This window comes from Equus przewalskii, chromosome 28 (genome assembly GCF_037783145.1).
Source record: "Equus przewalskii isolate Varuska chromosome 28, EquPr2, whole genome shotgun sequence".
In the NCBI taxonomy this organism is placed as follows: domain Eukaryota; kingdom Metazoa; phylum Chordata; class Mammalia; order Perissodactyla; family Equidae; genus Equus; species Equus przewalskii.
In genome coordinates, this window is record NC_091858.1 from 24,758,005 (window position 1) to 25,043,216 (window position 285,212).

A 285,212-nucleotide genomic window follows, 5' to 3' on the forward strand; every position below is an offset into this window, starting at 1 on the left:
AAACCTGAATCCTTTAGAAAAGATGTGTGTGTGTGTAGAGAGAGAAACAGATAGACAGACAGAAAAGAAGAAGAAGAAAAAGAAGAAGAGGAGGAGGAGGAGAAAGAGGGAAGAAAGGAAGGAAGGGAAGGGAAGGAGGGAGGGAGAGAGGCAGGGAGGGAAGAAAGGAAGGAAGGAAAAAAAGAAAGAGAGAGAGAAAGAAAGGGCACAGCTCCTCCTTGTTGGTCTCCCTGATGTCATCTGTTATGTCTGGGAATGACAGCATTGCAGAAACATCTGGGACTCATCATCTGGCCTCTGCTACACCAGAGAAGAGCTGATTTCTGGATATTAATCTCACATGGGGGCACTCTATGAGCCCACCAAAGGGAATGGCAGGCTTTTCTAATTTATCGTGCCAGATGAGAGAATTTAGAGATTTGAGGGAAAGTTTTCATTGTAATGTCAAGGTGGGAGTCCTCAGGACTCTCCCACCCAGATAAGCACAAGCCACATCTGTTCCAGGGAGGACTCAGACTGTGAAAACAAGCTCACATTCTTTGTTTTGTGCATACACTCGAAAGAATAGATAAGATTTCAAGGACTTCTGAGACTTCAGTCAGCTAGACAAGAGCAAAGTCGCATTTTCTAGACTCAGTCAAGCCATTTACAGCTGAGAGTCTCTTCCGTAGATATTGATGATTATTAATAGTCTGAAGAGTCACCTACAGGAAAGACTGACATTCAATTAACCTCTAGCAGAAACAAGTGGGTTCAAGTAGAAAAATCACATCTGAAACTGACAGTGAATTTACTATCGCGGATGATCATTCGGAGTCCACCTCAGTCCCAACAGGTCTTGGGAAAATTCCGAAATTATTTCTGTGACGTCTTGATTTCCTTTTATAAGGAAGGGTGTTGCCAGTTCAGAGTGCCATTGGGAGTGTGGTCAATACAACGTATTATCAGATGATTAATTACCAGAAAAGACATCAGCATAATTACCAGGAATGATAATATTTGTTCCCTGTGTATATAGAAAAGTGGTTTTAAGTCAAAAGGCAGCTTAAAGAAGTGGTCTTTTCTTTTTGATGACTTAAAAAATGAAATATTTATAGGATTTTTAAAAAGCAATCATTTGCTTATTGCCAAGAAATTCATTTCGCTGTTCCTTTAAATTAGGAAAAGAGGTCTCCAGCTTTTATGTGTTCAAAATCGTAACTCTTTATTGGGGGCAAATTCTCATTTTATTGAAGCTTATGACATATATTCAGCTATTAACCTTTAACAGCGAAACCAGAACTTTCCTTCTCAGTTCTAGAATTCAATGAGAATCTAAACATTTTTCCCCAATATTCTTTTATTACAGACAATTTCTGGTTCAGTGAAAGTGCATTGCATTACAAGGCAACATTCAAAACACTAGGGAGAAATATTTTTTAAACTATTTATCATCCTATAGGGTTTTAATTTTCCGCTGACTGTTATAAGTTGAGAATAGAGGGCCTCACTCTACGGGGGAGAAAAAGCCATTTGTGAATCATTTGTGATTTGGCACAGCTGTTCTTCGCTATATCATCCTTTTTTTTGATAACCACATTTTCGCAGAAAGCTACCACTAATAAGCGAGTGCATGCCAAACAATGCAGCAGAGCTGTTACCTTGAAAGAAAGATGTCAAATGAAAAGCTCCTCCAGGTTTAAGCATCCTTGAGTTTCTTCATTATAGGTGAATAATAAATCTGAAAACCTGTTGCATCCTGGGAATCTAATGTTACTAACAGAGAAGAAGATTGTCAAGTAGTTTGAACGCGGCTTTCACTCTGAGCTAGAATAAAAAACATCTTATATGAGAAGTTGCATCCTCAAGGGAATTAGAAATGCTTTCATCCAACCCATCCAGACAGGATGAAAATATCTGGGTTGTAATGTCAATGTTGCCCTACCAAGCTGGAGACCAAATCATACTTGCATTGTGCTTGGGTACCTGAGAAATTGGAAACAATTTTGAATTTGAAGATACTGTTTCTGGCCATCCAGATGAAAAAGATATATAAGCAGGATAGTTACTTTCTCTCAAAATATTTATGATCAGAAACGACTAATTCAGTTTCCTATGGTACACTCTAGCGGTGAAAAAGCAAAGCAATTCTTTATTGGAATGCTGTTTTATTAAAACTTAATTAGGAGACGTGTGGCATCTTACCTGCTAAAGACTCAATCAATAGGAATATTAATTTTGCAGATTATACACCAGAACCCAACCCTTGAATGGAATAGAGAATGGATACATTTGCAAAAGTACCTTTATGCGTGACCTTTAAACGTGTTAGAAAATAACTTTTATGATAATTGCTGGTGGGAGTGCAACTGGACACAACAAACGGTGAAGGGTAATTTGACAAAATATTTTAAAAGCCTTAAACATGCATATAGCTTTTGACCCAGGAATTCTAGTTCCAGAAAACAGTCAAATTTCTTCAAGGATATTCGTTGCAGCCTAAAAATTCAACTTCAGGAAAATGTTTAAAGAAATATCTGACAATGAGGAACAGAAGGAACAATGATTCAAGGAAAGAACCACCATGCAGCCATTTAGAGTAACGAGGCAGAAGAATATTTGAAGAATATATTAGTACCCCCTAAGAATATATTAGTACCACAGCCGTGAGATTTTGCTTAGAAGTTTCTTGAAAGGATGAACATCTATTTCTTAGGCTCTTCATTTAGCTATTCAAACTTTAAAGCAAAATAGAATAAAATGAGTTTCGGTAACCATCATATAGATGTGAGAATTTGTTGAAGCTCACCTTACCCCAAATGCCTACATTCCCTCCACAGTCTCATGCATGCATTTATTCATTCATTCATAAATATCTATGTCTGTGTCAGCACATGTATACAAAGATGACTACAGCACAGCCCCTCCCCTCAAGAAGCTCGTTACAGACTAATGGGGCAGAAAGACACATAAACACATTATGATCGAATTATGTAGAAGGTCACATTCACTGGCATCTTCCTATTACAGGTTCTTTTATAATATGAATAACCTTTGGGAAAGAACTTTTCTAGATAGTTACTGGCTTTCCTCCTGTATACGAGAGACAGAGCTGTAGGAAAGAACTGACGGACAGAGGAAAGTGGGCAAGACAAATTCACCTGCTTCCCACGTTGGCCAAGGGTCAGGCTTAGGTATGGCTTTCTCTTCTGGAGAAACACACTTAAAAGGGTGACTGTGACACTGAATCCAGGAGCAATGGTTTCAGGGATCCGTGTTGGTGGAGAGGATGTGCCATGGGCCAGCATGTTACTCATCTGTGGTAGAAACCTTAGCATCTCCAGACAGTCATTAGAATACCTAAGGATGACGTTTTCATTTGAAATAGAATTCTTGTAATAGTAGGAAGGAATTTTTAAATTTAGTTTACTCTCTTGTCCTTGGAAGATGTTAGTGGTTGTACAGAATGTCTGAGCAGAACGCTCTTCAGCCGAAGACCTCCCAGTTCGGCAGTGACAAAATTTTGTGTTCGGCTTTTAGAACTATGCCTGAGGAGGCAGAAAAAAAAGGGATAAATGTTCCCTAATTCCTGCAGGCTATTTTAAGAAATCACCACCAAACTCCAAGCTACTTCTCTCTTGGTTGGAGGGGGAAGGGGTTGAAGGAAACACAAACAGACTTAATCTTAGGGTTTTTTTTCAAAATCCTCATGGCTGGGCACCATTCTAGACTTACTGAGTCAGAATCCCGAGTGAATAGGGTCTCCTTGGGGGCCAAGCATATATCCTTTGAAAAAGCATCTCCAGTAATTAATTCACGCCACCCTCTGTTCCCCGATGAGAACTCTTGCTCTAGACCTTCTAAATGGTGCACTAATACAGGAAATAAGTTGTCAATTGGAAAAGCTTTCACTCAAAGACCAGGAGTAAAACATTTAGGCAAGAGGAAAATCAAAGATCTCACGATGCGCAGCTTATTAATTTATTTAGCAAATATTTATGGAGGACCTCGCAGGGGCCAGACACTGTGTTAGGCTTTGCAGGTACAATGAAGATCAAGAGAGCGTCAGTCCTGGTTGTCACAGAGCTTACTGTCAAATAGAGAAGAGAGTGAAGTCAGGAGGTGGAGTGGCTGCTCTGACGCGCCACCCCGTCCGCCTCTGGAACACAGAACACGAAGGACTTAGCTGCTGGGGTGCTGCTGTCAGTCAGGCCTCAGCCGGGGTTCTCTTGAGGAATTGTTGGGGATGAAAAGAACCACCTTGTCTAGGATGCCCTGCCTTCCCAGGGCCAGTCTGCACCCAATGACGGACAGATGTGGGAATAGAAAGGCCTGACTCCCTTGCCCCATAGGGAGACCACTCTCCCAGATTCACAGCCTCCTCTGGGGGTCAGCTGAGGGCTTTGATGAACTCATCACAACTGTGACAGAAGAAGAGATCAGCCCCTGACTATGAGGAGCTGGCCCAGAACGCACAGCTAGGCCATGTTATCCTCCTATTGGACGTAAATGATTTCACAGACCACCACCTCGAAGGGGGCTTCTCTGAGACCATGATACCATGGGAAAAAGCAAGGCCTCTCCATCGTTTCATTTAAGCTCAGAAAGAAGGCTGCTGTGCCACTTAAAAAAAACACCAAATTCTCTCTCCACTCCTTCTTGGCTAGAATGGGTGACTGCTATTTCTTTACCAATTACAACTTCATCCTCATTCTAGTCTGTCCTTCCTAGGGATAGGACTGAGACACCCCATCATAGAAGGGCTTCCACTTTCTTTTTCTACGTTGGATTGGCAGCATCCAGGCTACAGCGAACCTTAGATCTTCTCCCATTCACCTCTCCGAAGCCCAAATCCTGTACGAGGTTCTTTCTGACACTCTTTTATTGAGAGGCCCACGGTTCTTCACGGAGTGCGTCCTCCTGCTGCGAAGAGTCACAGATTCAACATGTGTAACTCTAGGTGGTTGCTGGTGGTCTTTAGCTGAAGAGTACTGATGAGACCCAATCTCTCCCAGGCCAGGCCTGGTTCTGTCCCCATGGGCATCCCAAGAGCATTTCCTCCTGTCCAAATCTTCCTCTCAGAGTCTGCATCCCAGGGAACCTAGGCTGTGACAAGAAATAGTCCCCAACTCTGAGCAGTAAGTGCCAAGGCTAAGGGGACCTACCGAAGGAGGGGACCCTTCTCCAGACTCTGCAAGCTGGGCAAACTTCTTACAATTTGGGTCAGTGAAACCTAAAGATGAAATAGTGAATGCTGCTCTGATGGGTGATGGGAGGAGCAAAGACTGTTCCAGTTCTCTATACTAGGATTTGAATGATCTGGAGGCTATGGGGAGCCTGAGGAAAGATTCAGGCTGGGGCACTCCCAGTGATGGGATATAAGGGTAGAGAGATAAAGGTGGGGACCAGGCCAGGACAGAACTTACAAGCCCTAGTAAAGAGTTGGATCTGATTTACCTAATTTTGACCATTGAAAGGATTTAAAGAGGGGAGTAACACACTTAGACTTGTATTTTGGGTTCAGAATCAAATTTGTTATTTAACCATTTCAAATCAAACATAAAATATAGTAATATCATGGCATCTTTACATTAATGACTGTGGAATGGTACCCTAGCACAAAACTATAGGTATTCCAGATGTCTTAAAAATACATTTGGCTTTCTCCCTACCCAAAGGCAAGTGTGTTAGTTTGTGAACGATTCCTTGAAACCTACCAATAGAACTGCAGGTGGATTTGACTGTCAGAATTAGGGACCAGGTTAACATTGAGCGGGAAGAACAGTCTGTCAGCATCACACTATGGCACCAACACGGAGCCCACCACTCTGCCAGGCTCCATGAGGTGATATGATTGGAAACTCTTTCCAACTCCCAGGGATTTATAATCCAACTCAGGGCACACAATATGTCCATGGGAAAAGTAAGAAAAGCAAAGAACACAAAAGTGTTAAAATGACCGGAGGGGGATGGACTAAGACAGAGGGCTTCCTGTTGAAAGTCGGACTTAACACAATACAGTCATGTGTCGCTTAACGATGGGGACATGTTTTGAGAGACATGTTGTTAGGTGATTATGTCGTTGTGTGAACACCATAGGGTGTACTTACTCAAAACTAGATGGTATAGCCTCCTACACACCTAGGCTCTATGGCACTAACCTTTTCCATCGTTGACCGAAACGTCGTTATGTGGCGCATGACTGTAATGGAAAGCAAAGGTGTGGGTGGTGGCTCCATCTGCACATATAGGCATAAGGCAATTAACACATGACAAACTTCCAGTGTGCCACTTTCCGATGATCATTTTTAATGCTCTGAGGCAAAACTGCGTTAGAAAATGTATATGTAATGTTAGCTCTCCTTTCCCTCCATATACACTCACAGCATCTATGACGATAAACATTAAGTCTAAAGGAAGATTAATTATGCATACTCTCCGTCTTGCAAATGCATCTTTGCCCGTCCTGCTTTGAAGCCCTTGTTTTCCATACCCGGAATACTCTTCAGACCCCTCTGTCCTCACCTTCCTTAAAGATGCAGCTTAAATCCCAATTGTCTGTGAGAATACCTCTGCCCCCATAGCACCACAATAGTGCACTGTCTCCCTGGAACCCCCACAACAGCACAACACTGGTGTTGTACCTTACCCAGTGTGTGCAGTTTTCATGGGTCTCATGTAATCCTCATAGACGTCATTGTGAGGGAGGGCAGGCTGAATCCATCCCCATTTTTCTAACTGATCATAATGCAGAGCCCCAGAGGTTAGATGGGTGAGGCTGAGCACCAAATCCCACCGTCAGTGAGTGAGCGGCATAGTTCGGGAACCTGGAGTTGCCCCAGGCTGGTGCACTCTCCCATGCTATCCTGAGCATTTGGCACCTGGGTTGCATTGCTACTTTCCCAGGTGTAGGGCTGAACTTCCCTGCTGAATCTTCTAGAAGACAATGATCACGTCATTTGCTTTGTGTCCCTAGGAACTACCAGGATGCCTAGCAGCCAGGAGGAAAGCATGGAACATTTGCTGCTGAACACATCTGTTGTATCATAATTAATATTTAAATGTTATTAAATACATGGAGGTATATTTGTGTATAATTTTTCTATTGACTTGGGTGCCTTCCTTAGACAGTACATTATTAAGGTCTGCATTTAGAAAAGTAGTATTCATGGGGCCAGCCCAGTGGTGTAGCACTCTCCGCTTTGGCGGCCCAGGGTTTGCAGGTTCAGATCCCACACGTGGATCTACAGACTGCTTGTCAAGCCATGCTGTGGCAGGCGTCCCACATATAAAGTAGCAGAAGATGGGTACAAATGTTAGCTCAGGGCCAATCTTCCTCAGCACAAAGAGGAGGACTGGCAATAGATATTAGCTCAGGGCTAATCTTCCTTAAAAAAATTAAAAAGAAAAAAAAAAGCAAAGCAGTATTCAAGGTACAATCAAACTTAAACCTCATTTATTTCTCTAGCCTTGCAAAAACCTAGTCCACAACAACAGGGCCCTACATTTGAAAAATGCATCCCCTTCAATGGACTACCTTTCTGGGGTGATATTTTTTAAAGTCTATAGTTTAGATGTATTTATGACAAATTATGATAAGAACTGATGAAGCACAACATGAAGTGACAAGCACTAGATTTCAGAGCACAGTGGGAAGGATCTGAAGATTCTCAGATTCTCAGGGAAAAGAGTTATGCCAAATCAGGAAGAATGTTTAACTACTAACGTAAAGAACGAGGAGAATGAATCAAGCACCAGCTTATACTGCCTATGAACAATTCATTTGTCTCCCCCACGTGATGGCTTTCGCTCTGAGCCTAAAGAAAGAAACGACCCTTCTCTTGAATCCTGGTTTAGTCCCTCTTAATCCTACTTCATATGGAGAAATTCTGGATGGCGTTTTATTGAGACCAGGAGAATGTTTTTGCTCTGGGAAGCAGAAAGCACATGACTCTGCAACTTGAAAAATTAATAGGACTTTTAATACTCAAGAGAAATCTGCAAACTTCAGAGTTTAGCCCCCATCAGAGATGAAGTGGCCAGAAAGTGCTGTGGAGAAAGGAAGGACTTAGCTAACCAGAGAGGATTCAAACACAGGAGGCACCTAAGTCACAATTTACAACCTTTCTTCTATTTATTGTATTCTTAAACATTTTATTTTTTCACAAGCAGGGTTCTGACTTTAAAATAATATATGCTTATTAAAGAAAAGTTGGCACATACAGAAAACTAAAATTAAGAGGTATATTTTCACAGAGGCACGACCTTCAGGAAGTGTGGGTTTGGAAGACTATTCAATTTACCCACAATGCCACGTCTCCCAGTGGGAACTTGACTTTGTGGTCATTCAGTTCGCCCTGACCCACAGCCACACCCCAGGGCAGGTGCCAATCACTGTTGCTGAATCCTGGTGCCACAGAGAATAACATAGTTCTAGTACTCCTGCTGAATACACCAATTCCCCACGCCACAGGTAAACTTGAGCCTTGGGAAAAATTTTAGTATTATGTCAACCCAGGGCAAGGCTTTTAAACTTCTTTTTTAGAGCCAGCCCTGATGCCCTAGAGGTTAAAGTTTGGCGCTCTCTGCTTTGGCGGTCTGAGTTCGGTTCCTGGTTGAGGAACCATGCCACTTGTCTGTCAGTCGCCATGCTGTGGCGGCGGCTCACATAGAAGAACCAGAAGGACTTACGACTAGAATATACAACTATGTACTGGGGCTTTGAGGAGGAAACAAAAAATTTTTTTTTTAGCTAACCTGAGTGTTTGGGAGTAATGGCAAGTAGTTTGCTAGTAGAACTCCCTGGTTAAGTTTTTAAAATAGCCACATTACAGAGGAAAAAATGAGTTACTCATTTAGTTGGGAACACCGTCGTAGGAAGATGTAAAAAAGATGATCAAGAGATCAAAATCAATGGCTTGTTTTAAAAGTGGGTGATGGGGTGGGGGAGAGAAACGAGAACATGAAAATGAAAAATTAGCTGGAGTCAAAATCTCACAGATGCAAAAGAGAAGGAGCAGGAGGTGTGTGTGGGGGGGAATGACAAGAAGCAGAAAGAAAAACATATGGCTGAGACAGAGGGAAAAAAACGAAATCAAGAGAGAGAAAGTACATTTTTTGTTATACTTCTATGGAAAGTTTGCATAAACAATAGTCAGCTGCCTTTAGATTTAAGATATGGTTAAAAAGAAACACACTGTGGCCGTGGTCATAAATAGTCCCACCACTTTAAGAAAGACCGACCCCCTAACCCCCAGCCTCTTCTCCCCACAAATGGACCCTACACAGTCACTGAGTGAGGCTGCCCCTTCCACACGGCGGCAGCTTCTCCTGCCCTGCCCATTCAATGGCTTTTTACCACCTCTTTTAACTCTTTTCCCACCTTTTGTTGCACACACATGTTGAGGAGTGCTGTGTAGAAACACGATTCCTCCTGAGTCGCAGCCCAAGAGCAAAGGAATGAGGGTTCTGCAGCCCATGCACCCACAGGAGCGTCCCATTCAGCTGTTAATCTTTTAACAACTTTTTCAAGTTTCAAGAGCCAGACCCTAGCTCCTCGTTTTCTTTTGTAACAGGGAAGACCACAGAGGCAAAGCAGTGGCAGCAGCTGGCAGAGCCCATTCCCAGAAGGCTACTTAGGTTAGAAGCAGGCGTGAACAAATAGGCAACACTTTGGAAATCCTGCCGGAAGCCTTCACACGGAGCCCACTTCTTGCGCGGCCGAGCCTACTGAAGATTTCAAAGCTCATAAGGGCCACTGAGAAACAATGACAAGGGGAGGTGCCCCCCAGAGGATCCAGTAATAGCACAAAAGTGGCATAAGTTGTTTAGTTTGAGGTCACGGTCTTGGGCAGGAGTCTGAAGTCCTGACTTTAAGAAAAAAAATGAGATCACAGGGTTGGAAATGACAAATGTCGTACTGTAAGAGAGGGAAAGAGGCCATACTTGTGTCAGGGTACGGAAATGGAAAAGGTGTTCAGAGAAGCGCTTGTGAAAGGGAAGGCATTTGATCTGGACCTTGAGATATGGTTAAAATGTAGATATGCAGATTGGAGGTGGGGAGAAGGAAGTAGCAGCTTACCAAACATACGGTATCTTACTATTAAGTCAATACATCACTTCCTTCCCAAGTACTGACAGTGACATAAGGAAAGATACACACTAAGTAACATTAATAGGGCCCCTTTCCCTTCTGAACCTTAAAATTCTTTAGAACAATCCCATTAGGACCAAATAAGTCCATTAATAAGTTTATGATCCTCACTGTACTGTCACATTAAGCCACCTACTTAGACTAAGTTGAGAAACCTTTTCATTTTTCCACTTCCATGTTTATCCATATTTATCTAATCAGTCTTATAAAATGCCATGGATGAACGACTATACATGCATACTGCAATTGAACAATTAAGTAAACGGATGGTGGGTAGTGGGAGCCCGGTTTCTCCCTGCTGCAGGGGAGGGTCACAGATAAGCAGGGAAAGGAGGCTGGAATGATCCACGTAGTAATGGATTGGACTTGCATCCATCCGTATGAACTCACATTCGGCTCACTAGAGACACAGACGTTACATATGGAAATATTTATAAGCATGTATGTATACACAGGTTAATATACACACATATATCTCCTTGCTCTGTCAGCTGAGAAGGCCTAGAAATAAGGACTCCCCAACAGCAGTGAGCATACCTAGCACCGAGATCTTAGTTTCTAATACCATCCTCCAATCAAAGAAACCAGGCTCCTCGGAGAAGTGACTGATTCTAAGACTGGGCCAGGATATACAAAGTGAGACTAGAGCATCCTATAGTGCCAGAAACTTAGGAAGTGCTCAAAAACAAATGAACAAACAACTGCAATGATGGAGGCATGTCAAAGGGATACAGGAGCCAACTGAAGAGCAAGCAATAGCAAAAGCTGGAAAAATTTGAGCAAGAACATACAGTAGTAATGGACTATAATTCAAGGCATAAAATAAATATCCATGAGTCATACTGATAGGAATAAATGATTGAATAAATAAATGGTGGAGAAGAGATAAATCTCCTGTACAGAAGAATTCCAAATAACCTATTTAGATACTATGTCCTCAAAGAGATGAAGCATAACTCCTCACTCCTTGAGAGTGAGCTGTGAGGTGCTGGCCAGTGGCATAATGGTTAAGTTTGCATGCTCCACTTTGGCAGGCTGGGGTTTACCAGTGTGGATCCCGGGCACAGACCTACACACTGCTCATCAAGCCACAATGAGGTGGCATCTCACACACAAAATAGAAGAAGATAGGCACAGATGTTAGCTCAGGGCCAATCTTCCTCACCAAAAAAGTATACCTTAAAAAAAAACAGAGTGAGCTGTGCATTGTGGCTTTCTTCCAAAGAGTACAGAATGGAAATGGAGAAAAAGCATAACTTTATAGTTAAGAAACTTGACAAACGTTACCTCAAGTCAGGCAGTGGGGGTCAACAAGAGAGTGGTCAGTCATATTGATAGTATGCACTCTATAGGATATGATGAGAACGGCGCTTTATCTCTGTGGTCTTCCTCCCAACAACCCCAGCCTAATCACGAGAAAAGCATGAGATATACCCAAATTGAGGGACATATACAAAACTCCAGACCAGTACCCCTTAAAACTCCCAGGGTCATCAAAAACAAAGGAAATCTACGAAACCATCTCAGACCAGAGAACCTAAGGGCACCTAATGACTAAATATACGTGGTATCCTGGATGGGCTCCTGGAACAGAAAAACGACAGTAGAGACAAACCGAGGAAATCTGAACAAAGCATTGCTTTAGGTAATAATAATATATCAATACTGGCTCATTAACTGTGATCAATGTACCATACTAATGTAAGATGTTAACAATAGGGGAAGTTGGATTTGTCCTAGTGTCACAATAATTCTGTAATTCTAAAGCTGTTATAAAATGTTTGCTCTAAAAATGCAATGGAAGTGCTTTACATACTCTGCTGAAACCTTTAGGGAAACCAATTGTAAAAGACAATGTCTATCATGCCCATTTGCCTGACTTCTTATGGGGCCAGCTGGAGCCCCCTAATCTATGTAACTAGGTCCGTTTTAAAGACAGAAGGAGACGCGGAAGGGAAGTAACGGTGGAAACGGCATCTTCTGTTTCCAAGGTCATCACTCTGTCCCTGAGAATCTTGAAACCTTCCCAATCTGGATACTGATCCTTCCCATTCAATACAGATGGCTTATGAACCACCATCAAATAACATACGAAGGGAAAAAGAGAAAAAACCTTATATATAATATATTATCCTATACTACACTATATTACAGTATATATCTTATTGTATACATAATTGAGAGGAGGAACGAGTCCAAACATTAATAGACAAGAAAGCATAACAACAAACAAACAAAAATTCTTGCTTTTATGTAGAGAAGAGAGTAATAAAGTAAAATAAACTCAAGGTAATAGAAAAGAAAAACAATTCTTGGAACTTTACAACAAAGGAAGAGAAACAAGGGCGATGTGAAGGCAGGTGACTTGGGAGGAATTGGGGGGCTGCCTGAATAACCTACCTAAATGGTCACCCAGACAAAGCCCTGCTGCCTTGAGGTACAGGACGTTCAATCCATTTGAGCCAAAGATGCTAGCCCCAAAGTCCTAGATCTGACCGAAGAGAAAAGAATTTCCTCTTGATTGTTGATCAATAGTTCAGTTTTGCCCTTTGAATTCCCAACATCTGTGGCCTTACTTCTCTTACCTAACATTGCATCATCCTCTTCCGTTCACATCATACCTCTGACGCAATTCTTTGAAGATTCACCAAAAACCCTCCCCAGCCTTGCCTAGGTTCCCTATTTCTCTCGAAATTCCTGCCTGGTACAATGTGGTCTGTGAATACTCGTCACACACACTTATTCCATGTTACATGATTAACTATTTGCTCTACAGGAAAAGTCTGGAGCCACTAGGCCCGAAGAGGAAGAATACCACTAACTCCAAGTATTCCCACAGTAGGGATAAGATTTCACAGTTAAATAAATTATTAAAGTCAGGTGAATAACTTCTTTTTATTATTCAGTGGCTCTCGATTACACAGCTGTAACAGGGTAAGGGGCAAATATGGAGTACTCTGCTTGGATTTTCTTTATGGAGGAAAAAAAGAATCCCACCGCTCTGAATGTTTAAAAATAAGTTAAAACCATACCATTTCCTTTGCAAAGGAAAGATTTTTATGAACTGTGACCATTCTCTCAAAGGAGTCAGAATCCTGCCTTCCGTCTTCTTAAGTCACATTTCCCCCGGTGTCTAGTACATTGGATTGTTCTGAAAGAAAAGCACAATGACCTTTCTCTCAGCACAGCAACTTTTGTTTCTAGCCTAAAACTCACAATACACTCCCAGGATTCTTGTTCTTCCTAACTTCATGCTTGCAAAATGAAGTGTCTGTATTGTGAGAGTTTAAAATATAGAGACAAATTTATACAACTAAAATAAGGCTTGTCCTTCAAAGCAGTCCACCTTGAGTTCTCCACCCTTATCCAAACGACGCTGCCATCGTTCAAAACAGTTTGTGGAAGTCTGCTTTGGGTACTGCCTTTACAAGAAATCAGGCTCAACTTTCTAGCACCATATTGGTTTTGACTGACCATGCTGTTTCCTAGCTTAATCATCTGCGTGACAGCAGATCACTTTTAGTTTGAAAAAAACAGAGTCCATTCTCCCCAGGACAAGGATTTGCCACCACTGAGGAGAGTCAAAAGGACATATAACAGGGGCTGGCCCTGTGGCACAGCAGTTAAATTCACATGTTCTGCTTCGGCGGCTCGGGTTTCGCCAGTTCGGAGCCCAGGTGCGGACCTACGCACTGCTTGTCATGCCATGTTGTGGCAGGTGTCCCACATATAAAAAAAGTAGAGGAAGATGGGCATGGATGTTAGTTGAGGGCCAGTCTTCCTCGGCAAAAAAAGAGGAGGATTGGCAGCAGATATTAGCTCAAGGCTAATCTTCCTCAAAAAAAAGAACGTACAACAGATTCTGAAGGCCATCAAACATGGAGGCATCCAAACTTGCAAGTGCCTCATGGGAACATGTGAATAGCCTCTGAGCATTTACTGGGGAGGGGGTCATGTTTATTTGGGGACAGAAGTTATAATGAGTGCTAACAAAAACCAACCACATTCCTTTATAATTTCATATAGAAAACTTAATCATATGCATCTCTACGCCTCACACTCTTTTAAATTTGAATAGCTAGCTAAAAATGTGATTTTTTTCCCCAACATTCCTGGTAAAAGATTTTGATTAGAAATTTCCATTTTTAGTTGTTTTCATTCAAAAGCTCTAATAACGAAGACTGTGCAATAAAAACTTGCCACGAAATCATATTGAGGAGAGAAATAAACTGATCTCACCTCAAGTATTTTCTCTCAAGTCCCAAAAAAAAATCCACTTAGACATATAACCAAATGTTATTTAATATCTTAAAAAGTAACACAATCCAAAATGGATATTTCACACAACACTACATAAACAACATGAACACAATATTACCATATGGAGGGACTTTCAAATATAGACTTACAAAAATCCCTGTGCTTTTTTTTCTTTTAAGTTATTATACTAAGCATGACAAGTCATCATCATTTACAATATGGTACACTGACACGTTAAAAACCATGTTACAAATGTGCTGTTATAAATCAGTAACATTAGGGAAGACATTTCATGAAGTGTAATTATTTCATATGAAATACTATACAATATAAACAGAACATCCATCTTGGATGACCTTTACAGCAACCAGAGACCAAGTAATTTAAAATTTTTTTTTTCAGTGCAAACACATTTTATTCAAGGCAGTCTTGGCTGCAAAACTCCTTTCTAACATACAGTAAATCCCACTTGCACTTCTTAATTCATTTACCCTAATGCAATAGTCACATTCAGTCACTCAAAGATACCTGCAGAATTATGATCCCTTTAAACTTAACGTTGAAATTGAATTCTCTTCTAGAAAGTAGTATCTACGTCACTACTCTAAGGACCTTAATTTGTAGCTGTCAATACTTACATGAAGGTGACCCTAGGGCAGCTCTAGGTCTAACCCATCATGTGTGCACAATACCACACACTATTTTGCCCTTCCAATGTGGACACCGTGGTAGTGTTGCAGTATCTAGGTGGGGGGTGGGAAGGGCTGGGGAGGGAGGTGGGGAGGGAGGACCTCAGTGGAAAGGAAGGCAAGGAGCTGCTGTGTACTTCGTGATGAATTCCCTGTAACTGCAGACGATCGATATTGGAGGAGATCTTACATCTCAGATTTGGTACCTCTTTTTGGTGGGCGTAAGGGAATGGGGCGCCAAGGTCAGCCTTCGGACAGGGACGCAGGGCAGCTGGACATGGACCAGCCCAGCTTTAACCCTCACACTTGTTTCTAGAGTCATCACTGCCTCACTCGTGAAACAGCCCCTTCCCTCCTTGGCAGGGTGTGTGTGCGTTCACATTTAAAGCCAACAATGAGCGGTTAAAGCTCTATAACTGATAACATACAATCATAAGAAGGTTTAGCCCCCCTTGAGCCTTGTGGAATTCTGAACCTTGCAAATCAGCCACTGTAAGTCATAGCACAACTGTAAAAACACAGGATTCTGTGTTAGAGGAGCAATCACTGGGGACTCTCTCTGGGATGCTGGGGCAAAAGACGTGGCGATGAACTCAATCAGGGTGATGCCAACGTCTATTTCAAACACACCAGGAAATTTAACAATGAATTTTTTCGAACACGTTATTTATGAAATGTCTCCTAAATAAAAATATGGGGAAATATTGGATGTATCCTTAATACTGTAAAACCTTCTGGGAGAATCGAGTGACAGATGATTCTTTTATCTTACTTGGCAAAGATCAGATGGATAGTAATCTCTTTCCCGCCCATATTTTACTAACTCAAAGCAAAACAATGTTTTCCACAGCTTTTGCATTCACTTTTCCTGCGTTTCTAGCTTCCCGGAGCCTTAAACGTGTGCACAAGAGTGGCTCATGAACAGAAGTAGTGGGCGTCTTGACAACGGGCAGGATGGTACTAGGGGCTGGAAGGGCAACAAAGGGATCACTTCTGCTGGGGTCCACTGTCACCTGACAGCATGCTGCTAGCTGGTTCTGTGACTGGCCTGTGGTAATGGCAAAGGTCCCTATCAAGGATTTTATAGCTCCTAATTTGAGAAAACACTTAGAACTAGATGAGCTCCCGGGGAAATCCTGATTCTTCAAAGGAGGGCTGCATGTATTGTACTGAATTTCTGTTGTGCTAAGGAGCACTGTGAAGAGTACTTGATAAAGTTTTTAATTAAAATTTCTGTTTCAGCACCTTCCACTGCAAAAGCAGCCATGTTCCTGGGAGATGGTCTTTTAGCACAGGAAACAGAGAAGCCCAATATGAGACTGTAAACAAGGGTGTACACCTAATCGACCTCTGACCACAATGGCATCGGGTGGATTTGTTAATCTCCCATATCCTAAGTCGATACGCGTAAGGTGTGCCATGGTGTAAAATTCCGAACACCCTGAACTTTTTGAATGAAAATGGACAAAGGTGTAAAATTGTATTTGTTTCTTTGACTTTATTAGCACACATCAGAAAAATAGCATTGTTATTTAGTGATTTCTCATGATGCTCTATCAGACAGATAGAAAATAGATCATTGATAGCTGCCACTGTGTTTCTGGGTAATCTGAAAGTCACTCTTTCTGTTTATTCATTTCAAGTATGGGTATTACAAATATGACCTGCTTTGTTAATTGTCTGTGAATCTGAATGCTTTAGAAGCATTGAAATCCCCAAATGGACTTGCAGAGTCCTTGTAGGTTGTTGTTGATTTTTAATCAAGCTCCAAATACTGTCCATGTTACAAATGGTGAGACTTTTCAAAATACGATCACTAATGTATTGGGAACCATAGGCCTATAATTTAAGTTAAAAACTTTACTTTCAAGTACACTTTGTGGTGATAAGTGGTTTATCCTGGGTAGAATTTTACAAAGCTGTGCCGACCTAAAAAAACAGGAAGAATGCTTCCGTTTTCATGGAACAGGTTTTTTCTCCCCACGGTGACCACAATATAATTTAAATTTACATTTTAGAAATGCTTAGTTGGGTTATGAAAGAGGGAGATGTGGGAACAGCTGGTGTTCAGATCATTGTTACTCCAGATTAACTTTCAATTTATGCTTCCTGAACTTGAGCCTCACAATGCCAGAGAAGCAGTAATTTCTAATTTTTATCCAGCTAGTCCCGTTTGGGGTCTTCTACTTGTTTTCTCTATTTGATGGTACCCACCCCCTTTTCATATGCTCATTGAGGTCCCCTGAGATGTGCAAAATATATAAAATGGAATACAAATTATCGAACAGAAGTTGTGAATACACAGCGCAGCTCCTTTAATTAAGTTAGGGCTCAATAGGGTAGCAGGCGAGTGCAGGTGGAGAAGCCCAAAGTTGGCAGTCCAAATTTCTTGTGTGTCTTCTGTGACTGAAAACCTAGAATTGGAATCCGATTTTCACAGGAGTAAACAGCTTGCTAAATTCTGTTTACCCATTGGCTCTTCGCCAGAGAGAACTTTTAGCAGGAATTGGGGGTCGGGGGAAAGACAAGAAATTTCAACTTCCTTTCATTCATTAACAAGATCAAGTGCGCTTTTGTGGGGACGAGAGGAGAGACAGGTTTACATCAGAAAGTGAAATAATGCCATAAAAGAAAACCATGGCAATGAAAACTCAAGAGTCCACGTAGGCAATCACTGACACACACACAGAACGCCATGGCTGAATGTTTCCAAAAGTTTTAAACTTCGCTTTTCTGAACAATACACTTCAACGCACTGCTGCCGCTTCATCAAATTTATGGAGGTAGTTATATGTAAAAATAAAAATTACCATAAAGTAATATGCTGTATCAGAATAATACATAAGTGTGCAAAATGCCGACAGATGGGTTGACCCTTTAAAGTTGAACGCTACACAGAGATTCAACCAGATTCAGTTTTGTAAACCTTTCCGTTGATAAACTCTAAGTGAAGACTAGAGAGATGAGCAGCCGTGGAAAACAAAGCTATCATCCCATTGGAGGAGAAGGAAGCTGGCGAAGCCTGGAGCGGGCCCGAGAGGTTCGTCACCGAGAACTTCACCGGAGACCATCTTGGGCCACATCTGTAACCTGCTTCCCGCCTCCACTCTTCCCCCTTTTGAGAACCCCGACTAGATTCAGACGGGGAAATTTCTACATGGAACATCTGCTTACATCTTATCATCTTTAAAGTCCATCATTTCTACACTAATGGCTGCTGGTCTAAGGGAGGTTTTTTTTTTTTTTTAATCATGTACCCCATAGCATCAGGCAAAGAGTGTACACGTTTTATTTGAATAATGTCTTCTGTAAACCTATTTCTTGTGAAATATTGATAAATTCATATTTTAAAGCTTCTCTTCAAGGTAATGCTTTTCCATCCTGTTCACACAGCATTTGATTATTAGAATGGCTACTTTCAGAGGATCAACTACAGGCTGACGTAGTGTTTCAATGGTTAGATTACTCATGAACTGATAGTATGATAAACACTTGTGAGCGGGTTTTTGGCAAAAATGAATTTAGACAGAAGAATTTAGTAACTGCCTGGTATACAACTCCCCAAGGAAACAGACTCTGTGTATAGTCTATTAGAAACATTATCATCCCTTCTGGACATATTTAAGCAATGAGACAGGGTGCATTTCTGAGCAATCAAGGCATGCCTTGGAGGACATAAGGCATGAGGCTGAAAGCCAACTGACTTAAACATTTAGTGGTGTGCGAGTTTACCAAGAAATGTGCTTACATTTCACTGTAAGCACAAAACAAAGGAATCTATACCAAACTTGACGAGTCCAGTTTGACCCAATGCAACTTCCAAATATCTGAAAAAGCCAAAGGGAGTATCTAAATGTTTCAAGAATCAGTCCAGCTCTGTATATGACTGCATTCTTTAACCAGATTGCCAGTGATTAAACCTAAAACTGACGCAGGAGTGTTTCACAAATTTTATGCCCATTACTGAAATCTGAGGTGAAAATATTTTAGATTTATTTTTGGATATATATTTCACGGTCTATGGCTCCAAATATCACATGCCATTAAACTAAATAAAACTCTCTGTCAGACCGTTGACTTGTGTCGTATGGAACACTTTTGCAAATAATTTGCCATTATCTATAGATTTATTCCATTGTTCTCATAAAATAAAACACGGGAACTTTGAAATGTCTCTTTCTCATAAGGTTGAAGCTTGATTATCTGTAATCCCTTTGCTGCTGAGAGTCTTTTCTTTGTATTCAACTTGACATTGTAAACCAAAGCAACAGGTTAAATCATTTCGAAATAAGTTGGGCTAATGACCATACAGCCACCTAAAAAATGCCTCCTGAAATTAGTTACAAAGTATCTGTAAACATTACCCTGGCATAGTTCATGTATGCATAATTGTTACTCTGATAAATTTTAGGGGAGTACAAGTTAGGATTATACCACATTCTGTTGTTAATTACATGGGCACACATGTATTTCTAATCAAAAATCATTTTAAAGTTTTTTCTATAGATATCTTCCCAGGAATAAAAGGCCTGAAGTTCAACTCTCCCTAAATTTGCTCTTTCCTATAACCACTAAAAATTATCTCCCACAGCCTAATTTAGGCATTCTATTTAAAACTACATAAAATAGATTTATGTCCTTCCATTAGAAAGAATAACATCCCCAGGCCATACTCTTCATTTGTATCACAAAGAACATTTTGCTTTTAAACAAACTAATTATCGTATCTATTATAGCAAGATAGGATCATTCTAAGCATCACAAGGAGGAAATTATCTTCCTTAAATATTTGATTAACACCTTTTAAAAGTCCTCATTACCTCTTCCATCACTGATTGCTGTGCCCCAGCCAGGCTGGGGCTGCCCTCCTTTCTCCACTTCAGATTCAAAGGCCTATATTCCTGTTTGTGATTATGGAAGGTTAAAGATCAGACAAGCATCTGTTACACTCAAAAACAAAATCCTGAAAATAAACACTCCCAGAATTTTGATCACGACTCCTCTGACACACTTCCAAGGGCTCCTGCAAAATCGTGTCACGAAAACTCACAGTGAAAAATGATTGGTGCATAAACAATTCACACACACAAAGGGCTGGGGTCCCTTCTAATCAGTTTGGCATTGATTTCCCCTCAAGGTGGGCCCTTGCATTGGACATTTAGTGGTGGCTTAGTTTTTTTTTTTCTTTTTTTTGGAAGTGTCAAGGATCAGTTCTGTGGCACCATTTGACCACAGGCTGGGAGCAACACGCATCTGTGGCATTTAAAAATGAAATTGGCAACTGCAGGACATTGAGAATGCATATTACACTTACAGTGTCTAGACTTTCCTATGTGTGCTCAGTTACAATTAGTGAAGCAAGGTTTACATATCACCTCTACTGCTATTCAGTTGCTACAGAGCCATAAATGTGAAAAGCAATACTCTGAAATAAAGACTTGTTGTGTTGTTTTGTTTTTTTTTTGCCCTAGCCTACTTAGCAGCACAGTTTAAGTAAACACAAAAACTGTGGTTGAGATGCTTGTCTTTCCAAAGATGTAAACATCAGTCCCAGTGTCGTAAACTTGTCTGGATCGAATGAGACAGATCTGAGGCAGAATGACTATCACACACTAGTCACAGAAGCTTGCAAGCAGTTGGAAGGTTTCTGTAATTTCTCAGCTTCATTGGTTGGGGGCTCTGTACTTGCTCGGAAGTTGAAGGCCGGGCCAGCTCCACCATGGGCCGGGCTCAACGTGGTGTTCTGACGACGGTTACTTTCAACAATGCTTGACGTGTTGGAAGCCAGGCTCTCCCGAGTACTAAAAGAGTAAAAAGGTTTGGTTTTGTTTTCTTTCGAACATAAATAATTATATATTGAGCCCCAGAGGAAGAGCAAATGACGTAAGTTAATGGATTTCCTCTGTTGGTTCATAATGTCAGATATATACTATCTCATCCTGATTATTCACACATGCTGCTCCAACACGGGCTGCAGAGCTCTCACAAGACATGTTACAATCAGCAGCACACTGAGTAAAGGGTTTTCACACAGCTAAACGCTTTTTAAACGTCTTTACATTAAACGTCTTCACCTTCCTTTCATACTCAAGGAAACTGTTCAGACTTTGATGTGATAGATAGCTATTGCATTAGTTTTAACAAAGAATACTCATAAATACGCATTTGTAATGATTTCATTTCAGGTTCGAAATTCATTGATATATATCAAACTGTTCCTGAGCAAACTTAATAATTTTGCCCTAATGATTCTGTTCTTCATTCTTGACTAGCAGATTTTGACTTTGAACTTCAAGCACGGTGCTAGCTAATTTGCCACACTGATGGGAATAAAATTCTTTTTAAACATGCCATACCTCTGTTTCAAATTTTAACACTTTAGTTAAAAAGCGCTATGTTTTCAGATAAGGCATCTTAGATTTTCCCCATTCATCTGTAAAGTTTACATTTGTCTACCCCTACACCCCTCCTCCAACTGCCACTTCGGTAGAAATATTTTATTTTTAAAGGATTCTTCTAGAATAGAGGTGATTTAATGGCTTTAGCATTTCGATTTCTCTTTTAATTTTTCTAAGTTAGAAATACTTGAACCTATGTTATTGCTCCAAGAGATTTAGAACATTTGACATTTCAAATATGTGGGGCAATAAGATTACATGGCATGATCGATGGGAACTACATGGGTTTCATGTTCAAGCGTCTCAAAATGGTAATAAGAAACTCATCAGCTTACAAAGAGATTGAAGAAACCGTAAAGCTCAAAACATCCACCCTACTGGTTGGATTCAAAGTTTATACAATATTCTACGAGAGTTGGTCCCCCTAACTGATTTAAGCCTGCTGAAGGTCAACAACGAGTCAAGCTACCATAGTGGACATCCTTGACGCCTCTCTTTCATTCCAATCCTAAACCAAGAGTGATTTTGTCTGGACTCTATACCTCAGCAGCCCTTCCTAACAAGTCATTTCATCCTAACCTCTTGTGGCCTTGAGTTTGCTTCTCATCAAGGGGCCAGAGTTGATTGTTTAAAAGGAAGTTTGTTCACCGACTACCAAAAAGACAACTGGACGTTTCTTGACTGCAGAGGGTACCTCAGAAGGTTAATACCTTTATAGAAATAAGTCAAGTTCCCTCATGATGCTTATGGTAAATCTGGGCATACCTAAAAAAAGACTCCAAAATATCATCACTAAAGGGATGGAAAGTGCTAGACTTACCTTCTTACCTGCCTTACACCTTCCCTAAGGAAATTCGTCAGTGGCTTGTCAGCACTACAACTGAGGCATAGGGTCAGGTGAAGCGGGGAAGAAGACCAATAAACATGGAGAACCTCAAAGATTTCATAGCACGTTCCTTCCATTCCATTCTTAATCCTGACAGAAACTTGTTATAGTATTTGACTTCCTCATCTCTAAAATGGGGAGAGTTATGCCATTAACCTACGCATGGAGCAACTGTGAAGAAGAAATATGCGTTGATAAAGCGTTTGTACACTGAAAAGCTAGACAAATGTAAATTATTTCTGCTGTACATCGGCATGTAATGAATTACGTAGCTACTGGGGAGCTGACTTGGGAATCTATACATTACTAATGACATCTTTTCTATGGGAAAATGCATTTTAAGGCCCAAAGAACCCACTTTTAAACCAGCTTTTGAGGCAGGGGCTTAACATTTATAAAGCACCTGCTGTATGCCAGGCCCTATAAATGCACATCACTGCAACAGATCTCTAAGTTGGGAGCTGTCTGTGCTCTAAGAAGCCTCTGACCACCTTTGACCATAGCCAGCATATTAATAATGATAAACACATACAGCACTCCAGTTTCTCCAAAGGATATATTTCATTATTGTGCGTACAGTGTGTGGCATTCATATTGAGGGCTTTGGATATGATGATGAAAAGGTTAATGGAGATGCAGTGTTCACAGTAAGAATATTCCTCAAATTTAAAAGTTCTTACTTTGTTTAGGAGAGAGCTAATGGAGTGCAACCTTAAGAATAAGATTTCAGGATTTTACAGGCAGAAGAACCAGGGACCTGTGTTGTGCATCCTCCTGCCTGGGTGTTTCCCTTGGCCCCACACTTCGGCAGCACATGACCGTGCAGCACGTTAAGCAGACACATCCTTGGCAGGCTTGGGTCCCTCTGATTTTCATATTGCATTTATCAACCAGTTTTTGGCCTCAGATTTGGAAGAGTAGGCTTTCACATCAAGATTTTCATTTTCAATATTAGGTCTCCTAGCATAGTCTAAGTTTCTACCTTTTTTCTTTCTCAATACCCTTTAGTTCCCAACAAAAGGGACTGAAGAATTTTGGAAATGTAGCTAAACATAACTTCTGAGCCAGCATTGAAAGCTGGGGGTGTGGAAATCACCTTTTTGGGTCTTTTTTTTGGGGGGGGGGGGCTGGATCTTAGTTGCTCAGTGAATTATTTACTGAAAGATCTGAATAAATGGCCCACTTAAGATTCCTCCATCTCACAGCAGTGAAGAGGTGTCAGCATGATAATGCTATTTGGCTAAAATACTCCTCATGCTGGACAGTCAAACTCCCTGTAACTCAAATATTATCCTTCGTAGACTATCCTCATGTGTTAAAAAGGGAACTTAGTGAATTTATTGAGGTGTAGAGAAAATACAGTTTAAAAATAGGTATAGAAAATAAGTTTGTCACGTAGCTTCTAACCAAAGAATATTACATGTGAAAAGCAGAAAATGAGGAATTGCCATGTAGATTCTCTAACTGCACGAAATTTATGGGTGATCCACGTAGTCCTACAGACAAACTTCTACCTAATAATAGTGGACAGACATGTACCTAAATTCTGTGAAAGCTGTCTCCTCAGAATGACCTTTTACCCTCGACAACGACATAGCATTTAATCTTATGTACATTATCAAAGAAATGCAAATAAACTGATTTCAAGAAATAACCCCATTCACAAATTCTAGATTCTGCACCCCCAAATTTAGAGATAAAATATGTTCTGTGGAGAGACTAGTTCAACTATTTCATGAATATTTCTGTTTCTTTGTCCCTAGACAAAGAAATAATTTTTTAATTTTAATATTTAATTTTAAATGTTATTTAAATTTTATCATTATAAATCATTATAATTTAATATAATAATTTTAATATTATGTGGTGGTTTTTGAGTTAGAACCCACTAAACCACTCTCAACGTCTCCTTAGCAACTATCTGTGGAGTATTACAGCTTTCCCTCTGTGGAGGGCCAGGGGCCAGAGGGCAGTGTGAAGGGATAGAAACCGCTGTGTAAAAAGCATTAGGCAGGCAGAGTCCACAGAACAAGAAACATAAGGTACAGGCAAATCAACCACACCTTCCATAACTGATGGTTTCGAACTTCTACCATGGATTACAGACCTTGAACTGTGCTAATGCAGCATCCACTACTAGGAATTCAAAAGGAAAGAAAAAGAGTAGAAGAGAGAAATAGAAAAAGACATAGAAAACTTGTAAATAAATTAAGATTGGATTTGGGCTAGAAAAATATTTAGCAAAAATTATGTTTTAGAAAAGTCACTTAATACGCCGGCAGTTTTCAGACTGAGCGCCGTGGCTCCATGTGGTCCCTTAGGGCACCTCATGGGATGGCAGAGGAGATCTGGGGCTCCTAATCTCCCACCCACTTTAACCAGAGGGCCATCTCTGTGGTCTGTTTAGACCTTGGTCTTCCAGACGTGTGTTACTTTGAAAAAAAGGTTACACAACAAAAAGAAAAAAGTAATCAAGAAGTTGCCCTTTAAGACATAACAAAGGCCTAATGTGGGACAAACCGATTAATGATTCCCAGTTCTGATTTTGGGATGCTCTGTCCCAAAATTATCCAGAGATATAGTGAAATGATCACAATAGAATTTTAATTCTTAATAACTAAAACAAATATAGGAAATACATAATCATATCTGGGTACTCGTTAAAATTATAAATATTGTAAAGTCTTGGGAATCGCAGCAAACGAGAAATGTCAATCTCTCAATAGTATTTCTGCATCTCAGAGTCACCAATCTGGAGTAGAATTTGGAAGGAGAATTAGGTCCCGAGTTGCTCTTTGAGGCGAAGGAAGAGTTAAGGAGGAAGAAAGGAAGTTGCACAGACTCTCTTTTGCTTTCTTAACTCCTGAACTACTTCAGTGCGCAGGACATGACCATCGGGCATTACATACTCTCAACTGTCAACCCTTTGCTGAACTACCGGCACCTACGAAAAAGAAGGGACTATGATTAGAGTGCCTAAATGGGTGGTATCAATTTTGCAGGAGGAGCAAGAAAAGTGCTGGCACACGCTTTGATCTAAGAGAGCACAGGCCCCTAATCTTTCTGCGAGAGGAACGAGGTTCCATTTCTCTGTGGACATGCGCGTGGCGAGAGAAAGGTGTGTGAGCAAGGCAGGGTGCACAGAAAGTAAGGACTAAAACAGGAACAAGCTTCTGGATCTGCTGGAAAGGTTTTGAGATCTGCTGTTATATTCTCACTAGAGGGACCCCCTTTCTTAAATCAATCAATTTATTCCCAACCCCTACGCCCCCACACTGACTACTCATTCTACTCAAAAAGATAGTATTTTTGAAGGACTTAAAAAAAAAAAACCCTTCCTTTATTAGTATGGTGGAAATATAAACAGAGAAGAAAAAATACTGGGAAATGTTGGTCTTAGTTAGATTAGACTGATGCTAGTTTGAGGGGAGGGGCCAACCCACCAGTCCAGATTGGTGATCTCTACATCTGCAGAAACATTTGTTTCAATTCCTGAAAAAGAAGTCAGAAACAGGTTGTTAACAATACAACTCATGCAACTCTTTCCCCTCATTCACAGAACTGAGACTGTGAAGTCAGAAAATTTTCAAGTTATCTGCAAAAAGCCCCAGAACCCGGTAGGTGTATGTGTGTGCAGAGAGATGCCTCTCCCTACCGTGGGGAGTTGAATCCACTGTCCACAGTGATGCTGCTGCTGTCCATGCTGTCGAGGCGTGCCGAATGGGTGGCTCTCTGGTTGCTGCTGCTGTCAGTTTCTTTTGGGGCGAGGAGGGTGAGGTTCTTCTCGAATTTCCTCTGCAGGTCTCTTTCCTTCTCCCTCTCGAGGAGCCACTGCATGGTGCCTACGTCATCTCTGTTTTTCTCCTCCTCCGTGTTCTTGTTCGCCCCTTCCTCAGAGTCGTCATCATCAGAGACGTTGTAATAGTCAAAAGAGGCTTCCTGGTTGCCCCCTGACTCCTGCTGACGCTGGGAAGCAGGCATGGCTTGTGCTGCCGAGGTCCCGAGGGACGGCTCCAGTTTCTCGCATCGGCCTGGCAATGTGTCGGCAGGTGTCTTCGGATGAGATTTGAGGAGAGACAGGCTCGATTTGTGATAGCTGTTTACAGACAAGGTGCTGTGAAGAGGTTTGAACAGTGTGTCTTTGCTGAATATCTCTTTCCTCTTGTCCAGGCTGCTGGGCTCGGCGTTGTGATGCTGGATGAGGCGTCCATTGGCCATCCCTTCAGCCACTGCTCCCGAAGCGGCTGGGCCCCCGCCTGGCCCTTTTGGCGACTCCTCCTTGTGCCCTACAGGCTCCCTGGCGGAATGTGGGGCCTGCCTATCAGACAGAGGCAGCTTTTTCACCCCTTCTGTCAGGGTCAGAGTGTCATGGTCCTCTTTATTCTTTCCCAGAGGTGACGGTGCCGTGAGCACCGTCTCACTGGAGGTGTTGCACTGGAAATAGTCATCTGTAGTTGTTTTTGTTGGACAAGAGTTGAGTTCGCTATAGGATGGCAAACTCTCGGGTGCTTTGCCTGGCTCCAAAAGGCTACAAGCACTGGAAGGCTCCTTGCTGCCACCGACTATTTCTGGAATACACACTTCTTTATAGCTTGTGGACGAAATGTGAGCCCTTTGATGACCGACAGTCTGTGCAGGCCTTAAAGTACTGTCATCAATGTAGGATTGGCTAGGCGTTTGGTCATCTTGGCTACAGCCTTCGGCCAGGTCTTCAGGCGTCCCCAGAGAAGAAGCACCCAGAGGGCCTTTGGAGTTATCCATGGATCTGGATCTCTCCTTGGCTTTATTGGATCTTTCATTCCTGGACCTTCGGTCCTGGGTATGGCTGTGGCTTCGGTGCACCTTTGAGTGGGAGCTTCCCCTGGAAGGTTCAGGAAAAGGCATCTCAGTTCTCCTTTTGGCCAATTCCCCAGACACATCCCATTCTGGGGTCATGGGGAAATGAGACTCGATCACGTTCGTGTTGCTATGCATGATGAAGTTATCTCCTTTGTGTTCAATGATGAAGCAGCCCTCCCTAGGCGCCCTGGTGAGAGGATCACAAAAATCATACTCTCTCTCACCTGGGATGTCCAGGTGAGAGCCATCTGATGGGTCTCCTTTAGACACACGTGTCTTGCTGTGTGACCGGGACTTTCCGTGGGACTTTCGATGAGTCCTACTCTTTTTACTTCTTCCACTGTGATGGGCAGAGGACCCAGCTTTACTCCTATGCGCTTTTTCTTCTTCAAGTTTCTTCATTAGTGCAGTGTGCCTCATGACATTTTCCACGGTCAAGTCCGGGTTAATCCTCCGAATGATTTCCATTTCCACTTCCCTAGGGATGGTCGTTGGTGTGTCCTCATCTCGCAGGGGCCACTCTTCAGGAGGAAACTGGGCAGAGAAATTGGCTAGCTGTTTGGTCTTGTCTTTTTTAAAACTTAGCCGGAATAACTTGAGCCCGAACTTTTTGGACTGCTTTTCACTATCTTTAGGTTTTGAGAGAGTTTCTGTCTTATAAGAAAAATTTACAGTACTTTTGCTCTTTTCAGTGGGTGGCACCTGGCATAGTGAAGGAGGGCAATAAGGGTCTTTGCAGTCCTTGGCAGGCTTCCTCTGCAGAGTTGACGCATGCATACTGTGCATGTCTTCTCTGCAGCAGTGGCAAGAGTCGCAGTGGTTTCTGGGCAATGTTCTTTCCCTGACGCAGCCTGAGGCAGAGGGCGTTATGGTTCCGGGTTGTGGAGAGGTACACTGAGACCTGTCAGGTATCCTCTCGTCCAAATGGTACCATTTACTGTTAGTTCTTATGAGGGAAGGAGTGATGAAGTAAGTCTGTGGGGTCACGATGAAATAGCCATCTGGAGTTGGGTAGATTTTCCTCTCCCGAACCAGCGTGTTCAGTGTGTGCCGTAGAATTTCTTGGCTTGGGGTGGGAACACCTAAAACCAAAAGAACGCATTTGTGAGAATGAAGAGGGAACATGTTATTGATCCTCATTTTTCAGAGTCTGCCATGGACTGAATGTTAGCGCCCCCACCAAGATCCATATGTTCAAGCCCTAATCCCCAGTGTGATGGCATTAGGAGGTGGGGTTTTGGGGAGGTGACTAGATTAGACAAGTGAAGAAGGTAGAGCCCCACGATGTGCCCTTACAAAGAAGAGGAAGAGACCAGAGAGCCCTCGATCTCTGTGATGTGAGGGTATGGCTGTCTGCAAACCAGGAAGAGGGCTCTCTCCAGGCACCAAATCGATGGATGCCTTGATCTTGAACTTCCCAGTCTCTGGAATTGTGAGAAATAAATGTCCCATTACCTGGTCTATGGTATTTTGTTACAGCAGCGCAAACTGACTAAGACAGAACCCTATTAATTTTGCCAAGCTTCAAAGTATAATCATATAGCAAGCAAGCTGGAGTCAAAGGTGTTCACTAAGTTTAATGTGAATCCTAATCTTCTCTAATAACTTTTATGAATATTACTACCAATAGAATGGGAAAGCTGGGAAGAGAGAGATGCAAGCTCGATGGTTAGATTGCTACTGTTGTTATGAACCTTTACTGAACTAAATCATTAAAGACAGAATATTTTGAAATGAAGGAAATATAAAAAATGTTTCACATGATATGACAAATTTATAAAAAAGGGTTGAAATAGCCATCTTGGGATTGAAAAACTAATCTAAAATATAGAGGCTACCATATACATTTGGAGCTACTCTACACACTCATTTTTTAAGAGCAAATTTATTTAATCAATTGAACTTTATACATTCTATAAAAGGGCAACTAGACTTGACCATTGTGTATGATGTACCCTCCAATTTTGAAATCATCACCTTCAATTTTGAAAGCGGTGACAGCACTGGTGAAATTCAGGTGAGGACTTTCTCCTTCTTGGCATAACTCAGCAAGATGGGGTTGGTTTTTCTAATTGGAAACCAGAAAGCCCTAACAAATACACCAGCAAAAGCTCAGACGCTCTACATCCGTCTGATCCGAGCCCAAAACTGCCATGAATAGAAATTCCAGAAGAAAATCACAGATACTCCTTTGTGCAGGGACCGATACTGTTCTCAAAGGTTGTTGTATGTTTATGCCTTGTCTACTGTAAGAGGCAGAATTAAGAATATACATTCTTAAGAGAGTATCCATTCTCCAGGCTGTGAAGCATTTACTTTATTTCTCGGGTATTCACCATTCCTCAATGCCAAGCACGTTGAGTGTGATAATATTTATAAGACTGAATTGAATAACAGAATTTAGAAAAAGGTCAGGATGAGTCATAGTGCCAATATTTAACCATGTCTGACTCACAAAAATGGCCATTTCTGTGGAGACTGAAGCTTGGTCTCCAGGGCCAGACTACTGGCCTCAACCCCAGCTCCGTTGCTGTCAGCTGGTGTTACAGGCTGGATCATGCTCCCCTCTCTTCATATGTTGAAGACCTGACCCCCTGTCCCACAGAATGTGACCTTATTTGGAGACAGGGTCTTCACAGAGATAATCAAGTTAAAATGGGGTCATTAGGGTAGGCTGCTATCCAATATGACTGTTGTCCTTTTAAAAAGGGGAAATTTGGACCTAGAGACATGTTTAGAGAGAAGACAATGTGAGGAGACACACTGACACATGTGAGGAGCGATCTACCAGCCAAGGACAGAGGCCTGGGACAGAGTCTTCCCTCACAGCCCTCAGAAGGAACCAACCAACTCTGCCAATACCTGGGTTTTGGACTCCAGCCTTCACTCTGCGACGATTAATTTCTGTTGTTTAAGTCACCTGTGCTTTGTTATGGCTGCTCTAGAAAACTAATACAGCTGGTATCTCCTTAGGCAACTTACTTAACCTCTCTGAGCCTCCATTTACTGTCCTCAAAATGGGGATAATAATCGTCCCTACGCTCAGAGGGTTGCTGAGTTTAAATGAATTTAATGTTTGTAGAACAGTGCCTGGCACACAGTGAACGCTCAATAAATATTAGCTGTTAGTAGTCTCAGCTTTGGGTGAGGAACCATGGGAACCCAGATCACCCTCAAAGAACATTGTGCAGCAACCTAGAACAGCTGGGTAAGCTGAGAAGTTTAGGCTTTGCCCAGTCCTTCCAAAACTATGAAAGTGGGATATGAGAGCATTAGAAACGGCCTGGAGTGCCCAGCGGAGAGAGTCCACGATAGGAGGTAACATACGCTCCCAATGGTGTTGCCATCTGCAGAAGGCCAGCTTAGTGATCAAGGCAGAAAAGGTAACACTGCTTATAAATAATGTATTGTTTAATGGAATTATTTAACTTTTAGCTGCATGGTTTCCTTTTCGTCTAAGGCTCTACTCTTGAGAAATGTACATTGGTTTTTATGCAAATGATTTCAGGGCTGGAATAATAACAAATTTTTAGAAAATTTTATGATAGCTTCTGCACAAAATAAAAATGAATTCCAATTGAATAAGTGATATGACCCAAACCATATGTATGCAATTCTTGAGAGCCATCACAAAACAGAAAAAGTTTGCACATAAGAGAAGCAACTTAAATGAGCTTCTATGCCCTTCTAAAACCAGGGGCTTCTATGGAACAACTTTCACGTGGACTAAAACTCCTAAGATGAGATGCTGTTTACACTGCAGTCTCACGAATGACACCCACTGGAGTTGTGTGGCACAGCAATCCAGATAAAGCCACATTTAAAACTGAGCTTATCTTACATGGTAGCATATTATCAATCAACACTGTAACAGAAAGACATTTTTCAAAAAATGGTAAGGCTCATTTATAAGAATTCATGATTGGGGCAAGCCCTGTGGCCTAGTGGTTAAGTTCAGCATGCTCAACTTTGGTGGCCCCAGTTCGTGTCCTGGGTGCAGACCTACACCACTCGTCAGCGGCCATGCTGTGGCAGCAACCCACATGCAAAGAGAGGAATACTGGCACAGATGTTACCTCAGGGTGAATCTTCCTCAAGCAAAGAAAGGAAGATTGGCAACAGGTATTAGCTCAGGGCCAATCTTCCTCAGCAAAAAAAAAGAAAGAAAGAAAGAAAAGAAAAAAAAGAATTCATGATTGACTAGTTTACTATGCTGCTCTAATAAAGGAAAGCTAAGGTATAATTCATCAAAATGGCTATTACTATAAAACAAAAACTTAACTTATATTATAGAACTTATAAGTTATATTATATTATAGACATAATCTAAACTTAACTTATATTATAGAATTTGCTGATTGTTGGCCTTCCAAGTAATGATCTTAGAAAACTGACAAAACTATACAGAATCATGACTACAATGTAATCATGTTTACTTACCATTAAGAATAAGCTCTCTGTTCCCAAATGAAGGAATAAGAAAAAGTTTCCATAAAGAATTTACTTGTAAAGTTTTTATGTTTTGGATTTCTAAGTATATCAATCAAAGGATGTTTAATTAAAATAAAAGAACTAGATGGGGCCAGCCTGGTGATGCAGTGGTTAAGTTTGCGCACTCTGCTTCAGCAGCCCAGGGTTCATGGGTTTGGATCCTGGGTGTGGACCTATGCACTGCTCATCAAGCCATGCTGTGGCAGCATCCCATGTACAAACAGAGGAGGATTGGCACAGACGTTAGCTCAGGGACAATTGTTCTCACCAAAAAAAAAGAAAACTAGAAAATTCCCTGTCCAATCCATTTTCATACTTCTATCTGTGAGCTCTCAAAGCTTTAACTGAAAGTCACTGAGATTCATGATTATTATTTTATGATTAAGCCCTAGAATAATGACTATGTTTTCAGCTGTCTATGAAATCCGGGGCTCCACTGGAAATCTGTAGGGCTCACCTGAGAAAGAGATGGCTGTGATGGACATTTTCAATGTTCATATATTCCATCACTTCCAGATTCTGTTCCCAGAGTTCATCATGAATTTGGATTCTGACGGCTTAAAGATCAAAGATAAGCTTTACGTCCAATCAGGGATGAAACCTGACCTCTCGTCTCTTTCCCACCTTTACAGCTTCCAAAACAAAAAGATATTTAAAAATACTGCATGACAAGGGGATGTGACCTAGACATGTATGTTACTTTAATCCTGTGAATCTGCCACCTGTCGGAACAGAGAGCCCAAGTCCATGTTCTATGTGTTAAGCATATTAGACTGAAAACTTTTAATGGGCTTCTTTGATTATTTCTTCTGGTTTGTGAAGAACATTGGCTGAGAGAGAATTCAGTAAGAACTGACGTGAGGGGTTGAATTGGAGACAGAACACAGTATATTTAGGTTAACAGTCTCCAGCAAACTGGAAAGTCAACTTCAACCCCATGAGCAGGCCCTGAGGGACAGCCTTCCTCCTAGGAAGATCCAGCTGTGACAAGTGAACAAGTGCTAGTCCAATTTAAAGACCATTCTGCATGGATGGATGAGCATCTATTTAGAAAGCTGAGAAGCAAGTATTTATTCTTTTCAAAACTTTTCAAAAACACTCTTGTTTCTATAATGGAAACTGGTATAGAAAAGTTGTTTTCAAAAATTCAACCAATATAGAAAAGTGATCAAAGGATTTAAGTTTTTGTATGTCAGACATTTTTACTAGACGACTCTTCACTAACAATTTTTTTAGAATATGGATGTCCAAAACAGGAATAGAGGCCAAAATCTAGACTAGTCTCTTTATTTACAACATATCCATTAAATATGAGCTCAAATAGTTTAATATATATTAAGATTCAGTTAGACTTCACAACTTTATTTTCAAATAGTAGGATATAAAAAAGTAAGTAGTCTTACCTTTAAAGAAAAAATATAAATATGATATTTAAATGCCTCCAGAGTGTTAGCATTGTCATTGAAAATATATTTTCCAAGTAGAATTTGAACAGTATTAAGTTTTCTAAATTGTTTTGTTTGAAGCAGCTTAGATGATAACAAAAGGAACAGGAAATCAAAGGAAGAGAGGAGGAAGGGAGGTAGGGAAGGAATAAAGAAAAAGCAGGCAGGAAACAAAATTCCATATTTTATGAAATCCTGTTTAAATAAAGAGCTACTGCTGAAGAAAGTTTTAAATAATGACCGCCATGCTCTAAAGCAGTGGTTGGCAAACTTTTTCTGTAAAGAGCCAGATAGTAACTATTTTAGGCTTTGTGAGCCATACGATGCCGAGTTGCAACTACATAACTCTGCTAACTGTGGCATAAGGAGCCAAAGACAATACATAAGCAAGCAGGCGGGGCCGTGTTCCAATAAAACTTTATTTACAAAAACAAATGGTGGGCCACACTCAGCCTGCAGGCCATAGTTTGCCAACCCCTGCCCTAGACTCAGGTTTGTACGGTGTCCTTGCAATCCTCTGGGGCTGCTAACAAGTCATAGGTGTCACACAGATGCAAAAAGCTAAGTGAGCTCCTCTCGGTCCATCTGAAAGCAGGGAGTTGGGATTTTAGTTACTTATTATACAAGCAAGCAAAGCAAGTTGTTCTTTTAGATTACAGTGACCCATGAATTTCTCTCCAAAGTATTCCAACTTAGTGATACTGTTATCAGCTGCTTGGCAGTGACCCACAATTTACTATTACATCCTGGCTCTGTGTTCTTTCCATTCTCTATTTTATAGCCCAGTAATGGGAGATATGTAACCAATTTTGAAAAAGCTATGTGATCTCTCATGAAGCTACATAAAAACAGAGGGATCTGAAAAGCTGCTGGGGTGCTTGATGTCAGAAGTGGCTCCCCAGGCCGAAGGCCACGAGAAGGGCCATTCTTCTCAAGAGCATTCCATCCAGGAACAGCATCTGGTCCCTTTGCTAGCTCTCTCCTGGGATTCTGCCTATCTTACTACCGAAAGGAAGAGGGGCTGCCTGGAAGTTAACAAAGAATGACAATCAGACAGTGAAGAATATTCAGAGATAACAAAGCGTTAGAAAATTTAAGATAACGTATAGGTTGCAGGGGTGGGTTCACGTTAGAGTTTTTAAACAGTACACGTAATTTCAAAACGTATTAATTAGAAAATAGAAAAAGACGGAAAAATCACTGGGAGAGAAAGATAAAGTTCCTTTGGGGCAAAAGGAAAAGTGGGGAGACCCAATATGGTAGATTACTAGTTTAGGAGTACTCCTTCTGCCCTCTCTGCATGGGTGGGGTGCATCCCCCCAACCTGGACTTTGAGTCTGGCCAGGTTGACTTCGGCCAATGAAATGTCAGTGGGTGTGGCATGACCAAAGGGCTGAAAAGCCCTTGTGCTACTGGGTAGGTCTCTGCCTGCCCCCTTTTCCAAGGAGGATGGGGTACAGATGGAGCAGAGCCACCTGGCTAGGTCCAGTCCAGATCAGCTGACTCCTGGAGAACCCACAGACACATGAGCTAAATAAACGTTTATTATTCTATGCTACTGATGTTCTGCAATTGTTACCCAGCATTTTTGTAGCAAAAGCTGACTGATACACACAACAGCTTATATTTTCTGAGGTCTCTTCTAGGTAAAATGAAATATGTCAAGCGTTCGTTTTTTAATGTAAGCTCTGTTTCAGTCTAGGTATAGGTTGACTCCAAACCAAGTTGGCAAAATGGTGGCCCAATAACATGTTTTATTTGACTTGTATGTCATAGGCATGCACACATTAAAATGTACATACACACAAACAGACACAATCGCCAATATTTAAGGAAATCTAGAGACCTCACATAAAACTGAATTTTTGGATTTTCTTGAAAAATTAGCAGATTTGGCAGCTCTGGCAGGGTTCTACATTTTTCGGGGGGAGGGGAGACAATAGCTGGACCTGAGTAGTGGGCTGCCTTTCTTGAGATGGGGCATGCATTCTTTACCTTATCACCATTCCTGACACCTTCCAGCACTGGAAGGATCAAATGCCATTTATAGAGCATCTGGGCTACTGTCTTCTTTTCAGAATATTTAAGAGAAAAGGAAACAATTTCTTTTCTTTCTTTTTTTGCTGTGAGGAAGACTGGCCCTGGCCAAACATCTGTTGCCAATCTTCTTCTTTTTGCTTGAGCAAGATTGTTACTGAGCTAACATCTGTGCCAATCTTCCTCTGTTTCATAGAGGACACCACCACAGCGTGGTTTGATGAGCAGTGCTGGATCTGCACCCAGGATCCAAACCTGGAAACCCTGGACTGCCAAAGCGGAGTGTGTAAACTTAACCACTATGCCACTGGGCCAGCCCCTTTTTATTATTATTTTTTCTTTCAAAATGAGATCTTAACTAATTTATCCAATATCATATTCCTAAAATTCATCAGGCCATGACATAAGCATGCAAGATCTGTTTATTTTTGACATTACTCTCTCTGTAGTTTAATCTCTCAGGACTAAAATTTTCCATTGTTCCTGACTTGCTCCCACGAATCATGACGGTCACGTATTTAAAGAAGGTTGTGTTGCAAGGGTTGAATGGAATCTTGGTAGTTTCTGCCAGAATTCTTCATGGAATTTCTTTTTCTCAGGGCCAATTAAAGAAGTATTAGAGCTGAGGAAGGGCAAATTATTTTTGAGGTAACATAGAGTCCTTGACTTTTAATTATGGAACTAAGAAAAGTTTCCGGTCAGTTTTGGCAAAGAATTTTTCCCTATGATATTTAAACATGAGAGGAACTGTCCATCTGAAGTCCAGCGCCATCAGAGCACACATTCACTTGGAAAGCGCTACATCCTTCTCCCGTTACCTGGGAAACACGTGGTCAGGTGCTCCATCAGTGCCTCCTGGGTGACAGGTTTCCTAGCCGAGTTCATTGCTGAGATGGCCAAGCAAAGGATTTCCCCGAGTGGAATAAACTGAGATTGACTGATGGGAGACATACTGATCGGTGATACATCACCTGCAGAAAGACAATTTTCAAGTAAGTGGTTCATTAAAAAACCCAGCCATTTGTCACACACACACCTCCACACATCCGCCCCTCGCATGACTCTCACCTATTCCCTGTGTTAGGAATACAGTCAACTCTGAACACTCACATCTCTTACAGCCACAGCCAATTCCACTCAGACGGAAAGATTCCCAGAGAACAGCGGAAGCTCCAATTGCCCTGACAAATAAAACTCGCCTTTAAAACTTGAGATCTCATTTAAAGGGACTTACGACTGAAAGGCTTGCAACAACAAAGCTTTTAAAAATGATCTCTGTTTTTATTAACTTGGAGCCGATTTATTTCATAACTGCCACTCGCATCTCGATAAACGCATGTGTGGTGACGTGAGGATTCATTCATTCAAATGTTGAGTGCCTTTTCCGTGTCAGGTGTCTGCTGGGGGCTGGGGATCTGGAGAGAGGAAGGGAATAAGCCCCCCTCCCCAAAACATCTCTGCCCTCAAGGAGTTTCTAGTTAAGTGGAGGAGACAGACAAGCAGACCAAAGTTCACAGGGGACCAGAGAAGGCTCAACACCAACTCTGGAGCAGAGCGGAGAGGGCGGTGGATACCTCCGGGGGGTGAGGGTGGGGCTTCGACGCAGCAAGTGAGAGGTTTCACCAAGGATGTGCAGGCAAATCCAGTGCTGAAGTAGGAGTGTGCCTGGCGGCTGGGAGGCGTATGGGGCAGTAGGACCTATAAGGAGGTGTTTTCTGGGAAGTAGTACAGAAGGGGTAGGTATGTAGGGGCAGCCACGAGGAAAGACCTGAGTGCCCAAGGCCTCCATCCTGTGAGGGGTGGTGAAGCACAGAAGGAATTTAAGGAATGACAAAGTCAGATGTGAATTTCAGAAAGATGACTCGGTGGGCTCAGGGAGGATGGACAGGAGGGAGCAGGAGAGGAAGATTTCCATCCACGGGGGCTGTGACCTCCTGCACACGTCTGCATCTAAAAGTGCCAATGGAGGCAGGTGAGGCTGAAGACCCTGGCAGCCAGGGCTAAGTGACAGTGGCTCTTGAGGAGGTGTCAACATGCAGTGTAAACAGCTGTCTTCATTTCACGGTGCGGTGATTTTCAAGTTATGTTCCAAGGATTCCTGGAATTCCATGGAAAGATTTCTGGGGTGGAGGTGCCCCCAGCAGAGGGAGAGGCTGAGAGAGCAGGAAAATCTGCTCCTGACACCTGAGTGCCACCTGTTTCATATTTCGGAGTTCTATAAGGTTTCACTGGAAAAAAGGCCCTACAGGAAAAGATGAAAATTATCAGCAGAGTAGAATATCTGTGAGCTTCTAAGCTTATTTCCCACAGGTACTTATATAATCTCTCCTTTCTTGTTTCCAAAGCGTGATTTCTCTCTTGCAATAAGCTCCATGGCTGGCGAGAACCGCGACTCGAGCCACCCTACGGCATTAAGCAGCAGCCTTCCTGGAGGGTATCTGGGTGCCCTGAGGTGGACCAGCCTCCTCACTGTCAGGGCCCTTAGAGCCGTGCCAACCACCCCGAGTTTGATGGGAGTCCAGAGGCCCTTTGGGAAAGAACTTGAACCCTGCTTGGATGGACTGGATGGGAAATGGTTTGATGGATGAAACCAGGCAACAGGGCCTGGGGATGAAAACCACCAGAAGAGGGGTAAGTCTAACAGGTGCACCTGACAAGCAGCAGGACCCCAGAGCCAAAGGCTGAAGCCTGACCCCACGCTCCCCGGCCTAGCTCAGTCCAGTGTTCCCTCTCTCCTGCGTCACTCAGGGCTCCAGCCAGCTCTGCTGTGGCTCCCTTCTCTGCTAGATGGGTATGAAAAGAGTCAGACATTTTCCCAGTGGCTAGGCTGGCAGAGAGAAAAATCAGCAGAAACCAGGACCTGACCTAATTTAGAACCTACAAACTTCTGGGGCCTACGGGACATAAGCATCATAAAGAGAAGCCCTCTGAGAGATGCTTGCAAATATTTGCTGCAGTAGAAGCGGGTGGAAGCTAGAACACAGCATTTTGAGTTGTTATTGGGGATAAATTTCGCTCACTGGCTGCTGATGTTCAAATCATATTGGTGACTCAAAAATGACAGAATTATTGGGCAGGGACCATCCCAGCAGGCAGGTTTACTACTGCCCAGAACAGTGTATTTAAATCTTTAAAACACTGTTGTACCTTTAATTCAAATAAAATCCGATTCCAAAGCCTACTGTGTCAAAGATGAACTAACGGTGGTGGCGAGATGCAGGAGAGGTGGGAGTTTGCAGCTAGGCCTGTTCAACTCTCCCCTCCCCACGCGGGCCCTGTAGCTCAGCCACAGCCACTCTGAGACTTCTTCCATGATTCCTTCTCTCTCCCTCCACCTTCTAGAGAAGAGGATGAGGGGCACTGAGGCCAGGTTTCTGCACCAGCTGCTAGGTTAGCCATGTCGACCTCAAAGTCACCTGGAATGATTTTGTAAGTCAGATGACAAGGAAGACGAGATCAGCTGGCAAAGTGGGAGATCAAAGTGTGTTCCAGTACCTTTGGACCTGTGTACCATTTGAGAGGTTAACACCTATAAATTTGCCTATCATAATTAAGGACTTCTAGAAGACTAAAGATACAGAAATACTATTTACAACTTTTTGGTTTTTTTTTGCTGAGGAAGATTTGCCCTGTGCTAACATCCATGCCAATCTTCTTCTATTTTTTAGTATGTGGGCTGCCAGCACAGCATGGCCGCTAACAGAACAGTGTAGGTCTGCACCCAGGAACTGAACCCAGGCAACTCAAGTGGAGCATGCCAAACTTAACCAGTAGGCCACTAGGGTTGGCCCCTAAATACAATTTTTAAAAAATGCAGGTCTACCTTCTGATTTTGTACAGGTTACAAGAAGAAACTTAAGCTCTCTGTAAAACAGAAATGACTATTAGCAAAATTAACTACTTTAGGTCATGCTTGTCCTTATGCTTTTAGCTGAAATTATTTGTTTCACTGCCATCTCCTAAGTTAATTTCTTTTCACTCATCGCAGCCAACCATAAGAGGCAGCTTGCCTTAAGTGGGTCTGAATTGCATTTCCTTTGAGAAAGCTCCATTTCATTATAATAATGGACATGTCCGATAACTTTTAAGCCACGATATAGAAAGAAACGGAATTTGGATGATCTAAGTAACTAGCTCCATGTCATCTCATTTTTAGATGGCGCTAAGATAAATTATTTTCCGAACCTTTCCCATTCCATCCCCAGCCCCATCGGCAATTCTGTCTACTCTAGGCCCCAGTGCTTCCTGGATCTAGTCCCCCAACTCCATCCCAGAGCCACCCCTGCTCCAAACCACCGTCACCCCGACCTGGCCCATTACGATGGTTTGAGGTCTCTCAGCTTTCCCTCCTGCTCCATGCTCTCTTCCCCAGAGCAGCCAGGTCTTCTTAGAAAAACATAAAACACCCCACTTCTCTGCAGAAAATCCTACAGTGACTGCCTACTGCCCGGAGAAGGACACGAGAACTCCTCACCAGTCTACAACGGCCCACAGGGTCTGAGACTGTCCACCCGCCTCCGGGACCATCTCCTACACTGCTCCGTCCTCCTCCCTACTCCACGCTCACAACCTCCTCTGTCCTTTGAACGCGCCAAGCTTTCTCTCCACTCACGGCCTTTGCATCCGTTGAGCCACTGCCTGGGATGCTTCTTATGCAGACATTTGCCGGACCGACTTTTTCTCCTTTGGGTCTCAATTTAAATGGGACTTCCTCAAGGATGCCTACCCTGAGCCCCCGAACTAATGCTGTTCCAACACCACAGGGCACTCTCTCTCATGTCATCCGAGTGTGATACTGTGATTTTTAATGAAAAATAACATTTGGTCTTCATCCTCATTTCTGGCTCAGAGCTCCTAAAACCCTTGGAATTTCCTAAGTGATGAGAGCGACAAAGGTGTTTTTGTTGTGTTAATGAGATGACTTTTGGACCGCACCTGAGGGTGGGGGCTAGCTGCCAGGAGAACCAACCATGAGATTGGAGGGTTAGAACTTTCAGTTCCACTCCCCTGACCTCTGGGAAGGGGAGAAGGGCTGGAGGTTGAATCAGTCGCCAATGGCCAATGACGTAATCACACATGCCTATGTAATGAAGCCTCCAGAAAAACCAAAGGATGGAGTTCAGACAGCTTCCAGGTTGGTGAACACATGGAGATTTGGGGGGAGTGGTGCGCCTGGAGAGGAGATGGAGGCTCTGTGCCTTTTCCCCATACTTTGCCCTATGCACCTCTCTTCCATCTGGCTCTTCCTGAGTTGTATCTTTTTATAAAATACTTGCGCTCTAGGAAGTAAACTGTTTCTTTGAGTTCTGTGAGCCGCTCTGGCAAACTGAACCCAAGGAGGGGGTCATAGGAACCTTCGATCTATAGCCAGTTGGTGACAATCTGGGCTTGCAGTTGTCATCTGAAGGGGCGAGGGGGCAGGACTGAGCCCTTAACTTGTGGGATATGATGGTTTCTCTGGATAAATAGTGCCAGAAGTGAGGTGAATTGTAGGACACCCAGCTGGTGTCAAAGGATTGCTTGGTGGTGTGGAAACCCCCCCACCCTGGAATTGGTACCAGATTCTTACCCAGTCACTCTCTTCACTCTGCAAATGCGTGCATGTGTGTTCGTGTGTATTGGTTTACTGTCTGTCTCACCCACTAGAACATAAGCTCCATGGCAGAAGGAAACACGAATGCCACATTCCCACTACATCCCCAGAGCCTAGAATAACAGAGAGTGCACACCAGACACCCAATAAATGTTGTCGAATGAATGACTATCCCTTTATAACATTATAATCCAGGGTATTTAAAGGATTGTGATTTTATTCATATATTTTGCTAAATAATTGCAAAATGAAAAATTTGACGAGACCAAATATACTTAATCATACAATTTCTAAGACTCTTGCTATTAATTTCATGAACAATAGTCCTCCAAAATACAGCAGTTACCATAGAAAAATAATTATATATTAAGTGGGGTTCAGGACATGCATTTAAGATCTATATTAAAGAAATCATAGGGATCGATCAACACAACATAACACATTATTCAAGTTTACCATGATTTTCTGTGCATCTCATGTCAGATCTGTGTAATCAGCTAGCTAGTCATTCTTAAAAGATGCAACTAGAAAATTCTTCCAACTGGACCACATTTACGGTCAAAGAAGAAAACAAGGGAATGCAAATACTGTTAAAATATTGTTGGTCACCATAATCTACAGAAACAACCACATTTTGCATAAACTATGAATTGTAACTTGTCTATAATTTATAGGATGGATTTTTCTATTGTCAAAATTAATTCTGAATGCATTCATAAAGACAATTAATCTAAAAGCTCATAGCTACTTTGTGGGCTAAAAATTCTTTCTAAACTGCTATATTTCTGTCCTGTTGTTCTAAAACGAAGGAGTGAATAGGTTTTATTTCAGCTTTATTTTCTTACAAACATCCATATAAGTATAGTCCTGAGGGAACATTTGTCAAATCCAGGATAACTCAGATAAAACCAAGCACAGGGCCTTGCACAGAGTAATCAGTCAATAAATTTCTGTTAAGTGAATTTAAAATGTGAGAAGACATGAAAATATTACAACTTAAGTAAACTTTGATTTTAAGAGCATTTAACACTAAATTTAAAATAGCTTTGTGATCACTTGGACACTGCTTTCAGGTAAGGTCCTCATCAGCTGAGAAGCACGAGGACAATGACCAATTTGTCTGGTGGTGATGAGAAGAGTGGAGGATGGAGACGATACAGTGGAGGTGGGAGAGAGCATGTGCGGAGCAGGAAGCAGGAAGCTGAGCCTGGGGGAGCCGGGCATATTCTGGCACAGCTGGAGCAGGCTGGTGGTGAGATGGAGAGAAAAGCAGGAACCAGATGCTGGTTGACCAGAAAAAGGCTTAGATCTTATTCTTGATGCTGATGGAGAACTACTGAATGTGTTTATACAGAGGAATTACACGACACACTTGTGTTAGAAAAACACTCCTGTGAACTACAGAGAACAAACTGGTGACTACTGTAACTGCCCAGGCAACTGACAAGGAGGGTCTGGGACAACAGGCAGAAATCATGCATATGGCGACTTTCTCTCTCTTTTGTCTATACCCAGTTATTTCCACCTCAGAAATATCTTTATCATGAACATACATTTTCACTATTGAAACTCCTCTATCTATTTTCCCTTCTGACTTTTGGCTAGTTACGTTAGCTGGAATTATTTCAAAAACCTCTCTCTCACATAATTCATCCTTTCAAGAAATACAGTTAAGTGCCTATTAAACATCCACTACCTTTAGGCACTTGAATTCCAAAATTGTTCCTATCTTGGTTCTATTTGTGAACCAAAAAAAACTTACCGTAATAAAGTTCTGCCCTTTATGAATACCATTTTCTTTTTTTTTTCAGTCATTAATTTAGGTTCTCTGTACTCCCCCACCCTGGCACATGAGGGAAGACAACAAACCTCCTAAGAAGATATGACCTTCATGACAACTTACATTCATCCCTTCCCAGATGACATGCATAGCTTTCCAAAAGATACGTACTAGAAAAGAAATCATAAATCTATTCCCTTTCATCTTAAAGTACTCATCTTCATAGAACCATATAAGAAAAATAAAGCTATAATTTTTCCAGGTGAACCACATCATCATAAACTACAACCCTGAAAGTACCCCTATCTCCTATTTTAGCCTTCTTTACGTAATCCATATTCTTTCAAGCACCAGCATCCCAGTTGAACTATCCTGTTTTCCTCTTTATTTTTAAATACTATTTTTCATTGTAAATGTCAATTTAATCTGTACTCTGGATCAAAGGGTTACCTTCACTCTACTGGAGTTCATGAACCAAAGTACCCTATTTACAAACGCAGTCACGAAACCCTACTAATTTACAATTGGGAAATTCCCAATATGAAAAGGCATTCAGGAGATATTTTGATAAGTGCCCAATCTCTTATAACAAAATACAATCACCACTCTGCTCGAAACTCATCTGTAAAATGAGGGCTTGGATGAAGTGATTTCAGAGATTCCTTCAAGCTCTAAAATTCTACCATTCCATATTAACGCAGCAGACTTCTGGCACAAAAGCAGAACACAGTACTCATGTCTGGCTCTGCTTCCATCTTGCTGGAGAAACTAGTTTAATGCTCATCCAATCTGAAAAAGTAGGCTTTAATTTGAAAAAGAAGAGGGAAATATATCGGCTATTAATTTTTTCCTTTGTAATAAAGCCTTCCTAATTGACTCTTTCTAATTCAAAGTCTTGCTCAGCTTTGTTCCTCAGGACTCAAGTGTGTCTGTTTTTGTTCTCTGTCCTGCCAAAATTAACATGAAAGTTAAAATTACAGATGCCAATAAAATTGCCACATGCAGTAGATAGTGTGACTCATAAAAATGGTCAAACAGGCCTGTAAAATGTACAGTGGGCACAGCGACAACCCAACTCTATTCCTTTCAACACACTGTTCATAGAAGTACTAAATGTGCTGAGTTTTGCCTTAAATACCCTTGGGCCTGGGGAAATCATAAGCTCTCTGGGGTGAAGTGAACAACTTCTCTGATGTAGAGTGCCAGGCAAATCTTGTGTTTTACAACTTAGTCCAATTTATTAACCCCAAATTTATGTATAAATTTTTTAGGTATAAATGTTGTTTAGTTCTTTTAACAGACGGTTCTACTACAACATTTTTTGAAAAGCTGTTCTAGAAAAACACACGTTCCCTTCTTGTGTACTCTCTTGCAGACCACAACACCCTTACGAGAGGGCACAGCATATAGCTCCCATTAACGCACATGCTGCTACATTTTAAGCGGCTTTCCTTTGAAACCAAATTACTACACTTGACTTTCAAATGTTTGTATTTGAAATTTAAAAGAAAACTGGCCTTGAAAGAGGCACTTTACAAGTTTCCTGTGTGTTTGCTTTAAACGCCATGATTTCAGAAATTTCAGGCTGTGTCCTCATTGCAATAGTAGATGGAAGGAAAGCTGACATAAAACAAAAGGAAATTTTAGAACATTTAGAAATTCTGTAACAGCTTTCCTAAATTTTCCTAGTGCTTTATTTCAACACTTGATGGGCCTCTTAAGCAAGGACCAATTCCTAAGCTATTATTTTATTTTCTTAAAGCTTGGCACCTGAGCTAACAACTGTTGCCAATCTTTTTTCTTTTTTAATCCTTCTCCCCAAAGCCCCCCAGTATAGTTGTATGTTCTGGTTGTGAGTGCCTTTGGTTGTGTTATGTGGGACGCCACCTCAACATGGCCTGATGAGTGCCACCATGTCCACATCCAGGATCCGAACCCTCGAAACCCTGGGCCGCCAAAGCAGAGCACGCGAACTTAACCACTTGACCACGGGGCCAGCCCCCTTAAGCTATTATTTGAATAAATTATTTTAATTCAAAAGAGAATGTAAATAAAAAGCTCCCATTAATAACACTAAAGTTAATAGTGTTCATTAGCTATGACCTACTGAGAAACTTCTCAGAGAGTAGAATTAAATAAGAGCAATCATGGGGGCACATGGCACACACACACACACACACACACACACAAATGGGTTAACATACGCTGTATCACCTGAATCTTTCTGCTTACCAGTCTGTCTAAGGTGGAGCGATGCAGCTAATGAGATGACAAATCAATTGGCTCACTGGTTTACAGGAGTAATCCATCATCTCCCACAGTCTGCAAGCTTCATTAGTCCTATTAGCTATCACTCTTGTTACCGAGATTTAAGTACCGGTTAAAAAATTGTCATAGGATAGGCAGAGCTGGACAAGCCAGGGAGGGGGGAGAATCGGACAGAGAAGAACAACCAGAGAACAGTCAGTGACGGGTGAGCACTCCTTAGCTGGGGAGCCTTCTTGACCATCACCACAGATAAATACACCTTCTCTAATCATGGACATCTAATGCTTTTGACCACGCGGCTATTACAATGAATTTGTACCCGAAAAGTTAATATGGAAATATGAGCCATCAGCCAACTATATGTTTCAATAATTAAAACCCTTGCTAAGGCTCCACATCATAACCTAAGGATGGTGTGTGTTAGGCACTATGGAATAAAACCTAACAGAGTGCTATTCACATAGCAGGCACTCAAATGTTTGTTGAATAAATAGGTGCTACACATACAAACAAGGCAAGGTAAGACCCTGCTGACCGCCAAGATGTTTTCCATGACCAGCTGCCACCTTACTCTCCAGTCTCTCCTCCAGGGCTAAGTGAAAGCTATTTACCACCAACGATAAAATCATGATGAAATACCAGTTCTAGCTGACAACAATTAATAAGATCTCTCAGATGTCATGCACTTCTGTGAGGCACCTGGCTAACAAGAATTCCTATGTAATATAGTGTCCTCCTTCTCTTTAGTAAAAGTGCATCACATCGGACAGAATCTAAATTCCTATTTTAAGGCATCACATACTCCTCTTCCATCTCCATTCTACATCAGAACCAAGCCCAAGACCAGAGACATGTTAGGCATATGTCATATGAGATGCTCCAATTTCCATTGATGATATTTCTCAACTATAGTTTAATAAATCAGTTTAAAATCTCCAGGGTCAATCTCTTTCACTCTTTATAAGTGAAAATCACCCTGTTTCTCAATCTTTGCATTCTTTGCTTCCTTAATGTAGGTATCACAAACATACTGTGACTGATTCCTGTAAAACACATTTGTAGTAGAACAAGAAGGACTCATTAAATACAGTCCAAATACGTATATCTTGACGGTTCCCAAATTACAAGAAAATTATACTGAATGTCTCCTATGACTCTCGACAACTGAACACCCTACCACCCCACTTCCAGCTGCCATGGAGGTTGTTATTAAAGAACGACATAAGAGTTTAGAGGGATGGAAGAGTACAGAGGACCAAAACAGATACACAGAGAAAACCCTCAACTCACTGTATCAAGAAGTCACTTTCTCTCCAGAATTTGGCACTACAAGACACCAGTAGAGACCATGGACTTTGTACTCAAAACTTTAGGTCCAGTGCCCACTTCTGCTCCTCATTGGTTGTGTGAATGGTGGCAAATTAGTTCATTTTCTTGAGTCTCAAGGTCTTCTTTTGTCAAGTGTACATAGTGATGTTTACCTCATACAGTTAGTGAGGGGATTAAATGAGATAATGGAAGCTGAGTGCTTACACTGTCCTTGAGACCGAATAAATACTTAACAAATAGTAGTTTGTATTAAAATTATCTTTCCCAAACCTATCTAAATGTATTCAATTTACTCTTTTATGGTGTTTGAATTCTACAATAGGAAAATCATCTAGTCCTAAAAAGAAGCCTTTTTTAAAAAAACTGAGACATCTGTGAGAAGGCTAAGAGGGGAATGGTCTTTCCTACACTAGTATGAATTAGTTTAATCAGATTGCTCACCTCTCGATTCTTATCTGTGAGCACGTGCACTGAGTGAATGGACTACTTTGACCGGGAGGCAGAAAAGTTAAGATATACAGAACAAGTAGCATTCAGGATGTATTGCTAGGCCAGGAGAGAATGGTCTGAAAGCAAATGGGAAACGTGTATTACATAGGGATTTTGGAGAAAGAAGGGCACTAGAAGACAGAAGACAATATGGACAGGGAGTTACAAGGACAAGAGAGAAAGCTGACCTATTTGAAAATTTGGGCTGGGCCAATCTTTTATCTAAGAAAGGGGAAGGAAACTCAGCATTTAAGTAAGTACTCTCAGTACTAAAGATCAGCGACACTAGGAGTTAAATAATTTCTGATGGAACCTGGAATGCTAATAGCCATTGTGGTTACCTCTTTTAAGGAAAACGTCCTGTAGGATTCAAAAAAGTGCCTTTTACACCAACTTTCCAAATTTAGCATAATCCTTACATCAGGATAGCTTGTCTAACAATATTATTCTTCCTAATCAAGGAAACCATCATCACCGTCCACACCTTAGGGCCTCACCTTCAGATTTGTTTTGAACAATTGCAATCTTTTTCTTTTACAAGCAGTGCAAAGCACTGTCTGTAACCACATCTCATGGTAAGAACAAGCATCATTTCTTAAATTCCGTGCGTAACTCCTGAGATGTACCCTAGCATTAATCTACCCCAGGAAGATTCTTAAAATGAACAAAACATCATTCTCACTGTCTCTGACAAATTAACGCTTTTTACTGCCTCGCCTCTTAATTAACTATTTACTGAGTGGTTTCCATGTGCAGGCTGCTCGGAGATGTGAACTGTAGAAAAAGGCATAAATCTTGATCCCTGCCTTCATTGAGTTTACAATTTAGGTGGGGAAACGGGATAAAAATGTTTAAAAATATAAGCGACTGTAGCATATTCAAATTACTGTTTAAAACATCGTTAGAAGAGATATAACAAGAAAATACATAAATGACTAGCAAATTAATTCTATATTAAGAATTTATTAATATATAGTTATACCTATCTATCTAGAAATTAATTCTATAATAGGACCAGGAAATGATCTCCTATTGGGAGCAATCAGGAAAAGCTTTATGTGGGAGGGAGATTTTGCTTAGGGTCCTGAAGCATGAGCACAATAGATGGGTGTGGGGACATTATATAATTATATTCTCAACATATACGCTTGGGTTTTTCCTGACCAAACATCCTGTAACATCCTCAGCTTTGCTTTGAAGATGCACAGTGCTGCACACAGAGAACAGACATCTTTGACAATGGAAGAAGGCAACGTACTCTTTCCTTCTGTGAAAGGGTGAATTATGGGATGGATATGAGAGCAAAGAGAGAAGAGATGTTCGAGGGGCCTATCCAATATATAGTTTTGCATTATTTTAAGATGTCCTAATTATTATTACAAATTACACAAGGGATTTAACACTCTCAGAAATACCTTTCATAAAAAAGTGCTAAAACTATGAATTTCATGAGGTGGTAAAACCATGCGTTCAGATTTGCCAAGTTTCTCTTTGGAAATGTACCACATCACGTGCTTTTGAGGATCACATTTTTACCTTCTCACTATTTAAAAAAAAAAAGCCTCTGTGTGAGAAGCCCATGGATGTTGTAAGAAAACAGCTCAGTAATAATCTGAATCCTAAAGCAGACTATGATGAAATATGCTTACTTCCTTAGGAGTTAATAGCAACCTTGCTATGATGTTAGTGTTGGAAACAGTCCCTGAGCATATAAATCAGGCTCTCTTGGATCTTAGTGCATTGCATGTAGGTTACCAGGCCAAATAACACACCAAATTTCAGGGACTATATTAATTGAGGAGAAAAAAATGTCAAATAATATTTACTAAATGCCTCCATCAGAGGAGTGAAAGAGATATTACAGCTGATGGAAATCTGAAGTGGTTTAATTATTTCCTATTCGCAAATCCTACAGCTGTCTGACTTTTCAGTTCTGATGTGACATGCTGGGATGAATCCTGCTGGCAAGGTCGCATCTAGTAGGCAGCCTACGGGGGGCCCTTTGACCACCTAAGATTGAGGTTGCCGGGGCTTAGAACAGCAAGACCACTTTTTGGAGGACAATGCACCCTTATCAAAGGGGTTGTAGACATTTACCATATTTCGTTGCACACAACAACTCTGGAAAGAAAAGCAGGGAAACCTACCTGACCCTTTCTGGACTGGCTCCATCCCCCAGGTAGCTTTGACGCTAAAGCCTGGTGCATGCTAGGGGGTTGCCTCCAGGCACAAGAAGGAGCCAGTAACAGAAATGGACGTCCTAGAATCTGGAATAAGAAGAAAGAGTGAACTTTCGAGTAATAATATCCTAAATGAGCATTTCAGATTGGCTCCTGAGGGCACGTGGAACACAACAGGAATCTAGTACGTTACCTTTGTAGATCTACTTTTAAAAAAACGAGTTCCAGAACTCTCAGCTCTTCTTACAATTCAGGGCTTGAGATACTGGTACAAGTTGAGTTCAGAAGCTGGCAAAAAGCACCTTAAAAAGGCTTTGTGAATGTACCTTGCTGGTAATGATTTTAGGAAAAAAAAAATCCTCTTTACCATTCTTTTATCCTATTTGCATGGAACAGCTGGCATCCTGTCCCATGCCTACCCCATGTATCACAGCCCCTTGCACTGAGCCCACATCCCACTGCAGTGCCTCGGGAATCTGCAGCGTCCCCCCCGCCGCCTCGTTCTCTGCAAAGTGAAGTCATAGGGACGGATCAGCCAACCTGACTTCTCACTACCCTGCCCAGAATCCTTTGTGAACTGAAATGAGTCATCGCTCCAAGAAAAGCTACAGCCTCTGGTTGTCTGTGCAGGCTCCTTTGTCTGTGCGGTGCGGAGACTGGGCTGGGGATGTGCCCCAGGCCCAGGGCTGCAAGGGGCGCATCCTTCTCTCCAGGGGGCCCAGGTCCCCTCACATGCATTAGCTCCAACTCGTATTTTTTGATCATTAAAACAGGAAAAAAGGGCACATACTTCCGGATGCTTGAAGGAAAATAAACCACACACACACACTCATTAAAATGGATCTAGCGTCATATACTCACCAGTCAGTAATTATAAACCTGACACATTCTCTCTCTCTTTTTTTTTTTAAGCCTGGGTTTTCATTGTGATGAAGGTCGAATCTGCCTCGTGTGTGTAACAGGCGGTTTCTACTGTACACTGGATCAAAGTTTAGCTGCAGTGAGCTATTTGTCATAAATTCCAGTTGCCTCGCAAGTCCTTGCAAGCCTGGGTCTCATCATCCCCGACACACAGGCGTCAGCCTTGCAGCAAAGACAGCAGCACAGCCCGGCGCCCGCGAGCCAGCGCAGCTCCCGCCGCCCAGCATGGCAGGCAGCGCTGGGAACGAGGTCACTGTGTCAGGAGCTCCTTCTCAGTGGGAGCTTCCCCCCAGCTACAACGCGACTCAAACCGCACCAAGGGGTAGGATTCAGAGGATTTTTTTTCTACTGCGGCTTCATCTGTCCTCTTTTTAAAAAAAATTTTCTGTGTCTAAGATCAGTAAGGCAAAAAAAATCAATTACATATCTGGCAAAATGTCCTGTTCACGGCAATATTTGTATCACCCCACACTCATGACCAGCCCCACGCCGAAGAACCCATGTGCATATTGTATTTACACACACACAGACACACACAGGAACTTGTTTCAGCAGCACCACAGAGAAAATGATTTGTCTCTATTTAGAGAAATAACACATAAGCCTGTGGAGAGGAAAAGGGTGGGAGTCGGGAGAGAGGAAAGAATGGTGGGACTGTCAGCAATCGCGTTAAAACCAGAGAAAAACGGAGTCTGAGAGGAAATGAATAATTAAGAAAGAAATGAATTCTGTTGTATTAGTAATAAGACTGCCCAAACTCCCCCAAAGGAAATAAGACCAAAGCAGGCACCTCTCCCCGTCTCCAGTCAGGACCCAAAGAGATAGGGATAAATGATCCCATGGTCAGAAACTAAATAGATTTGAGTAGCAGAGGATGTTTGTACAGCAAATTCTCCCACGTCCTCTTGAATACAGTAGCTGACCTATGATGAATACCAAGCGTAAGGAGCAACCAGAGCTGGGAAGTACAAAAATGTAATGAATCTCAGTGAGACTATCCCAAATCTCAGAGTTAGAAGGGTCCCCAGGCTAAAATCCCACCAGAATCACATCCTCTCTTTACTCCTGTGATGTCATGCAGTCTGTCTCCAGGCACCTCCTCCCCCAGAGCTTGGCCCCATCCAGGCCAGCGCAGACGGTCTGCCAAAGGCCCTCCCTCCTCGAGTTGAGTTCTCTAATCCCGCAAAGTGGTTCCCATTCTGCCCTCAGAAAGCTGAAAAAAATCTATAGGCTTTTTCTGCCTGATAACTCTCTCAATATCTACAAATAGTAATCCAGGCCCCACGTTCCAAATAATCCTTCTTCAGCTGCCCGCAGTTGGTGACACTCAGTAAGCATGCACACTCTCTGTTCATTTATTGATTGACAGATACATTTGATTTGAACATTAATACATAAGACCTCATCAGCTCCTTCAACCATCTGACACTTTCCAATGCTCTGCTCTCAGGGTTCCCTTCCTTTGTTCCTGCTCTGGCATCTCAATTTCTCTCTTAAAATGTATGAAGAACCGAATACACTCACTCTAGCTCTGTTCTCCCCATGGCCCGATCACCTCCCTTGTTCTGGATTCTATATTCACATGGTCTAAGACTGTGGTAGGTTTTCGGCTACTGTCACACTGTCAACCCCCAGAGAACTTTTTCACATTAACTGCTTTTTAAATCGGCTCTCGTTTATGCACTTAAAAAAAAAAAGAACCTCATCAAATACGCCTTATATTTTCCTTTCCAATGTATTATTTCCTGTCTCATTTGATATTCCACTAGGTTCCCATCCGTGCCATAGACTGCACCTGTGGCCTAGTCCCAGGGCCTCCCACCAAGACAGCTCACCTTTACTCAACTCTCTTTGAGTCTGGTTGTGTTTTTAGTTATAAATCCACCTAAATCTCCACCTAACTCAGCCCGATCCTGTAAAGCAGAGTCTGACCACTGTCAGGGTCAGACAGCATGCCTAATAAACACCTTAAGAATGCAATGATGTAACTATATAACAAATGCATTAAAAATTAAGATCTAAATAGAGATATCTTTAGCCCTGGCAATTTAGGAACCTCTGGGGAAATTCTAGGTCATTGGACCACCTCTTGATAGCTAAAAACTCAAGCTTCCTCTGTGATATAGAAAAGTTTAATTAAGTGGATAAAGAAAAAGAAACACTCAAAGAAAAGGGATGGAAAATTACAAGTAAAAATGTATTCAAATTTTCTAATATCCAAACATGCATGTTTCTGTCTATATATGGACCTGTTGGGCCCATATATAGAAACTCATCTAAACTTTCGAAAGACCCAATAAGGTAGGCACTGTTATTAAAAAAAAAAAGATTAACCGTCTTCCTCAAGCTCTCACAGCTGGAAAGTGGCAAAGGCAGGATTTGAACCTGGGGCAGGAGACCCCATGGTCTGTGCTTTTAACCACCACATACAGTGCCTCTCAACTATTCTAATAAAATAACCACTGGAGACAAATCTTTTTTAAAAAACCTATACCTCAATTTTTAAATTTAAATCGAAGCTAATTCACTTGGCCAGCCATGAAGTCAGAGAGGTTAAGGTACAGGCTGGGTCCCTTAAATAGCAGTTTTTGCCCAGTCCTACAACCCCTGTTGGACCGCTCTCCAGCCTCAGCCACAGACTATTATTGAATGACCACGCAAAGAAGTGTAATTGATCAGCCAAAACCATAACCATAAGCGCATTTCTGCCGTCCTACCAATAGGAGGATGAGTTTGATGATGGATACCCTTTAGCCTCAACTCAGAAATAAAGGCGAGAAAGACACTCTGATGTTTTAGAGACCAGTCTCTGATGGAGAGAGAAGCCCAAGAATCAACTGCAGACCTAATTAGCAGTCCTCCGCCTCCTCCTCCCGCTGGTGTCTCCTGCTCCTTTTAATAACAGCTTCAGTGTGACAGTACAGATTTACAAACATCATATAGAACATCGCAGAGGACACTGGCTCAGTTGACAAAGTACGGGGCAGAGGTTGTGCTTGGCACAAGATTAAAGAGAAGCATCACACAGTGACCCAGTCACGCAGGATCTTAAAAAACGCTTTGAGGACTAATGATGCAGCACGCCTTTGAGCTACTGTACTTGATAAAGCAGAGAGCAATAAATACCCTTACGTCAATTAAAAATATCTATTGGGTGCCTAATTGCAAATATTTAAGATAGTGTACCTAATGCAGGGTATGTACACTGGGATGCAAACTTTTTCATAAACAAATGACATGGTCTCGACTCTCAAAAACCTTATAATGCCACTTGAGGAGGTAAGATATTCATGCATAAAAAGCACAAAGAATACAAGACAGTGTCTATCATAAAGGAGGAACAGGTAACAGGTGCCCCTGAAAATTCAGGAGGAAGAAGCTAGGCTGAAGCAGTGACGAATGGCTTAAAGGAAACAGCAAACTTGCTCTAGAATCTGGAAGGGCATACCATCAGAACATGAATTTCACAGAGCGGGATTTCTGCATGTTTTGTGCTTACAGGTGTATTCCTGCAAAGTGCCTAGCCAATGGTAGGCACTAAATGAATAGGTTCTGAATGAATGAATGAATGATCTGCAGAGAGGAAGTATGAACCAAGGTATGGGGGTATTGATGGGAGGGGGGTGGGGGAACCGGACAGAGGCCTGAGAGTTCCCACTAGGGAGTAGAGAGAGAGGAGGTGAAAGGGTGGCCCAAGATTGAATTAAGAACAGTCTTTAGCGGATAAGAAAATAACTCACCTTACGCATGCAATGAAAGTCACTTGGTCTTTATTATAGTTATTAGTAAGTCTCCTCCCTAAGAAGCATTATCCCTACATGAACCCTGCAGTCTCCAAAATCAAGTATTTGGAAGCTTACGGCAGCTCATTAGAGGGAAGGTATGTTGACAGAATGGTCAGATGTTGCTTCCCCCCGGGGTCTTCTCTGTCTCCCATTGCCACGCAGAAGTCTGTGATGCCAAAACTCTCTCTCCTCTTTGCAAGAATGTACCAAAAGGGGAGAAAAAAAAATCCTAGTCTGCAGCAATACTGTACTAAATCTACCCTAATTCTATGTAATTCAAGTCAATAAACACTTATGAACCACAACGTGTAAGACACTCTGCTTGGTGCTGAGGTCAGAATAAAGATTAAGAAGTTACAGCATCTATTCTCACAGTTGTGCATCAACTTCTGAGTCATTCAAGGCAGAGAGAAAGAGGACCACGAAAGCAAAGAAAGATGGTTATTTCTGATATAAGAGAGAAGTGGCAAGGAAGCATGGCAGGAACTGGGCAGTGCTTCAAGAAGGAAGTGGCAGTTGAGGTGGGCCCCAAAATATGAGTAAGTAAAGGGGGAGGAAGAGAAAAGTTGGGGATGTCTTTCCAGGCAGTGAAGTAGTATGCACAGAAACGATGTGGGTCAGAGAGCACAAGATGTTTTGGAGAATGGCTGGTGGTCTGTCTAGCTTGGCGAGCACAGTAGGATAGATGAAGGAGATTGGTAAAGAAAAAGCCAAAGGGTCAGTCAGGCTGAGAGAAGATTTTGAAGCACATGAAATTGTAGGAAAAAGGCATTAAAGGTTTTTACAGGTGAGTGATGCTACCGATGCTGAAAGTTTAGGTTACTCTGGCAACAGGGTATAGGATGCAACCAAAGAGAGAAGGTAAATAATTATTGAGACAAGGGAAGAGTCTACTGTAAGAGACTGAACAAGAGGCAAAGATGCTTAAACAGGGGACAGAGAGAGGCACAGGGATATGAGACACTTGTCTGTATCACAAGGGGACTGTCCAAAATTTCCAGCATGAAATATTAGGATACTATCAGAAATGCATTTCTAGGATTCGCATGTCCACCTAACACTACTCTCCCAGAATCTATGCAAAAGACTGTCTGTGCTATGGTGACAGTCTGACATTTGGAGCTGTGCCAAGGGTAGAATATTAGTTCAAACTGAGAAATAAAGGGGAGAGGAGAAATCCTCTAAACAGAAATCCCTGGGCACCAATAAGAGATCAGACTTTCCCTGTTGCACAAAAGCTGATAAAAAGGCACAAGTTGAAAATTCAATGAAAGTGAAAACAGAAGGTTCTAAAGTTTTCAAGGACTTCAGAGCCCAGGGCTTACTGAGTTAAGTGCGTTTTTGTTATGGTGGAAGAAACAATTTCAATTAAAGTTGGATTAGATGCAACACAGAATAGGCAAGGAAACTAAATATTTAAAGAACAGATACACTGGGTATCCTTACAGTGTTAGAGAGCATCAGTAGGAAAACGAAGTGAAGAACATCGCTCTTCTATGTTACTTACTAAAATTTTCAGAAGTCTTTGGATCAGATCAATTCTCATAGGATTAGGAACACAGACTAATGGCATTTTAGAGCTAGAGGAGACACTGAAGGAAATCTGGTACATTATCACCTGACTGAAGATAATCCTAGGGTCTAAATGGGGGAGATGATTTGCCTAAGGTTACAAAGAGTAGCAAAGCTAGAACTAACATCCAGATCTCCTGATCCTCAGTGCAGACTTCTCTCCACTGCTCTGTAACACATCATAAAACATATTAAAAGAGAATTAAACCATAAGGCTTCTCCAGACGCACTTTGGATAAGATATTATAAATAGGCAGATAGCCAATTTTCCCTACTACTCTATGATATAGACTTTTGCTGCCCTCACTTCTTCTAATCAAGGTCCAAAGAAGACTAAGAAAGGAAAAGATGAAAGTAAAGTGAGAAAAACTGAGAGTCTGTGAGTTTCCAATTAAAAAGACAGATTCTAAATTTAATATTTTAACATTAAATGCTAAGAAAACTACAGGAAGGCATGGAAAAATGAGATGCTACTCTTCTTCATTATAATCTTATTACAACAGCATTTGAATTTGTGAGCTATTCATTTCTAACCTGCTGGGTTAACATACATATATCTCTGGCATTTCTACGTAGTGTTTTCCACTGCAGAGGATAGAGATGGTATGCCCCAAGAAGCCCACAATATGCAGGAAAAAAATATATTCTGTTTTGAAGTCTCCCTCCTGAAGCTCTGTATGATACTCTGTAATATCTAACTTTTGTCTTCATACTAAAAGTTTTAAAAATTGTTTACATTGAAAATCATTCAACATTACTTTCCAAAGTGTACAAGTGAACCGTCCCTCTAGGAAGCCCATCCACATTTACCTTGAGGTTGCATAAACCTGCAGTGTAAGGTCCCAGTCTCTGGAGGGGGATATGTCCCCAATTTGAGAAGCAACAACTCCATCTGAAAATACACCTGAAACGTGGTATTTCCCAATTAATTTTCAAAATTATCATCAGTATTTCTGTTGCTTTAAAGATATGCCATTATGGAGTCCTAGAGCTCTTTTAGCTGGAATTAGTTAGGTCAAAGAGCTGAGAAACTGAGTTACTTTATCATTGGCTTATTTAATTATGCCCAAGTTATCCTCTCTGTAGGTCGCATTCCTCCTCTGTAAGATGGAATCAAGAAAAAAAATATTAAAGTTGCAAGGGCTGCCATATTTTTTAAAAGGAGACGCATCTATAGAACTAACCTCTGACCTCAAGGTGCTTCCAATTAACTAAAGAATGAAGAGTAAACACACATGAAAAGAAGGTATGGCAATGCTTCCCCCAAAAAACTATGAATAAGAGGGAAAAAACTACTGCAAACTAAGTCCAGATGGAGTATAAAGTAAAGAAACACTGGCCAAACATTTCCATCACAAAGCTGAACTCGGCATGCCTGGGTTGCATTCGTATTTCTTAAAAGCCCCCAATAGAACCCCTGTTAGAAGGAGTAAGTCACTCATCCAACATATGCTTCAGGGAAGTTGAGGTACCTTCAACGTATGCTTTCCAGACATTTCAATATACCCTGGACTGACTCCTAATGTCTACTCTGTATGTTCCTACTGATGAGGATGAGAACAGGATTCAGACTGTATTTTTAGGACCCAAAACAGTGGTTGAAAACAGTTGTTTCATCACATAAAACAGTCAAATGTTTAACTAAAAAACCCCACGACACTATTTGGGCTTTGGTTTCCTCTATGCATTCATTATCTCAAACTTCTAATCATCCACTAACTTCTTCAGCTGACGTTAGGTCAATCCTCAGTGTCATCCCCACACTTCATCTCATGGAAGTTAGATCATACATCTTTATTAATAAAGCATTTATAAAACTGGGGGGAAAAAATCATAAAATCCTGATAGCAAAAATACAAACCAGTCATATTCTCTTTTATCTCTATATATGAATAGATAAAAAATAAAATTTCTTTGCTGTCTTGGCTCACAGTGATTTATACAATCATCTATATTTGCTCTGTTCAATAAAGTAGCTACTAGCCACATGTGGCTATTTAACTTTAATTTAAATTAAATCAAATTAAAATTTTACTTCCTCTATTTCAAGTGCTCAATGGGGCACTAGCTTCAAGGGGCTAATATTAAACATATTCGACACAGCATACATAGAACATTTTCATCATCTCAGAAAGTTCTAGTGGACAGTACTGATTGAGTTAATCAACAGGCAATCACAAGAACATCAGGTATCATTCCCTTTTACCACGAAAACCTACAATTTTTTTAACATAATTTAAAAAATTGACATATACAAAATCAAGGACTTTCTTGATGTATAAGTTCTATGAGTTTGAACACATATGTAGATTTGTGTGACCACCATTACAACCAGGATAGAGTCAGATATAGAATAGTTCCATCAGCCCAAAAAACTCCTTCATGCTGCTCTTTACACACTCTTAATCCCTGGAAACTGATATGTCCCTTGTCCCTATCATTTTGTCTTTTTCAGAATGTCATATAAATGGAGTCATACAGTATGTAACTTTTTGAGTCTGGCTTCTTTCACTGAGAATAATGCTACTGAAATTCATCCATGTTGTTGCATGTACTGGGAGTGGGATCGCTGGGTCATACAGTAAGAGTGTATTTACCTTTATAATAAACTACCAAAGTATCTTCCAGATTGGCTATACAATTTTGCAATTCGACCAGCAACGTAGTTCTACGGGTTTTATAGATTTCTTAGGATTTTCTTCTACATGGTCAATCATGTCGTCTGCAAATAGGAACAGTTTTATTACCACTTGTAAGCCTTTTAGTTATTTCTAGGAATTCCAGTATGATGCTGAATAGGAATGGTGAAAGTGGACATCCTTGCTTTGCTTCCAGTCTTAAGGGGAGAGTATTTAGTCTTTCTCTATCAAGTATCAGGTTAACTACAGAGTTTTGTAGATGCTCTTTATCAGGTTAAGGAAGTTGCCTTCTATTCCCGCAGTAAGAGTATTTATCATGAATGTATGCTGAATTTTGTCAATTGATTTTTCTGAATTAATTAATATTATTCTGTGCTTTTTCTTCTTTAGTCCGTTAACATGGTGGATTACATTGACTGATTTTCAAATGCTGAATGAGCCTTGCATTCCAGAGCTAATCCTCACTTGGTCATGGTTTATTATTCTTTTTATATATTGTTGGATTCAATTTACTAAAATTTTGTGATGGATTTGTGTACCTACATTTAAAAGGGACACTGGTCTGTAGTTTTCTTTTATTGTCTTATCTTTTTCTGGTTTTGGCATAAGGATAATGATGGTTTCATAAAATGAGTTGGGAAGGGTGGCCTCCTCTTCTATTTTCTGGAAGAGAGCAGGTAGAATTGGTGTATTTCTTCCATAAAAATTTGGTAGAATTCTTCAGTAAAATTATCTGGATCTGGAGTTTTTGGTTTGGGGGTAAAATTTTAACTATAAATTAAATGTATTTAAAAGATATAGGACTATTCGGGGAATCTATTTCTTCTTGAACGAACTTTGATAGAATGCTCTTTCTAGAGTTTGGTCCATTTCATCTAAATTGTTGCATTTATGTGCATAGAGCTGTTTGTGGTATTTGCTTATTATACTTTTAATGTCTGGGGAATCTGTAGCGATATATCCTCTTTCACTCCTAATACTGATAATTTGTGTCTTATTTCCTTGTCTACCTGGCTAGACGTTTATCAATTTTATTGCTGTTTTTAAAGAACCAGCTTTTGACTTCATTGGTTTTCTCCATTAATTCTGTTTTCAAATCCATTGATATCTACTCTTTATTATTTCCTTCCTTCTGCTTGGTTTGGTTTCTTTTTCTTTTTCTTTTCTTTTTTTTTTTGAGGAAGATTAGCCCTGAGCTAACATCTGCCACCAATCCTCCTCTTTTTGCCGAGAAAGACGGGCCCTGAGCTAACATCTGTGCCCATCTTCCTCCACTTTATATATGGGACACCTACCACAGCATGGCTTGCCAAGCAGTGCCATGTCCACACCTGGGATCCAAACTGGCGAACTCCAGGCCACCGAAGCAGAATGTGCACACTTAACTGTTGCACCACTGGGCCAGCCCATATTTTGCTTTTCTTTTTCTAGCTCCTTTAGGTGAAAGCTTAGATTGTTCACTGCAGATCTTTTTTTTCTTTTCTAACATGAGCATTTAACCTACATATTTCCCTCTAAGCCCTGCTTTGTCTGCTTCATATGAATTGTGGTATGTTGCATTTTTATTTTTGTTCACCTCAACATACTTTCTATTTTCCCTAAGACTTCCTCTTTGATCTATGGATTAGTTAGAAGCATATAGTTTAATTTCCTAGTATTTGGAGATTTATCAGTTATCTTTCTGTTGTTGATTTCTAGCTACATTCCATTATGATAAAATAATATACTTTGGATTATTTCAGTTCTTTCAACTGCTTTTAGTTTGTTTTATGTCTCAGGATATCATCTATCTTTGTGAATCATCTCTGAGGATTTGAAAAGCATGTATACTCTGCCATTTTGAGGAGGAATGTTTTATAAAAGATCTAATTGTTTGATGATACTGTTCAGTTTTCCTACAGCCTTACTGGTTTTCTATCCACTTGTTCTATCACTTACTGTGAAAGCCATGTTGAAGTCCCCAACTATAATTATCCATTTCCCTTTCAATTCTGTTTTGTTTCATGTACTTTGAAGATCTGTTGTCAGGTGCATACACTTTTAATATTCTCTTTTTTATAAAAATTATTTTGGGAGGAACATTTAACATGGGATCTACCTTCTTGACAGATTTTTTAAGTGGACAATACAGTATCATTATCTATAGACTCAATGTTGTACCTCAGACCTCTAGAATTTATTCATTTTGCATAACTGAAATTTCATACACATTGATTAGCAACTCCCCATTCTCCCCTCCCCCAGTCCCTGGCAACTACCATTCTATTCTTCGCCTCTAAGAGTCTGACTATTTTAGATATCTCATAGAAGTGGAATCCTGAAGTATTTGTCCTTCGTGCCTGGGTTAATTCACTTAGCATAATATCCTCAGGGTTTATCTATGTTGTTACATACTGTAGGATTTCTTTCCTTTTAAAGGCTGAATAATATTCCATTGTATGTACATTTGTGCACTGTACAATGACGTTGCAGTCAACAACAGCCTGCCTATACAACAGTGGTCCCATAGAATTAGATCACATACCCTAGATGTGTAGTAGGCTATACCGTCTCGGTTTATGTAAGCACACCCCAGGATGTTCGCATGATGAAATCGCCTAAGAATGCATTTCTCAGAACGTGTTTCCATCATTAAGTGACCCATACCACATTTTCCTTATCCATTCATCTGTCGATGGACATTTAGGTTGTTTCCACGTCTTCCTGATTGTGAATAGCACTGCAAGGAACATGGGGGTGCCAATACCTCTTCAAGATCCTGTTTTTAATTCTTTTGGATAAAAACCCAGAAGTGAGACTTCTGGATCCTATAATAGTTTCGTTTTTAATGTTTTGAGGATGCTTCATTCTCTCTTCCAAAGCACCTGCACCATTTTGCATTCCCACCAACAGTGTACAAAAGGTCCAGTTTCTCCATATCCTCGCCAACACTTCTCTTTTGTTTTGTGATAAGAGTTATCTCAACAGGTGTGATGTGATATTTCATTTTGGTTTTGATTTGCATCTCCCTGATCATTAGAGACATTGAGCATCTTTTCATATACCTGTTGGCTATTTATATACCTTCTTCGGAGAAACGCCTATTCAAGTCTTTAGTCCATTTTTTAATCAGGTTATTTGTTTGTTTTTGCTACTGAGTTACAGCAGTTCCTTATATATTTGGAAATTAACCCCTTATCACATATATGATTTACAAATATTTTCTCCCATTCTGTAGCTTGCCTTTTTACTCTGCTGATTGTTTTCTTTGCTGTGCAGAAGCTTTCAAGTTTGATGTAGTCCTACTTGTCTAATTTTGCTTTTGTTGCCCGTGCTTTTGGTGTCATATGCAATGGCGATCACTGAAATCATTGCCAAGGCCAATGTCATGAAGCTTTTCCCTTATGTTTTCTTCTAAGAGTTTTATAGTTTTGGGTCTTATGTTAAGCACTTATTCCATTTTGAGTTGATTTTTGTGTATGGTATAAGAGGTACATGTACTTTTTTTGTCATCTTGATGAACTTACCCACTTATTTTTATGTAATCTTCCTCTTTATCCCCAGTAATTTTCTTTGCTATAAAGTCTACTTTTTTTTTGACGTTGACATGGTCACTCCAGCTTTCTTTTGATTAGCATTTGCATGCCATATCTTTTTCCTTTTCCTTTTAACCTGCTCATATCAAAAAGTATTATATTATAAAAGTATTACTTGTAGACAACATGTCCTTTGGTCATTTTTTAAAAATCCATTCTGACAATCTGTTATTTATTCGGTATGTTTAGATCACTTGTACTTAACGTAGTTTGGGATTTACATGTCGGGATTTAGATCTACCATTTTACTATTTCTTTTATGTTTCTACTCTCATTTTGCTTCTCTCTTTTCCTTTCCTACTTTCATTTGGATTATTTGGATATTTTTCAGTATTTAATGTTTATTGAGTTTTTACTATATTTCTTTGGACAGTGTTTTTAGTTGTTGCTCTAGGCATTTCAGTATACATATTTAACTGTTCAGTCTACTTAGAATTAATATTTTACTACTTCCAGTGATAAACCTTATCACCATATTGACCCCTTTACCCTCCTTTCTTTATATTTGTTGTATGTATCACATCTATATACACTGAAAACTCCATCAATGTTATATTTGTTTTCCATTGTTATACATATTTTAAACAATTTAAGAATGGTTAAGTACATCTATCCACATATTTACCACTGTTGCTTTTCCTTCATTTCTGATGTTCCAAGTTTTACTCTTGTATCATTTCTTGTACATCAGCATTTCTTTTAGAGCAGGTCTTCTGGCAGTAAATTTTTGTTTTCTTTTATCTGAAAATGTCTTTTTTTTTACCTTCATATCTGAAGGATCTGTTCACTGGATACTTTGAAAATATTGTTCCACTTAATTCTGTCCTTCATGATTTATAATAAAAATCTGCAGTCATTCAACTTCTTGTTCTGTCATACGTTATATGTTGTTTTTCTCTAGCTGCTTTCAGGATTTTTCTCTCTGCAGTTTTCAGCAGTTTATGATGTGTCGGGGTATGGATTTTTTTGAGTTTATCCTGTTTAGGATTTTTATCTGAAAGCTTGTCTTTCACCAATTTTAGGAAGTTTTTGGCCTTTATTTCTTCAAATCACACCAGAACTTTCATGACAGAAATTATACATTTTTTATATTGTCCCACACACCCTGAGGCTCTGTTTATTTTTTTTCAATCTTTGATTCCATGTTATTGAGACTGGATGATTTCTATTAATCTATCTTCAAGTCCACTCACTCTTCTATTATCCCCATAATGTTATGGAGTCCATCCACAAACTTTTAATTTTTGTTATTATATATTCAGGTTTAAAATCCCCACTAGGTTCTACATTATATCCTCTATTCCTTTCCATTCTACCTTTCCATTCTTTTCAAGAGTATTCACACTTCTTGGACCATAATTGTAACAGCTGATTTAAAGCCTTTGTCTAATAATTCCAGTATGTGACACTTCAGGATTGACAACTATTGACTGCCCTTTCTCATACAAATTGAGATTTTGCTGTTTCTACGTATGCTGAGTAATTTTGAGTAAAGTTGATTATTATGTTATGAGACCCTATCTTTGAATTCTAAGGAAAACGTTGATTTTTTTTCTCTTTTCTTTTAAAGAGGTGATCAACTTGGTTAAGCTCGGGCTGCAATTTCCAAACCCCCTTCTGTCAGGTGTGATTTGAAGGTCAGAACACTACAAGCCTTTGCAATGCTATTAGGATCTGTCCCATGTGTGTACCATTCAGTGGTTGATGTGAGATCTTTGTGGTGGTCTAGCTTGTATTTCAGGTCTCCACGTGTTTGGAAAGCTGCTTAGAGTCAGATCCACTCAGAAGCAAGCCCAGGAGTTGGTACAATATTTTCTGTGACAGCTCTCTTGAGCTCCCTCTCCTCTGTGATCTCCTCAACACTTACAGTACCCTGGGGCCCCGTTTCGTGGTCCCTCTGCCAGAAGGCTGGGGCTTTAGTTTCCTTGCTCAGCCACGTACTCCCAGCAACTGTGTCTCGGTCTGGGGCCAAGTGCTGGGAGGACAGAAGGAGAGAAAGAAAGCAGCAGAAATTCACCCCATGCTTTTGAGAGTACAGTTCCTCCTGTCAGGAAGGATGCCCCTGCCTTCACAGTTTTAGATGACTGCCCAGAACCTATTACAGCTGTGCCTCTGCAGGACTGACGACAGGCCAGATGAGAGAGAACAAAAAAAAGAAGAAATGAAACAGTCACTTCTCCCACTCACCCTGAACTTAGGAGTCACCTTTCTTGCTCCTCAGGCCACAAAGTGAAGACCTGGATCTTGAAGATCTTTCTGTCGACACCAGTATGCCCTACTGGGTTTGGGGCTACCTTTGAGCCTGTACCAGGTGATACTAGAGGGTGGAAATACAGAAAACTCACAACCAGTTTGGCGGTACTTCAAATTCTTGTCTCTTTCCCCAGTCTGCCTGCTACCATGTACTTTCCAGAGTCCAGACAGTTGCTCCACATCTTGCTTCTGGGGTTCACAGTTACATTCAGTGTGAGACACTGGGTGGAACGTGCTTATTGCATCTTGCTCACAAGTGGAATCTTTTTATTATAATCACTTTTTATTATTTAAATAACCATAATAGTAAATAATAATAAATGATAAGCACTGTTAATAATAGAAGCAAATATGTTAACTTTCATCTTTGTTTTCCTTTTACAAGGTCTTATTTTATTTTGGGACAAATTTAACTTAGTTTTTTTAAGGTTTTATTTCAGCCTCAGAAAATATCATTCCAATCCATCCATTTCCCACATACCAAACACCTCCCCCTCGCCCACCTCTGTGATAAACAGTGGATAGACATGGTTAATCAGAATTTACTTCCTTTTTTGTGGTCCTGGCCTCTTTGGCACAATATTTTCTTTAGAATTACTAATGAGAAGCTAAAGCGATTGACGTGAGTGTCATTCTCGCATTCCCCAAGTCCACCGTCTGGCACAAGGACTAATGAGCTTTGTCATCAGTGTTAGATGGACCAGGAGAAACGAGGCACCACACTACCCATAAACCAGATCATTAGCATCAAATGTAATTACTGCATTCATTGCTTCCCTTTTTGACCCCCTCTCATCTATCTACATTACACATAGAGGAGTAATGGGTGCTTCAATGACCCCCTCCCTAGCCTTGGCTGAGGCCATTACAACCGAGAGGAGAGACAAGTGTGACCTGAGACTTTTCCTCAAGTTACGTTCAGCCCTCCTACTTTTACTTCAAACTGGTGGCATTTCTGGTCCCCAGAGGAGTGTCACTCAACTTTGTTCAGTATACGAGCATGACTAGCTTCTGTACTCCGTTAATTCAAAAAATTCCACCAAAAGCGAAACTCTCAAACATTACATCCTAACAATTATACTCCCATCCATAAATAACTTGACCCAAAATTTTGAATGGCCTTCTCACTGGGGACTATTAGCCAATGGTTACATTAAAAAGAGCTCACAGGGGTCAGTCCAGTGATACAGTGATTAAGTTTGTGCGCTCCGCTTTGGTGTTCGCACATTTGGATCCCAGGCACAGAGCTACAAACTGCTTATCAAGCCATGCTGTGCCAGTGTCCCACATATAAAGTGGAGGAAGATTCGCAACAGATGTTAGCTCAGGGCCAATCTTCCTCACCAAAAAAAAAAAAGAAGAAGAAGAAAGAAAGAAAGAAAGAAAAAGAGCTCACATATGTCACTCAATATGTAGTAGCTAGGGCAGTTTAGTCATACTAGGACAGCAAAATGCCTGTTGAATAGAAATCTTTGGTGGACAGCATGATGAGTGGGCAAGGTATATTTATAATTCTACTCCATCGCAGAGTGAAACCTGAAAGTCATAGCTGCAGCATGAGCAGATTTGCTAGAAAAGCTTTATGCATAATGGATAAACTTTCCCACTCAGCCTAAATAAGGAGTTTAATTCTGGCTACTGGCAGCAGCGCTTCGGTGGGAGAGAGAGTGGAGGTAGAGAAGAAAGCCACTCAGCTCAAACTGCTTCATGTGGATGGCCCCTGCTGTTAGTGAGAAGTCACCCAAACATTTTCCTTGAGCATATGTGGTGACTGCCCTCCGTTCTGCATGACCGTCTCGTGACACTTGAAGGGTACGTGTAGGCAATGGCCTGGTGGGGGACAGTGATGTGAGCCAGGTCGGGAAATGGGGCCTTAGGGCTTGCCTCAGTGAGTGACAAGCTATGCTTGGTCTTTTCTGCACAGTGGGGGTGCCCTGAGGCCACACTCAACTGAGACAGCATAGCTCCCTGTCCCACTGTGGCTGGGGAATCATTTAAAATGAATTATCAGTGTAGACACCTCTGAGAGGTATTGAGAGGGCCAAGGCCACCGGAGACGTCTGAAATACAACACTCCACACCACTGTTTATTGAAACGACGAGAAATTATAAAGTGAGCAACATCTGATTTCTAACTCAAACTCAAGTCAGAAAATTCAGTTGAAACTACACACACACACAAACACATACAGGTGGTTACAGGGAGAGAATAAGAGAGCTGACAAAGTGGTGTAAAGTATTTTCTCATGTCTGGGCAAAGAGCAGTGTGGCAGAGTCTATATCAAGAGGGGAATGGGTGATTGATCAGCTCCTTTATACTTTAGTTTGTTTAGACGTGTCGTCCTAGGTCAATAGTTTCCTGAACACCAGATACGTAAATTTAACATCTAAAAACTAACATCTAAAAACTGCTAACTCTGCAAATTATAAAACCAGAGTTAATAAACAGGAATAAGTGCCAATCAAACTAATTTTAAAGAATAAACATTTCTGAATAGTAAGCTGTTAACATAAAAAATTCTAAATTTATGGAATTTTTCAACAAGTTTCCTGCAAGCTCCTTTATAATAAAAGAATCATGCTGCATTTTTCTTCCACATTTTCACTTCTACCCTTTGCTGATAAATCACTGCGAAATCAAGTTTTTAAATTTTATCATCTTTTTTCGTTTTTTTGCTAATGTCTTTTTCAAGCAACACATACATTGCTGAAGGAGACTCTACTCTTAATGATCTATTCAGATTAGTAAATTTTTCTGTGAACCAAAACAATCAGCATTTCTACCACGTTCATATTTTGCAACAATGGAGTTGATTCTCATAGAAATAGCAAAACTGTCCTCTTTAAAGCTCCACCCCACAAAATGATGAAGACATTCATTATTCCCACTGCAATACTATATTCTATTACTATTACTTACACTAGAATCCAACACAGTCTTGCCTAGATAGCTTAAAGTGACATGGACCTAAGCGCTGTAAGTATTTACAATTTCACCGTGTGCTCTCCTATTCAGCTTTTATCCCTTCTACCCTCATCCCCTCCCCAACGCAACCTAGTCTCAAGAAAGAAGACAAAAAAAAATTTCCCTGGCAACAAAGATCCTTTTGATAAATCGGCTTTGGGGCACAAAGTGGTCCAGAGAAGTGTTAGTCTTTTCAGCACTGGGTTTATAGGAGCAGAAGTGGCAGGATTTCTGTCTCCTGAGCTGTCTTGGGCTGGTCACCTGGGAGCCAGGAAGACGACAGCTGGACCAGTACTTTCCAAATTCTGGTGTGTAGATCTTTGCTTGTATGGACAATAATTTCACCAGTCCACAATGAAAAGAAGGAAAAATTAGGGCAACATAGAAAATATTTCATAAAGATAATTGCACTTGTTTAAAAAGAAGTCTTTTACTATGCTCTTCTTTCTGTTTGCATGTGTTCATGTGTGTGTGTGTGTGTGGGAGAGAGAGAGAGAGAGAGACAAATGCCCTCTCTTGATGGTGATAATAGATGATTTTCTTTTTATTAAGTACTTATATACCAGAATTAAAAGCTGGCGATCTTATGTTGGTCCACACAAATTTTAGGGAAATGCTTTTGGTCTGTGAAATCCAAATGTTTGAGAATCCCTGGATTAGATTTCAGATTTCAGATGGATGGGAAGGAGAAGGGCTTAGATATGGACGGTCCTAACACACATCCTGAAACGGCCCCCTGCGCCATTTGTGGTGTCCAGGGTTTTGAAGGCAAGGTGTTACTGACCCTGACATCTTCTTGATTAATGAAAGGCATTGTTTACAGCTATTTTGCACCAATCCATTTATTCTTTAACTGGGTCACCTCATTATTTTACCTTAAGCTTTGTCTTCTTCATTTTGTCTCCTGCTTTAAAAAAAATGGACTTCCATATCAGTTTCCAAGATTAACCTTACTAATTCACTGGTTTATAATTTTTAACGTTCCATACTTTTTTAGCACTATGTACTTCATAATCCAAAGTTGATGATTTTTTAGTCCAATACAGGGTTCTAACTTCCTTCCTTCTTAGTATCACTATATCCTACAACCAACTATATCTGATTTCAGGAAACTAAAATAAAACAATTAGAGCATGGGGCAATCAACAAATTATCTAAGTTAGGTACACCTTGGGTCCCAAACATCCAATTGTCAGGTATGGACAACACCCTTGGGTGGCCAGTGTATGTTCTAATGTCTTTCCATCCAGCCTTTATTCATCCTAAAGGACACAAGTGCCATCATGCTCCCCTTTCTTCCTTTTGCATCATTTACTTTTCTGATAACACCACCCACTGTAAGCACTGTCCCTTGTGTGCACACCCCCATCATCTTTAACCACTCTCCTCTCATTCTAATGCCTACCCAGTAACTCAGAATATTTCTCCCTTCCCTCTTTCTATTAATAACACTATCTACCCTTTACTGAGTGCCTACATGTACCAAGCATTATCAAGGGGGCCTTTCATGTGCCATTTCACTTATTTGTCACAAGAATTTTTTGAAATAGATACTAACATCTCCATTTTATGGATGAAATCCAGGAGAGTTAGGCAACTTGCCTAGGGTCACAGTCAATAAACAGCTTTAATGATAGATAATCATAACAACTATGATATTGATATGGTCATGTGGAGGGAAAGAAAAAAGTTTGAAGCAAATTTCACAAAGAACAATATGTTAGTTTTAATAGCTCTCAAAAGTACTTAGAAGATTAAGTCACAATTTGCACGAGTCCTACGTCATTCCCTCTAATTATAAATTTACGTATGCACTCAGGTTGAAGATGGATAAAAACTAGTTTTAATTCTATGTTCCTGTTTTAGTGTTTAGCATCTTCTTCTATTTTCCTCAGCCATCTGTAGTACTTTTTATTTCACGAAAGTTTAGGGTGGATTGTGTGTATAACCAGCCCTGAGCACAGCTTCTGGAGACAGCGTGGCACTGGAAAGGTGCAGTGTCATCAAACAGCAAGGTCTCCAGCTGACTCGACAGACCCACCCATCTGTCAATCAAATGCAGAGGAGCTCAATTCCATGACTGTGGTTCTTTCCAGCTTTGACTCTTCAGTTCCAAACAGCTGACTTATCAATTTTTGGGGGGGAAATCAGTCATGTGTAAATCATTAAAAGAAAATCTAGATTCTAAATTCACATCTAAGGTCTGAGTTTCCTCTGGTTGCTTCTAGAAAGCAGTGCTCCCAAGGGCTCCAATCTTCACCCTCATCTCTTCCCCAGCTGCATCCCCAACAGAGGCACTCCCATCCACTATCCTGGTTGCAACCCTCAGCCACATAGCTGGTGGGGGCCAAACCTCCCTCTCTCTGGTCCTAAAACTCTCCCCTGACTTCCAGACCCACCTCTGCCTCCTCTCTCCTTACCAGACGACCCCAGTGCCTCAAACTCAACATGTCCAAAACTGAATTTATTTTTCCCATCAATCCTGCAACCTCTGGTATCTCCTAGTTTGGATACAGCACCAACAACTGACACAGACATATGACCCATGAATTGAAGGTCAGATTCCTCTCTTTTCTTCACTGACAATCCCCTCTCCCCCATAATCTAAAGAGTCAATAAAGCCAGTCTATTCCCTGTCTGGATGTCTCAAAATATGTTCTCTCTCTTCTGCTTGGCTGTTGGCCAGATCTCTGCCTCTTTGGACCACTAGAAAAGCTTCCTGCTGGTTTCTTCCACCCACCCTAAGCACGACTGCCAGAATATGCTTCCTGTCTGATGCTCCTGTATTTACGTAATATCCTTGGTTTCATCTGCCTGAAAATAGGGATGTAATCAATATCGAATGCTCTAAATACGTTGATATCAATTACATCCTTATTTTCAAGCTGATAAAACCAAGGATATTAGATAAATCCAAATGCTAATATTTTCTTATCATAAAGGAAAGATATTCCTCTAGAATAACTTATCAGAGTTGAAGAACAAATCATTTTTCCCCTATCCCAGATACCCCATCCAGGCTTAAAGAATTTGGTCATGGTAGCAATTAAATGCAAACAGGAGACAAACAGTAGTAACGTTTATTGACCACCGACTACATGGCAGGGACTACATGCCAGGCCCTTCATGTAGCTTACCTAAATTAACACAACCCTGTGAAGTGGGGATAATCCTCATTTCAAGAGCTAGGACTCAGTAACTTGTTCTACGTCTCCCAGCAGGTAAGTGGTACATCCGGGATTCAAACGTGGTTCTGTCCAGCATCCCAAACCTATATGTACACTTGGCACCATCCCACCTCCTCTCCCATCAAGAAAATGCCGAAGCTCCTAGGAGCAATGAGTGGCTGAAAGATTCATATACGTGGCATCATTGCTTCGATTTAAATTCAACCAGAGTATTTCCTTTTTTTGTTGAAACTTCAAATTTTAAGAATAGAAAACTTTTATGTTGATTGAAAGAACTGGGTGAAGATGAGAAACACTATTTCATGATAAGAAAATTCAACTGGCAACATATCTAAGATGTCATAGAACCCTTCTATTTCCTGGGTCTGAGGTCAGGAGTAACTTTGCTACACAAAAATCCACCAATTATTTAAACAACTAGATAAGATATACGTATCACTATGTGTTTTATACTTAGCACTGGGATAGGAACTATGGGAACAAAACGAAAACAAAAACACATTACCATCCTACAAGTAAACCATCCACTCAGGGTACCACAATAAACATGTAATAACTGATAAAGACATCATTTGCTATTCCAGCATTATGGCATCATATATCACACACAACCTCACCATATATTCAATCTGAACAACAATGGCTCCAAATACAAAAGGATTTGACATACTAAAACCACACAAATGTGAAAATTACACCAGAATAAGAGATTTTACAACATAAAAATCTGAAAAGTAGTCCTTTCTAAACATAACATTTAAATATTAGTAACCCCTCTGAAGAAGTGAAAAGACCTGCAAAGTTTACTCTCTCAAGCAGATGCTCTTTCTTGTGTATTTTCCAGTGCTACTAACTCAACTGTAAAACTCTTTTTTCATGAATGGGAGAGAAGTACATTTCATACTAGTTTCTGCTTCAATTATTAAATTCTGAATTAGTATACTGTGAATTTGTAAGGTTTTATTTTTATCATATCAGAAATAACATAACATTTTAAAATGGATGAAATCAACATGGAACACTGAGTTCCCTATTACAAAAAGTTGTGCCACTTATAAAAGTTATTTTAATGGCACTTTATTAATGATGCTGTGTTATCCAAATGCAAATTTTTGATGTCATAATAAAGTCTATGAGAACAGAGACCACATTTTTCTCAATTGGGGGTAACAATTAAGCCCTGCTCCTCACATTTCCACCTGAAGGGACTTCTCTTAGAACAAAGATCCAGGTATGTACCTCGGTCCCCTTACTCCCACCCCTGGGAGGCACTGACTTTTGGGACTGGTGAACATGGAAGACGGATCAACTTAGAGAGGGCACGTGACCAAAAGTTACACCGAAGGAATGCATAACAATTAGCACTTTGTCTAATTCCAAAGCCTTAATCCTGCTGACATTCTACCTTCCAGAGTCTATAATTTTATTCTCCTTCTTTCAAAGTTTTGCTTTTCCCACAAAAACTTCTGCTTCTACTGCTCAATAAACCCTAATTTATAAATGTGATGTGTTTGTGATTCACTTGTAAAGGGGGAATTCTCAAAGAAAAGTAGTTTTTAATTTCTTGACTCCCTCAAATTATCTAAAAGCATATTTTTTTCCTCTAGACTTCCCCAAAGGGTCATATTTTTGAAAACTTTACAAACCATCAGTATTATCAATCACATGCTATTTTTGAGCAAAGCCCTTTGCTAAAGTACTCACTTCATTCGATAATATTAGGGATGAAAGCAAAGCACTGCAATACTGTATCTGCGATTAATCTCTGAGCATCAGGCTCCCCATCCATCAGAAGTCATTTATCGTGGAAGCTGTCACAGGATATAATGACTCATGCTAGTTGGAACTTGCAATTTCTCCTCTGCAAGAGGGCTTCCAACTAGAAAAAGCTTGAGAAACAGTAGATTAAACAGAAAGTTTCTTTACTTTTCATTTTACTTACTCTTTAACATGTTAATTTTGCCTGTGTTAAATGCTCTAAAATGACTTAACAATGAAGATTTTGCAATATCATAATCTGATCCATGGAGACACACTAAATCACCTAAATAAAGGAGATCAGAATTTTACTTAATTAAGGGAAAGAAGTTAGCATATAGTTACATGAAATAAAGATGCCTTCCTACAAGGATTAATAAATACGATTTCTAAATTTTCAAGTAAGGCTCTTTTACAGTCTGCAAGATAACAAAGATAACAAATCCTGTCAGTCACAATTGGACTGTATTACAGTGTCCAATCTTAGGAAAACGGAATCCTTACGGAACCTGAAAACTGTTTAAATTAGCAAAGTATGCCTGAGATTTGAAACTACACAATTAATTTATCTCCCAGAGAAATGAAGGTAAGAGAACATCAAATTTTTCTTAGAGAAAAAGTGCCTGTCTTATCAACAGGTGGATTTTTCCTGCATTCTTCATGGGGTCACTGCACCCTGCTTTGTTTTAGACAAAGGACTCCAGCCTCGTTCCAGGGCCTCCCCATTTGTGGAGTAAGTACAGGCTGTGTGGCTCCGGCATTTGTGCCACTAGACAGAATCAACATGTTGGTGAAAAGTCACAACCCAAGACCCTATTTGTGCCACAAGTATTTTAAAAGAACAGATTATTTAAAACCTAGATATACAATCACATTTATTTATCCTTGGTTCTGTTTATAAGTCTTTGTTTACAAGGACTCAGAAACCTTATAGATGAGCAAAATTAAAGCAAGCTTTAAAGTCTTCAAAGGAATTTTCAAAAGAGTGGTTTGCAGCAAGCCTGGATAGGTATTGACTCCTGCTGTGTGGCCTTGTATTTCATGAACTGGGATGGTTGGGCTGGATAATCATCCGGTTTCAACCACATGCCCGTGGCCTGACCTCAAATAAAGTGAGGTGGCTGGCAGAGTTCACCATCCTCTGCAGCGGCAGCAGGAACCATTTGTTATCGATAGAGGTGTTTTTATTCTTTGTTTATCCATTTAAAGGCTTATAAATTTTTACAAACTCTTTGCAAGGTAAATACAACAGGGTGGCAATATGACAGCTCGACCAGCTCTGTCCAAAACCTAACTCACATGGTTCCCATCTGTGACACGATGAACCAGGTCACCCCCTCAGCTTCCTCCGTGGTTAGACACACAGCATTTGGAGATGCTGCCTAATCTTTGCAGGGCACTACGTTATTGTTTATGACTGTGATAAAACATGCTCTAGCCACCCCAAAAAACCCTGGCGAGAAGCCAAGTCACTGTATCATAGAGAACTATAGTCAGGCTTAGGGTTTAGTTCATGTGTCTCTGTGACATCAGCACCTGGATGTATTTATTTCACAAACGCTCAGAAACATTGCTAGATCTTTGCATCTGTAAATATCGCTTCCCTTTAGAGCTTTAAGTTTACCTGTCAAACCATTATTTGGCAGATAATTTTGGAACAGTCAGATATTATGCCCAATTAATGAAAAACTATATAGAAAATCAATAGTAGGACATAAAAAACGGCCAATTTCAAGGAATCTAAAATGAACTAAACCTCCCGACCAAGCAAATCCAACACTCTTCACAGCCCCCTTCATATCTATTGAAAGACTTATTATAAATAAAAGACTTTAAAAAGTAATCAATGCCAAAACAGTCTCTAGAAATGAACAAGTTTGCTTACCCAAAATAAATGCACTTTAATACATCATTTATCCATCAATAGATATTGTCACTGATGCCAGCAATCAAAAGAAATGTTGACTCTTGGCAGAATGACTAATATGGAGGGTTATCTCTTTTTCTAGAATACGCTTGAGATTCTATATGCAACATACACACGTGTTATCTATAATATACACATGCACGTATAAAAGAATGAATAAAAGCAGATGTAAAACTTCTTAACATGGTATAGTCAGTAATTAACACAAACAGGAATGAAAACACTCTAGACTGCAGTCTTTTGGAGGCAGGAGCTCATAATCCCCAAAGATTCAGAAGCATTACCTCATTGCAGCCTTGAGACAAGCTGAGCATTCACTCTAGGTCTTACCCAGCATCCACCGGTTCGCACAAAGACAACAGAGGCGTGACCAATCACATTGTGGCTAGCAGGCACTGTTTCAAAGCCCTCTCCCAATATTACCCATTGACATGCTCGCTGGCAGCCTGCTGAACTTGTCGTCATGGCAACACATCCCAGCTGCTCACCGAGGCTTGTTATATTACTTTTCCTTTTCACCACTCACTTAGCTAATTAAAAATTTAGGACTATGTTTTGCATGTTAGACGCAAATTGAAACAATGCAGAGTCCTTTTTCCCTTTTCTTTTCTTTTTTTTTTTCAATGGAGCTTTAAAAAATGCTGGGAAAAGCGATTTGAAGGACACTCCCATGAAGTCCCAATATAACCAATCAATAGAGAGACTGCATGTAGCTCCAGCCAGATGGAATCTGTCGTTAAACCTAATCTTCAGCAAAGCAAAACCAAACCGTGAACATCACTAGAGATGTTCTTCCTGTTTTGAAATATATAAGCCAATCAGCATAGATGATGTATGTTGAAAGCTTTGCATTATTCTTGGTCAAAACGTTCTTTAAATATTTTTCTTTAACAGGATTCTGATTTCAGGCAGCCTTACCCATAATTCCACAATGCAAGCAGAGTAAATAAATAAATAAAGCACAGAGAAAAAGATCCTGTAAAAACTGCCAATATGGCAAGGGCTAAAAAGAGGTTGCAGCCAAAGGCAGGTCTGTGAACCTGCCATATGTTTTAGATTTGACCACCAAAATGTACCACTGCCGGGGCAGGACAGAAACAGCAGCTCTGCAGTTGAGAACTCACGCAAAGAAAGCACCAGTTTTTGTTTACCAAAGCACAAAGAAATGAATGAAACCTCCCAAACTGTTTCAGAGATGATGGCTGCCTCACATATACCACCTTTGTGACAACTCCCCTAGGCTCCTTTTATACGTCATCATTGGAGTTGATACCAAGGGCATTCTTAGAATTCTAAGTAAAAATTTGGGGGTTTTTTTCAGCTTTCCACTTAACATATTTAATAGGGTAGAAAGAAAACTAAAATTTGAAACAAAGTTCATTATGAATAAGCAGAGATAACAGACTTCAAAGGGGTTTTGAAAATCCAAGTGTTACAGTTTATGGAAAAAGTCCATACTAATTTCAATTAAATGAAAAAACCAAGATATCCAAAACAGGCCTGGCGAGACGGCTTGGCTTCTGCCTCCTCCCAGGTGGATCTGCTAACTTTTCTGCCTGAGGTCATCCAGGGCTGCCTGACCTGTAGCCTTCGGTCCTCAAGCACAGTGCAAATACATAATCAGACAGGGAGGCCATATTCGTTCCGGTATTGCCCACATCTCTGAATTTTCAGGTGTGCCACCAGCAACCCAAGAAGTCCCAGCCACTGAGAAAGAAATGTCAAAGCAGCCGTATGGAATTCTAATGCGTCTGTGAGGGCTACAGGAGGAATGCCAGCTTCCGAAAGTGAAGGAGAGATGACGGGCAGAGCTATTTCGGGTATTAAAGGTAAATATTGTTTACTCTCTCCCTGTCTTCTCACTTCAAGGAACCAACAGATGGAGGATCTATGATGAGGCTCTCAGTGAAACATGGCAGACTGGAAACAGTTCGTCCCAACTCCCACTAAAATGACAGTAAAAAAAACAACAACAAGAGGATGAGAGAGAAGATGTAAGCAGAGGAAACCATCAAATAATTCTGGAAGCAGGACAAGCAGATGGATGAGAGGCAGCCGAATTAAGAGAGGGAAGAAAGTTTAAATATACACACAAGAGGAAAAGCGAACTGCGCATGGTGGTGTGGGTGTAGGAATTCTGAAACAATGTCGTGTATATGGTGAGATTAAGATAATTAGTAAATATACTGTGGGGGAAGGAATATACAAATACACATTGGGGACAGGATGGGAATATCAGTATGAATTCCTGATTTAAATTATATATATACATATTTTTCCCCTAGCTCTGTCCACCGAAATCTCTAGAAGCAATGCTACCCCAAAGAAGTGAACTCACACAGCATTCGTGATGTTGGGTTCTAAATACCACTCCCCATTAAGAGTAAAAAGGATTCTTTAGAGAAATGATTGATCCCAGCTCTGAGGCAGGAAAAGCATAAGAGAATCAAGAACATCTTTTTATGCCAGAAAGCAAGAAAAGGCTCAAAAACTGACACCTTAGAAGACTCAGGGACCAGATTTAATGAGTTTCCATGGCCAAATCAGGAACAAGTTGAACATCAAACAGCATGAACGCAAAATACCGTAACACACAGAATAAAAAAGAATCCTTGAGTACACTGTGATACAAACTCCAACAAAAATTATAGTGTGTGCAGAAAAGGATAGTGCCTTTTCCCCGCACAAATGAATGCCAATTCATAACTTTCAAAGATATTACAGAATCAGAATTCGCATTTGTAATCACCATTATAATAAAAGTGATTCAAGCAAGAATTATTGATACATGATAAAACCATAGGGTAAAAGATTGTTGGAGAACAAGCTATTTATATAGTCTCAAATGTCAACAAATAGATTACTTTTAATTACAAAAGGAAAAACACAATGGAGAAACCAGGCTGACATCATCTTAACCAAATAGTTAAACTTAGCATCACCAAAGAGACCAAGAGCCACCACATGCCTCCTAATGTTAGGCACCGAAAAGAATATAAGACAACTATGGAGTATTCTTGCCAAAAGTAATAATAATAATCTAAATCTAATCATGAGGAAATAATCAAACAGACTTCTAATTAAGGAATATTCTGCAAAACAACCTGTAATGTTCAAGGTTAACAGCATAAAAGACAAAAGGGAGCTGGCGGATTATTCTAGCTTAAAGGAGACTGAAGACACGCAACCCGGGATGCTAGATTAGAGCTTGGAATTTAAAAAAAAAAACAGCTATAGAGGGCATTATTGGGATAACGGGAAAAATTTAAATACAAAGTGTATACTAGCTAATAACATTATATCAATGTCCAACTTTCTGAATTTGGTAATTCTAGTTTTATTATGTAAAAGAACATCCTTGTTCTTGGGAAACGTACCCCCAAAGGCAAAGTATCACGATGTTTACACCTACTTTCAAATGGTACAGAAGACAGACACATGATACAGAGAGAAAGAGATGAATGTGGATGGATACATAGTTGGATGGGTGGATGAATGGCTAGAGATAGAGAGACAGAGAACAAATGTGGCAAAATACTAACAATTAGTAAATCTAGGTGAAGAGTATAGTGGTGTTCGTTTCATTTATTCTGTAACTTTTACGTTCCCAGAAAATAAAAGCTGGAGAGGGGAAAGAAATCTGGAATTCTCTAGAATACAGGTATTCTTAAAGGTGAGGCATGGAACAGACTGAAACAGGACTACTGTTTGTCAAACTTTCTAAGTAGAATTTAAGCCCTCAGTCCTACTCCTCCATCTAATATAGCGACCTCTCATCCGAGGCAGACAACTGAAATTTTACATTCTGGAGAGGTTAAACCAAACGGCTTTTTAATTTAGGGACTTCAAGCATAGCTGAGGGGAGTCATCAGATACTGAATAAAATGGGATTAGGTGAAAAGTGACATCATTCACTCAGCTTCTAGAATGCTAGCAGCCAATCTGGAGACGGGCAGATTCTTCTGGGGAAACTGACTGGTACTAGAGCAAAGACTCACGGTAGCCCCTCCAGATCTCTCTGCAGGAAGGCCCAAAAAAGGACAAGCTCTATGTCCTACAGAACTTCCAGACAGTATTTTAGTGCCTCTAAAAATCAAAACAAAACAAAAACTAGAAAAGGAACTTTAAAGAAACAGAGACAAGGCACAGAGCCGAAGAACCCTTTCCACAGTCCCTAAAATTAATATTCCCAGGAAGCTACCAGAGATGTGGACTAGAAAATAAGGAAGTAAACCAAGAATATGAAAACATGGGGCCTAGAAAACAGTGGATCCGACACAGGGGTGGTGAGAAGAAACCTCCCAGATGACAGCTGTCAGCCAGCCTAGAAAGCAATTGGTCCAGATCAGAGGAGACAGGCAGGGTGCTCCCAAAGGACATTCTCCAAGAAAACAGCGGAAAGGACAGATTATTTGAAATACAGGAGCACTTTGAAAAAAAAAATACTGGTGGGTGTATGGCACATCTGATGGAGTATTTGGGGAAAAAATTAAAGACGAATATAGAAAAATCTATGCAATTAAAAAAAAATCATTAACTCCAGGCAAAACAAATGGTTATATAAGAAAGTAAATGTACTCACAGTACAATACTTGGTCCTTCAAAAAACAAAAGTTACATAGTCATCATAACATGAACACTGATTATTGATTATTTTTAAATTCTTATATAACAGCAATGGGAGGATAAGAAGAGGAGAAGTGAGTAAGCATATAAGGAGAGCCAAATTTTCATTTACCTACCAGGAAGACAAAAGAGAAAATCTAAAGTTAATAAATCAAGATACAGCACTACAAGCACATTATTTAGAAACTGAATAAATACCAAAGAAACAACTAAAAGAGTCTAAAAGGATTGCCCCTGGAAAGTGGGAATCAGAAATGGTGGGGGATGGAGGGTGACATTTTACTATGCTAGATGGGAGAAAGACAGAGACAGTATATATGTGTGCACTTACTATAATAGTTGTATTATTTGACTTTTAAACTATATACTTAATTACCTTTGTAAAAGTAAAAATTAAATGATAAAAACCAGACTGTGATGAACAGCACAGGCTTGGGGAGGGCCGAAATCAATCCATTAGTCATACTCAGCTACCTCCCACGAGATCAGCACTGCACTCACTCACTGTCTGACTTCAAGCAAGTTTTTAACCTCCTAGTACCTCAGTTTCCTCACCTGTAAAATGGGTATAATAATAATACATATCCCATTAATAGCATGTAACACAGAAAAAATGCTCAAACAAGTAAATTATTCTTCATCCTATTACGAGCAGGGCCCTGGGCTCGCCACTGGGGAGCAACATGAAGGGCAGACAGCCCCTGCCCTCCAGGACCTGCAGGGGAAGGTGGTAATAAAAAGGCAATTACAGTGCAAGACCATAATGGGGTGAAGGGAATGGGGCCAGGAGATATGTTCCTGTATCCCACGACCCCGAAGCATCCTTGCATGAAAGATCAACATTGCCAACGTAAATTCCAGAAAACACTAGTCCCAGAAATACTTCTTTAAAAAAAGTCTTGTGGTTACTACAGTGTGGGAAATTCCACAAACTCGCTTTGGGGGAGTCACCACTCCTATTAGCATATTTACAACTCTAAGCAGCCCTACCTAAAGAAAATGGTTTACCTTTGTTTAATCCAGTATTCTCAAGCTAATGTGACCATGAAACTCCTTTTTATTCAAGAGGCCCAAGGGTCACAAAATTGGTCCTCCACTGACGCCAGTCATTGCCATAGATTGAAAGACTCTCAAGATGGAGAAGCATGTTCTGCTCCTTCTATTTCACAGCCTTTTAAATTCCCTTTTCATTTACTCCAATTATTTTGAGAATTTTTAGTCTCCAGATTTTTAAAGCAGTGAAAATATTATTTAACAGGAAACCCTCCTAACTAAATTACTTTCGTGAAAAGGAATCTCATATGTATTGATGAGATCTGTATATACTTTTGAAAATGATCATATGGTTGATTTCAAATAATTGAGAAACAAGAAAAGGCCGCGATAAAGTTTTTAGAACAAAGGTAAAATCAGCAATCGATTCTTTACTTCTAAGTTTAGAAAAAGAATACTATGAATCATGGGCAATTTGTGAAATGGGATGTGTTACGGTTTTTAAAGTGCGTATATAGCAAATTTACATCATAAGACCTCCGCTAAAACAAAAAACAGCAGCATGCAGGTTCTGCAGCAGTTTCCCTGTTTTGCAATATGCATGACTTGGATGATTTCACATTCACTTGCTTCTTTTGCCTTTTGAGAAAACTCATAAATAGATTTTTTTTCTTTTTTTTTTGAGGAAGATTAGCTCTGAGCTAACATCTGCCACCAATCCTCCTCTTTTTGCTGAGGAAGACTGGCCCAGAGCTAACATCCATGCCCATCTTCCTCTACTTTATATGTGGGATGCCTACCACAGCATGGCTTGCCAAGTGGTGCCGTGTCTGCACGCGGGATCTGAACCCGCAAACCCTGGGCCGCCGAAGCAGAATGTGAGTACTTAACCCCTGCGCCACCGAGCTGGCCCCCACAATTTGTTTTTTTCAAGCACAAAGACACCGTTATTGGTTCACGGATCCAAGTGATGGGATGGGCTGGTGTGGAAGGGCCACCTTTCCTCCTACTCAGCAGGCCAGCTTCATGCCCTCTGTGCAGGGGCTGGGGCCAGGGGCTCCAGACTCGGACCCCTACAGCGAGGGCAGTACAATTTTTTAATACTGTAATTTTCTAAGAAAGAGAGGCCAGGCATCCAGGATAGTTCATTTTAGAAAACAAAACTGCTTTAATGTGTAAAAGCTAAAAAGGGTTAGAGACAAGCATTGGACAGTGAACACAATCCATCACCTACTTTTTAAAAACTGGACAAGAGATTCTCTTCCTCTAAATCACTGATGAAAACATCTGCGAAGAGGGAGCAACAGTGAGTCTGTCTCCCCAGTCTTGCTCCTCTTCCCTCACCCATCATCTCAGATCCTTCGTCCACACTGAAGGAAAAGGGACTTTCGAAAGTGCCTCCATGTGGTCAGGGCACTCCCCTGAGTAAAGCCTTTCAACTACCCACCTTTGCTCTTCTCTCCAAAACTAAAAACTCCTTCATGTGGGTGGCAGAATGCTTATGCCACGACGCCAGCTAGCATCTCTCCTCCCAGCCTATTCCTCCCACAGGACTCTGAGCTCCTGCCAGTGGCCCTCTCTACGGTTCCCCTGGGCTGCCCATTTCCTTGTCAGGAGTCCCCAGCACACTGGAAGCTCCTTGAGGTCCCGGGCCTTATTCACTGCTGCATCCCCAACCATCCAGCTGCCTGTCATAGCATCTCCTCAGTACAGAGTGATCTTTTACAAACTCAGCCTCATCAGGCCACTTGCCCAATTGAGGACAACCAGTGACTTCCTGGGGCCCTCAGAGTCTTCTCTCCATCCGGCCTCCCACGATCTCCTCGGGACCTCCAGCCACACCAGCCTCCCCACTGCCTTCTGTGGCCCCACACTCCCTGCCTCAGTGTCCTGCCTACGCCCAGTCCCCTTCTTCTAAATTCCATAACAGCCTGCTTAGTTTCCTTCAAGTTTGACCCTTTCTCTCTCTCCCACTAAACCATAGCTCCACGAAGGACCTCTGCCCCCCTGCAGACATCCTCGAATAATTTCCAGCCCCGAGACCATCGCCAGGCCCTCTACAAGTCTCCATAAATGTGTCCTGAGTATGTGAACGAACGAATGAAGGAAGTGTCTTAATCCACCCGGAGAAATAAAAACTAAAAGAACTCCAGCTTTAGCTGTGAAACAGCAGCGTAATTTGATAAGTGCAATGCAGTTAGCACATTAATCAAATATAATAGAAAGGCTGTACAACGGTGAGATGAGCATGCCTAAAATGAAAATTTTATGATTTCTAATTCAAGTTATTAAGCATCGTTGGGAGACCTCAAACCTCTCAGTGTACGTACGCCACCTGAGAAAAGTGGGGAGAGGTGACATGGACAGAGGTGGAACACGCATGCTGGATAAAATAAACTCCCACATGGAAAGCACAAAGTATAAAGTATAATTTGGCTAACTTTCTAAATTTATAAGACCCTCAGCATGAAACAGCAAGAACTCAAAAAAATATGATTAAAAAATATAAAAACATTTGGTGAAAATCTGCAATGAATTCATATTAAAATTAAGAAAGTACAGCAAATCACAAAGCCAAAATATTAGGACTATAATGGCAGTTTCTTGAAATGAAAGATAAAGGAGAACAGAAGGAAAATGATACCTTTGAATTTCCACATTTAAAGAATTAATATTGGGATTCTTCAGAAACTTGCCTATTTCAGTGTTTGGCAATTTGGCGGCTGAGTCTTTATGACTTGAGATCATGTCTGATGTCTCCTTCTCTCCTTGTACATATGTTTCTCCTTCTTCTTTTGGTGCCTGATCTTTAGATCTGGTTGGTGGCTGTGAACACTGCTTCACCCCAACTATGACACGAATCACTTCAATTTCCCCATTAGGACATTCAAAAATTTATCAAAACTGTAACACCACTATTGCATGGAACTTAGCAGATATCGCTTATATTATTTTTCTCATGCTCTCTAAGAATTAGCATCCTTATTAAGGAAATGAACAAAGTGGGAGCAAGGGGAAGAAAAGATCTAAGATTTACTGAGTACCAGCTGACTACCAAGGACAAGATTCACATCTTCTCTCATGTAATCCTAAAAGCGACCCAGTAAGTCGGGTCTCATCATCTCAATTTTAAGAATAAAGCATTAATAAGTTCGCAGCTTGTTCAGAGGCTACACAGTCCCTAGAGAAACAGCCCTGACAGCATCTGGGTTCTTGCCTAGTGATTATTCCCCAAACTGTGCACTGAACTGACCCAGAGTCACATGGAGCTAATGTGGAAAACACTCCACCTGCCAATTCTGAAATGCTACATATCAGTTTAAGGACAAGTAATAACTGCACAACCTAAAAACAGTCTATCTGTTGGCTGCTACCTTTTGAAAGGAAATAAGGCTCCACATATTTGTCGAGCATCATCTCTTAGAACTTAGCCTTAAATGGAAGCTCATTACAACAGAGCCTTGTTATAACAACTTAGCACAGAATCAAGCAAAGAGCCAACTAATTATAATACAATATGTCAAGTGCTATAATATTAGTATGTACAGAGTGGATCTGGGACACACAAGAGGGAACATGAAACTCTGCCTGGGAGAACCCTAAAACATGCAACAGAGAAAGTGACAACCAAGGAGTGTTCAGGAAGGAGCAACCGGGAAAGGCATTTCAAGCAAAGACAAGACAGTGCGTAATACAGAAATAGGCGAGCATTTACTGAGCACTGGAGAGTGAGGCAACTCTTTATTTCATCCTCACAGCAACCCAACGAGGTGGTATTATTATTAATCGCTTTTTACAGACAGGGAAACAGAAGCACAAAGAAAATAAATAATATATACAGCTAGTGCAAGAGTGGAGTTCTGTGTATAAAAAGAGCTGAGACAACGGGCATATTTTGGGATGTGTACTGGATGAGAAGCAAAAGACAGGCCCCCCCCCACAAACTACACAATTAATACACCAGTAAACGTGGAGACCAACAGTCACGTATTACCTATCACTACATTCTCGCTACATGCTTGACACTATTCACACAGAGTCTCACTTAATCCTCACACCAATAATAATCCATTAAGTAGTTATTCTTACAATAGCCATTTTACAAATGAGGAGATTAAGGTTAAGAAAAGGTATGGAATTTGCCTGAGGTCACACAGCAAATAAATTCTGGATTAAGGACTCGAAATGAAGTCAGTCTGACTAATCACAACGCTACCTTGCTATTTTATTAAACACTGAGAGGTGATCTGGAACAATTTAAAAAAGAGTTTGTTACCTCGAATTCAGCCAATACCTTGTATTTATTTGTTTCGGAACAAGACCAGTTATACCTAGGAAACATTACTGCTTTCTTACCAAATTCATTTACCCCGAGTGCCCATTTACATAGAAAATATTTTAAATTGTTCCATTTAAAAAACTGTAGTCCTAAGGGAGCTATGCAGCTACATTCAAAATGTATTATTCAGATTTAGAACATTAAGCATTTCACGTCTGAAGTTTTTTAAAGAGCTTAAAGAAGCACATTCTAAAAGAAGGATAAGATGACTACAGTTCTCAGCAAGGAGAGAGGAAATGATGTGTCCCAGCAAAACAAACCAAAGATGAAAGAATATACTGAATGAGGACAAGAGATTATTTCCAAAAGTCTTAGTCAAAACCCAAATTACAAGGTCCTTTAGCCGCCACTGAAACAGTGCATTTTCACTTGAGGATGTAAAACAATTTAGCTGGACCGTGTTACAGAGTTTTCCTCAACCCTCTGCAACATTCATAATCCCCCAAGAAAATCGAAGCTTCTTTGTTTTCACCAAACTTTTTCTACCAAGAAATGCCACGGGCCCATTTTTAAGTGCAGGCTAGGCGCTCATGACACATTGCACCCATCAGAACCAACTTGAGTACAGCTATCTTTTGCTCAAAATACAGAGGCAACTTGGAAATGACCCATAAAATCTAAAGGACAAAAGTATTTATTGTTCTAAATACATAAATAAATAAACCATTCTAATCAATAAGCCACTTTGCTTTTGCTTTCTCAACAATGAATGCCACCACCCCAAATTGACAATTTTTGAAATTTTGTCATGAATTTTTCTACAGAAGAAATGAAATGTTTCAGTTAAGGTGATACATTCATTGTCTCCATATCTAGAGGAAATCATTCTCATGAACTTGAAGTCAATCCTTTCAGTACATTTAAAACATTTTCACCTATATATACGTATGCACCAATGACATTTGGGATTTTCAGGCGCATAATAAAAAACTTAAGTAAACTGTATCATATTGTGTATTGTTCTGTAACTGTGTCTACCTTTTCTGTTGATGTGCCCAGTATCTAATACAAGATCTGGACATGGTAGATATTAGATGAATATTTGTTGAATGAATGAAAGCTAGGTTTATTATAGGGCAGTTCCATAATTTGCTGAATAAATAAATTCTTCCAAACATTCTTTACTATCAGACATCTTGGTGCACAAATACAAATAGAGAATTCATACTTAAATGACTGTTACATTTATACATTTCAAATGCATGTCAAGATGCTCAACGTCACTAATCATCAGGGAAATGCAAATCAAAACCACAGTGAGATATCACCTCACACCTGTTAGAACACAAAGACAGGAAATAACAAGTGTTGGTGAGGATGTAGAGAAAAGGGAACCCTTGTGCACTGTTGGTAGAAATGCAAATTGATATAGCCACTATGGAAAATAGGGAGGTTCCTCAAAAAATTAAAAATAGAACTAGCCTATGACCCAGCAATTCCACTTCTGGATATTTATCCAAAGAAAATGAAAATGCTAAATCTAAAAGATATATACACCCCCATGTTCACTGCAGCATTGTGTATTACAGCCAAGATATGGAAACAGCCTAAGTGTCCATCAATGGATGAATGGATAAAGAAAATGTGATATATACACACAATGGAATATTATTCAGCCACAACAAAGAAAGAATTCTTGCCATTTGTGACAACATGAATGCACCTTGAGGGCATCACGCTAAGTGATATAAGTCAGACAGAGAAAGACAAATACCATATGATCTCACTCATATGTGGAATCTTATTTTTTTTAAAAAAAAAAAACTGAGCTCATAGATACAGAGAACAAATTGGTAGCTACCAGAGGCATGGTGTGTGTGGGGGGGGTTGGACAAAATGGGTGAAGTCAAAAGGCATAAACTTCCAGTTATAAAATAAAAAAGTCCTGAGGACGTAATGTACAGCATGGTGACCATAGTTAATAACACTGTACTGCATATTTCAAAGTTTCTAAGAGAGTAAATCTTAAAAGTTTTCATCACAAGAGAAAAAGATTTCATAGCTAGGTGTGGTGACGGATGTTAACCAGACTTATTGTGGTGATCACTTTGTAATATATACACATATTGAATCATGTTATATACCTGAAACTAATATAATGTTATATGTCAATTATACCTCAATAAAATTGTTTAAAAAATTTAAAAAAATAAGTGCATGCTTAATAAATACCTGATGAGTAATGATATAATCTTAATGTCATATTTGAGTATTCACCAGAGCTTGGAGGACTCACATTTCAGTACCACGTGAACTACTCCAGGTAAGCACTGGTGTTCAAAGAAAGACCTATTTGCCAGGATGTCAAGGGGTCGGGCAGCTCCCGTCTTCATTATGCACAATCTGACCAAGACAGTCACTTTGAAATAGGAAAAAACTAACAAATTACTATTTTTTTCTGGTTTAGTACTGTCAACTATTCTGTGATGTGTTCCCCGAGTTCCTAGGGACGTTTAGCTCTCTCCTGTCTCTCTCTATATAGACTGTTAGAGCATTGATGACGCCACAATGTAATTTCAGGGTTTCCATGTCTGTCCTCTGTATCCCAAACCATGGGTTTCTCAAGGGTAGCACAGAGTCTAAAACATCTTTGAATCCACAGAATTAGCTCAAAGCTCAGTAGTAGCTACAGTGGAGTGGATCTGCTGGGTAGATTTTTAAAATATCATCAGACTCAAGAATGATTCTGTGCTTCCATTTCTCTTCATGTGTTTTAAATTCGTGATCACTTTATTTCTTCATATTTTTATTTTAAAAACAATTTTAACATGGAAAATTCCACATACTCAAAAACTGACAGAAGAGTATACTGACCACCCACGTACCTATGGCCCAGCTTTGATAATTAACTCATTTTCATTCCTCTTCAAAGAAACCGAGACTGGAAATCGTAGATGATATATTATAGGTAGGATTTTTCCAAGAAAAACTATGCGTACTTACACGCAAAGAAGAGTCCTTGGCCCTACATCAGTTAAAATATTTTAGATTTTTAAAGAATGACTCCTTGCTTTAGGTAAATTTATAAATTGAACAACTCGATACTAGTTCTGTTCATGAAGAAAGTGTTCCTGGATTGTCAACTTTGCCAACCCAGAGTCATTGTCCCATAATAACCTATACCAACCATTAATGCTAGTTAAATGATTAATATATTTAGTAATGAAGGATGACTGCTCTCTTCCAGCCTAAACTTTCGTCTGGAATAATGAATCTTATTAAATTTGGAATCTCACAGTTTCTTTTGTGTGCCATTCTGAAAGCCGACTGCATCCCAGAAATTTTCCAGAAGTTTTAACTCACTGCTGCCAGAATTGGAATTCAAAGCCCCACTTTGATAAGTAACGCTTATCAAAATACAAAGAGGCCTATTTCTCTATGACACGAAAATATTTGACTAGGATAATAATAATAACTAATTTCACATCCATAAGAATTGCTTTCAAAACAAAACTATTAAAAAAAAAAGAGATTTTTTTTTTTTAAAACCTACCTGATAGAGAAAATCTGTATAAATGTCCCCTGTCTCGGCATTCGAGCCTATACCAGTCTTGCACTTCTGCAAAGGTCCTGACTGCATTTGTTTTCAGAGGATGAAACAGTATTGGCCCATATTTTACAAATAAGAGCTTTTTTCCTCTTTTTGAAGTGCCTAAAAAGTCAATTCACAAATGTAAATTATGCAATACGGAATTACTTTTTAAGGAAAGGAAGAATATAACTGAAGGGGAGCTGGAGGTTTTTGTACGTAGGTTATAAAAATGAAAGAGAGAAGGTGTTAAGTATCGCACAGATGTGAGCTCAGAAGACTCAGAAGCTTCTTCGTGATCCTTCCGCAAATGCGTGCGAGTCACATCAACACCCTGAAGTCTGGTCCCATGGGATGAGTCTCGAGTATTCTGCAATGATCTAAGCTGTTTTTGTTTTGTTGATTTTTTAAGCAAGGAGGTTTGCACATAGGTATATCACAAATGTGTGAGAAAAGTGTTTCACAAATGTCTAAACTAAAAGGAAATTAGCCGGTTGATCGATCAATAGTAAATTAGATTGTGACGTTGATGACATGTCCACTCTGAGTGTCAAAGTTGACTTAACTGCTGGCTGCTGATCTGTCAACATCAAAATTACATTGATTGAGCCAAAATCAAAGATTCCTCTGCTGTTTACACATTAGGCATGAAGGCTAATTACTTACTAATCCTTGAGGGTTTTAAACACTTTTGATGTACTAAATACCCCTGAGGACCATACGTTTTTTTTAATGGGTTGAGGACAGATCCTTCAACACATGTGCAATCTAATAAGTGAAGAGCAATAGTACGTTGCCAGGCATGACGATGTGACAAATGTGAACAAGGGAAGCATTATTATGCCTTTTGTCATAGAGAAGTCTTGCATTCTAGCTCTAGCCAAAGTTTACAACAAAATATTCACCATCTATTGATTTACATTGCATCTCTGTGTTCCTTCTGGTGGAGTTTTTTAATGCATACTATATAAACTCTATAAAATTAATATTAATTCCATCTACCATTTGCTGACGACTTACTATGTGCCAGGCACTGTGCTAAGTACCTTACGCACATCATGTGATGTCCACCTTGCTTATCACTGACGCTCAGTGCACTTGGTAGGCATAGATCCCAGTACACAAACCCTGACAGTCTCAAGAAATAGTTTTTGAATGAGTGAAAGAACGGAAGAGTTAAGAAGAGAACTAGAAGAACGGGTGAGAATGAATACTATGAACAAACGCCTATTACTAAAAGACTATCAGTATATTGGATCCACAGTTCAGGACAGTCATTTCATAGAGCACTTAATATGGTTCGTGAAAAGATAAACGAAGGATGATCTCATGCTTTTTTCTTAACTCATCATCCTTATCTCTGGCCTATGTAAAAGACGCTAGATGAGCGCTTCTTTCATAAAAAGTGGCTGGTTACACATGTCAGATCAAAAAACCTACAGTAAGCTTTGTATCTCCCGAATGTTTCGTCTCTGTGCTAGCCTCAACGAAAACGGATTTCTTTGACACTGTATTCCACCACAAGCATTTACAGAACAATTATTTTATGCAGGAATTATAAAACAAAATTTCAAAACATTAAAATCAGTGGGGTTGGATATTTAGAAAAAGCAATAATTTTAGAATAAAATATACAAAATTATTTAGGATAAAGACAGAAAATATTTAGCACGAAGACTAGGAAATTCTTAAAGAAAAAGAAAATCAGGCTTTTACATTGCTGATTAGGGAATAAATTTAGTATAACCAAACTAGAAAACAATGCTTGACCTCAGCTGGACATCATGCTGACAACCAGCTTGGGTTATCTTACAGTTTCAAATTAGCTTGTGCTACACTCCTGTTGATGACAACATCTTTGCAAAGCTGGCTTTTTGGTGGTTGCTATGATAAAAAGCAGTACATATTGTGCAAAAAGCAGTGTGAACCATGAATCAGGCTGGCAGTGCCCAATCTAATACCCAGGTTTGAGAAATTGTACAGTGCCCAGCATGTGGGCACAACTCCTTAATGGAGTTAAGAATCAAACGAAATATTTTTCAAATTGCTACTAAGTTGTCAGGACATCATTTAAATACTTATTTAGTCACTTGGACCTAACTAACTAGTAAAGAGAACAGCGAGGTATTTCTTTTGCCTTAGGAGCACCATGAAAAAACTACTAAGGAGGCACGAAAGGCACCATGAAACCACAGAGTGAGGGAACCGGCGGCTGGTTTCAAGGGGCATCTTGATTTCAGAAATGATAAAAATGCGCACCTTCAAATAAGGCAACAGTGTAATTATGATCACCCCTGACGTGTCTATCACACTGGTCAGAATTTTCAGGAATATTACATTGCCTCATCCTGTCGTTTCGCAGATGAGACAGTTGAGATGCAGAGAAGTGAAGAAACATGTCCCAGAGGTCACAGTACCAGAAGACTAGAACCTGAACACAAACCCAGGGCTGTCTACCCCAAAGTTGGTACTCTCCACTCTAACACAGCTCACATCCCTCCAGCAACTACTATGGCTCATTATACATATCACTCAAGAGATGCTCAGTAATTATAAAACATCTGTTACCGTCTGTATAGGATTGGGTGGTGGCCCACAAAAGGATATGTCTAAGTCCCAACTCCCAGAACCTGTGAATGTGACCTCACCTAGAAAAGGGTCTTTTTGGATGTGATTAAGTTAAGCATGTTGAGATGAGAAGATGGTCCTGGATTAGGGTGGGCCCTAAATCCAATGACGAGTGTCCTTATAAGAGACAGAAGAGAAGACACAGAGAAGAGAAGGCCAGACGAAGACAGGCAGAGACGGGAGGGATGCAGGCCAAGCCAAGGAAAGCCTGGAGTCACCAGAAGCTGGATTCACCCCTGAGAGCCCCCAGAGAGAGCGAGGCCCTGCCGACACCTTGACTTTGGACTTCTGGCCTCCACCACGGCAATAGAATAAATTTCTGTAGTTCCAAGCCACCTAGTTTAAGGTACTTTGTTATCACAGCCCGAGGAAACTCACACACCATTCTCACAGCCAAGTTAACAAATGATTAAAAATCCAAATTACCTGGTTACCTACTGATAATTGCTACAAGTCCAAACTCTGAAGACGGCCTCCCATCCAGTACATACCAAGGAGCTGACCCTTTTGACCAATTTTATCACATGGCTTTCATTTATAAAATAATTCATTAAAAAAAATTTATAATTAGTAGCTTACTAAAAGACCAGCATTTTTCATCAGAGCTGATATAACTGTAACAACTGATGTTACAAGTTGAAGGCTAGAAAAAAATCTAAAATGCATTTCAAAACAATCATCCTAAAATTAGGCAGCATGTTGTCTCCAAGGTAACGATGAGTTATGGAAACCCAAGTTATCACGCAGAAGCCATGGTATCCAAAAGAGCAAATTCTGGCAATAAAATAGATTCTTACTATAAACAATCTGGTAGAAAAATAACCTGAAAGAAAATAATCTATCTTTATCTAAATAGAACAGAAAAAATGGTGGGGACCTTACGTGTCACAGGAAAATCACGAGGTGGAAGCATTCACCAAAAGCTTCTAGAAAAAGGAATGTTTGTGAGATGTACTGGTAAACCAAATGGCTGCTTATCTCCTCAACTGTAGATGGATTCATTATACCAGCGCTTCTCAAACCAACTGTGGCAAAGGATACTTTTGTAAAATATAATAAGAATGAATCACTGGGGAAACAAGAAAGACAAAAAAGCAAGCCTAAACTTTTTCAATTTTTAATTTTCTCCCAAATTGTTATTATTATATGCAGATGTAAAATTACATTTCAATAAATATAATTGGAACAAATAAAACAGGAAAAAAGAAAAAGCCAAATATTGCACATTGTTCATTGAAGGTGCGTTCACAATTAATTTAGAGAAATGCTATTATACTCATAATTCTTTGTCTTTTTGTAAACTGCGAAAGAAATATTATTCCCGATATGAAATGACTATACACACACCCCGAACAAAACTAAGTCTATCAAAAAGTTTTTAAGGTGACAAATGAGCTTGCCTCTTGCTTGTTAATTTACTAATCTAAACCGGATGGATGGTAATGCTATTTGCAGGGGATAATGGGTAACTAAAATGCTTCTGTGTTTTGTTTTAATAACAGTCATAGTAGAGAAACCAGTCTCACAAAAGGTATGTTAATGGGAATGGAGATGATTTTAAAGCAATTCAGCAAGCTTGAATTTTTTTTTAACTCTTACTCACAATAAAGCCAGAGATGCTGTATTTTCAAAATTCATCTTTAATCCTTTATCACTAATCAATGCCAACAATTTATCAAGTAAAGTCAGTACTAGGTTTAAATCATCTATCAATGAAATAACAGTTTCCAGATTTTGTAGCTTTTTGGGTTACAAAAACTAACCTTAAAACAAGGCAGGTCATAATGATGTCCTACTATCTACAACTCACACCACACCTGAACTCAGTGAGACAGTCCTCAGATAATACGCTTGGATTCTGCTGAAACGTCAAACCGCTATCAGCTTTAGATGCATAATCTCAATTTTTAAAAATATTTTAAACCACTTTATTGAGGTAGGATTGACATATAAAAGGCTATACGTATTTAATTTTTCCAACTTGATGACTCTGGAGATAAGCACATACCCGAGGAACAGTATAATGTCTATAGTTAACAACACTCTACTGTATACTTAAAAACTTGCCAAGAGAGCAGACCCTATGCTAAGTGTTCTTATCACACACACGCACAATAATAATAAAGAGGGCAGGAGGAAACTTTAGGAAGTGAAGGATATTTTTGTATTTTTACAACCTAGATTTCACAGCCTACAGGCACGTAACTCACAAACTGAGTAAAAACTTCAGTCTATGGGAGGAGGCAAGATTATGTTTCAGATGGCCTTGAGTAACACAATTTCTAGTTCTGCCTTCAAAAGAAGACTATGTTTTTTTTAAATTTCAGCTTTATTGAGGTATAAATGACACGCCTCCTCTCAGTTTCTGAACCTATGTCCTTGCAGACCAGTCCACCAGCCCCACTCGCAGTAGCTCTCAAACCAGTGCTGACATCCCGAAGCAAGTACCGTGGACTCATCTAATAAAGCAAGGGGCTTATGGCTTCCTGTGTGCTGGAACCAAGCCAAGACACAGTCTTCTCTCCAGTGGAAACTCTCTCCTTCAGCTCAGATGAAGCATTTATTACAGCCTTTCAAGAAAGCGATGTCTAAATGGAGAACTGAAATCAACTAGGAGAATTCTAGATTAATAATTTTTTTTAAATGACCAGTTTTTATGTCAGCTGAAGATCACGTACATTAAATAGTTTCAAGGGGTTTGGCGTTTTCCTTGCATGCTACTAACCTTTCTCTTAGGCAGGGCGTGACTCAGGGAAGGACAACGCCAGTGAAAGTCTGTCAAATGCAATGGAGATCATCACAGTCCCCACCAAGGATGCTTGAACTGTGCATCAAAGGCATCCATGCACGTATAAATTCAAGACACTGTCATGATTATTGCCCTCCTTACTTACGATGCCTATTTCAAAGTTTGTTAAAATTAATAAGATAATGCCTCTGTAAAGAAAACTCGTAATACTCAAAAGCATCAATCCTTTGGCCACAAAATTACATCTCCAAATGTTTTAAGAATGGTTCATTCTTAAAAGACTCCTTTCAATAATTAGTTATAATGGAGATAAGGTGACATAACATTTACAAGACATACACGTGGGTACAGCAGATAATACTACATGGCATTACAAAATATTACAAGCTCATGTAACACACAGTTGCTCATATTTGTTCACACAAGCAGGCTGGTGATTCTAAATATTAAGCAATTTCATGCACCTATATTTCTTCTTTAAATAAACTTAGTTATTATGATGTGTACTCAAAAATGTTCTTAGTTTCTCATAATCTACTTTTTTTAATTTATGGTCTTCAGACATAGTCCTGTGTACAGAATGCTCGTGCATAATCACAATTTCAATGTTTTGATCCATATTTTTCATTTTATAAAAATAACATGAGACCTTATGACAAAGCAAAATAATTAATTACTAGAAAGTAAAATCGTTTATTCAAGAAATTCATGGTCTTGGGGCTGGGCCGGTGGCGCAGCAGTTAAGTTCGTACGTTCTGCTTCTCCGCGGCCCGGGGTTCACTGGTTCGGATCCTGGGTGTGGACATGGCACTGCTTGGCAAGCCATACTGTGGTAGGCGTCCCACAAATAAAGTACAGGAAGATGGGCATGGATGTTAGCTCAGGGCCAGTCTTCCTCAGAAAAACAGAGGAGGCATGGCAAAAAAAAAAAAGAAAAAGAAAAAGAAATTCATGGTCTACTGTGAAAGGAAGAAAATATGCAAAACTCTTACAGGGGAAACATAAGGTGATATTCATCGATCACAGCCCTATAGACAAAGAAAAGCCGCCTGCAGCAATTAGAATGAGCAGAATCAGGAGCGCATTTTATACTAGGGTGGCTTCAGCAGGAAGATGAGAAAGTTTCACACAGACAATGCAGAGAGACTCCAGATGAAAGAACGGCTTGGCCAAGGCCAGGAAGAAGACCGCAGGAGCACCCAAGCTTAAATTCTGTTAGCAGTTGGTTACTCTTAGGAAGCTGGACTGAGTAGTGACGATTTCAGGTTTAAGTTTACTTACAAGTGTATTGTTTAAAGTTCCTGCCACAAAGTATTTCTTTTGTCACTTAAAAAAAAAATAACCTTTTTTTCTCCAAGGAATGTTTTGAAGTGTAAAATCCAAATCTGAAATGCAGAGCGTTCATTTCAACAAAAATTCATGATGCTTCAGGATATACAATGTACTATATATATCAGGTTTTCTACCTTAAAAATTAGGAAGCTAGAGGGGTCCAGCCCTGTGGCCGAGTGGTTCAAGTTCCGCCAGCTCTGCTTTGGTGGCCCAGGGTTTGCAGTTCAGTTCCCGGGCGTGGACATACATCACTCACCAGCCATGTTGTGGAAGCATCCCGCATACAAAGTAGAGGAAGCCACCCATGCCACACAGCTGGACCAGCCTGTGTTTGCACTCGTGGGGACTCCCCTGCCAGGTGCAGGCATCTGACGACCCCATGATTATCATCTAGGGAAACCCCAGCCAAGCATTTCCATATCAAAATACACATTATATTATTATAAATTACATTCTTCTTATTTCCCACTAATTTTACAATTAGGTGACATATTGATTTTTGGAAATTATGTGTGTAGGTAAGATTATATCGCTGGGTAGGAAAAAGAAGCGTTACCAAAGTATTTGTCATAAAAAAGGTCTGTTGACACTAAAAGGATTGAAAACTGCTGCTCTAAATCAAGGAATTGTTGAATAAAAGAATCTGGATATTGGTTTTCATTAACTCGGTCACTGATTGCTGCATAACTAGGTAAGCAAGTATAGCAGACAGAAGTAGAAGATAGGCTATATAAAAATAAAAGCTGACGATATACTTAACCTAAGGTGTTTGAATAAGTCTTTTCCTGACGTAAGAGAATGGGGAGGGGGCAGGGCATTCAGGAGAGAAGGGCAGCGATGTTTCAATTAAATATCATATTTATATTTTAATCTTTAAATAGGTTGGAATTAAGTTTGAATTTCTTGTCGCTTCCCGCACTATATCCTCTTTGTGTGAATTTTTAAACACCCTACCTTCAGCTTACTTTCCTGCCTTTATTTTCCCTTTGTCCATTTTTCTATTTATTGAATTCTTAAAAGCGTATTATATTTAATCACCCCCCTAAGACCTCTCAAATCTTCAGATCTCAATCCACCTAGGGAGGAAGAGATAGAGTGTAAATAAGTAATACATGCTTTTCGAAACATAAGAGACTACAATTTTAACGACTGCATTCGAAACTGAAATCGTTAGTAATACCCACATAGGGCACAATGTATTATGACATAAAACTCCCCTGTTTTTTTGTATAATTTTTATGTAATCGATTTAATTTCAGTAAGACTAAACATGCTTAAGAAAAGCCATTCCCAATCATGCCTTTTGCTAAATCTACAGCATCAAATTTAAAATTAATCACTATCATTTAAAATCTGTTGGGGAAAGCCACGATATTTGTATCTGTCCACGAATTCAAATAAATGTCGGGTATGAACCAGATAATCTGCTTCTGAAATTATCCAGGAACTTAAGGAGAAACTTGTATATTGATGCGCATGAGAAATGTAAATATTAGGATAATTTAAACATCAACCAATAAAACATTCAGAAAGCATTGTCACATTTATACTTTTTTCATCATCATTTAGAATGCAAATCTGCCTCTTGCCGACTTTATATGTATGTTATAAGGCTATATGGAAAGATATAGGAGAGCTCCTTAGAATAAGTGCTTTATAAATACTAGGTATTTTTGAAGTAGTATTCTGCAAGAGGCTATAAATATTGTTCAAATGAGGAGCTCTTATGTGGGACATTTCTTTAGTTCTAAAGCTGCAGAAACACCCACACCTTCTACATTCTGACAGAGTCGGGAAACACTGTTGCTGTAGGAAGCTGGGTTCCCCATTTCGTAGCCTAATTTAAATTGCTTCAAGAGGAGCAGCCATACTACTTTTCACAAGGCTCAAAACAGTAACTAGATTATTCAAGACTGACATGATCCCTTGAGTGAAACAAGGCAAATCAATGCACTCAAGATCTTTTTGGGGAATTAAAGCCATATGTAACAATATTAGCATATTATGCAGGCTGGTTGTTAGATTAACACATAAGGGAAAAGACGTCTATCGAACATCTCTACTTGGATATCTGCATAAGTGCCTCAAACGCAACATATACAAAATAGAACTCACCAACATCTCCTACCCCACACCTGCTCCCCCTCATGAGTCTCTATCTCAGTAAATGACGCCACTCTCTTACCCAGAAAGCTGGGTGCCATCCTTGACTCCTCTACCTGCTCATCTGCCATATTCCATCAATCACCAAGATGTGTCAGTTGGGTCTCCAAAGTTCATCCCAGATCTCTCCATCACTCTGCCTCTCCACTGTCACCATAAGCTCCCGGTCATCACCTTCCCGGGTCCGGGTCCCTGGAACAGCCCTTACTTGGTCTCCATGCCTCCCCTTTTGCCTTCCACAATGTAAAGTTTTATTACATCACCTTCTAGATGAAAAACCTTCCATGGCTCCTTGTTTGTTGCCTCTTGAATAAGATGCAAATTCCTTAACCCTGTAAGTAGGGTAACCGTGTGTCTAAGTCTGTCTGGACAGTGCAACTTACACCTGCTCTTTCAGTGTATTTATGATTACCGCTCCCTCTCACTGGCCCAAGTGTTCCCGTTTGAATGACAAATTATACAGTTATTCTCCCTGCACAGGCCCTCCTGATGCGCCTTACACTCCAGTCTCAGTTCTGGCTCCTCCTTACCCTGCACATTACCTTCTGGGCACCGGGAATGTCTTTCAGTTCCTTTCTTTCCCAATAGTGTAAACTCTATGAGAACAGGAGCCTGTGTCTTTCACTATCCCCAGACCCCTGGCACGTAATATACTGCCTGCATATAGACACTAGACGTCACTGGCTAAACCAACAGAAGAGAGGGCCAGGAACACGGTAGCTCCATGATGAACACATTGTAGAAGATAAACGAAGACCTTCTGAGAAATTAAAAGGAAAAGTTACTCAGCAAACTAGGGTTTCCATTTAATGAAACCATTTCAACAACAAACTCTGGTTTCTAGATGACTATTTTTAAGGCCTATTTTGATACTAATAAAGATATTTTCATTATCCCCCAATAGAAATTTCTATTATGGCTTACGCTCTTTCTCTTTGATCTGAAGATATCTATAGAAACAACATATGTTACTTGGGATATCATGCAAGAAAAAAGAGAACACTGTAGACGTGGATCAGTATGTGAACCGGGTTCTCAGAAATACTGACTGACGGCATAAAAAACATGGCTCTTCCTCCAAAAGAGAAAGGAAAGAAAGATAGTTCATAGTATTCTATTAAGCTTTGAAAATTAATACTGACAACCAATTTATTTCTTATAAGCAAAAGTTCTATAACTAGGATAATTAATTGTAATAGATGTACAAAAATAATGTACATCTATTGTTCAAAAAAGTACAATATACAAAATAATCAGGGAGCAGTCGACATAATGCCAGTAAAGTTGCTGTTGTACCTCAGAAATACACTGAACTGCCAGCTCATCAATGCCACAGGCTTCCACCATACAGCACTGCCAAATGGTCTTTTTTGGGTACATGTGGGGGTGGAGTGAGAAATGAGAGTTCTGAATCCTTAGCAAGAGTCTCCTTGCTTATTTGGTTTTAATGTTTACAAAAGGCTCAGAAGAACCCAGGGTGATCAATGGCCAGAGATTCTTTGACTTACTCAGTCGCACATTGTCTACTTGAAATATGCCCAACTATCAACTGGTTATTGATGCAAATTATATCTCAAAATTATATTCAGGTAGGCAATGATCCAGCACATTTACACTTAATGTAGGATAAGGAGAGAAGAAACACTTCTTCCAAACCCACCAGACCAAGGCTATTCTTTTCCTTGAATTCCTACAGCATCTGTATCTAAATATGTTCTAGATTATTAGAGGGAAGGCAAATGTCACCACAGAATCAAAAGATAGCATAAAGTATTTGACTTAATTAAAGCTAGTTACTTGGCACACAGGGTACAGCTCTGTATTCTTCTGGTCTCACCATATACGCTGTACAAAAGAAACTAATCATTAGTAATGGATAGGTCTCAAGACTTCAGCAAGTCTCTACCTTCTCAAATATGACTATATTCTATGCAATTTTCCCAATAACTAAAACTTTTGTTACCTCTTCATATCATTAAAAATTGTGTGTATGAAACTTAAGACTGCAATTAACATCTATTCATCTGAATATATTCTCGAGATGGTTACAGGAGTTACTTTTTCTAGGCTCGAGTTACATCACAGATTCAAACCATCACCGAATTCTGTATTTCACACTTTATCCAAACCTTCTTTTTCTATGGATAAGAGCTATGGCTTTCTCAGACATCTTTATTTCCTTTGAAGTCCTATCACCAAAAGTAGTGGTTGGTGGTATTTTCAGGACCATTTCCAACAACAACAAAAAACCACCCTGAAGCTTTTAATTCCCCCCGTCTCAGAAACTTTGAGAATAGACCCACAGAGCCACACTGGACCGGACGCTGGGGGACAGGCTCAGCCCACTCACTGGGTTCGCAGCCCACGTCCATGCTGACAGGACACGTGATTAAAATTTGTGCCTCAGCAAAATTACAAGTTTGTTCTAGACTTCCTTCCTGAGCACCCATTAATAACTGAAATCTCTAATAAACCCTTGAACACCAAGGCTCTCCTCTATTACTCTCTCCTTAGTATTTTCCACCTGAAATATAAATTTCTCAAGAATCTTGAGAGGGCAGAATCCAAACTCCTTCAGGCTCTGGCGTAGCCTTATGTCGTACGTTTTCTGTTATTGCAGTTGTTTTCAATCCCAAGGGCTTATCTTCTGAAAATAAAGGCAGCAACTGGGGCTCTCAGCATTTTGTGGACAACTCAGGGAAGATGCAGCAAGGAAGAGGAGGGTACTTCAGGTACAAAAATGCCCCATCCTTAAAGCTGCTCCCCTTTCTAACTGAGGAAAAAGAAACAAATGCACTTAAGACAGATGGCCTGAACTGAAAACGAATCTGTCAGAAAGAAGCTGCCACAAAGGCGGTAAGCAAACCACGCAAGATGGAACCACTGAAATAATATATTATGGATCCTTAGGGCCTCTGTTCCACTGCGATCAAATGTGCAAATGTGCAATTCTGTCCTCTCTGTAGAGTACCGTGACCACCACGCTGGTCCTATCACAGCCTCCACAAGGCAACTCCTCAACGGCAAGGAGATGCACAGAGCCAAGTTAGTTTCTGGGCAACTTGGTGAGAAGCCTACGCCCTTAGATGGAAAGTAGTGTTTCTCCTAAGGAAGAAGAGAGCAGACCCATGGTAGCTCTTCACAGATGTACAGCCCTGGGTAAGTCCCAGAAAGGGCAAAACAAGGCAATAATTAGGATGTCACACCAGCACCCACGCACACTCCTACCTCCAAGATATCTTTAAGGATGCAGAATTACCTTGTCCTCCCATATAACAAAATTTTATGTTAATTTGAAATCTACCAATTGGGAGTTTGGGGGTTAAGGGATAGGGATGAGCTGAAGGTCATCTTTATTTAGTTAGTATGAATAAGTGGAATAAATAAGGTTTCAAGGAACCAAATCAATTACTGAAGAAGGAAAAAATAACCTGTTTTCAAATACTAAAGGAGCAATCTCTTATATGGCAACAACTGATATGCTAATTATAAATAATTTATCCATTTGTTAGATAGCTAAGGACACGCGAGGAATGACTCCATTAAACATTCTGTAAAATTTAAATCTTTCACTTAGTTAGACAAGTCTTCCTCCTAATTATCCCAAATTAGTGCAATTCTAGCCCTAGTTATATTTATTGTATTGTCTAGTGGAACATTATATACACAGCAAGTCCCATCTGACAAAGGCCTAATTCGATGATCACTTTTTCTTGACTGGAGCTAGAGAAGAACACCGATGGTCCTTAAGAAAAAGTTCTCAAGGATGCTATACTGTGGTTTGAATTATTCTTGAAACAACTTTAAAAGTCAGTTTTGGATGACTCAATTTAAGGACAGGATTCAAACTTTTGCCGGTTGTATTTCTTTCTAATTTAGATTTACGTTCTCAGTATTCAGAATACCACATCAGCAGAGACTCATCTGGAAGATAAGCAGAATCCATGGGTCACCTGCTCAGACATCATACCTGTGCTTACAACAAGACCACACCCCCAAATGAGCTGACCAGCTCTGACTTCACTCCAAAGTTGGAGCAAGGGAGAAAAGGAACCTCAACTTATTACTCTTGATCCTTCTGCTTGGCAAAATGCCAACCCTAGAAAAAATCCAAATGTCTGGTTTTTCCACTTCTGTACTCAGACTAGAGAGCACTAATTATGAAAATCGCTCAATCACATTAAGTTAAATTTAAAATTAAATGCCACCACAAATTCATGGTAGCTGGCCTCAGCTGGGCTCTTCAAGCTGCTCACTAACTGGTCTACACATCCTTCTTTTGGTACAAACACAGCTATCTGACTCTTCACCATCTTGCCCATCACCTCTCATAGCGCCAGCCAACTTCCTGCTTCAAGGAGGATACAGACGCCATTGGCATGAAATTCCTCAACATTCTGGCCCCTGTTACCCTTAGAAGCATATCTATATCCACTCTCCTCCTAACAATTTCTTCCTCTAGGCCACTCAATCCATTTTCCCCCTGAGCCAGGGTGATCTCTCTCTAAGGCAAATCCCAGCATGTCAACCCCTGCTTAAAATTCTTTGTGACTCATGATCTTCAGAGTAAAATTATAGCTCTTCGCTTTGAAATTTCAGATCCTTCTAGATCTTGGCCTCTACTCTTTGCCTTCATCTCCCACCACTCCCAGCTAGCCTCCGAAGGTAGAGAACTGCCTGTGTGAACCCCCATGTCTTCAGCCTCTCTCCTCCTAGTTGTGCCCCCCTGCCCAGCTGACTCTGGCTTTAAGGGCTGACTCAGGGCTCACAGCATCTCTTCCGAAGTCCTTTCTGGCCTCTTGGGTTTCTGTTAGGCACTCCTGCTGTGTGATGCTCCAGCACCCCTTAACCAGCTCCATTATAACCTGCATGACATTGTCCTGCCACTGTTTCCTGTATGTCTCCGGAGAATTGTGGGACTCTTGGAGGCAAGAACTCATCATAATTTTCCAAAACAAGTACACGTGTTGAGGTCCTCACATGAGCAATCGGTACTGTTTTGTTGAATGTGAGGGGAAGTGAGCGAATAAATGAATGAATGAACTGAGAGGCTCATTGTCCTGGGCAAGTAAGGCAAAATCAGTGGCTACCAAACCCAACGGCACATCAGAATCACCTCGGGAGTTCTTAAAAACACAAACTTCTGAGCCTCATCCTAAACCTACAAATCTGAATGCTTGAGGAATGAGGCCAAGAGGTGTATCTGCTTAACAAGCTCCCTGGATGATTCTGCAGAAGGAACCAACTCAACACTGGTCCACAGACGGTGTCTGGGAACCACAATCTACACAGAATGTTCCTATCCTGGCTGCCTCAGGGTGAGGATATCCAGAATGCAAGGACAGTAACAACTCGATGCTGATACTGCCAAACGTACCGTGACAACTTCATGCCACACTTCTCATTACCCCTTGGTTACAACTTGGGACTTTTCACAAGTCCAACACTTTGTTTTCTGCAGTCCACCTCCAAGTATATTCCAGGCTCTCAACTAGGTTTCAGGCAACATGAGGGTATGGGCTCCCCTCTGTACATCCCACAGAACTGCCTTATAACATCCACTGCAAAGAGGAATAACACTTGAATAATTAGAAGTTGACCGTACTCACATGCAATTATGTCTCTCATTTGGGAAAAAAATAATATTCAAATAAAAGCACAAGAAATTAGAAATCCTTTTGTTGTACAGTAGTCCCCCCTTATCCACGGTTTTGCTTTCCACAGTTTCAGTTACCCCTGGCCAAGTGCGGTCCTAAAATATTAAATGGAAGATTCCAGAAACAAACAATTCATAAGTTTTAAATTGTTCGCCATTCTGAGTAGCATCATGAAATCTTGCACCATCCCCCTCTGTTTCCGTTGGGATGTGAATTACCCCTTTGTCCAGCACATCCATGCTGTACGCACTACCCACCCATAAGTCACTTAGTAGCCATCTCGGTTATTAGATCGACTGTTGCAGTATCGCAGTGCTTGTGTTCAAGTAACCCTTATTTTTCCTTAACAACAGCCCCAAAGCGCAAGACTGGTGGTGCTGGCAATTCAGATATGCCAAAGAGAAATAAAATAAAGTGCTTAAGTGAAAAGGTAAAAGTTCTTGACTCAATAAGGAAAGAAAAAAATTGTATGCTGAGGTTGCCAAAATCTACGTAAGAACCAATCTTCTATCTGTGAAATTGTGAAGAAGGAAAAAGAAATACACACTACTTTTGCTATCATGCCTCAAATATGTAAGTACAGGAAAAAATGTAGCATATATAGGGTTTGATACTATCCGGAATTTCAGGCATGCACTGGAGGTCTTGGGACGTATCTCCCAGGGATAAGGGGGGGACTAATGTATTAGCTCTACCTTTACCTTCCACTGTGCTCATTAACCAGAGGGCTGTGACCTTCTTATAAACTCATCATGCTTCTCTGTGCAGGAGAGGACCACGCAGAGATCACTCCACCTCCTTCCAACCTCCCAGAGAAGAAAGATCATCCGAACATAGTGAAGCTATGAATATCTACACTTCCTAAAATACATGACTAAGACCACTTCACATCCACTAGCATGGCTACTACCAAAAAAACAGAAACGGAAGGACGGGCCCGGTTGTATGGCAGTTAAGTTCGCACGTTCTGCTTCGGCGGCCTGGGATTTGCTGATTCAGATCCCGGGTGCAGACCTAGGCACCGCTTGAGAAGCCATGCTGTGGCAGGCATCCCACATATAAAGTAGAGGTAGATGGGCATGGATGTTAGCTCAGAGCCAGTCTTCCTCAGCAAAAAGAGGAGGATTGGTGGCAGATGTTAGCTCAGGGCCAATCTTCCTCAAAAAAAAATAAAGGGAAAAAAAAAAACAAGTGTTAGAGAGGATGTGGAGAAACTGGAACCCTTGTGCATGTTGCTGAGAGTGAAAAATGGTGCAACAGCTGTGGAAAACAGTATGGCGGTTCCTCAAAATATGAAAAATAGAACTACCATATGATCCAGTATTCCATTTTTGGGTATTTATCTAAAGGAATTGATAGCAGGGACTCAGATATTGGTACACACTCATGTTCATAGCAGCATTATTCACAAGAGCCAAAAGGTGGAAACAACCCAAGTGTCCAAGTGTCCATCAACAGATGAATGGATAAACAATATATGGTATATACATACAACGGAACATTATTTAGCCTTAAAAAGGAAATTCCGACAGATGCCACAACATGGATGAACCAGGAAGACACTATGCTAAGTGAAATAATCCAGTCACTAAAGGCCAAATACTGTTATGATTCACTCATATGAGGTCCCTAGAGGAGTCAAATCCACGGAAACAGAAAGGAGAACGGTGGTTGCCGGCGGCTGGGCGGAGGAGCGAATGGGAGTCAGTGTTTAATGGGCAGACTTTCAGTTCTGCAAGATGAAAACAGTTACAGGGATGGTGACGGTGATGGTGCACAACAACGTGGACACACTTAATGCCACTGAACCGTTCACTGAAAAAACTTAAAATACGGGGCTGGCCCCGTGGCCGAGTGGTTAAGTTCGCGCGCTCCGCTGCAGGCGGCCCAGTGTTTCATTGGTTCAAATCCTGGGCTTGGACATGGCACTGCTCATCAAACCACGCTGAGGCAGCGTCCCACATGCCACAGCTAGAAGGACCCACAACGAAGAATATACAGCTATGTACCGGGGGGCTTTGGGGAGAAAAAGGAAAAAATAAAATCTTACAAAAAAAAAAATTAAAATACTACACTTTGTATCTTACTACAATGAAAAAAAAGGTAAAAAGAATACATGACTAAGAAGGAGTCTTTAGAGTTAAATATACTTGTACCTGAGGAGCAAATTATTCATCTTCTCAAAGCAACAGGGCACCGTGAATTTGTGAAAAGTCTTCCAACTCAGACGAATGTAATTTCCATATGTCTAATTTACCGCGTATCCTTAAACTCTTTTCTTTAAAGAAGTAGTTTACTCATCAGATCTGTCCCAGATTGCCCTCCTGGCAATAAGAAGTTAAAACGATAGATATGTACATAATAAGAAATTCTAATTTTAGGAAATTGAACACAAGTGAATTTGACCTTTTTCATTCTCTGAGTTTATCTATTTTGGTGCCTTGATTCTAAAATTAAAAACACAAACTATAAATCACATTTTTCTATTTAAGAGCTGAAAACTTTGTTTTCTATTTACTTAGTATTTTTACGTATAGTATATAAAGAATTTCAGTGTTCACGATTAGGCATAAAACAGGGGAAGAGTTAATAAGAGATATAATTTTTAACTATTGCATAGTGTCTAAAAGAGATAGTTTGTGTTTCTGAAAATACACTGTACATCATAAAGCTTCGTGACTGGTCTCCGATGTTCTCAAGAACAGCAGTTTGCTTTATGTGCATTACTTTAAATGTTATACACTCCACGGATTATGTAGGTGCTAGATTTTGCAAGTCCTCCTACAAGCAGAAATACTAAACGAAGATTATGCTTTCACATTATTCACATTCACTACGTTGCCATGGGTAACAACTCATCCTCCTTGACCACTGAAAAACCGGGAGAAAGTGTAAAGGATTTTCTCCAACAGCGACCCTCCTGTGGGGAATCTCTGCCCCATAGAAAGAAAATGGATACTCTTTTCTTTTCCCCCAAATTGAGGATGTTATAATATACATCTCATGTGCCCTAAACCAGTTAACTGATTCTTATCAAAGATGTAGTCCATTTACCCAATGTTAACATCTATATTGCTTTTTTACGATATTCACCAAAATTCCTAGTTTATTAATTTCTTGATTACCTTGGACTTAATCCCATCTCACACCATTCAGACCCATATAACTCTCCCTTCTTTGCCCCCTGATACTGTCATTGTAAGTTACTGTGCTGGGTACTGTCAAATTATTCAATTATTTGGATCCTGGCCTACTGTTACGCTCAAAATAAAGTTCAGTCTAAACTCTTACAACAACAGATGGCAAAAGTTAGACTGCACTAAATCTAATGTTTCTTCAGCAATTTTTCGTAACTAAAAAGGTAAAGAAGAGTACAAGAGAAAATCAGTCAGCAGAAGATGATGGTTTAGAAATGAATGAAATTATGCTTATGTGGGGGACTTCTTTCCATACTGAAGTTTCAACTTTTGTTGTCAGGCATCTTTATGCCAAACAAGGTAAAACCCAGGAATTGTGCAATCCCGACTGTTTCATCTCCTCCAAGAACCAGGGATGTTCACCACGTGACTGACAGCTCCTGATAACACAAGGCCAGTTAAGACAACTGAGGAGCTCACGATACGGGGATCTCCAAGGTGATGAGAAGAGGAAGGCTAAGAAACAGCAGCAGAGAAATATTGCAGCCATAGTCCCCCCCTACCCGCTGCCAGATTTTAGGAGACTCTATTATGTGGGCAAAGTAAAGTAATTCTTAGAAGAACTTCAGCTGGCAGACTAAAGATTATTTTCAAATAACATACACAAATATTTGAGGTTAGACTTATTAGAATATGCAGGGAGCTCTAAAATCTGTCCTCTCAGTACAACACAGGCCTCTCAAGTGGGGTCCCCAGAGGGAGTGCAAGATGAACCACTGGGGTAAGTGAGAGAAAACGTTAAATATCTAGTCAAAAATAAGGAGTTCGTTTTAATAACATTTAACATGTGGACTAATAGTCAAATACACACGACTTAAAAGGTGTGTGTATATATACAAAATCTCAGCTTTATCATCTGTACTGCTTAAAATATTAATTAATGACTGTCTCCTAGGATAGTCCTGAGGACTAAATGAAGTCACTCTTAGGCATTGGCTGGTACCAAGTACATGCTCAATAAACAGTGGTTTCCTTCCTGGGAGAAAAGGGATTGAGGGGAAAAAGGCTCCCTCTTAACATCTACAATTCAGGCGCACACAGGAACTCTGTTGTTATCCTGTTAGGAAGCACATTCCCAGATGGAGAAAGGATGCCTGTACTTATGTCCCGGGCCCTTTGACCTCTGGCTTCCCACCGCCAAGCTGAACAGAAGCCTTCAGGGCCTGACTACGCAACACCACATAAGCTTTCACCACACCTACATAAGCCCACAGCATCAATCCCAGCCTGACGACACTCTACAGGGCCTCCCTGGAGGGAACGCACTGTCGCCCCTCCAGCTGCATTTGACAATGGAAACCTCCATTTCTGGCCATGAAGATCAGGATGGTACACCACTACTTTGGCCTCCCAAACAAATGTTCTTTGAAATGCTCCACACGTTTAAATCACCCACATCAAGCAGGGTACAACATATGGGAAAACAAGATCTGCAGACTCCAAGAACTAGGCTCTAACCAACAAAAGCCAACGCTTTTGTCATATTTTGGAGTTATAATTAGAGGAGGCTTTGGAAGTTGAATTCATTGGCCGTGACCACATAAAGCAAGCGGCTTAATACCCTTGAGGTTCTCCTGTAGGTATTTTCCCCTTGACTTTAAGGAAGGGGAAACTGGGGAGGGGGCAACCCATTGAAAATTAATAGGCAAAAGTGGGAAGCTTTAAGTTCCCAGATCCTGGCTGGCCCTGGTCCACGGGTCTGCCTGGGAAGTGAGGTGAGGCGGAGGTGGTGGCAGCTTTGAAAGCTGCGGAGGAGGGGGAAACCCTTTCTCCTCCCGAGCTCAGGCTGTCATCCCAGAGCCCCAAGCCCTGCTGCCAAACCATCTGCTCTAAGGCAAGCTGCTGAAATATTACCACGTGTGAAAAGCAGATCCCAAATGGTGGCTCCCCCATTACACAACCCAGGGGGACATTCTGACCTGAGAGTCCACGGGTCCATTGCTACTGTTTAAAGTTCATCAAAGGAGGAAAATGCACTTGGTTTGGAGGAGAGATGTCACTGGGCTTCACTTTCAAAACTGGCCTTGAAGGACAGACCTGAGTCTCATAGCTTCCCCTTCTCAAGTCGCATTTCTGTGACACTCGTTTTTATCACATATGCAAACACATACAAACACAGAGCTCATCCCTCAGCTCGGAAGAGGCATTTTTCTTTATCTTCAACTGAAAAGTCAACATAAGCATCTCTGATTATATGGGGCACCATTTCCCTGATTTTAGGTGAAGCCAAGTTCTCTTAGATTTCTATCTCACAGGAATATTGAATACACAACAATTCTCTATTTTTCCTAAGATGGAAATTCAAGGACAAGCGAGCCCACTTAGGTAAATGAATAATTCTGTACATTTCTTAGCAGATCACATACCAAAATCAATAAGGAATGGAATATTTGATTTCTATGGAATATTTGATAAGAATAAGATTTAAAGCTGTTTTTAACTGAAGCTGACCTTGGACAAATTGCCTATTGTCTCCCTTCTTGTGCAGCCTCAGGTGCAAAATATTTAGGAATGAGTCAATCCTGCAGTTATGTCCCCAAAGAAATAACAATATAGCAGGGAAAATGTCTTAAGTTGTTACTGTGTGTCAGGAACTATGCTAATTATTTTGCATGCATTTGTTCATTTAATCCACATAATAATTATAAGTTAGGTACTATTTTATCATCATTTTACAGAGGAGAAACAGAGGATTGATCAGATAAATTACGAAGATTATGCAGCCAGCAAGCAGGTGCCAGGACACCGCTGTATGACTGTCTGACTTCAAAACCCCAAATTGCAATGCTCTACCAGTGTATAAAGGCATAGTATGAACCTAAAACTGAAGCCACGGTTACAATGTGGAAAAATCCATCTGTCACTATGACCATCCACACCGCTCTGCTCTTCTGGGCATGTTCATTCCCCAGCTCAACAGACTTTAGAAGGATTTTTTAAAGTTCACCAACAGCTGCCCATTGTCTTCATTATAAATAACCAGTTAGCAAGTGTGGGGGAAAAAACATCCAAATACTCTTCAATGATTGTAAAGCCAATCAAAATGAAACTTGAAATGAATTCACTAGGTTAACAGGAAGCCCCACTCTAATTATAAACTCCAGCACCGAATCTAAAGTGATGTTTTATCTTTGAAGTTTGGTGGATTCAAAAAAAGCTATATTATTTTATGATTTCACCAAAGATCCACGCTGGAATTTTTAAAATCCCAAGACAGAAGCCTATACACATATGTACAACCCGGTGAATAACTAAACTGCCCCAGTTTACTCCTTTGGCCCAATGTCAATGGATCAAGATCATGGATCTGCCACAATTACCCTGGAGGCTTCTTATCATCAACCCTCAGGGCTCCAACTATGAATATGGTTAAAGAAAGAAGTGAAAAACTGAGGTCAGAGATTTCACTGACACTAACAGGCACATCAGCAAGACAATGGGTCCCCAGAACTATACACTTAAACTCCTACCGCACACCTGGCACTTGCAAGAACAAATCCAAGAGAGGCATGAGCCATGTTCTCAAGGAGCTTCCAGTCTAGAAGGAGGACCAGACAAGCAAATGACGACATACACGTAAATTACCTCACAGCTGTACAAAGGGTGCGACGGGAACGCAGAGAAGGTGCAGCTCAATCATTCCGTCAGGCTTTGCAAAGAGGCTTCCTGGAGGAGCTAAGGCGAACTGAGTTTTAAACACTAGCAGGTAAGCTGCATGCAAGGTAGAGGGAAACTAAGTTATTATTGAAGGGGGAAAACCAAAGGGTTTTGGAAGCTTGTTACAAAATGAAGGCAACAAGGTTGCAAAGTAAAACTCAACTGCACATCTTTGTGTAGCTTACATGCAGTTTTCTCTTTCTATCAGGCTTTGAAGTGACAACTATTGAGATCCTGTTGACATTCTATTTGTGTCCATTGAGATTCGTAGTTCTACGTGACAGAAACCCACACTGGCTCTTTTAACATTACTGATAACAAGTAATACTGATACGACACTTCCTGCATGCCAAGCTTGGTTCTAAGTGCTTTACGTATATTAATTCACATAATTCACCAAAACCAAACGGGTAGGTACCGTTATTACTCTCATTTTGCAGGTAAGGAAACTGAGGCCCTGGGAAAACTGGTAATTTATCCAAGGTGACCCAGCTAGTGATGGAAAGGCTGGATTATGGAGGCCTCTTGTCTGTGTCTCTGTTCTAAATCTGTGCTATACAGCCTCTCAGAAAATGAATTGACTGAAATAGATAAGTGAGTCAGAGGATCGCAGGGAAGCCTGGGGACCCAGGCTAGAAATACTGCAGCCCGAGACGCTTCAGTGAGGACTCCTCAGCAGCCACTGCCAAGCCCCAACTCGGCAGCTGGCACCGCCACCACTGCCACAGACGACACCACCTGCCGGCTGCCCCACTGCCTCAGGAATGCTGTCTTCCTGCAACACCGCTGTACCCCAGCGAATATGTCTCACGGCCCCCACCACCCTGCCCTACGAGCACCAGATTCAAAGACTGGAAAGGAGTAACTGGTGAAATCTAGGTCACAGGCCCATGCCCTCGATGCCAGGAAAGCAGTTCCATGGCAAGTTCAGTGTCTACATAGAGAAACGAGGGCTCTGTCTCCCACCAGGCTGGGTGTACTGGTTCCCAAGGGCTGCTGAAACATGGTACCACAACCTGGGTGGTTTAAAACAACCGAGATGTACTCTCTCACAGCTCTAGAGGCTGGAAGTCAGAAACCCAGGGCTTAGGAGGGTTGTTTCCCTCTAGATGTTCTGAGGGAGAACCCGTTCCAATCCTGGCCCCTGCTGGTTGCCAGCAATCCCCTTGGCCTTCCTTGGCTTGTAGACACATCGCTAAACATCTGCCTCCATCTTCACATGGCCTTCCTCCTGTGTCTGTGTCTCTTTTCTTCTTCTTATAAGGACATCAGTCATAATGGATTTAGGGCCCATCCTACTCCAGTAAGTATGACCACACCTTTTAATTACATCTGCAAAGACCCCATTTCCAAAAGAGGTCATATTCACAGGTACCAAGGGTTACGACTTGAACATACATCTTTTGGGAGGACCCATTCAACCCATAACAATGGGGAATTACACAGACCTAGGACGGGAGTTCAGACGCTGGGCAGCCAAAAAAATGACAAATACTCCATGTACCTCAATCACTACGGGGGCCTTCAATTCATCTAATAATAAAATGGTTTCAAAGCAAAAGCCGACTATGCCGAAAGCTATAAATGGTCTATTAGCTTTCTTAGGGGAATCAACTAGACAGGAATTTGCAGTAGGGGTGAGGTAGGGGTGTTAATTGCAAAGCTGGCTGGTCCCACCCTCTGAAATTACGGCCATCAGAAAGATATGGCCAGGCATACAGTCCTGCTACCCTAATACCCACAGGCATCTGCCAAATATCTCTCTTTTATCTTCAAAAAGAGAAAATTTGGCCTGGAGGGGCCATCACAGATTTAAGCAGAAAGATAAATGGAGATTTTAACTGTGTGTATGAATTACCTAAGCCATAATTTTTCAACTGAATAGGTATATGACAGATGTTTGAAATATACATTATTTACAAAGCTGGTCTGGTCTTTTGTGCTGCTACTTGCATAGTTCTCACTCTTTTCAAACCTGACTCCAGATATCAAAAGCATATCCCTTTTATCAACAATACAATAGCTTCTAAATAAACGCAAACACTAATAAAACAAACCCAAGAATTAAAAAGCACTTTACTTTTAGGAACAGGAGAGCAGACAATTTCCAAGCAATCCTAACCTTGATTCTCTAGGTTTCCAGAAACTAAAGTAGAACTCAGTTAATAGAATCCAACTGACCCTCCATCTGCTGGAAATAAAAATAAGCAAGGCATCCTCCCGTCTAAGCAGAACGTTAAGCACAAAACGCTAAGCTAGTCTCATGTTCTCAACTAACACTGCGAAGTGGATTACCTCCAAACTATACCTCTGACCTTTATTGACACTTGTGACGAAAGGACTTCTCTGCTGGGACAACCAACACGTTATGTCCAAAATGAAACTCATCATCTGCTCCATTTCCCACAGCTTCCTGGTCATTTATTGCATTCTTCCAACAAAAATCTCCAATTCACCTTTTCTTTTCTTTCACCTCTTAAATCCAGTCACAAAGAATAGCCTGTGCTTTCCCAGATTTTCTCTTTCTTCCTCACTCCATCCCTCCTTCTTCGGCCAATACAGGTTTTCCACTCTGTGGCATGAGTACCACCCAGGCACATGCGGTCATCATGGTACCCAGTTGAATATTTTTTACTGAAATAGTTATAGATTAACTCTAATGGGGATTAGAAAAATAGACTCATCAAATGAAACCCATGATTTCACATAAAATACCAAATTTTCTTTTTAATTCATTTAAATAAAAAACTGGGTCAAGTTAAATAAAAATATTAGGTAAGTAACAGTACAGGTGGTATATGGACATGGTTAAAAAAAATCTTGAGGGTGATGTGCTAATGCCTAGCGGTGCTGGGGACACTGTCCCATGGTGTTCCCTCATCACGTTACTGCTTGATCACCTCAGCCCCCTCCCAGCTGGTCTCTGACATCGAGACTCATCTCTTCCATCTATCCCGCAAGCCCCTGCCAGACGCCTCTTCCTAAAATGCTCCTTTCATCGTTTCTCTCTCAAATTCACAAATGTATTACCTACTCCATACACTGTGAATTCCACCACATTTCAAGATCCCACCTGGCCTGGCTACATGTTATTTTTAGTTACGCCCCAAAGTGACAGGAGGACCAATTTCACACAGACATTTTCATTTCCGGCTTCACACCTTGGTTCATACTGCTTTCACAACCTTCCCCAATCCTTCTCCTTCTCTGTCCTTCAAATCCTACCTAGTCCTTCAAGACCCAAGAAAGTCCTCCCTTCCAGACAGCCTTTTCTAACTGACATCCTTCTCTTCTCTGAACTCCTATTCCATTTATACCAACCATATCAACGCCCCCACTTGATGCTTGATTATATGCTATTATTTACTCCTCTCTAATGGTGGACTCATTGAGAGCTGGTCCTGTCTCCCAACCACAATAGGAGGTCCTTGAAGAGTAGAATCTTGCATAAGTAGAACTTTCATAGTTATGAAAGGACGACTAACATCAGGAGCTCAAGACATCTCTTCACCCAACTTTATAAGTGTAGCCATGTTTTATTCCTTCATCCAATAAACATCTACTGAGTGCCTGATACGTGCCAAGCTCTGTGGCAAAATAGAGGTGTGAATAAGAAACGTACTGCCATTGAGGAACTCAATGACGAGTACAGGTGATGGACACGTGACCCACGTGATGCACACAATGTGACCCTGCTGCTGCAACACAAGTAGAAAACAAATGTCATTCGAGTGATTCCCTCTAGGAAGGGTCTGGAGGAAGACTGAAAGAGAAGGGGTGCACGAGCTGGTTCTGGAAGGTTAAACAGGATTCTATCAGACCTGTAAAGAGGGGAAGCACATTCTAAGCAGTGTGACATAAATTACAAAAGGCATAAAATGACAACAAGGTGTAGTGCTGAAGGTAAAGAGTTTCCAGAGCCTGGAGCACAGGGAGGTGGGGGTGGAAAAAGTCAGAGAGGTCATGCCGTGAAGACCCTTGGTCCAGGACTTCATCCATAGGCATGAGAAACATTGAAAAGAGACGTAACGTGACCAGTTTTGCCTTAGGAGAGATTATAAAACGAAAACCAAAACAAATACACAAAAACCCTCTGGGGACACGTGGAGGATGAACTGGACTGGAAGAGAGGTCAGTTTGGGAGATTCTGTAATAGAACAGAAGATGATTTAAAGAGAGATGAAGAGGGAGGGGCAGGTTTTAGAAATATTTAGGCGGTAGAAATCAACAGGATTTTCTGACCAACTGGTTGCGCATTCCAATGTCAAATAAAAATAGTCTGGGGATTAACTACTTAAAGAAAAGTTTATTATTTACTTCAAAAAATCACCCATGTCATTTCTTTCTTAAGGTTAATTTACAGTTGACTATAGTCTATATTCTCACAAACTACAAGAGTCTCTACTTTATACCTTATAGATTAGGCGTCGCATGGCTTCTATGACTGATCTATAAAAGCCTGTCCTAAATTCAAAAGTCAGCTTATTATCCCACCAGCAAGGATCTAACCAGATTTTGCTTCTGGTTGTATCTGCGCTCAGCATAAGCAACCTTGTACCAAAGAACACACCATTGTCTGAACTGTCCTAATCCTCTCGGGTATAGGGAATTTAAGCCAGAATTGCTCTGGAGGTATAAAAATGCGAAGGTTTTTATACAATATACTCGTATTCCTTTTTTCAAATAAAAACGTTCACAAGAGTGTAAAAGATATTGAAATACCAAGAGAGGTGACCTTTTGTAAGCACATTCATGCTCTCCTGGGAAATAAAAAATAAAGTCATTCACCACCAAGTGTAATATTCCTCACTTCCACTTGCCTGATGAAAGGAGTCAACACAGGTAGTTTCAAATTAAAACACAGTTGGAGCAGCTAGGCTGAAAATGGGTCTCTGCAAAGAGGGGAAAGAGGCACAGGATGCTGTTGATTAAACCTTGCATATGATTATAATTTGCCAGGTCTTCATCCATCATCTTGCCACCCCCTTACTCTGGTCACCAGGACAAGCCCTAATACAGACATTTCATGTAACATTTGGGGACGACAGGAAATAGGACTCCACTGCAAAATGAGCACCATTCCCACGGACCCCACATACAGAAGCACATGACTCCAATAAGCAGGAAGGGCAAAGGTTATTTCTAATGATGTCTGTGTAAGTGTTCAGAAATCCTGCACTCGCTCATTCCAGAGCCACTGCAGAGCCCCATTCTGTGATGGAAGCGTGGACCAGGAGGACCCCTTACAGACAGAGGGGGGTCATGTTACTCGCCAGGGACACAGCTGGTTTGTGGCAGGCCCAGATTAGAACCTCGAGTGTCCATCCTCCACTCCCAGAAAACGCTCACATCTTTTAAAATAACAGAACATAAGGAACTGGGACACACAATCAACTGTGCCCCAGAATTAGTTTCCATAAAACGAAAACTAATGAACTCATCAAGGCGATGTGCGGCCCATTCCTCTCCACTGATTACATCAGTTAGATTGGCAGACAAAACTGACTTAAATGTTCTGAAGACGTCAGTTTGGGGCTTTTGTTTTCTCTTTCTTTTCGAATTCTTTAAAGCCACAGTATTAAAACTGTCTGCTTTACCGTTCTTCAAAATGACAAGTGTCAATCTACAAGTACCAGGACTTTGGGGGCGTCTCATTCATCAACAACACCTTTTACAAACATGCTCTGTAGACCCTCCATAGTGGAAAAACCACTTTAAATTCCTGATTAATAGAATGTCTCCAAACTTGGTGGCATTACCTGTGGGATACAAAGCAGCACCCATCCCCAGAGTTGGGCGAGAGGACAGGCAAGAAAAGGACAAGGTAGTAGCATGATCTGTGTAAAGAGGTCACAGTCCACATGGTTCTAACAGAGAACGCTCTCACAGCGTCATCAACGAAGGGCTTGGGGCCTTGAAAATCATTTCGTGGAGGCACGCGAGCAGTTTTCCTATAGAAAGCCCGAAGAATTACACAGATATTTCCCTCTTTGGGGGTAGTTTCACTTTTATCTCTAGTTCTTTAATATCATAATTTCCAGTTTTAGAAAATGCAGAGGAAGGCTCCCACATCCAGTGGGTCTAACTTCTTTCATTCTTCAGACAATGCGTGCACAGTTTGTTATTCATCTTGATTTGAACAAAAGGCAAGATGTTCCCTCTTCTGCCCAGAAACTACCGCTGGGAAATTAATATTCAAGATGAACAATGAACTCATCTCCTGGCCTGTGAACTTGCTGGTTGCCAGGAGGCCTGTGAATTCTTAGGATTATTTCAGATGTGGTAGCATGAATTGGAGGCTAAAACAGTCCTATAAGGAATGGTCTTCAAGATTTAAAGTCTCAAAATTCTCTATCTAACTGTCCTTTTGCAGGATCCTTAAGTTTTATATGTGCCTGTTTTAATCTCTGAGCCTAAGTGTAGTTTATCCTGAAGGTATATGAAAAAAACAAGGCTAAATGTCAAGAGTATTGCTATAAATCACATTTCAAACTGGTAATTACTTATTAGTTGAGAAAAGACCGTTTGAAAGCGTGCTGTCTCATTAGAAAGCTATTATGGAATGCCTGCAATTTTGCCTTAATAAACAGAGTTAAACTTGAAGTACCTACTGTGTAATAAGTACGCTAGACCAAAAGGACAGCTATTAAAATTTCCAAGGATCTCTCCTTCCTAAAGTTAAAAAAAAAGTTTTTCCCCATATTTTTAAGGAATATTTGTTGGTGGGGATTTCTAAAGATAGTCTCAGCTGAAATTATTTTATTTAGTACATCTCTGAAGAGGCTTATCCTGTCCTTTGAACCCAACAACAAAAAACTCTTTTTACTGAAAATGAAGTATGATAATCCCACTAGTTATTACGCCAAATGACTGCACAAACAGAAAGAAGAAATATGAAAAGCCGCATGTGTTTCTAAGCTGCTTCATTTTCTATTGCATTTTCTGTGACAAAGGCTCTGTTTGTATCCAGAGTCACTAACTTGATACAAGTGGATTTCCTTTACACTTCTTCAGAGGAAGAGAACTTCTTGAAAAAGACCTTAAAGTGTTTCAATATATCATCTATTCCTATCAAGACTCATATTTGGAAAGGAGCCATATTTGAAAAGGAAATTGATAAGATACCCCCATACGTACCCCCCCAAAAAGATACATGAGAAAGATTCCACCTAATCTCCTAGTGTTCATTGTACATGTTTTTCTTAATATTTCCTATTTCCTTCCATTAGTACAACACCTTTTATTACAAGTATTAGCTAATATTTAAAATGATGAATAAATAATAGCTCTCCTCTATGGACAAAATAGTACTATATCCAAACCCATAGCCCCATGGGAATCCAGCAAGACACTTTGCTTTTAGGGAGCATGCCATAAAATGCTGAATGAATGACACAGCTCTTCTTCCCCCACGTTTTGGTTTTCTTGTCTCAGCAGTAACCTAACAGGAAATCTGCATAGAAAACCAGCAACCTGAAGCAGCTTATCCTTCAATGTCATCATAAGGCCAGCTCACCATTTGCAGGTCAAGAAATGAAACGAGAAAAGGGGATCAAATAAAAATAAAAGCTTTTTCCTCAAGCCCTCAAAAATGCCTTGCAGGACTGGCAATAGCAGAGAAGTTGTTTACCAAAGAATGAAAATGTGATCATAACGAAGTTTTATGTCAAGAGAGATAAAAATAGGCTCCATGGAAATGTGCCTGAAATCATTAAAGAGACTCGCAGGTTTGCTGAAGAAATTATGGCCACCTGCCCTCTTAGAGCTTCATACTTGGTATCAGTACTGGCTCCTGAAGAGGAGCAAAAACAAGGGGAACCACTCAGTGTGGAATGAAGACATTCAAACCCTAAGCGCACGAACCCTGGGATTACCTGAACACTGAGCGCAGACATGCATTTATGTACATCTATGTTTCGAGGTTAGATGTGGATTTAGGTGTATTTCAAAATTTACTGTCCCAAATCTGAAGCACATAGCAATCGCAGCAGTGACTGAATTAAACAACTGAAGTGTAAACTGTAGTTGTCGCTTCCTTTACAGATTTGGCTTTTCATGAAAGAGAAAAATCAAGAGAGCCTTTTTTGCCAAAATAGTACAACATCCTTGTGTGGCCAGATTTTGCAATAAAAAAGCTGGTTATTTTATTTAGGTTTTATATTCACAGAAATGTGGTCACAAGACATTTTTAAAGCATGAGATACTGGCCCCAGTTTCAAAAAAAAAACTTGCTGTTTTGGGGGAAGATAGTAAAGCTAGGCTATACCAACCACAGGCTTAAAGCAATCTTTCCAGTTAAGGCAGGGCTTAGAACGACGTGGTCAAGTATGTGGTTTCAAATACAACCTCGGTTCTTCCATGGCATCGTGTTTAGAAGAAAATTAACTTCTTCAGAATGAAAAACAAGCAAATATTGATGTCTTACACATCATCACATATAAGTGGTCAACTATAAGCAAGAAGAAAACAATGAAAGAGTTCCAGGATTTTCCTCCTCAGCATTGCCTCCAGAATTTTACTCCTGGGTTCCCAACTCACACACAGAAGCCATTCGGCTGTATTTCCAAAGGGAACTGGCTCCTTCGGAAATGCTTTCAACAGTACTGCATTTTAAGAGCAAACCTCTTTCGAAGTCTTCATTTCCATTTCTCGGATTGTTTGTCCTTCCTGTCTGATACGCAAACACATGACACAGCCTCCATGCTTTCCAGACACCCTAATTCAAAGCAACATATGCTAAATCCACGCAGAACCATGTGAGCATCCAGTCCGCATACACACCATTACCCCACAGAAGGCATTCAATGAGCTCCAACACAGTTCTTGGCGTGCACACCAGACGAGCCTGAGATGGATGCAGAACTCGTCCAGACTCAAAGCATCCAGAACTGTGCATGGAACCTGTTCCCTTTTAAGAAAATAGGGCTGTTCCAATACCCACTAGGATAACCGGCTACAATGCAGGAGCAAGCCAGCCCGGTACCGCAGGCAACCCTGGACGCAGGCTCTGCCACAAAGCTCCAGGCAGCAGCTGCACCGGAGGTTGCAGGCATTTATCCTCCTGCAGCCAAAATGCCCAGCACGTCCCCCTCCCTTATTTTACCTAACTAATAGCTCTCAAACCCCATATTGAGAGGGCCTGCTGTGGATCTTGCGGAGGTACAAAATGGTGGATGGGAGCTGATTTTTTCCTGCTTTCCCCATAACTTATCGAATCCATCACCGCCGGTGCTCCCATCCAAGCACCCCGGCAGCGGCGCACCGAGCACGCCCCGCGGCACCGGCCCGGGGGCAGCAACGCGGGTACCAACCTGATGTCATGTAGCCCCGCGCAGCCTGGGGCGCGAAGGCCGCGGGGAAGCGCTTGTGCAGGCGGTAGTCCTTCTCGCTGCGGGACCTCATGCGGTCCGAGGCCCGGTCCGAGAAATCCGAGCTAGGCCAGGCGCGCCGCAAGGTTGTGCTCCGGGTCTTCTTCATGGTGGGGAGGACGACCTGCTGGCCCGAACCTCCGGGCCTCAGCGCCGGGGCGCAGCGCGCGGCTTCATCCGTCTACGGCGGGCACGACCCGGGCGGACTCTGCGCACATTTTCCCAGCCCCTCCTCGTCGGCGTCTACACCGCCAGCGGCGGGTCCGGCCCTCCCCACGCCCCCACACACCCCCACGGCGAAGGCTCCGATTTTACACACGTCCCACAATGCATTACACTTCATTTGCAATCCGCCTGGCTTATAGCTTCCAGATTCCTGGGGGGAAAGGCACGTTAGGAGGCTCCCCGGCCAGGAGGAGGCGGAGAGGGGGCGGGCGGGGTGGGGGCGCCGAGACTTGCAGCGTGAAAGCAATGGGAGCGCAGACAATGGCCCGATTCAGCGCAGGAGTGCTTAGCCAACTGTGAGCCACGGCACAAAAGACCCAAACAAATGAGGAGGCCGAGGCCTCTGGGGCTGACCCGGGATCGGGCGCCCGGGAAGCCCGAGGGGTGGCGGCAGACCCTCCGCACCCAGCGGCTCAGCGCGAGGCGTGGGGATGACAGTGTCCAAGTCGTGTCCCCCTGGGCCTATCAGCCGCGCGGCCCGCAGTCCCGGGCGCAGGCTGGCTCTGCCTCCCCTGCAGTCCTTGGGAGGCAGCCTTCATTACAGAGGCTCGAAGCGGGGGCGCGTGTGCACAGGGATCCGAGCAGGCTCTGCAGACAGCAGCTGCGGCAGGCCGGCTCCGGCCGAATCCAGGAAGAGCCCGAGTCGTCCTCGCGACTGCAGCGCCTCGTCAATCTTCCTCCTTCCAAGGCTCAGGGTGGTGCGCGCGCGCGGGTGTGCGCGCGGGTGTGTGCCCCGACACGCATGTGCCCCCTACACAGGCATGCTCCTACTTACTGGCCGAGGCGGCGACGGGAGCCATGGCTGCCAAGGATGCGGAGCCTGCCGATCGAGCCCCGCACGGTGGCACCGCCGCTCGGGCGCGAGAGCGCAGGATGGCCACTGAAGGGCAGGAAGCAAGGCAGCCGCCCAGGCTCGGGCTAATCACCAAGCTGCCTCAAGTCAGAGCACAGATCCTGTCGGGCTTCTCATTTTCACGTCAAACGCCCTGCGGCGGCGCTGGGACCTTGGCGAGGGCCCAGCGCTTGGATATTTACATATTTTTAGGATGGTTCCTCTCCCTCGCAGGAAAGGAGACAAACCCCTAGGTGGGAACAGGGAGATCTGCGGCGCCCAGCCTTGCCCACCTGCGCCAACCCCGAAGTCAGCGAGAGCCGGGGGAGGGGGCGCCACCGGGAGCTCCTCCGACAGCCGCAGACGCCCGGGCACCTGGTCCACGCCGCCTGGAAACCGCAGCGGAGGTGGCCTCCGGCTCTTCCTCGCTCTCCCTCGAGCCCCCGGCGTCAGTGACCGCCAGCCCGCTAACCTGCATTCGGGTCCACGGCCCCTTTACCCAGCACGGCTCCGCACAGCTGTTTCTGGTCCAACAACCAATCGCTACACGACAACAATGCGCGCGGCGCGCAGGGAGGGAGGCGGGGGCGATGCGCCGCCCCGGCCGCCGCGCGGGGCTCGGGACGCCGGCCCGGGACGCGCAGGTCACCGCGTTAAAGGCGCGCGGCCACAGCGCCGCGGACCCCCAGCACGCTGCGGGACTGCCCCCGTTTGTTCCAACACGCCTGTCTCCCCATTTGGGTTTCCAAAAACGCTTTAGTGTTACAAACAACAAAAACAAACCTCATTTTTCTGCTTCAGCATGGTGTTTTAGTTGAGATTTTTGCGCTTTTTTTTTTCCATTTGTGACGATGCAACGTTCAAAATCATTGTTTATGCTGTTTCACAGGCAGTGGGGCCAAGGTGCAGAGACGGGGATGTGAAATCGTGATGGGGCTACGAGCTTATCTGGCTGATCCTGCAAAAAACAAAACAGCAGGTTCTAAAGGGTTAAGACTCAGGCGCTCTAGCACAATTTGGTGCTGTTCCAAGGCTTGAATTCCTTGGGGGGCAGCAAGGTTCTTGGAGAACCACGCAGAGGGGGCGGGGTTTAAGCCACAAGCTTTATAGAATCTAGAACCAGAGCTTCCATTCAATGCCTCAAGGCCGTGCTCTGTAACCTGGGGCCAGCGTAACTCACCTAAATAAACCAACCAAAAAAGAGAAATCACTAGGTAGCATGTGGCAATTAGATTTACGCTAATCAAAATGTATTACTAACCGTACATCAATTAGCTAATGTTCAGTGACTTTTTTTACAAGTTAGGAAAGGATAGTCCCCCCAAAGTTACATTTTGCTAAAATGTCTTCTTTCCTGTAGGAGGACTGCTAAGAAGCTACAGAAGACTAAATGTGTAAAGAACCAAAAAGTAAAAAAAATAACTGTATTAATGAATGCATGAGATACTGACATTTAGATAACTCAATTCAATTCAACAATTACTCAGTACCTACCATGAGCCAGAAGTGGTTATATGAATGATTATAATAGTTATGACTGAAGGCTGATGGTGATTGCTGTGATAACTGTGAGACTTATTCATTCAGCAAATAATTATCGACTGTATATGCCAGCACTTGGATGGGTGCTGGGCAAAGATATGGCCCCATGCAGCTTATGGTCTAGTTTACATAAGCAAATAAATGCACAAATTGTGCTAAGTTCTACAAAGAAGAATAACTTCTATGAAAAAAATGACAGTTCATTTGAGACCTACAGGATGAAGAGTCATCCAAGCAAAGAGTGAGGCAAATGGTGTTTCAGAAAGTGGGAATGGTAAGTGCAAAGGCCCTGAGGTAGGAAAGAATCTTGGCTTCTGGTGAAAGATGGCCAGTGAGGCTAGAATTGGAGCATAAGAGAAAGGTGTGTGATGAGGTCATGGAGGAAGGCAAGAGCCAGATCATGCAAGGACTTGCAGGCCATGTTAAGGGTTTTGTATTCTATTCCCAGGGCAATGTGAACCACTGAAGGGTTTTAAGCAAAGAAGCAATGATAGTTTCAGAATTTCTATAGAGAAGGAGGTTAGAGGAGGGAACCGGTTTGAAGGGAGGGCTCAGCCAGGAATTTTCTGGAGAGTAAGTTTGAATTGCACTTGACTTAAAACTGAGAAAACAGTCATTGTTCATATGAAAGAATGGGGGTGGGCTGATGGCTATTTTGGGAGGAGAGCTACAGCTCCCCTCAGCCACCTCTGAATGGGGGCCTTGCTGCGGAGTGATAGCATCCAGCATCCATACTCAACAGAACGTCCTTGCAGCCAAGGTCAAGCAGCCAGACAGAATCAGGCAGTCCATAGATCGGGTCAGCTGAATGGAATCAGATAGTAAAGTAAAGTAGGAGCAGCTGGGGCAGCTAAGTAATTTGTCCATATAAATCAGGTGACAACATCTAAAGAGGTTACGAAGGTAAGGTTTGAATCTAGCAAACAGCATATTGTGAAACCAATCCTATGCAAAGAAAGTGGATGTGCAATCCCGTTATTACAGCCGCCGTTAAACTCAGACTCAGCGTGTCCATCTGCCCTGTGGGAAGATTCACTCCACTCATGCAATCTCTCGGCCCCTGGTCCTAGCTTCCAGTCTCTCAACCTGCTTGAGACAATCACGCATCTGGGTGCTGAACTGTCCATCAGGGAGACTCAGTTGCATAACCCCAGCATTCGCTACTAGGAAGGTTTAGAATTAAATTGAGAAATGATAAAGCAAATCAATTTTACAGTGTTAGTATTTTTTAAATCAGGCTTAAGAACACTTTGTACATTTGGTATTGACATATCAGATGAGTAGAGACGCTGAGTAGACACACATTTGCTCTGTGATTCTCATTCAAATGTGTCATTTGATTTTAGACTTGCAATTATAAGTTGAAACGCATAAGAATTTTGACGTTGACATTCTCCTCATTTAAAACTTTGGTTTACTGGATTTACAAGAGTTGGGTGAATTTAAGAGTTCTAAGAGTGTAGACTCCATGAAGGCAAGGGATATTTTCTGTTCTATTCATTGCTATTCATTGTTCTGTTTTGTTCACAGTTGTATCTCCAGTGGCTGGCAATGCCTAGCATATCTGCTGACTACTGAGGCTTGATTAAGTACTCCGGAAAATCTGGTTTACTGCCTTCCCAGTCAAACATATTAAGAGCTTTTTAAAAATCAAATATACCCAATTTATAAATACAACTGAAGTTTTTAAGGGAATGTACTTAACTGTGTTTCTAAATGGCGCTAATTATTAAGTAACGGGATTTTAGTCTTCTCAATTGATCAAATGTTTTTCAAAAGTCCCCTGAGAGTTACAGTTCTTATTTTATTATTTTAAAAATACCAAATTTACAAATAGAATGATGGAAGCTAAAAACTAAAGGAAATTTTGATTTTTCAATTTGTATGTTTAGTAAAGGAAAATTTGATATTTTGAATTTGTATCTCTGGTATACTGAACATTAACTGAAGACCTAAATTTCTGTAAACAACCTCTGCTGTGAAGAGAAGCTGTCCTCAGACATTAAAAAGCCAACACTGACGATCGACTGAAGGATGTCACAGATCAGAGAGAAACAGATGAACTGACATGAGTAAAGAAGAGATTGATATGAGTGAATAATAGACATAAACACATAAATATAAGAGGTAACGCATCTGAGCCTTGACCTTGTAGCCGAGAGAAGATGAATTTCAATCCAGGATTTCTAAGCACACATACCCTGGGATACAGGGACCCCCACTGATATGACATTGGCAACTTCCATTAGTATATGAGACTCACCAAATTGAAATATCCAGGAGCATGCCATTGAAACTGCAATCAAAGTGGCCCCATGGCCTCATTTTTTTTGCCTAGGTAGGACTTTGGTCTGGTCGGACATCTAAACACTCAGACAAGAACAGGTGTTTATGTATTTATCTACGTATGTGACATATGCATCAAACTTCGCGATTAAAATATTGGTTAAATAAAAATCTGAATTCTGACTCTGAAGTAATTTATCTTTCTGCTTTTTCCTTAAACATGACTTGCAAAAGATATTAATAGTTTAATTTGACAAATGCGCTAATTAGTCAAAAAAAATACACATACACACCGTGAAGTTGGGTGGTTGTGTGGCCTAGGTTATGAAGCTGGATGGAATCTGGAAAAAAGCATGTCCCTAGAGGACTAGGGCTTTCTCAGAGGGTTGTGAGGTGGAAAATTGGGGGAATTTCTTACGTGACGCATATCTTACACTCATAGATTCAAATGTATATACGTATTCACATCAACATGGCCCTGGGGTATTTTGGCCTCCAGAAGCAGCTATAGCAGCTGACCAACCTTCATCCCCAGGGTACTTTTGGAAGATCTATTTTGTCTTCTTTAACCCAGGCTCCAAACTGCTAGTTGGAATTTTATCAGAAAGCTCCAGCACTTATGGTCTTTCTTAGAAGATGCTCTCTCCTAGTGTGGACCACCAGTGTGTTTGCCTCCATGGTGGCCACGCTGCTGGCATTTAGATCTGTGGCTCCCAATCATGTGCTCTGGAGAAACACTTGTTCCAAGACATGGTAACAAACGTGACTTGAAAAGAGGGTTCCATTGGGAAGTAAGTTTGGAAAATGTGTTAAAGTTAAAACAGGCTTGCTGGATCTCTCAGAGCCTTTAATGTGCTAATGCACCTTGTAAATCCACCGCCCCCCACCCCCCGAAAAAAAAATGCTCATCAAGCTGTAATCATATGATCACTTGTTGCTGGAGCACATTTTGAGAAATAGATCTAGGCAGGTGGCAGATGAAACACACTGGGAAGTGATAAATCCATAGGGTAAAGCACGCTTAAGAGAACTGCGAATGAGGAGAATGCGTATATATTGTTCTTTCCATCCCTAGCAAAATCTAAGCTGAATTTCTCCTTGTCTCTCCACTTAGGTACATTGTCATCTATAACGCACTCCTGACAGGGCTATAATGAGTAATCATCGTCAATGAGTTCTACTCCCAAAGAAAGCAATGTTTGGGGATGGAGGAGCTCACCAAGGAGAAGTAACTCAAGAGGGGCCTGAGTCTTTTGGAGGACTATTGATGGAGTAGGTGGGCAGTATTGTGAGAACCCCATCTCCAGGCAAGACTAATCGCAGTCAGAGTAACAGAGGGCAGTGAGGAGTGGCGATGCCAAGGAGACTGGCATCCATATCTTTGTTGGGGGCCTGGGAAAAGTTAGTCTTTGAGTTCCATGTTTTTCAATTGCGATGGTAATACTATCTCTCAAAGAGTTGCAGTGACAATTTCAGGGAAATAAATAAATGTCCCAGTTCGCTGCTGGCAAGTAGAAGGTATCAATAAAAAGTAGCCAATTTTATTATTACTATTGATCATTAAAAGGGGGAAAATATTTTAAAAACCTGAATCCCTTCTAGATCCTGTCAGCCACCTATGAACCCTGCTTTATATCAAATAACAAAACAAGCTGAACGCCAGGAGGGCTGAGGATGCTACCAGCTAGTAACACTGACACTGTGGCTGCTGCTGAGTTGGAAAGCCGAAACACACATCATCCACAAACCTAGTTTAGAAAAAAGAAAGAAGAAAACAACACCCAGCACAGCTAGAATGTTACTCAGGAGATGTGGCATTCATTCAGTGATGCTCAGCACACCTTGATCAAAGTGGGAAAGTTACTGGGATTAAGAAGAGTCCAGAGAAGGTGGAAACAACCCAAGTGTCCATCGACAAATGAATGGATAAACAAAACGTGGTGTATACGTACAGTGGAATATTATTCGGACTTACAAAGGAAGGAAATTCTGATACATGGATGAACCTTGAAGACATCAAGCTAAGTGAAATAAGCCAGACACACAAAAGGACAAAGACTGCATGATTCCACTTAGATGAGGTCCCTGGAGTAGCCAAATTCATAGAGAACAGAAAGTAAATGGGTAGTTTCCAGGGCCTGGGGAAAGGGGGAAGGGCGAGTTAGTGCTTGATGAAAAGGTTTTGGAGATGGATGGTGGTGATGGTTGCACAACAATGTGAATGTACTTAATGCCATTGAAATGCTGCTCAAAAATAATTAAAATGGTAAATGTTATGTACATTTTTTCAAAATTTAAAAAGTAAGAATGGAGTGCCAGGAACGAAGCCACAGTCAAGAAGTGGCTCTGTGTGTGCCCTGCATGGACGACAGGCTGTTGTGAATTGGTCTTTTTACCTGCACACACTGGGCACACACGTCCTCTCCTTTATTATCTTTGAAAACAAAGGCTACCATCAGGTAGCCTGTGAGCATGAAACAAGCTCTAAAGTAAACTGGCAGGGTCAGGTCTCACCCAGTTATTACAGGAAATGAGTCTTTCAAGGATGCATTTGAATCTGTAAAGACCCAGAGAAACATTTTTAAAGATTTTTTAAGTTTACAGACACTGACGTTTTTGCTCTTTAAAATTTATATTAACAAATATCTTAACAAACACTCCATTTTAACACTCCATTTGTACCAGCTGAGAAAGTAGCCTGAGCGAAGACACAGTGGTCAGAAGTCAATGAAGGAAGGCTGAGTAGTCTTGTTTGGCTGAAGGGGAGGGAAATCCAGAGGAACATCGAGTGACTAGGCTGGAAAGGTATATCGGGGCAGCTGGTGCAGTGCTTGGGATTTGAGGCCAATTAGTCTGTGCATAATTCAAAAAGAAAAGGGCCACGTGGGATACTGAGCAAAGGAGAGACATATCTGGGTATGGACTTAAAAACTAAATCCAGGGGAAGTTGGCTGCAAATAGACACAAGTAAGCTTTCCGGGGTGATGAAAATGTTGTTATAACTGAATTGTGGCAATGGCTGCACAATTATATAAATTTATTAAAACACATCGAACGCTTAAAAATGGATGAATTTTATGGTATACAAATTACACCTCAATAATGCTTTAAAAAAATCTTCAGCCAGCCATAGAGTGGAGGACAATCTGGAAAACAGAGACCTAAGCTGGAAGACTAGTTAGAAGGCTATTGCAATAGTGAACTGAGATGATGGAAATCGAATTTGAATTCTAGCGGAAGGAATGGAGAAGAGTGGACAGGAACATGGCCAGGTTAGAACCTGCAGACCTACGAAGGTGATCTCATTAGAGGATGGGGCAAGGAGGGTAGACAAAGAAGAGAGGGTCGCAGATATCTCCAATGTATATGGGCTGGTGAAGCCACCATAGAAACCGGGAAGCCATTTTAATTCTGAATCCTCCCCTTTCCTGGACTTGGTAGTACTTACTATTTATGCTACTTATTTTGGCCCTCATTCTCATACTTTTCAGTATTAAATAATTTCTAAATATTATACACACACACATTGGTTTCTTCGTTGGTGCTGTTGCCTACTCTCTCCTCTTAAAATGCTTCCCTCCATTGTCTGTTTTATTGTCCCTCCCCATGGGCTCTCCTCCTACCCCTCAATTCCACCTCTGCCCACTGAACACCGGTGTTCTCCGGCATCCATCCCAACCACTTTCCGTTCACAGTCTCATCAGCTGAGCTCAACAACATCCATTGCTTTGTTTTAACGCTTATAAGTGAACGATTTCCAAAAATGGTCCAAAACTGTCAGACCTCTCTCCTGATCTCCAAATCCATATCTGAATACCTTCCCCAGATACTCCATGGACAATCGAACTCAAGCTGCTCCTTACACAAATGCGGCATCTTTCTCCCCACTCTCCCAACCTCTGCCTTTGGGCTCACGTTTCCGGGAGTGGTGAATGGCACTCCCAGCCGTCCAGTGTCCTGAAGCAGGAACCTGAGAATCATCCTCAACTGCTTCCTCTCTCTCACTGTCCTCCTCACTCCATCCCACGCCCATCACTACATTCAATCCGTCACCATCTTCTTGGGTTTCTCCCACCTTCCTATACCCTGAAAGCCCAAGTCAGGGCAATGGGAAAGGGGAGGGTGGCCAGAAACAGAAAACCGTGTCACTGCCAAAGGCACATAAAAAATTCAATGAAATAAGACTATGCCATAAAATTTAAATATTTAATTTAATTAATTAATTTAATATGGCTAATTTATTTGTTTAAATACATACTTCAAACTAAGTTTTTCAGTTGAAAATGGAAAATGATCATTAGTAATTTGGTTCATCTTAAATAGTTTAAGGCAAAAATCATAATAATGCATAATAAGAAGAGGATTAGACGTTTCAGATTTTATATTAACTAGCATGGGGAAGCCCCAATTCCCATGTGAATGCAGTTGGAAATCATGAAAAATATTTTACCATCTTCTCTGATAAGATTTTGACACTGACAGTGACGCAGCTGACTTCTCTTCAACAAACTTTGTTACCCGAGTTCAACCTCAGAATCTATTTTCTCCTGAATATGTCACATATTCAGTAACATCTCCTGCCTTTTCTTTGGGAAAATAGCCATGACGCTCTTTTATCAAGCTTTTGAGTCTCTCTTCAAAATGGCTAAAATATTTTCGGTGAAATCAGAAGAGTTTTAAACAGGCTATGAACTTCAGCCAACTAAAAAAATCCAGTTCCTCACGATCTTGGTGTGCAGCCCCTAAGTCCAGCTTCCAAATCAGCTCTTTTTTTAATCTGCCTCATATTGAAAAACTGTCTTTGCAAATTAGCACGTGTTGCTGCTCTATTTGTTCATTCGAAGAACCAAAAGCTATACTCACAACACTTCAGGTAATTAAAGAGAGCACGAAAATATGGGCATTTACAAAGCCAGGAGCAGCGAGGCACGCTCTCAGAGAGAGAACAGGCTTCCTCTAGAAAAACCTTACGTTTTCCCGAAACCCAAAGAGATGAATAATGGGCTTTCTCACATGAACTCCAACGAGCTTCAGAATGAAACAACAGTTGAATTCGAGTCACTGCACCTCTTCCCAAGTTGAAGGGAAAAAAGTAGAAATTCGGTTGCGTGATTTATATGATTGACGGTTTTAACAACTCATTAAGTAAATCTTTCAATTTTCCGCGTACATCTCAGGCTTATCCCGTGAACGCAAGAGTGAGTAACTTTTGCTTCTACTGCCAAGCTTCCAGAGGTAGAAGGAGTTCCCTACCAGACTACCCAAGACTTCAGCCACAACTGAGCACAACCACAATTGAACACAACGTCTCTGTGAACTTCATTCAGCTCATATCTGACTAACCACAAAAGACTAGCCAAAATCACAATCCTGGTGGGTTCCTCAGATTGTAGTGACTGCTATCAACCTCGTCACATTCAGAAAAGGTCAGCAAAATTGTAACTCTCCTAATTTTATTAAAAAATGCGAACCATATCTTTTTGTTGGACAACTCCTCTGGAGTATTTTGCCATGAGATAACAAGCGGACTTCCGTGTGGTAGAAAATATTTTCATGGTTATTCCTCAGCTCACAACAAAATCGTGAAGATCATGTGAGCTGCAAATCCACTTCGTCAGCACAGATAAACCGCAATAGGGAGTAAGATCCTAAAAGGAAGACACAGCACAGGGCCACACAGAAATGGCCTCTCACACATTCCCAAGGGACACAGGGCCACCTGACACACTCACCCAGTGCCGGTCTGTCATCAATCTGTGAGTCTTAATTTCTTCTGTACTTTTCACTTAAAAGATCAATGTGAATACAAGTTCTCACATTTTCTCCTGATGGCCCAATTCGGAATCACCTTGGGCACTCATTGCAATGTACACAACATACTCAACTATGCCCATTCCTCAATAGTGTCGTTTCCAGTCTCCAGGCTTTCTTGAAAGCTGTCCTGTTTGCCTAAGATGCCTAGCATCTCCTTGTTCTTCTGGAAAACTCTCACTCATCCTTCAAGATTCAAATTTCGGTCAGTGCTCTGAAAAACTCCATGTTCTCCCTCTCTTCGCCCTCCCATTCTCCTGCAGAGTTCGAAGCCCTTGTCCTGTTTACATAACAATAAGTGCGCTGGGGTTACAGTGCCTACGCCACATTGTAATACAATGTAACACCTCACGGAGCTGTCTGAGCTTGTCTGCTCTTGAGACCAATGACTGTTCACCAAACAAATGTTCACTGAACACTTGCTATGTGCCAATAATGGCTTTAAGTTTTGGGATGCAAACATTTAAAGACAAAAGAAAATAACAGCAATGAAAACAAAACCTTCCATCATTAAGGAGGCTGCATCCTAATGGGAGGAGTTAACAATAATGAAATAAATTAGTAAATTGCAGAGAATATGAAATAGAGATAAGTATAATGGAAAAAAATAATGCATAGGAGGAAAACTGAGACTGAGGTTTGCAACTGAAAATGAGGTGGCCAGAGAAGACTTCACTTGGTTCATTATTTGATGCCTCGTGTCTTTCAAGAAAAGGTCCTCAATAAATGTGTGCTGTGTTGTGCTAATTTCAGAACCTCCTCAGCACTGTGTTCCTAGCAGAAGTGCAACAAATGCCCATGGATCTACTAAGTGGATTTAGGATCATAAAGGATCTAATGTTATATTGACTTCATTTTCCCTCAGATCCACTTGTAGCTAAGGGATAATAAATAATACCTATATTTGCATAGGACTTTACAGTTTACTGAGTCTCAAGGCCTGAGATAAGCAAGGCAGGAGTTATCATAATTAAAGATGAAAAAACGCAGGCTCAAAGGCGGTCAGTGATTTGCCCAAAGTCACACAGAGGCTGAAGAACCAGAATTCCACCCTCGAGACTCCTGGTCCAGGATTTTTTTCTGCCCAAGCCCGTTGCCTCTGTAATGACTGATGTAGCAGTTCCTAGATTGCGGGTTGTTTGTTCACTGCTTTTGTGTAGTATGAATGAAGTTCACAGAATGTTTATATTGCTAGACTAGCCCCCAAGTTTCTGAATAAGTTTTTATGAGTATATGTGCATGTGAAATAGAAGAGACACTTCTTCAGATGACTCAAATGACTCCCTCGGCTGGTTTCTACAGACGGCACGTAAGACTGAGCGTTAACTCCACACGCCTCCTCCAGACGAATCGATCTTGAACGTTTTCTTTTCTCTATTCTGTCTGCAGGTCACTACAGACCTGCTTCCCAAGCCAGGGAAAACCACACTATAACACAGATGGATTTTAAAGGATGGATCTTTTTTCCAACATGTGGCTTCCTGTAATTTAAGGAATGTTATACGTGAACAATTAAAATCATAAATCAAAAAGGCAGCAAAACTCCCATAGCTTTCTGTTCTATCAAATTACAATAATTGTAAAAAAAAAAAAAAAAAAAAGGCCCCAGATATTTAAATTCCAGATTCTATTTAAGAATAACTACTTTAACTCTCAGCACCTTATTGGACTTTTATGTGATATCATTTAATAATTACTAACATTTTTAATTTTCATATAGAATGAAAAATACACAGATGCAATTATTTAATAATTTTTGCTAAATCTATTTGAAAGTTTTGGGGTTTTTTTTTTTTTTTTTTTTTTTGGTGAGGAAGATTGGCCCTGAGCTAACATCTCTTGCCAATTGTCCTCTTTTTGCTTGAGGAAGACTGTTGCTGAGCCAACACCTGTACCCATCTTCCTCTATTTTATGTGGGACACCACCACAGCATGGCTTGACGAGCAGAGCCTAGGTTCATGTGGGGATCCAAATCTGTGAACCCAGGGTCACCAAAGCACAGCACACAAACTTAACCACTACACCACTGGGCCAGCCCCTGAAAGTTGTTTTTTAAGTATCTTTCAATATTTACAAGTTTAAGTAATTAGGCTTATGGACAATAATTTTTAATCTTCCTATTATCATTCATTTGGAATTTTAAAGGTGCTGTGGAACTTCTATTTCAAACACAGAGAGTTAACTATAACCTAACCATCGTTTGTAGCAGCTTGCATTAGGGTTACCATATTATTAATTATTCAACTCGGACACTTTTTGAAGTAAAAAGGATACTATTAATTACACTAGGAGAAAGCACTTAAACCAGTCCCCGCCCAGGCAAACGGGGACATGTGGTCACCTACCTTACTTTTAGTGAAAGGAATCTAGTCAAAAAAATACGAGTTTTGCTTCATAAGAGGAACAAATAAATCTAAGTGAGGAGACAAGAAAAATTACCAGCAAGATCAGATATTTTTATATGTAAAATAGCAGTATTTGAGGGTGTCTGTGTCTGCTCTTTTCTCTCTGCTGACTACAGAAGTGAAGATTCAAGGATCTGTGGCGAAAGTTTAATTTTGGGCAAGACACATACTGAACTGGTTCTGCCACGACCCCATTTACCAAAAAAAAAAAAAGAAACAGAAAAAATTGGGTGAGGTAATTGCATACGATGGCAAACGCTTCTTGTATCAAGAATAGGACATTCAGCATAACTTGCATTACCAGACTTTTCTTCCCTCTCGCTTTCCCAGTTCCCACAGGGGATGAGAGACTACATTCTTAAGAGGCCAGTGGTGGCTCCCTCCAGTCCACCCAGCTGAGGACACAGGCAGCAGAGGAAAGGGACAGGTGCCAAGTCCGAACATTATACGTGTGGAATGCACTGCAGAACACACGCCAGGCTAGATGTCACTGTCCACCCCCAGGCTCAGCCTGCATGGAACTGGGACTCGTGTGAACACATCTCTGTGCCTATCAGAAACTGCTACCTATCCATCTCTGTGGCTTCTCACAAGAAAGGAGGAAAAATATCCCAGAAATGGGAAAAGGCCGAACCCAAATAAGAAGTTACGAGAACGAGACAGAAGGCAATAAAGGAAAGAGAAAGTTGACCCCAGACATAAGGTAAGGACACAGTTTCATGACAGTTTTCTTCCAAAATCTCAGAGACTGATTTCCAGAGGATCGCTGACCTGGCATCGTGGCTCCAACACTGTGTGTTTAAACATCTCCAAGTCCTTGGAGGCAAGCCTTCTAAAGACTTTTCCAGAGACATTATACCTATTGGAAACTAAATTATTTAAGTGTCAGGCATAAAAAAAATCCATCCACGTTTGGTATTGACAAAAAAATGTATTCATGGAGTTGTCACTTATATGCTAATGAATAGATAGCATTGGAAGTGTGATGTTTTAAATTTAGATAATGTAACAATTGAAAAACAACTGGCTTGGATGAGAGGCTAAGTATGTCCTAAGTATGCCTCAATTATGAGAACATTCGATTTGCTTTCACATGTCCTTACAGACTATTATAATCGCTCACACAACCTCAGCAACTCAAATATAAAAGTTTAAGGGAAAGTGATTTTATGCACTTCTCAGAGTTCACAAATGATGAGAGTTTAAGAGCTGCAGTGTTGGACTGTACCCATGAAATCAGGGCAAAGGGTTCCAGCTGTGTGCAGCTGCAGGTTTCTGGGGGTGGCTCATGGGCGCCAAGGATGGGGGAACAGAGAGGGGAGGCCTTGAGCCATCTCGGAGGGACACAGTTCTCTCGACTGCCCCTCTGGAATTTTGCTAAGGAAAGGACTTCCCCGCAAGGATTTTGCTAAGGCCGTATGGTTTAGGAGTTAAAAGTGAACATTCTGGAATACATCCTTCAGCATCCAAACCCCAGCATCGCCACCTCCCAGCTGGGCGACTGCGGACATGTCCTATACGCGCTCTTTTCCTCAGTTCTTCCTCTGTAACCTGGGGAAAACAAGTGCCAATGCAATGCGATTGTGCTGAGGACTAAACGAAATATGTGCCTAGCAATTAATTAGCGCTCAATAAATGTTAATTTAATTATTTTTAATTAACGTCCTGTACCTGGTCCAGGGCTGAACACCCAGCCACTTTCTTCTAGATGCCAAGGCAGGTGGCTATCCTCTGGAAAGCTCAAAAAGCTCTTTATTATGCCACATTAAATAACTTAAGCACTCTCTCTTAATTTCAGCTCTTCCTCTCTTTCTATTCTTTCAGAGATTACTCTATTTTAACAAACATTCTTAAATTTTTTTTTAAATCTGAAATTAACCACTCTCTCCACATTCTCCCAAACAACACAAAGACCCAAGAAGGAGTCAACTGTGTTCAAACATACATTGGCTCCCAGGTTATTGCTGCCCAGTGTTTTATTTCCTTTCCTTCCTTCCTTCCTTCCTCCCTCCTTTCTTCCTCCTCCTGATTTTATCCTTCCCTCTTCCTCTTTCTTCCTCACTTTCTTGTACTGTTTTAAATAGTCAAACCTTGTTGCAATTTACCCTGTTTACCAGTTCCGTTGCTCAGCCTGAGCAGGCGGGTTCCCCTGGGTCTGAGTTACTAGCTTAATGGTCCTGAAAGGTGGAGCCGGATTTGCGTTTTATGAGATTGAAGAGCCAAGAAATACTATGAAATATTTCACATGGAAATGTCTAGAATTTTTTTCCTAATCTACAGGCTTTTCAGGATATGTAGCCCACTATATTGCTAGAAATGGAAGCAAGCAGCTCACTTTTTCTTTTTTTGGTCTCTAAACAGGAAGAATCCCTTAATCATGATAAAATCGGACTTTTTTTCATCAAAAAAGAAAGAGAGAAAAATAGAGAACATTAAAAGAAACACACACACTAATGGAACAAAAGTTCCCAGCCATCCTTTAATATTTTCACAATCAGTCATATATGATATGGTTATGGTTCTTTCTCTCTCTTTCTATATCTTTCCCTCCCTGCCTTCCTCCCTCCGTCGTCAGTAGGCTTAAGGCAACATGCCCACTGTGAGACCCAGAGAGAGAGCCATCCCTAAGAGGCATGGCATGGCTAAGCTTGGGGAGATGGGGTAGGGTGATGGAAGGCACGCCAAGCCAGTAATCAGGTTCTTAAGTTCACATCTTGCTTTTGCTACTAAGTTCCTTTGGCACCTTGAGCAAGTGTCACTTAACTTCTCTGAGCCTGTGTTTTTTTACCCACCAACTTCAATGAGGTTCTTGGGAAGATTCGGGCTCTGATGTGGAACAGCAAGCATGGGGAAAATACACACAAAGTGTGGCAACTTGAGTTCTATGCCAGGCTCTAATGATTCTTCATATTCAAATCACATAACCTTGATGAGTCTCAGTATCTTCACTTAGAAAAGCTGGGGACTGCATCAGACAGCTGCTAGGTCCCTTTCCTTGCTCAAATTCGATGCCATATTATTATAATGAGATAATAAATATGAACACACTTGAAGTCTATGTAAGCGCAATATCTCACTTTCATAGAGAAGAGTTGATTAGGCTGGACTAATAATAAATAAATGGTAAGTCTTTTTTCTATTTCTTTGTGATTTTGAGAGAATAATACAGCAAGTCACGGCAAAATTTTCCTTTAGAACAATAAGAATTGTAAAAAGAAATTCTCAGGAACTCCGAATTGCTAAGTTTGCCACTATTGGTTACGCCGGTTCAATGCTGGACACAGAATTTGAAGCCAGATCTCAGTCTGAGTCGCTGCTCTCCCTCTGACTACCTCTGTGTCCCTGGACAAATTATTTAACCTCTATAACCTCAGTCTTCTCATTTTTAAAATGAGAACAATAATAATACATTAGTGGTAAGTTTAAATAAGATGATATATGTACAGTTCTTGGCTCGGTCTTACACCCAGAAGTCCCTGCCATAGAAGATGAGCAGATGGGGTAAAACTGAGTCAAGCTGAGGATTTTCATTAAGTATTTATTTGGTTAATACTTAAAGTCTTATTTGGGGAGAAAAGTTTGTTTTACTTCAAAAAAAAAAGAAAAACAGAAGTAGCAACCTGGCTTTCCTTTGGTGTCTGCCAGGGGAAAAAAAGGTTGCAGTCCGGGTGGACCACACCCCCCAAACGAGATGCCCAGGGATTCCCGCATCTTCCCCACTGATCCCTGGACCCTCCACACATGCCCAAACCACCAGGAGCTGCAGCCACTCAACTGCACTGCCTAAGCCAGCAACTCGGGCCCTCTGGGGTCCAGCCCAGGGTGCAATATACCTTCCCCCATCCCCTTGGCACAGCTCTGGGCCACCCTCCAATACAAAGCAGATCTGGAAACCATTAGAGTTCCAAAGAGAAAATGAGTAAGATTTTAGCAAGAATTGTTACCATCAACAAAGCATCATATTGTAGGAAGCACAATCTCAAAGCCCTCCATAGACTGGATCCTTAAATTCGAAGGATTTTGATCTAAGCTGGCATGGTCCCACGGGTCTCTGCACCTCCTAAGAGGTAGGGCTTCCAACCTTTCCGAGTCCTACTCAATCCCCAATGGGATGCACAACATCCATGAGCCGCTGCCAGAGACCATCTGCACTACTGTGCATCCACCCTGGATCCCAGGCGGGTATCGTTAGTCTGCCTGGTCTTCTCTCTTCTCCTCAATCTCTGATTCTTGGCCAGATCTCCCAGTTTTGAAGTCTTCTATGAGCTGGCTTGTGTTCTAACCATGGTCTGTCTCACCTCCAGGTTGGGGAGTCCTACCCACACTCTCCTTCACCTCCAACTTCAGCCTACTCCAGGTGCAGGCTTCCCTACACTGGTCCTACCTCAGCTCCATCCTTCCCAAATACATGGGAAGCTGGGCAGGCACAAGACAGTGAGGCACAAAATAATGGCATCTGGAAATGTACAGGCAAAGGGTAAGGCCCTGGAGGGGTTAAGGGTGGGGGTAAATCTAAAATTAGGGTGGCGTTTCTTCTGCAAGGCGGTGGTGATTTCACTTGCAGATTGGGAAAGCTGAGAGGAAGCAGGTGGCATATTTTATCAAACTAGGAAGATTTAAAGGAAGAGGTAGGAGAAGAAGGTGAAACGAGCAGGCTGAGAGGAAAAGACCATCCCCAGGACACGGAGCTTGTGAAAAGGACCTGAGGTCAAGAGTGAATGGAAAGGAGGTGAGGAGGAAGAGCAGGGGTGAGCCTGTGTGCCTGCCCTCCAACTGAGGCTGGCAGGTGCCCTGCAGACCTCTTGAAAGTCCCCGCCGGGCCCTTCAGCGCCAAGGCCCTCTGATCCTAAATTGCTGCCATGCTGGAAAAAGGAAAGTCGACCTCCACAAAGGGCTCAGGTCCAACAAACCTTGCGAACAACGTTTTCTTGGTTCCTATGTTTGCTTAAGGTAAGAATATGCATTAGTTTGCTAGGGCTGCCATAACAGAAATACCAAAAATTGAGTCACTTAAACAACAGAAATTGTCTCCGTTCTGGAGGCTAGAAGTCCCAGATCAAGACGTCGGCAGGGTTGGTTCCTTCTGAGGGCTGTGAGGAAGGTTCTGTTCTAGGCCTGTCTCCTGGGCGGCTTCCTGGCAATCCTGGGCGTCCCTTGGCTTCTGCTGCATCACCCCTATCTTCACATGGCACGTGCGTATCTGTGTCCAAATTTCCCCTTTTTATAAGGACCCCAGTCATTTTACATTAGGGGGCCACCCTACCTACGACCTTATCTTAACTAACTGCATCTACAACAACCCTATTTCCAAACAAGGTCATATTATGAGGTATTGGGGGGTAGGATTTCAACATATGGATTTGGGGGGACACAGTTCAACCCATAACAGTGTTGTTGGTGACAATCCTTTGACTCCTTCAGACTTCTAAACCAGAGTGGATTCACTAAGAAAAAAATGAACTCAGCTAGATGGCCCAATAATGCTTCAAGAACTTCCTTGGCAGCTTATAAAAGCAAAACTTCCCTTTTGGGAAAACCTGTGCACATCACTGACCCTGGGAAGAAGCCAACCAGTTTTCCACACTCTGGAGAGAGGGAGCATTTGCCCCCTCCCCTTGCACAGAGCCAAATTAGCCCAAGGAACAAGTGGTACCTCAGCCCTGCCTCACGGCCACTGGCATAATTGCGGGGTTTGAGCACTATGCAAAAGAACGAAGTGGGGGAAAGCAGTGGGAAAACAGTAGCAGTCGAGATGTTTAACTCTGATTAACAGGAGCAAGAACGTGTCTCATTCCTGTGCAGACTGTGTGAACTTCTAGCTCCCTCCGTGCCAAGCCCCAGGGCCCATAAATAAGCAAGTCAGAATAAGAACTAACCACGGGATTGGCAAAGAGCAGACAAGAGAACACATCCAGATCCCAATTAGGCTGTGCTGTGTCAGTCAGACCTCTGGCTCAGCCCTCAGACCTCACAAACGCCGCCTCCTCCCGGCTCCTTCCAGGCCAGGAGGAAACAAACAGGAGGGGGCCTCAAGAGTACCTGGGATCCAGGTGGCACGTCAGAGAGGTGTAGAGTGTGGAGCCAGCCTGCCCAGGTAAAATGCACTGGGCCACTGGTCATCCCTCTGTGATCATCCCCGTGCCTCAATTTCCTCAACTGTTAAACGGGAACAATAGAACTCTTAGGACTGTTGTAAGGCTCAAATAAAACAGTACAGTGAACTGCTTAGAACAATGCCTGGAAGAGAGTAAGCACTGTGAATGTTACCTACCACTATTACTATTTGGGGGCATCGTGTAAGGGCGGGGTTCTTATTTGGAGCCTTGAATCCCCATCCTTTGAAAAATGAGGTTGTCTCAGGAACAATAAAGAAAAATGGAGGTCTCCACCACCATATTTTCTCCCATGGGGAAGGAGGATACAGATGGGCCTAAGATACGTGCCTCAATTCTAAGGTGTTAGAAAGAGCCTGGGCATGGAGCCTGGAGCGAACATTCGTTAGATGCATAACCTTGAGCGAAGTCCAAGCTCTCTGCTCAGCCATCATTTCCTCGAAGGGAAAATGGGAAAATAGCTCTCTCCTAATGTTGTGTGAAAAATAAATACAAAAATGTATGTAAAGGGCTCAGCAGGGTGCCCGCTAACAACTATTTAGTGTTCAATCGTTGGTAGCAATGGGTCTGATTATAAAGGGGGAAAGGCAGGTGGATTCAGGGCCTCAGCTAGTTTATACAGCGCCTTTGTGACAACAAGGGGGCAAAAAGAGTTTGCTTTGTAAGGACACATGACTTCATCTCTCCAAACACTGTTGTAACAGCTGGATAAACCCCTGATGTGAACGATGTCCTCTTCGTTAGGACAGCCTTGTGCAGGGCGGGACCACATACTGTACGCAACGGTCCTGCATTGATGCGCCACAGAAAAGGATCTCAACATGGACAGGAATGTGTCAGTGCCTAGCATTATTCTTTGTGCACAGAAGGTATTTAAGGGATATTTGTAAGAGGAAGGGAGGGAGGAAAAAAGGAGATGGCAGGGGGTTGTCATTAAGGGTTGTTTGCTCTTTGTTCAAGTGATGAGATGTCCGTGCTTGGGGAGGCGCTTCTCAGAGGGTAAAAGGGTATTTGAGAGAAAGATGGTAAGAAGCAAAAGACTTAATAACTGCCACTCCTTTTCTCTGCCTCTTGCCTTATAATTCCCACCTAATTCCGGTCTCCTTCTCTCTTTGTTCTACACCTGGGAAGCACTGCGACAGAGTGCCGAGAGCGGCAGGCACGTAATAACTGCCCAAGTGTTCACCCTTTTCCCACTTCTCTTGTGTCCCCAAGCGTCCTCAGTGGACTCACAGACACGCAGGCAGGATTTCTCCTCAATGTTTGGGTTAGTGAAAAATCTAGGTAGTCCCCCAGTTAGAAACATCCCATTTACAAAGCGTCTCTTAGGTACGAGACCCATCTCCAAGGATGCCTTCCCTCATTCCCATCCTTTTTGCTTTGCAACAAGCAACCTTAATGACCCCTAGCTGGAGTCTGTCTATACCACCTGGCAACCATCCGAAACTCCATCATGGCCCTCTAGTCCTCACATCCTGTAGGATCCCCTGCTTCTGCCCCCTGCTCCTTACTCTTTTCCAGAATCCTCTGTGTCCACCCTGTCACTTGGGCCCCAATCTGTGGGGCCTGGGAAGTTCACTCCTTCTGGCCAGCAGTCTCAGAGGACAGGGCCCGAGGAGAGGCGTCTTGATGCTGGAACTCTTAAAGTACTTTTCCATGCAAACCCTGTCAGAGAGAGGGCTAGGGTTCCCCTTTGTAGGACTCTCTACTGATTTGGGCCTTTGGCTATTGGCCAATTGCAAAAAATGAACTTTAAAGAAATATGCAATTTTAAAGGAAGGCTCCCTACAAATCCCATAGTCAGAGAATTACACACCAACGGGTTTAAAGAGCAGGATTTTGGATAAACGGACTTTCAGGGAGGGAGATACAGAAACTCTGCTCATCCATCAGGCTGGATGTCCACATTGTTTAGCTTCCAGAAGCTGAGGCGTTTCCTCTTGGTTCCTGAGCACCACACACAAAGCAAATGTGAGCAGCCGGCCCCCGCGCAGCCCCCACAGATGGAGGAGCCTCATTTGTCTCTTCGCACAAGAACTAGAATCACCATAACTCACACACGGCCCAGAGGCCGCCCGGGAGGTGATGATCCCAGCATGCAGCCCTTTGGGGATCCAAGTGTCAACCCCAATCACGCAGCAGCTGTTCCAACTCTAGGATTTACCAGCTACGGAATTCCTCTTTTTTTTCCCCCTGAAACACTTGTCCTACTTCGACCAGCCAAAACCAAGGGCAGAGAGAAAGATGAAACAAACAAATATACAACAACAACAACAACAACAAACTCTTCAAAACATTAGGAAGGAGGACTTTTTCCAAATTCGGGAAGATGGTGAGGAGACAATTAATGATTGTGATGGGAAAGTGGGAGAAAAAAATCTTTAGCAAAGCACATGGTGTGCCTGTGGCCCCCGCTGCCACCTGACACTGGTTTTTATTATGTCCTGGAAGTCAGTCTGACCCAGATAGAGCAAGTCTTAAGCTAGTTTCAGATCACACTTCTCTCCACTGTTAGGTCTCGGATGTGTGATGACAGGAACAAGGCACCAAGCACGCGGCTGCTCCTCCCCGGCGAGTTTTTCTCTTTGCGACCAGCTGGCTCAGACACGCGGGTGTTAACTTTAATGACTGCTGCTTGCTGGAAACTCCTGCTTCCTGCTTCTCACTCCAGGGCCCAGCTCTCCCTAACTTTTCTCTAAGGAAGAAAATGTCTCCTGTGAACATTTCTGGTTTTAGCCAGCTTGGCAAAATTCGTTGCTTTCTCATGACGACAGACAAGCAAGGAGGAGATTTTTGTTTCGTGACATTCCTTCAAAATGTGCCCGTGGCTTCGATCACGAAAGAAATTTAAAAGAAGTTGAAGAAAATGAGAAATGCATTAGAAACCATGTCCCCCCAAAGGATCAACCCGTCTCCCCTCAAAATGCTTCCCTGGAATATAACTTGTAGTGAACAGAAGGTGTCTCTAACCGTAAAATATTTTGTATCCCAGGCTGGTAAACTAAACTCTAGACGGTCGGGGTTTTCACATCTGTTGACATGAAGGAAAAATGAGTTACGGACCCGCCACCAAAAATAACCATGACTTTCGCCTTTTCTGCGGTGACAAGTCTCTTTAATATACTGACACTTAACTTAAAGGAGACAGGAAGAACAGCTGCAATGTCTTCGGAAAACATCACGTTAAAATTTTCCAGTTTAGGTAGAAGGGAGAATTAAAACACTCCAAAATCCAGTGAATATCTAGAAAATTCCTCAGTGATACTGGGAGTCCTCTACAGCAACTCTCTGTGTCATTGACCTCAAACACCTGCCATTCTTAACAGAGCTTGTTTCTCCTTTGAAGGGAAAAACATATTTGAAAATAAAATGGTCATATAATAATGATAATCGATTTTTTTAAGAGACGGTAGGATACTGTTAACATCGTGGAATTACTGCTAATTTATTTAGGTTAATAATACTATTGCGGTTCTATTTTTTTTAAAGTGCCAATCTTTTGGGGATGCATCCTGAAATATTTATGGGTAAAATAATACGAAGTCTGGGTTTGCTTCAAAATAATCTGTTTGGGGTGGGGGGGGGGGGGCGCCTGCCACAACTAGAAGGACCCACAGCTAAAATATGCAACTACGTACTGCCAGGATTTGGAGAGAAAAAGCAGAAAAAGAAAAAGAAGAAGAAGATTGGCAACAGTTGTTAGCTCAGGTGCCAATCTTTCAAAAAAAAGAAAAAATAGTAATAATCTGGGGGTGAGAGAGTAGGTGGAGTTATCGATGAGAGAGGATGAACCATAATTTGAAAATTGGTGAAGCTGGCTATGGGTTTTGTTTCTATCCTCTCTCCTTCCGTGTACATCAGAAATTGTGCATAATAAAACAGAAGAAAGCATAAGGCAAGATAAAAGAGTCTAATTATGAAACTGGAGCTCTAGCCCTGACTTTGTCACTTACGGGCTTTGTGACCTTAAGCAAGTCTCTTGACCTCTGTGGGCTTCGTTGCTACATTTCTAAAACAAATGGGTCAGACCAGAAAGAAGTTTTCCAAGGTCTCTTCCAGCTATAAGGTTCTGTGAAATGTGAAGCCCACTTAAAAATAAGCAGCAAAATATGTCAGACAAGCAGTTTAAAGCAGTAGCCAGGCATGGGAAATCTCAACAGCTGCTAAACTCTACAAGTCCATTTGTTCAACTACGAAAAACTAAGCACTCAACCTAAATGTCAGAAGAAAGATATTTTTCTCACATGGACCAAAGTCTTGGCTTTCTTCCTTTCTATTCAAGCAGCCAGAGATATCCTCCAGAATTGGGATAGAATAAAGTGATAGAATTTAATTGAATTAGGTTTCACTCAACTCTTGCAATATCCCGGGATTAGCTGACCCACTGGGAAATGAGAAAGAGTTTTATGTCTGGGAAATGCCCTGTTTTCCCTTTTATAATTGCTTTAAAAAGTGGGAACTCATAAAGATCAATGTGCTTGCAGAGTAAGGGGTCAATGAACAGAAATTCCATATACAGAAAAACAAAAGAGGGTCTAACTCGGATCAAGGGAATGTCATTGCATCTCAGGGATTCAGTTTCCCAAATTCCATTTTGGGGAGTCCTCATAAAGAGAGAACAGGCTGGAATCTGTTTTAGAACAAACATTTTCACTGTAATTTTTCAGAATAGTGAGTTGAGTATTTATGTACATTAGACTTGAAGTCCTAATGTCTGTCACTTACCTACACTTCTCACATAGCACTGTCGATCATAAAGCATATTACTGAATGGTACTTTTGCAGGGGGCCTCATTACATGTAACTAATTCAGCTCTAGGTCAATTCAAGTTCAAATCAGTCAAAAAAAAGTTATTTTAACGTTGTTGGTTCAAATTAAGTTCCACCTCTAGCATGGAGAACGCCTAAAGATGTCTCGATCTATAATAAGTCTGGTCATTATTTATCAGTGTTACGAAGCTACATGGATGATGGCTCATGCCACACAGAGAATAAAGTCAGATGAAAAATTCAGATCATGGTATGAAAGAGTAAAACAATTAAACATAGAAAAATTACTTTCTCCACATTTCTCCCTAAACATCATCTTCAACAAAGATTTCAATATTTTTATCAGGTTTTTCTCTGCACCCTGGGTAATTACTCATGGTGAATTCTAGTTTTCAAAAAACAACAATGTCATTTAGTTACTTAACAAATACTCAAGAGCCTAAGATGTGCTACTGTGATGTCCTTTCAATTCATTGATCAAGTCTTTTCTTGTTCTCCATGATTAGGCCTAAGATCCTCTCCTTTGTGACTGACGTTGTACTTCTTTCCTGAACAATCTCTGAGCTTATAGGTAACTCAGGCAGCCCTTGGAGCTCAGATAAGACAATTTACTTGAGTCTCACTGAAGGCAGAAAGGATCTTTCAGGGCCTTGCACCACACTACAGCATCGTCTGTTATGTTTAGAGAATGTTACCATTCTCATTCTTCCACTTGGTATCTGAAGCATGAATAACCCAACCAATGAAACAAAGCTAACTACTATTTACAGTAGTATAAATTTTAAATATCCAACAATAACATGTACTCCTTGGAAAAATTTCTTCCTGAGAGTTTATGCACAGATGAAAAAAACAATCACTAAATCTTATTCACAAATAAGTTACCAAACAGTCAAAATTATTACCCTACGATGTTCTTTATCTGCCAGAGATAAGACACTAAAATTCACACTTGGGTTGTTGAAATTTTAAAATAAGAAGAAAACAATGAGCAGAGATATCATCCAACCTTTCTGCTGTCTCTTTCACAATCTTTTCTGGATCTATCCTTTTCTCTCCATCTCTCATCTTTAGCAGCACAGGCCCCAAGTTAATTCGAACCTAATCATTTCATCTTTTCCATATTCCTGGCCTCCAAACATACTTTTTCTAGTCATATTTCATGTAGATGACAAAATTATCTTTGTCCCTAATCTGGCCATGATATTCTCTTTTTTAAATTCTAACAGTATCTTTCAATTCCTCTGCAAAATTAGCACAATGTTTTACCCTCCCTACAAAGGCTTTCGGCTTGTTTGGTTGGTTGGCTGGATCACTGGTTTATGCCTGGCTACATTACATTAGAATTAAATAGTCTGATAGCTGGAAAAGAAGATTTTTAAAGCTATCTGCTCCTACATCTGCACTGCATGGAAGAAGAAACTGAGGCACAGAATGAGTTTCCCAAGGCCATGCAGCTAGTTGGCAGAAGAAAGTGGACCAGGCCCCAGGTCTCCGACCTCCGATTCAGTGCTATTTGTACCATCTCACGCTATCACCTTCCATTCTTCTCAAGTATAACTGACCCCTGTTCTCTCTGTTGATCATCCTGCTGGCATCCCCTAAGCCTCCTGTGAGGCCGGCCATCCACCTAAACGGTTCCTGCTGACCTCTCCCTGGACTCAGCAGCAGCAAACCAATCATGCCAACTTGTCCCTCCTACAACTCTGCCCCAGATTTCTCCAAGAAGACAAGATAGGCAGCTGTCCACGGAAAAACGGGGAACCGCGCCACACACGGTGCAAGGGATCCAACGTTGCCAATGACAAATGATGTGGTTGAGATGTTCCTCACCTGACTCACGGCTACACAGCCCTACTGACACAGCTGCCATTGGAAGAGCAACTACTAACTGTATCCCACTGTCCGACCACATTCTGAACTCACGCAAGATGAAGAAGGGTTTGTGAAGCCACCCACTGAGGCAGTTGTGTGGCTTCCTGCATAGTATGCTTCTAGGGAGCTTTTATTCTTTGGGGACACTATATGATACATCCATGCTTGATGTATTGGCTGAGAGGAGGAGACGTGTGAGCGGTGTGTGCAGGGTCCATGGAGGTGGGGAAGGATGAGAGGGTGAGAGGGAGTGGGGGCACCAGCTATTCTAGGGGGGGGTCACCTGGGCAAAGGGCCAGTGGAGGCTGGGCTGAGCTCACTGCAGCTAATATATACAACCCCTCCCCCATTCGCAAGACACCCTTCAAATGCTGAAATAACCACATGTAAGATGCTTTGAGAGAGATTTACGGCTCTTTATCTTTTAAGGAAACAGGCCGTGAGCCCACGAAGTTGATCTCTAAGTGCCAAGTCCTTTCATGACTCCAGCTACTTTTTTCACGACAGACACCACCAGGCAGATTTCATCATAGTTTAGAGCTCCAAAAAAAATCTATCAATGAGTAAAGAACAATTCCAGAGAGTGAAGCTCTCATCGTAATTCTTTGGGGAAAAGAAAAACAAAGCAAAACAAAAAGAAAACTTCAGCTGACCCCTTAGGGGCTCTCCTTTGTGTTCCTAATCTCAATACAAAGGTTAGGATTAAAAGCATTGGCATTAAAATAGCCTGCAGTTTCTGCTTTGAAGTCTAATGACGACAATAGCTAAAATCTTCGGCAACCTTTGAGAAGGCAGAGGCCTTCGAAATCCTTTGAAACGTTAAATACTAAATTGAAGAGGTCGTTAGAGAAGAAAATTTTTCATAAAAGGTACACAATGAACACGCTTTTTACATTCACACTCATTCAGTTTTCTTTCAACACCAAGACTGCATGTATGTTCTTAATTTGCTATTGTCTGCAATTCTAATTCAAAATCCAAATCAGGAAGCAACTTCCTGGATTAAGTGCAGGAAACAACATTTAAAGCAGACTAATTGGTCCTCAGGAAGCGACAAATTATTTCTTATTTGGGAGCTGCTCTCACTTTTTATTGGGCAAACCCTCCTTGGAAGATCGAAGAAACAGGCTTTCCCAAAAAATAAAACAAAATGAATAAATTTGAAGCAACATCATAAGGCCTGCACTTTATTCTTTCTCATTTATGGAAATTCTACAAGTGGCACCTTTAGCAGGCAGGGTCGTTGAGTCTGAAAATGTCTACAACAAGGCCAGGCCACGGCAGTTATATAAAGGCAACTTGAACTGGACAGCTCTTAGGGGATCCAGCTTTCCTGGGTGCAAACCACAGCTCTTTCTCCTGCTAGCACGTGGCCATGGATGGTTTCTTAAGCTTTCTGCAAGTCAGTTTCCTCATCTAAAACATTTGAGTGATAATTCTTACCTCAAAATACTGTCATCACTGGTATGTGGAAGATAATCAAACACACAGATAAGGAGAACAGATTAGCGGTTACCAGAGGGGAAGCGGGTGGAGGGAGGGCAAAAGAAAGGGATAGAGGGGCACATATCTACTGTGATGGATACAAACTAGACTAAAACTAGACTACGGTGGTGAACGTGGTGCAGTCGACACAGAAGCTGAAATATAATAATGTACGTCTGAAATTTATACCATGTTATAAGCCAATAGGACCTCGATAAAAAAAATACTGTTGTCAGAACTTAATAAGATAAATTACGTGAAAGTGTTAAGCACAGTGTGGCATCAGGTAGGTGCTTAGAATTCTTAATAAAGTTTAGAAAAAAAAACCTTTATTCTCAATCAGAAGCTCAAAGCTTCCACATGTCCCACCCCACTGCCCATAACAATGGAGAATAATGTCCCAACCAAAGTCATAGGCCTTATTTTCTCCTTTCATCAAAACTAATCTTCATAATTTTGACCCACTCATCCTTTCCATCAGTGAATGAACCTAAAGATTGGATTCATGCTAAGACCCTGGTGAGTGTTCACGTTTGCCCTACTGCAGAACATTTTTACAAATTTATGGAATTAAAAAAAACAACCCTAAGACACCACAGCATAGGGCTTTTATTCCTGAATGGCAATGAATGCTGGAACTGAGTGGTGGTCCCATGGATGGACCACATGCTCTCCAGGACCCCAGAGCTCCATGGTCTTCCCAGCACGGACGCCAAATGTCAGCCCCTGTGTATCATGATAAGCTTTTTTCACACTTGAGATGCAATTCCCAATTCCCAAGTCACAATAGTACTCAAAGGGCCAAGTGTTTCAAGAAACGATAGACAAGAATGTCCATTTGGCCCAATTTACTCGTTTATATTACCTACCTGGCAACCCCTGATCCACCCCACTCGCTCTGCAGACAAGAAAGAGGGGGGGCACAGTCGTTAAGCCACTTGGCTCAGGCCACTGCTGGTCGACAGAGATCGGGAGGACGCAGGTCCCCTACCGGAGGCTGAGGATTACTAACAGCTGGGCGGGCGGCCCGAGGGGATAGCCTCTGTAGAGGTAGGGCCTTGCAGCACCTCTCAGATCACTTCATACTGGCAACCTCTCCTCTTCTTCCCAGCTTAACATGACTCACTACTTTCAAGTTTAAAAATCTCCTCTCTGGTGGAGCTCCATTTCTGGTGATTAATACCATAAACAAGAACACCAAGAAGCCTACTTGTCATCCACTTACTGGTCAGCACCAATCAGGTAGGTTGCTGAGCGAAAGCTGACATTTCCCCCAAAGGAAACGAAGCCTGGACTCCCCATACCCCCATACACTCTCTGGAAGGCCAACACCCACCGCCTTTGCAGGCACATTTGGGAGGCTGCCAAGAGCTTGGGGCCTGGCCAAGTCGGGGGTAATGACTCGGACCCCTTGGAGTCTCCCCTTAATGTTCAAATTATGGACACAGTCTTTGTCAAAGAAGGGTGTGTGTGTCAGGGACAGGGTTCAGGTGTCCCCAAGAAACAGAACCTGGGTCAACAGGAAAGCTGTGCCTCTTGGGGAGCGCTTGGGGTTCAAAGTGAGCATCCGCCGAATGTTCCTGTAAAAATGCTAGGTGACTTGGCCTCTGGGTCGGCACTATCTAAAGTGTTGATGTAAAACTAAAATAAGCAAGACGCCATCCCTCCCAAGAGCCAGGTTTGAAGTTGGTCCTCCTCTTCATCCCTCTTTCGACAAAACACATGTTGTCACTAAAGGTCCTCAAAGGGCTTTGTAAACGATGCGCCAATGACTGCTGCGTGAAATGCAAGGGAACAGCCAACAGATGGGGAGGCTGGAAGCCCAGCTTCCCAGGGTCACAGGCTCCCATGGCACGTGAGGGACAACTCTCCACTAGCACAGACCCTGTAGTACACAATCCCCCCCAGCTCTTCTCCCCAAAAGGAGACCTGGCCTGGGGCAAATGCAGAGACTCCCTAGAAAAACCATTCAGGCTCAGGGAAGGCTAGCAACAAGGAAAAGAAAACAGAGCCACAATGCCTCTTCCTTCCGAGAACCCCATCTTCTAAAACCCTGACCGCGGTCCTCACTGCTACTTCTCTGAGATTAAAGCCTGTAGGAAGTGGAGAAAAGAAAGGAAGAAGGGAAGACCCTCGGTGTTTTTAAGAGAGTAAGAACTAAAGACGAATTGCACCTCGGTTGCTCTACAATTCCCATCACCTCACGCCCCTAATGATAGGCTTTGCTGATGACCGCCTGGGGCAGAATGTTGGCCAGGGAAAGAGGCAGCAAAGAGCCACTTGAACTCTGAGGAATGGGAGCTCTAGAAATGTCCGTGACTCTCTTCTTGAGTACGCATAGAAATCAAAGATATCCAACAACATGCAAATTTAATTATACTGTGTAGAAGATATATGTATCATCTCTGCATATATATGTGCACAGTTCTACAAATCAGGAAAAAATGCTATTAGAAAGAGTTCTGTACAACTGCTTAAAATAGTAAGTACATGTTAAAACAATCAAAAAAGTGATAAAAGCTCATTAATAATCTTCAGTCCTCCCGAGGCTCTGAGATTTCCAGGAGTCAACCCAAGATTGCAGCTGCTTAAAGAGAATTCTATAAATCGAAGCTCTGGCCACATGGCTCTCCTCTTCTCTAAGAGAGAGTAAACACAAAAAGACTTTCTTATTCAGCTAAGACTGTAGGGAGGGCCGGGGTTTAAGAGAACAGCAGGACATTCAGGCACACCCAAAGAAAAGTGACTTACGAAAGGGTCACTTTTACCAGGAGATGAAGACTTTCCCACAATGTCACCGATAAGAAAATATCCCAACTGGAGCAGTTGCTCCGAACGTGGGTGGAATGCACCCATGCCACGTTTTTTTTCCAAAGTCTCTGCAATCTGTTTCTTGCCATCTGTTAGCATACTGGTACAACCATGTCTGAGTCAGAACACCCCGTCTCTAAAAAGATGGAATGACTGTCCACTCACCACTGACGTAACAGGAGCCACAAGCGAAACTGTCTCAGATATCAGGCCCACGTGCGAGGATGCGCGGGCTTCTGTGCAGCGACAGCCTTGCTCCTGGACTTCAGCAGGAGGGGACAGCCCCTCTGGAGAACCGAATTCATCCCCACTCTCCAATTTAAGAAGATGCCATTTCAAACTCACTGCAGAGCAGTGGAGTTACAATCCTGGCAAAATGAGGGCATTTACAGGTAAGGCAGCCCTGGCAGCTTCATGCTTCTGCACTACTGTGGAGCTTCCCTGGGCAAGTTTTAGGACAAGCACAAATAATAACAGTGATGAAACTAAGTACATGCCTGATTTAAACAGCTCTCTTCCAAAGAACTCAAAGCCTGGTCACATACATTGTCTCACTTATCCTTTCAACACACCTGTGAGATAGTAAAGCATGGCCTTATTATGCCCACAGTAGCTATGAAAACAATCCCCAAATCACAGTGTTTCAGAAGGAAGGGTGCATGTCGCGTACGTTACTAGCACAGTTGTCCTTAATAGTTGTCAAAGCAGTCTTCAACACCCTCCGAGAAATCTAGAACAGAACACGAAAAGAAACAAACCAATCCTCCAAATTTTTACATACGCACATACAAAAACGCGTACAGACTGATCTAAACATGCCAACAGGATGTAATACGTAGGGAAAAGCCTTCAGAATCCCTTTACATTAAAAATAAAGAGACGGCTTCTGAAAAACTAAGTAACATTTTAAGAATCCAAGAAGTAACATTCACAGCTTATATGCAAATCTCAGAACGTGACTTTCTAAAATTTTTATGTCTTATGGTTGATTCTAGGGTTTTCATGGTTCTTCAAACTTTCACTGAAAAGCAAACGGCAGAACCACAAAGACGACTGACTAATCTCATTATAGCAGATGTGAATTCCAAAGTGTCAGATACATAGATATTGTAGGGTGAGAAAACACAGGATAAAAAAATAATAATAAGCAGATGGTCAATGAGTTATGAGGACCAGAGCCATTAATTTATGTGGGTTTATCTTGTTTGTTTACTCAGCTTTTGGCAAAAGCAGAACCCTTACCCTAGCAACGGCTCTATCATATGCTTCTTAGGTTACAACATACCCAGCTTCTAATTTTAAAAACCACCACTTCACAATCTGCAAGAAGCCCCTTTTCTTATCAATGTTCAATATGCTATTTCAAATCTCTGGCACATGGCCTTCATATTTCTCCCTTATATTTAAATTTTTTAAAGGCACATGTGCTTTTTTGAAGTACATATTAATATTTATAAATATTCTGAAATCTGACCATAACTCTTTCTTTAGAGTGTATGCTTCAGTATAATCCTGACATAAAGGTATTTTTAATAAATAAGTCATCTTGAATAAGATCCAAACAGCTCCCTTTGATGCCATACTGTCTTGGTACAAGATATAGTTTATCCATAAAATAGGGTTGTTTTTTAACCCTGCAACACTTCATATTACATTATTATGTTAATATATGAAGTACAAATCTTTTATCCTTACAAAAGTAACTCCCTTGGATATATAAGATCCACTATCTTTCTATTATAAACTCATATTTCTGTAGTTAATTATAGTTGCACTTTTTTTTTTGTATTGAATGTTTCATAAGAAGAGCTCATGGTCTGTCAGAGAAATTTTCCAAACGATAACTTATTACATAAGGAATTCATTTTTTTCCCCTAAAAAGAACTGGGCCTGAGGTGGTAGTTACAAGACAGAATAATCACAAGCAGATGTAAAAATACTTGCACAAAGTAAAAAAAATAATAATAATAAAATAAACTTCATATATTTTCCTCTTTTAAAAAAAATGTCAGATATGGCAGGCAGTAAGTTGGCCCCTGATTGTCAATGGCCATTATTATGTGCTGCTGATGCCTCCTAATGGCACTGCTTTTCTGAGCAATGGTTTTATACTATTTTTCTGGCACAAAAGCCTGTTCACAAATACCACAATGTTCTCATACCAAAGTTAAAGTGACTTGGAGATTAAAAGCAATTAGTGTAATTTTACTCACTGGCATAAGTACCGAAAGTAGATCAGGATACACATTTTTCAAGGTTCAGAAACTTTTTCAAGTTTAGCAAGATTTGAAAACAGAACAGGAAATGTCTATCAGAAGCCCTGAAAAAAAGACAGGCCCTCTGTGGGTGGCCAACAAGAGGGCAAAGAAGTCTTACTCCCTGAAACGATTTCACAGTCATTAAAAGGAGAAAGACAGCTGAAGAAGAAAATAAAAACTAAACCCAAAAAGCCATGGGCATACCTGGAGCAGCAGATCTGACTCCCAGGTATAAAGACCGTGGTACCCACGTAAGCATGGCATCTTCTCTTAAACACAGCCAGAAATGGTGCCCACACACTAGGAAAATATTCACTCTCATCCCATATTAGTTAGAACAGATAAGGGAATCAAAGAAATAAAAAGCTCATAAATAATTCTAGGCAACCATTAGGTAAGCCATATATCACCAGTATTTGCATGATTTCCACATTTCTTAAGTTTAGGTTTCAGGATGGAATCATAGAAGATTTCAAGCAAGAACACTTTTTTCTTTTTTTTTGTGAGGAAGATTGGCCCTGTGCTAACATCTGTTGCCATCTTCCTCTTTTTTTGCTTGAGGAAGATTGTCACTGAGCTAACATCTCTGACAATTTTCCTCTATTTTGTATGTGGGATGCTGCCACAGCATGGCTTGATGAGTAGTGGATACGGCCATGCCCAGGATCTGAACCTGCAAACCCCAGGCCACTGAAGCAGAGTGCACAAACTTAACCGCTATGCCACCGGGCCGGCCCCTCAAGCAAGAACGTTTTTACATTCAGTAAACTCCACGAATGTGAGCTTGCTAGGGGAACCATAGCTGGAATTAAAAACTGTGAAATGAAGAATCCTCTTAGAAAGTCCACTTTTATGCTTTTAAGAATGAAGTTCTATCAACAAACCAGGTTCTATTAACCAGCACTTCCCCCTTCAATACAAATAATAACTGAAACTCCTACTACCCTGTTCAGTGTAACGACTGAATTCATAATTATGATGTTGAAAGACCTTCTGATGATGGAAAAGCTGTGAGAATCATCCAAAGAAAGAGTTTAAATCTAAAGAGTGTTGTTATTAAACAGAAGGTACTCTCATTCTCATAATTCAAATAGGTACACAAGTGTTCTTTGACTTAAAAAATTTATCAACCACAATCCGTTGTAGAATGTATTGCCCCAAGAATCAATATTATAGATGGTAGTTCACGTTGCATTCTAGAGTATAAAAAGCCAGCATAATGACTAATGCAGGTGAAATAACTGCTAACAGAGTAAGAGTGGTAATGTACTACTTCTATACCACTGCTAATACAGCCCACCGAAGCCTTTTAATCATCCTGTGGTCCAGTACTCTATCTAGTTCTAGTAGACTAGATCAAAGCATCATAGTTCAGAGACATTAGCACCGTAATGTCAGGCTGCATGAGGAAGGAAATAGGCATGGCTAGGTTAGTCTAAAATCTTATTCACTGTTTTAAATAATTCTTCTCTTTGGAAATATGAGTTCTGAGCTGCTCCAAATCAACTTGTAAGCAAATTTTGGGAGAGATCTATGTGTCACATTATGGACTGCCTATTTAAGGCATTTCTCTGTTCATCAGAAGCTGAGTCCTTGGTCCTGCCAAAATAAAGCCTGGAGTTAATACATCACAAAAAAGCAGCAAGAAAAGCAAACCATCGCCAGGGTTCCTTTAGATTGAGAGGAAGAGTTTTTAAACAGCTCATCAATGTTTTCAAGTGTAGGGGAACTTCCAAAGCATGGTCCCTGAAGGAGCTTTAAAATAATCACTGACTGTTTCTATTTATACAATTATATCATCTAACAATTTTCAAAATTCCCACAGACGTCACCCTAGTCCAACTTTTATCCAAATAATCACATAATTTAAAGTCTGTGAAGCCAAAATTAATAAAGGCAAATTCCAAGTTAACAAATTAATAGTGTGATAAACGGCTATTCTGAGTATGCTGACAGTTATTCCAAATTTCACCTTTACTGACTTAACCCAAGGAGTGAAAATATTTCCTATATTCATTACCACAAGCGGAATCATGTGGTATATAGACACAGTAATACAAATCATCTCTATGATGAAAATTTAACTTAGCAAGCTGGAAAGGTGATACCTGATAGTTTTTCACCTTTCACAGGATTCCTACGGATGCAGTAAAAAAAGAATTTAGAAATCCCTTAAGAACAGCTGTTTCTACCCATCCATCTGTACACAGCACTGATAACAGACACGGACTCTGAATAGCTTTCAATGACAGTCCGTTTCCAGCCCCATTTAATGACTCTGACAGTATTATTAAGCAGTAGTTTCTATTTTCTCTATTGTCTATTTTCTTTCTTTTTGGTGGCAAAGCTGCGTTGTAAGATAGGAGAGCTTGCCTTCTTGTGTTGGACGTGTAGATTAAAAACAGCCTACGTCATACTGTACTGGTAAACTTTAATTTCACTAATCGGAACCTTCACATAGCAAATAAATACATAATTGGTACATGTTTAGTTGTTTAAAGTTACAGAAAATAATCTAAATTTCCAAGAGCTACATTCTCCTGTCTCACCAGGAGAATTGATACCAAAGTCCGATGAACGTGGGGAAATCCTCGAAACACCAAATAAACCAAAAAAGATTCAAGAGTTTTCACTGTATTGTATTAAAGACACATTTTCATGGACAGCAGCAGAGAATTAAAAAAAAAAAAGTTTTACTTTTTAATAAAAGGGTTTACTCTTTTTCTAAATAAAATGGTTTCGTCTTAACAAAAGGGTTTACTCTTAATAAGCCAGAAAATTCAGTTAAGCCCGACACCTTATTTCCACTTATTTGAGGGTTTGCCATATTCCATAAGGTCTTGAATTGGAGTAAAAGACTCGCCTTGCTGCATTCAAGAGGAAAATTAAGCATCTGAGTCCCTCTCAGCAATCAGGACCACAGAGCTACTAGAATACGCTGCCTTCTAGGTTAATTATCAGTTCTTTATTTTCCTAGGATTTTCACCTGCACCTGGGTGGCCATGACATTTCTGATGTCCTTTGTCAATGATGACATCTGTCTTTGGAGTCGGTTCCACCGCCTCACCAGCATCCCCAGATGACCTACTAAGACACAGACAGGTCTTCCGGTATCCCACCCATAGGGGCAGGAAGGACGTGAAGAAATGAGCATCCACAGCTCTCTGGGATTCCAGTGTCTTCTCTAAAAACGTCACCACACTTGATTAGCAAAATCGTCTCTGTGATTTATTGGCCTGATGTCCAAATGTTTGCCTAACATTTCACCTCAGATGCCACTGAGAGGCTGCAGTCATGGTGAGAATGTCGAAGAGAGGCATCTAGGGTAAATACAGACTTCCTGAGCGAGTGCCCAAATCCCAAACCTCAGATACACACTAATGTCTGAAAGGCATCAGCTGACACGGCATGTTAATTTGATTCCCTATCATACAAATTTCCAACTACATGAATAACAAGCTGGAGGAGTTCTGACTCTCTCAAGCAATCACTTCCTCCTTCTGCATCCCTAGCACTCGGGAGGTGGTCTATTCTAGCATGGGCATTTTGTGATAAATTGCTTCCGTCTCTTTCCCTCCGCAGGGCTGTGAGATATCCTTGGGAAGAAGCTATTCACCTCTGTATCTCCGGAGCCCAGCACAGAACCTGGACCAGCAAAGGGGCTCAGTGAACATCAACAGACTAAGAGTAATTGCACAAGCCAAGAATCAACTACGGGAGACAAGAGGCTGGATGGGGAAGGGACCTGGAGTTATCAAAGGAAACCCCTGCTCGGGATGACCAAGATGAGGTAACAGCCAGTCCCAGTGTAAAGCAGGATCATGGCTGGATGGGCCACTGCTCTGACTGTGACATTTTTATATACTTTTGATGATGATCTGACCAAGAAAAAATGAGACAAATTCACTGAAAGCTCATTTGGCCCTGTTGTCTTCAGTAGCTCTGTCCAGGATGTAACACGTCCACCCTTCACCATCTTGGCCTTTGCTCCTTGGGCTCTTGGGCTCAACAATGTCTATTCTTTCATCTTCTCTTTCTATGTCATATTTTTGAAATCTCTCTTTAAACCCTCAGCAAATAGTCTTGGTAAGTTTGAAAGGCAATCTGGGATTTTCAAAATCAATCAGAATTTTGGTGAAATTTCCTAAAGTGCTATTAGTAAAGGAAAGTGGAAGTTTAAAGAAAAATTGTTCTCTAGGGGCCGGCCACATGGCAAGTGGTTAAACTATGGTGCACTCCACTCTGGCAGCCCAGGTTCATGGGTTTGGATCCCAGGCACAGACCTACACGACTCATCAGCCATGCTGAGGCGGTGACCCATATACAAAGTAGAGGAAGAATGGCACAGATGTTAGCTCAGGGCAAGTCTTCCCCAGGCTAAAAAATAAGAAGACTGGCAATGGATGTTAGTGCAGGGCAAATCTTCCTTAGGGAAAAAAAAAAAACCCAAAACCATTCTCTAACCATTCGGGGAACGTGCATGTGGAATATGTATGGATGGTGGACACACATCCATCTTGATCTACTGAAATCTTATAAAGACATTTATAGGTGGTTCCAGAGCCAAAACACAGCGACAGAAAGTTTAGCCACCAATCCCTTGACACATAAAATAGCTTCCATTCATGGGAAAAAGAACTATAAACAAAAGATAGCTTTTTTTTCTTTTCTCTAATGTACACCACATATATCAAATGTGAGGAGGAATTGCTTCAACATCTAGTGATGTAAATTTACAAAATAAAATATGCTGATCATTTCATTTACTATATTTAGACCTATTCCCTACTTTACCTCCCCCCAGCTATCCATGAGCTGACATTTTATACCTTAAAGTGAGTGCAGAGTTTGAGTCTATCAAGACAGCAATGGAGAAAGTTTAATTTATAACCAAACTGGTGGCCTAAATATACTAGCTATAAGAAAACCAACTTCAAAGACTTCTACTACTGACTAGAAGGCCCAGGTGATTAAACGTTTACACATGCCTAAATTTTACTCTATTCCTAGATTTTTCAAATAACATGAAGAAAAGTTCAACTGAGAAAGAGCAATAAGAAGGGGGTCCCAAAGAAAGCACAAAATGCTATACAACAAAATACGTCTTTTTTGATGCAAACAACATATGAGACTCTCATATCCTTTTTTATTTCTTCTTCTCCCCAAAGCCCCCCAGTACATAGTTGTATATTCTAGCTGTGAGTGCCTCTGGTTGTGCTATGTGGGACGCTGCCTCAGCACGGCCCGATGAGCCATGCTAGGTCCGTGCCCAGGATCCGAACTGGTGAAACCCTGGGTCACCAAAGCAGAGCCCACGAAACTAACCACTTGGCCGTGGGGTGGGCCCCTCTTGTATCCTTTTTGTACAGGAGCACATTTCAATCAGTAATACTATGAGAAACCAAAGAGAAATCTTACAGATCAAATATTAACTTCAGAACGGGAACAACAATCCGATATCAAAGTCAGAGCTTCTCCAACATTATTCCCATTGAGCACACTGGTCGCCAGTTAAACCTAAGTGTTGTCAAGATGTTGGGCTCAAGTTAAATCTGATTCATAAACAAAACCAACAAGAGAAAAAAAAAATGCAAGCTCCTTTAACCTCTGTCCCTTCTGTGAGTGATGATCATGCTTGTACTAACCGGAAACAGTGACAAAATTCCAAAAGGTAGTAACGTATAATCTGGAAAAGAACATAACTCTATGAAAATGACAGAAAAAAATAACACATGAGTACAGGATGAATCTTCTCCACAGATCATGATTCTTTGGGTGACTCTCAGTCTTGCTCTGCCTGGCTCCACACTTTTCAGGAAAGTTCGACAAGGTCTGGTCAGCCTGAAAGGAACGAGCCCTGACTCAGCATCTCTCAAAGGCAGCCAAAGACCCTTCTCTCTGCTGTTCTGTGTGACGGCTTCACGGGACTTCAAGGCTGAAATCACCTTACACATAGGGAAGAAACTCAGAAAAGCTAACTTGGACAAGAGCCAACAGCTTGGCTGAGTCGATGCTAATACTGAAGCTCACTTCTTTTGACTTTCAAGTTACTCCACTGACTCCACCACGTCCTACAAGCCAAGGCCACCTGGCAACTTTTTATGGCATTTGTATTTTCCACAAGAATGGTTGGGAAGGAAAGGGATAAACGTAGTGGGAAATGCATCATTCGTATCTGGAACATTAGTTAAAATTTATACATTATTGTTTTAGAAAAATGGCACTAGCACGGTCATTCTACACTGCAGCAAATGTGAAAATTATCTGAGGACAGGCAATATAGTGGTGTGTTTATGCGCACAGACTGGGGACCTGGACGCCTGGGTTCAGCTCTCAGCTGTACCATTCCTTTCACTATGACCTCTGTCTCTCTCAGTTTCCTAATCTATAGTATGGTGATAACACCATAGGAGAATGAGATGAATCTGTATACATCTAGCATGTAGAATAATTCCTTGAACATAGTAAGTACTATAAAACTGCAAACTACTTTTATCATGGAGTGAGGCAGTATATGCATAAAATAAATACTGTATGGAAGACTCAGTAATCTTTAGGTAAAAAAACAAAAGGCTGAGAGTTCCAAAAACACAAATTGTTGCAGTTTTAGAAACACTAATAAGGGGCTTTGAAACTTTTACCTAAAAAGCAATGAAAGGAAAAACAACGACATCAAATAGTAAAAACACATCATTGCCTGGGCCTCTGGCACTTACACAAGAATTCTGATCTAATTAGGAGAATATAGGATAGACTAGCCCCCTCCCCCACATTATCCTCTTCCCCATAAATCACCCAAAATGCCTGATTAAAACAGATGGCTCTTAAATCACGCCCTGAAGCTCTGAAGACTGAACCATCCCACTCATAACACCAGGAGAAACAGGATGTTAAGAGCATCAGAACAGGTTCTCCATGGAGAACCTTCTTTCCTCACTCGTTATAATCTGATATCTTGGAGGCTGCCAGTTAAACAAACTGGAGGGAGAGACCACGTGGGAAATCAGCAATCAGGTCTTCAGGCAAGGAAAGCATAGGCTCAGGGTGAGCTCGACTTCTTGAACGGGCTGGGCACTTGTTATCAGAGAGCACACAAAGGTGCGGTCTCTCGAAGGCAGACAGTAAGAGCTGAAGACTCCTCCTGCATTATCTACTCCCCAAAGGAAACGAAATCCCCTTTGGAAGAAAATGGTCACCCTCATGTGCATCCTCCTGTCCCCCAACTAAGGTGCCAATTTTCTCTACTCCTTACGCCCAGATCTGCTGGGAATAAGTCAGGTAATTGGATCCATGGCCATCTCAGTTTCCTCATCTGTAGTCGACTCCTTCTTCCGCTTTTCCTAAAGCATAAATTTGACCCCATCACTTACTGGCTTAAACCTTGTTTTAATGACCTCTCCACACCTAAGTGGTAAAATGTCTTCCACCCCATGACCCCCCAAAATTCTACCTTTGTCTCCACCATGCTCCCCACGCAGCCTACACGCCAAGGTTTTCTAGTCTTCTAGCCTTCATTTATGCTACTTTTTCCCTCTGCTTGGGATCTCCTTTCCCGCCTGTCTGCCTTCCAAACTCCTAATTCCTCTCATTCTTTTAGCCTAAATCATTATCTCCTCTTTCGTGAAAGTTTTTCTTTCTGTCCCTTAAATTCCTTGTATCTGCCTTCCCGCAGCCCACCTCACGCGACATTAACCACCCTCCATTCCGTATTCCTATAATGGTTGTGGTACCACGAGCATGGCCTTTTATTAAATTGTATATATCTCCCCCAACAGACTGCAAGCTCATTTAGGGAAAATAACAGTGCTTTTTACTCACAGAGCCTGGCACCCTCAATGAGCTTAATATGTTTGCTGCAATTTCTGCAGCAACTGTTCATTCCTTTTCTACAGCCTCTGTCCACCTCATGGACCAAGAGGTAGGTAAACCAACAGTCCTTCCTCACTCCATCCTAGCATCCAGGAAGACAGAATGAATACTCAGGCTTCAAAGCAAACTGTAAGGTGTCCCTTTCATTCGATGGACTTTCCACTGCACACAAAGCTCAACTGGAGAGTAAACAGCACACACACACACACACACAATGAGGTTTTAGCCTCCAGGAGCAGAGAGAGCACATATGGGATAAACCACAAGGCAGTAAACATTCATAACACCGGCTGAAGGTGTGGTACAGATGATAACAGCTCTAAGAGAGATGCTTTGTGGATTGTGGTGGTCAAGAAAGTCTCCCCAGAGGAGCTGGGATTTGAAGGACTGTGAGCGCTCATAAAGGTGCAGAAGAAAAGGAAAGAAAGCATTCCAGATTCGCAAGGAAACATCATTAGATCCATGGAGAAGAGACCATGGGGTTTCATGAGAAGAGACTAAAAGTGGGGAAATGTTTTTTAGGAGGATTACAAAACAATTAGTTTTGCTGAGACACATCATCAAAGGGGTAATGCTGGAGGAGTGATTAAGGAAAATATAGGTTGAGAAGTTTGGGTTTGATTCTAGGATAGCATTTTCCAAAGCAGGATTTGTAGAATAACATTCCTACAAGTTGCTATTAAAAGAGGTTGAAGTAGAGGTTCTGTCGTTAAACAAGTTGGGAAAATATTATTTTCTCTCTTCTAGAGATTAACAAAGCATATGAGAATACTAAAGGCACTGAGAAGTCCTGCATTAAAGAGCCCCATTTACCCCTTTCTTCCTATTTCAAAAATTTTGTTTTGAGAACCTAATCTAAGAGATGCTGAATTCCAGGCAATGCAGAGTATTAAAATAAAGTAACATTCACATTTTTAAAAAGTGTAGACCACAGAGTTAACAGAATGAAGAAGACAACACAGATGGCGCTGGAGCTGGGCTGTGGAGAGAACCACAGGTGTGAAGAGATGTGAAAATCTGTGAGGAATTATAAAGCTGAAGTTAGAAGTGAATCAGGCATGTTTCCACAAACTTTGCCAGAGTTCACTGGGGTTTCTCGGAACATCTCTCACAAACATTTCTTGCAAGTTCAGAGACGGTTGTGTAAATCCCCAGATAAGAGGGAAAAAAAAAATAAAAGCAGAGGAGCCTGTATGGAAACAGGTAGAGAAGGTTGCAAATGATCTATAAATGGACTCTTTTCTATGTAAACATCTATCCTTGTAGATGATAATCCCAAATCAAAGCCACGCACGGTTTAGAACATTTATTTTTCAAACCAGATAAGACTGGTTTCTGCTTTGGCATCCTAGAATCCGGAAGTATAAGCACAATACTAATGGAAATGCTTTGAGTTCAAAGGGCAAAGTAATTAACATTAGTGTTCAAAACAGGAGTGGATTTATGATTTTCAACACTTGGAATCTCCATTGATCCAGGTTCTTCGTGCTAAGCATATGGAAGTGCTTTACAAATGTGGTTTCTAATCCTTTCACAGAGAGAGGAGTTCCAGGCTCAGAAAATAATTGAACCCTTTCAGGAGACCATTTAGTAAACACTAAATAGCAACTCTCTGGGCTGGCCTTTTCCAAATGGCATTTCCAGAACTTACATTCCTTGAGATGTCAATGGACGCCGTTCCACAGGCAGGTGTGGGAAATGGCAAGGTTAATATATTTCTTTACTGCAGAACTTCTCAGAGCCTTTACAACATTTTACACTGGGACTGTCTGGAGGGAGGGGGCACTGTGCACCATGACCACATTCACTCAACCCAGGACCCCTTCTTGGCACGAGTACTGCATGCGACGGATGTGTATGTGACTGATGTTCCAGAAATAACCTTTTGGAAGACAGGAGACTACCTGTCCCCTGCAGGAGTTAATCCGTTTCTTAGGAAGATGCTGAGCCATTATGACATTAATAATCCAAATGTGATGATCAGTGGGCTCTTTGGTGTGGTAAAAAGGTTCTGCAACAAGCCTTAAGCCTCGCAGTTTCGACTGTCTCACCGCTAACAGGAAGTAATCAGACCTCTCTGTGGACCTCACAGGGTGGTCAGGAGGCTCCGTGGAGACCCCACGTGGGAGCGCGCTTGATAAAAGGACAACGTGTTACCCAGTCCTCAGCAAGTCACTGTTACGAGGGAAAGGAGTGCACACAATCTCCGCCTCTTCTGAATTTCCTCAGTACTTTGTTCCTCTCACGGCACTGATTACAGTTGATAATCAAACCCATTTCAATTAGAACAAGACCCAGTTTTCTCCCGTGGTCTCTCAGGCGCTCATGATGTGGACCCTGCCTACTCAAGGACCACTCTCTCCACCCCTCTGGGCTTTTTCCTGTTCTCCAAACACGTCTGAAGACCTCCGGCTTCTCTCTCTGCATGGCTGCTCCTCCTCAGGTCTTCCCAAAGGTCACTTCTGCAGAAGGGCCTTCCCTGACCACCCTTCAGAAGGAACCTCTGATGGCCAGTCTCCAGCCCACCAACCTACCTTATTTTCTTCATCTCACTTAGCACCATCTGTAATCATCTTATGAATTTATTCATGCACATTTTTGTTGTCTGGCTCCTCCCTCTGGAATGTAAGCTCCAGGAGGACAAGAATGCTGGCTGCCTTTCCATGGGGGCCTAGTACCTGGAATCCAGGAGATTCTCAATGAACATCTGTGAGTAACAGAAGTTTAGGCAAATGGCTACTTGGCGGGAGGGGAGGGGGAGTCGTGCAGACGGGGAGGGACGAGGAGGCTTCTGTGACACCGCTGATGCTCTTGTTTATTCCTGGATGGTGTACACGGGGTGCGTTCACTTTGCGATAATTCCTTGAGCTGCAAATTTACATTTCACCCTCTTTTGGGTCTTGATTTAAATTAAAATGGCTTTTGTTGTATTGGTGTTTATATAATCATGAATATAGGAATAATGATAATTGTTCCTATTTTGGAGGAGCCCTACTCTCTGTTAGCCACTTCATCTATGTCATCACATCGAATCCTCAGAAAAACCCTATAAGGAATCATCACAACCCATTTTACAGATGAAGACACTGAGGTGCACAGAGAACAAGAATCTTGTTCATGCTCATAGAGCTAGCAAACAAAGCCGGGATCGCCGAGCAGTTTGTTCGAATTCTAAAACACACAAATGTTCTATTAAACCCTGCTTGAAAGTCACTTCTAAAGTCAGGACGTGCATTTCAAGGTGTTGCTATCTTTCCCCATGACCTTTTCTACCTAAAGGCTGTCTCAGGCGAGAGGGGCTGAATGCTCCCCTTCTCCTCTCCTCCTCAGGTACCTGTGACCGCCACAGCCAGACGAACTTCATCTGTGCATCAAACACACCAAAAGTGGTCTATTCTGGTCCCAATGCAGACAGTGGGCAGAAAGGGCACTGTCTGCCCCAGAGCAGCATGGGTGAGGACCTGGCCAGGTGACAGGACAGTCAACTCTCACCTGGGGATTCTCTGGACTCCCCAGGGTGGGGACAGCTTCTTCTCTGATGTGGGGGCTCATGTCTGCTCCTGAATTTGAAATCTGACCAAGTTCTGGTATTTCTCCTCAGGCTACTTAGAACTTCTTTGGAAGAAACAGCACTTCTAGTTAGGAGAGAGTTGGAGAAATAAGCGGTCGCGGGGAGCAAACACACTTTGAAATTCGCTGGATTAGCGTACCGTAACATCAACTGAGAAGGATTTGTTTCTCCAAACAGACGGTCACCTTGGCGTGATTAGCGTGGCTGCCAAAACATAATCCCTTTGTGAATGACTAATGGTGCAATGACAAGTCTCTACAGGAAGAAGTCTGGCAGGCCAGTACTACGAGAAAGGGCTTGACTTACACCCGAGGAAACTCAGATGAAATGAAATCGTTTGCTTTTCCTTCCATGTGTCTGACAGATTTCCCCAGTTTCTATGGGGTTTATTAGCAAGGCGTCAGACCCTATCAGAAATTTGATGGCAGCCACACATTATCAAATAAATAAAAAGAGCACTCTTTTGTCCTACCTTTGAAGTAATTCTTAAGTTACTCTGAATAGCATCTCTCTCCCTCTGCCGAGTTTTCCATTTCTTGCATAAATAGATACTTTCTAATTAGCATATCACAAATATTCCTGATCTTCTTTACAAGTCTGGATACATTTTTAAATGTTTCTTTTAAAGTACATCAGGATTTTTCACACTCTATAAAGAGGGAGGAAAATTAAAGCAATGTGTCAGCCCAATTCTCCAACTTTTTTTTTTTTTCCTTTTTCTTTTCTTTGTTTTTAAACTAGGATCGCGGCGGCGGCACAAAGTAGTGGAAAGGTCACAGGACTGGAAGCCAGAAGTCCTGGATTCGGCTTTTGGCTGAGCTGCTAATTAGCCGTGTCACTTTGGGCAAATTGCTTCACTCCGAGGGCTTCAGTTCCCTTTTCAGCAAAATGAGGAGGAAAGACCATGTGGAAGGTCCCTCACAGTTTAAAACACTGTGATTCTATTTGTGAAGCTTGAATTAATTCCTTGTCTCCTTTGAAAACTGGAGCAAGTTATTTTCTTTGACTTAAAAATGCACAGCGAACTAGATACAAAATAGGTATAGACATTAGCAAAAAGAGATGTGATTTTAAAGGGACACCGATGTTTAATTGTAGAATTATGAATTATCTTTGAACAGCAAAAACGTTTTTGGCCTCTTCCCTGGAGAGGTATAGTTAGATTTTTCCCTGGCTTTAATATGTTGACAAATGTGTAAACACACACACATTATAATCTGCCTTTATATCAGTGAATGTAACTGACATGAACTAATCCTAAGAGGAGGAATATTATGACAATGAAAAGAAAGTCCTAGGTATCAAAAAAAGCTTTCGAGTCTTTTCGTATACGAGGGAAAAAAAATCTAGTCAGTTCAATAAAACAGTTTGGAATGCCCCGTAACATTGGGGTTTCAGGATCTGACTTATAATATCTAAATCATAAAAATGTAGACATTTATCTTGGTTTCCATTATGAGCTCCTGGGGAGCAAGGATCATGCTGGCTTTCTGTGCTTTACCATTTAATTTGCCTAATCAAAACTGTCTGCTGGGGGGACTGAGACTTCCCTGGACAAGCCTTCAACCTCAGACCTGCCATCTCTTTCTTGTCATGGCCACACCAACACCAACACCCAATCTGGCTCCCCGCCTTCCTTCCAAGGGCTGCCCACCACGCCCCATTTTGTGGACTTCCAGGCCTAGCTCCATCCAGTGCCTCCCCTTCCCACACCCTGTATGTCCTAACTACCTTTGTTCTCTTTGATCACTGCCAACTTAATTCTCTAAGTGCCCATCGCACTTCAAGACTAGCTCCGATGTCACCGCATCAGAGCCCTTAGCTCCCACAGCACCATGGTCCTGCCATATTGTATTTGTCCGTCTACACGGCTGTCTCTCACTCTCACTGCAGCAGGAGCCAGAACTCAGAGGTGGCTTGGTCACATCTGTAGCCCCAGGACACCTGGACAACAACGGAGAGAGAGAGAATGGCCCGAAGGAGGGCAAGATGCTGAGTGAGGCGCCATGGACATCCCAAGAAGGGGCCGTCCATCATCCTCAGGACCCTGCCTTCCTGAAAGAAAGACAATATGAGGCGCTCATGTATGATCACCACCACACTGTGGTCTAAATATCTTATTCCTGATGAGGAAAGGAAGACTGAAGACCGAGAAAGTGAGAAAAACCCACCGATATAAAGAGGAGAGTGTGTGCGTGTATAGGAAATAGGAAGTCACTGTTTTTTCCACAGAAAAACAGCAAGAATGAAAAAGTTTTAAGAAGATTACTTAGCAGTGGTGTATTCATACAGTGAAATGGAATACAGATTAAAACACAAATTATTTCAAGGTACTACACAGCTATGATAAATTATTACAAATAATTCTATTGATACAGAAAAGCAACCATATAGGTTAATTACAAAAAAGTAGGCTACAAAACAAGATAGATAACAGAATCACAATTTGTAAGATATTTTCCACATTTTTATTTAAGAGAATATTTAGATATATAGATACCATAGAGAAAAGTTTAGAAGGATAAATATCAGACCATTAATAGAAATGTTATTCTCAGTGATGAAATATGTGATTTTTTTCCCTTCTTTCTTTCTTTCTCTTTGTTTATCTGTATTTTCTAATTTTTTCTACCACAAACATGAACCACTTGGGTAATTTTTTTAAATTTCCTGTGAATAAGTCAATAGCCCATTTACAAATATTAAATAGTGCAGGAAGGAGGCGGTAAGGATTTGGCCACAGGCGGGGGCAATGAGAATAGAAAGTAGGACGTAGAGTTGAGACCAATTACAGGGGAAGAGCTGACAGAAGCGCGTGGCTGACTACGTGAGGATTTTAAGGGAAATCAGGACTCTGGTGTGACTCCCAGATTTTCAGCCTAAGTAAGTCGGGGAGAGGCTGGTTACAGTGCCAGAAATGGGCCAGGATGGAGGGCAATTAGCTTAGAGGAAAAATAATTTCCTCTTAGACTTGGTCTGCTTGAAGCAGTGACAGGTCATCCAACAGAGACTAAAGTTCAAGAGGGAGGGCCCCAGGTAACCGTAGATTTAGGAGTCACTCCCCTACCCCAGGTCAGGATGGGTGCCCCTCCACGGGTTCCCCCAGGAGCCATATTCCTCTTAGTGGGGCAACTTGCAGGCTGTGCTGAGGTGACCTATTTACGTGTCTCTCTTCCTCACAAGACCACAGACTACGAGGCAGGGACCCACCTGTCCTGTCATTCCACCCTCAACGCCCAGATGGATCCCTGGTGCATAGTAGGTACTCAAAACACGTGTGAGAAGTGGATTACTGAATCCTCTAAGGTGAGAGCTAAACTAGGTAGAGAGGGTGAAACATCTGAGAGCGAGAAAAAGGAGCTAGGCGGGACTGAAACTTCAGAAATACTCACAGGAGCGTGGGAGGGAGCAGTGCTGCCAACACGACAGGAGCAAAACAGACGCAAACAAGGACAATGCGACTTTCCAGAAACCAAGCGCAGGGGGCTGGAAAAATAGAAAAGGAGGCCCACAGTGACCACTGTGGCCGAGAGTTAGAGCAGACAGCACTGGAAAAACGGTCATCAATTACAAGGAGACTGATGCCTCGGGGGAGAATAATTTGAGGAAGAAAACAAAATGAGTGAGAGCAGCAGTCTTCCAAGCTGTGGGCTGAAGAGCTAAAACAACACAGCTCAAGGAGAAGCTGAGTCAGGGCAGAACTTCAGAATCAGAGAAGGAGACCGCAGAGGTTAGTATACAGGAGGCAGAGTCGAGGACGCGGCAGCAGGAGCTGGCTTGAATGGGAAGGCCTCATGGGAGGCACCAGGATTCCCCTTGAGAAGGAACAGGAAGATCGTTTGATCTCCGTGTCCTCTAAACCGCGGGAGCCCTCCCCGCCTACAGCGGTAGCCCTCCCCGCCTACAGCACAGCATTTAGCTCTGATCATACCCTCCTCTCACACACGGCTGCTGCCCAGGTCCTCTCTCCTCCTTTAGATGGCCTACACCAAAACTTTGGGGCTTTCCACAGGAAACTCTCCATAAGATTTGGTAGGTGACTGCTTAAATCCCATAGGATAGGTGCCAAAGAGAATGCAGCTACAGACATGAATACACAGGCAATACCTTTTAAACAGACACTACTGCAAAAAACACTATTTTTAAAGTGACACCTTGACATCTTCCTTCCCTTCCTCCCTAACAGCAAAACACTCCATTATACTTGGGCAAGGGAGTTATCATCCCCCAGGATCCATGCCAGCTAATCGCAAGGAGACATTCACGTGCGCCATCCTACCATTAGCTGCAAGTCTGCTGGGGACAGACGGTTGACAGCAGCGGCAGCTTTAGTCAAGGCGTTTGCAGGCGGATCCCTGGGCTGTCCTTCTGTTGAATGGAGACTATCTCCATGACTGGCCTGTTTGGGATCCCAGGGTGTACACTTAGGGCATTTCTGTGAGAGGTACGTGCCTGCGGCAAGACTCCACAGAAACCACTCAGGGAGCCCCCAGCAAGGCCAGGAATGAAACCCTAGATCGGAAGCTGACTCAGAACAGACCTGCCAAGGCAGCTGCTGGCTTCAGCTAAGCTTGCCCTGCTCCTGACCCACACTGGAGCAGCTGAGACCAGAGCATTCCCAGAATTTGTGAGAGGAACTCAAGATTCCTATCAAGCTGGCACCACTAGGCAGCTAAAATGCCGAATGCCACTTCGAAAAGAAGGCAGGATGGAGGCGAGGGGCCCGCATTTGCCCTCCATCCGCACACGTCCAGACAAATCATTAACATTCCTCCACACGTAATTCCAACCATACATTCTGCTGAATAAAAGTCTGTTGTTGGCTCACACGTATTTTGCAAGAGGAGAAATCAACTAGGCCTGTTTAGCACTTTTGCTCTTAAGTTTGAAGATGCTTACATACACATAAAAAGTATATTACAAACACATTCATAATAAACTTTACCAATGATTTTCCCACACTGAGATATTTTCAAAATGTATGCTAAACATATGACCATTAGTTTTTCTTCAATAATGAGCTTAGGTTTCCAAGTGACTCTTGCCATACGTTACACTTTCCAGCAAGAAAAAGTGAACATGTGGAAATTATATGAACGTTTTAGGACACTGGGGTCCATTTAATATATTGAAGCAATAATTTATCAAATAGGACCCAAGAGTCCAGACAGCCTCTCGGCCCCTTTCACATATGCTAAATTACTCCCCCAAGACTAGCCTATGAACTAAGAATCTGCATCATTAATTAAAGAAATGGAATGGGCTGTGCTAACATGACAGAGCAACCTGCAGGACGTGAGGCTTGAACGCACGCTTCAACTGCAAAGAGAACAGTTGAGACGAGTACTTTTCAGAATTAAACACTTGTGTACGATTTAACTTGCTTTGCTAACCTAGTGTTAAACAAGTGTGGAAATTAACTATTCCCACCCTTCCTCATTTTAATTTGGCCAAATGCTCTCTATTAGATTATTCTGTGAACTTTAAGTTACCAAAGAAAAAAATTGGGGTGAAGACTTTCTTGCTAAACATTTCAATTTCAGGGCTTGCACGGAAAGAACAACTCTATCCACGGAATGTTTCATATCCAGCAGACAAGTCTAAGTATAAAGATCTAAGATTTTAATGTTGCCAAACTAGCCAAGAATTGCCAAGCACTACACTAAATTCATATGCACATTAAAAAAAAATACTCCGTTTATAAACAATCTTCCATATGCGTTGGATAGAAAAAGCACTAAGTGACAATTAGTTGGCTGACTTCTGCAATCTGTCATTAATTGCTATTTTCAAGTTAAAATGATCCCATTAAATTTTATTTCCAGTGCTCTATATCAAACCCATTTATAAGAAAGTTTCTATTTCTCCATGAGATGTCAAATAATTTACCTAATGGTCCCATTTATAGAGGATTAACTCTTTTCATGTAAACATTTTTAGATAAATGGGTCTCTCTTATTCACTGCTTATTATTTTAAAACATACATTCACTTTTTATAAAAAACAATAAGCTCATCTCCCCACTTCCCATCCCATCCCATGCCCCCACCCCCACCCTGTGAATCTAGTTTTTCAAGGGCTAGAGTTTATAAGTTTAGGTCTAAGATGTCTGAACAAATATAAGTCCTGAATGAAGTACACACATGATCTAAAACTTTTCTTTTATGTTTAGTCTCTAAATAGGTCTCAGCTGTAAGGAATCTAGCTGTTGGCTCAAATTATAATGTCAATCAAACACAGGGCAAAAAAACCAATCTAAAGATATTTAATGCCGGCTCATCCTAAAGTATATTCTTTTGCATGATTAATAGAAAAGTCTAAGGTCAGTGATCTATAAGAGTGATGAACCAATTCATTATTCCAAACACTTAAATGTGTTTCAGGACGACCTTCCCATAAGTTTCTGGAAAGAACACAAAAACACATAGTATAAGAACAATCTGAAATTGGAGAGTAATTTACAAATAATTCTACATTTACAGAGGAATCAGGAAAGCATGAAGGCCTGGTATAGCAAAAGTTTACAGCAATGGTATCTCCCACAGAAGGCACACCAATAACTCCTCCTGACGTTCCAGACTTTAGACAAATGAACTATTAGGCCACTGTCGCCAGAAAAAAATTGTCCGGTTTTATGAAGTTTTGTATTGAAACATTGAGACTAGTTTCTGAGTTTCTTCCATCTAACAACACACCCCAGAGTTCAATATACTTACTCTCCAGTCTGGGTCCTGGCTTTCTGGTTTTGCAAGAGGTCTGCAAAATGTACAGATGGTAATAATGTGTGGCTTACTTCAAATCCTGACGACTGCTATTTTCATTCTCTTGATTTCCTCCGGTGCCAAAGAAGTCGCTCCAGGCCAGAGTCACCGCATGTTAAGTGAAACTGCTGTCAACGTTTTCTAATATTCAGCATAGCAGGTTTCCTGATAGCTAACTCCAGCATTAAAGATAGCCATGCTCTGTATAGTTTTCAATCCTCTTTTTCCTTTTTCCCTCCATGGAAGGGTGCCGGGCTTGCCCTAAACAGCCCAGAGATTAAAAGTTGTATGTTTCCAGACCGTATTAAAATAAATGCTCATGCAATTCATTTCCACCTTCAGACGTTTGTTCCCTCGCCTGGTTTCTCCGGCGGCGGTGTTAATTTTCCCACACTCTCCTGTTATGGTGAAGGGCTTGTCTGGGCAGGTAAGATAACACTTGGGCAGGAGATTAAAAGCCCACACTGAAGTCATTAAGTACCTGCAGGGCTGGGCCCTGAATCCACTCAGCACCGTCTCCAAAGACCGTCACCTTGACTGGAACAGCAACCGGAAAAGCCTCCCAGCTAAGACCATCTCGTTCCGGCGTTCCCAGGCCCTTGAATCACCTTATTTCATATAACAAAACAGTACTTCCACTTGGAGGCCAGAACAAGGAGGAAATGCCTTCCTTTCATGTCTTTCCACCTCGAATTACGTGGACGGTGAGCCACTATTAGGGTCTAGAACTAGGGTGGCCGTAAGTCCTGCTTGGCCCAGTGCGTAACAGACCCAGTGCACAACTATTCCTAACGCCGCCTTCCACTTTCCAAAAGTGCCCTGGTTCCATCAATACTTGGTTACCTCCTATACAGCTTTGACCTCAGTCCTGGAAAGTCCTTTACATTTGCCATGTGCGTTTGAAAAACCCCTACTGACAATTTAGCCATTCTGACTGTTAAGAACTTATACCTTGCTCCTATATATTACACTTAGGCACTCCTACACCAACATATGAAACCGTTAATTTTATTATATATGTTTTAATTATTCTTCTTTTCCTTATTAAAATAAATCTTTAAAATCCCACCTTTAATTGAATACAAAAAAAAACGAATACTGGGGCTGGCCCGGTAGCTCAGTGGTTAAGTTGTCACATTCTGCTTTGGCGGCCCAGGGTTTGCCGGTTTGGATCCCAGGTGCAGACATGGCACCGCTTGGCACGCTATGCTGTGGTAGTTGTCCCACATATAGAGTAGAGGAAGATGGGCACGGATGTGAGCTCAGGGCCAGTCTTCCTCAGCAAAAAGAGGAGGATTGGCAGCAGATGTTAGCTCAGAGCTAATCTTCCTCAAAAAAAAAAAAAGAATCCTTCATGGCTTAAAAAAAATGCTCCTTCCAAGGTACACACTGTGGTCAGATTGCTCAATCTAGAATAATTTTGAAGTAGGTGTGATAAGACAGTGTCTCCCTTTACCCCACTTGCTGCACAAAATGAGGGAAACAGTAGCAACATATTCTTCTTTTGACATTTCTTAAAGAAATTTCCCTAAGGAATATTGTGGATTATCCATAAATAACAATGACTATAAATGGAAATTATAAAGAATAATAAACACAAACCCATGTCTGGGGGATGGGGAAGATGGTATTCTTCATTTTTTGGTTTTTTGTTTGTCCATCTAAATAAACATTTTAGGTGTAAGAAAATGCAGATATTTGGGGAAATTGGGTATAACTGAAAACATAAGGAAAGAAGAACCAACCAGAAATAAGAGGGATGTGGAAAAAGAATTCATGGGGAAATAAAATGAATAGGAAGTAAATATAAGCATTTGAGGGAACGGCTTCTGCTTTGAGGCTCATAAACAGAAACCACGTGCTGAGCTCTTCCTCCATGGCCCCTCTACCCAATCGCTTTCCATCCTCACCTTGCTGTGGCTGACTCTAGCTTTTATTTCTAGCCGTACTCTCTCTCCCAAGCCCAGTGTCATATAATCAATTACTAACATCCTTACCTACATGTCTATATACGGCTCAGACTCAAGGGTTTTTAGCTTCAACAATTATTGCGGCTTCAACATTCCATATTTTTGACGAGGCCAGCCACCTAAGCTCAAACTCCAACATTGTCTTCCTCTTGCCAAGTCCTGTGAATGCAATCTCCAAAACACTTATTGTATCTATCCCCTGTGAAGCTACATCTGTTCTTCTCCCTTCCCAACTGGGACCACCTGATCCCCATCTGTAGTCGACTCGGCCTAATCTTCAACTCCCATGACCAACCCCATCCTGAGGCACGGGACCTTTAATTTAACCTGAGCCAGCTCCACACTGGGATCCTACATCAGGGAGCGCTGGCTGCTTGTCCTCCCTAAAGTCCCCATTTTAATCAAAGAACTCCTGGTTCCTTAATCTCAGCCTGCCTCCAAGCCTCAAATAACAGGGCTTCACCGCTAAGCCTCGCTCCCAAACTCCTGTTTTGGTAACCGCCCAGTAAATCTGCTCCTCCTGGGTCTGGGCCTCTTGCCAGGTTCCCAAGTTGGCTGGAAAAGCTCTTCCCCCGTCTCCAGTTCAATGCTTGGAATCTCCTGGCCCTGCCACTCTGTGTTCTTACCCAGAGTTAACTAGTGTCCGAGAGCCTGGAGATCGCCACACCCATCAGAAACTGCTTGCCAGCCCTAAGTGTAACATAAACTCCCACCAGGCAAAAACCAGAGCTAGAACCAGGCCCTCAGCAGAATTCTGTCTGCTCCATCTGGGCCCTGACATGGGCTCTGGGCTCCTGTTCCAGCTTTGGACACACCACCGGCTTGGCTTTACTCTGGCTCTGAGTTGACACTTCTGGTTTTACCCCTCCTATATGACTATTTGGACATTTTGTATTTCTGATGCTTATTTCTAACCCCCCTATTTCTAGCCCCAATAATGATGACAGCTTGCTCCAATGTGAGCATAGATTAAGACAGCAGGCACCCCCCACCCTCATCTGCCATTTCTCCTAGTTTCTGCCTACGGCCGCCACTGTCTGTTACCTACCTAAGAGCTATCCTCCTTTTTTCCTCCTAGTTAACAGAACCCTGATCCTCTGAGCTCTTGAAGGACAGGCCCTTCTTCAGCCCTAAGGCAAGAATCACAACTTGTCATGGTAATCTCATTTCTTTTGGCCAGTGACTGATATGAGTGGGCATGTGACCTATTCATGGCTAATATAAGAAATTTTCTGAGGAGGGTTTTCTGTCCCAGCTTTAAACAAAGCACCAGGAAAAGGCCTTGTGCCAATTCTCTGCCTTGAATGCACAGGAGATATATGGAGCTGCAGCAGCCATCTTAAGATCAAAAGGCAACAACAGAGGATATAGCAGCCACTATTCTAATGACAGTGAAAGAAAAAGGCAGATAGGGCTTGAATTCTTGACAGCATCATTGGGCTATTTCTCTAGCCTCTGCCAGTCCATCCCAGGTTTCTCGTCATGTGAGTCAAAAAATTCCTATCTGTCTGAGCCAGTACTAGTCAAGTTTTATGTTATAGGCAGCCAAACACTACTTTCCTAATAGAACAGACACATGAACTACAACACTTTCTAGGAACACTGTACTGTGTTTTCACGCCTGAAGTTGGATCGGTCAATATCCCCCCATTTCCTTCTCCCTTCTTTTCGTTCAGTCTCTCTCCCATCCAATTCACTTACTACCCAAGGTAGTAAGGTAGCATTTTGCACTTTAGCTCACACATATGTTTTCTTTTATATATACAATATTTTTAAAGCACATGTGCATAGAGTGACATCAGCGAAAATAGTGGAGGAGGGAATTCCATGGGCCAGTCTCTCCACAAAACAGCTAATAAACCAGCCAAAACTGTCAGAATCAACTTTATCTGAAATCTGGAAACTTGTTAAAGGTTTACATCAATCGGGCAAACACATAATCAAGGAAAAGGTGGCTAAATATCAGTAGGAGAGATTTGCGGCATTTTAATTTACCCTGGCCCTATGCACCCCCTGCCCAGCTCAACAGTGATCTTGAAGATGGCAACCCCCTTCCCTGGTATGGGTTCCTGGTGCCAGAAGAAGCAGAGCAGACTTTCTTGTCAAATGATTATGGTTCTTTGTTTTGACACGCCTGGTGGCTCCCTGAAGCATTGGTGCAAAGGGCTTACCTTTATTTCACCTAATTCAGAGTACTTCCTGGGTGAAGAGGTGAGTACCCAAGAGGCATTTGTCAAAATGCTTAAAGGCAAAGGAACTACCTGCTGCCACTTGGGGCAAGGGATACTGTTTGGCACACACAACAGACCAACCAAAAAGCCTTGGAGGAAAGGCTGGTAGTGAGATACTTTGGGAAATAAGAACTTTGAAAAGCCTTCACATATTCCTGGGAATCTAGAAGCTAATACACATGCCCAGGGTAGGATATATGCTCAGAAAAGACCTGAGAAGACTCTAATCTCTCACTTCCAGCTGACTTTCAGGCTCTGCATAACCAGGAAGTGAAGGCTAAGGCAGAGTTGTTAACTGCGTGGCTGAGTGTTGAAGGCATGCCCCAACACACACGCACTAGTGGCTCTCTGATTCTTTTCTTTTTTTTCTTTTTTCCTTCCTCTTCCTCCTCCTCCTCCCCCACCCCTTCCCTCCACTTCTCCCTCCTCCTCCTTCTCTTCCTTCTTCTTGTTTAAGATGTATAAGGAAATATCTGTCAAATCACTAGCAGGTCACTAAGCCAACCAAAGACTTCAGTGACCATACATGACCAGGAATACAGACTTCACAAAATCAGTTCAGAAAACTCACTAAACAAACTAACAAAAGCAATCACGTAAGGCAAGAACAACAGGCCTTGGGAAGGAGGGAGAATCTGATTTCCACAGTAGACACATTAGAGTATTTAAAACATCCAGTTTTCAACAAAAATTACAAGACACGCAAACATAAAAGAGAGTATGGCCCATACACAGGGAATAAAGAAATTAATAGGAACTATCTCTGAGGAAGCACAGATATTACATACTACACAAAGACTTCAAATCAACACTTTAAATATGCTCAAAAAACTAAAGGAAACCAAGCATAATGAACTAAAGGAAACCATGAAAACAATGTCTCACCAAATAAAGAACATCAATAAACAAAATTATAGAAAAAAAACAAGTAGAAATTCTGGAGTTGAGAAATAGAACAGCTGAACTGAGGTGTTCAACAGCAGATTCAAGCAGACATAAGAAAGAACAAGTGAACGTCAAGACAGGTCAATTGAGATTACCCAATCTTAGCAGCAAAAAGAAAAAAGAATGCAGACAAATGAACGAACCTAAGAGACATATGGGACACCATTAAGCATACAACATATGCTTAACAGGAGTCCCAGAAAGAGAGGTGAGAAAGGAGCATAAAGAACATGTGAAGAAATAATGGCCGAAACATTAATCTAGATATCCAAGAAGCTCAACAAACTCCAAGCATGATAAACTCAAAAAGGTCCACACTGAGACATACTGTAATCAAAGTACTGAAAAACAAAGAACGAATTATGACAGCAGCAAGACAGCAAAGACTTGTCACAACAAGGAATCCACTATGAGATTAACAGCTGATTTCTCATCAGAAACCTGGAGGCCTGGAGACAGTGGAACTTCATTCTAAGGGCTAAAAGAAAAAAAAAGCTAGCAACTAAGAATTCTATATTCAGCAAAACTATCCTTCAGAAATGAAGGAGAAATTAAGACACTGCCAGATAAATAAGAAACTGGGAGAGTCTGTCACTAGTAACCCACCCTACAAGAAATGCTACAGGAAGTCCTTTACACTAAAATAAAGGACACTAGCAATAACTTGATCCACAGGAAGAAATACAAACACTCGCAAAGGTAATGACATAGGTAAATACAAAGGCCAGTATTAATGTATATTTATTTATTTCCTTTTTTCTATATTATTTAAGAGACAACTACATAAAATAATAATTATAAATCTACACTGATGGACACACAGGGTATAAAGATGTAATTTGTGACAAAAGAGCACATATGCACAAGAGAACAGTAAAGCTGAAGAATGGTGAGAGGTTGCATTTCTAAAGCACTGAATGGCAACAATCCCCTAGAGAAGACATCCTCTCTTGTTGCCACATCCTTCTGCACTTTGCTTGTTACCTGCTTGGTCTTTACAGGCATTTGGGTTTGCAACTCCTGTGTTTAAAACTACTGCCAGATAGTCACACTTCTGCTTATAAACCTCAAACGGTTCTCAATTTCCTAGCGAATAAAATTCAAACCTCCCGATCTGGCATCAAAGACATGGAATAGGTGTCTCTTTTCCATCTTTTTGGCCTTATTGCTACTAACTCTGTGCAGCACATTCTACACTCAAGACAAACTGAACTATTGAGTTTTCCCATTTCCAATCTCCTGGTGCCCATTCCCCACCTGACTGAAGCTTTACTAAAGCCTCTCCAGGTCTGGATGGAATGACTTCCCCAGCTCTGTAACTGTAAAGTCCATCTAGCCTGATTCCAGAGACATTTCCTTGTCCATTCCCCTCCCAGAAGCCAGCTCTCCCTCTCCTGGACTCCTGCACCATGTTAGCTGTACTTCTCTGCTGGTGTGTATTATTTTCTATTTTGTGTTTAGCTAAGGTGGATACTTCTCATTGTTCTTTTCAGATTATCAAAGAGTCATCTCTGTAGCTTGGAAAAATCACCTGATTAGGAATATAAGGAACTGCATTAGAGACAGCCTTGGGTAAACTATGATGTTTTCTACATTTCAGTTTCATCACTAGAAAAATGAACCAATATCTGCTCACAAGATCCTTGTGGGAATTTAATGGTGTTATTCGCACTCTGTAAAGTTCTGTGCACTGTGAAGTAACATTTTAGCCTGGGGTCGGCGTCCATACTTTAGTCACACTTATATGTCTAACAAAATACTTGAGACATAACAGGTGAGGGCTCACTAAGTTCTTGTAGGATGAAAGAACATGCTAACTCTGTGGTGAGATGAAGCTGAATGATTTAAAACAATTTACAAGCATTTTTATTAATGATCTTTAGCATCCTACCCACAATCTCTACCAGAGGTAAGCAATATAAGATTTTTTTTTTTACTGGATGCAATTAAATGACTCACCTTGAGTTTTCACACAAGCAATGCTTATGTTACTACTAACATGACTTTTTTCATATTCCTCAAGGTAAAAATTCTCTGAACTCAGGGCTATTTTTCACATTTAATAATCAAATTGTTAAAAGTGAGAGAAGGAAAACTGACTGCATCAGGTATAGCAAAAGTATACCTAGTTTTTATTTTAAAAGACAGAAGATTTTTTAATACAAAAAGATTGTTTAAGTGAGTAAAACCACTGAATTTATAATAAAATAAAGCAATTGCTCATCTTGGTTTCTCTCACCTACAAATGTCAGACAAGCTAAAGAGGGAAAAGAGTTCGCAGGTTTGTTTTTGTGGGAAATCAACTGTTGCTTTCCTGAAGATATTTCTCAGCACCAGAATATTCAGCTGGACCAAGGGAACTCCCTAAGAAGAGTGTGAGGAAAAAATAATGGCTGCCATCCTAATAACGACTTGCGACAGTGTGTCTCTTTTTCAGAGATTTATATTCCAGAATACCAACAAATATAAACTCATTAAATGGAATAATGCTTTTGTTTTTATTAAAAAAAAAACCTACTAAACTTTTTAGATTAGAAATTGGAACTGGGTATAGATGAGATTAAAGAACTAAACAATTTCTCCCCCAAATTTTATAACTATACTATGTAAAATTGACTATATAGAAAGATATTAACTGAGTAAAACCCAAAGTACAGAACTACGAGTCAACTGTAATTACAATTACTAGACAAAACATTAGCATATGAAAAAGAGAACGTGGAATAAATGGATTATGGAACTATGGATGACTTTTTTCCTTTTTGAAATTTTCTCTCATGTTATTACCTTATAGTAACTAAAATTCAAAGGAGATAAGAAAATCTAGGGTTTTTGTTTTGTTTACTAAAACCAGAAAAAAACAAAAAACTTTGAAGCATTCAAGTTAGTGCATTCTGTCTCCAATTTTGAATATAAGCAATACGAATATATTTGTAGGGGACCTTTAGGAAAATTACTTTTCTTCTGCTAACGTCATAAATAGTTCTTACAGTTTATTTGCACTGTTATTCCCTAAATTGTCTCTAAAATTTAAATTTAAGAAGTGTGAAAATAACTGACAAATTATGTTCTGTGTTTTTTAATTTGGACAGGAAAATTCCTTAGTGCCAAGTTTGGAAACGACCAAGAATTCTTGGTTTTGAAGTAAAAGTCCAAATAGAACAGTGAGTAATTAATCTTTTCTTTTGCTTTCTAATATTGGTGCTTTTCTATTTAAGGAAAGGATCATAAGTTGTTTTTTTTTAATAATCCTCTCTAAGCAGCATTTGCTTTCTACAAATAAAAGAAACATGTACATTGATTATTTTAACATGTTGCCTTTATTTAATTTTCAGGTGGACAATCCTGACAAGTCAGTCCCTAAACATCTCCGCTGCTTCTGCTCCCTCACTATCCTCAAGAAACTAGAAAAGTAAGAAGATTTTAGCCACTGGACCACAACATTAACGCCCTGCCATATTTTGACATCACTTAACGTTTAGTGGTTTCAAATGCATCTTTACTCTCACAGCTAAACATAAAACAAACGGCTAAAATAGTCACAGATACCTTTTTTTAAATCCGAAAGCCATCCAAGACCTTCCTACTCTATGAATCACACACTTCTTCATCACCGATATTTATACACTTTGCCCATTTGTACACTTGGCTTTGGCTATCGGCTGTCAAGTTCTCTTTATTTTCCACATGAAGTGAGATATTTAAAAATATCTGTTAATAATTCTGAAAGAATTCTCTTACAATATGAAGACAGAGAGAGAGAGCTCCATAATGCTACTAAATAGTTGACATCAATGGGTATTGATGTGCTGAGGTGGAATTCACTTTTATACCTACTTTTCACTTAAAATTTTAGCATTCCCCAAATTTTAAATACTTGAAAATCCACCAAGACTTTGGCCAAAGGAGTGGCTTATGCTTTCTTAAGCAGTTATCTCAATTTGTCAATGAGACTATGGAGAAACTGGAATTATTACACGACAACAGAAGTTCCATGAGGGCAAGAACCTTTGTGATTCTGTTCAGTGCTCCATCTCCACCTCACAGTATAGTGCCTGGTATACAGTTGGCACTCAATAAGTGTTTGTCACGTATTTGTTGAATTCATAGAACTGAATCACAAAAAGATTCAATATAGCAGTCAAAGAGTTGCCAATAGAAATGTGATCAATTTTGCTGTCAATAACAAAAAAATTATTTCCCATGATTACTTTCTAAAGCTGACTCTCTTAAACTCTGAGGCTCTTTTATAGAGCCAGACAGAGCATCATTTAATCAGTGTGGGATAGCTCACCTTGCCGACATACAGGGGTTGTTGCAAAGCACAACTCTTACATAGTAGGATCCACTTAGTAACTTGTCATTTAACTACACTTAGTGACAACCTATGCACCTGTTGAAGCAGATGCCTCTCCAAGAGGTGAATGATGGCTCTCTTTACCTTGGTAGAAACACACTCAGGACACGTGAGCCCTTCAACAGCCTTCTTATTTATAATTAGGGGTACTCTCTATGCTCACAACATCACTGGTGTCATTAGATTCTATAAATATAAATGCATCTCCTCTGCCTTTCTTTTTAGTTTCTGCACTCATTCCTTGCAACTCCTATTTTAAACAGTCCTAAGACATTTGTTCAGAGTCCCGAAGTCTTCAAATGGCTCAAGGAAATGGCCTCACCTGGTATTACAGATTCTCCGCCCCTGACCCCAGCGGACCACAGATGTACCTCGCCTTCCTTCCGTCAAGTTATTTTCCAGGGTTGACCTGGCTATCTAAAGAAAATTAGGTGACATTTCTTTGTTTGGGGTAAAATTTAAATGAAATGAGTGAGGAAATCTAATGTAATGTTGGGTGAGGAATAACTCTCTTCCTGGAGACCCTTCACCCTTTTGCACTGCCTGTCCCGAGATTTCAGTCCTCACTACCACCCGGCCCCGTGCCCTCCCATGGGTCCGACCTCATCTGTATCCCAAGGTGGACACAGACCTCAGCCCTGTCCTTGAAACAGACCTCAGGCTCCTTTTCCTCATGCTTCTCTCAGGCTGGAAGGCCACTTTCCTCCCCTCCAACTACCCTCACTTTCCCACCCCTGGGGTATATATGCCATCCATCTCCAGTCTCAGGCGTCTTCACTAGCTGCTCCAGCCACAGTCATCTTTCCCCGCTCTGGACTCCCATAACACTCACCCACTAGGCTGCGTCCTGCCCCTCCTGGGTGGGGAGGGGCACCTTACTCCAGCTTCAACCAAAACATTCCCTGGCTCATTTGTTTTATATATTAGGCTCCAGGTAAGTTTTCATTTGAAGAAAAGACTCTGTCCTTAAAAAATAAAAATATAAACTTCAGAAACCACTGGTATACAGCGCTAATTTTGGTAAACAATTGGTTACTACATGATTTCATATTTAGTCCTGTCTTGCAAACTACATCAAGAGGCTCTTGGAGGGCAGAACGCATCTTATTTTTTGTAGGTAGCCCCCGTGGGATGTAGCATAATGCTATGTACATGGTGTTCTATAAAATGTAGCTGAGTAAACGAATTTTAATGTAAAAATTAGAATATATAATACAGACACTTCCTGTAAAAAAGAATCTTATGGGACACCGGGAATTTCTATATGTTACTTTGGTTGGTTGTTAATTACATGAGTGTATATAAAATATTAAATAAGCAACTGTAGCCGAGAATGACACACACACACACATATATATATATATATACACACACATATATATATACATATACATATACATTAATCATTGACCTCACACTAAAGATTAGTGCACTTTATGTGCTTTACTGTATTATATTAGCCCTCAATTTATAAGTAAATTAATACAACTAGAAAGTAAGAAAAAATGTATTTACTCAACAGGCATTAATGGAGTCCATGTTATATTCTCAGCTCCGGGCAAGGCACTGTGCTCCACATTCATGCACCAGCCAGTCATTGCTGTGACTATACACCAGGCACTGGGCACACATCTATGAGATTCACATGGTCCCTCTCCTCAGAGGTTACAATCACACGGGGAGGGCAAACTATTAAATAAGCAGTTGTAGCTGAGAATGATAAACATGCCCTAAACCTGTAAAGTGAAACAAGCATCTAATTTGACAACTGGCGGATATTTAAATGCCAGTTTTCACAATGTGAATGGAGAAGCCCAGATACAGGCAGTCACTTCCTTCTGTGGCAAGCCTCCGGCTCACCTGGTGACTTCATCTGGCTCCAGCACAATCTGGCACCTCCTCAGCAGGTGGGAATGGACAGGTGTGGACTCGGCTGCTCAGGGTGCCTTGGTCCCACACACCTGGCTCACTGGCCAGTCCTGGGGCCTTTTGGCCTCCTTTGTCCCCCTGGGTCACTTATTCTGGCACCACATGGAAGGAGATGATGGGAAGGAAGAAGAAAGTGAACTGCCTTTTATTGAACCTACTCTGTGCCAGTTACTCCACTAAGAAATGCATAAACCATTCTCTTCAATCCTGAAACTTTTGTCAGATTCTATCATTCTGGTTTGCTGCATAAGGAAAATGAAGATTACAGAGGATAAGCAGCAGGGAGTGACAGGGATGAAATCAAAATCCGGATCTGGGGACCAGGACTGGAGCTCCCTTAAGGCTCCTCCCTTAGGAAGTTTAAGCAACTCTTGAGGACTCATGTCAACCCTTTTTACAGACCTAGAGCCTCTCAGAGAATGGGAAGGCTGCATGCAGTCCAGCTTCCCAGCTCATGGAAACCCAGGAGACCAGCATTTCCCTTTGTCTTTCCCCATAACAAGCTGAGCTGTAGGAGCCAGCTGGCCATCCCAGGGTTCAGACACCCATATTCCTAGCCTTGATGAGATAAACACACAACCCAAAGGAGGTAGTTTTACAAATACAATTCCAAAACTCCAAACACTATAAAAAGCTCCAACCTAGTAAAATAATTTCATTTCATAAATGCAAAGATATTCTTGAGATAAAAGTCTTATAAGAGAACTGAAACTTATCTTGAATATCTGCTATTACAAAATGATTTATTCATTTCTTGCCTTTTTAAAAATTTTCTATCAACCATTTTGTTGTTTTGCTCTCCTATGCAAGTTTCTGTCTCAAGCAGCATTTCAAGGAAACAAAATTTAAATTTTAAAATACTTTAGTTTAGAGAAATCTGGCCAGGGCATCAAAGAATCAGTTTTAATTTCCTAGCCAATATAAGTTTGTGCCTAACATCCTAGAGAATTTAGCGTCAAATGACTACAATAGAATGGTGACACTTTTCTAGAAGAAGGAAAAAGGACTTACCCCCCAAATTTCCCCAACACTTAAGCTGAGACACAAAATAGCAAGATCAAATGTGACAGAGCTGGCAGGACACGGGAAGCCGCAACAGGAAACTGTTATCCAGCCTCAAAGATAAGGTTTAGACAAGTGCTTCTCAACAACCCAGGAGGTTGTAGGAAGTAACATGATGTGACAATTACACAGGACTTGAGTTTTAAGCCTGGGTTCAATCTCCGCTCTGTCACTAACTTGCGACGTGGTCTTAAGCAAGTCTGCCCAACTCCCCACATTTCTGGTCTGGATCTCTACAGGGGGATCACACCATAACATCACTGGCCAAGTGACTTGACAGGGTTGCTGTGAACAGTCAATGACACAGTAATTATGAAACACACACACACTACACAACTGTCAACAGGCATTACTATTATGGAAATACAGCCTTGACCTTGGGCTGGTTGGATAGGAGAATATATGACAAGTCCTAAGAGGCATAATTCTGCCTGGGTATTTACTGCAGAAGAAGGACATTTCAGGGGAGCAATCTGCTGAGTTCTTCTGTGTCTTCTCCTTTCCAGCCCCTCTTCCAGTCTCTAAAACCTACAGCTCGGCTCAGAGAGAGACAAATTGGGATTTGACTTTTTGGTGACAGATGATGTGGAGTCTTGGCAAGAATTTCCTAACCCTCTGAGAGTATTCATTTCAATTTTGCTCTTCTCAAGAAAAAGGAAATTGGAGAGTGTCATGGAAGCATGTTTGAGTTCCCTCAAAATTCATATGTTGAAGTCCTAACTCCCAATGTGATGGTATCTGGAGATGTGGGTGATGGGGGGTCATGAGAGCGGGGCCCCAATAACGGAATTAGTGTCCTTGTAAGAAGAGGAACAGAGACCAGAGCTTCTCTCTCCTGCCATGGGAGGACACCAGGAGATGGTGGACATCTGCAAGCCAGGAAAAGAGCTCTCACGAGGATACGAATCTGCCGGCACCCTGATCTTGGACTTTCCAGCCTCTAGACCTGTGAGAAATAAATTCCTGTTGTTTAAGCCTCCCAATCTACGATATTTTGTTATGGCAGCTTGAGCAGACTAATACAAAGATGAGAAGATAGTAATACAAATGATTTTTTAAAGCTTTAACATAGCCATTGTTAACAGGGGAAATTCAAAGGGGAGGAGCCTGGCATTTATGGGTGGCCCACAACATGCCATGAGCTTTTCCCACTCTCTATCTGCCACTCAGTGAGTGCTTACCAAGGGCACTGCAAACATCATCTCATGTAACCCTCACAGCTATTTCATGACGTAGTAGTGTCATCTTCTCCACTTGACAAATGGAAAAACCGAGGAGGAGCGGCTTCGGGCACGTGCTCAGAGTCCTGCCAGTGTTGAGTTGCAGAGATCTGAGTCACCTCTGCCTGGGGGAGGGGAGGGTGAAATGCCTACCCCTGCTGGCATCTCTGAGAACGTCGTGAAACTCAGGAGGTGGATACCCGCGCTGTCACCACTTTATAGACAAAGGCAGTGAGACTCAGGAGCCGCACATGAGAACTGAGCATGCGCCTTGTCAGAAAGGGCCGCACGTGGGAACTGAGCATGCGCCGTGACGGCTTTCCTCTCCTCATCCCAGACCCAGCCCTCTGGTTTCTTCCTACCTGCAGCCACATCCGACTCCTCTCCATCTCCCTAGCCCCCACCGTACTTCAAACCACTCTTAGCTGGACCTTGCAACCGCTGCCTCACTGGTCTCTCTCTCAATCTGCTTTCCATCCCATCTATTTCTCAAACTATACAACCGGAGCGATCTTTATCAAATGCACACAAATGGAGGTGTCAGCCCTGCCTCAGCTATCTTAATGTTTCCTCAAAGCCACGAGGAGAAGATTCAAATACTTTATAATGCAAGGCATAAGACAGTGTTTATCAAACTGGGTATCATGACCCATTATGAATCATAAAATCAAATTTCATTGGTGGGCAGTTAGCATTAATGGAAGAAAAGAAGGAAGAGGAGAGAATACAAAATGTCGGAATATACTGCATGTATTAAGAGCATTATTTTTGTTTTCAGCTGCATATGTCCTACGGCATGTGTGCTCTGGGTCACAAAGCATGTCTGTGTGTGTGTGCTCATCCACAGTGGACGGTGTTTTTCTTTCTTTCATGATAGAAAGTTTGGACACTCCTGCCCAGCAGCCCTCACCGGGAGCCCCTGCTCACCTCCCGGCCCTCATCTCTTCCCTCTCTTCTCTCCCTGGAAGCTCCAGCTCCCACAGCACCAGCCCCACGCCCCTGCCTCTGAATCTTCGACTTCACCACTCCTCAGGCCTCCTCAACAAGCCCCTTTGCCCCTTCTTTATACCCCGAGCCCCCTTCCTCACGCAGGTCTGGGCCACAAGAGCAGCCTCCTGATTCTCCTGCCTCCTGCTTTGGTAAACCCATCTTCTAAGAACAATAAGAATCTGCTTTCTGAATGATCCATTTTCTCATGTCACTCTCACGCTCAAGAGCCCTCAATAGCTCCCACCTATCCATCACTTCCATTTAAAGTCCCAAGCACGGGCGAGCCTGGTGGCATAGTCGTTAAGTTTGTGCACTATGCTTTGGCGGCCGGGCGTTCACCAGTTCGGATCCTGGGAGTGGACCTACACACAGCTCATGGAGCCATGCCGTGGCAGTGTCCCACACAGAAGAACTAGAAAGACTTACAACTAGGATATACAACTATGGACTGGGGCTTTGGGGAGAGAAAAATGAAGTCCAATGCCGCCAACCACCATCCTCCTCCCCCACCCACCTCCTTAGCCTACACAGTCCATCTGTTCAGGCTCTTGCTGGCAGCTCCCTGTGACTCATTTGGGGGCTTCCCTGCCTCAGTGTCGCTGAGAACTCTACGCTCTACGCCTGGCATGCTCTCCAGACTACTCCCCGCCCAGAGGAAGCCCTTGAAAGGGAGGAAGGAGGATGAGGAAAATGAAGGAAGCCGGATAATCCACAGACCATCTTCTCTGAGACTCTCACCTTCCTCAAACCCTACAACAAGGACAGGAATTCTGGGGCTGCAGAGAACGGAAGCGAAGGAGACGCCTGACGGAGCTCCTTCGGGGGACATGACTGCATTCTTTATTGTTGTGTTTACTTCTGATGCACTTTGCTGTTAATTATATCTCTTCTCTTCTGACACTTTATCAGCTCTTACACGCTCTGGTTGTGACAGGAGAGGGTTTAGCTGGGGAGGGAAACCTAGGAGACCGAGACACACATTCTGCTAGTCTGGGTTTTGACACCCATTCCTGAGAAAATGTCTGTTAGGCAGGAAATATAAGAGACTGGGAAGAAATCAAATATTAAATTGAAAATAACAGCTTTTTAATGGTACACACAGCGGTTTCCCCATATTGTTAACCTGGGTCAGCGGCTATCGTCCTAGTCTATATTTAACTGCCTCTTAGCACAATGGACTCAGGAGAACAGTGGATCAGGAGGTGGCAGCCTCTGAGACACAAAGCAGACATATAGAGGAGTCTCAGAAAAGGAGAAAGAGGTCATCAGAGAAGCTGAAATAAACTACAAACACCTTAATCTGAACTTCAGCTAAACGCATATAATTTCCTTTTTTTTTTTTTTTTTTTTAAGTCATCCCTATAGAATGCCTAAAGCAGGAATCAGCAAATTATGGCCACAGACCAGATCCAGCTCGCAGCTCTATGGCCCATGAGCTAAGAATTGTTTGTCCATTTTTAAAAGATTGAAAAAAAAGTCAAAACGATATTTCATCACGTGAAAATTATATGAAATTCAAATTTTGGTGTCCGTAAATAGAGTTTTATTGGAACCTAGCCATGCTCATTCGTTTACATATGTCTGTGGCTGCTTTTGCACTGTAACGGCAGAGCCAAGTGTTGTGACAGAGACCATATGGCCCACAAAGCTGAAAATATTTACTCTCTTGCCCTTTATCGAAAAAGTTTGCCAATCCCTATTCTAAAGTTCAGTTCCCATGAAGGCACACAAATGCTTCTGTGCACGCATATAACTGAACAGGTGAAAAAGTGAAGGGAAAATAGATAGTACTTAAACACAATAGTAATTTAATCTTCTATATCAGGGCTTTTCACACTGAGTTCTGAGGAGCCCCATAGGTCAGGGTGACATCCGTTTGGGAGATAACTGGGCAAGGCTCTGAGACTCTTGTCCCTCCTCCCAAAAAGAGTAGTCCTGCTTTCAACCTTATATATATATATATTTTTTTTTTTTTTTTTTTGAGGAAGATTAGCCCTGAGCTAACTACTGCCAATCCTCCTCTTTTTGCTGAGGAAGACTGGCCCTGAGCTAACATCCATGCCCATCTTCCTCTGCTTTATATGTGGGACACCTACCCCAGCATGGCTTGTCAAGCGGCGCCATGTCCACACCCAGGATCCGAGCTGGCCAACCCCGGGGCACCGAAGTGGAATGTGTGCACTTAACCGCTGTGCCACCGGGCCGGCCCTCAACCTTATGTATTGGGATACCATGTATGATCCTTGGGGGGAATAAAAGAAGTTTGAAACTCACTGTAACCTATTTTATCCATGAGAGATGACACAAACTCAAGCAAGTTAGAAAAGCCATGAATGAAAAGGCACCATCGTGCATCTAAAAGCTCACAAACCAAGACTGAAAACCAATCCACCCTGTTATTGAGAATATATGTTGTGCAACAGAATGTCAGTAGCCAACACGGCACGTTTTAAGAAGACATGATTTTTATCATAAAGCACTTTCTTCCACCTCAGCTTAACCCCATTTGCACACAGCCCTGTAGCACACTTTATTAAATATATAAAATTACAAAGCGATTTGATTCAAATGCCTATATTGTTGCCACACACCCATTTTCCTAGTGGTAGCCAACTCAAAAACTTTAAAGAAACTGCAAATGAGGTTGCAGAGTACCTATCATTTATTTTTATAAGTAATGAGTCATTAACAGGTACTTTAGGAGGTAATTAAAGCGAAATTGATAGGAGCTGACCGTAAGGCTTGGAGCTTTCGTGTTTGCTTTTTTAGTAAAGCAATAGTCTTCCATACTCCATCCAAAGCATCTGAAAAATTAGTTTCGTCATGTAGCATGGAGCAAGGAAGCTGATATAGGCTAGGTTCCAGCTGCTACAAAAGCAGTTCTAATACATTCTTACAAAGACTGAGACTTGCAGGGTGCCTGGGGCAGCCAATAACAAGACTGGTTTCTTAAATACTCAAATCAATAAAGGCACTAAAAGATGGGGAATTACCTGTGTGTTATATTTTAATGAATATATGTTGTAATGAGCATGAAAAGATGAAAAGATCAAGTGACTTCATTATCCCTCTAATTTTTTTTACAAGGATTATATGAGGAAATTAATTACAGAAGCCACATACGGTAAGAACAGCCATTGCTGAAAGCAATGCCAGTATTCATAATTCTACAGTCCAGTTTTTTTTTTTTCCATGAAAGACTCTCTGAAATTGCATGACTCCATGAGAAAATAATATTCCCAATATAAGTATTTATCTTACCCACTATCTTTCAATATCTTGACTAATGCAAGGTCAACTCTATTTGCTTTCGTTGTTCATCCAATAATAAATTCTTCAAACAGAGCTGCTCTCTACCATCATCTGGGATATATTTTGGAATGCCTTAATTAGTTGTTTATTTTTCCTGCCCCAATTTTCTAAACTTCTTACCTGTTCTAGAAGTTTGTTCTACAATTCACACTATGTGTATGTCAAGTCACTGTGCTGCAGGCTTTATGTCAATTATATGCTATATGTCAATTATATCTCAATAAAACTGAAAATAAGTAAATAAATAAATAAACATGTTCTAAATGTTTTAAAATACTGAGCGAGGCAACTTCCAAATGAACCTTAGTTTCAAATAAGAAGCAGGCTGGGCAATGAGAGACTGAGGTGCCAGTATGCTATAGAGGGTTCTGATTATTCAATAATATTGTGTTAAAAACACACTCCCACAGATCTCCTTTATGCAATGTCTCTAAGAATATAAGGCAGTCACATTTTTAAGCATTTTTGTAGCCAGTAAATAGATTAAGACCAAATCGCAGGGCACAGAAGAGAGCCTCTGGCAAGTTTGAAATATGCTTATTAGACAAGCCCCACAGTATCAAAATTTCCATTGAAACTGCTGTCTATGTTAGAACCATTTTTAAAGGATTTCTAAGAGGCCGAGTGGAAAACGTGGCTATTACTTACAATCAAAAAACAGCAAAGAATGCCTCCCCCACCACGCACACACTCACACAAAAAACCTCTCGTTGCTGTAAATGTGCTCAGAAAGCGTCATTACAGGGCATTTGCGAGAATCAAGTCAGTGCCAGACTGAGTCTGCTTTTCTTCGCTTGCCCCCTGGTGGGTGCACTAACCTGAGCCAACTACGCGGAAACAGCCACGAGACTTCATCTTTTCGCTAACGAGAGTTGGCCGTAAAAGGACAGGACAAAGGAAAGATATTTGAAACAGATGCAGAATTTTCCAAAGAAGCTAGGAAGCATTATTTTAAATCACCCATCCATTCTCCAAAAATTCAGCCTTTCATACACACTGCCCACTTCTAATGAGAAGGTATTAGCACATTCCAATCTAGCTATAAAAGACTCGATTCCAAAAAGTAAAATTATTTTTTGGCATCCCCCCTTCTCCTAACCCCTCACCCCACACACACACACACACACACACACACCCCAAGAAAAAGAAAGGCAGCATTGCGTGCTGAGTCTTCATGTGCCACAAACCTCCTCCGTGTTCCTCAAAGGCTAAATTCTACAAAAAGAAAAGCAAACACAACCCTTAGAGTGTTCGCCAAAACTAGCTATGGACCCAATACTAACACAATATGGGTATCCTGAAAGAATTCAGATTTCAGACTTTGTACTTACAAGGATTCTTTCCTCATGCAATCTGCGTAATATATAGGTGCCACTTCATTGTATGTGTCTTCTAAGAAACAAAATAATTCATATACACTCCAAATTGTTTCCATTAAATTATTAAGAATCATTAAATTTTATTGTATACTAATTATTATATAATTAATCTAAATTACTAGAATGCCCTAAAATGGACACGAAATGGACATGAAACAAAGTCAAAAGCCACAGTTCTAGCTCTAGCCTCTGTCATTAATTTACCCTGCAACCTTGTGGTGTGAACTCTCAGGCAGTGAAAGTAACTTCATCCACTGAAAAATTAAGGACTTGAATGGAGAAATCCCCTGGGGTTTCTTGCCGGGCTGATGCGGGTTGTTCTACAAGAAAACAGCAAAAGAGCCACATCTTCCATTTCCCTTGTTCAGAGTGCCCTCCAGTGGTTCCCGGGAAAAATTAAGCAATTTTTTAATTTTATTTTTGCATTATATGTAGGAGGATGTTAAACTCAGTGGTACCCAAACCTTTTAGATCAGTGTGATGGTTAATTTTATGTGTCAACTTGGCTAGGCCGTGGTACCCAGGTACTTGGTCAAAATCAGTCTAGATGTCGCTGTGATGGTATTTTTTGGTTGAAATTAACATTTAGTCAATAGCCTTTGCAAAAAGCAGATTACTCTCCATAATGTGGGTGGGCCTCATACAATCAGTAGAAGGCTTTAAGAGAACACACACATACATGCACCCACACATCCTATTGGTTCTCATTCTCTGGAGAGCCCTGACTAATACAATCAGTGATTCTCAAGGGCTGCCCAGAAAACACTCATGTACCTCTCTCTTCAAAGTGAAGATTCCTGCACGCGATGAGACGTGTTAATGATGAGCGTGTAACTCACGTGAAGGGAGTGGAGGCAGAACAAAGTGTTGAGAGCCACTCTTGTATACAAGTAAATAGGTCCCCATTGTCCTCCACCTCCATTATCCAGCATTATCCACATGAGGCTGTCCTAAGCAGGGGCAGCATATAGAGAGGCCAAAACCTCTGAAACTTGTAGCACAGTTTTGAGCAAAGTTTTACTGCACTGGCCTTCAAGAGACAGGGTCTCTCACGCACTGCCATGGCCGGAGAAAACTTCTGACAGGCAGTCTGGCCATTTATGATAAGCTCCTTGAAATGTTCCTATCTTTGATGTAGTAATTTCATTTCTAAGTAAATAAGAGACTTTCAGCAAAGATTTACACAGATGTGTTCATGTCAATGAAATTTATATTGAACCTCAAAATGATCTAAGAGAATGAAATAAATTATGAAACACCCACAAAATTGTCTTTTATAGTCATTAAAAATGTTAAATAATTCAGGGGCCGGCCCCATGGCGTAGTGGTTAAGTTTGGCACACTCTGCTTCGGCAGCCTGGGTTTGTGGGTTCAGATGTCGGCAACGGACCTCCACCACTCATCAGCCATGCTATGGTGGCAACCCCATATAAAGTGGATGAAAACTGGTACAGATGTTGGCTCAGGGCTAATCTTCCTCAAGCAAAAAGGGAGGAACATTGGCAACAGATATTAAATCAGGGCTAATCTTCCTTGGCAAAAAAAAAATTCTAATGATCACAAAATAATGTTTAGGGAAAAAAGGCAGATACAAAATTTAATATATAGTTTTTGAAATGTAAAAAATATCACTAAATGTAAAAAATGTCACTAAAGGTATTTCTAAGTAGTGGTATTCTGAGTGATGTTAATTTTAATTTCCTTTATTTTCTAAATGATCCACAGTGAATGTGTTATCTCATAATTTAAAATAAAATGTTTTGAAAAAGTGAATGCCACTCAAACAGATATTTGCACACCCAAGTTCATAGCAGCATTATTCACAATAACCAAAAAGTGGAAACAACCCAAGTGTCCATCAACAGATGAATGGATAAACAAAATGTGGTGTATACATAAAATGGAATATTATTCAGCCACAAAAAGGAATGAAATTCTAATACCTGCTCCAACATGGATGAACCTTGAAACTACTATGCTAAGTGAAATAAGCCAGACACAGAAGGATAAATAACATACGATTCCTTATGAGGTATCTAGAAGAGGCAAATTGATAGGCAGAAAGCACAATAGGAGTTATCAGGGGCTCTGGGGAGCGAGGAACGGGGAGTTAGTGTTTCATAGGTACAGAGATTTGGTCGGAGATGATGCAAAGTTTTAGGTATACACAGTGGTGATGATTACACGACAGTGTAAATATAATAAAATGATAAACATTGTTATGTATATTTTATCACAGTTTTAAAAAAGCACACACTGTAGGATGCTGTTTCCTACTCCCTGAGGCAGCTAGAGGGATTCCTTCCTGTCTGCTCTCAGGGGCCCTGCCTCCTACACCAAGGTTCACATACATCATGCAACAGCATAATTATTTGTCTACATATTCATCTCTACTTTTCTACTCTGAGTCCTAACAGACAGGGATGAGCTCTGATTAACCCCCGTATCTCCAGCACACAGAACAGCATCTGGCGCATAGTGGGTACTCAAAGAAATGTTTTCTAGAAATGAGGATATGAAAGGCAGGAAAGATAGCCATTCAAAGATTTACTGAACCTGCTTAATCAAATCAGAAGGAAACATTCCAGATCAATCGTAATGTCCCTAGGTGAAGTTATGTAGCTTCACTGGCCCAACTAGGATACTTTTAGAAAGTATTAGAACATGAAATCATTCCCTCTTTTTCATCTTGGTGAGGCTGTCACAAGAGGTCACAGACTCCTGCATAGAATGACAGTGGTCACTAATCTCAGGTCTCCCCTTCTTGGGACACAGAAGACGACACTTCCTAGATCCCGCTCCATTGGATGGGGCCATGTGACAGGGTCTCACCAATGGCTTGTGAACAGAACAGATGTATATCACTTCCAGTCTGAGCCAACGAACAGTCCCTGAACAACTGTCTAGTTGCTCCCCCTCACGGACAGCAGAGTAGAGCCTAAGATGGAAGCAGCCTGGGTCATGGACTTTATATGAGGATGAAATAAGGCCTATGGTGTTAAACCACTGAATGTTGGGATCGTTTGTTATTTCAGTATAAAATAGCCTATTGACGGACACAGACTCTGCCTCTGCTCATTTCCGGGGGTCCCCCGGCACTCCTGATGCTGGGAGCCCCTTCACCACCACCATATCCACCAACTTGAAGAAAAGGATCTACCACACAGCCTCAGAGGAAAAAGCCAACCCCAACAAGCTAAGAGTCCAAACAACAAACATGAAAAGTGACTGACACTCAAGATGGGCAAAGGATTTGAACAGACATTTCTCCAAAGACAATACACAAATGGCCAATAAGCACATAAAAAGATGCTCAGCATCATTAGTTACCAGAAAAACGCAAATCAAAACCACGAGGAGATACAGTCCACACCCACTACGACGGCTAAAATAAAAAGGACGGACAATCACAAGTGTTGGGGAGGATGCGGAGAAATCAGAACCCGTAGACACCGCTGGTGAGATTGTAAAACGGTGCAGACAACAGTCTGGCAGTTCCGACAAATGTTAAACATAGAGTCACCACGTGACCCAGCACTTCCACGCCCAGGGATACGCCCAAAAGACACGAAAACACACGGCCACACAAAAACGAGTACTTTCACAGCAGCATTACTCACTATAGGGAAAAGTGGAAACAACTCAGATCTTTCTGTCACAGATGCCATATAAGAGGCGCGGACGAGTGTGACTAGCTCTACACGCCTCTTGTCACACAGTAGCTTGGTGGCAGAACCAGGACTTCCCATCTCAGTGCTCTTTCTACCACAACAATTCTCCGCCAGTAACGATGTGAAGGGCAGGAAGAGGAAGGGAGCAGGAACAAACAGACGTGAATTAATTCATTAATTTTTAATTAATATATTAAAAACCTAACCTGAGGCTTACTGTAAATATTCCATAAGAACAGTTACCCTTCAACCTTGCTCCCAATGCAGCCACAGAGGAAAAGAAGCTAGTATCCATGTAAATCCTAGATAGATAAGCTTAGTCGCTGTTAGATGTATTTTAGATGTATTTGTTGAGCCCAAATGCTTCCTTCGCAGCCCACGCATCGTGATAGCTTGTTAATTTGCTGTTTCTTGTTTAACCAGGGGGGAGACTCAAGAGTCACAGGATTTATGAGCTTGTTTTGCAGAAGAAAAAGAATGCCTGCAAGGAGGTTACCACCATGAGATAACCAGCCCCCAGCTGACGCTGATGCCAGGAAGTCTGGTTGCCCAAGGACGTACTGGAGCCAGAGAAACACGGACTTCCCCTTTGCTTCTCCAAAACTCCTCCTCCCAACCCCTTAGCTCTAGAAAGACCCCCTGCTTTCTTTCTTGTTATGGCAGATTTGAGAGAATCTATCCTCCTGCCTTCTCATTTTGGCCAATTCTAACAAACCTCCATCTCCAAGCACCAACGTCTCAGTGATCAGCTCACTGCACATCAGACACATGAACTTCAGATTAAGAGGTCTGGTATCACTACTGGTTGCCAAACACCGTGCTAAGGTATTTGGACATTATTACCTTCTTTGCCCATTTTCAGATGAAAAGGCTGAAGTTCAAAAAATAAATACATAACTAACTTGCCTGAGGGTCACACAGTTGTTAAGAAGAGAGAAGCTGGAATTCCAAATCAGCCATGTTCTGCTTCAAGACACTTATGTTTCCTCTCCACACCACTGTGTTGCATCAAACTCTAAAGATCATTTGCTCTGTGCATGCCTCCTAGCCACCCCAGCCCTAACACTGGAAGATCCATGGTTCATCCAGGGGCTCTCCACGGCTTCCGTCACCCTGCCTTGTAAAGATTACATGTCTCTTCCACCACAAACTCAAAGCTCCTGGAGGCAGGGCCCTTAGCCCCTAGCGTAGTGCCTGACATGCAGTAACTGCTAAATATGGTTTGTTCAATGAATAAATGAATGAATGTCTCAAACTGAAATTCAAAGCAAGCAGCTAATGCTCAAGAGACTTTGTGTTCTCCTTGCCTTATATTAATACCATTGCAAGAAGAAAAGAACGTGGGATACAGGCAGGGTCTTCATGATTATTTGGGAGACAATGAGGGAATGTAAGGAATTCTATAGCCACTGGTTTCGTCCCCTTGTGTGAACTCAGAGGACTGGATGTTCCATGCAGGAACACAGGCAGAGACAGCAGCTCCACCACCACCCCTCCTGGCTCCAGTCTGCCCCCCGCTCCTGCGGATGGTAAGAAACATGTCAACTTCTCACCCCAAAGATTACCAGCTGATCCAGGCTGCCCCTGAGCCAGAGGAAATAAACCACAAACAAGGTAGCCACAGGTTGACCCACTGCCCAACAGTTTTCACTGTAGAAAACTTCAGAGATTCAAAACAGTTCAAAACACTCAGAAACCCATTCATTCAACACACATTGTATACTACAATATTTTGGTACACTCCTAGGCTGTGACAGAGATATAAACGGCTCGTGAGCACTCTACAGCATAGGAAACGCCCCTCGCCTGTGAAGCAAATGATGCTACTGGAGCCATTCTGCAGATGGGAAAGCTGAGAGCTGCAGAGATGGATGGCTTGCCCAAGGAGGCTGGGCTGGTTCTAAGTGGAGGCAGGACATTCATGCCTAGATCTTGTGACAACACATTCTCACTTTCTTCCTACCTGCTTTGGCCAAACTGTTGTGTGCCTGGAATGAAAAAAAATCCTGTAGAAATACAAAGGTTCCCGTCTGCCTGCAACATTTTCATTTAGTTCTGTCTCCACTCCTCACCTGTTATTTCTCTGATGTGGCAACCTGGAATAATTTTTTCTGGTGTACCGTTGTCTGTGTTTGGATTTAATCAGGATATTTCCTACATAAGCTGAAGTGGGGTTTTTTTTTTTTTGAGTAAGATTATCCCTGAGCTAATATCTGCCACCAATCCTCCTCTTCTGGCTGAGGAAGAATGGCCCTGAGCTAACACCCATGCCCATCTTCCTCTACTTTACATGCAGGATGCTGCCACAGCATGGCTTGCCAAGTGGTGCATAGGTCTGCACCCAGGATCCAAACCGACGAACCCCAGGCCGCCAAAGCGGAACGTGAGAAGTTAACTGCTGCGCCACAGGGCTGAAGCTGAAGGTTTTAAAGGGTGGGCTACAGAGCATAGTTTAAGGAATATTTGACAAATGATCTTATTCTATGGAAAAAATACCCATGCTATGAACTTACCTGGGGAAACAACCTGTTAAGAGTAATTCAACAAACCCCATAAGTTCAGTGAGCTCTGCTTTGGAGGCCAGGTTCAATTCCCCGGGTGTGGAAGCACACTGCTCATCTGTCAGTAGCCGTGCTGTGGGGGCGGCTCACATAGAAGAACCAGAAGAACTTACAACTAAACACAATGATGTACTGGGGCTTTGGGGGAGAAATAGGAAGAAAAAAGGAGGAAGATCGGCACCAGATGTTAGCTTAGGGCGAATCTTCTCTTGCAAAAAAAAAAAAAAAAACACACCTTAACCATATCCATCTCAGGGGAGAAATTTTAGGGAGACCATCACCCTGGATAATCTAAATTTGGTAACAAATTAGCAAAATAACCTTTTTTTTTTGAGGAAGATTAGCCCTGAGCTAACTGCTGACAATCCTTCTCTTTTTGCTGAGGAAGACTGGCCCTGAGCTAACATCTGTGCCCATCTTCCTCTACTTTATATGTGGGATGTCCACCACAGCATGGCTTGCCACACAGTGGCATATCCGCACCCCGGATCAGAACCGGCAAACCCCGGGCGGCCAAAGCGGAATGTGCACACTTAACCGCTGTGCCACCAGGCCGGCCGCTAGCAAAATAATCTTAATAATGGTCTAATCTTCCAAAGTCATCTAAGATTGAGAAAAGGCAGTGCAGCACAGCAGAAAGTTTTAAAGTAATTGAAACTGTAGTGTTTGGTCTGTAGAGATGAAGTTAAAAGGAGACATTACTATCCCTTAAATATATGTAAGGGTATTATGTATGAAGTTTACCTCTTCTTCATTTTAATTGAGGAAGGATTCAGAGGAAAAAGTACAATGACAACAAAGATAAGAAACTAGTGATACTTAACTACTAAACTAATAAGTAGTAATAAAACTAGTAATAAGTAACTACTAAAGAGTTGCAGAATCTAGTTTTGTGGAGTTTCTGAAAATGGGATAAATTCTTATAGTCCTTAGATAATTTCAATAGGGTCTTCTCTAAAAGGTGGCATAAGTCAGAATGGGTGGGCATGATAACCAGAGCCATTGTTTTCAGAAACAGAGATCAACAAGCTGCAGAATTGCTAGCGTTGGCCTCCGGGCGGAGATGAGAGGATGGCTAAGCCTTGGCAATTCGGGAGCACTGGGGCAGACCAGTAAAGAAACAGGCAAAGCAAAGACTCTGACCTGGGGACAAGGTGTTTGGGGTCACGGAGAGAGAAAGTGACCAAAAATGAGATTAACAAAATTTATTAAAAATTTTGTTTTTTTACAACACAGTAGAGCTTTTATATAATAGTAGGTTAATTCTTCACTGCACCACAAAATTCCAACATCTAACAGAATATTTCCAGACCACCCTTTTCCCCATAATTTAAGTCCAATATTCACAAAACATTTACATATTTCTAAATTTTCCATCAGGGTCGCCAAAAACTCATGTTCATGATGCACACAATTAGTTGTGTTTTCAGGAACTGTCTAACCACCTGTTTCCTGACAGGAGTTGCGATCTGGCAACGCCAGCAAAGAAAGATTCCAAGTTCAAGGGAGAAGCAGGAGCAGAAACGAGTACAGGCAAAAGAGCCAAGCGTCTTTCCTGCCAAACTTTTCCTCACATCTGTACAATTTTCTGTGGGTGTGTTTTCTACAGCACGACCTTCTGAACCTTCTGCATCCTGCCTGTCGTATCCTCTTCCCTCCTGGAGACCTCTGGCGGCAACAACCCCCACTGCAATCCTGCATCCCTCCACTGCCCACCCCCACCACCCCACTCCCGCCAGAAAAAAAAAAAGGCCAGCACCCTCAAACCCAGCGGCTCAGGCCTGAAGATCAGCCCAGCCCTTGGGCATCTCCACTGAGAGCGCCTGACCCAGAATCCCACGACCTTCTCTGAAGGCCAGCCTAGGAATGATCAAAACCCCAGAGGGGACGACTCTTGAACTGAGAAAGATTTAACTGCACGCAGTTAACAAAAAAAAAATTTAGAGCCAGCCCTGACGGCCTAGTGGTTAAAGTTCAGCACTCACCACTTCACCAGCCTGGGTTCATTTGCTTCCCAGTGGCAGAACCACACCACCCGTCTATCAGCTGCCGTGCTGTGGTGGTGGCTCACGTGGAAGAACTAGAAGGACTTACAGCTAGCACAGACAACCATGCACTGGGGCTTTGGGGAGGGGAAAAAAACATTAATTTCTAAAAAATACAGACCTGCCTGCTACAACAACCTTGTAAAATGTTTCACATAGCATTATATTCAATAGTCCCTATTGTTGTGACTTTCCCAAATGTGTTGATGGTGGATCAGGTGACACTGAAACCACACCAAATCTCCTATTCTTGGAGGAGGACCCTTAATTATTGCTTTTCAGTTGTGAGTAAAGCACATGACTAATTTCTTTTGAATGAGTCATTGGCCTATGATGAAAGTTAAGTTTTCTATCCAAGCAAATTTTAACCAACAGATATGCCTCAGATCCCCTCACCTAACCTGTGGAGGAATGACAATGGCTAGGCCAGACCAGCCCTGTGCACATTGAGAGAGCAGGGTCAAAGGGGAAGCTGGTGCCAAGGTGAGAGGACAAGGACCAACATGATCAGCTCTCTCAATCCTGGCATTTAGGCCTTCACTGGACATCTTCCTTCCCCCAAAGGAAGAGGTATACGCCTATAGCTACATTTCACTGTCTGGTGGAATTTAGAAAACAATATCGTCACCCATAGTAGTAATCTCTCAGCACATCTAGAATGTCCTTCAGCCAATTAAGAATTTAATAAAGCACATCTGCTTGCATTTGGCCAATGGAGGGGAAGTCCTTAATCAGAGTTAGAACATTAAGTTATATTTGGCCCAATATTCTACCACATGCAAGGAAAACAAATTGGCATAAAAGCAAATAAGAATGCACCAGGTGACGCTACATTCCATTTAGGGGCAGAAGTGAGATGCGTTCTCCTCCTGCAGACACCGGAAACAGCACTGCCTCCCTGAGGCACTGTGCCCAGAGCTGGGAAAAATCCACCGACAGCCCAGAAATAGTCACAACCAGCACAAAACCCCAGCAACAATGAGAAAAGTGGTATAAGGATTTGCCAGTCCCACTCACATCATTCATAACTGGACGAACAAAGGGACATTAACTGTGCAGGTCAACAGGCACAATAATGCCCATGTCCAGGATTAACGAAGGAAATGTCTGTGAAAACACCTAGCATTGGGCTTGACATACAGTAGGCGCTCAATAATTGTTCACTTTTCTTTATGTCTCTTTGGAAGTAGAAATTCCTTGGCCCAGAGGAGAATCAGTTGGTTTCATTTTGGACAGGAAAGAGAAGAAGATCTGTTTGTAAAATTCATTACAATTAGGCTTGGTTAGGTGCTTTTGGCTGCAAGTAACAGAAACCCCGAGTCAAGCTGCCTTAAAATTACAGGGAATTTATTGACTCCTATTAGGCAAACTCCACAGGTAGGGCTGGAATCAGGAGGGGCGTGGTCCAGTGTCAGAGACCAATTTCCATACAAAAGTTAAAACGTGTACTGTTACTTATCCTAGCAACTTACAGTTTAATACAAAAACACAAGAGAAGGAGGAACAATCAAGAATCTTCTTGCTTACAGAAAATTTCTGGTTATGCAAGAACTGGTGAGTTCTTAAGGTTGGAAAGATTTGCAACAGTAGAAAGACAATAAAACGATGACAGACTAGAGGAAGGCCCAGTGGTGTAGTGGTTAATTTTGTGCGCTCTGCTTCAGCAGCCTAGGGTTCACAGGTTGGGATCCCAGGCACCACTGTCAAGCTACGTTGTGGCAGCATCCCACATAAAATGGAGGAAGATTGGCACAGATGTTAGCTCAGTGATAATCTTCCTCAAGCAAAAAAGAAGATTGGCAACAGATGTTGGTTCAGAGCCAATCTTCCTCACACACACACAAAAACGATGAAAGACTAAAAGTTTTAACAAAAAGGGAATGGAAACAGGTTTTTTCCATGTTTTCTCTTCTTTTCTCTCTGCTACTCCTGCAATTCACAATCCCACAGTAGTCTTAAAGCTTACTGAACACAGAGATTAATATCTTAATATTTCGAAAACAAGAACCTGTATGCCTGAATTTAAGTTCAAAGCACAGCTGGTTAACTAAATGTCCCACAAAAAATCCAGTAGTTTCACGATTCTGTTTCGAAAATAACTTTTAATGAGTATGAAACATGATTCAGACATAAATCAAATATAATTTCTCTAGCCAAAGAAAAAAATGATAGATAGGGGCCAGCCCCATGGCCGAGTGGTTAAGTTGGCACGCTCTGGTGCGGCGGCCCAGGGTTTTGCTGGTTCGCATCCTGGGCGCGGACATGGCACCACTCATCAGGCCACGTTGAGGCAGCATCCCACATGCCACAACTAGAAGGACTTGCAACTAAGATATACAACTATGTACTGGGGGGATTTGCGGGAGACAAAGCAGGAAAAGAAAAAAGATTGGCAACAGTTGTTAGCTCAGGTGCCAAAAAAAAAAAATGATAGATAAAAAAACTAAATACCAGGGCCGGTCTGGTGGCGTAGCCGTCAAGTGCACACGTTCCACTTCTGCAGCCCAGGTGTGGACATGGCACCGCTTGGCATGCCATGCTGTGGTAGACGTCACACATATAAAGTAGTGGAAGGTGGGCATGGATGTTAGCTCAGGGCCAGTCTTCCTCAGCAAAAAGAGGAGGATTGGCAGCAGTTAGCTCAGGGCTAATCTTCCTCAAAAAAAAAAAAAAAAAGCTAACTAAATACCACCTTTTTGGATAGGAAGAGAGTAAAAGTTTATTTCTAAAATCTCTTGTTTCTTAGTGCTTGTTGGCAAAATATCTGGGGAGGAAATTAGTCAACTTCATAAATGCTGTATCAAACAGCTGAAACAAGCAAATTGTTATTCTAATCTTCTGGTTGGCACTGAACCTAAACTGCTTGCTTTCTTATGCCTGTTACAACTCACACCCACTTGATGAAACTCATATGTCTGCAGCGGTAGTTTTCAGCAGCAGACTTTCATAGCGTGCACATGATTCTCCATCTAGTTTTAAACTGTGATCTTGGTTAAATACAGAAAAAAATTCCATCAAACTCAAGGTAAGTCACAACACTCTACTTGGAAGTTAGCAAGGTCCCCAAAACAAAGGGATGAATAATTTCAAAGCAAACAAATATTTCACGGAATTTCACTTTTCCAGTTCTCTCGGCGCTTGCTCCTTTGACATTTTCCAGTACATTAGTGCCAGACTGAATAAAAGCATATATCTAAAAACTGAAATCTGTCACCAGTGGGATCATACCAGTGAAATGCATGGATTTACCCCACCATATTTATTTACTTTACTCAAAGATGCTGTCATCATTAAGTACACCGCCTCCCCCAAAATTTCTATCAAATTTTTTTTAAGGAAAAAAAAAAAGCCATTGTAATGACTTTCCAGTTGCCACTGAAAGAAGAATCAAGTGGAAAGGTAAAGATGGAGAATGGAATCTGGAAAATATACAAATATGATTTTAGATTCTAAATACAAACCACAAGCCATGCCCATCATGGTTTCCCGGGGCTATTTCTTCCCGCACCTCCCCTATCTCTGTCAAGAGCAGTGTTCCTGCATCACTCACTCGAGCTCATCATCTTGGAGGCAGAATGAGTCACTACCCTCCACCATTTTCCAAATCCAGTCACCACGGCCCGCTGACAGCTGCTTGGAAATACCTTTCAACATCCCCAAACTGTGCCTTGCAAAACGCAGACACACGATAAATACTTGCTGACTTAAGTTCAGTAAGTACAGATTTTCAGGTACTCTGCTTTAAAAATCATTGCTAAAAATAGGCTATCTTTTTTTTGGATCCTGATGTGAACAAATGAACTGTAAAAAATGTTAATACGACCATCAGAGAAATTTAAACACAAACTGGACAGTTGATATTAAGGAGTAACCGATAATATTTTTAAGTGTGATAATGGCTTTGTGATCATACTAAAAAAAAAAGAAAAAAGCCATCAGGTAGAGATATATACATATGTGTTTACAATGAAATCACATGATGTCTGGGATTGCTTCAAAATAATCCAAAGTGGCAACAGAGGAGTAGGTGGAGTACAGGTGAAACAAGACAGGCAGTGTGTTGATTATCACTGAAGCTGCGTAAGTAGGAATTCATTTTACCATTCCCTCTATTTCTGGACATGATCAATATTTTTCACAATAATAAATGGCCTTTTTTCTTATTTAAGCACTATAAGTGTAGAGAGGTTGCAGCCAGACTTTCTGGTTCAAATACTGGCTTTGCCACCTGGCAGCTGGGTGACCCTGGGCAAGTTCCTACACCACTCTGTGCCTCAGTTTCCTTCTCTTTTGTTTATAACGGAAGCTACCTCAAAGCTTTGTTGAGAAGATTTACTCATTTAGAGTAATGTTATATGCAATGCCTGGCATCTCACAAATCCTTCCTAAATTTGCTATTACTATGACTACCACCACCAGTACCACTATTTCTCCTTTCTGCATTATCATCACCTATGGAGCAGTAAGCTCCATGCTGAGAATAGAGGAGAATATAAAGCATAGTCTTTCTCTTTTGAGGGTCTTTTGGTCCAGCTGGGGATTCAGGACACAGGAGGAAAAGAAGGAGAAAGAACTTTTACCTAAACACATTCTAGGCACAGGGCACTGAGCTGGTCCCTTCCCATGTATCACCTCGCTTACACCTCACCAGACCCTGTGGGATGGAGTTTACAGCGGAGAAAGTGGAGTTGTGGGGAGGAAGCGACCTGGCCAGGGTCACGGGGCTGCCCCACTCAAAGCTCTTGCTCCTTCGACAAGCTGGCAGCTTATGCTCCACCATAACTAAGTAGCGTAGATAACAGAGGCTGCAGAAATGGAAAGGAGGCAGTCACCACTTACACAGCTGGGGAGGCCAGGGCAGGCTTCTCTGGAGGAGGAACGGAGCTGTGCCTCCGAGGCCAGAGAGGGGATAGGGAGGCATCTGAGCCAGAGGAATGAGGTGGACAGCTGACGTACACTCTGGGATAAATGAGCAAGCCCTTCTGGTGGGACCAGGGCTTATCGAAGAGCATAGAGAGGGAGGTAAGGCTAGAGGAAGGTGCCGAGGGTCAGGACTACCAGTGGCAGTGAGAGCAGAAAGAAGGGCCCGGTGGAAAAAGCAAAGGAAGAACAAAACTTGATAGAACCTGACAGCAAACTGTGTCTGCTTTCTCAAAGGTGGTCCTCAGACCCACCCACCAGAGTCGCCTGGGATGCAGACTGAACATGCAGAGTCCCCACTGAATCGGAGGCCCCGGGAGTGGGGCCCAAGAATCTGCATTTTTAATATCCTCCCTGGGAGAGTCTGCCGTGCACTAAAACTGAGAACTTCTAGGTTAACTAAACGGAACAGCAGAGGAAGAAGTCAAAGATTATCCAAAGGGTTCAGTGACTGAAAATGATGTCAGTTTTCAGCGCACACCCAAATGAACCATCATAGCTCCCGCACCCTCCCCACCATTTGTCACCCTGCTGCCACAGTGACCTTCCTCGAACACCACTCTTATCATACCCCGCCTCTGCTTAGGTGCCCAGAACAGCTTTCCACTGCATCAAATCTAGATGACTCCGCTTTCCTCCCCAACAAAGTCAGGCCCCAACACACCTCGCAACTTCCCACGCTCGTTAAAGCACCACGAGGTTCAGGCCTCAAGCTCTCCACAGAGAACAGCAAGGGAAGCAAGAGAAAGGCCTGGGGAGAAAGGGGGACAAGGAGGAAGAGGGTGGCATCCTCCAACCCATGCTAGCAGGGCAGAGGCATTCCAATACATGCACACACGCAAAATGAAGGTGGTACCTGGCACCAGCTCCCCGCAAAGGCTGCACACAGACTGCGGGTGACCTCCTCTCCCTTCTGCTTCAGACTGCCTCGATGCCCAATGCACGCCTATTTCACTGATACAGGGATGTAGGAGATGCTAGGAGCTGGCCACTGCCGTCTCCAACACAAGCTTAACACAGACCAATGGATGGACCAGCTTTGGACTGCCCCCTGCGCCCACCTTGCTCCTTACGGCTGTGGAGGCCTTATCCACGCTGCTTCTCCTGTCTTAGAATGCTCCCTTTCCTCCTCACCCACAGCCTCTCCTCCTCCTCCAGGAAGAATTAGCTCAAGATCTTCAAAGCCTAATAAGGTAGCAAAGAAGGCCCCACTACGTCGGACTATCCACCACTGACCTCCTGACACGGTGGAGTGATCCTGGCCCCTCAGTTCGATCCCTGCCTCTTCAGCAAGTGTCTTTGATGGGCAGCCTCCTTGGTCTCTAAGAGCCAAGGATTACCCACCACGTTTCTCCCTTAGTCCCCAAGCCCAACGCTGTGTGAGGTGAGAGGGGATGGGAGGGCATTCCAGATGTGCAGGCCAGGAAGAAAGCCAAGCTGAGATCCCACAGTTAGTAGTGCAGGAGAAGACGCATGGTCTAGCTACACTGTCACAGCCCCTCCCACGAAACCATGGAGCTGGACCAGCGACACAAGCTTTGGTTCATCACCACCAGCCAGCCTGCTGTTCCACGTGAATCCCGGAGCCCCTGAGAAGCTGGGACCAAGTGCATGACATCTTTGTTTCTCCTACAGAGCCCAGCATCTGTGCATTGCATAATGCGCATGCCATAAATGCTCAGTCGGAAAAAAACTGTTATATTCATAAAATGTACATTTTTCCCTCTGTGCTTCCCTCTGAAGTTTATCCCACAAGTCAAATAGAGTTTTTCTTAACCAATCTGTCCTGAGGTAAGATTTTTTTTTTCTTTTTACAATCACACAATAATCTTTTTGTGGTTGTTTATTTAAGAGCTGTTGAAGTTTATCAAGACGGCTGGCTGTTCCATTTAACTCTCTCTAGTATGGTTTTTCATATCAGATGTAACTGAAATTTACCTAAAGAAATTACCCAAAGCCCATGGCGTAGGAAAATAAAATAGGCTTAAAAGAAAGTAAAATGTAGGTGAGAAATAATTTATATTAAAATATGGAGAAGATTGGGGGTTGGTAAGACTATTTTATTAGCTTTATGACCCAGAAAAAAAAATGTAAAGCTTAACATGGCTATGTCCTTGTTTAAATTCTCCTATTCTGGCCAGTCTGAGTTTATTATAAGATTGTTTTAATCCCAAAATTATTTTCAAGTAGGTGACAGTTTATGGGATGAAGCTCAAAAGACCGTTACATAAAACTGTCAAATCACTTTAACAGGATGTTTTCTCAAGTTTGCAAGAACACAGCAAATTGTATCTTGGTAAAAACCACCTTTCATGGAAAGTGTGGTAGCCGATTTGACAAGATACACGGCTCCACATGTCTGCATATCTGGGAAAAAGATCGAGACCCGAGGCTGCCCTTGAAGTATTGTTGTTATACCTTCTTTAATGCGCGGTGTGCACCGCCCTTTACAATAGTTAGAATGTGCCAAAGAACAAAACATGTGCCCCAGAGCATTGACAGTCCAGAGGCAGACACGGAAAGAGCTGAGGAAAACCCCAGGAAAGTTGCAGAAGTCACTGGATTTGAAAGGCCTGCTCAGCAGGCAGTTTTCAAACCTGCTAAGCCGTCCACCAGTCGGACTTGGGCAGCATTAAATGCCTTAGGCACTGCAGTCTCTTCGCTTCGAGAACGATAAAGACAGCTTTGCCGTAACCTCTTGTGGGCCAAAGGTCTGGCAACTCACCAGAATCACTATCACGAGGGAGGAGAGATGAGAGCACGCCTCTTCCAGGCCTGTGAGACTAAAGAATGTCATAGGCTGGCGGGAACGAAAGACTTTTAGTGTCCAATTTGCCTTTGACAACGTGCTTCTGGACAGCTGTGGCCTCCAGATAACAGAGTCTTAAAAAGCAAGAGGACCCTTAATAGATGATTGCAGTTAAATTTACATTGGAAGAAAAATTTGATGCAACAAGCGCTGAAGAGCACCTGACGGTTCCAGGAGAACCCAAGTGGACTGGTCAGCCGCAGGTCAGGGTGTGAGGAGGAATGTGGCCCAGGGGCGGGGAGGCTTGGGAAGGCTCCGGGTGGAGTCCCAGCGATCTGGGTCAAAGTCTCAGCCCTGACACTCTGTACCTCTCTGACATCAGAGAAGACACTTAACCTCTCTGAATTTCAGCCTCTTGTAAAAAGGAGATAAGAAGAACCTCACTGAGTTCGGTGAAGATTAAATACAATGATGCATATAAATGGGCTACTTCTGAATCCAACACGCAGCCAGCGTGCAGTAACTAAGAGCTTTTTCAGGCTCATTCTCGAGCAACAATGGGGCCTGCCGTCTCCAGAAAGGCAGAGAAACCCCTTTCAGGCTCACAGGGTATGGGGCTGACCCTCCTGGGCCAGTGTTGGAAAAGCACGTAGGTGGCAAAGACACCCCAGTCGAGAGCCTGAAAGGCTGACGGGGACCAGAAGAGAAGGGAGTCAGGAGCAGCCCACCCTGGGCAGCAAAACTGGGAGTCCCGGGCTGCCCCTGGGCGCCAGCCCTGGTTCTGGGACACCCTGGCTGGGAGACCCTACACAAAAAGCATCACCTTCTACACTTCGGTTTCCCGTTGAGTGAAGGATGGGGGTGGAGGCGGGTGGGTGAGACACTGAGTCCTCAGGTCCCTTCTGGATCCAATACCCTCAGTTCCAACTCTGTGACCTGGACCCCCAGCCTACTCACTAACAGACCCCGAGGCCAGAGTGGAGTCAAGCCTGACAGAGACAGGGATGGGGGTGCTTTGCCAGCTGTGCACGCAGAGGCTGCTGACAGAGCAGGGGCCCCTCCCTTCTTTCTAGGCAGGGCCCAGAAGGGGCCTTTCCTCTGCTGGGGGCCTGGACAGGCCTGAGGGAAGCATCTAAGGGCTCAGGGACTGGTGCCTTGCAGCTGCGAGGTGGAGGCACTGCCAAACCTCACCATCGTGACCTGTCTGCCTCCCAGCCTCCCTAAGAGGCCCCAGGCACAACACCTGCCACATCAAAGCAACGAACACGGAAACGTGTGAAGCCGTGACTCCAGACCTTTAAAGCAAGGGCCCGCATCACCCTCAGTTCTCTTCAGTGTCACGGGTGAAAACATCCAGAAGTCGTAGGAAGAGAATTACAGTTTTCTGAACAGATGAACAGCGTGCTGTGCTCTGGCATGAATAACACCCGTGTAATGCTTTCGTCTGTACTTTCTATAAAAGCTCTTGTACCTGCAAGCACAGGTTTCCACCTATTAAAACCGAGAGGAAAATGAAGCCATTATCTGCATTCCGTGAAGTACCATATGGTTAAACATGGGCCTCCAGCCAAGGCAGGGCTGTAACCAAGCCTCTGTGCACAACTGAAAAGCAAAATAATGTCGTTACACCATCTTGGATGAGGATCAAGAAAGAAGGGCTGGGGAGGCCACAGACCATGAGCAGAAAAAACTCTTGAGCTTAATTTTTTGATCTTCTAGTTTCAGGGTCACTTTAAGCATCTCAAAAGCCACAATTGGAATTAGCCAAATTTTGTCTACGGACAGTTTGTTATTCAACCAACACACCTTGCAACCAAGTATGAAAAATTCAGTCCTTTGCAGGATACATAACTAAAAACAGACTGTTATGTATAAATAAGCGAACAGATCAGAAAAACAAACCAAAAAAAAGGACAGAGAATGAATAGCTACGTTTGTACTTGTTTTTACTTCATTTAATCTTCCAACAGAACAATGACTTGTCTGAGTCCCCATAGCTTGTAAATTGAGAGCAAGGATGAGAACCCAAACCCACACGGAGCTCTTGCTGGGGCCCCCAGGTTTCCCATCTGACAAAGGTTTATCCCCACCCAGCCCAGTGGGCCACACAGACTGCTCATGGTACCCGAAGCCTTTCCACAGGGGGCAGGAAATGGACCTAGGCTAAGGGACCGTGATCCATCTCCCTACTAGATAAGACCCTAAGAACAGGGACAAGCAGTAAAAAAACAGAAAGTGAGAGACATAAGCACAAGCAGGTTATCAGCCTCAGGGACACAGAACATCGTTTTCATAATGAAATAAAAAAAACCTGAAGTTTCCAGATTTTATCCACTGTGCAACCAGAACACACCTCAAAAACAGAGTAAGGAGGGAATTACACAAAACCATTTTTTAACTACTCGTACCGGTGGGAGTTTTACTTTAATTCTGATACTTATCAGGCCATAATTCGCCTTCTCTAAGCACTCCAAATCTTAACTGTATCATAAAACCATTTTCTAGAACATTCGCTTACCCTATTTAGGAGTGTAACCCTGCCACCTTCTCTTCCAGGAGCAGTTCCCATGGAGGAAAAAACCGCAGCCCTAAAGCTAGCAAGCCAAAGGGGAGGAAGGACTTTATTTTCCTACTTGTGATTTACTATGGCGGCATTTTTCCAGCTTTCTCAACCATGCCTCCTTTGGATAAACATAAAAATCCCAGGCCCTCCCTTAATTTTACTTGAAATTTCAAAATAAATATATCAATGAAAAATACCAAAGCGATGATATTTTGGAAGAATAACATTTTTAGTAACCTTGAAATATACATACTTTTTCTTCATCCCATAATATTTTTAAAGAAAGCTGAGGACGCTTGCTCACCAAAAGGACAGTGACAGTCACTTCGAAATGAAATGTCCTGCTGCTTGTTTTCACAGTTAAAGGGGAAGAAAAATAACAGGCTAGCTAATGGCTGTAAATGAAAGAAATGAAATAATAGCTGAAAAGCAAGTTTGCTTGTTCTAATGCAAATAAGGAGATGACCACTTTTTAAGAACGTCGGTGAGAAAAGGTGTTTCCTCATGAGCTCACAAATGTGACTTTCCTCCAGTGTCAAAAGTAGACTGCCTGAATTCACCCAACAGACAGACTGGATGTAATGTCACCTCTTAAAAATCACTTACAGGAAGCCTTCAGATTGTTGTCAAATTACAAAAATAAAGAGGTGGCTTTAATTTTTTTTTTTTTAATTAATGTTATGATAGATTACAAGCTTGTGAGATTTCAGTTGTACATTTTTGTTAGTCATGTTGTGGGTACACCACTTCCCCCTCCGTACCCTCCCCCCACCCCCCCTTTTCCCTGGTAACCACCGATCAGATCTCCTTCTCAATATACTAATTTGAGGTGGCTTTAATTTTTAAAATTAGCTATCAACGTGTGAACTATAATGTTGGCTTTATCCCTTGAAGGACTGATTTCTGTGTATTCAGAGTTTCCATTTTTTTCTACCAAATATGCAATGCTCCAACTGAAAATTGTTCCTAAGTGAAAAGAAGTTGGTCTTTTCTGTGGAGTTCCCAAAATAGGGCTACGCTGTCTTTTTACTCACAAATCGGGCAAGTATATTTCCCTCTGATCACCCATCAAAGGACGGACCCTGTCATCTGCATGCAAAGGTTGACAGAACACGGTGCATATCCCGGTGTTTAGTACACTCTTTTGGACGCAATTCACCATCTTGTTAGTAAAGAGTGAGGTCTTCTCCTAGATTGACGAGCAGTTGTGGAAGCCAGTGTTTTCTAACTCAGCCCCAAAATAGTTGGAGGGTTTCTTTCCTTTGATTCAGTTCACTAGCTTCCAAGAATGTTGACAGCATTTCAAAGCTTTCGTAGTGGCCTCTCACCTTGAGAACAGGCCAGTCCTTTTTTCTTCTATCATGAATCCAGGTAAATATTGCACTCAGAGGAGGTGAACAGATTTCAGTTATCCCAGCAGACAGCAAAAATGATGTCTGATCTATGGCTACACTGGAAATTCAATAGTTCCCACTGAGTCATTGATTCAGCAATTCAGCACTTGCCTTAGAATTGGACAAAAGCATCACGTGGAATTTCTTCCCCACTTCCTTTCCAAAGAAGTTTTGACAGAGGTAAAAATCTGATTTTTCATGAGAATACCTTTCAGGAGAACTTCTTTCCCTTTTCAACGAAGGGATTATTTAGTTTAAAACTTTCACAGCTTTTGTGGATTTGTGGTAACATGTTCCATTTCCATCTGATGTCAGGTGTAGAAGAGAATCAAATTTTCCAGAGGAAAAAAAATCCTTCAATATTTTTTAAATAAGGTTTCCATGACTAAGGCTAAATGATATCACAACTCAGCTTTTAAAAATATATACAATATGCATCGTATCTTTTACAGTATACATTCATGAATACATACATGACATACGCCTCATGAAATTATTTATCTTCTGAATTCACCCAGGAATTCTGAAGACTGTTTGGCCAGATGTGCAAAGTGAAGAAAATGTGGAAGTTGGAGACTGGAGGCTAAGGCTACTCCAAGTATCCAAACATGTATAAGGAAACTTTTGATCATTTCATGTATTCTAATATATACAAAAAATAACTTTTTTTTTTTTTTTTTTTTTTTGCTGAGGAAGATTAGCCCTGACCTAACATCCATTGCCAATCCTCCTTTTTTTTTTTTCTCTTGAGGGAGATTACCCCTGAGCTAACATCCATGCCAATCTTCCTCTATTTCGTTTGTGGGACACCATCACAGCATGGCTAGTGAGTGGAGTAGGTCTGCGCTCAGGATCCAAACCTGTGAACCCAGGCCGCCAAAGGGCAGCCCACAGAACCTTAACCACTTAGCCATGGGGCTGGGCCCCAAAATAAAACTTTTTGAAGATTTTCTTTTTAGGATATGCCCATACTACTCGTCTAATTTTGACATCTTCCTCTGTCCTCCTAAAAAAACAGACTTTTCATCATCACTTTTATTTAAGGTTCCACATTGTTATTCCTGCCTCAGGGTGACCCAACGTGACAACTTGAAACGTTACAGAGATCTGATTAAAAAGGTCCTGTGTTTACCTCCCCACACTCATGTCAGGTGGTTGAACATTAACAATAAAGTCCATCATTTCCTATCATTATGATCTCATTTCACACTCTTTCCTCTCAACTAAAGCAAAGAAACTCTTCCCTTCCTTGACAATGAAAATATTCTGTGATCGTAGTTTTCTCTCTTGCTCATCAAAGAGATGAACACATCACTTTCTCCATGGCTTTTTTCTAGTACCCAATCTGCTTATTTTATTTTTAATTGCAATATAATTAACATACCTCTAACTTATTTTTTTAAATCTATAGTCCAAGTCTTATTTTCTAAAGCAATGTTGAAACTCAAATTTAATATATGCTGTTAACTGCAATCATCATTAGACTGATATATTTTGTAATATTTTGCTATAATGATGCCTCTTTTGTATATAATTCCATTTTCCCCAACTGATGCACCCTCAGAATAGACTTTTAAAAGAAGCAACACATAACATCCCCCCACAAAAAAGAGAGACTCTTTAAATAAAACATTTTATTTAACTTTCTCTTCATTAAATTTTTATGCTCAAAGTAACATCATTTCTCACTGAAGAAAATCTGAAAAATGGAGGGAAAAAAATAAAATCACCCTTAGTCCTATTACCCAAGTTCAACCACTATTAATACCCAAAGTATTAATATTTAGTGGGTTTTTTTTTTTTTTTTGAGGAAGATTAGCCCTGAGCTAACTACTGCCAATCCTCCTCTTTTTGCTGAGGAAGACTGGCCCTGAGCTAACATCCATGCCCATCTTCCTCTGCTTTATACATGGGACACCTACTACAGCATGGCCTGCCAAGCGGTGCCATGTCCGCAACCGGGATCCGAACCGGTGAACCCCGGGCCGCTGAGAAGTGGAACGTGCAACCTTAACTGCTGTGCCACTGGGCTGGCCCCTAGTGTATTTTTTATACAACAAATGGAATTTGCAGGGAGTCCTACGTGTTGGTCACAGACTGGCCACAGAAGCTGCCTATGTGTTAAAAATAGAGGCTCCTGGCTGTCCAGCTGGTGATTGCGACCCAGGAGACCTGGGGCCAGCCGCACAGTATTTACGCATTCATTCATTTATTTATTTAAAGTTCTGCAGATGATTCTGAGGCACAGTCAACTTTGTGAATCCCCAGTTTCAAGCACACATTTTGGATCCCACAGACCTGAGCCCAGACCTGGTACCATCACTTAACATGGCTACTAAGCAAGCTCGTCCAACCTCTGCTCAGTTTCCTCGTCCACAAAATAGGATGGGACACCGAGAACCATTTATAAAAATTAAGTGAGAAAATGTACTCAGCAAAGTGCCCAAAACACAATAATTATTCAGTATATGATAATTATTGTTATTCTTTCCCCTTTTTCCCCATGCCTCTGGTTTGAGATTTAGTCCTGATTTGCATTGTTACGAAATATTACACATGCTTTCAAGTAACATTATGTATCATATGCATCTTGCCATGTTGCTTCATAACCTTCATAGACATTTTAATGGCTGTATAGTATTCCATCCAGTACAGAGAAACATAATGTGCCTAATTATTTTCTCCTCTTAGCATTCAGGTTATTTGCAAGCCTTGTTTCTTAAAAACTGTGGAAGGAAGAGCTTCCTACATACAGCTCTCTATATTATGGGTTACTATCTCAGATATAGTCCAAAAGGTAGAATTACAACATCAAACTATGGGAGTATTTAGATGGCTTTTTGATACATACTGCCAAGATGCTTTCCAAAAAGAAATTCTTTTCGATCTAGAATGCCATTGGCAATGAAAGAAGGTATCAGATTTATCTCACTTCTACCAGCACTGAGTAGTTTTTTTCCCAACGTTAAATGTATAAAAGATAACTGAGACACGCTAAATTTCTAAGTTTATTTGAGCAAACAATGATTCCAATAAGGCAGTGCCAAAGCCAAAAAGTGGTAGAGGGGCTCCCCAGCTGGCCTGGGAGCCAGGGTCGGGGGGTGACACTGGGAGGGGGGAGAGGTGGGTAACAGCAGAGGTATTTATAGAGGAGAGATGAAAGCAAAGTAAAGAATTTATTTAATTGGCTATAACTTAAATGTTTGCCTTACTTGGGAAAATTTATTCAGCTGTTACGACAGCTGTTCTTGAGTTTCACTTTGTCAGATTCGAGAACAACCTAGTTGATTCTGGATTCTATTTGTTTACATAGGCAACCAGAGGCATGGAGCTACCTCAGTCTAACGGCCTCCTTGTTTAACTATTTTAACAAATGGTAGTTCAGAAATTAACCACCAGCAGCCAGTCAGCACTAACTATACTTAGAAGTATACTTATGCTGTTTTTAAGTTCACATGACATGGAGATTTGGACTTAGGGACATATAAACTGAAGTTTATAGTCTCCACCCTCAAAGAAATTACTATCTAATGGGAAAGACACAATCAAAGTGAACTGCAAGTAGACTATAAATGCCAATTATTTAAAAATAAGTGATCATATAAAATGTAATCATTTTCAACTTCTGTGACTTGAGAAGGCAGCATCTTAAGAGAAATGCCTGGACAATCTTTTTGGCAGGAGGACAAAGTCGGCACAATGACCTACCTCCTTGGAAAATTAAATATTTTAACAACATGACAAAGGACTACATTCACTCGTTCGTGTCCACGTGCTTCAGTCCTCAGAACTTTTGAGTACATAAGGTCAGAGCTTAGAGAAAACTACTCACATTCTCTCTCTTTGCACAGTTGCACATTCTCTAAATCCCTTTCCTGGAAAGTAAAAGTATTTTTTAGAATAGATCAGACTCTTGGCCCTCAGATTGGCCCGTATCGATTTACATTCCAACCAAGGAGTGGACCTTGCAGTCATTGAAATTATGTGAACTCACCAGGTCACCTTCAACTGCTCTTTAGAAGTAACTTCAATTTACATTCTGTTAGCATGTAACTGATCCCTCCCTCTTCTAATAAATTTCCAAAAACTTTAATGGGAGAAGAGAGAAAAAAAATCATTTAAAAAAATGTAACACTTATTTCAGAACAGCACTATTGTTTTGTTACAAATCTAAAGTGATTCAAGTTTAAGTACATTAAAACGTATTATGCACAATGTGACTTTATCAACGAATCATCAGTTTGAGCACATATAAATTTAAAATATAGCATTCAAATTACACAGGAATTTGCTAGCTAAATTGGCTTTTAGATTTTCACTACAAATATAGCTACAGACTGCTGGACTTTAAGAAATCCAGGAATTCTTCCTTTTAGCCACTTAATTTTTATTTTATTTTATTGGTTTTTTTGCTGAGGAAGATTAGCCCTGAGCTAACATCCATGCCAATCTTCCTCTATTTTGCATATGGTTACCGCCACAGCATGGCTGACCAGTGGCATAGGTCCTCACCCAGGATCCGAACCCTCGAGCCCAGGCCAGCAAAGTGGAGTGTGACAAACTTAGCCACTATGCCACAAGGCCAGCCCCTTTAACCATTTTATAAGGAGTGGTCATCTACTGAGAACAAAATAAACTGATATTATTTTAAGAAAACAAAGAAATTTGGGGGTTTTCTGAGCCTTGTTCCTTCCATAGTATCAAACAGATATATAAAGTATTCAATTTTAAAAGAAGAAAAAGCAGAAAAAATTCATCACATTAAACTTTTCTCCCACAAGAAACCTTTGATAACTAGTCATATATTACTGAGCTAATGCCATAAGCAAGTTCCATCTGATTTTGTCTTCATGGACTTCTTCAAACTGCTCTGCCTCTATTACAAGAAGCTTCTATTCTCTTTCTTGTCTTTGTTTAATCTCTTGATTTGGCATCAGTAGCTTCAAACATTAATGAGTCTCTTCCACATGAAGGAGACGGAAGATTCCAAAGAGGAGAGGAGACTGACAGCAACCAAAACTCTCACCCAAATGCACGGCATGACACTCCGTCCTCTGGGCCTGGATCAAAGACCCAGTGCTTGTAACATCTGAAAATCTTTCTAGAATTGCCTGAGACTGCCACTTGCTCTGTGAGCCAGTTTAACTCAGTAACAATACCGACATCCCTCCCCTTTCTGCATTTGAATCCTAGATCTAAGATACTCATGCAGCATAAACTGGAAAACACAAAAACAAAAGAAAATAATGCAATTTCCAAATGATGTTAACGCAGCCTCCTTGGAATAAATAGTGCAACTGCCCATGTGCCCTGCATCACCCCTTCCTGCCCTCTGAGGCCTGGTCAAGCAACAGCATCCTCAACAGCCTCCAGTCCAAGTCAACACTGTCCGAAGGGGGTTTCCAGGCCCAGAAGGGAACATTTTACCAACTCGTGCCTACACGTGCCTTCCCAGCAACTGCAAGGCAGCAGCTGTGGTCCTCTCTCTCTCTGCTTCACTTCCTGAGGGGACAGACAAGTCGGGGTTCACTTACCTATAGAATAATCAGGAGTGCAAACCATCGCTCGAGTTACCAAATCAAAAGGAAAGCACCCAAGAAGGTACTATATTTGTAAAAAGGGCAGCAACCACTTGAGGGTTATATTGCACTACTTCAGTTCAACATAAATGACTTATGAAAAGCTGATATTCCCAGAAATAAAACCACACATCTATGGACAGCTAATCTTCCACAAACAAGCCAAGAAAATACAATGGAGAAAGGAAAGCCTCTTCAATAAACGGTGCTGAGAAAACTGGACAGCCACGTGAAAAAGAATGAAAGTAGACCATTATCTTATACCATACACATAAATTAACTCAAAATGGATTAAAGATTTGAATGTAAGACCTGAAACCACAAAATTCCTCGAAGAAAATAGAGGCAGTACACTCTTTGACATTGGTCTTAAAAGGATCTTTTCAAATACCGTGTCTACTCAGGCAAGGAAACAAAAGAAAAAATAAACAAATGGAACTACATACGACTAAAAGTCTTCTACAAGGCAAAAGAAACTATCAACAAAACGAAAAGATAACCCACCAACTGGGAGAAAATATTTGCAAATCATATATCTGACAAGGGGTTAATTTCCAAAATATATAAAAAACTCATTCAATTCAACAATGAAAAAACAACTCGATCAAAAAAATGTGCAGAAGACATGATCAGACATTTTTCCAAAGAAAATATACAGATGGCCAACAGGCACATGAAAAGATGTTCAACGTCACTAATTATTAGGGACATGCAAATTAAAACTACAATGAGATATCACCTCCCACCCATCAGAATGGCTATAATTAACAAGACAAGAAATAACAAGAATTGGAGAGGATGTAGAGAAAAGGTAACTCTCATACACTGCTAGTGGGAATGCAAACTGATTGCAGCCACTATGGAAAACAGTATGGAGATTTCTCAAAAAATTAAAAATAGAAATACCACATGATCCAGCCATCCCACTACTGAATATTTATCCAAAGAACATGAAATCAACAATTCAAAGAGATTTATGCACCCCTATGTTCATCACAGCATTATTCACAATAGCCAAGATGTGGAAGCAAACCAAGAGCCCATCAACAGATGAATGGATAAAGAAGATGTGGTATATATGCAATGGAATACTACTCAGCCATAAAAAAGACAAAATCATGCCATTTGCAACAACATGGATGGACTCCGAGGGTATTTGCTAAGTGAAATAAGCCAGACGGAAGTGAAATAAGCCAGATGGAGAAAGACAAACACTGTATGATTTCACTCATATGTGGAAGATAAACAAATACATGGATAAGGAGAACAGATGGGTGGTTACCAGAGCAGAAGGGGGTTGGGGAAAGGCAAAAAGGGTAAAGGGGCACATATGTTTGGGGAGGGATAAAAATTAGCCCATTGGTGGTGAACATGATGCAGTCTATATAGAAACTGACATATAATAAGGTACACCTGAAATTTACACGATGTTATAAGCCAATAGGATCTCAATAAAATAAATAAAAAATAAAGCTGATATTGTGGGGCCTTCCATATAAAAATATAAAAGATTCAAACAAGAGTAAACATATCAATTATTACAACACATTTAATGGCTCAATATCCCTAAAAAAGACAAATCCTCTTCATATTGGGTTAAAATTCAAACTCTAACTATATCCTGCTTAAAAACACACATTAAAACAAAAGGATACAAAAGATTAAAAAGAAAAAGGTGGCAGTGATACACCAAGCAAAAAGCAGAGGTGACGAGATTAATTTTGGAAAAAGATTTCAAGGTAAGAAGGACGAGAGAGGACTTGGTGTTAAATGTATATTTATATGGAATATAACTGAGCATATATGTATATAGATGTACAACATGTATAAATATACAACTATATGTATATTTATAAGTTTACAAAAGGCAAAAATCAATAATAAAGATATGTGTTGGATACCAAAGTATCAAAATACATAAAGTTAAAACTATTAGTAATACACTGAAAGAATCATATAATTTTTGGGAGATGACTTTAGCACACTTATCAGTCTTTGACAAATAAAACATACAAAAAACTGAGAACACGGAAGAACTAAATAAATTTAATAACAAAATGTAACACATGAAAAAAATTCCTTGTTTTAAGTTTCTATGGAACATATAATCTTGATCTGCATTAGGTAACAATAAAAATGCCAGTAAACTTGAAAAAAATACATATTATAGAGTCAACACTCTGACAACTACAAAATAATGTGAGAAATCAATGACAGCAATTTCTTTTAAATTCACAATTTCTACAGGGGGAAGGGAGAAAGAAAATTCTCCCGGATAGTTACTGGGTCAAAGAGAAATCAAATACTAATTACAGACTGCTTAAATGATCACAACAATGAGAATACGATATATCAAAGCTTATGGGATATAGCCAAAGCCGTACTCAAAAGTAACTTCATAGCCTTAACAACTTTACATTTTAAGAACCACACGTGTACTGTATAAATCTTACTACTCAATATATTCATTCACAGCATCTATATCTTATGTTATTAATTTTTAAAAAAAGAAAAACTTCTCTGGCATCATAACCAAAAGTAATTGAAACACACTTTATCAATCAAATTAATTTTTAAGTTAGGAAAATTCAAGAGAAATAATTCTTTCAGACTTAAGACTCTTAGTGTAACTTTCTATCCAGAAACTAAAACTACCTGACTAGAAAAACAGAAATACTTGATTAGGAGAAGCAATGTCTTTAAATTAGAGTAAGTAAAATAGAGTTGATAATTTGCTTTTTAATTCCATTTCATTCTGGAACCTCAAGAAAGAAGAAAAAGAAAACACAGTGAAGAACAACGTGATAAATTTGCCTTCTAGCACCATATCCCACTTTATCATTAAAACGATTTTCTCAACACCCTTTACACGGCCCTTTTATTTTTCTAAAAGGAATACTTCTCAGTTGATAGCAAAATTTTTATCATTAATTACTTTCTAAGGCTCCTGTTTGGCAACTCTTTGAATACACCCCCACTACTGCCACTATCCTGCAACCATCTGCTGATCCTGCATCTCAAATATCGAGACCACAGTACTGTCTTCAGTACTCTGTTTCATTTATTCGGTGAGGTAGAGTTGTGTGTTTTAAGCAAGTTTCATAAATCACAATACAAATGAGTCTACTGTGTGTAACATTCAGAAGAAATTACAGTACAAGAGAAAAAATTATCACTGATGATAGAGAACAAAGCCAACATTTTTGTCCAGCAGAAATGACAAGCAGTTTCAAAAGGGTTAACAGCTCTGGAGTCAGATTGCTGGGTTGCGACTGGAGATCTCTTGCTCATGCAAGGTTACTCTCTGAACCTCAGTTTCCTCTTCTATAAAATGGAAATAACGTTGGCACTACCTCTGTAAGGATTAAATGAGACAATGTATTAAAGTGCTTAGAACAATTACTGACCCACAGTCAACATTAACAAACGTTCATCCTCCTTCTTTTTTTTTTCTCTACTCCACTCATCTGCCCCCCCAACTGTGAAGTGGAGTCAGTAAACATTTAATAATGAAGGAGCATATGGCATAAAGATTGTCTTCTAGAATGTTCCTTCATCAGTATAAAAGGAAATGGTAAAGATACAGGAAAGAGCAGAAGAAAGACGCTAGAGTAACCACCATTATCTGGGAGCATCCAGAGACCGTTTCTGAAGCACTGCTTTCACTGTTCTACATTATAGCTTCACAGTCAGTCTACTAACTGAAAGCCTCTTTTTCTCTTTTAACAAATTAATAACCAGACTGATGAAAGGAAAGTGATCAACCTAGACAAATTGCACTGGTCACAAAGTTCCTCATAACAAAAACAGAAGCATTCATGTTTCCTGTGATTCTATATTAACTCCAAAGTCAGTGGGCTTTCCAAGTCTTCCCAAGCTTATTAAGACCAAAATAGGAGGAACCAAGGGGGCAAGGCTCAGCCATGAGAACCCCCCGGGAAAGAGGTGATCTTGGAGGAAGGAGGTTTGAGGATCTCAGTGAATACTGGCAATATAAGGAGATTATGGCATAAAAGTGACTACCATCAAGGAGACAGAATTGGAATTTCTTTGCAGAAGGATGGCAGTGTTCATTGAGCTGTAGCATCCTTTCACTTCCTCCAGAAGAGTCCAGAAGTGTCTAGTTTGTTGGCCAGAAGCAGAGATAAAAAAGCAAAGGTGAGGGTCCAGTCCAATGGAATAGTGGTTAAGTTTGCATGCTCTGCTTCAGCAGCCCGGGGGTTCACAGGTTCAGATCTCTGGCACAGACCTACACACGGCTCAGCAAGCCATGCTATGGTCGCGTCCCACATACAAAAAATAGAGGAAGACTGGCATGGATGTTAGCTCAGGGACAATCTTCCTCAAGCAAAAAGGAGAAGATTGGCAACAGATGTTAGCTCACGTCCAATCTTCCTCACCAAAAAAAAAAAAAAAAAGCCAAGGTGAATTGTCCAGACTAGACAATCTTTCCATACAGCAGGAGAAAAAATCCTCTACTGCAGGACCACAAATTAGAGCCCGTAATCCTCCTAGAATTGGCAAGATTGGCAGAGAGAATGCAGAGCTCAGCCCTGACCCCCAACCCTGTCAGACAGGTAGACAAAACCTCCAAGAAGAAGACCTGATTGATGGCAAGACTCTTTCCCACCTGATATCGTCCCGCACCTCACGTAAACCAGACGGCTTCCATGGCTCCCAGGCAATCCCTGCACCCCTTAGTGCTCCTCTTCTATCTTGTTGCTGGCCATTTGTCATGTCTCAGTCATGGACATGCATCCTCTCCCATACTCCCATCTTCTCCCCTCACACACCTTCCGTTTCACACATGGTCCCTCCCACGTTGTCCAGGCTCAGCCCCCCCACCTCGATCCTCCCACCAAGGGCCACCAAACAAGCAGGAAGCATTAAGTAACTGAGCTGGAAGGGTGGTGAGTCTGTGACTGTGTGGACAAAACACAGCTGCCACCTTGAGAAAGCGCCAAAGTGGATTTGAAAGAGGGAAGGAAATGAGAATGGCGCAGCAGTGGCTGCAAACACGGACAGCTCTCTGGGGCAGCTTTGGCCAACAGGTGGCTTGGAACTGCAGGACCGTCCCAAGAGTAGAAAGCAACCTAAAGGGGCAAAGCCAAAGGTTTGGGGATATCTGTAAATAAATAAAATTTTTTTTTTTAAATCGTATCAGTGGTGATGTCCCCTCTAAGTGTTTAAATATGTAGAAGGTTCTGCCCTCTTTTCCAGCATGAAGGTGTCAGAAAACTATCTTGGACTCATGAAGGTCACTTCCAAGGGTGGTGAGGGAGGAGGGGGGGAGGATAAGCCTGGAATCTTTGAAGATAACTTTCCTGAGAAGAGCACAAAATCAGGCTCTACTGTCCTGGAAATGGGCATACAAAGAGAACTTTAGTTTCCAGAAAATTCAGGGGGGGGACTTTACTTAGAAGTAGAAAGGCAGAGATGTAATCATAACTTTTTATTGCATGGATTTGAAAGGAAAAATTGCCCACACCCTGGAGGGAAAGTGATGGGTGGGGTGGCGGGAGGAAGGTGTCTGCAAGCATTGGAGGATGGGTGGCAGCGACAGAAGAAAAATGTTAAGAGATGGCAAAGTCCCTGAGGAAGTAACAAAATAGGACTGTTGCATTCAGAGCCATCCTTTGAGCCAGAATCTTCTCAGCACCCTCGAGCTCACTATGAAGACCGACGGCTGCAGCAACCTCAGACTATAAGAAGATGGACTCTCACCAGACAGAGTCCACCCCTCAAAGACATTGGTAAGCCTTCAGGGACCTCCAAGGACCCCTACATACCTGAGAAAGAGGTTATTTTGGACTTGTTAGTGTCGTCAAGTTGGCTCTGACTCCTGGTGGCCCTATGAATGAGTGATGTCCACAATGTCCTGCCCTCAACAGCCCTACTCAGCTCCTGTAGACTCAAGCCTGTGGCTTCCTCTACGGAGTCGATCCATCTCATGTTTGGTCTTCCTCTTCTCCTGCTGCCTTCTACTTATCCCAGCGTTACCGTCTTTTCCAGAGAATCCTGTCTTCTCATGATGCCCCCAAAGTAGGACAGCCTCGGTTTTATCATTTTTGCCTCCAGTGACAGCTCAGGTTTAATTTGCTCTAGGACCCACTTGTTCATCATTCTGCCTATCCAGGGTATCTCTTCCAACACCATATTTCAGAAGAATCCACTTTGTTTCTGTCAGCCTTCTTCACTGTCCAGCTTTTGCACCCGTACACAGTAAGTGGGGATACAAGGGTCTGGATAATCTTGGCCTTGGTCTCTGAAGACATTTCCTTACACTTGATGGTCTTTCCTAATTCTTTGATCACTGTCCTTCCAAGTCGCAGTCTTGTCTTGAGTTCTTGGCTGCAGCCTCCATTTAAATCGATGACCAAACCAAGCTAAACAAAATCTGTAACAATTTCAACGTCTTCATTGTCTAAGTTCAAGCTGCGTACTTCTTCTGTAGTCATGATTTCTGTCTTCTTGATGTTCATATGCGGTCCTGCTTTGTCACTTTCTTCTCTCCCTTTCCTCGGAAGTCATTTCAGGTCATTGCTTCTTTGAACTCATCAACCAGCATCCATGCCCAGATATTCTGAGGGACATCATACGCTCTCCACGTGTTTGGTACTGGGGAGGGGCAAGGTGGCATCCCGGTTATAGAAACAAGTCATTTTACATCAACAGATGGGGTCTTATTTTAGAAAATGACATAATAGGGCCTTTACGAACAATTGAAAAATAGGGGAATTTTATCGTGTTTGTAAGTCTTACGAGGAAAATCGCCAGCACAGAGGTACGCTTTCGCACTGTTAACATCACAAGAACATCTTAAGACCTGGGGTCTGCTCCTCGTAGCGTCCACCACCATCCTGTGGACTTTCTCAATAGCCGAGTCTGTCCTCCTCGGAGAGGGTACCCTTGTCTTCACCCCAAAGACTCTGATGAATCCTCTTTACCTTTTTATCTAAGTCATTTATCAAATTCTTCAAAGAGATACCTCGATTTCTGGCCCTTGGCAGCATCCAAATCTACTGCTGTCTATCAAGAGAGACTGATATCAACAGATGAAGAGCTGCTTTAAACATCCTCCAATGCCAGTGTGATTTAAGCTTTTTTTTTTTTTTTTAAAGATTTTATTTTTTCCTTTTTCTCCCCAAAGCCCCCCGGTACATAGTTGTGTATTCTTCGTTGTGGGTCCTTCTAGTTGTGGCATGTGGGATGCTGCCTCAGCGTGGTCTGATGAGCAGTGCCATGTCCACGCCCAGGATTCGAACTAACGAAACACTGGGCCGCCTGCTGCGGAGCGCGCGAACTTAACCACTCAGCCACGGGGCCAGCCCCTGATTTAAGCTTTTTAAAAAGCCCTTGGCATAGGACCTTCTGAAAGATAAATTTTCATATACATACATTATATATTAAAAGATTATATTCATAGTTTGCACCTTATTAATACATCTGTTTAACCTCCTGATTGAGATAAACTACAAACCAGATAATCTGTTGCCCCAAATTAAGGAATGTCTGCGATTATCTCATGGACACAGCTATAATACAGAATGAACGGGTTCAAAACCCGTTTTACAAATGTATAAACTGAATAGGAAGACACAAGCACAGTCCCCAAACTTCGAGTGACCATGGTAAAGCCCACCCCATACACTGAAAATTCTATTTTCAAGGTGATCACACATCACTGTGTGACATATTTTAAGCGGAATGAAACATTTAAAATTATTTGCAGCAAGAAGTTTGTATATAACAAACGTCTCTGGGTTTTTGACCCCAAAATTTGTGATCGACCTCAGGAACTGAAAGCACCTGAGTGCTTCCACTCCAGCACAAGAGACACAGACAGACACCTTTGCAGTTTTATGCCCCTTTAAAAAGAACTTGATGACAAAAGGCAAATTTACCTCTCAATGCGAACTGGAAACACACACACACACTCAAGATCAGAATTAAGCTCTAAGAGGTGAAATTTACAAATCTTTGCAAAACCTTTCCGTTATCACAAGGCCTTGAGTCTCAGAAGTTCATCCTAAATGTTTTATTACAATGAAACTGACACACCTTTACTGAAAATATCTTTGGGCCAGAGTGAGGTAATTCATAAAAATATTTTTATGACTGGCTAGAAGTTAATAAAACTTGAAATGCACCATTGTTCACTGTTTAGACTTAATCCTAAGATTTTTATATGAGAGGTAAGCTTTGCTAAGAGTGAAGTCTGTGTCTTAAACCTTTGTGGATAATCTACAGACCCCAACCCAGTGCTCTATACTTACTGGATATACTCAATGCCTCATCATCGCAGAATAAAATCCCATGAGGTCCCACATGACCTGGACCTGACCAGCCCCTCTGACCTCATCTCCTGTCACACCTTCCATTCTTTTGCTTGCTCAACAAGCCTCAGCCACACTGGCTTTCTTTTCTGTTCCTCCAACATGACAAGCTGACTGCCATCTGCTCCTCTTTCATTGTTGACTGACTGCCATCAGTCAAGCGCCACGTAAAAGAAGAGGTATCATAGAGCTGTCACTCAGCGCACTGGCTCTATCATCTCACTGCCTGGGTCTAGATCCTGGCTCTATCGCTTGTGAACTAGGTGTCCTTGGAGAAGTACCTGTCTTTTGGTTCCTCAGTTTCCTCATTTGTAAAATACAGAACCTCCAAAAGTACAAGGACTGTGGCTGACTTGTTCCCTACTTCAGTTCCCAGAACAAATCCTGGAAAATGGCAGGTGCTCCAAATGTTGAATGAATCAATATCTCTAATTCAAAAAGCTTTATAATAATCGTTAAGCAATCCCAGCCATCAGTCTAGGAATATTATTCAATTTTAAATTAACTTAAACAAATCAACTTTGGGGGGATATACGCAAATTTTTTTTGGAGTATACATTTTTTTAAAAGACAATTCTGTCTTAAAATTTTACTACTTGGAGAAACCACTTTAAGAGGGCATCTCTTTTTGAGAAAACCAATAAAGATTGTGGACTAGAAAAAATTGGGGGCCTATATGTTCTAAACAATTTTATAATGTAAAATATAAAAGTTCTGATTTAAAGTCTAAAAAGAATATTTGGTCCTAACTATTTAAACATCGAAGGATAAACCAGAAAAGTGTAAAAAGCCACTGGAGGGGACCAAGCCAGCAACAGATGCTCCCTGAGATGTGAGGTTAAGGGACCCTATGGGGATCAACCGCCGGATCTAAGGCTGACGGGTGGGAGACCCCATGAGCCACAGGAGGGAGCAGCCTCTGGGCTCCCCACAAAGACCTGTTGGGTTTGTGGCTGGGGCTGGAAGGTCCTCAGGAGTCAACATGGTTAAAACGGTATCTTCCTTAGGATACTAACCATTGACCACAGCAATGGACTCACCATCATTCCACACAACTGTTTCAACAGACTTAGAGCCAGTGTGCCTGTGTCTAAGCCCCTCCCAGGCCCATCCGTCACCCTCACTGGCCCCAGAATTCTGATTACACTGAAGACCAAATCATCTCACCTCTCTCCCTGCTCAAAAGCCACCACTGGCTTCTAAATCTTCACACCTGGCCCTAGCCTCCTTTTCCACTGTCTTATCACACCACTCTCCCCCAACACCCAAACCAGTCAATTCCCGAACTCCCCAGCCCTGTGACTTGGCTCACGCCCTTGCCGGGTGGGAAAGCCCTCCTATTCTTCAGGAACCCCCTGCGCCCCACATCTGCACCAGGCCCAGCTCAGCCTCATCTCTGGGAAACCTCCCCACCAACTCACAAGGCAGAAGCAATGCTCCTTGCTCAGGGTCCTCAAAGCACATACACACTCTCAGTTTCTTGTGTCAGAATCCCAAAAAAGATGGGATGCCTCATCAGTCTTTATAACCTCAGGAGTAACACAGAGACAGGCCTTAGTAGGTACTCGATAAACATATCTGGGATTGAACTTAACGTGATTTACTCAAAATAGTGTACAGCACAATTTTAAAACCTTACTCGTTTCCTGCACACACATCCCCTTTGAGGGCCCTGGAAATCCAAATCCGACCATTTTTTCTGCATGCTCAGAGTAGGTTATTTCTAAGTACTAGATCTGTATATTCCAAATCAAAACTACTTTTCCTCCGGGTTGCTTAATTTCCTGCTTCTTGTTGAATCTTGTAATCATCTCATTGTCCAACCCCACCTGAAATTTTAGGTTGGTTAGAACCACATACTTTTGGAATTACAGGCACCAAAATGCTTGCAACTTCAATACAAATCTTTCAAGTTACAAAACAAAACTAACTTGTTATCAGTCTCGCTGTGAAAGCCTCGGCTTGCCTCAACTGTGCCGCAGCGCAGCCGGGAAAGGGCGCCTGCGCAGACCTCTTCCGCGCTGCTCTCCATCCGGGCTGTGTGGGCGCACACACCCGGGAGAACCCGGCTCGAGAGATGGGCAAAGTTACTCCTCCCTGTCTTCAGTGGGAGGGAACAACTTTATTGCCACTCCCTAAGATGGGCTCCAAGAGACCGCCTGGAAAACAATCAGATTTTGTGCATAATTATTTACCATAAGAATAATAAAATTTAAACTGGCACTTGCCTACCAGTTATTTAAGAGGACTACTAGTGACAGATGGATTTAATTCAAGTTCAACAAGTGGGAATATACTGCCTTCCGTAATGTTCAGCTATGTGTCTGGTTCTCTGGCTGTTTCACGCTCATGAAATAATTAGCAAAAAATCACAAAATAACATCGAAGTAACTGATTATATAGGTAGTACAGTGTGAGGGGTCACTTGAAAGGTATGCTGCAAGAAATGTGTTACTAATGATAAAGTATCAAAGATAGTGATTGATTCCCGCTTTGTACATAAATTAGCTTCAAGGGCATTCCTAGGATAATGTCACTCTGCTCTGAAAAGCCAGGTTCCCTCTGAGTATACCCTTGTGTTTTGGGTTTTGGTTTTTTGAGCACAGGAACTTGTCGACACATCTCTTGTGGCTCAAGATGAAAGACTGTGAGCCCGTCATCAGTGGCTCCCAGACTTTGGAATTTCAAAGCTCAATAAAGATCTTGCAACAAAAAACTAGGAAGTGTGCGGCAGACGCTGAGGTTCCCTTAGGGAATTCTTGCAGTAGATAAACTCTCTCAAACAATTCAGCACTTTACCATCATTACTGAAGCAAAATCGGAATTCTAGTGGGGATTCTGCACCCCCAGAGCAGTTCAAAAGAAAGTTACCACTGGGATCCCAGCGGGCGCCACCCCCTGCTCCTTTGTCGGATGCCTCAGGAGGTAATCCCTTGGTTTAAGAGGGTGGGACTGAGTTAAGGGTTGAGCTGAGCAATGCCGATGCCCAGCCCACCAGCGCCCAGTCCCTTGAAAGCACCCGGTGTTCCTAGCTAGATCAGAGCAACAGTCAATCAACTACAGCAATCTGGAACCTTTAAAATTGCCAAAATATTTCTCTTGGGTTAATAGGACAGATCGCCAATTCCTATGAGATTATAAATTCTGTTAAAATAAAAAAAGTAGGAACAACTGAAATATTTACAAATCAAAGGATGTTGATATAATATCTTAGATTTCAAAATGGCAGACGGGGGACGAGGGTATGTATAGACTGGCCATGTGCTGATGAATTTTGAAGTTGGATGATGGCTACATGGGGGTTCAATGCAACATTTTTGCATTAAACTACTTTTGTATACGTTTGCAATTTTCCAAAACAAAAAGTAAAAAATAAGCACGAACTTTAAAAGAAAACTCCTAAAATGCTGTAGAGTAATGTATACAGTGCATAAAAACGACTACATATATTCTTACTTCCTAAAGAGCTGCAGTCCCACGGTACAGGAGCAGATCAAGTCTCCTAGACATTAATCTTGGCCCCTTTACTAAGGCAGCTTAATTACAGGGACTCCATTGAGGTTTCTGAAGTCAAAAAAAAAAAAAAAAATCAAGCACCTTTTGAAATTCAGCACAAGTTACAAAACACACAAGATGCAAGCTTTACTAGTTTTTTGTCTACTCAATTCAAGGCAAGCTTTGTAAAGACTTCTGCTATGCAAAAACAGACAAAACACAATAAAATTTAAAATGTTATAAATTTGCCATCCGCATAGAGGAAGAGACATTTTAGCAGGTAAAAGCTAATCCTTGAGAGGAAGGCAGCGTAGCAACACTGGGGAACGAAAAAGGCGGCTTTAGTCTTCCAGCGTTTGAACTTTTGACCTCCTCCCAAAATGTCACGAAAGAATTTCTAAACCTTGGGACTAGAAAGAATGCTTTCTTTCTTGAAATCGTTTCATAAAACACCCCTATTCACTATACACGCTTTTAGTCACCGGGTCCGAGGTACAAACCTAGAAAGGTACATTCTAAAAGAGATGCCAACAGGATGAAGAAAAAAATACATAAAGAAATGCAATAAAAAACAGCAAGTCAGGCAACATTGGAAGCGCGCAGCGAGTATCACCTATAGCCTCTCCTCCCCTAGTACCCAGGTCTCTCTTTTGGCGACAATCAGACTCCTGTGCCCTCCTCGTGTCCCTTCCTTTCTCCAACGCACAGAACGACTTGCAGAAAGATGCACTGGAGGCACGACATTTAAAACGAAATCTACAACTCTGTCTTGCACAGAAATGCCAACCCTTAAAACTCAACAGAAACGGCAACCCTTAAAATGCAAGCAGCACCAGAGCCGTGGGCCGCGTCCCCAGAGGCAGAGCAGCCGGGGGAGGCGCGGAAGCGCAGGGTCGCCACGCGCAGAAGGGACGTCCCGGGGGCCACCTCGCACCTGAACTGCCCGCCGCCGCCTCCCGCGGAGAGCGCGTTCCACCTGATGCCACCTGGATCCTCTCTGTGCACTTCTCTTTGCTTCGCACACTCTCCCCCGGCCCCGAGCAGCGCAGAAAAGGTGAGGCTCGCAGACCCCGGAGCGGCCGCCGCGCCTCCGCCTACCTGGCCAGCCCGAGGCACCGCCCCGCCAGGACGCGCCGCCCGCGCCGCCAGGGAGGCTCCGGCGGGCCGGCCGGGGAGAGGTACAAATGCCCGTGTTCGGTGCCAGGAAGTTCCCCAATCCCGCGCTCGCAGGCGGCCGCCGGCCCCTCCCCCGGCCAGGCGCGGCGGTGGAGGGAGGCGCAGAGCGCCCGGGGGAGCGGGGCCTGCGCGCCGGCCCCTTCGCGGCGCCTGCAGCGGCTCAGGGCGGGGCGGGGGTCCCGGGCTGGACGGGGCGGGGGTGGAGGGCGGCCGGACTCACCGAGGCAGCGGATGTGGAAGCCCGAGGGCGGCCGCAGCGCCCGGCGCGTCCAGCCCTCGCGCAGCGCCTCCAGATGCTCCTCCTTGCCCTGGATCAGCAGGACCTGCTCGTCGATCCAGCCCAGGAAGAAGGTCTCGGCCACCGCGGCCGTGACCTTCTTGTTCCAGAAGTGTTGCATGTTCTCAGCTTTGAAGTCGGCGAAGATTTCATAGCCGATGTGATGCCGGGCGAGCTGCCGGGGCTGGTTCGGCGGCGCGGGCTGGGCGGCCCGGGACCTCTCACCCGCCGGCCCCTCGGCCGGACCCAGGATGATGGCCAGAGAGTGAGGCGCGATCTGCAGAAACTTGTCCATCTTCTGGGGCATCCGGCGCCCGCCGCGCGCACCCCGCTCACCGCAGCCGCCGCCTCTCGCCGCTCCCGGGAACAGCAGCCGGAACGTCGCTGCGCGACCAGCGGGAAGCGTTAGTGCCCTCCAGGCCGGGGCTGACCGCGCGCCCCCACCCTGCGCCCGCGCCCCTATCCTGCTCCCCAGCCCCCGGGACGCCCCGCGCCACCCCTGGGCACAGCCGCGGGCGGGCGCGTCGGGGCGCGGCGCCGGGGAGCGGAGGGGGTGCGCAGCCGGCTCCGGCCCTGGGCCCGTGCGCGTTACCTGCAGCTCCGGGCCACCCTCCGGGCACCGCTCATTTTCCAGCGGCGGCACCCTCGCCTTCCTCGGCGCCCGGCGGCCCCGGCGAGGGGCGGAGACGCGGGAGGAGGCGGGCAGTTCGCGCCGAGTCCGGGGAACCCTCTTGGCTGGACTCGGTCAGAGGAATCCTCAGGAGTCCGATGCGGGAGGTGGTCGAGGTGGTGCCGATGTCCCGGGGGTGGGGGGCGTTTAGGTGGCGGGGCTCAGAGGAGACCTGGCGGCCGGGGCCCGGGGTTGGGGGGGACGCACGGCGACACTTGGAAGGCACCAATTCCCAAGCTGTGAGTGTCGCTCCTCCCCACGCTCCACCCCCACCCCCACCTCCCACCTCCTGCTGGAACAAGTGGATTCGCTGACTGGTTGATGTGCCCTTGGAAGTGGCTTTTTAAAAAACTTAGTCAACCGTGAAAAATTGTCGTCAGTCCCTCCTCCCAAAGTCTTGTGGAACTCTCGTTTCTTATCTCCCCATGTGCTGTGGCCCTGCCATAGAAGAAACCCAGTGCAAGCATACCTGGGAGATACTGCGGTTCGGTTGCAGACCACCGCAGTAAAGCGAGTCACATGAATTTTTTTGGTTTCCTAGTGCATAGAAAAGTCATATTTAGACTATACTGTAGTCTATTAAGTGTACAATAGCATTATGTCTAAAAAAACAATGTGCATACCTTAATTTAAAAATACTTTATTGCTAAAAAAATGTTAACCAGCATCTGAGCCTTGAGTGAGTATAATCTCTTTGCTGGTGGAGGGTCTTGCCTCCATGGCTGCTGACTGATAAGGGTGGTGGTTGCTGGAGGTTGAGGTGGCTGTGGCAATTTCTTAAAATAAGACAACAGTGAAGTTTGTGACATCAATTGACTCCTCCTTTCACTAATGATTTCTCTGTAGCGTGTGATGCTGTTTGATAGCATTTTACCCACAGTGGAACTTCTTTCAAAGTTGGAGTCAGTCCTCTCGAACTCTGCTGCTGCTGCTTTAGCAACTAAGTTTATGTGATACTCTAAATCCTTTGTTGTCATTTCACAGTCTTCACAGCATGTTCACCAGGAGTAGATTCCATCTCAAGAAACCACTTTCTTTGCTCATCCCTAAGAAGCAACTCCTCACGCGTTAAAGTTTTATCATGAGATTACAGCAATTCAGTCACATGTTCAGGCTCCACCTCTAATTCTAGATCTCTTGCTGTTTCCACCACATCTGCAGTTGCTTCGTCCACTGAAGTCTTGAACCCCTCAAAGTCATCCATGAGGGTTGGAATCCACTTCTTCAAACTCCTGTTTCCTTTGATATTTTGACCTCTTCCCATGAATCACGAATGTTCCTAATGGCATCTAGAATGGTGAATCCTTTCCAGAAGGTTTTCAATTTACTTTGCCCAGATCCATCAGAGGAATCACTATCTATGGCAGCTAAAGCCTTACAAAATGTATTTCTTAAGTAATAAGACTTGAAAGTCGAAATTACTTCTTGATCCATGGGCTGCAGAATGGATGTTGTATTCGCAGGCATGGAAACATTAGTCTTGTTGTCCATCTCCATCAGAGCTCTGGGTGACCAGGTGCATTGTCAATGAGCAGTATTATTTTGAAAGGAATCTTTTTTTCTGAGCAGTAGGTGTCAACAGTGGACCTAAAATATTCAGTAAACCATGTTGTAAACAGATGTGCTGTCATCCAGACTTTGTTGTTCCATTTATAGAGCACAGGCAGAGTAGATTTGGCATCATTCTTAAGGGCCCTAGGATTTTCAGAATGGTAAATGAGCGTTGGCTTCAACTTAAAGTCACCTGCTGCATTAGCCCCTCACAAGAGAGTCAGTCTGTCCTTTGACGCTTTGAAGCCAGGCATTGCCTTCTCCTCTCTAGCTGTTATAATTCTAGATGACATCTTTTTCCAGTGGAAGGCTGTTTTGTCTATATTGAAAATCTGTTGTTGGGTGTAGCCCCCTCATTAGCTATCTCCTCTAGATCTTCTGGAGAACTCGCTGCAGCGTCTCCAGCAGCACTGGCTGCTTCACCTGCGCTTTCATGTTCTGGAGACGCTTCTTTCCTTCAACCTCATGCACCATCCTCTGCTGGCTTCAAACTTTCCTTCTGCAGCTTCCTCACCTCTCTCACCTTCATAGGATTGAAGAGAGTCAGGGCCTTGCTCTGGACTAGGCTTTGGCTTAAGGGAATGTTGCGGCTGGTTTGATCTCCTATCCAGACCACTACAACTTGCTCCATATCAGCGATAAGGCTGTTTTGCTTTCTTATCATTCGTGTGTTCACTGGACTAGCACATTTAATTTCCTTCAAGAACTTTTCTTTTGCATTCACAACTTGACTAACTGTTTGGCACAAGAGGCCTAGCTTTTGGCCTATCTCGGCTTTTGACCTGCCTTCTTCAGCAAGCTTAAAATTCTATCTTCTGATTTAAAACGAGAGATGCATGACTCTTCCTTTCACTTGAACACTTGGAGGCCACTGTAGGGTTATTAACTGGGCTAATTTCAATATTGTGTCTCAGGGAATAAGGAGGCTGGAGGAGAGAGAAAGGGATGGATGAATGGCCGGCCAGTGGAGCAGTCACCACTCAACATTTATGCTTGAAGTTGGCCATGTTATACAGGCGCAGGTCATGGCACCCCAAAACAGTTACAATAGTAACATCAAAGATCGCTGATTGCAGATCACCAGAACAATTATAACAACAAGGAAAAAGTTTGAAATATTGTGAGAATTACCAAAATGTGACCCAGAGAACAGATTGAGCAAATGCTGCTGGAAAAATGGTGCCACTAGACTTGCTCAACGAAAGGTGGCCACGGATCTTCAACTTGTGAAAAAGTTAGTCTCTGGGAAGCACAATAAAGCGAAATGCAATAAAACAAGGTATGCCTGTAATTCCCAGCATTATCTACACCACACTCAGTTTATGAAGGGGGTACAGAAATTTACCAGGAAAGGTCATGATTATGCTTTTTTTTAAAAAAAAAAAAAAAGACTTTGTTAAGCTCATGTCCGTGCAAAAGTCTGTTTTGCTTGTTTTTCATTAAGAAAGACTAGTTGCCGCATATCTAGAGAGATGACAGTCAGAAGAAGCCTTAGGGATTAATGCTACATTTGCCTGGACCAGTGTTTCTCAAAGATCAAAGTGCAGAGAGACATCTGGAACATCTGTGAAAACATAGGTATCCAGATCTGAGCCTCACTCCCTGAGTTTCTGATTTAGTAGGTCTGCTGTGGATCCTAATATTTTCTATTTCTAACAAATTCTTGTGTTGCTGCTACTGCTCCTGCTGGTCCTGGACGACACTTTGAAAAGCACTGAACTAGGAATAATGCTGTGCAGCCTGGGCTTGGGGCGGGTGTTGGGGGTGGATGATGAAGCGTTTGCCACTGCATCCTGCAGTTTTATTATCAAGAAAAAGGCACTAAACCCAAGTCTGAAGGCCTGGGTTTTAACCTTACAGAAGGGAGACCTTGAACAAGTCACTGAACCCTAATTTCCCACATCTACTAAATGGGAGCTGTTAAGTCCTGCTCAGCCCTTGTCTCTGGACTGGTGAAAGAATCAAGCAAGACAAAGGGTATGAAGTCACACTGGATTATAAAATCTTCGGTCCGCATGAGAATGTGTGTCACCACTAGTCACAGACACCAGGCACTCTTCAGGCCTCAGAAAGCCAAGGACTGGGTTTGACATGAGGAAGGCTGGTGCGGTGGTAGCGAATGCCTTTGCATCCTGCCCTCACAAGGTCCCAGGCTCCCACGAGTGAGGAGACCTGGTATTTTCTCGCCTGGCTTTTAGCGCTTTAGCGGTAAGCTTCAATTTGGCACCACTGGAAAGCCACATTCTCTGCCCTCCCTTCTCAGGGCCTGGGTCTCGGGGAGGGAGTAGTGGTGGCTGGGAAAATGGAAGAAGGAATGATGTTACACTTGTGACTTTTTTTAGTTTGCGGTTTTTTTGATTTTTTTTATTTCGACGTGATTTCAGACTTAGAGAAAAGTTGCAAGAATAGTACGAAGAATACCCACATATTTTCACCCAGATGCCCCAGTTGTTAGTGTTTTACTACATATGGTTTCTTCTTCTCTCTCTATCCACACACTTGCACACACACACAAACGTGTGTATACAGGTGTACGTAATATACAGTAGTCCCCCTTATCCACGGGGATACGTTCCAAGACCCCCAGTGGATGCCTCAAACTGCCAATAGTACCAAACCCGGTATATGCTATGTTTTTTCTATACATACATACCTATTATAAGGTTTAATTTATAAATTAGGCCCAGTAACGGATTAACAACCATAACCAGTAAAACAATAGAACAATTATAACAATATACTGTAATAAAGATTACTGTAGACCTTAGCAACCTCAGCATACAATTTTTTTTTTTTAGGAAGATTAGCCCTGAGCTAACATCTGCCTCCAATCCTCCTCTTTTTGCTGAGGAAGACTGGCCATGAGCTAACGTCCATGCCCATCTTCCTCTACTTTATATGTGGGATGCCTGCCACAGCATGGCTTGACAAGCAGTGCGTAGGTCTGCACTGGGGATCCAAACCGGCAAACCCCAGGCCACCAAAGTGGAATATTTGAACTTAACCACTGTGCCACTGGGCCGACCCAGTATACAATTTTTTTTTCCCTTATTAAGTCGAGAACTTTCACCTCTCCACTTAAAGGAAGCACTTATGAACAGACATTTTTCCAAAGAAGATATACAGAGGCCAACTGGCACAAAAAAAGATATTCAACATCACTAATTGCTAGGGAAATGCATATCAGAACTACGATGAGATATCACCTTACACCAGTTAGAATGACTAATTAACAAGACAAAAAATAACAATGTTGGAGAGCGGGTGGAGAAAAGGGAACCCTCATACATTGCTGGTGGGAATGCAAACTGGTGCAGCCACTATGGAAAACAGTATGGAGATTTCTCAAAAAATTAAAAATAGAAATACCGTACGATCCAGCTATCCCACTACTGGGTATTTATCCAAAGAATGTGAAATCAACAATACGCAGAGACTTATGCACCCCTATGTTCATTGCAGCATTATTCACAATAACCAAGACGTGGAGGTAACACAAGTGCCCATCAACTGATGAATGGATAAAGAAGATGTGGTATATATATATATATATACAATGGAGCACTATTCAGCCATAAAAAAGACAAAATCATGCCATTTGTAACAACGTGGATAGACCTTGACGGTATTATGCTAAGTGAAATAAGCCAGACAGAGAAAGACAAACACACACATGATTTCAGTCATATGTGGAAGATAAACACATGGATACAGAAAACAGGTTAGTCATTACCAGAGGGGAGGGAGTGAGGGCAGGGCAAAAGGGGTAGAGGACCACATGTGTATGGTGCTGGATAAAAACTAGACTATTGAGGGCGAGCAGGATGTATGTAGTCTCTGCAGAAACTGATATATAATAATGTACATCTGAAATTGTACAATGTTGTAAACCAATATGATCTCAATAAAATAATTTTTTTTAAAAAGTCTTTACCTTTACAACCCAACATTACCACTTAGTAAACATAGTTAAATTTTGTAGAAGTAAGTCTAAATTTTACACCTAGGGCTTATCCTGCTTTTTGTGCTATAGTTCAGATGCCAGTGAGCAACTCTAATAAATGTTCCTTAGTCTGTCCTCAGTCAAAGTGGAGAGTACTAGGAAATATGGCTGTTTCCTGTTTAGTTGCTTTAATTCCTTATTACAAAATATTTTATCAAAAAACAGCTCTATAGTCGATAGATACATGAAAAGGTGCTCAAAGTCACTAATCATCAGGGAAAATGCAAATCAAAACCACAATGAGATATCGCCTCACATCTGTTAGAATGGCTATTATTAAAATACAACAAAAACAAATGTTGGCAAGGATGTGGAGAAAAGGGAACCCTCGTACACTGTTGGTGAGAATGTAAATTGGAAAACCATATGGAGGTTCCTCAAAAAATTGAAAATAAAACTACCATACAATCCAGCAATTCCACTTCTGGGTATTTATCCAAAGAAAATGAAAACACTAATTTGAAAAGATATGTGCACCCCTATGTCCATTGCAGCATTATTTACAATAGCCAAGATATGGAAGCAACCTAAGGGTCCATCGGTAGATGAATGGATAAAGATGTGGTGTATATATAGATATATACAATGGAATATTATGCAGCCATAAAAAAATTCTGCCATTTGCAACAACATGGATGAATCTAGAGGGTATTATGCTAAGTGAAATAAGCCAGACAGAGAAAGAAGAATACCATGTGATTTCACTTGTATGTGGAATCTAAATAAACAAAACAAATGAACAAAACAGAAACAGACTCACAGGTACAGAGAAAAAATTGTTCGTTTCCAGAGAGGAAGGGTGAAGTAAATGAAGGGGATAAGAAGTACAAACTTTCAGTCATAAAATAAATAAGTCACGGGGATGTAATGTACAGCATAGAGAATATAGTCAACAATATTGTAATAATTTTATGTGATAACAGATGGTTACTAGTCTTATCAGGGTGATCATTTTTTAATGTATATAAATGTCAAATCACTATGTTGTACACTTGAAACTAGTATAAAAGTGTATGTCAACTATACTTTAATAAAAAATGTTTTAAAACCTCTGGAAAAAACAGGAAGCACTTTACGCCTTCTCTTTGGCATATCTGAATTGCCAGCATCACTACTCTTACACTTTGGGGGCATCATTAAGTAAAAGAAGGGTTACTTGAATACAAGCACTGCGACAGTGACAGTCGATCTGAAAACTAAGGCAGCTACTACGTGACTAACAGGCGGGTAGCATATATACAGTTTGGATCCACCAGAGAAAAGGATGATTCATGTCCTGGGTGGGTCAGAACGGGATGGTGCGAGATTTCATCATGCTGCTCAGAACAGCACGCAATTTAAAACTGATGAATGTTTCTTTCTGGAATTTTCCATTTAATATTTTCAGACCACCGTTGACCACAGGTAACTGAACCCCCAGTTAAGGGGAGGCTACTGCATACATATTTCTTAACTGTTTAAGTCTCTCCACTATTAAGTTACTACTTTATCCTTTGTGATTAATAAGTATCTTTTTGAGAGATACTTTGAGACTATGAAAATATCCTGATGCTCCTCAAATTTTCACCCATTAGTTTTCACAGTCGGTTGATTCTTGCCTGACTCTATTATTATAATGGTTGCTAAATTACAATTTTCTAATCCCCCTATTCCTTCTTCATTTATTAGTTAGCATTATACCATAAGGATGAGCTTTCCCATCTTATTTATTTATTTGTTTGTTTGTTTATGTCACTATGGATTGATAGATTCTTTATTCAATAAGTTATAGTTCTCAACTATCATCATTTTGGTGTTCATATTATGCCAGATTTGGCCAGTGGGAGCCTCTAAACCCTGGTTCCTGTGTCCTTTTGAATTGGTCCCATCCTTCTCTGAGCGTTGCCTTCCTTTTTGGATGTTCCAGGCTCACCTTGTACTTTTCCTGCCCCAGCCAGGGATCGCTTGTTCTTTTTAGTGAAAAGTGTTACTTAGAAACTGACATCTGGCCACTAGGTGTGCCCATTGATATGGGGGCGACATTTGTATTATGGACTGAATGTGATCCCCTCCCCGAAATTCATATGTTGAAGCCCTAACCCCCAATGGGACTGGCTTTGGAGATGGGGCCTTTACAGAGGTAATTAGAGTTAGATGGGATCAATGCCTTTATAAAAGAGACACCAGAAAACTTGGCCTCTCTCTCTCTTATCATGTGAGGACACAGAGAGAGGGCAGCCACATGCAAGCCAGGAAGAGAGCTCTCACCAGTCCCGACCGTGCTGGTACCTGGCTCTTGGACTTCCAGCCTCCAGAAGTGTGAGAAATAAATTTCACAGCTGTTTAAGCCACCCAGTCTATGGTATTTTGTTATGGCAGCTTGAACAGACTAATATATTGTTGTTTTGTTCGCTTATTTATGAACATTTCGCTCCCCTACTCCCATAAGATACTGAACTTTTCTTCTTTACAATATAATTCTCATCAGTCACCTGTACTCTAAATAAGAGGCAATGTGGCTTAGTATAAAGAGTTTACCTATGGAGTGGGACAGTATGTGTTCCATCCATTTATCAGATAAATGAGGAACCTTAGGCAGGTCACCTCTCTGACCTCAGATTTCGCTTCTCTAAAATGGAGAGTTGTTACGAGAAGCAAGATAAACGTGAAAAGTGCCTGGTCCCTAGTAAGCAATCAATAAAACACTAATTTCTCCCCTTTCTCCTCATTCATACATGGCTATGTTTCTTTTTCCTTAGTGAGACTTTGCCCCCTGACTTCTACTCCTCGCAGAGCCCAGACTACAACTGCATTCACTGTCCAAACTCCTGTCTCCACTGAATAACACAGATGCTGCTCTGATCAGAGGTGGGGATTCTGCTGCTTCTATTGCAGAAGCAATATCATATTTTGTGATCTTGCTCTATCACATTTTGCTATTTAAAAAGTCATGATACTCATAGAATGAAAGGACCTCAAAGTTCACCTAGGCAAGCTATCCCTCTGGTGACTGAATCTTTTCCAGAACTTTTCTAAATGGCCACTCTGGTTATGTCAGCCTCTCTCATGATCCAGCTCTTTCTGCATGTGTGATTCCAAACCAGTGTGCCAGCCACAGAAGCCATGCAGCATCGGCAAGGTTTGAGGTCCCCTGCCCTGCCTCGCTTTGCCCTGATCCTTGCTCACCAAGCCCCTCGAAGGTTCCTTACCATCATCTTGATGCCCAGAATTTTCTCCCAATCTTCCCCAAACCATAGTACCTCAAAATGCCAGGGCAAAGCATGTTCCATGATGTGGCCCTTCTCCCCGGCTCGGGGACACTCTTGGTCACTTGGCCTTCAAGCAGCTCTGTTTGTGCCCAGAATCTCACCAAATCTCTCCAAACAGCTCTTTCATTGTCAATCAGTGTTTCTTGAGCAAAAACACCCAAAATGCCACAAGAACACAACGATTTGCAAGTGTGACACAACTTTTTTCCCTAGGAAAATAAATGCAATACTGCCTTCAACATAGGCAACCTTTCGCAACCAGACAGTTTTCCCCCTTTGAACCACTCAGACATCTCTTATCCAATGATGGGCTCTGCTTTATATTTGCATAACTAAATGACTTATTTGAATGATTGTCCTGGAACAAAGAATATTTCCTAGAATACACAAAGGCACAGTGTACTCAAACAGCTACCTCTTGAAAGATTGCTTGAACTTTGATATAATAGGCTTTCCATCATCTGCTGCTCCTGTCTAGGCTCAAAGGTCTTAGGGTCAAGTTTGAGTCCAGATTAAGACTCAAGCTTCCCTCTCGCTCCAACTGTAAAAAGAAAGCTTCTTTTCCCAAACACATGGCTTCAGAGGTCAGCCCTGAGATGTCTGGACAAGTCCTGTCAACATAGTCTTTCCACAGCCAGCTCCAGGGGTCACTGTCCTCCTTGGGCAGCAATCCCTCTTGATATTAATAATAGAGTAAAATTTATTCAGTGCTTATAGTGTGCAAAGGTCCTTAATCCTTACAACAGCCCGATGACATAAATATCACCGTCCACATTTTATAGATGAAGAAACTCAGACACAAAGAAGGTTAAGTAATTTGTCTAGGGTTCCGCAGTCATTAAGTGGTAGTATTGGAATCTGAACCTAGACAGTTTGTCTCCAAGGTTCAAGCCCCATGCCGTCACAGCTGTTCCCCTTAGCTAACCAACTCCTGGGAGGTAAAGCTTTCCCAAAGCTCCTTTGACAGTGCATCTTGAATAAACAATATTTGATATTTACAGTAGTTAGCTATTGCTACACAGCAAATTACCTCAAATCTTAGTGGCTTAAAACAACAATCATTTATTATCTCATAGTTTCTGTAGGTCAGGGTTCCAGGCACAGTCCAGCTGGGTGCCTCCGGCTCCAGGTCTCTCGTGAAGTTGCAGTCGAGCCAGGGCTGCAGTCTCATGTGAAGGCTCAGCTGGGTGGGGATCCACTGCCGAGCGCACTCACATTGTTGTTGGCTGGATTAATTTCCTTAAGGGTTGTTGGGCTGAGAGCCTTAGTTCCTCACTCTCTGGAGACCCACTCTGTCCCAGCAATGTGAACCTCTCCAAAGGATAGCTCACAATGTGCCCAGTGGCTTCCCTCAGATCATCCAAGTCAAAAATCACAGTCTAAATCGTGGAAGTGACATCCCGTCACCTGCACTGCCTTCTATCTGCTAGAAGTGAGTCACTAACGCCAAACCCCCACTCACAGGGAGAGGATTACACCAATGTATGAAGAACAGGAGGTCAGGATCATTTGAGGTGGTCTTAGAGGCCATCTGCCACAACACTTATAATAAACCATGAAAAGGCTCCATTATTAAGATGTTTTCAATAAAGTGACAAATTCAAAGAGCAACTTCTAATATAAATGCTCTCTCTCACGTACAGAAGCGAGCTCTTGCCACACTCATAAACACACACACAAATATCAGAGGCGCTATTGATCCTCTGAATAGGAAGGGCCATCTTAGAGTCTATACCATCAGAACTCACTGGAATTAAGATGAGGAGCTACTTATCGATTCTTACCACTGTCATCACCTGCATTTTCAACCTCATTAACACCATCATTGCCATTTAATGATTATTCACTAAATGCCGGGCGATGTGCTAAGAACTTTTCATATTTAGTGATATTATTTGTTTTTCAGGAGATAGATATAATGGCAATAACATTTTTGAGATAAGTAACCCAACATATTTTCGTTGTCAATAGTCCTCAGTTCCCAGTTGTCTCACGGTATCCATCCATGGACTCAATTGTTTCTACTCTACGCAGTTCATCAAAATTTGCCGTGAACACAGCTTTCTTTTCTCCCTCAATCTTTCCTTTGTTGGCAACCCCCACCCCCAGTCTCTCCTCTTGCAGCCCCCGATCTCCAGCTGCTGCAGCAACAGCAAGCTAGGACAGAGACGAATTGCGCGTTCCTTCAAATGCTGTTATGAAGACAAAATAAAAACCAATTAAGGAAAAATAATTAGATCTGGGAATGCAATAGCCAAGTAAACAACCGTAAGTATAGTTATAGCATGAGATTAATGCCTTGAAAGTGTCAAATAGGTGCAATGGCAGAAAGAAACAGGGAGGACCTGCTTTAGATGGGATACTGAAGGAAGGCCTCTCGGAGGAGCTGGGCATTTACTCCAGCCCAGAGGATAAGCAGGAGCCCAACTTACCAAGACTGCCATGATCACACTGCTGATGACCCTGGAAATAGTCTGCTGTGTGTTATCTCTCCTTCGGAGAGGCACTCGTGTATATCATCACAAACATCGCAAGTGTTGGTTGGCAAGGAACTATTTCCTTCCCTGGGTTCAGTATTGACCCAAGTAGCGGTAAGATTTCCTTGTTAATTTCCAAGGAAAAGTATTTAACATTTCTCAAATGCCTTATTCTTACAAAACTCAATGAGGAGGAACAATTATTATTCTAATTTTTCCAATGAGAAAACTGAAGTTCACAGGTGTTAAGTAATTTGCCCAAAGTCACACGACTAATAGTTGATAAAACCAAGATCTGAACCAGATCTATGACTCCATAACCCAAGCTGCTTCGGTATACACTGCAGCCTTCAAAGGAACTAAGAACCTGCAGGATCAATGAGTGTTACTTCATTCAGAAGAAGTTCTTGCACCAATTTATTTGAAAATGCTGGGGGGAAATGATGAAGACCTGCTTGAATATCTCATCAAATAAGAGGAAACCCACCTCAGACACCCCAGGGAGAGCACTCGCCTCAGTTGTCTCAATACTGAAATTCAAGTTCACGTGGGATTTTGTGCAGGAGGAAAGAGCACTGTGAATGGAATTCTTTGTCAGCATCTGTCCCCACTGCCTGCAGTCAACTGCCTGCCGTTCTTGTTGGGAAGGAGGGTTTGCTTAACTTGCTCTTGTCCAAGCTTATCAATTGCTGATTGTTCGCCAGGGTATGACAGAAGCTCAGACAGTCATCACTCAGGGAGGTACATTCCAGCCTAAGGGCCTTCGGTCTGGAATTTCTGTTTGTGGTAGATAGCGTTTTCCAAAGATGGCTGACACAGTATTTCCCATATGTGTGCATTTCTTTAATATGACCTTGTCACTCCCCCATCAAGAAGTAGAATCGATCTCTCTACTCTCTTGACTCAGGTCAGGCCCTGGGGTGGCTTTGACCTGTAGAACGGAGCTGAAGTGATGCTGGGCCAGTTCTGGGCGTAGACCTTATTGGTCTCATAGTTCTCACTCTTGCCTCTTGGAAGCCAGCCACCATGTAACAGGTGCAACTACCCTGAAATCCTCATGATGTAAGGAAACTCAAGCTGGCCACATGGAGAGGGTGTGCAGAGAGAGAGCAGTGCTGGCCCCTCACAGCCTGCTCACCACCCTGGCCCAGGCCCAGACAAACGAGTTAGAGACATTCTAGTCCCAGTAGACACCAAGTGTAGAAGAACCAAGGCCCCAGTCTAATAACCCTAATTGAGCAGTCCCAGACACCTCTGCGCACTCAGTTCGCCTGGGGTGAAGCCTCCAACTCTGTGTGGCAGAGGTGAGCCATCCACACGGCGCCCTGCCTGACTTCCCGACCCACAGAATCGTGAGCATAATAAAGGAGAAGCCATTTTTCATCACCAAGTTTTGAGGTAATTGGTTACAAACCGATAAATAATCAGACGACTGTTGCTCTTCTAATATCTGCACGCTTCTTGAGGAAGTCTAATGTCTAAGAATCCAGGGAGGGAACAATATTTCAATGACATCTTGATTGTGGCATCTCTGGAAAGTCAACTTTTAGAAAGATAAAAGGGAGTCCTGCTATGTTATTTTTATATCACAGGTGTTGTAGGTGGATTTAGACTCGTAAGTCCATAATTCAAGGCACCAATTGATTATTGTGTCAGAAACAATGACATCTGCACAAACCGCTCAATAAAACCTTGCAGCAGTAGGAGTCCAGAATTTCCACGGAGCTTCTATAACCATGGCGTTACCACTTGTTCTAATTAAAAGCCTCCTAAAGTATTCTTTCAAGGGTAATCCTCCTACAGCCCTGAATGTGTCACACCACATACACAGCAGTAGGCATTTTTTTCAATGCTTATGACTACATGCTTACCTACTAGCTGGAAAGAATAACATCGATTATTGAGGCCCTGAATTACATCTCTGTTACTGCTTATCCCAAGTTCATAATAAAAATAGCTAACATTTATATGGTGCTTCCTAAGTGTCATGTACCACAGTAAGCTCTTCATGCATATTCATTCATTTATTCCACACAACAACCCCAAGGGGTAGATACTGTTGTTATCCTCGTTTTACACATGAGAAACTGATTCTCAGGGAAGGTAAGCAACATGCTCAGGGGCTCAGCCATTAAGTCGTCAAACCAGGATTCAAATCCAGGCAGTTTGCTTTCAGAATCTGCTCTTAACAACTATATGGCAAGGCCCCTCCACTCTGCTTCAAGGAGTCAGTGATCATCTTGTTATCATAGCCACACATGTGTGATCATTGACTTGAGGATATTGGCTGTATCTTGTGGTTGAGAATTAATTCAATATTGAAAAGATTGCAACAGTACATCACACACTTCACTCTTTCCAACGACCTACCAAAGACACTTACCTTATTCGAGACCTGTATTGCTTTTCCTTACAGGGCAGCCTTTTTGACTGCCTGAGACACTTTCTCAAAATGGCTCAATGTGCTCCTAGATGTTACTCTGGTTCCTCACTCATTTTCCCCCCAAATAATTAATCTTGTCTGGGACAAAGTTTAATATAGCCATCATAATTAAGAATCCCATATAGCCTGAAAATTAACTCTAGATGCTTCTTGAGATGCTTCTGAATAAGACCTCTGTTGACAGTCACCCAGCCATGACCTGTCTGTACCCTGGCCTTCAAATGGCACCACCCTGGCATTTCAATTACAATGGCAGAAGCCCATCCCAGTCCAAAACCAATTTTTAAAGAGCAGTGTGCAAACTCTATTTTTCTTTGTCTTATGTTTCTATTAGTGGTTCGTTCATGTTCAGTTCCCGTAGCTGTGCATGGCAACAATTAAGAGTAGAAACTAGTCCAGAGGAATATGTTTCCCCATTAAAATATTTTACTCTTTTCCTGCCTGTTATTGTAGACCCAACTCAACACACTGCAAATTTCATGCTAAAACGCATTCTTATTTGAAGAAAAATTCCATGAGCCACACCAAATTACTGTCTTTTATTTATGAAGTGTTTTACAATACTGGATGTCCATGCGTGCCTCAGGCTTTAACTCTGAGTGATTGGAAGTTACTAACTCTTGCTCCTGTTCATTAACAATCATAAGTCAAACAACTGTTGTATTCTAGGCAGTGTGCTGAGTACCAGACATAGAGAAATAAATAAGGCATCGTCCTGATGTTGGGGGAGCTTACAGTTTATAGGAGGAGACAGACAAATAATCCCCCCAAAATGAAATTATGCCTCATTACTGCAATGGTAGAAGCATGTACACACTATGCGAGAGCACAAAAGACAGAAGGGGTTAAAAGGAAGGAATGGTTCATTAAATGGTGACATTGAGAATGGGATAAGATTTAACACAGTGGGTAATACTGAGATTAACCTTGAAAGATAGTACTTAACTGTGTTTCCAACCTAGGGGACCTGGTCCACTGGTGAGTCTATCACTGGGAAGTGTGTTGAAGAAAATGGTTATTAACAATAGAGTATCAGTTTTGGATTGATTCCTTTTTATTTATTTTTAAATTAGGGTAGATTCAAAGTTCCTCTCATTCCTTTGCATACTTTTAGGCTTTCTTAGATAGGAAAGGAAAAAGGTGGAATTCCAGCTACCCTGCCAGGATTTGTGCGTTTCACTAGTACTCCCCTGGGGTTGTGTCCCTCATGTAAATGGCAGCCCCCATGAGGACTGTGGTGGGAGAAACAAATGGCAAAGTGCTGCTATAATATATACTATACTGTATTAATTTCACAAGTATATAGATGGACATATATAACACCTCGTTGCTATTTTCATGTGAAATAACAATAGCTGATACTAATAACAAGGCAACATGATAAAGCAAACACAATTTTTATATATTTTCCCCTACTCACTGGAGTGAAATCAGTTCGTTATCTGATTTTTTTTTAAAAAATCTAATTGCCGAATGCTTTCCTGGATTAAGTCTCTTCCAAATAGGAAAGTCATGCTCCTGCCTGAGATCTCCAACAGTGGAAATTATAACCTGCCAGGACACTGCCATCTTGCCCAAAGTATGTATTCTCCAGTAAATAAGCGCTGCCTCCTCTGAGATCTCTGCAGATGGCAGGTCTCCAAAGGCAAGAGGAGGGCCAGCTAAAAATAGACAGTTTTACGAAAATGCTCTGGTTAATCAGATAACTACTATCTGAAACAAGCAGATATCAAAGCATTTTAAAAGGCAGAAACAGTCATCCACAAGAGAAAGCTTAATGATCTTATTCACATTGTATTTGTTAAAACGTAGAACTTCGAAATCATCTCTGTTGGGCATTGAGTTACAAATAGAATGAGACTCCTTTGCTGTTTTACACTTAATTACTTTAGAAACGTGACTACCCAGAGTTTAGAAAAATATTGTATGTAGTTGGTTATTCTCAGACATTCAAGATAACGTCATTAATTTCTAAATATTTATCTCATTTATTCTAGATGAAAAAATATAGACGTCTTCTTTCTCAAAAGAAATTTGAAGTAGTTTTATTTGTAATTTGTTCACATTTCCTTTATACTGTTAATAGGGGTTGTCGTGATAATTTAGCAGTGCAAGATAAGTGGCACGTCAACAAGATTGCTCTGTATGACAGTTACTGCAAATCTTCATATCTTTTGGGCTCACCACTTTTAATTTGTTCTATTTATCCTGCTCAAATATTTTAAAAGGTGTAAATATAATTTGAAAAAATAATTAGATAAGCACTCCATGTCTAAAAATCATATTTCATATCAGAGTTAAATATATACATACAGTAAAGACAACATGTTTTAATAAAAAACATTTATTATCAAGAAAGAAGTGAGGGCCAGCCCCATGGCTGAGTGGTTAAGTTCACGTGCTCACTCTGCTTTGGTGGCCCAGGGTTTTGCTGCTTCGGATCCCGGGCACGGACATGGCACTGCTCACCAGGCCACGCTGAGGCAGCATCCCACATAGCACAACCAGAGGCACTCATAACTAGAATACACAACTATTGTACTAGTGGGCTTCGGGGAGAAGAATAAAAAAAAGAAGAAGAAGATTGGCAACAGATGTTAGCCCAGGTGCCAATCTTAAAAAAAAAAAAAAAAAAAAGGAAAAAAGTGTATTTAGACCTTCCATATCTGGCAATAGAGCCCATTAGATATCCTACAAATTTCTCAGTATAAGCGCTTAACAATGACGTATATAAAAAAAATACCAGCTTTAGCATTGACCTTATGTTTCTAGGTAGGATGGAGTCACTTCCATCAGACCAATGACTCTGCCAAGAACTAGAAAAGCTAGATAAAATATATGCATTGTCTGCTCAAAGGCATCATATAATTGCTGAAGAAAGAAGGAAAAAAATTAATAAAATTTCAGAAGGCAGAACCATAAAGGAGTGATCTGACTTTCTGCAGCCACTTTTCCCTAAGGAAATTGGTTAATCCAATTCCTGGATTTGAGTAAGAAGCCAAAAATCCAGGCTTTGCGTGAGTAGAGAGCTGCTTCTGATTGACAGAGAAACTGGCAGACTTTTTGGCAGTTTTGTGCAGCTGGAGTGACATAATTGAAAGGCTTCCAACATAGATGGTTTTCTCTTCAAGACAGCTGCAAAGGATGGGAGTATAAAAAGCTGAGCTGAAACCCTCAGAAAATCAGAGCAAAGCTTTTGGCAGCCTCATAGTAATGATGAGAAAAGATTGGAGTTCGTGGTTGGCCTGAGAGAGAAACTCTAGTAGCCACATCAGGTTCTCCATTGAAAGCCCTGGAGGACATCAGCATACAAAGAAGGATGAACCAAAGGTAAACTGAGCTATGCCCCAAACTGCAACCCAGGCTAGAGTCTGCTTCAGCCCCTCATTGAACTAAAGTGATCAGCTCCCACTCAACCTGCTTAGCAAGGAAAAGGGTGAACTTAATCTCTGGAGGAAGATAATATCATCTGGAGCCTCTACAGTATTTTATATGCAATGTCCAGCATTCAGTTAAAAATTACAAGGCATGCCAAGGAAAGGGACTATATTGAGTCTGTTGAGTCCTGGAGGAAAACAAGTATATACTAGAAACAGACCCATAGCAGACAAGAATTTTAACATAACTATAATATATTCAAGAAAATAGAGGAAAAGATGGAGAAAAACAAAACAATCGAGAATTTTACCAGAAAATGGAAATCTTTAAAAAAAATCAAATGAAACTCTAAAATGGAAAGTAAAAAATCTCTGAAATTAGAATCAATACATGGGTTTAAGACTAGAAAATATGCCATTTCTTACCTTCTATGGTGGTTATAATAAAAAAGTCAGATAATAGCAAGTGTTATCAAGGATATGGAAAAATTGGAACCCTCATACTGTAGCCTTGGGCCCTCCTCGACCAGTTCAACTGGCCCCATCTTATCAACAGAGTGATTAAGAGTGGTTTTTCAGAAACGGAGACCCCTTGTCTAGTTCAAGCCAGTTGAGATCACCAACCCATCAACTGGGCCTCTGCAAATGCTCAATAAGTGAACTTTTTGACATCAAGGAGTTAAAAATTCCCCCCTCAGATGATGGTAACACCACCATTTTGTGAACGTGCATCCTGTGAAGAGCCATGAAGCTTGACTGTACTTGCGCAGACCATCAATAACCTCGCCTGTCCTCACCTCCAGTCATCTATCTCCACTCTTCAGACCGCCCTGCCCTCATCCCATGAATTGTGCCCCAAGCCCTGGATCAGGAAGATAGATCTGAGAGCATATGCCCCACTCTCCTTGCAGATCAATCTAGTGAAACAGCTGCTTTCTTTTCCCAAAAGCAGATGCCATAATAATAGGCCTTTTTATGTGCATCAGGCAAGAGAACCCCTACTTTGTGCCATAACAATTTAGTGCTGGTGGGAAGGTCCAATGGTGTAGCCACTTTGGAAACCCATTTAGCAGTCTATCAAGAAAAGAAACACAAGTTTACATATGATCCAGCAATTTCACTTCTAGTTTTTACCCAAGAGAAATGAAATGAAAACATATGTCCACACAAAGACTTGCATGCCGTGGTCATAGCAGCATTATTCACCATGGACAAAAAGTAGAAACAGCTGAAGCGTCCATGAACTGAAGAATGGAAAAGAAAATGTTGTACGTCTATGCAATGGAATGCTGTTTGGCAATACGAAGGAAAGAATGAAGTATGAATACATGCTAAAAAGTGGAAGAACCTTAAAACCATGTTGCTCAATGAAGCAGGCCAGACACAAAATACCACAAATTGTATGTTTTATTTATATGAAATATCCAGAAAAGGCCAATTTATAGAGATGAAAAGTAGATTTGTGGTTCCCTAGGGCTAAGGTGGAAATGAGGCGTGACCGCTAAAGGGCAAGAGGTTTCTTTTTAGCGTGATGGAAATGTTCTAAAGTTAGGTTGTGGTAATGATTGTGAGACTCCATAAGTATACTAACATTCTTTGAATTGTCTACTTAAAAGAGGTGAATGTTATGCTATGTAAATTATATCTCAACAACGCAGTTGAAAATAAAGATAAAACAAACTAAAAATAATCAAATAAAGTATTTTCTCAGAACACATTTTAATAGTTTGTTAGTTTGATTTAAAACTGTGGAATATCTAAATGTGTGGTATGTGGATCTCTATTTGTGTTAGGGACAGCCTGTCTGTCACTGTCGTTAGTGGGACTACACACAGAGTACTGTTTGCACGAGGACCAAACACTGAGAAGTGGGTGACTGGCTTGAGGACCATGCCAAAGAGAGTGGGACAAATGCACAGGGCATCGAAAGGTTCTCATGATGCTGATGGAGGGTGGGTTATACCTCACCACTGCCAAGGGCTTAGGGTTGCCCTTCACCCAGAGGTTCTGCCAGTCACTGCACAGCTGAGTGCATAGATTCCAAGCTGAGAACATACAATTAAATGACTTCCACATTTCCTCCAGAATGCTCCGATCACTGTTTCGAACCTGCTCCTAACCCAGTCGTCAACATCTGTTTTTCAGCGACGATCACACACCTGTGTTACTCTAGCCACAACTGGAATAAACGCTCTCTATGAAAATAGGATTTCTCTGTGGGTGCCTTGCTCTCCTCCTAACTCCTAGAACTCAACCATAGAAATTTGTGGTCCATTTTATAAATCACTAACCCCTTTAAGTCTACCCTAATCAATTCCATGGATAAAATTAAAGAACAGTATACTGAAAATAAAAATAAACTTTCTAGGTCATAATTTTGGTATAATTCAGCATCTATCCAGAATTGCCTACTATCTATACTAATAATTACAACATGGTGTGCGTTGGGGAGGGTATTACAGCTATACAAAAGCAGTGCCAGGGTTCTGAATATGATCAGACCAGTCCAAGCATTGTATTCCCAGAAAGGGAAAATGCTTCTACGTTTTATCATGCATTAATTAAGAGCTAAGTGCCATTTCATAAATCTTTGTTTGGTGGCCCAAGAATCTAAGTGATTACCACCTGGATTTGATGAGTCAGACTCTAAATATTAAAACATGGCCACAGGCAATGTCTGTTGCTCAGATCCTCCCTTTTGTGGCTAGAGACTCCATTTGGGAGGCTCAGATCTCCAGGCTCTTCTCCATCCTGCCAGCCCTCCTCTTTAAGGGATCATCCTCCACAGAGGTTGCCTCTGCCCTAAGAGGAAACCCAGGGACATCTGCAAATGCACAGGCTGTGGAGAGACTCTAGGAAATTGGCAGTCACTGAGGCTGTGGCTAAGTTCCCTGATGGATTTTCTCCAGTTCCCCTCCGGACACCTTCTGCATCCTCCTCTATCCTGCTTTCCATGCAGGAGCCCAACTGCCATGGAATGCACCAATGGGCTCTCTTGCCCACTTATTTTCGGTTAGATCTGGCCACTGGTAGAAATTGGCAAGAACTGAGAGGCCAGGAGGAGAAAGAGAATGGGGTATTTATTCCCCCAGCTCTTCCTCGTCAGGCCCCGGAGTTGGCAATAGTATGTTCCTCTACCCAAAGCCATAGCTCTTCTCCAGGGCCCTTTTCTACAATGGCCGATCTTGCTGGGTGGGTAACCACTCCCTCACCTTGTTCATTGAGGCCTTGGAGAGTAGTGACAGTCCTGCTGCTGCCACCCCAGGGTGCTTTGCTATCCCTTGTTAGAGTCTCTTAACCCTGCCCACTCCTTTGTAAACCCTCCCTGCCTATCACCCTTTTGAGGGTGCCATCTGTTTCCTGCCAAGATCCAAGCAATTAACAGGAGTTACCATTGGTGAGTGGAACTGGGAAGAATTGATAAAAGGCTTAACATCTTATTCTTTTTATATTTAAAAAATGAGTAAGCGTTACTTTGGTAATTAAATACACACCCTCACACACTCAAAAAAAAAAAAAAAGCAAAACTAAGCTAAAAGTAAATAAATAATATCACTCAAGATAGAACACATGTAGCATGTGTACCTATTTCTTGTCACTATGCGAAGAAGTTCAGACAAAGATATAGTAGGGTTGTTCTATATGATGCAAATATTTGTCTATAGTGTGTGCTTGTGTTGTATTTATAAAAGTCTGTTTTTAAGTCCCTAAAAATGGAATTCATCACTACGTATAGACTCATGAGTAAAAAGAAACTTTAAAATAGATGTTAAGGAACAAGAAATAAAATAATGCAATATTATACTATTTATTCTAAAAAAATATTATTCCAAAATGATGCATTTGCTAGGGATTTAGTGAAGCATCAACATTCAGGTGCAGCTAAATGAGATATTCTCCCCAAAATCATCTCTGTTTAAAATACGAACTTACTTTTAAAGTGATACAGCAACGTTTTCCCAAGTTAATCTTCTTTCTCACTCATAATTTTAAAGCACTTAGTTATGATTAAATATATTAACTGTGATTTTATATAGCTAAGCTTTAAAAACAAAACCTTGGGAATGCATATTTGTAATAAAAAATATTGACTTAATATATGAGTGTATTATTGAAGATTCATTCTCTAATAAATAATTAGAAACAACATAATTAATTACTAACTACGACCATAAGTAATCAAATGGCCAAATAAAATGTATTCACACAATGGAACACTATACAGCAGTTAAAAGGAAAAACCTAGATCTATGTGTGTTATAGTGACTATATCTCAAACCTATGTTGAATAAAAAAAGCAAATTCCATAATGGCATACTGTGCCATTTATGAAAAACAAAATCCACAAACAATACTACGTTTCTTGTTTTGTTTTATTTTTAAACAAACACCCACTTAGTGTTTATTATGAGCCAGGCACCACTCTAAGCACTTGACAGATATTAACTCATTTTCGGAGCAGCCCTGCCAAGAAGGCTCTAATGTTACAGATTTCCTACAGATGAGGAAATTGAGGCTCAGAAAGGTGAAGTTACTTGCACAAGGTCACACAACTTGTAGAAGACCCTTGGATCCAAATCAAGGCGGTCAGACTCCATAGTCTCAGCTCCTAAGAGTGCTGCCTCCTGTGATTCTGGAGAAGCTGGATGTTGGCTCGAGGATTGGGAAATGCCTTAATAAATGCTGCGATAATTATGTCATGGCTCTACTCTCCATCTCTAGACATCCACCCACAAGGGGTTCATCACTCTCCTCCCTTATGCAGTCACAGATCTTCTGGGTAGATATTTAAATGTCTTCACCCGTGGAGAAGAGTACTAAGAAGTTGGAAACTCCTACACTCTGGAAGCAATTGCGTCATCCGTTCTGCGTTTCCATGTACGTCTTTAATAACTACCAACAGCTATGGGAACCTAGATTTCTGTCCTCTTCCTGGAGCGTGTGCTGAGTTGGAAAGAACACTGAACTTGGAGTCAGAAAATCTAAGGTTGGGTCCTCGCTCCACCACTTAAAAGCTGGTGACACTGGAAACGTTACTTAGACTTGGGGATAAAGATGATTGACTGGACACATCATCCCCAAATCCCACTAAAACTACAGGAAAGAAGAGAAATAAATACTCTTTTATTAGACAGAGGAGCAAGTGCTCTTCTTACTCATTTTAAGGAGGACTCTTGCATTATCACTCACCAAACAAATGTCTAATGCAGGTCCATCACCGTGGGGAAAAGGGCTTCACAGTCTACATTGGAGATATAAGGCCAATATCTGAAATAAAAGCAAATATTAAAGATAATGATATGACCTTGCTTAATTGTGTGGAGGAGAGTATGGTTACTTTGAAATTTCAGAACAAAAGATCAGTGAGGACTAAAGTGACCAGAGAAAGTTTCGTGACAAAGAGAAATATTTGCTGGGTCCTGTGGGATATAGATGGCAGTGTGGACAGGGCAAGATATTTCACATGAAGGAAACAGAGTAATTAGGAACACAGCTTGTAGCTGGATCGGTTGGGAGATGAGCCCTAGGCTCACAATGGTGGAGAGCAGTGCACCTGCACTGCATCTTCGTGATCCAGCTATCTTCCCGCCCACCCACAAGCACCTGGCAATTTACAGGGCTCAGCTAATGTTTTCCAAAATGTAACTCAAGACTAGGAATTATATTTGGTGCTATGCTACGGAAGGTTTTGGAAGTCAGGTAGAGGAATTTGGACTTCTTTAGGAATTTGATTCTGGAGGAAATGAATAAATAAATGTCCTGTCAACTGGAGACAGGTGGTGTTCTGCGCCTACAAAATGCTCTTTGGAGAAAGACCACAACACATCTACGAGACAGACAAGGGATAAGGAGAGTCTCAGGTACATCATTGTAAAAAGAACTAACTCTCAGAAGGCCTCCTCTGGATTATGTACAAAGGGAAAGGGGCACAACTTCCGCTCTAGAGAGTGGCCACGACAGCCAGAACAAAAGTCGTCACACACTTTTTTTTTTAAAGATTTTATTTTTTTCCTTTTTCTCCCCAAAGCCCCCTGGTACATAGCTGTGCATTTTTAGTTGTGAGTCCTTCTAGCGGTGGCATGTGGGACGCCGCCTCAGCATGGCCCAACGAGCGGCACCATGTCCACGGCCAGGATTGGAAACAGTGAAACCCTGGCCCGCCAAAGCGGAGCGCGAGAACTTAACTGCTGGGCCACGGGGCCAACCCCCGTCACACACTTTTAAATTATCACTGTAAAATCCTCCTGTCAATATTTCCCCCACTGGAATGAGCAGAAACGAGTTGCTGCCCATGTTCAGAAACTCACCAAAACATTCCCCTAACACGAATCTTCCCCTGGAGAAAAGAACTGATTATTTTGACTTTAAAAAATCCTCATTTATTACAGACACACTCTACATTTTTCTGATCATTTTAGTGCTGACATTGTTGGCCACAACGTAGCTGTACATAATTCACCTTCCCTTAATGTGATCATTATAATAATCACCTAACGTAATATTTGAATCAATTCATTATGTTTTTTCGCCTTGCCATCCAATTTTTTTCTTTTCTTGAAGCTTCAGTGCATGGATACGTATCCTATTTGTTTTCAGTTCTCTATGTGAACCGCTGCCACAGTACGACAACTGATAGATGGGTGGTGTGGTTCCACCACCGGGAACCGAACCTGGGCTGTCACAGTGAAAGCGCCCAATCTTAACCACTAGACCGCCAGAGCTGGCTCCCATCCATTTTTTATATCATTTACAATATAGAGAAAACATGCACCCAGAAAAACTCTTTTTGCAGCATGCTTGCCATTTGATACACTTGCACAAGAACCATTTATCTCTTTTGCGTTAGTCTAAGATGGTACAAGATTTTGTGATTTCAGTACTCGGTGGCACCTCCCCTCTCCTGGTGGAGGAAACTCTTACCAGCTTCTCTCTCCCCCATGATGTTTTAACACCAAACCTGCGAGGGTGCATTCTCATTGTGTTTACATTGTCCGGGCACCTTTCCAACACAAGGCACCTTATTATAATGTACGAGACCTTATTTCAAGTCCATGACACGGCAATTTTACACAGTCCTCTTTCAAAACCCGCAACTCGAGAGAACAAACAGTGGAGGTTGGTGCATTGTAAATAGTTTCACCTGAGGCCGACCAAGCTCACCTGCTCAAGGATTCTAAAGACAGAAAATTGCTTTATTGTTGCTTTCGCTCTGTCTAACCAACTATTCATGCTTTAATCAAAAGCACAAGAATAAGTCAACTTCCAGGCCTCAGATTTCAACTAAAAGCTTCACCTGAAGCTATTATAATTCTCGCCCCACTTAACTGGATTTGAAGGCCCATTTATGAAATGCATTTAAATCTGAGAACCCTAGACTCCCGTCCTTTGCTTGGTTGAGTCCTGTCTGGGATGCTCTCTGACGGCCCAATGAACTTGAGCTGAACTTTTGTTTCCTTCTGGTGCCCCAGCTGGTGGAAATTCTCACAGATTCCTTCATTCTCATTAGTATTTTTCTATATCCTCCAATTTCCATTCTTTCCTTTTATTTTGCTTTCTAAGTTCACTTTTTCCTCGGTGAAAATACTTTCTTCCCAACACTCATGAGGGACTTCTGAGTGTGATTCCAAAATAAAATGAAAAAAGGTATAAATCGATCAAATTGAACAGTAGAAATATTGATTGTCTGGAATCAAGAGGGTTCCTCTTCACATCCACAGCCACTGTACCCAACTTATTCCACACACTTATTCCACAAACACTAGTGTGCAAAGCACTTAACTTTGCATTTAATACACAGATAATCCCCATTGTAGGAGCGTATGGTCTAATTAGGGGAACAGAATGCAATATTCTATATATTTGTAGCAGGTCTATATCTCCATATATTTTTTCTTGCACACCCAGATGTGTAAGCGGTGTAGCTTTATTTTTCTTTAATTCATTTTATTTTATCTTTCAGGTCACCATTGCACCATTACACCATTACCATTACATCAGAGTGGCAGAAACTAAATCTCATTCAACCCTTTACCAGAGGTTGTCTCTAGGTTTTGGGTGGGGACAGCGGGGGTCCTACGTCATGCCTAGGTGTCCAGAAGGGGAGGAGAGTCCACCAGGCCCTCATTGTCACCTGTCCACATATGCATCTGCTTAGACTTGCATTGCCTGCCTGGCTCATGGCCTTTGGTCTACACAGGTCATCACAGAGATGATTCCCTTTCAATCCACTTGCTCCTTCAAGTCTTGGGGTTCTCTCCTCAAATCCTGGGCTCCTTGTGGGTACCGAAGAATCATTCTGCTGTTTCTGTGACAAGCTAAGGTGCAGGAAACTCTTTGCCGCTGTCTAACCCATCCCATAGCCATCTCTTCCCCAGGATCTGGTGACCTCCCTGTGGCACCAGGAGGGCAGGGAACACAAATTCCCTCTTTCCTCTGACACATCAACCTGTCTGGGGTTTTGCTGCTGCCCCAAACCATGATTAGAGAATCAGACACAAGGCTCTTCTGGAACCCGCCAACATCTACCCTCTCAGAGCTTTCAATCACTTTCATTCTTCTCTTATCAAGGAAAAACTTGTTCTTGTAGTTTTAAAAAATGCCTAAAGGTGGAGATCAAATTGGCAATGCTGTTTAGATTACATTGAATACATTTAAAAGAGAAATACAATCGCTGTATTTTAAGCTATCAGTTTTATAATACTCTGGAAATTAAATCTTATGAAACTATTTAAACTTATAATTAAAAAATTGAGACTATTAAGTTGATCATCTGCAAGGGGCTAGACAGTTTTCCAAAACCTTTGTGGAGGTTGATTGGTGAAAAAGTTTGAAGACCAACTACTCCAGAAACTAAAAGAAATGATTAATTCTGGATAGAAGTTAGAGAAGCTTGCATTTGAGATGGATCTTGAGAAGTGAGTCAAACATTGCAGGGTGGACGTGGTTGGAGAAAGGAGCTCCAGGAAGAGGGTTGTCCTTCAGAGGCTTGGAGAAATGCAAATACAGGCATTTTTAGGAATCTGTGAGTAGCCGGTGTGACTGGTGTGGGCGTGGAGGGCCTAATTTTGTCACACTGATGAGCCTAGACTGGTTCCTTGGGCAAAAAGGGAGAAATAAATCTATCTGATAAAGATCATCTATTGGCCAATACTAAGAAGACACTGTTTAAAACTTCCGGAAACTTAATATCCAGAATATAACGAATGCCTACAATTAAACAACAAAAAAACAATACACCTGACTTAAAATGGGTAGACTTAAATAGACATTTCTTCAAAGAAGATATACAAGTGGCCAATAAGCCCTTGAAAAGATGTTCAATATCACTAATCATTAAGGAAATGCAAATCAAAACCACAGTGAGTTATCACTTAACACATGCTAGGATGGCCATTCTAAAAAATAAACAAATAAATAATAAGTGTTGGTAAGGACGTAGAAAAATTGGAAACTTGTGCACTGTTAGTGGGAATGTAAAATAGTCTAGCCACTGAGGAAAAAGAGTATCATTTTCCTCAAAAACCTAAAAAGTGAGGCTGGTCCCGTGGCCCAGTGGTTAAAGTTCTGTGTGCTCCACTTTGGTGGCCCAGGTTCGCAGGTTTGGATCCTGGGTGCAGACCTACTCCACTCATCAGCCATGCTGTGGAGGCATCCCACATATAAAGTAGAGGAAGATTGGCACAGATGTTAGCTCATGGCTAATCTTCCTCAAGCAAAAAAAAAAAAAACGAGGAGGAGGATTGGAAATGGATGTTAGCTCAGGGCGAATCTTCCTCAAAAAAAAAAAAACTAAAACTTCAATTATTAATTGAATTACTATATGATCTAGCAATGTCACTTCTAGGTTATATCCAAAAAAACCTGAAAGCAGATTCTCAGATATTTGTACACCCATGTTCATCAAAGCATTATTCACAATAGCCAAAAAGCAACCCAAATGTCCATCCACAGATGAATAGGTAAACAAAATGTAGTATATAAATGCAATGGAGTATTATTCAGCCTTAGAAAGGAAGTAAATTCGGACACATGCTACAATGTAAATGAACCTTGAAGACGTTATCGGTTAAGTGAAATAAACCAATCACAAACGGACAAAGACTATATAATTCCACTCTTATGACGTACCTAGAGTAGTCAAAGTCATAGAGACAGGAAGTGGAATAGTGATTACCAGGGGCTAGGGAGCCAGGAGAAGGGGGAATCATTGTTCAATGGGTGTGGAGTTTGAAAAAGTTCTGGAGACGGATGGCAGTGATGGTTGCACAACAACGTGAAGGTACTTAATGCCAGTGAACCGTACCCTTTTAAATTGGTGAAAATGGTAAATTTCATGTTGTGTATATTTTAAATTAAAATATACATTTAAAAAAATTTCTGGAAACTTAAACCCCTTCTTTTGGAGACTGGAAAAGACCTGCTCAGGCTGTACATGCAGTTTTAGCTTATTTTGACCTAATCCCATTTGCCCTTAAACCCAGCAATGCAATGGCTCCCCGGGCAGTGCCCTGGCCATGCCCATGTTCCTCTCTTGCCTGTTATGCTTCCCTCCACCTGCTCTCTCGCACTCTCCATCTGTGCTGACCACAGCATAGAGCTCAGTAAACTCTTTGAAAGCATTCCTATTTTCTGTCGCCAAGACTGGGTCATTAGCTCGGCAAATAGTCCCTTGGGCTACCGTCCAACCTGCTTAAGCCTCCGTCTGAACTGCATTGGAATCTGTTTCCTCTCTTCCTCAGATGCTTGCCAAACTCTCTCACTTGCCCCTCACTCTTGAAAAACAAACCACAAAATAAAAGAAAAACAAACCCTGCTACACTTTATTCTACCTGCATTTAAACCTTACGATACCAAGTTAAAAGTTCAAATCTTTCTAAGTTGATGGTTTCTGGCGGTTCATTCGACAAATATTATTGTATGTCTACTAGTTTAGGACTGAGACTGTGAAAGCAACTGAGACACAGTTTCAGTCACCGTGAAGTCTGTGGTTCAGTGGGAGAAACAAATAAATAAACAGGAAATTACAACCCAGAGTGAAAATGCAACAAAAGAGTAAGCGCTGGGCGGGGTGGGGAGCAGAGGCTGGGGGTGGGGGAAAGGGGCACGCAACCCAGTTGAAAAGATGAGAAAAAGGGCATCCAGAAAGAGGAAGCAGCATATGAGAAGCCTAGAGCAGAGAGAGGTGGCTGAAACACAGAGCGTAAGCAGGTTAGCACTGTCTGGTCCGAGGGTTCTGCATGCGCGGATTCAACAAACCGCGAATGGAAAGGTCTAGGCTGGTTGGGTCTGTATTGAACATGCAGACTTTCTTTTCCTGTCACTATTCCCTAAACAATACAGTATAACAACTATTTACATAGCAGTTACATTGTAATAAGTGTTATAAGTGAGCTAGAGATGATTTAAAGCATATGGGAGGATGTGCATGGGTTATATGCAAATTATATGCCATTTTATGTAAGGGACTTCAGTAGCCACGGATTTTTGTATGGGGGGCCCTGGAACCAATCCCTGGCGGATACTGAGGGATGACTGTATTTCTCAAGATTCTAGCATGAGTGGGAGAGAACAGGGAACGTGGGTGTTGGAGAGCCAGGCCTCATTTGTTTCCCCATGAAGTGCTGTGGCTCTTCCTTACGAGCTGACAACTGTAGATTAATGTTTCCAGCTTTTCCTGGTCACAACTTCAAAAGAACCTTGAAGTTCAGCATGAAAAGAACAGCGCCTCGTCTTTTGAGCTTTAACTTCTTGGAAATACTCTGCTTTCAGGACATCCCAAGCCCTATGTCATCCCCCTTTCCCTGTTAATTTCTTCATTCCTTAACACTAAGGTAGAATGACTGAAAATAATATGCATTATGTGAAAGCAACTGCGATGCTCAAAAGTGTAATCGAAGGGTCGAGTATGAGTCATCATAGTTAATAATGGGAAATGCTGTACAGTGGAAAGAGCAGAGTCTGGGATCCCAGAAATCTTGGGTCTGGTACCCTTCTCTGACTCTGTGACCTGGAGTAAATTCTAAACCTCTCTGAAGTGTCTCTTGTCATTTTTCCCTGCAGTCCACATTCTTAGAGAAACGCTCATAACCAACTACACACACACACACACACACACACACACAGAGATATACAGATAAATAGATGATGCAAATATGAGGATATGTTAAAAATTTTTAATATCACTGGTAGATATCCAGTTGATCAGTATACTATTCTTTTAATTTTTCTGAATGTTTGAAACTTTCATAATAAAAAATTAGAAGACAGGGGCCGGCCTGGTAGCAGCGGTTAAGTGCGCACGTTCCGCTTCGGCGGCCCAGGATTTACTGGTTCAGATCCCAGGTGCGGACATGGCACCGCTTGATGAGCCATGCTGTGGCAGTTGTCCCACATATAAAGTAGAGGAAGATGGGCACAGATATTAGCTCAGGGCCAGTCTTCCTCAGCAAAAAGAGGAGGATTGGCAGCAGTTAGCTCAGGGCTAATCTTCCTCAAAAAAAAAAAAAAAATTAGAAAACAAAAGTCCTCTTCTCTAGCCAGTCCTCAGTCTGTGATCTATGACTCCTGCCATTCAGGGCACCCTTCGGGTCCTGTGCAATTTCATGCCATCTCTTCCTCCAGGATCATAATCTGCTCAGAAATAGCTTTTGGAATATTTATGCTAACTTCTTAGTTTTCTGAAAACCCCAACTGTGGCATAAAGGTTTTGTGTCTCCCTGAATGGATTCAGGGTGAGCAAGTAAGGGAGGAACAGAGGGATAAGGAGGATGTCTTCCCAGAGCCCCATAAAGCACATCATAGAGGCAATTTCTACCTGTCTACGCCCATGTTTGCATAGCCACATGTCTCGAATGGGTTGTGCTTTAAATTGGCTGCTGTTCTGAATCCCATCACCTCTCTACACCACCAATTGCCCATTTGTGAAATAAAGCTATCCTACCAGCTGGGCGTTGGACTAGCTCACCTGGGCCGCACGTGGACTCCTAGGCTCCGCCCCCTGGTGCACGTGGTCAATAGCCCGAAAAACGCTGGATGGATGACCTCTAGGACTCCCGTAAGCTGTAATACACCATAAGTTTACGCCAAAACAGCACGGGCTGTGTCATTATAGGAAAGCATCTCTCCCGTGCCTTCTCTGCCTTCTTCCCCAGTCACACCCCCCCTCCCCGTCCATCATTCACCACGTGAACTGGATCCTGTCCTTCCAAAGTGAATGACTCTCTGGACTCTGCTGACCTGTGAGCCTAAAGCAAGAGCATTCAGAAGAAAGTGGAGTCAGGGCAGATATTCTAAAATCCAGAAGCATTTTTTTTGGTCATCCTTTAAAATAAAATAAATTGCTTATCTCTCTCTCATTACATTAAAATATATTTTATAAGTTAAACTGCCTTAACTATGGTTTAAGAGGTATTTTTCTGTCGTGTTCAGAACTCCTTTTTATGTATTTTTTGAGAAAAGCGTTGTAAAAGCATATTTCAGTCTAAAAATATAAATACTTTCCTTTAGGAAGTCACCGCTCCCTTCCCCTCACATATTTGAGGAAATACTGCAGATCGAACTGTGATGATGTCAAAAAAAAAGGAAACCCAACCACAAAACAAATTCCCTTCCAGTGTTTTTTTGGGAGCCCATAACAGCTAATGCCAAGATGACGGGAGCTGGGTGGGGCTCCTTTCACCTCAATGTCATACACCACCTTCCGTTTTCCATGGGCTGAATGTTAAATGAGCCTAAATGAAAGTCAACAAAGGTCCTTTTCATTCTGGGGGGCATACAGAAACGCAGGATTCAGACCCGAAGTTTTAAATCTCTGTACCTTCCATCGCTTGAACGAACTACAGGAATTCCTTTAACGACCCTTCAGGATGATGCTTCTTCATAGCACGTCTAAACGGCGAGCACCACTGACCAGCTTCAGCGGTGACCCCTGCGTCTTCCCCGACTGTTCCCTTGCCCTGACTGGTCTGGATTACATGATTATCGCGAGACCAGCACAAGGGGGAGTCCTTGAAAGAGCCCTGATTGCTTTCTCTCTTCTTCAGCACATTTCCAAGAATTGACAAAAGCAATTTAGAAAAGACTTCTTTCACATTTAGTGCTGCTTGGACAACAGGTTGGGTTTGAGTTGAGTGTTTGGGAAAAGCTTTATGTAGAATAAACAAAACAGAGTCGTAGTTAATGCCGTGGGCTCTGAGTGCAGACTGCCTTGGTCCATCCAAGGCCTGGGTCTGCTGCTTATTAGCTGCGGGACCTGGGGCGAATAACCCGTTTCTGCCTTAGTTTCCTCATCTGTAAAATGCGGATAATACAAGTACCTATCTCAGAAGGTTGTAATATGTCACAATATTATACATATTACATATTATGATACCATATATATAAGAAAAATATATATGTATTTCATATCTGTATATATACACACACGTGTATGTATGTGTGCACATGTCTGTATATGTATGTATTTATCATCTATTTCCTCACTGGAATGTAAACTCCTGACAACAGGAAATACTGATTATTTGCTGCTCTGGTGACTGTATTTAGCTACAGGGGAACTGCATTTCCAACAAGCTCTTCCTGCATATTTCTGGGTTAGCACTGACCACAAGAGAAACTTGACCACATTTGGAAGCCAAAAGGGAAACCTCTGCCATATTGTTATGCTCTGAGGTCAGTGCAGGCCTCCGCGCAGTGTGTCAGCTCACACACGTGGTCACTGATCTGCTGGCACACCTTGTCATGTGGGGTGGTAGCCAGGCTCGTGCTTCTCCATTTCCCACCAGATCTCTTCCTTCAGCTTCTCTGAGTCCTGGGCCAGGCACGTGCCACATCTCCATGGTGAAGACCACCAGCTTCCCCTCGGGTTACCTGTGTTATCAGGATCAGAGGCGGGTTGAGACGTAGACAGACAGGTTCTGGTTTGTTCTCATGGGTCCCAGTTATCCTTGTGGGTTCCAGTTTGTTCTCATGGGTCCCAACCTGCCCTTGCTGGTCCCATTTCATATCTAGCCTTCCTTCCCCACTCTTGGTCTGGGTAACCCATAAAGACTTCAGGCTCATCACCAGACGTAGAGGCAACAGCCTTGCATAGACTCCCCCAGCGGCTCCTACAATTGTGTAAGGTCTAATTCCTGAAATAAATCCATTATTCTATGGCTCGTATAGCGATACTGCTTCTTCGACTGAACCCAGACTTAGGTGGAAATTGGTCCCAGAAATGGTTCCAGAGGATGTGTTCTCTGCACCAGTTCCAGGATCTCTGAAATTGGTTCTCTGATGTGATTCAATTTAAAGGTATTAGTGATGCAGGATCATTAATAATAATTAGCGATGGCAGTCCGTGAGATGCAGCGGCAAAAGTTACTTTAATTATTACATGTAATCAAAGGCCTATAGAAAGCAAGGCTTTGGGTGACTAAGTAGTTTCTTCCATAAAAAACTTCATATATAATGGGGTTGTTTGGTTGTGTTCTGGAGAACTTGGGGAAAGAAAATGATGAGCTCAGGGCTTTAAATTCCCAACTCAAGTTCTGGCTGAAGGATGAGAAATCTTCTATGACTGCCCTAAAAACAATCGCCTTTTTCCTCTAGCTACAGGACCAAGATTTCTGAAAAACAACCCCAAAAGTCCAAGCCAATTGAATTCCCAACCTTACCTGATCTCTGTTGTTAAAGTTAAGGCAACGATTAGAAAGGACTAAGACCCTGAAAATGGGGAAGGGACATATAGGCATAGTCATCGCAGCTGGGGACATTAAGTCCCCAAATTCTGCCAAGTCTTCTTCCACTAGAAGAAATTCTTTCTTCCATGTCGAAGGAGGTTATCGTCCTTATGCCTGAAGATCCTTCTAAGACCGCCATGAGAGACTGGTGATCCTGCTCAGGGTGGACCCATTGATTCTGGACCAGGCTCAAGTTCAGTAGGTCCCAACAGGTACAAAATATGACCTATGAGGTTGCAATACATGCCAGAAGAACTGCAAGATTTTACTAATTTATATCAACAGAAACCTGGGGGGACATGTGTGGGAATCTACTAAGGGTGTTGGTCATAGTGGAGGGAACAAAATGTTGGATTAGGCTGAATTTATTTATATAAATATATAATAGTGTGTGTTACGTAATATAAATTGAGACAGAGATTCCACGTGGTCCTGGTTCAATGTGTTAGCTCAAGTGTTTGGGAGTGGCTCTAGCAGTTTCCTTAACTGATTAACTGAAACCTGGACCCAAAGGTAGCAACAGTAAAACTTTAAAGAAATAGCAAAGAGAAACCTTCTGGTACAGAATGAACAGAAGATGGGAAACGGTATTACTGGTTTCAAACTTACCCAGTCTTTAAGCATGAATGAAAAGGAATGGGTTATTTTCTTGCCAGTGTCCCAAAGATTCAACCCTTGTGAAGTAATCTCTGCTTTTTACACTAATTCCAAGTATGAACATCATGGATCATTTTTTCCCCCCAGCCTTGGGTTGCATTTGCCATTTGCAAATATTCTTACCCACTAAATTCTGGGAGATGCGGTTAATTTTAACGAGAGATTCTAATTAAACCATTTAGCCATTCAAACACAAAAACTTTCCTCTCTTTCCAGTTGTTCACTCTCCCTTGGAACCAGTACCTTTGGGTGAGTCCTATGGGCACTCTGCCCAGTTCTAAGGGCTATGGAGTCCACCAGTTTTGTGTCTTTTCAGTCATGACCCCAAATTTCCTATCTTCGTGTGTTAGGGAAGCTTGAACTTCTTCCGTTGTATTGTGGTTTTAATTAACACGGCTGGGGCCAGAATCCAACAGACCACGTGAGCCAACACTAGACAGGGAGGAAACAGGAGGGGCCTGAAGCCAGTGCCATTCTCCCTGCCCCTGTCCCCAGAAACTCCAGTCCCGAGAGCTTGAGCAGAACAAGCCCGCATGAACCTAATGAATCAAGTTAGCTGCCCGAATTTCTCCTCTTTTAAGCAGATTCAATCCCCAATGCTCCTCATATGCTTAAATTCTGCTTCATATTTTGAAAAACATTATATACTTTCCCTTTTTGATGCCTCTTTCTCATATAAAGATCTTGGCCCTTAAAAGGAAACTTTCCAAAAGAGAACAATTATGCAATGGCCTCTCAGGAATCTAAATCTCAGTGCATGACCTAAATGAATGCTTTTTTTAAAACTCTAAGTAGGAAGACGATAGTGTTCTGAAAATCATTGCCCATGTTGAAATCACGTTTAACATCCGTCACTTATGTTGACATCACTTAATGTCCCTTGAAATTATTCAAGGGGAAGATTTGGTCTCTTTCTCTGAACTTATATGGAAACTGCTAATTTAAAATTTTTATTTCTTTTAATCTATAATTTTTATTTTTATTTAGAAAATTTTATCCTTTATCCCACCAATGTTATAGTGGGAAAGGTGGGCTATCACAGCCTGAGGGATTAAGACAAGACCTATTATTTATTCAAAATATTTGATCAAAAATCTAAGATTTGGTTAAATACTGCACCGGGTAGCCTCTACATATTCTAATTCCAATTTGTTAAATTATTAAATTCAGAGTAATTTATTGCAGTTTTACATTTTCCCAGTTGTAAAATAAGAAAATAATATTGACTGCAGTTACCACAGTACTAAGAGCACGAATAGAGCTTTGCAGGCACAAGCTGCTAACAATTGCTGAATAATCCTGCCCTGATTCATGCCACTGTAGCAATTTCATGCCGGATATTCCAGTATCAAAGCAGGGGTGTGGTCATTCTGTAAAGATGCCCATTATGCAAATGCAAAGTTAAGGAATTCTGCTTGCCAACATTTACAAACTGAGACATCCCCTTAAAAGAAATACAAAACATCCAAAGAACGTGTATACATGTATATATCATCTTTATTCGAAGGCACCTTCATTTTCTTCCATGAAGCATGGCAATCTTTATTTTACGGTAAATCTCATTGTGTAACAACCATTACGTAGTAAATATTTTATAGTAATTTCTCATCTACTTAAGTCAAAAATTTTTAAGATCCACACTTGTGAACTTCCCCCAAAGTGTTTCTAATTCAATGGCAAGATTCATAAAACATAAAGATCAGAAAACTCACAAAATCCCCAGTTCTTCTCACTTCTGAACTTTTTCCATAATTTTTGGAAACTTTTAATAATAGAATTTAAAGACTATTTCTTTTCTTCTTGGATCTTTCTGCCGTAGTAGCCACAATACTTTTTTTTTTTTCTTCAGTAATTTTCATTAAATCAAGATGTTCTTGGTCTTGGTTAATTCTTAAGCATTTTGATGCCCAGAGTATGTGGAGATCCTCTTAAATCTTATTTAAATGACATCTCATGAACTATTTCTTCTTACTTTTGCTGAGGATTGGTGCTTTCTGAGACGTTTAATTGAGTCATAAGTGGGATTGCCAATTAAAATACAGGACAGGCAGTTAAATTTGAGTTTCAAATAAACAAGGAAAATATTTTCAGTATGAATATGTCCCAAATATTGCATAGGATATACTTATACTAAATTTTTTTATAGTTTATCTGAAATTCAAATTTAACTTGGCATCCTATATTTTTAAAAACAGCTTTATTAAGATATTCATGTATCGTAAAATTTCACCACCTTAGGTACACAATTCAATGGTTTTTAGTATATTCAGAATTGTGCAACCATCACCACAATCTAATTTTAAAACATTTTGTCACCCCAAAAAGAAGCCTTCTAGCAGTTATCAGTGACTTCCCATCCCTGCTCCCTTATCCTGTAACTGTAGGCAACCACTAATTTGCTTTCTGTCTTCTTAGATTTGCCCATTCTGGACATTTCATATATATGAACTCATACAATGTGTGGTCTTTTGTGACTGGCTTCTTCCACTTGGCATGATTTCATGGTTCACCCGTGTCGCTGCACACAGCACTGCATCCTGTATTTTTATTTGCTAAATCTGGAAACCCTAATCACAGGCAACATAGGATAGAGCCATTTGGCCCGGTGTAAGGCCAAGAACTGTTCTCTACCACCAGACGCAGACCCGGACTGATCGCTGGAGCCACTCTTTCAAATTCTTATAGCTCTTTTGTGCTCTCGGAATTTGTCATTCTGGATTTGGAGACCTGAGATCAGAACTGCCCTCAGTATGACTGGATTGGGGCAGTGAGTGGAGACGTTGCCAGGAGTCAGAGGCAAAGGATGGAGAAAGAGCTGGTGGTAAAAAGGACATGAAATAGCTGAATGCGCAAAATACACAAATAGAATGGGAGTCAGAGCTGGATGTCGGCCTTGCACGCCTGTGGGCCTTTCAGGATGCCTTCGGCCCTTCTCTTTCCTTTCAGATCTCCCTTTGCTGTTGGTTGTCACCTGATTTTCCCTTTCTGAAATGCTAGGGAGGATAAATCACACAGTGGGATTAACCCATGACCTGAAGTTCGGGCTAGCCTTGCCCATGATAATGGTTTTGGGGAAGGAGGATGTGATTTGAAGAAACAAAACAATTGTGCTCTACAAGACTGAAGAGCTTGATTTCGCATCTGCCGGCATTACTCTTTCTCCACCCCGGACCCCAATCCCAACCTTCCCCACACCCCAGCCTTGACTCCCACCACGGCTCCTTCCTACTCAGGTAGCTACCCCCAAGGACATGGCGATTTAAGACCAAGGTCCTGTCTTTGACCTTCATAGTCCATTCTACTCATGGCCTCAAGAACGCTGGTCTATGTCTGATCAACCACTGCTGCGACTGCTCCCTATCAGATTTCCCTATCAGATTATAAAGGAGGAAGCTTTACAACCTCCGCACACAACTTAGCCAAATGATTTCTTTCTTTCACTCTTTCTTTGTGCAAGTTTACTCTCTGCCTTCTTCACAATTAGAGAATTTAATTTTCTTAGTTTGGACAGGTCTTAGGAGAAGTTGTGTGACTTTGCTCCTGAGGGTGAGCGAGAGATCTTGCCTCAAAAGGGATTTGAGCGGTAAATTCAACCCCCTGTCGGCCTTGCGTGACAGGATGCTCTGTGCATGCCTGACAGAATCCAGGACACTGTCCCACACCCTCCACTTGTAAAATATGTATTTCAGACTTGATGTATCTTTCAGCTTAATCCTTCGTCAAAGCTGTAGCCAGCCTCCAGAACTCCCCCAGAGGGCCTCACTCTAACACTTCTCTCCCACAGAGAAAGTAACCTGCTCTCACCCCATGGTACATGCTCAGCTGGCAGAGTGAATTTTGATCACTTTAAAAGAAAAAAAAGAAAAAGAAAACACTAACCATCGTTCTCTGGAAACTTGCTAAGAGGTCAGCTTTAAGGCAATGCTTATCAAATGCATTTCAAGGAAGCCAGGCTTGGCCAATTTGTTCCAAACTTGAGTTTCTTAAAGTGTGTGTGTGTGTGTGTTTTGTTCTAAATCCACTTCAAATTCCAAATATTTCTGGTTGCCGGAGAGTGGGCTGTCATACTCTGCAACAAGGCAGCCCTGAGGCAGCATACTTGCCTGTCAGGATTGTAGAGGGAGATGAAAGAATGATAAATAGAAGTCACTGCGGGTAAGTTGGGCCTAAAGGAAGTGTGTTGCTTTTGTGCAGTGGTAACAACAGCCGTGACCCATGCTGCCCCCGTGAGGCACATGGGCAGAGGAGCCTCTCAGCTTTCTGGAAGGTACTGTTCTCATCCCCACCCAGCCACCGAGCTCCTGTGTTTACTCTCCTTCCTGACCCATTCAATGAAGAAAATACCAGCATGTGATAAGTTAGATTTCATCACATTCACTAATTAACAATAGCAAAACATAATGAGACTAAGCCCCTATTGTATGCATAAAAAACAAATTAAAATACCTTAAAAAACGAGAAATGCATAAGAAACAAAACAATTACAAAGCCACCAAATGGTCCAGGAAATTTACTTTCTATCCCTGGGCCCAATAATTAGCAAACACCTTTCCCTCAAGAGGCCTCTCATAAGGCACGAATTACAGTTATTTGATCAATCTAGCCATCAATCATTATATATTGAACATGGCTACAGAACGTCAGATCCTATGAAATTACTACCTGAAATAAAAGTATTGAATGCATTTCTTACAACTGCATGAGATTGTCTCATTATCTCAAAATAAAAATTTTAATTGAAAAAAATTCTGAATCATTTCATAATGTATAAAAATGACAAATTGCTATGTTGTACACCTGAAACTAATATAATACTGTATGTCACTTCAATTTAAAAAAAAATTCTAAATTCCAAGATTTGAGAGAACCTCGTGACCTCATAATTAAAGAGTGAACTCTCAGAGCAAAAATTCCTGAGAAAGATAATGACTCACTAATCCCTCCTATTTGGTATGATGTTATGTCTTGGGTTCAGCTCATTGAACCCAAGAGATACAATAATTTCAGCTGCGTGTCATTTACCGGGTGGGTCTTTTTGAGATAGTAAACTTCGGATATGGAGTAATTGGGAGGACTCCCCCCGGAACACCGCTGTATTATATTATACTTATATTGTATCTGTGTGTGTATATATATGTATATCCCTTATCTCACTCTTAACTGGAATTAATCCATCTAATTTACCCCTAGAGTTCTCAGCTTGAAAATTCCAGGTTTCCCTGCTGCTCGTCAGTGTCCAGCTCAACCGCGAGGAAAGAGAGCATAGGACAGGCCCCACGCTTTTAGAAATGGGAAATTCTGGAGTGTGAGCCACTGCCTAAGGGAGTGAGTCCCAGTTGGGGGGCGGGGGGGCCTGGGCAGAGAAGGGACTGTCAAGGAGGAGGAGGAGTCAAATGGGAGCTCGGAAGGCAGCAAAGTCAAACTTGCCCTTGACTATAGTTTCACCCAGAGCTGGGCCTCTACCTGCAAAACTGGATTTAACGGCAAAGTGTCTACAACTAAGCTCCATGAAAACAGTCTACGGGCCCTCTTCTCAGAAGAAACGGTTGCAGGACACAGTGGGGTCGTTATTTGAGCCTGCGTTTTAATGCCTAGAGGAATCTGCATTTATACAGTCGATTTCCTCCTCCCCTCGAGTTGAACTTTTGACTCCTTTGTTGAATCCCAGCAGAAAAGGGGCCAGAGGTTAATGGACTTGGGAATCTGAGGCTCGGCAATAGAACTGTGCGTTCCATTATCACTTGAGCTCCTACATGTTAGCAGACTAAGTAAATACATAGCGCCTCACTCATCTACAGTCCAAGGATGTAGCAAATGCTAAGTGGAATCAGGAGAGCAGAAAAGGGGCCTCGTGATGGAGATCACAGGTGTAGCAAAAAAAAGACCTTGGGTGAGAGAGAGAGGGACAGAGAAGCAGACAGATGGACAGACAGAACCTTATGTAGCCTATGAACCTGCAAGGCAGGCAGCCCACATTTTGTAGCGTATGTTGGAGGGAAGTAAAATCTTCTAAACAAATCGACTCATGAAGTTTGTATACTTCAAGACTTTGCTTTGAACAAGTGCATGCAGCCGTCCTTAGTGATATGAACCTTCAAGAGAAAGGAAGGATTCAATGCAGAAAAGTAGAGCCAGGAGCACAGGGACAATGCAAAGAGGACAGACCCTCTGGAAGGCCGGGACAGGGACTATGCCCTGAGCTGCAAGGCTGAAATGTTACCAGCCAATCCCTAACTACGAGGAACAAGAAATCAATATCAATACCTAGAATTGTTTATATTCCTGTCTAAAGGAGTTATCATATTGTCTCATTGAGTTCAAGCTTTGTCAACAGGTTCCAAGTCAGCAAACCTTTAGAATTCTGGCTTCTTTCTGTGTGTGCTGCAAGCAACATTTGCATTCAGTATTAGTCACTCTATTCAAGGGAAGCTCCTTGGTCTGTTATTAAGGCTGTTTAAGGTGAAATTCTACAGTTATAGCAAACTTGAAGTTCTGGCTTTCCACCTCACAGACTTTAGAAGTGAGAGAGGGTTTACACAAACACAGCGCTAACCTCAGCAAGCAGTGACAGCTAATAACAGTAAGGGGAAAGAAAGCAGATAAAGTCTGAAGTGCCATCCTGAGTACCAGAGAGCACGGCAGACTTCAAACCTCCTCACAGGCCTCTGGGACAGACAACTGACGGCCTAGGACTACAAGAAAAGCACAGCTGCAATCAGTCTCTTTGACTTTAAAAGGGTGAAAAGGAAGCAAGGAGGTTTGGAAATGTTCTGTGCAAAGGGCTTAGAGACAAATAGAAGCGTGGCTGTCCAGAGCAAATTGTGAAGAGGTGGGGACAGCTGTGGTCTCTACCAGATCGAATAGTGTCTCCCCCAAACTCGTGTCCTCCCAGAATGTGTAAATAAGACCTTATTTTGAAATAGGGTATTAGCAGATGTAATCTAGTTGAGATGAGGCCATACTGAATTATATTATTGGGCCCTAGTGACTGCTATCCTTATACGAAGAGGGACATTGGGAAACAGAGACATGGAGGGAAGAGGGCCGTGAGAGGGCAAAGGCTGAGATTGCAGTCATGCTTACACAAGCCAAGGAACACTAAGAATTGCCAGCAACCACCAGAAGCTAGAAGAGGCGAGGAAGACCCTCCCCTAGAGCCTTCGGAGAGACTGGGCTCTGCCAACATCTTGATTTCAAACGTCTAGCGTCCAGAACGGTGAGAGAATAAATTTCTGTGGTTTAAAGCCATTCAGTTTGTGGTACTTAGTTCTGGCAGCCCCAGGAAACTAACACAGGGTCCTAGTCTGCCTGGTTCATTTAATTATGTCACACAGTTGCTTTTGAAATCCACAGAGGGCTGTTGAGTGATTACCACTTCAGACACCATTCTAAGCATTTTGCATGGTCAACTCAATCTTTACAATAACCATCTGAGGTGGGTATTATTGTTATTCGATAAGGAAATTTTCATGTATTTCAAAGCTCTGTTGTTACAGATGAGAAAATGAGGCAGAAAGAAATTAAGGAACTTGCTCAAGTTCACTCAGCTAAAAGTTGGAGTAAGAAATCGGACTCAGGCAGACGGTTCCAGAATCAGGGTCTACTGCCCATATGATACACTCTGGAGTCTGAATTATCCAAATCAGTTGTTTTCATAGAGTAAATGATTCAGATAATTCACCTAGCTTCATTGTGGATAATTTGGGTCAAAAACTGGCAAAACAAAATATAGAGAATTTTATGGCTCATTGCTGATTCCCTGCTGATCGTCTTCTACTCTAGCAGCATGGTGCCTGTCATTCATTCAGTGACCATGTCACACCACTCATTGGTGCCTTTGCAATAGTTACTCCTATTTCCTGGAATTCTCTTTCTGGCTTTGGCATATTTTAAATTTCATCTCATCTTTCAAATCACAGCTCACATGCAATGGTGTGGTTGAACAAATATGCACCTACCAAGAGAACTTCAAAATACATGAAGCAAAAACTGACAGAACGTAAAGGAGACTTGAACAAACGCACAATTTTAGTTGGGGACTTTAACATGCCTCTCTCAGTAACAGAGACAACTAGTAGTCAGCAAACCAGCAGGGATTTAGAAGAATTGAACAACACCATCAATCAGTGGACCCAATTTGACGTTTATAGACCACTTTACCCAACAACAACAAAATACACATTTTTTTTCAACTGCATGTGAAATATCACCAAGATAGTCTCTATCCTGGGTCATTAAACAAACCTTTATAATTTAAAAGAATTGAAGTCATACAAAATATGTTCTTGGATCATAATGGAATTAAATTAGAAACCAATAACAGAAAGACAGATATCTGGAAAACCCCAATAGTTGGTAATTAAATAATTCACTTAATCCTTACAATAATGATGTGAAGTGGACATTATTACTATTACTCTCATTTACAAATGATCAAATGAGGCAGAGAGAAGTTAAGGAGCCTGCCCAAGTTCGCTCAGCTAGTGAATACTAGAGTCAGGAACTGGACTCAGGCAGGCCGGCTCCAGAATCCCTCATCTCTGTCCATACGACACTTTTTGGAGCAGCCTAAACCATCCAAACCAGTGTGTCATAGATCAGATGACCCAGATAACTCATTTAGCTTCATTGTGGGGGATTCAGGATATTTTTACTGGACATGTAATTCTAAGTTGACAGGTATTTTCCCCCCACAAGCATTTTAAAGATGTTTTCCCATTGTCTTCTGCCCCCTTGTTCTCCTATATATAATGTGTCTTTTTTCTTTAACTGCTTATCTGTTTTTTAGCAGTTTGCTGAAGATTTGCCTAATAGTTTTCTTTGAATTTATCCTGCTTGGGATCTGCTGAGCTTCTCGGGTCTACAGATTGAAACACTTTTTACCAAATTTGGAAATTTGGGGGCCGTTGTGTTCTTTAAATAACTGTTCTGCCATATTCTCTCTCTCCTCTTCTTCTGGGACTCCATGTTCGATACTGATGCACAAGTTCATTTTTTAAAAGTCTTTGTATTGTATTTGCTTCAGCTTGAATGATTTCTATCCATCTGTCTTCAAATTCACTGATCCTTTCTTCTGCTGTTAAGAGTATCCAAGAAATGTTTTATTTCAGATTATTTGTGCATTTATTAATGAATAAATAATGCATAAATAATGCACCTATGCATTATTTAATTCCAGGAGATCTATTTGGTTCTTTTTTTAACTCTCCTGGCAGTCACTAGAATATAGCCTGCATAGGGGCTGGACATTTTATCCGTTCTCTCCACTGCCCTGTCTCTATTCCCCGGAACTGCCGTAGCCAAACATCTGACTCCCTCTCCCTGGCTGTAGCTCATGAGATAAGGAATAGACAGCTGACTTAATAACAAGTGTTTGGGAACAAAGGAGAGCTGGCATGCTTCTTCTGTTCCCTCTAATATCTGATGATCTCAAAGTCTGCTGATTCTTCTCCTTATGAAAATTTATCTTTAGGACTGTTGCTGACTGCCTCAGTCTGGGGTTCCAAAGAAGCAGTCCCTGAGAACCCTGAGACAAGGATTCAAGTGCAAGCAGTTTATTTTGGAAAGGATCCCTGGAAACATCCATCTGGAAGCTGGGAACTGAGACGGGGAAAGGGTGGAAGCCAATAAAGGGTATATTATCAAGCGTATCACTCTGTGGACCACTGGAGCTTAATCCCAGTGTAGGGTCATCCCACCCAAGGGGCAAGGGAGCTGCAGCTTTTGTACACCATTCCTATCAGGCATTGGTTGAAGATTGCTGGGGTTGAGCTGAGGGAGTTAATTCTCCTGTATTTTTAGTCTACCATAAAAGCATTTTCGGGGAGACAAGCTCTGGGGCCAAAGAAAGACCTCAGGCGTCAGAAGTCCTATAGATGCACTACAACGCTAATGTGTAGGAGGTAAGGGTGGGGTACCTTCGTCAGGTTCTACACTGACAGACTTATTTACTCTGAGAATATATATCTAATAAGACAAATATTTAATACAGTGCTAGGCTCACATAAATATTAGCCTAGAGTAGTAGATAAATCACAGATTTCAGAGTCAACCCAACTTGGGTTCAGTTATGATCTCTTCTATTTACCCGCTTTGTGACCCTGAAAAAATTTCTTAGCTTTTCTGAGCTTCAGTTCCCTCATTTATCAAAGTGCAATGCATAAGACTGATGTGGAGAATAAATAAGATTGTACCTGGCACATAGTCAGCATTAGAAAAGAAGAAATTTACGTCCTTTCCCTCCTCCTGGCTTTAAGCCAAAGCAATAAATTATGGAATTTCAGGCCTCAGTGAACCAGGAGGAATATTGTAGAGAAGCATGAGGAAAAGGAAAGATGGCTTTCTGGCATTCCTGAATTACATGTGGAGGGACCACTGCTTTGCCCGTCCTCCCAGTTTTAAGCCTGAGCGCCTGGAGAGTGCAGTACAATTTTCAGAAATGGAGAAACTAAAAAGAGAGGTTGTTTCAGTGCAAGGATGACCAATGAAGCAATTCAGTCAAATATTTGGATGTTTACTCCCTGAGTGGTCAAAGATCTGATACTGCCCTAGATTTTGACAACATATTAGCTCAATTTTTAGCAAATATATATTTACTTTGTGTGTGTATGTGAGGAAGATGGGCCCTGAGCTAAGTAAGGTCCATGCCCATCTTCCCCTGTTTTATGTGGGACGCCACCACAGCATGGCTTGATGAGCAGTGCCAGGTCTGTGCCCAGGATCCAAACCCGTGAACCCTGGGCCGCCAAAGTGAAGCATGTGAATTTAACCACTACACCACTGGGCTGGCCCCTACATTTTAATATAGATCGATAGATTTGAATTAGAAAACCCAAGTTCAAACTCAAGCTCTGCCACTTGTTGGTTGTAAATGAACAAAACATTTGACTTGTGTAAGCCTCAATTTCGTCACCTACAAATTGAAATTATCCGTATTCTCCCTATCTCATAAGGGGATTACACGTAAACTTTATGTGAACTGTAAAGTGCTACTAAAAAGAGATGAAAATGTATGAGCGTTGTTATTACCAACAACGTTAGAAAGTATTTCTGAGAGCTCTCAGTTAGGGCAAGGCCATTATAAATCTTCCCAAATTCCCATAGCAATAGGCTAGCAACATTGAAATAATATTTTCTGACATTTTCAATAAAATTAGGTGACAAGGTTTACTTAGGAACCCCAGAATAACTGTTTGTAGGACCAAACCACCCCTATCAGCCAAGCGTGCTTGCCAGCCTGGGAGGGTTAGCAACTGTGTAAGGAATTGAAGAGAAGGGGGAGGAGAGTTCTCGTGGTGCAGGAGCCAGGGATGTGCTGGTGAATTAGCTGTCCAAAAACAAAACCAAAAACTAAAGCAAATAAACAAAAAGCCACACTCCGAAACCAACCTGACTTGTAGTGTTTGCTGATTTTCAGGGTATGAATACTTCCACCGTAGTTCACGTCACTGCCTGCAGGTTTCGGAAGAGCTGCACTCAATCTCGTCTTGCAAGCTGGCGTAACTAGGGAGCTTTAGAGTCACTGCTGAGGGCCTTAGAACACAGACCAATAAAAGCTCCCCTCCCAGAGAGGACTCCACTCTGAGAGGACACGGGAGTGACGTAGGTCTTCAAGGACATCAGAAATACTCGAGAAAAACTCCCAGCAGGAAAAAGACCTACCCTGAGTAAAGTCTTCTGGTAGTAGGATCTAAATTGATCAGGACAGCACACTGGGTGTAGACAGAGGGAAGGGACACAAGAAGAAGATCTCATAACGTGGAGGTGAATCCACAGAATGCAATACAGTGGAATGTAACACATTGAAATGACAATAGAGAAGGGAGCCTTCGAGCCAGAAAGCTTCCTTGGTATTTCCCCTGCTCCCTATGTGAGGATGTTGTTTTAAAACGAAAAGAAAAGTAATTTTACATAAGTATAAACATTGAAAAGAAATGTAACCCAAACCCCACATAAAAATACTTTAAGGAAAAAGAGAACAATAAACTGAATACTGTATCAACAGATAAGAAGGCATAAGCTTTGGCCACAAAGTAGATAAAAAAATGTTTCCTAATATAAAATGAACTCAAAATAATTTTTTAAACTGTAAGAAGTTGCAGAAACACAGCACAAATAGGATATATGAAAGTTCAGAAATGAGACAGCTAAACAACAGGGAGGTGTCAAACGAGAGCTGAGAAAGCTCAGAAAAAATTAGAAAATAATGTTATGAATTAAGACTGAGCTACAAGTTACACGAGAGCAGACAGCACAGAAAGCATAGCAAGGGAAACTGAGATTAGAAAGGAGGAAATTTAAAAAATCAAACAGAAATAAAGAAAAAAAAGGATTTTTAAAAAGAGAAATGTAGAAAATAGGCAAAGAAAACCCAACAACATATAACTGGAGTTCCTGAAGAAGGAAACCAAACCAATAGACCAGAACAAATGCTAATTCAAGTAATCTTTCATGAAGTAAAAAGACACTTGAATCCATATAGTGAAAAGGCATACTATATTCAAAAAAAGTCAATTATAATGGAGAAAACATCACATTTGAAATGAAAACTCTATTCGTACAAAAATCTATATGAGAACGTTCCAGAGGCTTTATTCACGGTAGTCAAAAACTGGAAACAACTCAAAGGTCCTTCACCAGGTGAAGGGTTACACACACTGTGGTACAGCCATATCGTGCAGTATTACTCAGGGATAACAAGGTACGAACTATTGATCCCTGCAACAGCTTGGATGAATTTCCGGAGAATTACGCTGAGTGAAAAATGCCAATCTCCAACGATTACATACTCTATGGCCTCATTTATATACCATTCTTGAAATGACAAAATTCTAGAAATGGAGAACAGATTAGTTGCCAGAGGTTGGACCATGTCGGGGATGGGAGGGGGATATGGTTATAAAAGAGCAAAAGGAGGAATCCTTGCGGAGATGGATCTGTGCTGTGTCTTGACTGTGGTGGTGGAGACATGATAAAATTGCATAGAACTACATACACACACACATCCACAAAACAGGAAAACTGGAGAAATCTGAAAACGATTGGTAGATTGTATCCATGTCAATATCCTGTTGTGATACTGTACTCTAGCTTTGTAAGATGTTACCTTTGCAGAACTGGGTAGAGTACACAAGATCTTTCTGTATTATTGCTTACAAGTCCATGTGAATCTATAAGGACCTCAAAAAGCTTAATTAAAAAAATGCACTGCTCTGAGCTAACCGATGTTCTTAGATCAGTCAACACAGGGGGGAATGTCACTATGATGATGTTGATGATGTTGATGGTGGTGGCGATGATAGAGGTGATTATTTTGCTCATTACCACTTACGGAGCTATCACTGCAGGTTCCAAGAGAACCGAGACTTTCTCTTAGTCATTACTGCACCCCAAAGACTAGAACAGTATTGAATAAATATTTGTTGAATAGTTGGTATTGAGCGAATGCTTGTAGAATAAATGAACAATTCTGCAGGATACCTATTATTATTCTCATGTTTCAGATGAGCAAACTGAGACTTAAAGAGGTTAAGTAATATCAAAAGGTCACTCAGATTACAAGTAGAAAAGCCAGGATTGGCTGATCACAAAGTCTGTGCTGTTAATAACGACATCACAGTTTCCCGAAATGATAGAATAGCTTCCAACAAACCAACATGAATATTCCTTGTTTTTGTATAATCGCTGTAACTGCCTGGCATCTCTTCGCTGAATCCCACGACTGTTCTTATTTATAGAAGCATCGGCAGCCCTCCTCCACGCCTTACTGTTCTCGGAGCATCATTGTGAGACATGATTATTGGTGCCGCTGCATACGAGGGGAAAAGGAGAACAGTTTACATGTGTTCAGAAAATCTACCAACGGCTAGAGCATTTTTAAAGCATGTTAGACATTTTGGGAATATCCATGGATTTCTGAGAATACACTTAGGAATCACCTTATGGATTTTTCTTATTCTAATTTAATTGACTACATAAAAATCTGCAAATGCATCCACTGTCAGGCTTGAGACAGAGTTTGAAAATAATAGGTCTGTCTGCTTGGGGGAAAGACTCCTTAGAAAATAAACTCCCTTGATGTAAAGAATAAAAATGAAATAAATTCTCCAAAATGTTCAAGGTCTTTATCACTAAGTAACGAGACTATGAATTACTTTCATTTTCTTCTTTTAATTTTTCTGTATTTTCCAAATTTTCTGCTATGCCTATATATTATTTTTACACATAATATAGTAAAAAGAAAATGAATAGTCTAGGTAAAAAATTTTACAAATTTTTAAATTAAAAAAAATTAAAGATATTCTGGAATAAGCCTATTTTAGCTCAGGTTGTTGGAACTTCCAGGTCATTGCACGGACTGAGCTTTTCCTCTGATGGAAATAGGGAACCACTGGGGGTGGTAGCACTGATAGTATTACCACCACCCATCGATTCCAGGGCATAAGTTCCTGAAGACAGCCAGCTGGACTTCCAGGGTCTCTGTTTGGAAAGCCGCCTCTCTATTGACTAAATTGACAAGCAGTTGACCTTGGCTTTGGATTCTCTCCCTTCTGTGTATCCAGTCCAACTGCTTGTTAACTTTGGGATTCCATGCATGTAACTGTTCTTAGTAATCTGCAAGGACAGCACAGGTCACATACTTCTGAGCATCTAAGTGCCCTCCTGGCCATGTACGGCTGTGTGCAACTCCCTCTGAGCCCTGTGCTAGGCACTGGAGAGAAAAGAGGTGAAGACAAAGAGCTTCTGTCCGGTTGGGAGACAGAGTGCATCCTCTAAAAAGTCACGAGATGGACAGTACACAGAGGAAATGCTAGAGGAAGGTTGAGGACCATGGAGGGACTGCTGAGGGCTGCAGGCGGAGGGGGAGGACCATGGAGGGACTGCTGAGGGCTGCAGGGGGAGGGGGAGGACCATGGAGGGACTGCTGAGGGCTGCAGGCGGAGGTGGAGGTGCAGCGGAGCCTTGAAGGAGCCAGTGGCAGAGACGATGCTCTGTGTCTCTATCTCCCCTTCCTGGGCACCCAGTGAGATGGCATTTCCTTGCCTCCTCTGGCCACTGGAATGAGGATGGTCATTCCAGGTTTGGCCTTTGAGAGGAAAAACAATGAGCTCTCAAAAATATATCTATGTGTCTTTTCCTTGGTCTCCCTGCCTCCATGCTGTGCCCCCAGTGGGCCGCCTCAGCCGGGTTTGGGCCTCTGGGCAAGATGCTTCCTAAGTGAGTCTCTGCGGTCATAGCTCAAAGCAGACGTGTCTGTGCCTTCGAGCTGAGTGTCTCTTGTCTCAGACACCAACAACGCTTTCACCAAAAGGGAATTTCCAGAGTACAGCGTGAGGCATGTAGGATCTTTTACCTTTTATCAAGTCATATTGTTAGGGACCCACCTACAGCTCTGCTGAATAGAACTTGTCCAGATAGGGAGAGTGAGTTCCTCGCGGGGATATAAACTGCTTAATTACAGCCGCATCCTGGAACATTACGCAGACGTCACACACTTTACTTCCTGGGTGACTGTCGTGGTCACAAAGGGAGCAAAGTCCTGCACAGGATCCATCCACTGACTCTCTTCCCACTGGTGCTATGATACGTTCCTTTTATTTTTATTTACTTTTTTTGGGGGGGAAGATTAGCCCTGAACTAACATCTGCTGCCAACCCTCCTCTTTTTGCTGAGGAAGACTGGCCCTGAGCTAACATCCCTGCCCATCTTCCTCTACTTTATATGTGGAACGCCTGTCACAGCATGGCTTGACAAGCAGTGCCATGTCCGCACCTGGGATCCGAACCAGCGAACCCTGGGTGGCTGAAGCTGAACTGTGCGCATTTAACAGCGGAGCCACTAGGCGGGCCCCATTCCTTTTAAAAATAGCATTTATCATTTTTCTTGTTGGAGAAAAACACATTTACTGTAGAAAATACTTTGGAACAGATACGATGATTAAAATTAAAACCACCTCTAATCCAGTAACCCAATAATATAGTTTGGTGTGTATCCTTGTGGTCTTTTCCCTTTGGGCTTGTGTGTGGAATGTTTGGTTTGCTTTGTCTTTCAAAACAAGATCATATCACAATACTGTTTTGGAACTTACTTTTTTCCTCAACAATGTATAGCGACCATTTTCCCAGGTTATTAGCTATTTCCCTCTGAGCAGACCTATATATCCGGAATAAAGGTGGTTTCACCAGGAGGAGGAGGGCCCTTCTGACAAAGAAAGATTTGTCCATCAAGGTCAGACCCCACGGGGGTGGGCTCTGGGGCCCCACGGACAGCCCTGCAGCTTTGCCAAACCAAACAGAGGGGAGCAAGAAGGAGGGACTTGGGGGGCGGGGGGGGGGGCGGCTCTCCCTTCTGGGATCGGAAATGCCCTAGGCCCCTGAGTTTCCCAGGAGGTCCTGCAATCAGCTTGCCGCTCCCGTCCCCTCGCCTCTCTTTTAGATATTAGTCATCTCTCCTGGCACGCCGAGTTTCTCCACTTTTTTTCAATTCTGCATCTGCTGCGGTGGGGAGAGCCCCGCAGACCCCAGACACGTTAGGATGGCCAGGAGAGATGCTAAGCTAGGCACATCCTTTCTCTTTCTGGACCATGTTTCCTTCTGGAAAGAAAAGATGAACTTAATCTTGCTGCACCTCCTAGGTGGGCTTTGCAAAACCCTTAGAAGGCATTTTGCATTATGTTTCGGAAATGCCATGGGGGCCTCTCTGAAAATCGCAGGTGTGCCAGCTTTCTGGAAGTTGCTGCACCATGTTTAAGACAGAGGAGGCCACCTGCGGCGTGAACACCCGCCTCGGAGGCACGGGGGGGGGGGGGGGGGGGCGGGGGGGGACTATGATCTCGCCGCAACTCAGTCCTGGTGCCCCCGGAGGCGGGTCACCGCGGCGCAGCGCGGGCGGAGAGGGCGGGGCCCGGGACGAGCGGCTAGAGAGAGTGCACCCCGGTGGCGGTGGCGCGGAGTGGGGCTTGCCCACCCAGCACGGGTTTCTGCAGGCTGTGTCAGCTAAGCACAAGAAAGCCTGTTCCGTTCGTCACAGCTGGGTTCTGATTTTAAAGCATAAAGGCTCTCGTTGTCCCGAAGTCACCCAGCCTGTCTGACCGCTTTCGAAATTTCCTTCTGCTCCGCAGAACTTGCAGTCAGTCATCCCGTGTCGTCCGGGGTAGCGAGCCACGGTGTTATTAATGCACGGGAGCCTATCCAGGCCCTCGCAGAAGGGGCAGCCCTGTCTTAACTTTCCGTGAGGGAAGGGGAAGCAACGCTTGGAAGGCTGTTACATCAGCTCAGGCAAACGACTTTCAGAGCAGTAAGCCCTCCACCACGTGATACAGGAGGAGGAATTATTAGCCTGAAAAATAAAATGTTGTGGTTAATAGTTATAAGTGTGTATTGACACTTTCTCCTTTGACTAAACTTTTCAGGCTCCTCTGAACCCGCTACTCCACGAGGCCTGATCTTGTCCTTGGAGGATGCTGTTTGAGCAAGAAGCCTGCTAAATCAGTGCCGCAGAAATCCCTGCCCTTCTATCTGGCCACCCTGGCTGCCTTCAGTGAGAATCCCCTTTCCCACTGACATCTCTTAGTAATTTTCCAGCGGATGACACCGCCCCCACCTCCCCATCTCCCATCCACTGACACCACCCTCACCTCCCCGTCCCCCATCCACTGACACCACCTCCCCATCCCCCATCCACAGACACTACCCCCCACCTTCCCATCCCCGTCCACTGACACCACCCTCACCTCCCCATCCCCCATCCACTGACACCACCCCTACCTACCCATCCCCCATCCACTGACACCCCCCCACCTCCCCATGCCCCCCCCACACCCCCCACAACCCCACTATAAATCCCCACTTGTCCTTGTTAAAGTGGAGTTGAGTCCAGTTTCTCTCCCAAACAAAACCCCGCTGCAGAAGCCCCTCTTGAATAGTCTGTCTTATTGTCTTTAACAAGTGTCCTAAATAACTTTTTAACACTATGTACGTGTGTGTGTGAGATGTGAAAGATGTCATTCAATGATTACCTGTTTTCAGAGAATTAGTATAAGATTACCTGTTTTCAAAGAGTTAGCATAAAATATGTTTATTAAACATAATCTTTTCTCCCTGTTGTCAGACTCTGGCACTAATTTCCCAAGGGCATCCTTTGGAACATCTGTAACTTTGATTTTAAGTGTGTGGTTGGTGAAGGAGTGCAGGAGGGAACGTCCGATCAGTTTGTAGAAGTCGTCTTGTTGATTTCATTCTTCCAGCTGAAGGTTCCTCATCAACTGTTTTTCAAAGCAGCTGCTTTCAACAGGTGGGGGGTGGGCATGAGTCCCCCTCTGTTCAGATGAAGGCAGATGGAGGGCCTGATCACCTTAAGAGAAGATGACAGCTGCCACCAAAAATGTCACAGAGTCATCACACCAACCTGACATTCCTGTCGCCTGGACTTCTCATTTACATGATTTCATAAGAAAAGGGAGAAAAAAATCAAGGAAAAACAAACCAAAACAAAAGCCAAAGCTCTTGAATAACATTAGAGAGAGTGAAGGCACCAAGAAGGCACCAACTTGTTCCTCTGAAAATTACAAAGAGAGTGAATTCAGTTATTAAAAATTCTCTTTCCTATAGGAACTATATTTCAGGGTAAATAAACAGACTGAGCAGATGAGGAAAAAAAGTTTCTATACAGAATAATTCCAGCCAATAAGTGCAGAACAGCATTTTAAAATTACATTTTGCAGCTTCTAAGTGCAGACTTAGTAACTGAGTCAGACAGTTGCCACTGATTGATGTTTAGCTGGGCCTGGTAATAAAGGGTTAGGCTGCCATCCTCTAAACCCACTGATCCATCTTATCACGACTAAAAGGGAGGCAAGCGGACACTGTATGTGGCAACAGGCTGTGCAGCCCATCATCTATGAGATATGCTCACAAACAAGGAAGGGGGGAAGGGACTCAAGCGAGCTTTGAACTCTAACTCCCCGGCCACAGGAAGCACGGGGGATGGAGAAGCAAATTCAACGGCAATCAGCCAACAGCAGAGTGTGTCTTTTACATGACAACTGCCTCCATTTCTTCAACACTTCATGATAAGGGATAAAGGGAGAAACGACTATTCTGCATTAAATGAAACTTAAAAAAGACTTGAGACGTAATGGACCTTGTCTGGATGCTGATTCAAACCAACTGTAAAAGGACTGCTTGGGGCTGGCCGGGTGGCGCAGCAGTTAAGTGCGCACATTCTGCTTTGGTGGCCCCGGGTTCACCGGTTCGGATCCCAGGTACAGACAAGGCACAGCTTGTCAAGCCATGCTGTGGTAGGCGTCCCACATATAAAGTAGGGGAAGATGGGCACGGATGTTAGCTCAGGGCCAGTCTTCCTCAACAAAAAGAGGAGGATTGGCAGCAGATGTTACCTCAGGGCTAATCTCCCTCAAAAAAAAAAAAAAAAAGGACTGCTTAGTCAATTAGGGAAAATTGAATATATATTGTGTATTAGGCAATCTTAAGGAATTATTAGTAATTTTTTAGATGCAATAATGCATCGTGGTTATTTTTTTTTAAAGTGCTTTTATTTATGGGTGAAATTATATAAGACAAGAATAGATGGTAGGCAGCCAAGTATTAACGACTGTTAAAGCTGAATACAGGCAGAGAAGTGTGTTATAGTCTCTGCTTTTGTGTATGTTTGGAAATTTTCATGATAAAAGAATAAAATGAAATAAACATGGCAAGCAGAAGTGGAGAAAATACTGTAGTCTGAGCAACTGGTGGTCACTAACACCTCTGATAAAAACCATGAGCTGTCGAGGCTGGCCTGGTGGCATAGTGGTTATGTTTGTGTGTCCACTTTGGCAGCCTGGGTTTGTTGGTTCAGCCTGGGTGTGGACTGACACACCGCTCATCAATCCATGCCATGGCGACATACAAAATAGAGGAAGATTGACACAGATGTTGCCTCAGCAACAATCTTTCTCAAGCAAAAAGAGGAAGACTGGCAACAGATGTTAGCTCAGGGCCAATCTTCCTCACTAAAAAAAAAAATCACGATAGAGCTCCTCAGTCATCTGTTTAAATAATTCAATATTTCCTCTTGAATATAAGGCTTCTTACTTTTTCCTGTTAAATTTGGCATTTGGGATTCAGTGCTTTGCTGAGACAATGGCTGTTGATTATCAACTAAGATCCAACATTTTTCAGACTACCGTTTTTCAGTCCGTTGAGCCTTATAAAGCTAAAGCAGAGACAAGCTTCATCCAAAAATCCTCAAATTCCAACAGAAAAATCCTTGCCCTCCAGAAGCAGCCGTGGTGACAGCAGCAAGCATTCTTTAAGCTTTAAGCGCATTTCATTCCCTCCCCTAATTCTCTTAGCACTGAAAAGGAACCTCTCGGGTAGGAAAACGATGCCAGCTTTACGCCACAGTAGACGCGTCTGTCTGTGCTACAAGCGCTGGGCGTGCCGTGGTGCCGGCAGGAGTGGAGGCCACCTGGAAAGCTCTTCTTAGATTTGTTTATTTTACAAACTTTTACACGTCCTCCAAAACTTAGCCCACATACTGTTATCTATTCAAGGATGATGGAAATGCATTCCCACACAAGAAAAACACGGAATAACTTGATTATGAATATGAAAACAACTCTAACGTCACTCCTGCAGGAAGCCCTTCCTCGCTGCTGCTTACACTCTATAATCACTTCAACTGTGGTTCCTTTCTTTTATTAATTATGTTTATTATGGAAATTTTCAGGCATATCCAGAAGTAGAGTGAATTGAGCCCCCAGTCACCCTTTCCCCACCTTTAACAATTACCAACATTTTTCAAAGCTTGTTTCATCTGTCTCTCCTGGACCTGGTTTTTTTTTTTTTTTCCCCTTTTTGCTGAGGAAGATTCGCCCTGAGTTAACTTCTGTTGCCAACCTTCCTCTATATTGTTTTGTTTTCTGGAGCATTTTAAAGCAAATCCCAGACATCCCACCAGTTCGCCAGTTTTGTATCCACTTCCACTGCATTTATCACTTTGTAGTGGAATCTGTGTCCGTGTCAGTCTCCTGCTGGACCCCTGGTCTTCAGGAATAGGAGCCTTGATGGCGTTAACGACCAGCACAGAAACTGGCCCACGGGAGGTGTTCAAACACTTGGAATTCAACGTGTAATCAAGGGCAACAGATTTACTGCTGTCGACTTACAGTCTTAATTCACGGAAAGCATAACGCCTCAGTCATCAAGTCCGTATTTGCCAAAGACTCGTTTACTTAGGACCGAGCGCTGAGGATTAGAATGGGGGCCGTGCAGCAGAGCGCCTGGGTTTCAGTCCCAGCTCTTCCCCGACTTGCTGTCCTTGGGTACGGCAGGTTGCATTTTCCAAAGACGGCTGCCGTCATATCTCCTGTCCTGCATGTTCTAGGATGTGGCCAATTCCCCATCGAGAGGCGGAGTTTATGTTCCCTCCCCTTAACTCGGGGTGGGCTTGGGACCATGGTGGAAGCGATGTTATGTGACATTCAAGGTGAGGTCCTAGAGGCAACACAGCTTCCACCTTGCAGGCTGGAACACTCACCTGGAGCTCCGTGCTGCCAGGTAAGCAGCCTGACTGCCCTGAGACTGCCATGCTGTGAGGAAGCCCAGGATCACAGGGAAGGATCCCAAGACTAAATGGAGAGGCCATGCCAGCCCCACGCTGCTTCAGTTCCCTGGTTCTCACAATCCCCATTGTTCTAACTCCAGCTACCTGCGGCCAACAATCACATGAGCGAGCCCAAGCCAGGACTGCACAGCCACGCCCCTCCTGAATTCCTGACCCCTAAAACCATGAGAGATGATGACTGTCGTTTTAAGCATTAAGTGCTGGGATGGCTCATTTTGCAGTGACAACCAGAACATCGGTTCTCTGTGCCTCGGTTTCCACGTCTTTAACATGGAGATAGTAACAGCACCTACACCACATGGGGCTCTGGGAGTGTTGAATGAGGTAGAACCCAACCGTGTGGCACATTGTAGCACTCAATAAATGTTGGCGATTATCAATGAGAAATAGTTTAGAAATGCTGACCAACCTAATAGAGAGAATATCTGCAAGTTCCCATTTGCCATGAATGGTGGCACCTCCTGGATAACAATATATTTCATATATGAAAAATCAACTTCAAGGTTGCTATGAGTTTTACATTCTTTCAATAATTGGGGAGAAAATAGAATTAAAAAATTGCTCGATACATCTAGGATATACAGCTATGTGCTGGGGCTTTGGGGAGAAAAAAAAAGAGGAAGATTGGCAACAGGTGTTAGCTCAGGGCCAATCTTCCTCATCAAAAAAAAAAAAAAAACACCACACCTCATATATATATATATATATATATATATATATATATATATATTAAATAAATCACTCAGGCTATAATTCGCATGGTGTAGATCCCCTGAAATGCAGGAGGGCTTGGCCATTCTGACTTTGGCCCTCCCTCCCTCTCCAGTAAAGCATGTTTCAGAAGCAGAAACAATGCAGCCTGTGATCACTTTCTCTTCTGTTCTCAGGCTTAAGTAAATTGAGTGGAAGGGAAAATTTCTCACAAATCTGATCTTTGAAGAGAAGCTGAATATAACTAAACCATGAATTTCTTTTCTCTTTCATGAAAACGTGGTGTTTTATACTCATTTAGGGAATTTTATCCAGCTCTTTAGTAGATTGAAAATGGCATTGTTTGCTAAAATAAAAGGAAGATGGTTACGGAGTTCACCAAAAGATGGCATGAGTATCACTTGCTAGAAATGTTTAGAAACAAAACGGTAAGCGTAAAAGAAGATACTTAAGAATATTGGGAGAATAAAATCAAACATGAATTTGTTTTCTTATATATCTTAATGCATAGGATCAATGATTCTTAGCATCATTCATAATGCTTTATTGGGGAGGATTTATGGCATAAAAAAAGGGAGAGGACAAGACAAAGTGCACATTTCTCCTAGGTATCATGTATTCATTTAACAGTCTCTGATGTTGCATATAACTGCTTGTTGAAAATTACAGTCGCGACTATTTATATTCACTCTACTGTGAAACAGTACAACCCATCTCTAAGTATTTTTTACATTCCTTTAGGTTCCTTTTCTGGGGTTTTACGTCAAGAGCGGGGGCTTCAGAAGTATTTGCTGGGACCGCATGGACCCTCCCCATTAAAAGCGTGAGCTTAACTTTTCCACTTGCTGTGTTTTTTCCTTAGAAGCACTCCCTCTCTCTCACTGCAATGCCAACACGGAAATTACAACTCAGAATCCTTAACAGCCATTATCAGGGACAGTACCAACTGGAAATCTTTTTATAGTCTGGGCGGAGATAAACACGGGCCGTGAAAGAAATGACTGAATTAAAACAAAAGTAAAGAATGTTTCCTTCAAGTAATGCAAAAGACTTTAAGAAAAATTCAGTGTAAGAGTCATGCTCCCTACAACCTCTTAAAGAAGATTTCAAGGATAAGGAACCTAAGACTTTATCGGGAAAGCTGAATTGAAATTGTAAGTTGAACTTTTAGGATCATAAAAACACAAAATTAAGCAAATTAAGGATTTCTTTTCTCCCAAACACTTTGTCATCCTCATCCTCTTGGTGACACTCGACACTGATTGCCCACCGGTGCTTACCTTCACGGGACAGGAATCACACTTTGACACACATCTCCCCCAAACTGACAATGCTTTATTTGAAGGTTTACAGCCCTGAGTGGCGTCTAACACTGAACTGGTAGAGAGCAATACTGAGAACCAAGTGGTAACACGGTACGGTTTTCACGAGGGACAAAGACTGTGGCTGATGGCACAGAGGCAGGACACTTGTAACACCAGTCAATCAACAGATCCTGCAACACTGTGACAGCTGATTTTTGGACCCATGGAAAATCATGATTTCACGTATTTTCGAATTCAAAAATAAGTAAATAGAATACATTCACAGGAGAATTAATGATATGGGGGCATTCCTGGTTGGGAAAGGATGACTCTGTCGCCAGCTCTAAGAAACATCAAGGAAAAGCACAGACCTATTTACTTGATGTATTTACAGTCGCAGACGCACTTACACAAGTCACACTAACATCATGGTAAGAATTGTGACGTGTGTGTCAGTGACCCATTAGTTCTACACAGACTTTGTGTCTGACAGTGGCAGTGTTACCGCGAGAGAGCTTCATTACATAAGCATCAGACCACCTTAGAATTCAAAGGGACCTTGAATTTTTCAAACTGCAGGTTACGTCCATTAGTGGGTCATGCAATCAACAGAGAAGGTTACACCAGGGATATTATTTAACAAAACAGAGTAGGATATAAAATATAAGCATATACAGATGGTGAGTAGTATTTCATGAAACTTTCGTTTACAGTATTATATATTTACATGTATACACACACATGCGTATATATATATGCTCAAGTACTGCATATGTAAAATGTGTCAACACATTCTGACAACACAGACTCTCCAGTAGACGCAAGCATATCCCCTTCAGCCTTCCCATCAAAGGGGATGAGGATACAGACGTTGCTGGCAGAGCATCCTGTGGGTCAGGCATGGTTTCAAGCTCTGCTCATGTGTTAATTTTTATCATCCTCATGACAATACCTCTGAGATAGATACTATCATCGTCTACATCTTGTGGATTAAGAACACCAGATACAC

The 285,212-nt window shown here is 41.8% G+C and overlaps 1 protein-coding gene across 6 annotated transcripts; it reads right to left on the minus strand.

Annotated features, from left to right (window-relative positions):
• Positions 1 to 14,416: 14,416 nt before the first annotated feature.
• Positions 14,417 to 168,633, minus strand: STOX2 (storkhead box 2). 6 transcript variants are annotated; one of them, XM_070598228.1, is made up of 5 exons: positions 168,208 to 168,633; positions 35,996 to 36,148; positions 26,021 to 28,286; positions 25,809 to 25,857; positions 18,225 to 20,882 (listed from the first exon to the last, which is right to left on the minus strand). In XM_070598228.1, exons 2-4 carry the CDS (start codon positions 36,126 to 36,128, stop codon positions 25,851 to 25,853), a joined length of 2,406 nt encoding a protein of 801 aa, XP_070454329.1. In that variant the 5' UTR covers positions 36,129 to 36,148; positions 168,208 to 168,633; the 3' UTR covers positions 18,225 to 20,882; positions 25,809 to 25,850. The 6 variants fall into 6 exon arrangements, with proteins under 6 accessions (XP_070454324.1, XP_070454325.1, XP_070454329.1 ...); XM_070598226.1 differs by lacking the exon at positions 168,208 to 168,633 and adding an exon at positions 117,581 to 119,246; XM_070598227.1 differs by lacking the exon at positions 168,208 to 168,633 and adding an exon at positions 48,784 to 48,915.
• Positions 168,634 to 285,212: the final 116,579 nt, after the last annotated feature.

Excerpts from the sequence above, each read along its gene's own strand:
- STOX2 (XM_070598223.1), bottom strand. The coding sequence starts at position 117,746 with ATGAAGAAGACCCGGAGCACAACCTTGCGGCGCGCCTGGCCTAGCTCG. Across the intron at positions 36,149-117,580 it reads GCGGGGCTACATGACATCAG|GTGATGTATCACCGATCAGT; the intron begins GTTGGTACCCGC and ends GTCTTTCTGCAG. Across the intron at positions 28,287-35,995 it reads CCTGACCACGTGTTTCCCAG|GTGTTCCCACCCCAAGCCAA; the intron begins GTAACGGGAGAA and ends TTTTGGTTTTAG.